This window comes from Erithacus rubecula (genome assembly GCF_903797595.1).
Source record: "Erithacus rubecula genome assembly, chromosome: Z".
Classification (NCBI taxonomy): domain Eukaryota; kingdom Metazoa; phylum Chordata; class Aves; order Passeriformes; family Muscicapidae; genus Erithacus; species Erithacus rubecula.
The window spans coordinates 12,052,472-12,340,829 of NC_136661.1; the positions used below are offsets into that span (position 1 = coordinate 12,052,472).

At 39.4% G+C, this 288,358-nt stretch overlaps 2 protein-coding genes across 14 annotated transcripts; one reads left to right on the forward strand and one right to left on the reverse strand.

Moving 5' to 3' along the window:
- Nucleotides 1–20,722: 20,722 nt before the first annotated feature.
- Nucleotides 20,723–22,511, forward strand: CD180 (CD180 molecule; the record flags this gene model as incomplete). Its single annotated transcript, XM_079330394.1, is given in 5 exon segments — nucleotides 20,723–20,821; nucleotides 20,825–20,950; nucleotides 20,952–21,146; nucleotides 21,148–21,329; nucleotides 22,295–22,511. Coding segments are annotated over 5 exon segments (819 nt in total).
- Nucleotides 22,512–26,002: 3,491 nt separating this feature from the next.
- MAST4 (microtubule associated serine/threonine kinase family member 4) lies at nucleotides 26,003–242,930 on the reverse strand. 13 transcript variants are annotated; one of them, XM_079330481.1, is made up of 30 exons: nucleotides 242,777–242,926; nucleotides 228,898–229,019; nucleotides 196,333–196,407; nucleotides 169,098–169,129; nucleotides 98,382–98,470; nucleotides 88,361–88,430; nucleotides 85,383–85,403; nucleotides 84,591–84,669; nucleotides 78,366–78,523; nucleotides 76,962–77,037; nucleotides 75,298–75,507; nucleotides 72,794–72,895; nucleotides 68,096–68,228; nucleotides 62,592–62,659; nucleotides 60,179–60,264; nucleotides 52,958–53,166; nucleotides 52,095–52,233; nucleotides 50,907–51,039; nucleotides 50,034–50,199; nucleotides 47,229–47,330; nucleotides 43,440–43,562; nucleotides 43,085–43,197; nucleotides 41,994–42,121; nucleotides 41,659–41,891; nucleotides 40,677–40,874; nucleotides 37,463–37,692; nucleotides 35,821–35,943; nucleotides 33,958–34,094; nucleotides 33,133–33,314; nucleotides 26,003–32,299 (listed from the first exon to the last, which is right to left on the reverse strand). In XM_079330481.1, the coding sequence occupies exons 1-30, from the start codon at nucleotides 242,901–242,903 to the stop codon at nucleotides 28,437–28,439; spliced, it is 7,527 nt and encodes a 2,508-aa protein (XP_079186607.1). In that variant the 5' UTR covers nucleotides 242,904–242,926; the 3' UTR covers nucleotides 26,003–28,436. The 13 variants fall into 13 exon arrangements, with proteins under 13 accessions (XP_079186607.1, XP_079186608.1, XP_079186603.1 ...); XM_079330482.1 differs by lacking the exon at nucleotides 196,333–196,407 and having other exon boundaries at nucleotides 242,777–242,930; XM_079330477.1 differs by lacking the exon at nucleotides 85,383–85,403 and having other exon boundaries at nucleotides 242,777–242,930.
- Between the last annotated feature and the right edge of the window lie 45,428 nt (nucleotides 242,931–288,358).

Here is a 288,358-nt window from a genome sequence, read left to right on the forward strand (position 1 = left end):
CACTTTTGTGTACCCACATAACCAATTAGCAGAGCTGATTTCAGCAGCTGAAATACATCTACCTTTGCATACCAGCTCAAGGATGTGGACTGGGTGGTCCTGCCTGCTCTGGGCTACAAATGGGCTGGTACTGCTCTGGCCATGGCCACCCCTACCAAGGGCCACCTCTGCTATGCTAAAATCAGCCACAACCACCAGAGTCACTTTAACATAAAGAATCACAGAATGGGTCAGGTGGGAAGGGACCACATCTGGTGCAGCCTCCCTGCTGAAGCAGGGTAATCCAAGAGCACACGGCACAGGATTGTGTCCAGGCAGTTCTTGAGTTCTCCAGTGAAGGAGACTCCACAGCCTCTCTGGGCAATCTGTCCCAGTGCATGGTCACCTGCACAGTAAAGAAGTTCTTCCTCATGTTCAGGTGGAACTTCCTAGCATCAGTTTCTGCCCATTGCTTCTTGTCCTACTCCTCGGAATCACCGAGGAGAGTTTGAATCCATTCTCTCGATACCCTCCCTTCAGACCCTTGTACACATTGATGAGGTCCCCTCTCAGCTCTGTCCCCTCGAGGCTGAACAGCCCCAGCTCCCCCTGGCTTTCTTCATAAGAGAGATGCTCCAGACCCTCATCATCTCTGTAGCCCCTGCAGCCCCACCCCAGCAGCTCCATGTCTCTCCTGTGCTGAGGAGCCCAGACCTGGACACAGCACTCCAGGTGAGGCCTCACCAGAGCTGAGTGCAGGGGCAGGATCACCTCCCTTCCCCTGCTGCCAATGCTCCTGCCAATGTTCCCCAGGATCCCGTTGGATTTCTTGGCCACCAGGACACGCTGCTGGCTCATGGGCAGCTTGTTGTCCAGCAGGAGCCCCAGGCCCTTCTCTGCAGAGCTGCTCCCCAGCAGGTCAGCCCCAGGCTGTGCTGGTGCCTGGGGCTGTTCCTCCCCAGCTGCAGGACCCTGCTCTTGCCTTTGCTGAGTATCACAGGGCTCTTTGTCCATCTCTCCAACCTGCTGAGATCCTTCTGAAGGGATGCACAGCACTCTGGGGTATCAGCTGCTCTGCCCAGCTTTGTGCCCTCTGAATTTGCTGAGCAGGCATCTGCCCCTTCACCCAAGTCATGGATGAGTAAGTTAAACAGCACAGCATTGAACCTTGAGGGACAGCACTAGGGACAGACTCCACCTGTGGCCAGACCCTGTGCCACTGATTTTGACTCTCTGGGATCTGCTGTTCAGCCAGTTCTCCATCCACCTCACTGCCCACTCATCCAGCCCACACCCTGAGCATCTCTATGAGGATGGTGGGAAGAGATTGTTGGAATCCTTACTGACATCAAGTAGACAATACCCACTCTGTCCCCTTAGCCATCCAGGCAGTTGTTTCCTTGTACAGGGCAATCAGGCTGGTCAGGCAAGACTTACCTCTAGTGAACCTGTGCATATGTATCCATGTGCACTGAAAAACCTTCTTGCAAGGATACATACAGTTCAGGGCCATATTATCACCAGAGGCTTTTGATGAAGAAACCAGTCTGTAGAAGTTCAAAGGACTGCACTTTAATCATGACAGGTGAGTACAACAGTGTATTCACTTGTCCAGTCAATGGGGAAGTGCACCTGTGAGGGCGAAAGATCCTGGGAAAAATACTCTTCCAGCCATCATGTGTTTAAGGCTCAAAGTCTGTCACAATGAGACTCCCTTGGCATGGTGCTATTACTGAAAAAGCAGTAACAGTCAGGGACCTGACTGTTTGAGCCAGAGCAAAAATTATTTTCTGAACCACTGATTCAACTACCATAAACAGAAGAGATATAATCAGATCTGGAACACAGCATCAGTCACCCCTCTTTTGCAGCCCCTCACCAGGCAAAGGAGGTGCCTTGAAGACATACTATATTTAATCTCAGAGGGAACAACTTAGGCTTCAGATAATGCTCCTCCTCTCTTGCTGAAGCACCAGTAAAGCAGTGTCACATCCTTCTCAAGGTCAGCACAAAATCAGACAATCCTCAAACTTAAAAGTGTGCTTCTAGGGCTGAATTGAAAAACAGGATTAGGTGATTTTTTCAGCCAAAGCCAGGGACGATTCCCTGAGTTCACCCCTTTTGATAGACACTTGTCACAGTGGCAGACAGGCAGAAGTTTTCATTGCATTCTTGGTATCAATGTGAAATTTAGCACATCCTTAATTGCAGCACTCGGAGTGGCAACCCCACAATATTTAAAGAAGAATGCAAAATCCTAATCTCTGCAGGACTGTACTAGCTCATGGCAAGCAGCCCTGGGAATAGCACACAACACCCTGTGAGACTCAATAAGACAAAATGTTCCACACGACAGCAACTACCAGCACAGCTTAATCTTGTTCTAAAACCAGCCAAATGGGGTGGCATTCATTTGGAGGGATTATTGTAAGTAATTATATTCAAACACCAAGCCAATCCATTTGCAAATCGTACCCCACTTTGCTAGCTAGCAGGTGACAGCTTTTGACTCTTAGCAACCACAGGCTCTTGCTGTGCAAAAACAATTATTTTTCTGAATAATCTCATGATATGCAACCATTTTAAACCTGAAGATGAAGCAGAGGCTTTCTTTAGTAAGATCTTTCTGCCAAACTCTCTGAACACATGTGCCTTTAAAGCAGGCTTGGACAAAATATATTGATCAAGTGACACCAAAAGGTTCAGTTAAACCTTCTAGCTCTGTTTTTATGAGCTGAGAATAAAGAAAGTTACATTTTGGAGGAAAGGAGAGTAGCAAACCATGGCTACCAATATTCAAATGACAAAAGTGTCTGAGAGAATTCCAGATGTCAGCCATGTGTTATGGTTTAATAGTTCAGCTCTGAGTCACAAGCATAAAAACCTGTTATGAAACACATGCCTGCCTGCATATGTGTGTGCACACAGCACTTGTGCACTAAAAGAGGAAAAGTCACAATTTGGAGGGCATTAATAGCACTGGAGAAAAGCAGTTAATCTAAGCTGAGGTGGGAGGAAATCAGCACAGTTTGTCCTATGCCATGGACCAAGGGTGTGATGATTTATAGTTTCAACATTTACAAACTGAAGTTATAAGTGAAGAGAGATTAAACACCCACTTGACAAGCATGTGTAATCCTTACAAATCCTAAAAGTCCAATCACACCCTATGTCTTGAATAATCACTAGCCTAAATCACCCACACCCCTGACATATGAAACTCATGAAAGTTCAACTATTTTCTAGTCCAAATCTTTCAAATAGTAGTATTTATACTGTGATTTATTAGGTCCTTATGGCTTTTTTTTTTTATTCTCACATAAAAGGGACAAATATCTATTACACCAGTGCTTGCAAGAGATATCACATGCCTCGTCTTCTTTGTGGTGAAGAAACACTATCATTTATTGCTCTATGGGCTTTGATGTCCATGCACAAGCATACTTCACTGGCTGATCTCAGCTCTTCCTGACCCTGGATGGTGAGCCTGCAGAAAGATGTTCCCTCTTTGCTGTCCTCCAGCTTGGCTCCCTTACCAAAGCAAGGGCCTGCCTGCAAGCAGAATAATGTACTTTAGCTCACTCATTTTTGACCCCTGGAACCAGTGCTGGCAGTGCCATGCTCCCACACACAGCCACCAGCCTGCTCTCTCCCTCCAGCTGGGTGAACCTTCCAGGGACACAGCTTCCAGAGCTTTGGGATCTGAGCCAGTTGGTCTCAGGGAATTTGCACAGCAAATTTGCAGTCCATAAGGAGCTAGAGACAGTCTGTCATCCCCAAGAGTTAGATCCTGAGGATCCACAGGCAAGTGCACACTGCAGGTTTTCGTGGCTGATAGCAAATGCTGTTTGTGTCTGGAGTGCTCCTGGCACACCTGTGCTCCCACACAGCCAGATGGGGCATGCAAGCCTGAGCCAGGCAGGTCATGCACAGACTGCATGCTAGGCATGCACAAATAGGCACACACTTCTATGAAAATAACACCTCTAAAGCTATGGTTAAATAACCCACATTAGAGGACTTTAATGACTCTGAAAGGACAAGTGGTATAGTGGCAGTGAAGCAGCTCAAACAAAATCAAAAGCAGCTCATGTTGGAGGCTGGAGAGTGGGAGGAAGAGGAGCAAACTTCAGCTGCAGGACACACAACAAGGTGCTGCTTGGAAGGAGCAATGGCTGAAGGCTGCCTGAGTTCTGAGACCTTCTAGACACACTGATAAACCGCTCCAGGTGCTCATCAGATTAAAGAAATTGAAATTTTGCTAATTCTGTCTCTGTGTTGGTATTGAAAAGCAAGAGACAGACAGTGCTTGATAAGTACCTATGTGCTAAGAGTGTACCAAAGGTTTTTGTCTGCTTCAAGGATGCCTGCCTGCAAAGAGGACAATCCTCTGCCTGGGAGTTCACAAAAGCCTTTTATATTTCCCCCAAATCTCCCTCCACTGTAAAGCACAGGTTTGGAGGCAGGAAAGGTTAAAGCATAGTGTAAAAAAAGTCTAACCAACAATTGCCAAACACATTTATGCTCCAGCCTTTGTGAATTCAGATTTCACACGGGAATTTGAGCAGGTGCAGCCTCACCAGGTCTGTCAGTGGCAGCCCTGCCTAGATGGCTGACCCCTGTTTATCTGGCTGTAGTTTCCTCTGGGCTGGGACCTGCAGCAGTGAGGATTTCAGCCCTGACCAGCAGCAGCTGGCTGTCCCTCTGCTGTGCCACTTGCTTGGGAAAGAGCCTCTGCCCCTGGCTCTCTGGGTGGCCCTGGGCTCAGGACACACTCTTGCTGCCAGCAGCACCTCACACAGAGATAGCAGCCATCTCCTGTGTGCCAGCAGGAGCACCAGCTTCTCACAGCAATGCCAGCCCAGCCCCACAGGAGTGTGAGCAAGGGGTGCTTATGATGCCCTGCTCCCAAGCATTAAAGCACTGTGCACAAACCTGGCCCTACTGTGACAGCTCCTGTTGAAAATCCCCAGATAAACGCCTCTCCCTGAGCTGCTGCTGTTTGTAGGGGCTGCAATGACAAGGTGTGCTCCAACAACAAGGGCAGGAGGTGTTCAGCTCTCTGGGCTCAGCTTGATCAAAAGGCAGGCATGCCATGAGGTTTTCAAACGTGTATCGTAAAGCAACAGCACTTGCAAGAATTTTGGCTGCACTGTGACTCAGTGGAGAATGGGGCTGGTGGGGGTAAAGCAGAGAGGGAAGGAGCAAATGCTGCAGTGGAAGAAGGTGGCACAAGGAAACAGACATAGAAAGACTCTTAAAATTGGTTTTAAAGGGCAGAAAGGTCACAGGAGAGGGTCACTGTGATTCAGCAAAGGCAGTGTGCTCCCCTAAGGGCTAATGTTTGCCAACTGGGGCCATGGGCAACCTCTGGTGAGTGTCAGAGAGCCACCCCGCATGTGCTCAGGACATGGGGCATTGGAGCTTTCATCAGCCATGGCAAAACAGACCCTCCACAAGGCGAGGCTGGGTGCACTCCCCAGCAGCTGCCCCGCTGTGGGGCAGAGCTGCACTTTGAGGGTATTTACCTCCATCCCCGGGAGCAAATTTTGCAAGAGGCCTTTTGATGACACAGTCTATCCAAACATGCATTGAGCTCCAGCTGTTCCTTCTGGGATTTGCCGTTTTTTGGGGAGATGATTTTTCATAAAATTCTACCCACTTCAGATATACTGTCTTGGAAATTAAAAAAAAAAAAAACAAAAACTATATATATATATATATATATATATATATATATATATATATATATACATAATATAAGCAGTAGCACTCTTGTTCCCCACGGTCTGCTGCCAAATCCATGTTAGAATAGCTCCATCTTGTGGAAGTCAGTAGCTGCAGTGAGAGCAAACAATGATCTGGAGGAAAACTGTAGGAAAACATTGGCAACTTGCTCCTTGTCCACTTGTGCCAGCAGCAGCTTTGGTTCCCAACCACAGAGGTTTTCCCAGCCCCTTTTCTTCTACAATTTCAGCCCAAGCTGAAGGTTTGAAAAAAAAGCAAAAAAAAATCTACTTTCAAATCCAGCATAATTGGCATATTCTATTGGATTTTTGACATATAACTGTAATATTTACACGGTTACTGTGTGATTATGTTCAGAGTTCAGGGGCTGTGTGGTGACTTCAACTTCTGTCACCCAGAGCTCCACTTCAGACTCTGTCCCAGAGGGACTCCCTCTCCCCCTCACTCCATGCTTCCATCCATTAATTTTCTGAGGTGCATCTGAACCTCAGCAGTGTTTCTCATCTCTGTTGTGTAGTTTCCCTCTGTCTGTACCCCTGTGTGTGCACTTGTTAAATGAAGGGAACATCTGCACTGCAGAGCTCAAATACTTTCTGTCTTTTAGGATTTTGCAGTTTAGATAAGAAATTCATGAGGTTACATTTTAAAATTATATTTACTCCCTTTTTCCTCATGTACTGTTGGATTTATTCTCTTATTTACCCAGACTCTGAGCTTTACACTCAGATAAAAAAGTTGCTTAAAACTTTCCTTTTAAAGTCTGTTTCATCTATATCCTGAAGGACAAGAAGTGAATTTCAGCTTGAAGTGTCCTTTTGTTTTTTTCAATGTTACCACCACTTAGAATCATCTAAGTGATGAGAAAATCTTTCAGGCCTAACAAACAGCCCATAAACTACATCAACAAGACAAGCAGAGATCACTGAACATAGAAGCAACAACCTCCTCAGGTGAAATTGCATTCACCTGAAAGGTGCACAAACACTTAAATAATGCTAATAAGATGGATTACCCTGAAGAGAGCTCTTTGTTGTCTTCTCACGCTCAGGGTGTCCTATGTTGCCTTAGCAGAAGTGCCCATTCAGCACATGGGCATGGGAGTGGAGCTGCAGACAGACACAGCATGCACTGCATGCGTCCCCTGCAGCTGGGCAGGATGAGCAGCCTGACTGCAGCTCGGAAAGAAAGGCCATGGAAAATGCTGTCAGCTGAAAATCTAGACAAAGTCATGGTTGTGTCACAAGTAACTGGCTACATCTTCCCCTGGCACCAGGCAGCCAACTAAATCTGTCATAAACTCCAGCTCCTGCTCACTCCACAATACTGGGAATGACTCCTGGAAGATTTGGTCCATAGCCATTGCTGCTTAGGTATCTGAAAGAGCAAAGAAAAAAAAGGTAAAACTAAATAAAAGGATAATATGAAGGCAAATTTTGGAAATCTCATCAAGATCATAGGAGTTTTCCTTTCTTCTATCGTTCAAGCCACTGTCCTCTTCTGGAATTATTTCCACCTGTGTGTGAAAGAGTGCAATTGTACAGCCCTATTGCCCACACCCAGCTTGTGTCATTTAATCAAAGGAGGCAAGCCCTGACCGGGGCAGGCTTACTGCTGACAACCAGCAGCACATTGACAGACAATGTTTTGTGTTTCTATCACACCAACACAGCATCTGAAACATCCTCTTTGTTCATTGACATGGACAAAGTGTTTCTGTAAGACCCACTCTTCTGTGACCCAAGGAAAATATACCTGCCACAGGCAGGGCAGGCTAACAGAGACCCTGTCTGCCCCAAGCAGCGCAGCTCAGATCAGCACAGCTGTGTGACAGGCTACAAACCACACCCCTGCTGGGAAGGTGCCTTTGAACTTGGCTTTGTCCCCACAGGATGAGGGGGATGGCTCTGACCAGGTGAGGGCCATGTAGAGGGGATGGGGGCTGCCAACAGCCTGCAGGTGCTGCAGATGATGTTGAGTGCAGGAAAACAAAATAAGCAACAAGTTAAATTAGAGGAAGGAAAATATAGCTAGAGCAAGAGGAAGAAGCCTGTAATTGATGGCAAATGTGATAGGCAACAGGCCCCAGTGGCAGAGGAAGAGCTGACCATTGGCCAGCACCATCCCGGTGAGACTACACTCTGCCTGTGGGAGGGAGTCCAGCACTGCTCCCTTCTTTTGGCTCGGGAGATTAGCCATCCCAGCCTTTCCCTGCTATGGACATGGCTGCTCAGCTGCTCCCAGGAGAGCACAGAGAGCTGGGGTACAGCCTGCTGGGGATTTCACTCCTCTGTTTAAGTTATTGCAGAAAACCAAGAGGAGGCTTGCTTCTGGCATTCCTTTGAAGGAAACTAGTATTTTGGAGGGATGGCAATATGCAAAGAACTAACACCCAGACAAGCTGCAGTGTGAATCTCTGATGTGCTTTCTCTGATGGAAATAAAACCTTGCCAGGGACTGAGCTGCCAAGTGAAAGCCTTTCAAAAGACTAATGGCCAGCCTGCAGACTCTTAAGCCTGACAATACTGTAGGACATCCATCCAGAGATTTTTCAGGGGGCTGAGGAGCAAACCAAGATCTGACTAACTCCTCACTTGGCAAATTCTTCTCCTTGCACATAATTTTGGAAACAGGAACTAGTTATTTGGTGTATATATATATAAAAAGCAAACCACATGAAAGTTGACATTAGAGCAGACAGGATTTCAGGAAGGCGTATCTGACAGGAGAAATCACCTGTGTCCCAGGTCACTTTTACAGCTGAGGCCAGAGGCAGAGGGGTCACAGCTGACTAGATCTGCACACATGGAACCACTCCTCCTATACTTTCGTCTCTAGTCTAGCTGAATTGTAAGAATTTACCCTTCTAAAACCATCTAATAGAAACAGCTTATTAGCAGCACCCAACTGCAGCCTGAATGCCCAGCAGCTGCATGAAGAATGAAATCCTGAATTTTAGCAAAGAGGTTGGTTTGTTCTCCCACCAACAAACCAGATCAAAGGTTCACACTTGACAAAACAGGCAAGACCACTGTGAGCCCCATCTCTGAAGCATAGAGAGGACAAAGGAACAAATGTCACATTTATTTATATTTTTATATGTATTTATTTTGACATATTCCTGAAGGGAGAATGTATTTCACACTATTATATCATGTTACAACTAGTAGTTACGTAGCAGTTGGATGGATGATCATCAGGCAAAGACCATCAGTGTGAAAGATGAGAATTTTTCTTAACATGAATGGGAGAGAAAGAGGATGGAGACTTGAGAAATGGATTGAAGCAATCAAAACTCTGCTGAAACATCACTTCGTGTTCCCAAAACATCTGTCTGACATGATCCATGGGTTTTTTGTGTTACAGTAGCAGCTTCAGGTTTCTCCCATTATTCTCACCCACCCTGAGCAGAAATGCTCCTGCGTTTCAGCAGGTGGAGGAGGAGAGGTGCTCTCACCTGCCCACACAGTCCCACCAGTGGCCCCTCTGACCTGAAGGGTCATGGAAACCCTCTCACGACAGGATGTGGCTCGAACACTTCAAACACACTTTGGATGCAGCTATGGCTCCTCACCAGCATTTCTTCCTTGAAAGCAGCAGAGGTTTTTCTCTTATCTCCCTGGAGTTCTATATTCAAGAATTCATGTTGCTTAGCAACACGGCTCCCTTTTAAGATGCTCTTTTGTCATTTCAAAGCCTTCATGCCAGAAGTTCTTTAAATAGCCTGAACTCACACCAGCTTCCTCAGTTTGGCTCTTTTCCATTATCTCTGCCTGATTTTTTTCCATTGCAAGGTTAATGTCTGTGTCCAGCCAAACCAAAACCAACAAAAATGCAACTTCCAGTGATCAGTCCAGCCTCCCTGTATAAGGGCTAAGAACTTCCTTTTCTCCAAAGCCACACCAAGCAACATCCAGTAGAGACCAGTAAGGAAAAGAGAAGCTTACAAGGGTTTTGTTTCTGATTGTTGCTTGTTACTTAATTTAGAACTGGTGCAATTGCTGTATTTCTCTATTGTTTGTTTAAAATCTAATATTGTGCAGCCCAGTTGGTGAGATTCTGTGTTGTTTGGAGAGAAGAATAATGGCTTTTTACTAATCATTGAAATCTGCATTTTATCTTGGCTTTATGGTGCCTTTACAGTACTATAAAGTACTCACTCCCATGAGGACCAAGAAAACTGAGTACTCAGTTTTCTTAGCACAGAACAGAGCCTGAATTTTTGAGACAGAGAAAAATCTAACAGTTGTTTCAAAGGGTAACAGGGAGCTCCTGCACTGAGATCCTCAACATATCTTTTGAATTTCTGAAATATCACAAGCTACTCAAGGAGGAAAACACAGCAGCAGCAGCAGAAGCAGCTATATAGAAACAATGTCTGCAGGGAGTGCAGAGAAGATATTCCCTCTTTGAAGAAGAAGCATGGATGAACACACCACCAGTAATTAATCATTTGCTAATTAATCTTGTCAGCAATTTCCTTCCCACTAAGTGCTTTTATCCTGGCCATTTTTAGTCTGCATTTGATAGGACTTCACATAGTTCTACACACCCCAGCCATGGCAAATTCAGCTTTTAGCTGCCAGCAGTGCTCAGGATGAAGGCACAGTGGCCAGGAAGCCCTGTGTCCCCTGCCCTCAAGCAAGTTGTGGTCATCACCTGAAAGTTTGTTCATCCTGTCTGCTAAAAAAATAGCACTGCTGCCTCCTCCAAAGTCAGGGGTTCCAGGGTATGGAGCAGCAGCAGTGCCCTGGCTAAGTGCCTGCACCATCAATCCTTTTCAAAGTTACCACAAATAAAATCCACTAGAGAACAGTGCAGCAGTGGAGAGGTAGCCAGAGGAGTGCTCACTTTATTTGTTCGGAATATTTCTGTACACAGTGCTCACATCATGTCCTGGTCACACCACCCCTTTCTTCCAGTGGCCATCCAGGTCACTAACCTCAACCATCTATTCCAGGGAAATGAGCTGGTGGTTTGGTCACCTGCCAAGGAGAGCAGCAACCAGAGGATTGCCCCCTGAGGAAGGGGCATGGTGCCCAAGAGATCCACTGGGTGAGCTGATGGCAAACAAGGAGAGGCCTGCAGCTCTTGTCCCTCTTGTGTCCCTACCACCCCCGTGGGCAGGCAAAGGGACATTGCTCACGTGCCCAGGGTGTGGGCTGGAGAGCACACCTGGCTGCTATCTCCTGCACTCATTCAGGATTTCAGAAAGATAAATTGCTGCAGCATGAAGCAAAGGAGTTTCACATGAAGTCTGGTAAAGTCTGACATGTTTTACAGCAGCTGTTTCTTCCTGATGGTGATTTATCCTCTTACTTCATCACTTTGTTTTAGGCTTTTCCTTAGAGTGCAGCCTGCAGCACCTGCTGCACTGGCAGCAAAGTCCATGTGGGTTTTCCTGCTGGGAAATGCAGGTTTGAGTTAGAGCAGGTGGTCCTGGTTCCCCCCAGCTGCCGTGTTTCACCCTTTTGTGGTACCATGCAGCCACAGCACAGGAATAGCCCAAATCCCACAGCTCCAAGGCACATCTTGAGTTCTTAACATTCAGCATTCAAACATCTGGATTCTTATCTTATTTGTAATACCAAAGGAAACAACAAATGAGGAAAATCTTGAAATCCATACTTGAAGGAAATAGGTGCAAACTGTTTTGATCCTTTGATCCTTTATAGGATTTACAGGTATTTTGGAAGTCTTGGTCTATTGGGTTGCCAATCCCCTTCTCTTCTGACCTATGAAAGGCCCAGAGATTGACATGTTTTATCTTTTTAAAAAGAGAGAATTAACATCTCACAGGGATTCTGAAGGTACTAGAGTATTTTTAATAGATAAACACAACTCAGTGCACTCTAGGCTTTTTTTTGTTTGGTTGGTTTTGGGTTTTTTTTTTTGGTTGGTTTGTTTTTTTGTTTTTTTTTTTTTTTTTTTTTTTTTTTTTGGTGGGTTTTTTTTTAACATCTTAGATTGATTTCCCTTATTCCTATAGTCATTATACACCTTTTTCAGGTTCATTCAGCCTGTAGCATCCCTCGGTGCCTGCGTGTTTTGGAGGTGTGGCACTCAGGGGTCTGACTGGGGCCCCTTCCTGATTTGGCTTCATACAGGTTTTCCCTTCAACCCAGCCAGCCATCCTTCCCCTGGGTGTGCAGGACCCAGGATCCCACCCACCCTCCTGTGCTGGGGTGGACATTGGCACCCTGTGCCTTCCACGTCGAGCCAACCACCCACAGGATGGATGGGTGGGTCCGTGTGTCCGTGGGTGTGTGGGTCCGTGTGTCCGTGGGTCTGTGGGTCCGTGGATCTGTGGGTCCGTGGGTCTGTGGGTCAGTGTGTCCGTGGGTCTGTGGGTCCGTGGGTCTGTGCCCTGGGCTGAGCTGGGGGACATGCCAGCACCTCCCTGTTTTGTGGGTCAGGGTGCCCCATCACCTGTGGGCAGACACTGTGTATGACTCACTGCATTCTGGTGACTTCTGTGAGCTGTTCCACCTGTCTAGTCCAGGATATCAGTTTAGAGTATGGAGATCAGGGAGTACCACCCTCTCTGGAGGGCCCTCTGGCTGCAGGGCAGGCTGGCTGGGGTGCCACAGCACTGCAGGGGCAGAGTGGAGGCAGCAGTGTGCTCAGCCCTCTGCAACATGCAGCACCTCACCAGCATTCCGTGGCAAGTACTGAGGCTGGTTATTACTGCTGGTATTTGCATGCTCCTAAATTTTCCCCACCATCAACAGTGGAAAGAGATTCAACCAAGCACAGAGAAAATTAAATCAGGAGCAGAAATTTACTCTTGAGGGGACTGTCCCAGCAGCACCTGTGGTCTGATAGCCACCCTGAATGCAGTGATGGAGAAAAATCTATCCAGCACTTGGAAGCAGCAAACACCAGCCTGTAGAGGAGCAGTACTGAGCATGAAGTGAACCAGCCTGCAAGAGCTGTGGCTGTCACAGAGGGTCTGCAAGCTGCTGAGCCCATGGTGAATATCTATAGCAAAGCCTCCTGTCAACATCAAAAACCCTCTCCCACTCACTATGGCCACAAATTCTTACCCCTCTCCATTTTGCTTTAAAAGCACAAAGATCTAAATTAATCTGATAGGCACACAAAAGGAATAATTCAAATATCCCTAATCAGTCAGTTAATTGACTAATTAGTTAACTGACTAATTAGTCAGTTTTACTAAGTTCAACAATTACTTGAGCACATGGTCAAGAAGAGGAACTTCAGTCACACAATTAATTTCATAATTAATTCTTCATTTTCCAAAGCATGCAGTTTTGGGAGCCTCAATATAAGGTGACACCAGAGAGTGTCCAGGGGCATGAAGATGGTGAAGGGCCTGGAGGGAGCCGTGTGAGGAGCCATGGTCTGCTCAGCCTGGAGAAGGCTGAGGGGAGACCTCATTGCAATCACAGCTTCCTGGGAGGGCAAGAGGAGGGGCAGGCAGTGATCTCTTACCTCTGGTGAGCAGTGACAGCACCCAAGGAAATGGTCTGAAGTTGAAGGGGAGGTTCAGGTTGGATATTAGGAAAAGGTTTTTCACCCAGAGGGTGATTGGGCACTGGAACAGCTTCCAGTGAAGTGTTCACAGCACTAAGTCTGTCATGGTTCAAGAGGCATTTGGGCAACACTGAGCATGGTGTGATCCTTGGGACTGGCCACGACCCTTGTGCATCACTTTTCATACAGGTTGTTCTCTGATTCTATGAAATTGGCTTAAGCCCTAGAACTCATTATTTGTGTAATAAATCTTCATATTTTCTCAACAGTATCACTCCACCCCACCTCAAAAAAACAAAACAAAACCACAACATACTAAAACCAAAAATATCTCAGGAGTTACTCCTGCTTTCTTATATGATACCTAAGTTCCATGATGCATAATAGGCTTCACTGCACTGCAGAATGAAACAGGATTAGCTTTGGCTGATGCCCTTCTTGATTCAGAGAACTTTTCTTATAGAATATCTCATTCATTTTAAATTTGAGGGGTTTGGTATGGATGGTCTGAGCAAGTATCTGTGCCACCAGGGCTCAAAGTCTGCAAAAAAATAGGTCATGGTGTGCAAGTCCAAGGTGCTTCACCCCACGCACCACAGGGATCACAGCAGGGTGTAGAGGTTTGACCCAGGCTGGATTCCAGGCACCCATCACTCCCTCTATCACTTCCCTTCACAGCTTGACAAGGGAGAGAAAATATAACAAAGGTTCATGAGCTGACATAAGGACAAGAGAGATCACTCAGCAAATACAATTACAGCCTAAATAGACTGAACATGGGGATATTAAGTAAATTTATTACCAACTAAATCAGAGCGGGATAATGAGAAGTAAAATAAATCTTAAAAACATCTTCCCCCACCACTCTCTCCTTCTCAGACTCAGTTTCCTCCCCCTCAGTGGCACAGGGAGTGAGGGTTATGGTCAGTTCATCACAGATTGTTCTTGCAGCTACTCAGGGAGGGAAGTCCTTCCCTTGCTCCAGCATGGGATTCCTCCCATGGGAGACAGTTCTTCCTTAGCTTCTCCAACTAATCCAGCCCACAGACACAGTCCTTCATGAGCTGCTGCAACGTGGGTCACTCTTCCATGGGGTGCAGTCCTTCAGACACACCCTGCTCCAGCATGGATCTCCCACGGGTCACAAGTGCCACCAGGAAACCTGCTCCACTGTGGGCTCTTCTCTGCAAGGGTCTGCGGGTCCCTGCCAGGACTCTGTTCCAGCCCAGGCCTCCCATGAATTCACAGCCTCCTCTCAGGCATCCCCCTGCTCCAGCAGGGTCTCCTCCAGGGGCTGCAGGTGGATCTCTGCATCCCCGTGTTCCTCCATGGGCTGCAGGGGCACAGCTGCCTCACCATGGGCACCTCAGCTCTGCCCCTGGAGCACCTCCTGTCCCTCCTTCACCAACCTTGGTGTATGCAGGGCTGTTCCTCTCACACATTGCTGCTCTGCTCTTCTCTGGCTGCAAATAACTTTTTCCTCTTAAATCTGTGATCACAGAGGCATTAGCATAATTTCTAACTGGCTCAACCTAGGGGAGAGGCACTTCCATCCTGGAGCCTCCTGGCACTGGATCTGCTGGGCATGAAGGAAGCTTCCAGCAGCTTCTGATGGAAGCCATCCCTGTAGCACCCCCACTGCCAAAACCCATTGCAAATCCAATACAAGGGGACACAACATCCCTAGCTTTTGAGTGTTAACATGGAAAATGGCAGGTAAACAAGGAGCAAACATGCCAATCAAATTATTCAGAACTTTTTGTGACCAACTGCAGGGCAAGCAGGATTTCCAGCAAGCACAGAACTGTGTGGGGGAGAGGCAGAGCTGTTAGCTGAATGTGGGGTCAGCTTTTCAGCTTGTCATTAAGATAAGTTATTTTCTCTTGTACGGTACACATTAAAGAGGAGAGGAAAACTCCAGCCAGTGGGGTCAGCACAGAAGCATCCTGGTAGCAGACAAACACAGCAGCAGGGCATAGTTTCTGCAGAAAGTTTTCCTCATGCCTTTTTATCCCAGGTGTTGAAGAAACAGTGCCACTTAAGGCAACAAAGCTGTCAAGCTATTAACTCAGTCATTTAAGAAAGGGAAGAAAAAGGCAGGTGGAGCTATTTGAAGTCAGTGCTGGGCAGTCAGGACCTGACTGACTGGGTGGCACAGGGTCCCCTCCTGCAGCTGCTGCACACACTCGTCTTAGGGATGGGTAGAAATATTGTCTGATTCAAAACAGGGATAATTCTCTGTAACCTAAATACAAGAGGAAGACTGTTAATTTTCAGATAGAAGTATTGCTTTCTAGCTTTACTGTTTGTACTGCAGTAGTTGTGCATCAGCAGCACAATCCTTGTGCAGAAGTGTAGGCAGATCTTAAGAGTTGTAGAATGGGTTAGGCTGGAAAAAAAACTGTAAGATTGAGTCTACTGTAAAACCAATGCTGCCAAGTCCACCACTGCCACCAGCCCCCAAAGAAGGGCTCTGGCTGTCAGCTGATTGACAAGATTTTGTGCTTTTCTTAAGTGAGGAATCAAATTTTGTCCGACTCAAATTTCCCATTACATTATATTCCCTTTTGGTAGTGTGCTCCAGTCTCAATCTGCACTATCCTGTATTTAGCACAGACATACCAGTCCACATGAACATGAAGACAAATTTTCCTGTTTCTGCTTTTAAAAAACCTGTTCTGCCTCAGAAAAGCATCAGTGCACGGTAACCTGATTATATTTAAAATAGGCAAGTTCCTGTTTCACTCTGAAACTGCTCACACTGAGTTCAGCATGTTTTCCTTGCAGCCTGCTTTCCAGCCAGCTCCCCCCGTTTGTTTGCGCTCTCTGCTCAGCCCCACATCCATTCAGAGAAGGCAGCACAAGCTCATCCAGTGCAGAACCCTGCCTCTCTCCACCCTGGCCTGTGATTTGCATCTCCTGTTTTTCACAGTGCTCACCTGTGCCAGCTCAGGGCACCCAGCACTGCAGGGATGGTGTGTGGAGCAGAGTGACAGCCATTGCCCCTCTCCATGTGCAGGAGCTGGGACACCTGGTGAAAACCCTGCTGATGATGTCTGAGTGTTTACAGCTCCCACTGGACTTATCCTAGGGGGATCTGAACACCTTTATCAGAGGAATAAGACAGGTGTCTCAGTATATACTTAGGGACATCAGCCACTGTCTCTACTCCTCCTCACACCTGTGCACCCTCACACCCTCTCCCACCACTGATGGCAACTTTGGGAGCCCATCAAACCAGCACTGTGCTTCACCCCACAGAGAGCCTGAAGGATGGTAAAACTTCCCAGGGGTGTTTAACAAGTATGAGAGATAGACAAAGGACAGGCATAAGAATTTTACCTCTTGTACTGTGCTCTTCATACAGGAATTTGTACACAGTGGGGGTATGACAATATCTCTCTTTGCTATTTGGTTGGCGTACCACATGAGAATAGTAGGAAAGTACCAGTGCTTTTTCAGGGCCAGGAGAAAAGACTGACCCAATAAGCTTTCTCTTTAATACTTTCTTTTATCTTGGCTTTTCTTCTCTTTTTTCCTTTTATCTATTTTTTTTCTATTCCAAGTGGGAGACAACAGGAAAAAAAAAAAAAAAAGAAAAAAATAGCAAGGTATTTGATTCAGGGAAGAAGCACAATGGAAAAACAGCCCTATGAAATGGGGGCTAATAGCAAATTCCTCTTTGAATTAAATCTACAAATCTCCGAGCACTCAGATTCCCCTAGGGACAGTTACTTCTCAGTTCACTCCACACCCGGAAGCATCTGGAGAGAGCTTACTTACTTACTGTTTTATTTGAATGGCAGAACATGAGCACTCTTATTTACAGTGAGTTAAATTATTTTTGTCTGAACTACGCATGGCAGAGGTTAGCTCCACAGGTTCTCCTTTGCTTATACTTATTGAAACTTTGACTTTTCTAGGTGCATATTTTGTCATTTTTGTAGATACTGACACTGTGTCAGTGCTTCTGTGCTGGGCCCTGTGCCATCACTAGTGTTCCCACACACGGTGCTGGGCTGGCTTTCTGCCCCCAGGTCATGCCAAGCACCCACATGTGGGGCTCAGCCATGGGCACTCTGGGTCATCCCTCCCTGCTGATGCTTCCCTGGGTGCATCTGCCTGGGCTGAGCTCCAGCTGAGCTCCAGCATGGCAGAGGGAGCGGGACAGTCCAGGAGCTGTGCTCCCCCCAGCATGGGGAATTCTCCCCTGGATGGGGAATTCTGTGGTGACAGCCCCTCTCCAGTTCCTCCCACACTGCTGCTGGCATCTCTCTGCCCTGTCTGCCAGGCCCATGTTGCTTCCCTTACATTCCCTGGCACCTTCAGCTGTGGGATTTATGCTTAAAGGAAGGGTAGGAAATGTTCACCAAACCCAGACTGTGGTTTGCAACAAGCACTACTTCTCTTTCCCTTCTCCTGAGGCTACTGAGTGCAGACACAGCCCACCTGCCTCCTTTAAGCCAGAGACAGGCAGAGATGTGGTTTAGCCTCAAGTGCTCACAGCTGTGTCAGCAGCAAGAACCGAGTCCCCAGTGCTCCCCAGGCGCACACAAGTGCACTGGACAAACCCCACAGTCCATGTGCTCCCAGCACAGGGCACTCACCTGCACCGTCCTCGACAGCTCCAGGGCATTCTTCTCTGCACACACACCGCCCTGCTTTCATCCACTAGCACAACAGCTCTGTGTCAGGTTGAAGTGCTCATGTTGGCCAGCTGTGCCAGACGTGCATTTTCTTCCCCACAAGATCAACATCCCAAGGATACAGGGCAGGGAAATGCCGGAGCTGCAGTTCCTGCTCAGCCCTGAGTATCCCATGCTCCTAGGCTGGCCCTGGACGGCTCAGGACAGGACATTCTCTGTGCTTTGGGAGGGGAGGTGGTGTGAAGGAGGCTGGTGCTGCACTGGCTGTGCCTGTGCTCCCCACTGCAGCTGGGACAAGGTGACACTGTGACATCCCCACACCTCAACAGCACAGCAGGCTGCTGCAGGGTGGCAGAAACCTGGGTCTGGTTGACTTCCATGAAATCAGCAGGAAAAGGCAGGTCAAGCATGCTCAATGATTTCCATGGTGTCCACAGAGTTGACATCTCTATGTTGTAAATGGATTTATTTTCACTTCAAATTGAAAAGCCTTTGCAGACATTTTAAAGGCTTATCAGGCATGATCTTTGTCTAGTCTGAGATAAACATTCCTGCTGTCTCCTGACTGCAGTGTGTAGCTGAATTCATATCCATTTAATTTGGCCACATTCCTTCTAGAAGTGTTTTCCAGACCTGCTCTTTCTTACTTTTTCTCTCTAAGGTTTACTTAAGACTTCTCTTAGAGTAAGTTTTGTTACATGACTCATGACATTCACAATTTAAAAATACTTTGTGAGGATCCTTTCTTAAGGATTAATAAGTCATCCAGAAGAGTAATCAATCCTCATATGTGCTAACTTTGATAAGAATGCACTGCAGGTGAGACACTTGAAATTAATAGAAGAGAGATTCAAAGCATTCATTTTAAAACACACTTTCCAAAACCCCAGGGCTATGCATTGCAAGCCTGTGTTGAGGCTTCCTAGGGGTTTGGCTGCTACATTTTAAATAATTCAAAATTCTCATTGGGTTATTCTATAGGTTGTGTTAGTTTGGTGGGGGGGGGACAGATTTTCCAGGTGCCTTGTTTTCCTATTTATATTCACAGTGCATAACTATTTCAGTTTCACTGTGTATTTTCCATAGACTACAGGAAATAAAAGCTAGAGCTGGGAAGGTTTAGGACTGAGAGAGGCTCCTGTGACTATTTGTCATGACAGAAATCCTCAGTTTCAGTTTCCATGGGCTCCCTTTCCTCCAGAATTCAATCTTCTCTGACCTGAATTCTCCTCCCTACCTGGTCTTAACAAGGTGTGGAAGGAGCATTCTCACTTGTGCTCATCACAGTCATGAGCCCCTCTGTCCCTGTCTGAGACAGAGACTTCTGGAGCACACCAGAGCAGCATCTTCCTGCCTTCACAAGGAAGCCAGCACCTCTCAGCACCTTCAGACAGCTGATGAATATTTTTGCTAAGCAGAGACTGATCCACTTGGGCAATATCTCAGCTTCTCATCTAGGGACAATTGTTTACAGTTCATTGGGTGAAATATGCATTTCTAGATACTACCACCCCTAAGGCAGTAGTGACAGCAAATTTTTATTAATTTTCAATATTGTTCTCTAAAAACTGGAGAAAGACATATCTGGCCCTTGGAAGTTGCTGGCTTTTTTATAGGAACAGAGACTTTCCTATTAAGTTAGACATTAAATACATCACGTCTCCTGACTCCCACGAATGCCTCCTCACACCCATCATTTCAGGACAGGTTTTTCTTCTCAGCAGAGCCCTGTAATTAAATGTGAACTTAAAAGTACCAGGCAGGCATCACTGAAAAAGACAGACACTTTTACCCTAGTGACAATGACAGATCTTGGATTTTTACAGATATGAGGTGCTGTTTGTGTAATCACATTACCAGGAGAGTTTGTGAGACAGGCCACTGATGCAGTTTTCTGTTGTTTTCTCAAGGTGTCAGATCAGCTGGGTGTATGATGGTGTCTTTCACAGCAAGAGGCAGCTGCAGCCAGTCATGCTGACCAGAAACCTGCTCATGTTTCTGTCTGACACAGCATTTGCTGGCCCACATTCCCTGGAGCATGTTGACACAGACAGGAATAACAGGTATCTTCTCTATTCCAGTGTCAAATCTTGACAGCTTAGGTATCTTCATCTTGGGCAGCAACCACATCCCTGCACTGCAGCTTCCTCCCAACTTCAAATGAACAACATACAAGCAACCACAGCAGAAGATGCCCAAGCTCTGCAGAAGAGCAGTGATGTGACTCTCATCCTAAAAGGCAGTGACATTACACACAGTGACCCTGGTTCTTTTCAGTCCGATTTCCACAGTTTGGGCTTGGCGGGCTGTGCTGACATCTCTGGGGTCCAGGTGGGGATGCAGAACTCCACAGCCCAGCCCCTTTGGCTGGGAACATTTTATGGTGTGGAAAAGGAGCCCTACATATACCCTGATGTTTTACAAGGCCTCTGTCTTATCTCTGCCAAGGGTCTCTACCTGCAGTTACAGCACCCCAAAAATCTAAATGCTGACACATTTCAGAGCTTAACCAGGCTCTGAAAGCTCGACCTAACCCAAACCCACATCCATGCACTGCCCCTGGCACCAGTGGCACGAGCTTGCTGTAGGAGATGGCTCTCAATGCAAACAGCTTTGGTACCTCTGCAACACCAGCTCTGCTGCCTTCCCCCCCCTCACCTGCCTCCACATCAAGGGTAACTCACAGGTTCTGCAGCCAGGCTCTGGCTGTTTGGAGAAACTGGCAAAGCTTGAACATCTAGAGTTAAGTCAGTCACATTGAGTATGTATTCTGACAGCTCTAGCAAGCACTGAGAGCTTTGAGCAGACTTTGTTACCCGAATCTGAGCCACAACACACACCTCCATCTCCAGGACATGCTCATTTACTGCAGTGCCAGCCTACAGCTGCTGGACTTACCCTTCACTCCTCTCCATATCAACACCTTACAGAGCCCTTTCCAAAATCTGCATGTCTAGCAAGTGCTGAATCTTTCTTCATCCCACATTACTGCTGACATTCAGAATTTCTTTCAAGGCTTGAAAAACCTCATGGTCTTGGAGATTAGTCAAAATAACTTTGAGCTGGGAGATCATGCCAAAGGACAAACTGTTCCAACAAAGATCCAGTTTAGAGGTGCTAATATTATCATCCTGTGAACTGACAGCAATAGGTAACCAAGTATTTCACAACCTCAGGAAGTTACAGCATGTTGATCTGAGTTACAACAAATTGACTGCATTCAGCACAGATCCGTTTTCTAATCTTAAGTGTGTATCTCTCCTAACTGTGCCCATAAAGGATCCATATTGTACCAGGTGATCAACTAGTACCCCCAGATGGTCACTGCATAACCAATTTAAGCTACAACCTCCTGGGCTGCACCTGCTCTAAGACTGATTTAATCACCTGGTACAAGCATCATCTGGATAAAATTGAAGACCTTGAAGGAACAAGGTGTTCTGAACCCAAATTGCTAGCTGGGTTAAGCTGGCCTCCATCTCTCTCTCTTGTGGGAGGGACATGCCAGGAATCATTGCAATTGTCCTGGCTGTTTTATCCTGTAGTGACATCTTCATTTGGGGTACTCACTGTTTCAAGCAAAATTACCAGCAACTCTAAGTCCAGGATGGGGACACAGAAAATATTACAGCAAGTGTATGAAGCTAAAAGACATCCCACTGTTCTAATTTGTGACATGTATTTTCTTAACTTTTTAATATCCTCTCTATCTATATTAAAACTTTTAGAAAAATAATGAAAAAAACCTATAAAATGAAAATTATAAAATAAAAAAAAATTATTACACGAATCTTGAAAATAAATATCTTATAGAGAAATCCCAGTTCAACTCAATGGTAGCCCTGTTGTACCAATACTGTGGCTAATGCACTTGGAAAACCCAACAGCAAAAATAAAAACTTACTTCTCTTTAAAAAAAAGAAAATGTAACCACCACGACTCCCAAAAAGGAAAAAAAAACCCAAACCCAAAACCAAACCAAACAACCCAATCAAAACTCAGCCAAATAAAAAAAAACAACTAAAACTCCCAACCAAATTCTGCTCTCTATCAAATACCCTTGAAAAGCAATGTTTTGTAAGAGCTGGCAGTAGTGTGCCCTCCTCTGCTAAAAAACAAACAAACAAACAAAAAAAACCAAAAAACCAAACCAACCAAAAAAACCCACTACCTGTAAAGGACAGATTTCTAGTCACATGCCTGCAGGGCTGGTAGTATCACCTCTGTGATTTTTTAAAAAATATTTCTTTAAAATGCTTTTGATCCTTTGAGAATACCTGGACACTGAAATTCTGCTCTCAGTCTTTCAGACTAGGGCAGGCCCTGCTCCTGAGCTCTCTACAGAACTCCGCAGTAAGTAAAGACAGAATGATTTTTAACCATAGAATTGTGGATTTGTGGGTCCAATACTCTGCTTGCTGGCACAGGGCAAAACCCCTCAGTGCTGAGAGACATGAGCCATTCCTCTGGAGCCTGGAGCTCCGTCCAGCCCCGGTGAGGAGAGCAGAGGCTGCCAAGGGCAGGGCAGCCCCATCCCGCAGGCGCTCCTGGCGTCAGCTGCCTCTCCCTGCTGCTCCTGGTGTGTGTCCCTGGAGTGAGTTCAGGGACAGAGATCCCTGCTTCAATTGGATATGCAACAGCTAGGCAGGAATAATGTAAATATATATTATTTATATAAACCCAAATTGTCTTCTCAGAGCAAGGCGGAGTGTGTCCATCACACCAAGGATCTAATGGCAGCTTGTCAGGCCTACTCATGTGCCCTGAATCACCTTAAAGCCATTTATGCTTACCTCAGGAACAGGCTTCCCCTGATGGATAGAGAAACCTTCCTGGTGGTAGGAGCCTCCTGGAGCACACACCAGGGCAGGCTCAGCCTGACCTCTCCCTCTGGGTGAGGCTGGAGTGTGGCTGCTCTCTGAGGTGAGCAAGGCCAGCTCAACACTGCCCATGCAGGACTCCACATTCAGCTTCAGCTGCTGTGCAAAGGCATTTCCTCAAGATTTGCCTCTCTTACATGCTGACTAGCTAAAATTTCAGACTCCCCCTGAGCAGTGGGCAGGAGCTGTGCCCCAGCTGCCCCACACTGAAGCTGCAGGGGCTCCTGCCCTCCACAAGGGCTCAGCTGCAGAACTGTCCCTGAGCAAGCCCTGCTGCCTGGGCTGAGCACACCCTGACTCCACCATGGGAGCAGGCAGGGACCAAGGCTCAAGGTGCATTTTCCTCACTCTGCAAATCCAATTGGTTAAATGAGTAACCTCCAGTGTTGTAAAAATCCAGCATGATTGCCAGTGTGTGTTCCACCCAAGAAAGACTTGTTTCTTCCATTGTTTCCCTCTTGAAATGGTGGGTTCAGGAAGGTGTTAGACAAATACTGATATCAAAAGGGAGCACAGCACACTCCAAGGGCACCAAAAAAATTTGCAAACATCAGGTAGTAACTGTGGGAGATCCAGCTATAGTAATGACTGGAGGGAAAATTGCATATTGGGCTGAAAAATATTCTGAAATGCCCTTTGGTTTGGAGAGAGCACCACAGGATTTAACCACCACCGATTTCTGAAATGCTATCTTGTGTCACAGTGTAGACTCAGGTGTAGACTTCAGTTAAAATTCAGGTGTACCTCAGAAGGTAACATGTTTTTCCTGTGCCATACATACTTGCACAGAGTATTAAGGCTTTCTTGCAATCTATCCCTTGCCCCCCTCACAATTAGTTTTAGATGACCGTATCTTCAGGTGCTCTGATTTCACTCATTTCTTTACATTGTCATCTTTGGTCTATTTGCCTGCAAAACCACCATTCATAAGACACTGTGCAAACAATGCTGGACAGCATACGCTGTATATTTCAGGATACACAACCTCTAAATACAGGGCCTTTCCTTTTCCTGAAGGAAAATTTATCTCTGGGTATTATACACTAAACTATGTACACTAGACTATGTATGAAGACAAGAATTCAAAGACAGTCTTCTGGGATTACTTAGTAAAGATGTACATAGAAAGAGGCAATAGATTTTTTCTTCAAGAATTGTGTACCTACTCAAGCTCTGATGTGATGCACTCTTTTGGCTTCCAGTCATGCCTTTTAGCTCTCATTTTTTTCAAATATGGCTATGAAGCCAGCACAGAGAGAGAACTGTCTGAGGTGAACAGTGCCTAACAAGATTTTGCTCACCACCACCCTAGCTCCTGGACTACATCCCTGAAAGTCACAGTACAGCTCAACACCATAACACAGAATTTACCAGTTTTTACAAAAGAGAAGGAACTTCAGTATATCTTCATTATTTCACAGACTGCTAAGCACTTAGCTTTATTTCACCAGGACAAACCAAAACTCAGAGCCAAGCTCTTATTTCCTTAACTATGCTTAAACAAGGTTTCTCAATAAGATGCAAGTCAATTTTTTAACAAGATAGTTGAGTAGGCCAATTTCTACTATGTTGACTTCAAAAAACACATCCTGATGTCAATGGAACATCTTCAAAGAACTCTCTCATTCACTGGTCTTGTCTGTACCTGGAAAAACAACAGGTGAGGTTCCTTCTCAAACAATCTATACTATACCTCCCTGATCAGACAAAAACAATGGAAATTCTTCTCCCACAGTAGCAGACATCTTTCCCTACCTGTCGCAGTGGGGTATTGGCAACCTACCAAATCCCTTGGACATCCTCTTCCCCTTCAGATCTGCATTCCTTAAGGCTTGATGTGAACAAGAACACAACTACACTGATACTGTCTTACTCTGTAATCTTCAGTTCCCCCTGATGCTCCCAAATTTTGCCTCTTGAACCTTCAGCATCACTTCCTACCTGTGGTGGCTGGAACTTCAAGGTTCCTTCCAGCCCAAACCATTCTGTGATTCCTACACTCAGTTCATTCAAATGCAACCTTGGAAGGTACCTGGAAGATTGATTTGGTCAGTTCTAATCAATTATTGTACTGCAGATACAGTCAATGGAAAGAAAAACTGTTGCTACCTCAAGGTGTGCAGTGGGACATGCATCCATACACCCTCCAGTTTCTTCCCGTGATCTTTTCCTTCTGATCTGCCCTCAGTTTTGATCCAAATCAAGCTGGATGACCTGAGAAGTCCTGCAGGCTAGGTAAGCCTACACAGAGTAAGGTGCCTAAGGATGTTTAGCAAACTGAGTTCAGGGCTGAGGAAGGGAGCTCGCACTCCCATCCCAGGTAAAGAGAGGAAGTGAATCTGACAGGCCATGCCAGACATAACACTGATAACCCATCTGTCCCAACTTCCCCCTTTGCACAAACTCCACACACCATTCCTTTCCTGTAGCCCACAGAATCTGGGGCTCACTCCGGGCATGCAGGTTCCTATGCCTCCCCTGGCAGAGACAGCTGTGCTGCCCACAGCCAGGGACAGCACAGCCAGCAGAGGCATGAGACAGTCAGCATACAACTCTTCAAACTTTCCATGCCTCAGCTGCTGGATCCTGCTCTTCTCTCCTCAACCCATCACCCCCCATCAGTACACTGGATTTCCAAGACTATCTGCATTCTGGTGAGCTGCAGCAAACTGGAAAACTTGGGGGTGAGCTGCAGCTTCTCCTCACCTCTATGTGTCAAACAAACAGAAAAGCAGCAAATGTGATGCTGTCACACTGCTGCACTTAGTTCTGTACAGAGGAACAATATAGACAAAACAAAGCAATAAAAAAATGTGAACACAAATTCCCAACTGCTGGACAGCTCTGCAGAGTTAGGAGCAGTGGAACAGTAGAGGTGTGCACTTTAATATATGCTGCTCCTATAGTAACGAATGATGATATGTCTTCTGCAGAAAGAAATTAAACGTCGCATTACAGGCTGCTGCCCATTGAAGTCAGCAGTCAGGCTATGTCATCCAGCACCACACCACACTCACCTATCCAACAGCTGAGCAGAGGATCCAGACATAGTCTGAGACATGGAGATACTCAGCCATGCACACTCCCTCTGCTCCCAGACCAAACTGCATGCAAAACCCTCCACCAGCACCTGCCTTAAAGGGTGCACTGAGCTGGTCCCAAAAACCACCAAAAATTCCAGCCTCCAAGTACAGCAGAGATATGTCTTACATTACAGCAGTGAAAGCAGTTCAAGAAAAAATGCTAACACAACAGTTTCATGCTGAATTTTTATTTCAATGTTATGCAACTGCATAAGTATAAATAATTGTGTTCAATATATAACAATTATGACATCCATAAGGAGTTTCTCAGAGAAAATAAGACTGCAAACACTTTATTGCACAGACCCTAACAATTTTTTTTAACTTTTTGAATATTTTTTTGTAAGCTGAGAAATCTACTGCAGGAAGTCTACAAAAGAACACATCAGATCTATAATCACATTAAGACTGACCAAGAAGAACACAGGCAGGAGGATCTCTAACAGCTCACTTATAAGGTAAACACCAACAAACAGTTACTACATAAACACAAGCTTATGCACTATTACACTTCCAAAATGCAAAGAACTTATTTGTCAGAAGTGATAATGCAAAATATTCATAAAGATATACTGTAAACAAAAGCTAGATGTGTTTTAAAAGAAACAAGAGGATAGTTGCAAAAAACGCAGAGACTGTAAACTAAGAAATATCTCCCAGACAGAAATGTTATTTTGAAGTGCATTAGCATTCACTTGTATTAACTGCCAAAGCACAGATGAACTGTAAATGTTGAGACCATTTTGTTTTTAAGACTTCTCAAAAATTATTATCCACTGCTTACTAGCTCCTTTCTGAATGCATCAATGGCAGTATGAATGTTCTAGTGCCACATGAAAAATCAGGAGTTTTATGTGTTACTGCATTTTCCTTACAGGTTTGCTGTAATCCAACTCAACAAATCAGTATAATAAAGTTTTCAGCAGAGGGAAACAAATTTTGCACACTGTCTGTTGTCACGTAAGTCTCCAAGTCAAGATCACACACTGTGCTTTTATGAAAAGTTTTCTAGCTTCTGAGACAGAAAGACAAACCATAAGCATTGGTGAAAAAGGTAGGGGCTTAGCTCTACTGTGGTTACAGAAAACAGAAATAAGCAAAAACGACCATTCTATTGATCCCCAATTATTAAAACCCATGCGCCTGCAAGGGTATTTCGTAGTGCTTCTGTACATGTTTCAAATTTTACCTTTCATCCCTCAAAACAAGCTAAATACTCCACACAAAAATGATCAAAGTCTACATGTTCCACTGTATATAAAATTTAAATAAGGCTTAGCAAAAGTAAAAAGACAGTAACATTCTAGCACCAAATAGCTCCAACAAGTTCCTTTGTTAAAAAATGCTTCTTTTGTAATTACAGTATTGAATTTTTTTGCATACAAATAAAAAGATTATGTTATGAAATGTATGGAGCTACTCAATGCATTTCAAAATGAATATGAAACCCAGGATTACTTGCTAAAAACAGCAAGTTAGATCTACAACATAAGGCCCCAGCTATGTATTAAAATGTGTCAGATAGCCTAAACTTTTTAAAGGATATGATACTGAAGTGTATTTTTCCTTTTTACCTTACTTGTCTTGAAATAGAAAACAGCTACCAGCTATATGACACTAATTAAATAGACCTATATGCAACAAAATGTATTTTCTAAATGTATTAAGAACAGGGATGAACTTCATAGTACTACCAGTCATGTGCTTATACTTGTGCCTCACACTGTAAGGGTCTGAATTTAAAAAAGCTCAAGGAACTCGAGAGGATTGCAGCAAAAACTAAGCACATGGCCCGTGCTTCAGAATTCCAGCCTTGTCTGAGGTGAAAGCCACACAATACACTCCCAAGAGATATGACAAGAACCATCATTTCACCAGAGAACACAACTCTTGCTGGGATGCCCGGATAATTACATCATCTTCCCATAGCTTTAAGGACATCTACTCTAGTCAGACTTTGTGCAGCAGGGAGATACAGTTATTTCTCGTGTTAGATCTGGTGAAGCAGCCAGCCAAGTACAGTACTATCAAAATCTGATTATTAAAAATACACATAGAAACTCACAATAGGTCACTGTATTATTCTGTACTAGTATTTTTAGCCTCTATCTAGGATTTGTAATAAGTAAAAACGTGGCCTGTTTTTTTTCTGCTTTTTTTTTTTTTTTCCCAGTCAGACCAGTGCCTGTGCATATCCATGCCAGGTCTGAATTTTAGTAATTTGGTTTCATATTCGAGTATGGCAAATACGTGGCAAAGCAACTATCTTAAAAAGGGAAAGAGTAAACAACGCAACCAGCAGCAAAGTATATATGCTACATTCAAACCCCAAACACGTTGTTAAGTATTTACAGAAGAAGTATTTTCAAGAGCTCTAGGCTGTAAAGGTATTTTTGTACAAATACTATGTGGTAACAGTTTTACCGGTTACAATTAGAAAGGCATTTTGAAAAAAAGTCCTCTCTTTACATATCCCCTTGTATTGTTTCTTCAGTGACATGAAAGCTTTGCCGCACAAAGACACGACACAGTGCTGGTTTAAAGGCAGTACAACGTATTGAAACTGTTTCCGCTAGTGTTGAATTCACACTTGCCACGCCTTGGAGTTAACACGTTTTTTTGTGAGCACTGCTCCGGGAAACTTCCTTTCCGCGACGCTGCCGAGCTGAGTCTTTGTCATCTGAAAGTGCGTTAGGGCGGTCAGGTGTGGCTGCTGACCGAGGTAAATCCTTACCTACATTCTGTTTTCTTGAAGCAGACTGCTGAGTGAGAACAGCATCTTTTCCCTTTACATCCACAGTGTTAACGAAAAGAGGCTTGTCTTGATTTCCAGGTTTCCCCCCAAGGTTTGAAGCAGGGTGGTGGGGTTCTGCTACAACAGCGGCACTGTGCAAGGCCATCAGTGAAACACTCTTAGTCATTTCTGCCTTACTGCTCCCTGTGGAAGAGGTGCTTTTCTTATTCAGTTCCTTGCAAGCTGCGGGAAGCTCTGATGAGCCTGGTTTCACCTTTGCTGAAGATACATCACTTTTGGCTGAAGACAAAACAGATACTTCCTGTCTACATTCAGAGAAATTGGATGAACAAGTCATTGGCTTTCCTGGTGCTGCAGCCACACGACAAGAGCTTTGCCCACTGGCAGGCGGTAGATGTTTTATTGCAGTCTGCTTGTTTGCATCCTCTGGCTGTTTCTGATGAATTTGTCCCTTCCCTTTTATATCTTGAGAGATTTTGCTACTTGTGGTTGCTTTTTCTCCTCCTTTCCCTCTGATATCACAGGTTGTGAGACAAAGGGCAGGCTCCACTTTCCCACTGTCTAGCTGGACGTAAAGTGCGTCAGTGCATATTTTTCCTTCAGGTCTTTTGTCTGCAGTGATCATCTCATTACTAGGACTTCTGTCTGCCTCTTTGTTCAGCGAGAGACAGTCTTTCACAGTGGAAAGCTTTGGAGCAGTGGTTTGTTTTTCACTGAAACGAAGTTGCTTTTGATCAGCAGATTCCCCCAAGCTGGCTGGGTCTTGCCTCTTAGGATTCTCTGGACCTGCTGGCAGCGGGCCCACAGCAGAGCATTTGGGTTTGGTGTCAGGGGCTGTGCTGCTCATTTGGAGGGTGGTCACTGAGCCATGGTCCAAGCCCACAGGCCTTTCAGCCTGCACATGTTCATTGTTCATTCTTCTTGATGAGCATGTAACAGGAGAAGGGTGATCTGGGACACTTTTACTGGCATGTTTTCCATCCTTCCTCGAGACCACAGACAACTGAGTAACAGTTTCTTTTTCTTTCACGGTTGGAGCACATGGCTTTTGTGACAAAGCCTGTTTATCCAAGGACTTAGACTTGGAGGAACTTGTATCAGAGGCTGGCCTGGGTTTATTACTGCTGTTTTCCACACAGGTGGCAGCAGGCTTCACATGCTCTTGAACCCCTGCATGAACTTCGACAGTGCTGTGTCTGCTTACTGCCTCCTTCACTGCAGGGGAGCCTGAAGTGTTAAGCTGCTGCCGAGGAACTTGGCTGGACTGCTCTCTCTCACTAGTCTGAAGTCGTGTATCAGGGAGAGTTTTCTGATCTTTCTTTCCCGTATCTCTAGCACTGTCCTTCTGCACAGAGGAAACCAGTGCAGACTTGTCGGTTTTATGATCACAATCTCTTGAGGGTTGCACGGGCCATTTGGATGGAAGAACATCGCTCTTTGCCTCTGTGATAACTTTCTTAGACTCAGCTTTCTGCTTGGTTATATCCCTTTCCACAAAACTTTTAGAAACACTGCTGTCATCTTTTCCAAGCTGTTTCTGCGATTCTCTGCCATCCTTAGGCTGTGCCTTGGGGCCAGCTGGCTGCATTTTCCCTTGCATCTCAGGTGGAATGGCAAGGTCAGCATGATTTTTTTCACTGCTCTTGGAGCAGGTTGTTATCAGGACGTCTGAGACAGAAACTTTCAGAGATGACTCCCTGATCACTTCCACCTTTGCGGGGATAGGCTCACAACCTCTCTGGACTACTGGCTGTTTGACAGGCAACTCTTTCTGTATTTGCTTCTCTTTTCCTACAGCTTTTTCAGGAGTGCTTTGGGCAGCAGAAGGTTTAGAATATGTTTGAGTAGTTTTAAAACTCTGAATAACACAAGACTTTACCTCCATTGAATGCTCCTGTTGTTTTGAAGGGGAGGTATCTTTTTTCTGGACAGCTTCAACAACAGAAATACTGCCTTTAGTGGCTGGACTGCAAACCTTTTTCTCTGTCACTGCTTCTGTAGCCACAGGGATGAGCGTTGGATTTGGAGAACTCTTGCCTACTTGTGGAACTTGAGGCTCTGCTATGTTGACTTTGACAGATTTTGGGTAGCTTAACAACTGCTCTTTCTGAGAGACCATTTCTGCTTTCCCACCACTCCCTTGTGGCACTGGGGGTTTAGGAGATCCCCCATCACTGCTGGTGCTCTGTCCTTCTGGCAGCACACACAAAGGCAGTTCAGCCTTTGAAGCCTGTGGCCCAGAAAGTAATGCAATATCTAGTGTGCCTTCTATTGGCTTCAGACAGGAAACAGACCTCCCATCAAGTTTATATTCTGAAGGACTTTTTCTGACAGGAGCTTCAGTGGAAATAAGGGCTGATTTTTCCACACTCATGTCTGCTCTGCCACTCAAGGTCTTGAGAGGAACAAAAGAAACTGAGTTAATCTGAGTAGCATGTGCACTGCCAATAAATGCTCTACCATCTGCAACTGCAGTGGAGTCCTGCTGTATGTTTACAGCTCTGCTTGTACTAAGTTGAAGGCATTCATGAACATTAGATGTCATCTTAGGTTTTAGCACTGGACAGACACTGTCATCTTTTTCTTCAATAGACATTTTCTTTCTGAGATAATCAATATTTGCAAGTTTACCATCTAATCTTTCAAATTTGACAAATTCTTTTGTTGGTAGAATTTTATCTGTGTTTTCTCCCTTTCCATTCAACATCTTGTCAGAGGATTGAGGTAGCACATCTTGCAGGGTACATGAAGGGGAAATTCTTTTGAAGTCGTAGGAAATATGACTGAGTTCAGTAGGGGGAGGTCCATGACACAACAGCTGTGATTCTAAAGCAACACCATCATTTGATCTCAAGTTTGCATTCTTTTGAAGGGTGTCTTTGAGTATGCCACCAGCTGACTGGGTCTCCATAGTAACAATTTTCGTTTCCAACTGGTTTGATCTTTCTAATACCTTCTGGAATGCTTTTTTGTCTCTTTCTTCCAGTCTTAAGGTATTGGTATTTTCTGTTTCACTGCTAGGTTCATGTATAGCAGCATTCGCTTTTTCAGCAAAATCTTGCTTTTTCATAACCACTTTGACCTTCAGCTTCTCTCTGTCTAGCTCATCAATGGATTCTTGTCTACCCAATTTTCGGGAGATAGGTCGTTTCAAGCAGCCCTGCTCTGCAGGCCTGACTCGTGTCAGCGATGGCACATCACATACATTCTCCTCCAAGCTCTGAAGAGTTACTTCTCTTTGAGATAATTCTCTATTCACTTCTTCCTGGGTCACTTCCAGACTGTGTTTTCGTGAACATAAGTGTTTTTTATCACTGCCATAGGAGGGTGCAAGTTTCTCTTCAGACTGGACTCTCTTCAACAGTGGAGATCTTGGTGGCTCTGCACTCTTTGGCCTGACAATATGCCTCACAATAGTTGGAGGTGAGTGCATTTTGCTAGGAAAAGACTGAGCTAGTTTTGTATTTCCAATTGAATGTCCCAGCAGTGGTGATGGAGACCGCTGAGGAGATGTTGGCTGGGGTGTTGGAGAAGGTGTCCGTGCGAGAGGAGACAGGGGAATGCTGCCAGCTGATTTGCGCCTTCCTGATCTGTATCTTTGCCCACCAAGCTTTGGACCCAAGCCATGAAGAGTGCTGGGTCTTATGTGCCCTGAACCAGCTGGAGAATTGGGAGCACTGGAACTAGGGGAGCTACTCTGGGAAGAGTTAGTACCTACAAAAAGAACAAAAAAACCAAGCAAACAAACATAAGATTAGCAAGACTTTTTCCATCTTGTCTAAATGTTCAGTAAGGAACAGAACAAAAGTCCTGTGCTATCTCCCGCCACAGTGTTCCAAAATCTGGAAGGCTTTAAATGCAAAAGGTTTTAGACTGCAAAACCTGCATCATTCCAGTAACATTTGCTGTTTCTCCCTTTCTCTCTCTTCCATCATCCCCTTTAAGTTATCTCTTGCTTCTGCTTAAATAGAATAACTAATGCTTTCTGACACTTCAAAGCAATGATCAAGGCTTTCAAGATATTTACCTTTGCCAAGGGATTGAACAATAGCAGTCAATTCTAGTGCACACTACAATTGTGACAGAAGTAAAAGAGGAAAAAGGGGCAGGCATTAAGGAGTCTGAGAGATGCATATTTCAGCACTCAGTTAATCTTTTCAGCAATAAATCTGCATTCCTGAGTGCTATCCTAATTCCATTATGTAGCAACTTTTAGCCCAGTTTCACTGTTTTATCACATAGCCTCTCTTAGGCAAAATTCTCTCTTTTGTTTGAAACTGGGTCTCAACTTGCAGCCACTGGACTGAGATCTAAACACTAGGACAAACTTTAGAGAAATTTCTTTTTAGGTACTTCTGTATCATAAAAACACCTTTTGTTTTGCATCAGGAATTTGCTTCCCTTTTCTAGACAGAAAACAGTTGTTCTATGATTATGTCTGTCAGAGCTGACTGCTCTTAGGAGAGTATATCAGATCTGTGAGGGCACACAAAATGTACAGTACCCTTCTGGTCCTTTTCCTTTGCTCTTCACTGCTTCACACTCACCTGATGGAAAATCAGGAGTGGAACGGTAGCTTGGGGTAGGAGATCTAGGAGATAAGCTGTGGGTTGGAGACCCAGGCAAGCTTTCCCCTGAAGAAAGGGATCGGTTCAGGCAGGAAAAACTTCTGCTTGTATGAAGGAGAGGTGAGGGTTGCTTTGCCAGCTTTTTAAAGAGAGATCTTCTCCTTTTGTGAGAAAAGCACAGCATTAGTCCTAAGTTAACATGCACAGAAGATACTATTACACAGCAAAAGTTCATGCAAGCTGACACTATGAGAAGAGTAAACCTATCTTCATATGAAAGCAAACCACACTGCAGACTGTGAAGTTTAGAAAACATCCTGATACGTTAACAGGTGGGACAGACACAGTAATTAATTTTATTCACTTTAAAATTTACTCACTATATTTCATAAGAACAATTACTTCGTTATCAGTAAAAATCTTTGCTTTCTTAATTTAGCAATCTATCAAAACTGAAGAAATATGTATAAAGTACTAGCAACATATTTATAAAATACACATGAACGTATCAAATTAAAAACTCTCATAGGCATTAGCACTAGAAAGTTTAATTAAATAAGTGCAAAATTATATAGTTAAGCCAAATTAAGATGCAACCTCAGTTATTCACTACTTTAGTGGTTGTTCTAGCACATCTAGTTTAGGAAAAACAAAACTTGAAAGGTCACATAATCTCAGAGAAGAAGAAAGAAATACAGAAGATGAGAGAAAACTCTATTAACATAGCATTTTAAATTTGGTGTTATGTACACCACACAAGCAAACAAAGACATGCCTTCACTGTGAAAGCCAAGGATTACTCACCTCTCTAAACTCTCCTTCTTCTTGGTCTTCTTACTGCGCCTAACCATTCGGCTCCTGTAGCTGTTCCGCCTGGCAGGTCCTGTCTTGATGGAAGTGTTTTCAAAAGGAGTTGTCATTACTGAGACTTTGTTGCCACTCTGCCAAAATGAAGGAAGATGCTTTAAGTGCAATACAAATAATACAAGATGACTTTGCCTTAAACTGAATCTACACCATACAAATGCAATTAAAATGAACTCCAGAATAAGAAGTGTTTCTGCAGACACTGCCAGCCACAGTTAGTAAAATGAGGATCAGGAAGCTCTCCAACTCTGCTGTATTTCCTAACTTCCTCCATTCAAGCTCCAAGACAAGGAGTAATTCCAGTAATTGTACACAGACAGGAGGACACCAAGGATTAACCAAGACTGCAAAATTCAAGACAGAAGCTTCTATAGAAATGGCTGATTTTCCCACAAAGAACAGCTGTAACTGCACAGTGGTCCATTCACATCTCATGATGCCAACTTTACAATGATGAAACAGAGGAGAAAAATGAAATCTACATTGTCAATCCCAAAACACATTCTTATCTTGTTCAAAAGGGTTAACAAGTATAATTAACTAAAGCTTTTTAGCACTGATTACACAAAGAGATGACTCAATAAAAAATATAGGTACTTCCTCCTGATTTTATGTTTTAAAAATCTGTACTTCCTACTCACCACTTTATACCCCTATTGTTAACTTCCTTTCAAAGAAATCCCAATAGCCCAAATTAATTTACGATACAGCCCAACAAGTTAAGTTATGGATAAACAATGACCTCTTGTTTTGAGTTTACTCTTGTAAGTAGTGAGCAGGGTTGTCATGTTTCTTTTTCTGCTGTTTCTAGCCTAGAGAATGAGCGCACATTAAGTCACAGAATTTTCTCTTACGTATTTCTTGCAAAATTGGAAAACTTGGAAGTTCCTCCTGGTTTCAGAGAAATAAAGACTGAAGAAAAAGCGTATTTTGCATCTTTGTTTAGGTTTTTTATATTTTCCCATCACCTTACTGCTTCCCAGTGCTTTTTTTCTTTACTACTTTTATACATGACTACGCACTGTGACAAGCAGAGCTCTGCATGTAACTCCATTAATTGTTAAAAATATAGGAAGAAATATACACCTTTCTAAAGTAATTCTGATCTGCACTAGCTTACACTGAAAAGATTACATGAAAAATGGGATATGATGAGCTACAGAGAAAATAAAAGTTGTTTTGTTTGTTTGTTACCATGGAAAAACTGTGATTTTCTAATAAGACAGACTTCGGAAATCTCCACCAAAGAAAAATGTGACAAATTATTAATGAAATAAGGTGCATGATGAGAATTACATTAATTGAAGAAGCTCTGTCAGACATGCCAGGGTATACATGAGACAAAAACCTTTCAGGTCTTAATATGACAGCAATCTCCTGTATAGAGGCAAGAAAATATTTCATATTCTTTGTTTTTACTTTTCCTCACTGATTCCACTTTTAAAGAAGAAAAATGAGAAGTATCATGATCATCAAAAGCCTGAAGTATCTGATGAAGATGCAGGCATTAGAGAATACGCTTGAAAAGGTCAGTTTTTTTGAGAGACAGAGACATCTCTCTTTGTGTCACTGCCTCAAATTTATTTCAGCTACCTCTGCATCAGTGCCAGTCTATGACAGAGAAACTAAAATCATAGCACCATATAGTCACTGGCCCTCTCCCAATCTGCAATAGCATCTTAGAGTGTGTACTTCCAAGAACAATAAAATCTAGTAACTAATCCCAAGAAAACAAATATAACCCCACCATCGTAGATGAAAACAGAAATCATTTTAGTATCCCAGCTGTCCAAGAGTTACCTTTAACAACAATTCAATGACTTCTGTATGAACAAGACCATGCACTGGCTCTCCATTGATATGAGTAATCAGGTCTCCAGCTTTTAAACCTGCTTGGTAAGCTGCACCTCCTTCTTCTACATTCTGAAAATGAGAGGAAGAGAATATACAGAAGATGAACTCCAAACCAGTTGGCAGTGAAGAAATTTAGATACTCATTTATATAAAGGAAGAAGAAAAATACTTTCAGCTCTTTCACCATCCCCTACTAGCTCAAACTTTATATTTAGGTGGGGCCTGGAATGGTTTCAAAGCTCACTGAAACACTGCTGTATTATGTAAGCTCTGTAAAACAAGGTGTTTTCATGCATGATAAGAAGGGGTAGTTCACTACCCACTGTAAATTTTCAGAACTGAGACCATTTTTAGCATCTGATAGTGAGAAACACTAATGTAATTAAGGTCACATGCAGTATTTGAATCACAATAAAAATTGTGACAAAGGATCAACACAAACTGAATTGAAAAATATTTTGAAGATGGTTTAAATAATTGATTATATTTTTAAATGAGTTTTGAAAATCATGTAGACACTACTGAAGACTACAGTGCTAACAGAGCTTAACAACATGATACTTTAGAAACACTCCAAGGCTTAACTTTTACTTCAATGTACCATTTTTCCCCTTCCTTTCACTTCTGTGATGTTACACTAGTGGCAAGAAATCTTTTTTATAAATATATTCCATTATCCACCAAAAGTACCCAGTTCTCCAGATTCAATATTTTTGATGGATTAATAGGTCTAAGGGGTAAACAATATGAATAAAAAAATGAGTACACTACATCAGCACTGCTACTTCAAAATCCAGAATACATATTTAAAACTAAGCAGTGTACAAAAAAGTCTTTTGATAAATTTGTAATAATTTTTTAGGGTAGCTGAAATAATTTACATACACACACTATTTATATAAGAGTAATTTATACAATATATAAAATAATAATTCATTACAACATAAATTATAAAATTAATGCATATATATGTACATAAATATGCAATTATTTTACAGTTAAGGAGGCTGACAACCAAAGAGCTGCTTTAGCCTCTTTCTCACTGTGTAGTGAAGAGAGGATAAAAAATACATTATCTATTCAAGGCAGTTAATCTTTTTCCTATGCCATCCAAATCTCAACAGTGTTCAGAGTTCCAAACAATCTGTACATTTCTACATAACAGAAAATCAGTGCTTGAGATCAGCTTACTTTGTGCCTAGTAAAATACTCCTGACTTTCATGAATCCTTTAATTTATGCAGATTAACAAACTCCACCTATTTTTCCACAATTTCTCTTTACAACCTCCTACATTTGCAGATCCTGTCCCCAATCAAAGAGGGTTTTCACCAATCCTTTGGTTTCCTAAAACACAGTACTCTGAACTCAAGGCACTATTTTTTATAACTGACAAACTTGCCAAAAGTTAAAGTGAAGTTGCAGAAGTTCATCATCACATGGAGATAATGCTTCTGCCAAGGATGGCTTGCTGTCTTCCCTACAGGCAACACTACTCTTGTGTACAGGCAGAATTTAATTTTAAGAAAAACTGCTTGCACATCATTGAAATTTGTCATGCGTCAGCAAGGAAACATGTACTATCTTACCCAAACGATGTGGTGCACAGTGTAGATATCACTGTCACCCACGTAAACCCTGATTGCTCGGATGGTAAAGCCATACTTCTTTCCTGAACTGTGAATTACAATCGGCTGATGAGGACTTGCAGCAGCAATTGATGAATCACGGCTGGGAGAAGAATCTCGGGATGATGAAAGGTCGGATGATAAGGAATGAGGAGACATAGGACTTCCCAAAGGAGAAACACCGAACACATCTGGGAAAAAAAAAAAAATCTGTCTATTACACTCTGACCACACCAATTTTTGTTCAGCCTAATGACATCTTTGTATTAGAATCACAGAATAATGAGATTGGAAGAGACCTCTAAGATCATCAAGTCCAACCTATGTCCTAACACCTCAACTCAGAGTCTAGATTATAGCACCAACTGCCATGTCCAACCTTTTCTTAAACGCATACAGAGATGGTGATTCCACCACCTCTCTGGGAAGAGCATTCCAGTACGTTATTATTCTTTTGGTGAAATTTTTTTTCCTAACATCCAGCCTATACCTTCCCTGACGTAGCTTCAGACTGTGTCCTCTGGTTCTGTCATCTGCTGCCCGGTGGAAGAGACTGACCCCCACCTGTCCACAGCCTCCCTTCAGGAAGTTTTAGAGAGCAATAAGGTCACCTCTAAGACTCCTCTTCTCCAGGCTAAACAATCCCAGCTCCTTCAAATGTTCCTCACAAGGCTTGTGTTCCAAGCCCTTCACCAGCCTTGTTGCCTTCCTCTGGACATATTCAACCATCTCAACATCCTTCCTAAACTGAGGGCCCCAAAACTGGACTCAGTACTCAAAATGTCTCACCAGTGCCAAGTACAGGGGAAGAACAACCTCCCTGCTCCTGCTGGCCACAAAATTCCTAATGCAAGCCAGGATGCTGTTGGCCTTCTTGGCCACCAAGGAACATTGCAGGCTCATATTCAGCCGGCTGTCAACCAGCACCCCAGGTCCCTTTCTGCCTGTACACTATCCAGCCACACTGTACCCAGCTTGTAGGGGATTTTTATGGCCAAAATGTAGAACATTCAGACTTATTAAACTTCATGCTCTTGGACTCTGCCCATCTATCTAACTGATCTAAGTCTCTCTGCAGAGCCCTTCTTCCTTCCAATAGATCAACACAAGCTCCCAGCTTAGTGTCGTCTGCAAATCTGCTAATGAAGGACTCAATGCCCTCATCCATATCGTGTATAAAAATATTGAACAGAACTGGCCCCAGCACAGAGCCCTGAGGGACACCGCTGGTGACTGATCCCCAGCTGGATGCAGCACTGTTCACCACCACTCTCTGGGTCATCCAGCCAGTTCCTAACCCAGCAGAGTGCTCCTGTCCAAGCCATGCACTGCCAGCTTCTCCAGGAATGTGCTGTGGGAGACAGTGTCAAAGGCCTTGGTGAAGTCTAAATAGACAACATCCACAGCCTTTCCTGCATCCACCAGGTGTGTCACCTGGTCATAGAAGGAGACCAGGTTGGTCAGACATGACCTACCCTTTGTAAACCCCTGCTTGCTGGATCTGAACCCCTGGTCATCCATTAAGTGCTGTGTGATAACACTCATTATGAATTGCTCCATTATCTTAGCTGGTACTGAGGTAAGGTTAACTGGCCTGTAGTTACCAGGTCCCTCCTTCTTACCTTTTATTGTAAATGGGTGTCACATTGGCCAGTTTCCAATCATCTGGAACCTCCCCAGTGAGCCACAACTCATGATAAATGATGGAGAGTGGCTTCCCAAGCTCATTTGCCAGCTTCCTTATCACCCTGGGATGGATCCCATCTGGTCCCATTGATTTATAAATATCCAAGCAGGGACCAAGCATCCCAGCAGTTCTCTGACTGCCTCTTCTTGGATAAAAAGAGGACCATTCTGCTCCCTGACACCACTTACCAACCCCTGAGGACAGTGGTCTTGAGGACAAGCTGTCTTACCATTAAAGACTGAGGCAAAGAAGGCATTAAGCATTTCTGCCTTTTCCTTGTCTTCAGTTACTAGGTTGCCTGTAAAGAATACATCACTGTCTTTTGTCTAAATAACCTCTCCTCCTCCTCCTCACCTGATATGCATGTTAGTGAATGAGAAGTTCAAAAACCAGATATTAGAACTTAATTCTTTTCCCTGGAGTATAAACTATTGTTTAACGCAAGGGTTAATTTGCTAGATGTAGACTGCTTTTTCCTTTTGCACAGGAAACACACTTATTGTTAACTCTCCAAGAGCAATTCTCAGCCTTTTCCTAGCAAACACAGATGAAAAGAATATCAGAGTAGGGTAGGAAATGAGTACACCCAAAATAATTCCCCAAGTAATCCAGAAATGCTTGACAAATTGCTAGCTGTTTTCTTGGTTTCAGTTACATATAAAAACAGATAAAGACTACTGCAACCGAACCACAATGTCTACTGGGTACCTAGGGCAGTAGCTCAATTACTACAACTCCACTGCTACATTCTACTACATCACATAAAGACCACAAGAGTTTACTGCAACAATACCAATTCCACCTTTGTTTTACTTTACTGTCTTGAATGCACTATGTACTCATGGTTGTGCAAATGTGAATACAATTAAAGCAGTTTGGACTTCAGTTCTGAGCAACAAGACAACAAACTACCAATCCTTCATGTATAAACACTCAATACTACTGTTATACCTCCACTTACTGCATTATTTCTGGCTCCAAATTTTGAGCACTTGATCTAAGTCAGTGTAGTACAAGTAGGAGGCTACATGCCATCTATATTTTTGTGACACTGCTCTCCTGTTTATCAGCTTTTCTTATGGGGGATGAGAGAGAACTAGTTGAGTGCTGCTATAACAAGCATCTGTTTTTGTAAGCTCAGTAAAACTTAATCTACAACCCTACTGTGAGATGGGTCAATGACTGAAGTCACATCGTGCTGTGCACATTGAAGGTCAAACAAGGCAATCATCATAAAGTTGCATTTTTGCCTGTCAGAGAAGGCCCCTAGGCTGTAAGTGTGAGCTCCACAACTTGCTGACAAGATTGCACTGACCAGTTATGCAAATGAACAAGAAGAGAAAGAAAATAAGAGTGACATAGAATCAATTCTGGACTATACAGAATCTTGAATTTGCATCACGACATTAATCATTAACATTTCAACTCATAGCATAATCATTCATAGCATAAATCATTAACATTTCAACCAGAAGCATTTATCTCTACCTCCTGGGATCATGAGGGACAAAGCACTTGCAGAAAGGGACTTTGTGACTTTTCCAGAGATCTTTTTCTCTGTGCTTTCCAATCGCTGTCGAGCCATGTGAGATGCAACGTCACCAGGTGGCTTTGAAGGGTTATCTGCACTGTCCACACTCTCACTTCTTCCATTTATTTGATCCAAGTGTTCTGAGAAACTGCCAACTGTACAAAGAAGAACGGATAAAGACAATGAGGGAAAATTGAATATTCTTTTGCTAATGGACCACAGAAAAAACAAACTACTCTTAAGTTTAACTGGTTAAGTGTAAGAAGAGGATCACACAGTCTGAGTTATCACTGCAACTGCTGTGTTAATGCTCACACCACTACATGGGACCTGGAGGACAGCAAGCGAATCTTGTGATATACCACAATCAACATCAAGGTTTTAGACACAGGAACAAGATGGATGACCCTGAGGAATTTTTTTTTCTCCAGAACAGAAAGAAGGGAGGGGGAAGAAGATATGGACTGTATGGGAAATCAAGGGCTTGGGAACAGAAGGGTGTATCTTGAAAAAACTCCATGAGGCATGTAAGAGAAATAAGCTGAAAACTGGTAGATGTGTAGACAAGAAACTAAGGCCTTAAGAGTTTATTGGAATGCAACAAGAATCTGAGCAGGCAGATGAAGCTCAAAATTAATTAAGTAGAGCATGGTTTGCAATACCCTCCTTGATTTGTAATGACCAAAGTGACTTCCACAAGTCAAAGAAAATCCTCTAAATTCTGGAAGATGTACATCAAAGAGAAGTCTTACCTAAAAACACATGTGTAGTACCAAGTGTTAGATCTGACCTGATCCCAAACCAGATCCCTGCTGGGATAGCTGTTTTCAGGAGTGGTTCTGAAATGGATGAGTTCTAAATCTATGAATGCTACTGCCACAAGAGATGGCCTGCAACTGTTTGCAGTGCCATCAAGTCGAGACATCCACTGCGAACTACCTGACAGTGTGGAGCTGCTGATTGTACTTGCTGGAGTGGTTACTTCAGGTTCATCTTGCACTATTTCCTCGCTCACAAATGCAGACTTTTCCTGCTCCTCCCGGGGTGCCCGTGAGCCGGTGGAATCATCCTGTTCTCCTTCAGCTGATACGGACAATTTTGGAAGCAAACCAGAAGTGCGTTGCTGTTGGCTACTGTCAGTCTCAGAGGAGATGGATGTAGATATTTGCTGTCTGCATGAAAAATAAGCAAACTCTCATGCAGTTAATGAAATGAGGAGGCCTGCTCTCTGGCAAGCAGGATGTAGATGACTTGCTGTACGTCCTTCTACTTACATTTCAGAATATTCTGAACTCCAGCTTAAAGATTCCACAGAAGGCAATGCTACACTTTTTGCTTTGTCTCCTGCATCTTCCTTTTCTTCACCTTGTATTTGAATGACTCGATCTATACTACTAAAAACCTATTAAAAAAAAAATAAAAAACACAGAAAATTGAATAATCACCTACACACTTGATATTTAAAAAAACAACGTGCAGGGTCTACAGTTCTATGATTTTAAATGCTTCAGAGTGCAAACTTCAAACTTCTTGTACCTTTTTAAGTTTCCAACAGTTAGTGTTTTTAAAATGCTTTCTTGGTTCCTCATGTATGGGTAAACAAACAGAACCTCTTCCCATTACGAATTTATCAGTTTTCTCCTCATTTTATGAATATGGTGAACCAACACAGTAAAGCCAAAATCCTGAGTGTTCTTTTCCATTATTTCCTCCCAATTCATCCTCCACTGTATTGCCTGAGCATACCCACTCTGCTCCTACAGATCACCGATCAGCAATAATTAGCCCTCATCTCAGTTAATAGAGTATACCACCTTTTGGGCAGTTTCACCTTCAAATCAGAACATTCAGATCAGTCCCTCAAATCTGCATTTCTCCATGACTGGAACACTTGCTAACCATTACCCTGCTTTTTCCTTTGGTCAAATGTTATTAAATAAATACCTAATGCTACTACTACTAATAATACTGTAATATTTGTTACACTGTCATGTACAAAACATCCAGAACAAAACTGCAGCAACATGAAAATTATGTGCAAAGAAACCAATGCAAAGAATGTGCATTAGCATTTAACAGAATGCTTCCTTGCTACTTCCTGTTATGCTATGATTAGTCTTCTACAGAAAATACCATCATATTTATATAATTCTTCATTAGTATCTTAAAGATTCAAGAAGTTACTTTCCTAAATATTTTTCCCATATTTTGATTTAATGGTATTCATTGCATTCTTGCTCAATTTCAGTTAACTTCATAGTTTCTTGAGAAAACAAGGCCCTATATATCTCTTTTATATTTAACACTTCCACAATTTGCAAAAGTAGTAACAAATCATACTAAGATAATAGAAATTTTTACTTACTTTTGAAAATCTGTGTGAACATGAGGAAAATTGTCTTATCTCTAAATTAAAATCTTCATCATTGGTATCATCTTCTTCTTCAGTTTCCATATGATGGTATTTCTCAGAACGAGCTACAAATGAGGGTAATAAAAATATCTGAATTTATTGGGAAGAATGCATACCAAGTTTTAATATTAAATAAAAATCTGGTTTTATTCTTAAGATTATTTCTGCTGAAATTCAATTCACCAGTGAAACTGCAAGCTGCCAGTGATTCTGATAAAGGAGATTTTAAAAGCAGTAAGCAAGAGTCAAAGAACTGATTACTTAAACAAAACATTCATTACTTTTTTTAATACCATAAAACACCTACTGTCAAAATAACTTGTGTCATCTTCAGACTCCAGCTGTGGAATAAATTCTGCTTTCTGCCTCAGAAGACTATTCCAGTCAAGGCTCCTGAAGAACTGATGCTGCTTTACTTCATATGCACCACCTGGAGGAGCCAGAGGAAAACACTGAGGGAAATGTACCAAATCCTCTGAATTAAATGAACTAAACCCTCAGTCAACAATGCAAATAATCTTGGAAAGGCATAGCCATCACTGTACACATGAACATCCACTACCTATTCCCATTAGAATGGAAAAACTTAAACCTGTCACAAATATTCCCTGCCTGTTTTGTTATTGCAATTTCTTTTAACAGTTTATTGCTTTACTTTTTAAGATCTTCATTTTTCTGAAAGCAGTAATCTATTAGTCAGAATCATCAAATGTAATTCTACAAATATAAATATGTGCACTAGGTAAGTACAAGTTATAAAGTAATGCAGAATGATTCTGAATAGTTGGTCAATATAAATAGTATTGCTGACTTAAGAGATCCTTTCAATGTTTTATGACAGTAATACACAATTCCATAGGAAATACCCTATCATCTCTCGTATTTATTACTGCCTGCTCGTTTCATGTGTGTTTAATGATTACACTAGTTTGAAGTCAGAAGACAACTCTAAGAACCCAATGAAACACTGAAAATTTTGTCCTGGGAAGGTGGAAGATGATGTCATTAATAAACATGCATCTAATTCTAAAACCTGAACAAGTAACCTGTAGCAATAAGACCTGCTGCCAGCTTGTTTTGGATTTATGTCTCATGGTTTTGGCAGTGGGGAGGCTACCAGGGTGGCTTCCAGGAGAAGTGGCCCTTCTCTGTATTTTCTGTATGCTGCTTCCTTTTCCTCTATATGTTGCTGCACAACAGCAGCCAGGAAGAAAGGAGCGAGAACAGGTGAGAAGAACACTGCAGACACCAAAGTTGGTGCAGAGGAGCTCCAGGCACTGAAGCTGGGATTCCCCTGCAGCCTGTGGTGCAGATCATGGTGAGACAGCTGCACTCCATGGAGGTCCATGGAGGACGACACAGGAGCAGAGATACACCTGCAGCCCACGAGGGACCTCACGGTGGAGCAGGGTGGATTCCCAAAGTAGACTGTGACCCCGTGCAAAAGCCTGTGCTGGAGCAGTGCCCTGGTAGGACCTGCAGCACAGAGGAGCCCAGGCTGGAGCACAGGTGTTGGCAGAAATTGTGACCCCACGGGGGACCCATGCTGGAGCACTCTGTTCCTGAAGACTGCACCCTGTGGGACCCCCAGTCTGGACCAGGGGAATGGCATGGGGAGGAAGGAGTGGCAGGGGCAGCATGTGATGCACTGACCACAACCCCCATTTCCCCTTTTCCCACGCTGCTTGGAGGGAGGAAGTAAAGCAGTGGTGTTAATTGGTGATAAATTAAATTAACTTCCCTGAGTTTCAGAATGCTTTGCCCATGATGGCAACTTCCTGCCCTCATCTCAGCCCACGAGCCTTTGGCATATTTTTTCCTCCCACCCAGCTGAGGAGTGAGGAGACTTGGTGGATACCTAGTGGCCAGCCAGGGTCAACTCAGGACATTGATACAGAATGTATACTTCTCTATGTCAAGGGGACTGAAAGAAAAAATTATGCCTCCAGGACTGGTTTCCAAGTCAGTGTTAAGATTTCTGGATTGGGCTCTTCACTTTTTATACTGTACCAGGGAAAAATTCAAAAACGCCCAATCTTCCCAAAGCAGACCAAAATCACATCTCATCACAAGTCACTAGCTAGGCAGTAAATGTTTCTCTGACCACAGTAATTGGACATTACATCATAATTGTACAATTTTTGATTAGTATCACACATTTCAAGCCCAAAGAAATCTTTTTACTGCTGTTTTCCTTCTTCAAAATAAGTATAGTATCCATCTCTCTTCTTTCACTTTGCCTTTGCCACTCAGGTATCCTGAGCAAATAAACAACTGCAAATTTCATTAAGTGTTATGCAGCTTGCTAATACATGTTAAACAGACAGGACTTTGAAATGCATGGAGCAGCCTGGCATAAACCATGCTTTTTTTCACTGCCCATGTGGGACCTGTCACACTGCAGCCTCCATTTCTGTGAGCTGAAGGTCCTACAGCTTTGCTGCAGCTTCTGAACCCCCTGCTTCAAAGAAATAGCTGCCTTTTTTTCTTCTTCAGACTGCCAACTCTTAGAGAGACCAGAGGTTTTAAAGATATCAGTTCCTAACTGAGCACCACAGGTGCTTCACATTGTGGCACTGACCATTCAGTATTTAAGTCAGCCTCATTTCACTCAACTCTCTTTCCCTACCAACTGTATAGCAACAGACACAGAATTTGTAATCCACTTGTGATCCAGCCTCTCACAGGGCAACAGTCTTGAATTAACACTGTGTTTACCAGGAAAATCATCCTGGCAATGAAACAATGCCTGCAAAGAGTGTACTTAAAACAAGGGAATAAAACTAGCTGTGGATTTTCATTTTGGCTTTGGCATTAGTGCCCTCTGCAGCAGATGAAGCAGGCAGCAAGTAGAGAAGCTACTGGGGCATCACACCTTCCTCAATCCTAACTTGTTCAACATGAGGCAAGTGACAGCAATAAACTTCACTGGATGCTGCTTAGTCCAGACCATCAGTTACAGTGAAGTCTATGGGCTGTTCACACAGACCCAAGCTTGCAAGGCACATGCAGTTCATTCATACCAGTCATATCATCATGCCTCAAAGGAAGCTGAAGGAAGGAAGACATGTCATTTGGGACTGTGTCAATAGTACTCAGGGTCTGGGTTATAATCATGTTTCCCCTGAGCAGCTGTGATAAGGCCAGTTACAAACTGATTCCTTACATCTCTTTTTAATTAGGACTAAAAATTTGCAGCACAATTGGAGTCAGTTTGCCAAGTACTCTCATGCTGACTCAACCTGTGGCATGGCTTCCTTAGCATCCTATACGTATTTCTGTTCATGGCATACAATGTTCACTGTAAATAAGACTATACCTTTATATTCGGACTCTTTTATGCAGGAGGCTTTTTTTTTTTTTTTTTTTTGCTGTGTTTACCTACAGGGATGGCAGTCAGTGGCTAGGGTTCCTATACATTAACACTTAAAAATGACACACAATATTCATTACTGCTTCTCACAGAAACTCCCAAATAAATCCTGGTCAATCAACCAGCAAATAAACTCTTATTACATAAATGCACATTCATTCATAAGCCTATGGAAGTCTTAATACTTCCTTAACAATCCATTTGATTTCAGTTCCTTTTCATAGAAGGCAGTAGAGCTTGATAAATGAGAATGACAAGACTTCCCACCAGAGAACTCCAGAAAACAATTTCTGAATAAGTTGTTTGAGTACTCATCACCCACCCTAACACCTGGAGGAATTAATCTGCCAGGCTAAGATACTTATGAAAAAGGAAGCTGTGTATTGATTCCCCTCCTAGATTTTTGTATTTAGTCATTTAATACTGTAATAATGAAGAAACCCCATTCACTGACTAACAGGATCTTTGAGAAATTTCTGTTATATTTATCAAATTAGAAGAAGAGTAAATGCAAATGAGCACATGTAAGTCCCACAAAAACCAGGACTGACATCATCACGTTAAGTTCATATTACTGGTCTGAATCTATATATGATCATGGCATGTTGTCATGCTGCATGTCATGACAGATGTTTCCCAAGCAAAACAAGCAGATGAACAAAAAATGGTGAATACAGAAGCTATTTCTAGTACATTAACAATTTAAAATTAGTGCCTCCTAACCTGTTCCCAGTCTTTCCAAAGGATTCTGCCTAAGTAGCAGAGTAATTAGATCCTGTGCATCTGGAGGCGGTGCTTCATCCTTTTCAGGCCAGTTGATTTCATCTGGAACAAAAGAAAGTTGTTTGATATTGCTGAAGTCTGATCCCAGCATAAATTGCATGAATGCTCTCAAAAGTGACCTAACAGCAAAGGAGAGTTAAAGCAACTTTTTCAACTTGCTCTGCTGCATATCAATTATTTCTAATTGTTATACTCTCTATACAGACTACATAAATGTACTATGATCCCATTTCCTTTGGAAGTATCATTTAAAAGAAAACTGTGTTTAGCAGCAGAATACATGAATGCTTGGCTCATGGAAACTTCCAAAATATTAGCATAACTTGTATACTCTCTCCTCCCCCACTAAATCATGATTTAAACTGCAGCAATGTTCATGGAAACTGTTGTTAAGATGGAAACTGCTGACCTGACCTGGCAGTTGCTCTCACATCTGTGTTCCTTCTCTAATGCTAGCAGACTCCCTGAAGTCATTACTCCCATGACTAAGGGTCAAGGTCAGACTGGGTTCTTGGTGACATACATGACAGTGAAGCTTCTTTTCAAGAGTCTCATACTTCCATACCGTATCTCCCTCTACTGACTCTTATACTACTATGGCTTTTGCACTCCATGGCAAGCTTGACTTAAACCATGCAATCCTGACAGGATAGGCTGTATGCGAATGTGAACTTTCTAACAGCCTACGAACAGTAAGTTTTGCCTGATTTTTAGTGGAAGCTGCCTCCACAAATGTTTAGACAAAACTCTGCAGAAGTTTCTTGGTAAGATTTTGGCATCAGAGAGACAGCACACTTGGAGCTCCAGAAAGCTGCTAAGGATTTTTTTGTCATTTTATGACTGAGATTTCTTCTATACAATAATCATAACTGAATAAATAATCATCAGAAGCTACAAGCAGGTTTAACCTTCATATTTCAGAGTTTAAGGAAAGGTACTGATTTAAACAGATGTCAAATGTAACTGTTTCTGGAACAGTATTTTAAATTCTTATAACTTTAGGTATGTAAGTTTAGATTGAGGCTTCCCACAGCTGTACTTGCACAACCTGAGAGCAGGAAAGGCAACCTACCATGAAAAATGGGGCATCAAGATTTTAAAGTAGAATTTTAAACAGAATGTAGATTTTACTCATGGAAACTGGAAGAAAAAAATCTAGGCTACAGTTTGGTTCTTTAAGATGGCTCTTACTGTCAAATAGAAAGGGATAATTTATTTGAGCACAAGAAACATATCCAACTAGAGCTCTTCTAGAGATACTAAGAATTGTTTCAGTTAGTAAGGATATTTCAAATAAAAGAGAAACAACTGACAAATCAACATCAAAACAAGAAACTGAGCCAACCAACAGTCTTGGAAGGTGAGTGGGAATAGATGACCTTTACATATCACTTCTACAAATAAATTCTGTAAGAAAATTGACAAATTCAAACAGATTAAGATATTTACAAAACCAGATATTTACAAAACTATCAGCTAGACTGCAACACATGAGAATGTATTACAAAAGTAAAACTAATGCCTTGCAACACATGAGAATGTTTTACAAAAGGTAAAATTAATGCCACATGCAAAAAAACCCTAAAATACAAATTTGGTCATTTATTTTTAGACTATTCCCTTCCTTTCTCCCAGTCAGGAAGTATAAGGATAAAACCACAGGTACGCATGTCTGGAAAAGCAATAAAAACATGAATTATTTCCACACTTGCCTGCCTACAGCTTCCACTGCAGTTGAAATCTGATTTGAAAAATAAAGCATGAATATGCATTGAAGCCATGGGACACCCAGAAAACAGACAGCATTTACTGGTTGTGTTAATTAAACAGTTGAATCTTCTTGCCACTCAGGCCTCAGCATAGCACATCAGAAAACAACGTGGTTATAAATCCATGAACACATAGAATGTCACATGCATTTTAATAGTTTACAAACAAGTCTGGCTTTCAACTTCAGAGATAGAAGAAAAAAAGATTGGGACAGAATGTCTCCTTAAGTACAAAAGGGGATTTGTTGCATTCTCACAGAATGATGAACCAGAGATACATTCTTGCCTATTGGACTTTTTAAGCAGACCATAAAATAGACTGGGAAATACTTAGTAACAGAGGTGTCATTCTGCTAACCTTGAGTCATAAATAGTAACCCTCAGCATCTATGCATTTGGGAAATTTATGGAAACAACAGGTAGGATAGTAAACAATTCTGTTTAATTATCACTCAGTTTTGTCACAAGGCACATAACAACACTTAGGGTCAGTATGCAGGTTAAGATCTAAAAGATTATTGAATTTTAAATGGAAGAAGAACAGCTGCTACACAAATAACATTACACTCTAGAACTCACCAATGAAATCATTAACAATCTGTGAACTGAATTAGTTTCTTTCTTCTTCTCATTATTTATTATTTGGGAGACATTTGTTTTATAGTTTTATTACATCTTTGTTAATTTCTTTATTGTGCCATGAGGCATTTTCACATTTACACAAATTTATTTTAACTGTTTCTCCTCTGGTATAATTTCTCTACCAAAGACAGAAATCACCAGTGCATAGTGGCACTACTTTTTAGCTAACATAGCTTCTCTCTTCTAAACAGTGCAGCTTAAGCCCTGGAATCTATGTCAACAAATTTCTATACTTAACAACAATATACAGTAAGTTCAGCTTCTAATCTGAATTAATTGTCACTGCTTCGATAGCAAATTGTCAGATTTTGGTTTTTTTAGTGATGATACTCACCACTGATTACTTGTCCAAAGAGCTCTTCTGGTGTATCTCCAAAGAATGGCACACATCCAACAAGAAATTCATAAAGAATAATTCCCATAGCCCACCAATCCACTGGTTTTCCATAACCCTGTCTCAGAATCACTTCAGGAGCTATGTATTCAGGTGTACCACAGACCTAGAAGAAAGGAAACAAGCACGATGGCAAAGCAAGTCTTTATCGAGATGTCACATTATTTGTAATTCCTGAAATGTAAATTAATATGAGAATATGGAAAAAATGGAATTCAGTTGGGTTTAGTCTGCTGAGTTTACAACTTACATTTCCAGAACAACCTACCTACATTAAGAGGCATCATGATCAACATTAGCGTATCTGTCATGCAAAGGACAGTTTGTGCTTCGTACACTGGAGTCCATCATGGCAAGTATCTCATTTAACATAAAACACATTGTTATCCTTATATGAAAGTTGTGATGGCTTTATCTTAAGTAACTTTTACAGTGAACAGATTGTGAGCAACAGTAATGAGGCATGCTTAAAGTGAAATGGGCCATCACACAGATTTTAGCACCCTTGGTTGTACAAGGCATAACGAGCTCCATAAGTGCTCTGCTGAGACTTGTGAGTTCTTTACAAAACAGCTTCCCATCAGTCTCTCTCACAGACACACTTGCACACAATTAGGCTGTTCATCTTGCTAATAGATCTTAATGTAAAAAAGATAAAAGCCTAGGATAATCTTCAGGGCACCAGTTAAAGGACCTGACACAGTCAATCGGAACACCAATACAGAAATAACTACGTTTTTTTCAGTATTACAGTATACTCTACTGGCAAAATTTAACTTCATGTGAATGGAAAGGAAAAAGACCATTTCTTACTTGTTTGTCAAGGAATTCTCTGGCATCCTTCTCAATGTGACCCTCGTACAGATTGGTAGTTAAACTCATTAGCCCCACTTTCGACAGGCCAAAGTCTGTAAGCTTTATGTGGCCCATGGATGTTACCAACAGACTGAAAATAGAAAGTTTTCAAGTCACCGTGATGTAATTCAACATTATGTGTTTCTCATTGTTATTACTATTACAATTTTAAATCTTAGAGGAAAATGCTTCATTAGCACTCCATAAATACAGGTTAAAAAGTACTTCTTCAACTGGTACAGAATCAACAGGTTAAAAGTCTAAATCTTACATTTGTTACTACTGCTATGAGAAGTAAACAAACTTTTTATGTGCAACTGAACAACCTCTTATAGAATTATAGAGGTCTTGAGAGCTGAGCACTTGAAGCTTTGAAGGAACACTTACCATGCAGAAGACCTAAAATAGAATACATGTCATTTTTGAAGTGAGGTGAGTATTTTCCATCTGTAACAAGCCGGGTCAGTCATGCATTTGGAAATAAACCCCAGGGTATTAAGTTAGCAACTAATACTATACTGTCCTAAGGTATCATGCTATGAAGGTACTGTCAATCAACATCCATTACTTCAGTTCTTTTTCTTTTTTTTTTAATTGTGGAACAGGAAGAATATTAACGGAGTTGCAAGGGCCATACTTCGTATTTCAGCTACTTGCTGTGATGTTAACTTATTCGTATAGGAGCAACACTGTAGTTATAAATACTGAAATTGAAAACGCTAATCCCCTCAAAAAACGAAGTAACCCCTAAAACCCAGACAACAGGGGATTTTTCTGCATCTGGTCAATCTTGTCTTCAAAAATGTAAATACCTGCAAGCTGATGATATTTTGTATTAGTGGTTCACGTATACTTGGAAAAAATTTTTTTCTAATGACTAAAAAGTGTTTCCCTCCATTCTAAACAGAATAATAAATACTTTTTTTTCAGGCACTCTGATAGCCTCTTCCATCTTAAACACAGAAAATTCTCAACAGCTCTTTTGGAAAAAAGATAAATTTTCTGTAAGTGCAAGTAATGAGAATTTAAATCTTTGAAGGAATTGTGAATCTACATAACATTTACAATAAAAAAAACAAGTTTAAACCTTCCATGTTTTGTCTAACAATTTCAAGCTCCTCTTTCAGTTATATTCCATATACATACTTGTCAGGTTTCAAATCCCTGTGTACAATTCCATAATTATGAAGGTATTCTAAGGCCAGAACAGTCTCTGCAAAGTACATCCTTGCCATGTCTACAGGTAAGGGACCCATATTCTTCATCAAAGTAGCACAATCTCCACCTGTGGAAATAGTACAAATGCTCCAGATGACTCTATAAATTCTGAGGTATATCAGCATGAATCATACATGATGTGTAAGGAGCACAAACTGCAGTCATAAATTTTTATTTTCTAGTCAGATGTTTCAACCAAACTACTGTACTGGAAGTAGTGTGGAGCTGGGAGACAGCACTACTAGGATTCAGCTGAAAACCAGTAATGTACTGCTACCTAAGGAGAAAACGAACAAATAAACTGGGGGATGACAGGTGGTAGAAGCCTGTAGAACCCCACCTGGGTATCTCTTCAGTACTGCTTCTGCCCAATGTTCTCCTTCAGCATTAGCACCTTTTCAAAATGTCTTCTTTTTCCTCTTTCTTTGTAAAAATAACTACTTCAAATCCCCCAACACTTGCTAATGAAATTTTCAGCTCCAGCATTTCCACATGAACTTTGAATACTAGCACACTTTCCATTTCAATCTATAAGGAATTTACTCTAGGAGCAGTTATTTTCTATTATAGCTGGAACACAAGTGTTTTACAAGCTGTTTACTAGGAGATAATGATAGGTGAAAAAAAGTACAAAACCACCTTGCTGTTGGATCTGGTTCCTAAATCTGAATTGCCTGAGTATGGAGGACACACATGGGGCCCCTTCTAACTCAAGCACCATATGGGTTATTTTTCTTTTGGGGTGTAAGGAAATTCTCCTCTTTCTCTGTAAAACAGAAGAGCAATTTTACCTTCTACATATTCCATGACCATACATAAATGACGTCTTGTTTCAAAGGAGCAATACATGCTGACAACAAATGGATTTTCTGCAAATGTCAGGATATCACGCTCAACAAAGGCCTGTTGGATCTGGTTTCTCAGGATGAGATTTTGCTTATTAATTTTCTTCATGGCAAATCTTTGTCTGGTTTCTTTGTGTCTCACAAAATAAACCGCACTGCAAAGTTCAAATGGGAGAGAAAAAGAAAAAAGTCTGTCAACTACTAAAAATGTATTTGGAAATACATTTTTCACTCAATTTTTTAAAGACTATAGACATAATAAAAAAATCTTGCTTTCAACTCAATGTAGTCTTTCGTATTAAAGAATGTTTACAAATCTTATTTTGTTTAAAAACCAGGATGAATCTCAGTCAACAAAAATTAGCATTCAAACTAAAACAAACAACTCGCCTGCCCTTCCCTCTCCCTCCCAATCACATAACAGCAAATATAACAGCAGATACAACAGCAAATGCTTTTAGCCCAGGCAGATTTCAGTCATTCCCATCAACAAAGGATTACATACAAAATTCAACTATGGCCCAATGTTATAAATCACTGTGACAAATGCTTATTCAGTAGGTGTGCTGAAAGGAAATGATGACTCATACTCAGTCCAGGGGATTTTAAAACGTATCACAGGCCTCTTATGACGGCTGCTCAGAAGTTGCTGGAAGGGTGGCTCCTCATTTTCAGGTGCAAAATCTCCTGCTCTTGTTCAATCTCTGACATCAGCACTGATCGCTATCAGAGGAAGGTCACCAGTAGGCAATCCGAAACAAAAATCACTGTGTTACCTACATGGTGGTGTGGGGCTATGGTGTATCTTGTGTCACAGAATTTCCACTGGGGTGCTGGATACAAGGTTTCCTGTGTATTTGGTTAGGTAAAGTCAATGCAGTGACGGAAGCAAAGCAAAGAAAACCTCACTTGGGCATCTCTTCTGCCTTTCAAGTCTAAGGAGAAGGTATTGCACTGCTGTGAAATACTCAAGGACTTTATTGCTACACTTCTCAAAATCCCTTGAGGCACGTCCTGAACATTTTTCCTTGCTTGAAATCTGCTTTATAGTACTTAATTGCTTATGCCATCTCCAGTATATAATTATCGCAGTGGAATTTTCTTTCTTATGGAAACAAAGCAGACAAAAAGACAAAATCAAAGGGGCAAGGGAGAGGAAATGAGATTAAATTGTGAAGTTTTGAAAATTCAATAAATTATCCCCATGAGGTCCAACTTTAAGCATACAACTATTTACATAAACACAAAAAGTAACACTGGCCCTTACTATATCTGTAAAGATCTTCACACAGCTACCAAAGTTATAGGTACTATAGGTACTAAAAAAATTGGGACTTGTACTTGTGAAGGAAAACTTTATAGACTGCATAGTTTCTCTTACTGATTCCAAAAGCTTTCATTAATTCCTCATTCTTGTCTGAGCATAGGGCACGTAGAAGGCATCACACAATTATGAAAGTAGGTAAAAACTACCTTGGGCAAAACCCATGACAAACCCCACCCTTTGTGCCTCCTACTAAGTCTCACTCCCTTCTGCCCCTCCCAAGCTAGAATAAAGACTGAGTTATTCAGCTCAGTACTCCTCCCTTCTGATTTAATGCCTTGTGCCCTGCAACTTTTCCTACTGCTACCCTCATATTCATGTCTCTCTCCAATTCTTACTTTTAAAGTAATTTTCTTTCCCTTAAATTTTGGTTTTCCTCTCTCATTTGTTGCTTTCTCCTGTCAGTTTCATAAACTCCTGTAATATCTTTTACTTTGTCTGTTTCACTCCCTCTCCACATTCCTGACATGTAGAAAATCATTGCCTGAAGTCTCCATCCTTCAAAAAAACCTAGTTACATGAATGAGCTAAGGACTGACTGAGGACTTGGCATACAAGTATTTCTCTACAGTTTTCAAACAGGACAGTGTGCCAAGATGGATTCTTAAAGGGCAAACCAGAAACCAGAGCATATTATTACAGTATCTTAGTACATCCACCTTTCAGATCATACACACCTGCAAGATCATTACTAACATACTTTAAAATTATTAAAGAATAAGTTTCAAGGACTATCTAGTCCTGTAAATACCTGGGACACACTGCTATATTTTCCCAGCAGCCTAAACTGCCTCTTTAGTCTTACAAGAAGATAACTTCCCAAGAGGATTCTGTTGTTTCTCAGAAAAAAAGCTGTTTAGCTCAAATGTACCAGACTCACAACAGTGTCTCCTGCTTAGATACATGCAAACACTGTTTATGCTATACAAAGTGCTTCTAAATGATCTTCAATGTACAAAAAATGTCCAAAATCCCTCACATCCTCTGATCACATTAACCCCAGCAGACAATATTTATGCCTTATGAAGAAAACTATAATCCACCTAGCAGCATGTTAATCATCAAATGCTGCCCATGATCTTCAGTATATTATGAAGACATTTTCAAATTTAAGGATTCTGTGACACAGAAACAGTGTAGGGAGAGCATCCAGACTGTCCTGACAATCCACTGAATGACACTGGCATGCCCTGTTGCCCCGCAAATCCATAACCAGAGGATACTGTTGCATCTTCCTATTGTTTCAAATGAAGAATTTGATTTCCTATCTTCCCTCAGCTTCCTGTTTTCATAACACAGCAACAAGAGCTTCCAAAGCATCCTCTGATTTCACTGTGGAAATTTCAACAGGTATGCAAGTGCTCTGTAGTTTAATGATGCTGCAGCTCAACGCAGCAAAAAAGCTTAGCTTTCAAGAGAAATAAGAAAATTCATAAAGAATAAAAAAATTCATTTGCAGTGTCCAAATATTACCTTATTTCCCTTTCAACATGAATCTCAGCCTGAAAAATCTGAGTCTATAATAACTCTAGTTAGGCACAACTATAAAACACTGCAAAAGTGTTAAGACAAAAACTAAAATATTTAACTGGGCTCCTGAATTAGGTACTGTACCTACTGCTATTAGGTACTGTACCTACTGCTTAAAAACTATACATGCTGACCAGGAGCTTTGCTTCATTTTCACCAGCCATTTCCTGAGAAGAGACTGCTAAATTCTGCTCAGCCCTGGAATTATGTCTCATGTCACCTCCAGTGAAGAAAAGCTACTTGTGAAGCTGTGATTTATATTACTTGGTAAAGTTTATAGGCAGTTATTTAAGACCAGAATTTAACAGCAGCACTGTACCACCTCGTAACAAAGCAATGCCCATGACCAGACAGAGTTATCTGGGGGCAGGAGGACACACTACCTAAGGTGCTGCAGCTCTGGGACAATGCACCCAGACTCTTGCAATATTTCAGACTTATCCAAGTCTGCCTAAAAGGCAATGAGAAGCTGACTGTATGACACAGAGAACATGACAGTTTTGATCCTTCTCTCACAACTGGTATTAATTCTAGTAGCTCTAATATGCCATCAGTTTCGAGTAATAAAACCACCTTTCCATACCTAACAGTACCAATGCCTTCTATTTTTATGGCAGCTAGAAAACACAGATTCAAGGTAATGAAATTGCAGTCCAAAATTCTGATAGGTAAATGTCCTGTGCTACTTTAGTGAACCTAAAAAGTCACACTCCCACCTGTCCCCTTGCACATTTGAGCTAGTGGCTGCTAGGCTGACGATGAATTAACCTGACTGATCGGCTATTATTCTACAGTTGGTAACTTTCTTAATCCTCTTCCAAATATAACTAGACATAAGCAAATACTATCAACAGAGTGGAGACGGGACAGAAGTACTCACAAACTGCATGCAGCAGCTGCTCCAGACACACTGCTTCCAAGTTTCTAAATTTATCAAGCAACACCATCAGCCAATATGTCTTGTACATACTGACATTACTATTCCAGCAAAACTAAAAGTATTCCAGCAGGAGCAAAAGTGGCATCATGGCTTTAAACTGATACATTTATACATTGAAGAAATACTGATCTAACATCACTTACTTCCCTGAAATCAAATTGTTTCAAGAATTCAGGCTGATGGCAAGTTGAAGAGATAGAACACTAACTGCTACCTCTCACAAGCTGGAATATGGAAAAAATGTGATTGCAGTAAAAATTTAAAAATTAGGAAATATGAGTTTTGTCTGGCTGAAGAAAGTCAGATAAACAGCTTGTGAAACCATTAGTGACTTGGCCAGAATTCTACACATTTACTGATTCACAGCTTGTTTAACTTCTTGTATATTCCAAGTCATTCCCAAAAGCATCATCTACTCATCTTCTACACCTCATGTACTATACAGCCATTTAATTGCACTACAGATGAGTTTACCCAATCAATTAAAAGCAGAGAACTGCTAAGACATTTACTCAAACCTTCACGAAACCAATAGTTTATATTTAAATTCACCAAATTTAATGTATCTGACAAATTTCTGTTACAACATGCCAAGACCAACAATTACTCTGTCAAGTAATTAAAGCTTTCCATTTCACTGAAAAAGGCAAAAACACTACAGCAAAGGAAGATAATGTTACAGGGCTTTCCTTAATTAGCTTAGATTTAAACCTCCCGTTATAGCCTCAAAATAAAATAAAATAAAATAAAATAATAAATAAAAACAGCACACTGCAGTTTTAGTAAGTCAGAGCACGGAATATGCCCGCTGACATATACTAGAGAATGAATCAATGAAGCACAGGCAGAATTCACATACATTTAGATTGTTTCAAAAAATTAATAGCCTGGAAAAACATAGGAGGGAAAATACATGCATTATAGTATAACAGCAGTAACTTTTGTTTCAGCTACTTATACTTGTAAGTAAACTACAATAAATGCCTTCAGGATAGTTTCTTGCTTTATAATCGCAAGAAATAGGTATTACTGGTTTATGACACTCCCTTTCATAAATGACTTACACACCATTTAGATTATCTTGATGTGTTCCCCTTTAAACTTGACCATAACTTTTGACTAAATTAACCATCAACTATATTGGTACCAATACAGCAAAAAGAAAGCCCTACTTCAATAAAGACTAGAAAAATGGTCTGTTGATTTTACAAACCATCTGACAGAGCAGAGATTCAAGCATACAGATAGTTTGGAAAAAGTGATATCCTAGAGAACCTAGAAGCACAAGCCTCCTCAATTTACAGTATTGAACAGATGCTAAAATCACTTTTAAAAATTAGTAAGCACTTTTAGAAGTTTATTCTCTCACATTTCACTGTGTTTGTTCCTTTCCCTCTCCATGTACAGCAAGGTGTTGGTGGGACTACAGGAGCACACAGTGGAGCAGGTTTCCTGGTACAATTTGTGACCCTGGCAGGGCCCACACAGCAACAGGCTGTGCATGAAGAACTGCACCCCATGGAAGAGTGACCCACACTGCAGCACCCTGGGGAGGGCTGTTGAAGAAATTAATGGAGAACAGTCTCCCGTGGGAATGGCCCCAAGCAGAGGAAGGACTCTCCTCCCTGAGCAGCAGCAGGAGCAACATGCCATGAACTCACCACTCTCTGTGTCCCTGCACCGCTCAGGGGAGGAAGCAGAGCTGAGAAGGATGGAGTGATGGGGGTAAGGGTTTTTTTAAGGTCTCATTGTACTTCCCATTATCTGCTCTGACTTTTTTAGCAAAAATTCAATTAATATCCCAAATTAAAGTCTGTTTTGCCCGTGTTGGTATTTAATTGACTCCTAGCTGTCTCCTAGTCTTTACCTCAATCCATGAACCCTTCAATCTATATTCTCTCTCCTGTCCAGTTGTGGAGGACAGTGAAAGAGCAGCTTTGGCAGGTGCCAGGAATCCAGCCAGAGTCAACCCACTACAGGCTTTGTTTTAATTTTTGATTTTTCTTTTAAGAAGCAGTCATTTTAAAGAAAAATAAAAACAAAGTAGATTTATTTTGTTATTACTTCCTTAAGGATGCAAGTCCTATCACTCCACAGAAGTAATGAGCTTTCCAATTTCCACTAGTACTACCATATTATAACCAGGCAGTTTACCCCTGTTTTCACATTTGCTAATGAAAATGATGATTCATGAAGAACCGGGATATAATTATTCTCTAGCGCATTTCTTTTCTTCACATATCTATCATGGTATCCTTCAATTTTTACAGTGTTACACTGTCAATTTTAGTATTATTGGCATTTAAAAGAAAATTAATTAAGTCTTGATTTTCCCTGGCACAAACATGAGGAAAAAAATGTGTGCCATAGAAGGTCACAGCTTTTCATCTGCTCTTTTCCAGCTTTGCTTTCCCTTCTTCTCTCTGGTTTCAGGTGGACAGCTGTTCAGTCCCAATGGGGTTTGTGCTGGAAAGCAGCACCACTCTCTTCCTCTGCCGGGATGTGACATTGGCTCATTTGGCAATGGGCTCCTCCCCTCAAGATGCAAACCTCTTTTTTTTTGACCCAGTTTACATCCCTCTTGTTCCTGCAGGATACACAGAACAACAGCTCCTGTCTTGATATATTTCAGTGCAGAGGAGGAGCCAAACAAGGATCTAACAGATAGCACAGGATCAAAAGAAGAGACTGAAGATAGACACCACCACTGCAAAGTACTTCCAGAAAATATTCTGTGTCCATTTCAAGGCCCAAGTTACCAGAATTTTCTCTTGGTCTTCTAGGATATCTTCAGATTATGACCAGGCAGTAAGTGATATGTATACAAACCAAGAAACAAACTAAAAAATAGCAATACCTTTAAAGCAATTTCGCTAAAATTTGAGAACTAGAAAACTAGAACAGCATACACAAAGTAACAAAACACTGCTTGGCCTACTTCAGGAAATTTGTTTCTATTGCAATGATACTTCTGGGTCAAGCACTCATTTTTATCAATCTGTCTCCCTACAGATGATACAAAATTCTCTCTCACATCTGCATAAACACAGACTTTTTGCAGTGTTATAAAGGTGAGCTTAAATGTGCCCTTTGATTTATTCACATTTCATCTTTGACATGATATGATTCTAAAAAATCCTTCTGATGTAATGCTCAGTACTTTGATTTACCGCAGAACAAAGTAATTCATTACTGCCTAGAAAACTTTACAAAATCTTGTAAACTTAAAATACAAGTAACAAAACAATAATGCAGAATTAAAAAAGCAGGGTGCAAACCCACTCCTTCACACAAAGACCCCTGAAATAAGAAATAAGGGAGAATTAAGCAAAACTAAAATGCAAAAGAGCTATCACAGTCAGGGATTACTCACCCATAAGCTCCATTACTAATCAGTTTAATTGTTTCAAAATCACTTTCCCGAGGTTTCCTCTGCAGCTTCAGCGAGGTATTAGAGCTCTTTGAAGTAAGAGATGAGAATGAACAAAGTTAATACAGTAATTTTTTTCTAAATCAGGGGGAAAACTCAAACAAACATCAGTTATCACCATGCTGTCACACTGATGAACCAGGTAAAAGCCCTGGACAGCCAACCACACAGCCAGCATAGAGAGGGACCAAGGGGCTCCTGAAACAAAGCTGCTTTTTCATCAAACAGGTATCTGGGCACTGCAGAGAACTGTCCACTTGTCTCCATGCACAGGTTACAGCCACAAAAGCTTCGGGTCAAGCAGTTACTGGCAATTCCTATCTGGAGTCATGGACTTCTGTGAATTCCACATGGCACTTGTTGGACAGTGCCTTATCATTTCAGTAAATCTGACTTTCATGTTACGGCCTGGTAGAAACAAACTGTTGATGAGCTCTTGTTCACTTAGATAAACTTCGGCATACTTCAAACTAATGTTAGGATAGGGTGATACAACAAGGAGGATAGTGAAAAGAGACAAAATGGAAGAGAAAAATATGGAAAATAAAAATGCATTAAATTCTACCTCTAAAGAACTCACTTTAATCTACTTCTTTGTCAGAACTTTTTCAAAAACAAGCTGCCCCAAGTACAGCAAGACCTATTTTCTAGTTTGAATTTTTAATTAATCTTGAGGATGTGTGAATTAGAATTGAGATTCAGGGGAAAAAGATGAAGGCACAGGACTCCAAATGCATACTTCCAAACTCACAAGATCTTTTTCAAATGTCTTTTGAATCTCCAAGAAATTCCATGATCCCTACCCAGGCAGTTAAACAACAGTTGGAAGCTGACAGTAGACCTGGCTGAAACATTTTCAATTAAATGCTTCCTAAAGAAAATTCAGTGCAAGTGAAATGTAAAAATGTCAAAACAATGAATTACACAAGAGCTGACAGAGAGGATTTACTAAATTGTTCAGCCCACTTGTTTGCCAGTACAGGATTCTTCCTAATTGCTTTTTATGACTGTGAGCAGTCCTGTACCTCAGAGCTACGCTTCCTGTCACTCCCCATGTGTGTTTGTTCCACAGCTACATTTTGAGATGTTTCCAAATATTCCCTTTACAGTTTTTACTGGCTTCATCATCTCTCTGTTTACATTCCTTTACATCACATTACCCTTTCTGTATTTCTTCAGCATTTGCATAGCACAAGTAACTTCACAATTTCAATTGCTTAGCTAATGCTAAGCCACTTTGCACCTTAGATTCAGTTAAGGACTTTGGAACTTCCCTTAAGCCTTCTAGTTATTCTGTCTTTTCTTCAATTTGTCAGTATACTTCCACTAAATGCTGCTCAGGTCTAATACAGTATTTTAAATGCTGATGAATGAAAACAGCAGAATAAGAAACACTTTTTTTGTCAATTACAGAATCCTTCATAAGTGGCATTTTGCCAAATGTTAGAAAATATCACAACATAGCATCACATACCAGAGAATGTTTTTTTTGTTATGTATTAGAACAGGTCTAACAGATAATCCATGCGTGTCAACATTTGTAAATATTTCTTGAGTACCACTAAATTACCTGGACATCCCCTAAGTTCACTTTCACTATCCACTTGTACTGAAAATCAAGACTAAATTTTAAGAACTTCATCTACTCTGTTGACTGAAATCCAAGCTATAAGAACAAACTTTTAAAAATAAGAATTTCATATAATCGCATTTAAGGCCGTAATCAACATGTCCAACTCACTTTTCTTTTGTCATCCTGAGCAAACATCTAACAAAATATTACTCTAAGATACCCATTGCTGTAGAAAAATGTTTTTGAACAAAGATTCAGAAGGATGATATACAACCTTTCAAATTGTAAACCAACTTTCTGAATCCAGGCTATTTGCCAACATACTCATTTCTGCCTTGTGTCTTCACTAGATCTGTTCAAAATCTCTTAATTCGATCATTAGCTGTCTCTGTGAATGGACTGTTTTAAAATCACTTAAAAATACTTTGCTTTATTAAACAGTTTACCAATAATTCTAAAAGAAAAATAAATACATTGATTGAACAGAAAGAAAAAAGCAGTGGTGGATTTTGTGGTAAAGTTATTGCCACATGGTAAACCCTAACTCTCTGGAAGACGAAGACAGAGATATCTAGGTAGAAAATAGGTACAAAGCTTGGTTACACCTTTTGAAAGCTTTCTGCCTGAAGAGCATCACAGAGTTAGTGTCAGTATTAACCAATATTTATTGTATCTCTTCACACATACCAAGAGAAAACAGAACAAACAGGCAGGGTTGGGGGAACACACCAGATTTTCCATGTTCACATTCAGCAAAAGCGGCAACATAATAGGAAATCTTACATTTCTTGATTCATCCGCTTCCAGAGTTTCTGCTGTCCCACTGTCACAATTAGCTAGCTGAGCTATTTCTGGAAAGAAAAATCAAAAACTTCATTTTAAACTATGGAAAGTACAAAACTAAATGAAGCACAGAAAACATGAGACACCTTTCTGGAATACATAATAGAAGATGGTGTCCTAACAATTGACATATAACTTTCAGGGCATCTCAAAGCTTATATTAAAAAATCCACCCAGATAATGAGGACTTTTATTCAGTGCCTGTGTAATAATCTTCAACTGAAGTAATGAAGATTAGCCATGAAGCAATGAAGAGCAATAGTGTTTTCACTGTTGAGACCTGGGATTTCCAAGAGCTGAGCACAAACTGAGCACTAAGGGAAAGACAGCATTATTTTGCTAAAACTCCTGAGGATCTCAGCCCCTGAAGGGTTAACAGTAGGCCCCATCTTCTTGGGCTTCTTCACAATTAGAACAAAAGCTTCTAAGCTTAGACCTAAGATGGATTCTAAATAGGTTACTAATTCTACAAAGAAATGATGGTAAGCCTAGCAGAATAAGCTAAAGGCCATTTTTGTGGAAGCTTATAATTTATAGTTACTAACACAGATGACTTCTCCTTTAGGAGTCTAAAAGTTGATCAGATTGCCCCTGCCAGGGTCAACCTAGGCTGCAGAGCTCCTAAGCCCAGTTTATTCTTCAGGGTGGGTAGCAACCAAGAATTCATCTAGGTAAAAAAAGCTCAATAGACCAGCAAGTGCTCAGCAAAAGACCTCAGGATCTATATACATATTTAATTAGATATCCTACATAGCCGGAGATGTAGATTTTATCACAATTATGTGCTGTGAAAGAAACAAGACCACCAAAAATTTCCAAGATTCATTTTTATCTCATGACTGATAACTGAATTTATGACTACAAAATATAACTGAATATTTCCACATAAACCTAAACTGGATTTTTCAATATAAAAACAAGTGATTATTACAAGTTAAGTGTTCCACAACACTTACTGCAAATTTTAAAAGCAAATTAACCACATAGACAGTTTTCTGCTGGAGCAGCTAAAGATTTAAGGAATAGTTCTTTTTTGTAGCCACTATACAAACCAAAACATGTGGTAAGTGTAAGGAAACAGAAGAAATCAGAATGTCACTTCAACAGCGAAACACATCCTTCAAGTTAAAAAAGCTAAAAAGCATCTCAAAAATCGAGTCAATAAACAACGACAAATACCCCCACTAGAACCAACAAAATCTTAAAGAAAAACAAATTATATAGGCTGAACCTGAAGTGGATTTTCCAGTTAAAAGTCACAATTTAGAATAGAAAATAGTGTTGATGAAACCCTTATTGTATGGGTGAGAACCAAACTACTGGAATAAAATACTTTGACAGGCTTCTCAACTGAAATTACTTTCATAAATAGCAAATTAAAATAATTCTTTTCGAAACAAAACTTTTGCAAAATAACCACCATCTGAGAAATCCATATTATTGGGAAGTAGTAGTTACTAATGGGATGGAACCAAAAGTCAGCTTTCAAAACAGGAAGCTATGGAACCATTTTGCAATGTCTGAAGAGATTTTTCAAACTCATCTAAAGACCATTAAACATCTGTCCTTTTTCTTTCATTGATTTAAACCATTTCTAAAGACTCGTGATTCAAAAAGGTAAAGATGGTAATTTAAAAAACATGGGGAAAAATTTCTCCCCAGGGAACTCTTCAGAAATGCAGCCACCAGTCTCTGCTAAGAGATGAATCTGTTGTGGTATTGCTTTCAATTTAGTATAAATTTATCTAGCATTATCTCCAAATAATAAAAGCATAATTTCACCCAAAGAAAGTACACTACAGTTACAACTGCAATAAAGGAGACAAGCAGAGAAAAGTCGAAAGTAGGCTGCTTTTCCCTGCAGATGAAATAAAATTCTTTGCATGAACATTTATGAATACTGAAGATAAAAACTAACGTCTTGGTTGAAAACACAATTCTGTGTTACAGGAAAAGTAGTGCTACTGAGGTGCGCTCTTTGGGTTTGGAAAACTTGGTTCTGCTTTTTAAAAATTTTCTATTTTTACATAAAAGGGCTTTAAAGTTCTTGAGGATGATCTTCCCATAACATTTTTACAGAAATGAATACAGTGCTCCCCATAATTCTCTTTGCAAACCACTAATTCCAGGGCATAAACCCATAGTGCCCTTCTTTTATTTTTGCTTAAGTTGCTTCCATAGATATAGAGACACCAATTTACATCAAAACCAGATCACTTAAGAAGTCATTGCAGTGATTTATACTGGTTTTTTTGGAGTGTGGGAGGAAAGCATTAACACAAATCAGATGGCCTAAATTACTTATTACAAACACTTTAATATATTAATCTTTAAAACAGAACACTAAATAATTCAACTGCTCAAATCTCCAACTGAACCAAAATCAGTAATCCACAGATCATACACCCCTCAGTATTTACTGACAAACCACACAATCCATTTTTTCCTTCAGAAAGAAAAGCCCAAACCCAACACTTCAACTATCATTTGAATGCCTCAAAATTTGTTATATTCATTAATATTCAGTTTATGAAATATAGTAAGATGTATCCTAGGTGAAGTATGCTCCCATAGAACAAATACTTAGTTAAAGAAAGCAGTATTCCTTATTTTTATATAGGCATTTGTTTCTAGGCCTTTCTCACAATAAACTGTCCAAAAAAAAATCAAGTTGGGTAGTGACAGATTCTTGATTACTGCTGAGGAACACTTTTAACCAAGTGGCCAAAAAGAGTCAATGGGAAAGGTAATGTTCAACTAGCAGAACGAGATTCAATGACACAAAACTCTCAACCCATCCTCCAAATTAAATATTACATATTTGATCAGTGAGGAATTAAGAATTGTCAGTTTAGGACAGACCAACAGCTCATCAAATCCACATGACAATGCTTTATCTTGCAGAGAATTTCAATACTTCTTGATCTTTTCCAATATCAAAGGGGAAAAAAGTATTTGTATATATTTTCCTGATTTGTCTGACTTCCTTTGTTGCATTCCAAATATAAACAAAAAGCATCAAAGCCGTTAATCTGCATCTCAGGCAAAAAATAATACTAAATTTGGATGAGGAAGTGCTGTGAAGATAGGAAGTGGACTAATAATACTTGACTTTCTTTAGATCTGTTAATATAATACTAATGCCATCCGTAACAATACTCAATCTAACTGAATTAGAACTTACCGAATTCCTGACAACAGGTAGTACTGAACTTCACAAACTCCTTCAGTTCAGCAAATGGGTTTTAACACACAATATACTACGTTTTTGATTTAACAACATGTGATCTTACATCATGAAAGGTAGCAAAACAAAATTAAAAAAAAAGGTTTATCATCTTTTTTGCTATTATTTTGTGTTATCTAGCCCTCTCCTAGTTCTGGCTAACAACATGGTAGACAAGCTAATGGGCACCAGCTAGGCTCTTTTTCCCATGATGCCATTTCTGCTAATTTCCTCCAGATTGCAGAACTAGCACTGAACACAATGAATCAACTTCTATTTGTCACCAGTGACAAAACCTAGTCTCAGGGTGGCAAAGAAGACAATCTGGTTAGGTCAGAGAAGTAATTTTAATTTTCTCAATGCTGTCCTTAAAAGAACCACAGAATGCCTTAGGTTAGAAAGGACCTTGAAGATCATCTTGTTCTAAACCTTCTGCCAGGGGCTGGGACACAGAATCACAGTATCCACTGATACTGTGGAAATGTGGATACATCCATCCTGAAAACAATGAAGTCCAGCTCTTGGCCCTGCACAGGACCACCCACAAGAGTTTCACCATGTGCCTAAGAGCATTGTTCAATGCTTCTTGATCTCTGTCAGGCTAGTGCTGTGACCACTGCCCTGGAAGCTGTTCCAGTGCCCAACCACCCTCTAAGGGAAGAATCTTTTCCTAATATCCAACCTAAACCTCTCCTGGCAATTTCAGGCCATTCCTTCAGATCTCGTCACTGTCAACCAGAGAAGAGATCAGTGTCTGCCGCTCCTCTTCCTCTCATGAGGAAGTTGCAGACATGAGATCTCCCTTCAGTCTCCTCCAGGTTGAAAAAACCAAGTGACTTCAGCCTCTCCTCATATGGCTTCCCCTCAAGGCCCCTCACTATCTCTGTTTTCCTCCTTTGGATGCTTTCCAACAGTTTAAAGTTCTTCTTATAATATTGCTGGAAACTGCCCCCAGCACTGGAGGAGAGGCTGCCCCAGCTCAGAGCAGAGCAGGACAATCCCCTCCCTTGCCTGCCTGTGATGCTGTCCCTGATGCCCCCAGGACAAGCCTGGCCCTCCTGGCTGCCAGGGCACTGCTGGCTCACATTCAACTTGCCATCAACCAGGGCCTCCACGTCCTTTTCATGGCGTTGCTCTCCAGCCTCTCATTCCCATCTGTCTGTACAGCCAGGGTTGTTCCATTCCAGGTGCAGAATCTGGCACTTTCCCTGCTGAATTTCATATGGCTGATGATTGCACAGCCCTCTAATTTGTCAAGGTCTCTCTGTAGAGCCTCCCAGCCTGGAGGAAGTCAACAGCTCCTCCCAGTTTTGTACCATCTGTGAATTTTGTATCCCTCCCAGTCCTGCACCCAATTATTTATGATGTTAAAGAGCACAGGGCCTGAGGTGGAGCCCTGTGAATCCCCCTAGTGACAGATCCCCATCCTGATGTCACCCCATTCACTGTCACCCCTTGTGTCTGACCCACGAGCCAAATGCTTTCTCATCACATGATGTTCTAATCCAGGTGTATGCTGGACATTTTGTCCAGCAGGACACTGTGAGAGACAGTACTGAAAACTTTACTGAAATCCAAAAAGATCACATTAACTGGCTTCCCTTTATCAGCGAGGTGTGTTACCTTATCACCTTCCACTAGACCAGGTTGCTCAGAGCCTCATTCCATCCCATCCTAAAACACTTCAAAGAATGGGGCACCCACCACTTCTTTGGGTAACATGTTCCAGTGCCTCACCACTCTCACAGTAAAGAAAAATTTTGCAGTGACAATACCTCCACTGGAACCTAAGCTCTCTCGACAAAAGCCCCCAACATGGACTCGAATTACACAGAAAATTAATGGGGCAGTCTTCTCAGATACTCCAAGATGAAGAAACTTGGGAGCACTGAGCGACAAACAGCAGCTCAAACAAGAGTCCTTTATAACTATGCTTAGATGACAGTCACTATCAAGTTATCCCAGTAAATTTCAGCTAGAGCTGCATGAGGAAGTTGCATTGCTGGGCTGGGAGAAGATGAGTGGTATCACTGACACAGTGTATAAAAAAATCCTATTCAGAATAAATGGCCTTTTAAATGTGTTTGAGCTTCTGAGAGTACAGTGAAGATCAGCAAACACTTGTTCTGCTACCATCTTTACCTTGACCCTTCTCAGATACACACAGATTTTCAGAATGATAGAACACATTAAGAAGGAAGAACCCAGATTCACTTACCTTCCAGAGGATCTTTATTTAAGCCCAGCTGGCTAATAATATATCGAGGGATGTCTGTTTTAATACCTTGCCCCTCTTTAGCATGACCTTCAGCCGCTTCCAAAAGATAGTAAAACTCTTCAGGATCAAATTCCTAGAGGAAAACCAAACATCATCATTTTCTCTGTTGAAACTGGCTACTTAGGGTCTAGCATAAAAAGAACATAACTTCCTTTGCTTCTTCTATCTCTACATATATGGCATTTTCCTACTTAAAACAATACCCCTTTATTCTATTACTAGCAGTCTATTAATCTGTTCTGATTCTTGTACAGTGTAACATGATGTAAGCAATGGAATCACATGTCATTATTTCAGAGCACAATTTTATATGAACAGTATGTTCTCTGCCCTCAAAAACTCATGTAATACTGAGTGAAATGACATAACTAGCAAAACTAAGGTTTCAAATAAAGAACATCTCCCTGCATGTGCTTGCTTATAAAAATTCGCTCCAGCTACGTAAATATATTGCACTAAACTTTTTACTTCTGACGTATTAATTTCAAATATTTCTAATCAATATATATATATATGCACTGTGTTTTATGGAAAATACGATTAAATAAATCACTAGCTATAGAATGAAGATGAAAGTGAAATTTGATTTTAAAAATCTCAGCTTCATTGATCCAATTGTTTCAAATCCAGAAATGAAACATTCTCCTGTGGGAATTAACTATATTATAACTATCATTTATAATGTACCAAAAAGGCAGGCCTCAATAAGGAACAAAAAGGAATAAAAACAATAGAAACTCAAAACTGTATGCATTCCCAAGCCCCTTGGAAATACATTTATTTTACTACCTTTATAGACTGTAAAAAGAGAAATACATTGAAAGAAGTGAGGAAGATTATTAAAACATTGTGGGTGGTATTTTTAAATGCAATTTAATTTCTCTCTCTACTGGCACGAATGCATACCAAAACATCTGTTCACGATTGTCGCATTCTTCAAGGTGTTTGTGCCTATAGGTACAACCTTTAACAGAGTGACAACCACCAGACATTAAAGTTACAAAATAGACTTTTTCCTGCAGTAGTCAACTCTGTCACAACTACCTGTAGAAGCCAGGCAGACTGCTGAGACAGCTAATTTCCTGACTGTTTTGCAGCCAAATGTAACTCCATGGCATTTTAGACTACATGTTGAGTCACAAGGGTCCTGTCCCAGATCCCCAGGCTACTCAGGACTTGGAAAGTCGACATCCTGACCCAGAAGGCAGATTGAGAAATTTGCTACCATGCTGGGTTTTGGAAGCATCAAAATTGTTGCAGCTAACAGGACAAACTGTAGCATGTCTGAAATAAAGTATCTTTGGAATTTTCAGTCCTAGGGAAACAATCTTAGTTTTACATGTGTCATGAAACACTTTTCACCATGTACAATCTACTGCAAAGGTCTTAACCACAAACCCATGAACTGTCTAAGCTGCCTTACTATAGCCCAAAGTCACATGATGCTGCAAACCTGCCCAAAAATCTGAACCAGTAACTAAACAGTACATGCTATTTCAATCTTGCTCTCCTCATCTTACATGCTGTCTGTCCCCAGCTATCTCTCTTACACGCTACTTCTTGGCACTAAAACAGCCAACAGCATGATGTTGTGTGCTGAGATTTCCATTTCTTTTGTCATGAAAACATTATCATCTCCTGACCTGCTGCAGTGGCAGATATACAGCTTCTTCTCCATTACTAACAAGACAAGGCAATTTCAAACCAGGTAATTTTAATCATATGAGAGTGTGTGTGTATGTGTGTACAACTATCCAAACACACATATATGCATACACAGGTATAATAAGAAGCAATTAATTTATTTTCTGATCTTCACTTTCAACTCTGCATTTCATTTTCCATGTACAAATGGATAAATAATTGGCAGTAGCTCTTACCACATATGAAACCATAAAGCCTTTATTTCCATGATTATCAAGCAAACTGAAATAGGATTTCATATGCTATGAACACCTGAGACAAGATCACCATCAGAAAATGAATAGCTTTAAGTATGGAATCTGAAATGTCTGATGACCACAAAGCCAGTATAATTTCCTACAATTTTATAAACTTTCTTACAGAGGCGGAAGTTTTCCACACCTAGTATCTATTTCAGACAGATATTCTAAAATATCATACAGTAATATCCAAAAGTTTCCAGAGAGATGCTATGGAAAAAGATACTAAAAGTTTACAATTCTGTTTATGATCTAGGCTTCACATCTTCTTGCATGTAAAATGTATTGCTGTATGATTGCATGACTGAACTAGTTCAAGCTACCCGTATCTGGAAACATACGATGTAGGGTTGTTATAACCCAGTTTAAACCTTCTGACAATCCTGTCTTAAGTGAGAACACTTGAAGCAAGCTGGACTGGTTTTCCCTACCACTGCTGCTCTGAAACTCAAGAGTCACATCTGGCCTTTGAACCACTACTCTTACACTCATTTCAGCATGCCCAGCATAAGGAAGGGTGCAGGATGCACATCACTGTACTTGAAGGATAAGGCAGAGCAAACAGCCTAGGATAAAATCCCAGTGGTAGAAAGTGGAAACTAACTGAATAGAGATTTGGACTAGATTCCATTAAAACTTAGGGAGAATAAACTAATAGGCAAATAGAACACCAGGAGAGAACTTGAATTAGAGCCACAGAACTATCATGGTTCAATGAGACCTTTAAGAGTTTTCAGTCCAGCCATCCATCCAGCAGCACCACTGTAACCCCCAAACCACTGAACCATCATTCAGCAAGAGATCCCAACACCTCTTGAACACCTCCGGGTAACTCCATCACATCATCCCTACACAACCTATTCAAATACCTGACCACTCAAACAGGGGAAAATTCCAATTATGCAATCTGAATCTCCCCTGTCTCAATTTAAGTCTATTTGCTGTAGTCCTGCAGGCACCATAGGAGAGACCAGCTCCCACCTGGCACCTTCCTTTCAGGGAGCTGTAAGAGCAATAAGGTGCCCATGAGCCTCTCTTCTTGAGACTGAACAAACCCAGCACCCTCAGTCCCTCCTGGATACATTGTCTAGACCCTTCAGGAGTCTTGCTGCCCTTCACTGGACACACTCCAGCACCCCAATTAGAAACCTAAGAGAATGATGATGCTGGGAGCAAGGATTGATGGGAGAAAGCTAGAAAGCCTGTATTGGAAGGATGTAAACTATTACTAACAAATCTTGGTCTGACTGCCTACAAGATGCATTAAAGAGCATTTCCGGATGTGTGATACTAGAGAAGGATGTAAACCACAGAGGGAAAAAACAAATTCTTGTTTTAGTAAGAAACTGGATGATGTGGAGAAACAAAATTTACAATAGAACAGGGAACAGCACACTAGATATGGAACAACTTCTCGGGGAGAAGGAGTAAAACAAGTTTGGATTCAACAGCAAAAGTGGGACATGTTAAGGCGCTCTTCTCTTTAAAGCCTCCAAGCCTCCCTTTTAGTTTTGTTCTTTTTTTTTTTTTTTTTAAACATCTCTTTCATGCTGATTCAAAGCACATATCTTATTTTTAGATTCCTTCTGAACTGCAAATCACAAACAAAAAAGCAACTGGGAACATTGAGACTCGATGTTTCCAAAACAAAATAGAGGCAGCTCTCAAAACACCCATGGCTGAACATGCCAGGGTGTGGATTAACTGTGCCACAGATGAAGGGACACAGCACAGAGCCAAAATCAGGTTGGAAAAACTTACTAGCTCAGATTCAGTGCAACACGAATACAGTTATGACAATTTCAGGCATAACTTGAGTCTAGCTGCAGGCTGGCTTCCACACAGGCCCTGCCAGCTTCAATACTGATCTTAGTATTGGCAAGCAGAGGGGCTCAAAGTCAGCTCAGGCTGCCTGCCAGGCCTTTTGGACTCAGGCTGGCTCTGGCATGGTATTTGGGTGTCTACACCATCCTCCTGTGTACACTGTGTTCTGCTAGTGTTTATTAGCTCAACTGAACAACTGAAGCACACTGGCTCTGCGTGTAGGAGCAACTTTCTGCACCTGAGCCATCCCAGCACCCACAGCATGGGCAAGGAAAAAAAAAAAAAAAAAAAGAGAAAAAGAAAAGGCTCAAACTAACCCAGTCTGGCAACACTGCTGCTATGCTCACACATAAATAAATCAACTATTCTGCTTCTTCTGGTCCCCAGTATAATACTAACTACCTGTGTATCCAGACAACCTAATCCCCCTTCTGCTCTTATCGCCAGACCAGGTACTACAGAGCTGACCTCAAGCTATTTATAGTTCTGGATCTGTTGAGTGCAACTAAATTACAAAACTGTTAAGACAAACCACCAAGCAATTACAATTCTGGAACAGTCTTCCCAAGAAATGAAGAAGTCTGACAAAACAACAGAAAAAGCCAGCTGGTTTTAAACAGCAGCTTCCTCAGTTGATGAAAAGAATTCCATACCATAGTATCTGCAATGACAGGGAACCAAACAAAACTGCAGGAGGGTGCTGCCAGGAAACTATATCCAATAACAGAAGTGGAAAAGATCCCACTAACAATGAAGCCCTACACTGTTTGACATGTTCCAAAAATCAGTTGTAAAGAGCCTTGAATATCAAATCAGAGAACTGCCTACACTACTAAGTGAAAAACACTACTCAGAGTAAACATGACCTCACCAGGCATTCCAGTAAGCGAGCAGGACGAGCAATAACTATCAGGATTTTTCGAACAAGTTGTTTAATAAACGCCATTTCTCCACTCTCTGACCGCTTTTGTGCCTAAAAGATAAAAATAAAGTCATATTAAAGCAAATCACATTCAATGCACTGCTCAGGAAAGCATATATGATATTTAGGACACCGGGAGGGTTTGAAGCATGTAGCTGATACAAAGAGTGCATCAATTTCAAGATGCCAGAAGAGATAACAAATATCTGAGCAACACTATAACTTCTGTTCAAATAATCCCAGCTCTAAAACTCTAACACTGTAACAACAAAAGTGTGCCTTCAGCAGATAAATCCCTACTTTTTTCTTTTTCCTTGTTTCTTAAGCTATAACCACCAGTTTTACAAGCAGATACAGTGTAATAATACAGATCAACACAGATGTATGTATAGAGCTTGTGCCTCAATTGCTATCAATGTTAGGCCAAAGTGAAAACTAACATAACTCATAGCAAGAGATAAAAGTAACATCCATTCCAAATTCATACTGCCTTTTGGTCAGTCATAGGAAAATGACAATTCATATGTTGATAAACATATAAAAAAATATATACTTGCAGAGAGGCTTCATGTAAAGATACATGTATAGAGAGGATGACAATGAAAAATTGAGTTGTACAAAGATTCCAAAAGAGAGGGGGAAGTGCTGTAGAAGAAAACATACAGGAAAAATACTTCCAGAAGGTTTGACGACATCTGCACAATGGTCTGAGCTGCATTTCAAGTTTCTTTAAAATGTTCTCCTCTAATAACAAATTACATTATTTAAATATGCTAGTCAATGCGAAGAAACTTATAATTCTCCTTCCAATTAGTATGTACTAATAGTCCTTGTCTCAAATATCAAAGTATTTCCTTGCTCTCAACAGTAGAACTCACAAACTTAAGTTTCTCAGCATCTCTTGCTTATTCAAAACCACAAGGAAATAAGGAAAAGGAAAATTATTGCTGTGGACCAATAAGCACTTCTCCTATAACACATTTTTGAAAAAAACTCCATGAAAATAGGAAGTTATGCATATTGCTCTAAATGCTCTTAAGTACCAAAACTTTAAAAATCACCAAATATATGAGATTCATTAATTTGTGTAGTTTAAAAAAACAAAAAAGAAAACAGCACAAATGTCATCTAGCAGTCTGCAACAAGCTTTAGAAAAACCTTTACTGGACAGAAGCGTAATTCTGAACATTATCAACTTAGTCCAAATAAAACTGTTCTGTAAACGTACACCTGACTATTTCAACCACCAACAAAATTCAAAGCATCTTTGTGGAGTTTTATGAACACTTAGGTGCCTAAGTGAACAAAATATTTAATACGTATTATATTTAAGGGAGGTGAAGCAGGAAAGCATTCAGGTCCACTTGACCTTAAAATTCTAAGAATTTTGGCTGAACCAAGCAGCTTCAACCTTGAGGGGAGTCTTCACCAGGTTAAAGCAACTGCACAGTGCCAAGCAGCAGTAGGAAATGCAGCTGCCCACTGAAGACTGCAGCTGGGAATTGACAACAGATGAATCATGCGATACCACAGCACAACTAAGTGCCCACAACAAAGTTTACAAACAAAATGTTTTCATAGTGTCATATTGTGCTACAAGGAAACAGTGGAGTAAAAAGTTAAGTCTGAATTTTTTAAGGTATAATGTTTTTGCAGAACAGGAATCTTTTTCATAATAAAGAATTAGCATCATAGAATATGACAAAATTAGTGGCTTTGTGATTTTTAAACAATGCATTTCTTTATACACAGATAGAAGAATAATGTGCTGGCATGTTTTTTTAGCAGGTTTTCAGAGAGGTGTTAGTGAACATATTCTAAACTCCATGTGCAGCCATTTTAAGGTACATTACATGTTACACTCATTCTTTTGAAAATGATACACTATAAACTACAGCGACTTATGTAACAGAACATTTGTCAAGCTTCAAGTTCATAATTAATTTAGCTGATTATCCTATGAAAGTTTCAACACATTTAGAAAAGACACTATTTCTGTTAATAAACATTTCAGCTATGATACAAATGTTACAAATCAATAAATAATAAAAAATCTCTCACAAATGGAAAGCTAAGGGTTGCTGTCTGCTTTCTCAACACAGTAGGGTTGATAAAAGGTAGGTGTGCATGTTACCTCATTTATTCAAAATTAATTAAATAGCCAGCTCTGTCTGGGGCTTATGCACACACTTCTTAAGCAATCTACAACTTGCACTGCAGGACATAATGCTGTTGTTTCCAGAAACTTTACAGCCCCCTATTCCAGACCAATATGCTAGGGTGCCTTACAGTTTTTGTAGGAGTCATTATGTGTACTAAGGCATCTTATAAACACCACTTTGACAATTGGTTGAGTAAACAGTCATAATCTAAGACAACATTCAAGAAAACTCTTAGGCAAACAGATTTAAACAATTTTTCAGGCAAACACAGAGCAGTCTCATGGCTCATACCTCCTGTAGCAATTTGTCTAATTTCTGCTGTAATTCAAGGAAGTATCGTGATGTGATGAGGCCCTGGTGAGATTTATCCAAACAATCTCGAGCCAGTTCTGTGATCTGATGGTGGGTAAAACTCAGCACTCCATCTGCCAGAGGAAGGATGTTCTCTGGAGAATGATTTGTTATAATCTCCTGAAGCCTCTCTTCCATCTGAGCGGTGGCCTATAGAAAAGTAGTTGTTCAGCACATTACATCAGCTCTACATGAAATTAACAGCCTTGAAGTTATTTCTGACTCTAGAACATTTCTGTACTGCCTAAGAATTCACCTAGCTGGAATGCATGAAAGGACTGAAGCCAAAAGGCAAATATGCAAAGGCAAAGTGACAAATGACATTTCCCCACATTACCAGTCCAGAAAAGCAACAGCCTTATTGTTCTACTATGCAGCTTCCCCACTTTGCCTGCCACTGGTGATTAACTGTGCACTAATCCTGTGATAATCACTAACAGAACTAAAAAGCTTTTAAGTCAAAGCCAAAGTGGAAATACATAAAAAGAAAAAAGAGAACTCACAGGGGTCTACTTTGTTCTGCTGAAACTGCAGACACTAGAAGCAGAATATAGTCATTACTTTCACAAAGGTTATTCCATAAAAATACTTCACTGAACAGAGCTTGAATGAGGCTCATTTAACTAATTAGAAGCACCACAGGCTCACAGGTCCTGCCAAACGTGTCTGCAGGTTCCCAGATGCATCTGTTTTACAGAATCAACTGTCTGGTTCTCACAGAACTGCAGATGTTTTAAAAAACCCCTTGAAGATATTTATATTATTAAACAGTAATCCCACATCTCAGTTCATATCTTAACACTAAGTGTGAGTTCTTCACACTTCATGCTGTTACTCGATTAGTCTGCAAATCTTGACAAATCTTTCATATTTATATGAACAAACACAAAAAAAGTTCTCCCTTTTTAATTTACGCTTTAGGAACAGTACCTTGTTTTATTTTCCAGGGGTAATCAAAATCCTAGGAGTAATCAAGAACATACAAGCTGTGCACACACACCTGCACCTAGGAAGTCATCTGTGTCTCAAGATCTCTGCACAGGAGAGTAAAATGTCCTCCTATCTCATAGTCAAACCCCCACATCTGTGTACTGATCTAAAACCCCCACATCTGTGTACTGATCTAATTAAGTGCATTAAATCAGTACATATAATACATATACATGTATGTAAAGTATACAGAAGTGTTTGGGAAAACGAAGAAATGGCACTAACTGAAGGAATCTGCTGGTATATCACTCAAGACTGTTGGTATATTCTCAAGACTTAGCACTGGAAACTGGTTTTGATTAACTAATGCAGTATGCATTTGCCCCATGTACACACCACCTATTGAAATGCAATATATCATCAGATTTCAATCAGCAGAGTGTATTACCAGCATGATTCATTTCTAAACCAGTTTGGCAGCGTTACCAAATGAAAGTCCAGTTCTCAGCCAGTCTTCTTCATTGTGATTTTATCACTGCAGTAAGAGCTCAGTGATGCTTTATGGAAGCCATTACTAGGCAGGTTCATTACTTCCCATAACAAAAGCATCACTTACTTAGAACCTATGTTGCCTATCAATTTAGATACCCAGTATCTTAAATACAATTCATTACCTTTGGGAACCTTTCTTTGTAGACATGGTTCATCATAATTATTTCATTGTCACAGCAAGCAGGAGAACGTCCAGGGCTGCAAGCAAAGCAAATTATCCCTTTATATTTGTCCCAGAATGAACTATATACAGTTAGTTCTTATATTTTTGTATGATTTATTTGCAACAAAAAGTCAGAACAGACTTCACTGGAAAGGTACAGTCTGCAATCAATGGTACACTTGGTCCCTTTCTGCTATTTCTATTCAAGTCCTCAAGATCATTTAATATACTTGACATATAAGTGCTAACCATGATATTCTCCTAGTTTGCACCTGTATTTCAAGGCACATGAAGCCTTGAGAACATTATCCTTTTTCTCAAAAGGGCAACAGAGATCTATTTGACTGGTCTTATACCTGTACCTTTGAAGATTAGATACAATCAGAATAGTAAGATCTGACTAAGAACTCTGGTAGCTGCAAGTGAAAAAGTACAAAATGAGTTGGTTGGAGTTTTGTTTTTCTAAAAAGATAATTTGAAAAAAAAAAAATCTTTGGAAAAAAGCAAATCTGCTTTTTTGAAAAAAAAAAAACCAACAAAAAACCAACAAAAAACAAATCTGTTTTCAATCTGACCAGCAGATAAAGGCAGTAACTTCCTACAAATAATGTCATATATATGCACACATCAAACAAATCTGGAGCATTGTGCCTGGAAAAAAAAGCACAAGACTTCAAGGAAAAGAATTCATAAAAGGATGTATCCACAGACCTCACAAACCTACAAAATACTTTTTGCTATCATGAGCCTCACTGTCCACTACAAAGCCCTTGAAAAAAAATCTCAACACAGATTTCCTCTATTGGTGATTCTGGCCCATTCAATCTGTCTAGAAGGTCTGGTTTAGTGGAAATGTCCCTGTCCACACTACAGGAGTTGAAAAGAGATGATCTTCAAGGTCCCTTCCAACAACTTAAATAATTCTGTGAATCTAAATCTGGCTTCTGGTATTATTAAAGGTCAAAACTGAACACTAAACTTTGACACAAGGTATCACAATTGAGAGTCTTCAGAACTGATACAGGCAGTCTGTTACAGACATTCAGAGGCTACTACTAAGGACAGAGTAGGTATATATTCAGAAAGGGAATACTGCAATTGGGTCATTAATGACTAGGTCATGAAGACAGTCTCTGCAGGTTAGTTGTCTTTACACTAAGACCTATCTTAACAATTATTACCCCTGAAGTAAGTCATGACCAAAACCAGAACAAGTCTTTAAAGGAATATTCTTCACTCAGCCTTAGTTACATATATATTTCAGCCATTTCAAAGCCAGTACACATCCCCAGTGTAAAACATTGATGGTCCCCACAACATGTGAATTTAGATCCAAGCCCTGTTTTCAGATACACAAACTCACCTGAGACTTCGGGACCGAGGGCGCATCGCAGTTGTCCTGCACCTGCTGTCACTGGCAATGCTCTCAGTGGTACAGAAATGTTTAGACAAAAAATGTAGCTCATCAGGTGTTGGTTGGTATGGTAACTGGTGCAGCTTCTCTTGGGATGAGCAGGATGACTGCAGAAGCACAAGAAAACACAAACTTCCATCAGAGTGAAAAAAACATTTTCAAGACCATATTTGGTGCTCATGAAATTTAAGTTAAAAATTTTAATTACTGTTTCTCATGCCTATTAAAAAAATAAAGAAGAATTTAAATAATTTTAGAAATAAAATTAAATAATTTTAAATTTAAAGAAAATAAATAATCACTCTCAAACTCATGAGCTAAGTATAGAGTAAATATTAAAAAAAAGAAACACTTCAGTTCCAAAAGACACATTGCATTTCAAAAATTTATATTTTTTAAGGCAAAGGTGATTATCTGATGCCTGTTGTCAATGATTACAAGAATAGCTAAAATGGAGTATGTTGAAAATTAATTACTGGAATAGGACACCCTAAATATGGTAACTGTAAAGTACAACTTATTGTCACAATGCCAATTGTACATCTTCACAATAAAGGTACTTCATTATCCATATTCAAGACATTATCAATGCTCTTAAAAATAAAACTAAATACTATCAAAAATCTTGCTGAAAAAATTAATACGCTAATATGTTGTAAAATACTCTACATTTAAAATAAGTGAGAAAATTCAATACATTTATCAAGATCAGTTATATGGCTGGCAAAAAGTAAAAGGAATTACACTAAAACCACCCACTTACCATAAAACTGGAAGACATAAATATGAAAATGGAAGTGCTACCACAATAACACCCTTGCAACATTTTATGTATAAAGCTGCATTACATAAGCAGTGCAAATGACATATTACCCTACTTTTCCAGATTTTTATGAGCCATGTCAGATGCTTGGAGGTAGAACTTTTGAACTTTTTCATGAATCTGGGGCTGGTATTCTGGTACTCTTTTTAAAGAACACATACACACTTCAAAACATTAACCACCCTTGCAACAGTTGGATGTGAAGTGACAAACTTAGAGAAATGCCCTACTGTTTCTGGTACCAAAGCCAGTCACTCAAGTTGGTTCCTAAATATTCATGTGTGACTGCACAAAGCTGCTTAGTACCATGCAGACATTCCCTATATTTTACCTGCCAAAGGGAAGAAGGTGAAAAACTTGGATATCTTTCTGGAGCTCTTCAATCTCCAGCTGGATTTCTCAATAAAATTAATTTGTTCTGGGTATCAATTTACATGTGCCCATTACCATTATGTGACTTGTCATATTGAACACCAAGGTCCCTGCCTGGGTGCTCTTTTAATGGAGGCAAACATTGTAAAGAGCTTCTTTGTTACATCATTTCTAGTGATGGAAATCAACAAACTTTTGTACTGCGCAAATATTGCCCTTGCATTGCTAAGGTCAACAGACAATAACCAGGCTGGTAAGCACAGAAACTAGGAAGTCTTTCTAATCTCCTGTCAACTTGAGTGATAAAGGCTAATATCCCAACTCTTAGAAGCAAAAGAAAAGCTTTTTTGTCACACCAACTCTCATGAAGTCGCCTTCTAAAAATGAAAAAGAAAACCCACTGGCAGTGAAGGCTAAGAAGGACTGGTCAACATGGGAATGCTGCACCACATCAGAACACGCTGAAGTTTGCAAGACTGTCTTACCTTGCTTTGCTGCGGGCTAAGAGGCATGCATCAAGAATTTACCACAGCTCATATGATAGGTAGTAACTTGTTCAGTTACAGTACCTCATGCATGGAATTCTTCCTTAGCACACTACCACGCATAAATCAGCATATGGCACAAACGTAAATTCTTTCTTATCACATACTAGCTGCAGTTTACCTCACAGCATATTTTCTAGAGCAATGCTCTGGAAAATAAAAGGTACTCTAGCACAGGAGAACTTCCCAATACAGAGCATCACAGCTGGCTATTCCTCTAAAATCATTCTCTACCTTTTTGGTTTCAGGGGATTATGGGAAGATCAGTGGGAAAATAACTCATATTACACTTCTCCTCATATAAGGTGTCACAGAGTTTAGATCCTACACAACTAAAGCAAGTATCTTCTCAATACTAACCATTCTCAGTTGTATCAGGACCATCACAGGCATAAAGTACATTTTTTTGGAGATCTAAATTCTGGTCTCAGTACAAATCCAAATTCTTACAGCAAAATTAAACAAAATATTTCTCCTGGCGTTCTAAAATTAATGCTCCAAAAGTCACACTAGAGTTAAAATCCTTTTAAGATGTTCAGTCATACTGCAGTATGGAAACTCAAATGTTCTGACACAGAAATGCAGATCAGAAAAATATGCAGTGGTGTATTTTCTCACTTCATCACTTTTACAAGGCTTGCTCTCCTACAACACACAGTATCTCAACTGTATCTTCTAACTGCCAAGAATTGATTCAAGTGTACTAGAATAAAACAAGCCAAGAACTTCCTTTCAACTGAGCAATCAAGCAGAAGGTATTTTAATTTTGATTTTATTGTAATAAATGCTATATGTGGTACTGGCACCACTTCTAAACCCACAAGCTTCCATTAAATAGAGAATTCTATCCCTCTCATCACTTTCAGTATTTAAAAAAAACAAAAACAAAAAGCCAGGGTAACAAGAAATGGTGAGCTACACTTACCTCAGCATAACTGTGGTAACTACAGACACTTTGGCCCAAGTGTTGACAAGTTTTAACTTTCAGTTGCTTGTGAAGACCAAAGTTGTGCTCTACTGAAATGTGAAAAAACTCTTTCTGCTCACTGGTTGATACAGGTCTAGATTAATGTAAATTTTACTTATTCATCACTGAAAAGGGAGTGCTCCATATGTACATTTAGGGTGTTGTATGAATTGGTCTCATTTCCTCTAAGAATTAGTAATAATGTGAAGGAAAAGACTGAACTGCGCTAGCTCTTTCAGATTCTGAAAAAGTGTATGAAACCAATCAGATGGATGCACTTCTAGTTTTGGTTTTGTGATTCATATATATCATCCAGGGGATAAAAGAAGAAAGTGACAAACACCTCTAAGAAGTGAAAAAATAGTGGCTAGATTTAGAATTCAAAGGCTGTCCAAGTGCTTTTGCAGGGCTTATCAACAGTGTAGAGAATTCTTGGGCAAAACAGACAAAACTAGCCATGAGATAGTGCAGAAGCCAATACATTGACTACAAATGTGTTTGTCTCAAACACCAATAGCAGGGTGGCCATGGCACCAGCCAAGGACTGCAGATAGTAACAGCCAAGGACTGTTGGCAATAACACTGTGAGAAAGAACAAGATGTGACTGGACAAGCGGCCATAGGGAGGTAGGACAGCACTGTTCTGGGACAAAGGTCTTTGATCTACCTCCTGGAGATCAGCACAATCAGAAGAGCACAGAGAAATGAGGTGGAGAAGCAGACATGGACTGTAGAGCAGGGGGGAATCAAGACTGCCAAAGACCCCTGAAGCCCTCTGATCGATTTCCACAAGGACCCAGAAGAATGGACTTAGGGGCCATTTGCATTTCCATTAATTTTCATTTCCACTAACTTGCATGGAAAGTGTGAAACTCACCCTCAGGATGGCAACAGCTTCTCTATAAAATGGTACCCCGCTCACAAGCCTTGGGCACTCCCAGATACCCCAATATATCTCAGCAGCTGGACTAATGCTGGAACCAGGATTGGTGATCTCTTCCTCCCCCCTCTCCCCATTTCCTTTTTCCTTTTTCCTTCTCATCCTACCTCTTTATACAAAACTCATTGATATGGGCTTATACAGCAGGTCAGAGAATATACCAACATCTATGCCAAGTGTGCAATTTACAAATAAAACTGAGTGAGTTTTTGTGGATCATCTGACTTCTGTCATTTCTTTCAACCACAAGTATTTACCAATCTTGGATGCTCCCTTACCCTTTAGGGTGGAATATCATAGATACTTATGGCATGAATTCTCTACTGCTGCTTTCTTCAACCAAATTAAAAAGTATTTATTGGAAAAACAGTTTTATTTCCACAAGTAATGGTGGAAATATTTCCTTAATGGTAGGGAAGACATATAAGTATTTTATTATTTATACATTCGAGTCAGAAATAATAATGGAATAAGTCAACAATGATCTATTACAGAAGTTAAGAAATCCAACTCCATAAATCCACAGTCCATCTAAATCCATAAATAAGGGACAGCATATGCAAAGAGCACATAAAACTTCTCCACATTCCAGGATACCTACAGCAGCTAGTGAATTTAAGTGGGAAAAAAGTATATTAATTAGAATTATAATTTTAAAATTGAAGATGTCAAAGAAATTAATATGGACAGAAAATTAGAACTGTGTTTTAATCTAGTTTTGACACAGCTTTTAATCCCTTTCTAGCATAAGCCTGTTTCTTGCAATAATGATGGTGTTTCTATGGCAATTACTTTTATCTGATATACACTCCTTTATGTCAATACATTTTAGGTGAAAAGCACAGCATATCTGATCTAGTTCCAGTAAGAGGCATACAAACATGCCCAAACAAAAACTGCTTATGGGATTAATGTTAAACTAAGGAATTTACTTGGCAAAAGCAACATCTACACAGAAAAGAAAGCAGGAGTCAAAATTAGTGCTTTAGAAGAAAAGCTCTTAAGATACATGAATTTACCCAACATAGTTTAAGACATGTAGGGCTGTCCTTTTATTTTATGGATAAAAATCATAACACAAAATAGTAATATTTCATAATTTTACAGAACACGGAACTCAACTGTTTCACAAGAGAAACTGAACAAACCCACTGGAAGTGAGAAGAGAAAGCCTACTCCATTGCCAAAGAAGTAGCTTTAAAAAATCAGTTATCACCCATTCAGTAAAATGTGTCATTCATAAAAGGTAAAACACCTTTTATAGGCATATAAGGCATAAAACATTGAAGAGCCATAGCTGGATCTACACAGACCAAGCCTTTCTCTGCAATGATGTGCTCTAAGTGTCAAAATGTCAACCATCTGCTATTTCGAGAGCAGGTTTTCTCTACAATTCTATCTCCACAGCCTCTCAGGTGTGACTATCACAACCAAGAGCTTTGCCCCAGGCTGTACCATGAGGCAGTCATTCCCCTCCAGTACAGAGACTACAGATGTACAAAGTAGAGGCTGGTACTTCTCCCATGGCCAGATCCAAGGCACTGCTGTGGCATGTGGGATGTGCATGTATGGTGGGGGCTGACACAAGAGTGGCAGAAGCAAGCCTGAGAAGAGCCAAGCTGAGCACAGCCAAATACTGACAACTACAGCTGAGCCCAGCGCTCTGGCAGCAGACAGCATGACATGGACAATCCAGCTCTATGGGGAATTTGTCCCTCGCTGTTTCTTTTTCCTGGTCCAGGGACAGGGAACACAAGCTGCATAGAGCAAATGCCATCTTGCCTTTGTCTAAGCAGCCACACAGAAGTGAGCTGAAGTGCCTAACACCTTTTGTGTGTAAAGCACCTTCTCTTTTGTAATTTTTTTGTATCAATATTGTTGCCATTACTGTGTATTTCTTATTCCTTAGCTGTTGCTTTTCCACTGTTATCTCAACCCATAGTCTCTGCCTTTATTCCCCTCTCACTGGAGGGCCAGAGGAAAAATGGGGATGGCTTATTTGGAGTTTAATTCCCAACTTTGTTTTTAAACCACCACAATCACACTGAAACAACTGGTCCAAAAGGTAAAAATTAGTAAGTTATACTTATTCTATTATGTATTCCAAATCTATTCTGACTACAGCCATCTAAAAGCCTGGGTATCCGACCTATTATCATGCACTAACATCTCACAATGCCAAAGGAAAAGAAAGGTAAATGTGTGATTCATCCCATCCTAAGACAGCAGTCTAATCCAGGACAGATGAATCATACCTTAGACAGTTTCTCTTCCTTCTTGTTATCAAGACAGCCTCATTAAAGACTTGATACCTAACTACTATATGGTTAAAATAAAGCAGATTATAAAGAACACCATTCACTACCAGAAAGTATCTCCAAGCAAAGTACACATTGCGTAAAGTTTTCTTTCACATATTCTATCAAACATAACACAACCTACATTGTCTTCTCCTGAGAGAAGCATGCTACATTTGAGAAGCTAAATCTTGTGAAAGATCTATCAGGACAGCAAAATGGATACTTACAGAAACAGTTGAGCTGGGTGTATTTGTACCATAGCCAGAAGAAGGGAGAGAAGCCAAAGACCAGCGGCGACCATCAGTCCTGAAAGTTATGAAATGGAGGTTAGTCAATTGAACACAGCAGTATTCTGTTGAAGTGTTACTGTGTGCAACTGCATCCCAAAAGCATGATACAAATAGGGATTTTAACAAATAGCATACTTTCACAAGGGACCACAGTAAACGAGCATTCACCAAGGATGAAATATTTTCACTGCACTTTTCTTTACAGTTAAAAATCTGTGAGATGAAACAACCACAAAGCAAATGAACAGCTCCACAGAACTGGTATCTAATACAAACAGAAATGGACAAGAAGTTCACCACTTTTAGGTCCATCACACGAAAATTGATGAGAAGCAAATTAAAAAACTTGTGAATAAATGCAGACCACAGTGCTCTGAGCCACGAAATAACCATCACAGTATGATTGATACAAAAGGGTAGTAGTGCATTCTTCAGTGACATCAGCAGAGGATAACAGCAAACTAGCAGGCTAATGATTAGGTAAAACCAAACCTAAATGTTAAATGCTACATACATAAATCAGGAAAAATAAATCTTCAGAAAAAAAATCATGCTTGATCAGAAAAAAAAATAAAATAAATACAAAAAATTATAACCAGACTCCTATTAATGTTCTTCATCGCCCAAGGTGATGTACACAAAAACAACATGGATCTTCAACATTCAAAGTGGCAAACTAAAAATCAGCTATGAGAAAAGCACTTGGATTTTCAAGAAAGTAGAATTTACCTGTCATTTCGATGCCCATGACTGCAAAACAATTGAATCAAATTTGTTAAAATAAAAGGCAAAATAATATATAAATAACAAAACAGGCCAAGGTTTTATTAACAAGCGGTATTAGAGTACAGAAGGGAACTAAATACCTGTGTTACAAAGATCATCTCCCAAGTCTGATGGACACAAAAGATGAAATTCTGAAGAAGTGAAGATTAATGGAAGTGTAATTTTGAAGAATTGAAGTCATGTCTAATCAGGAATTCTAAACCTATTGATGAAGAGGTTTAAGAGGCCCCTTTCTTCAAGCTAATTGTCTAAAAAGCCCCTTGCTTGCTTCCAATATATCCACTTATTTATCCATAAACTACAATCACAAACAAACTCTGGGACTTTATGTACATAAAGCATAAGAAAAGGAATTACAGTACATCATTAGTATTAAAGGATGAAGAGCACAGGTGCTAGAGACTGCTAATTGTGTCAAATACTGAACACTGGAAAAAACTTTCACCTCAATCTTGCTCTTAATTATTTCTTTATTTCTCATTCTCTTCTTCACCCAGGTATGTAAGAGACATCTCCAGATAAAAACACCATTCTAAAAGTAGTTTTATCCTCATATGGCTTAGCTGTTCACAATTGAAGCAAGAACTTAGGCAGTATTTAAGCATGGGTGAGACCAATGTATTCTGCATCTGTGAGAAAGTGTTTCTCAGTTGCATAACTCACAGTGAACAGGGTACTTGAACCACTCAGAAAGGCTGAGGCCAAGGGTGCAGCTAGACTACCACAGAAAGTTACCTGGGAGACAAAGGCGGGAGGACAGAAGGCATTCCTACAAGAGTACGGGAAAAAAGGGGACCAAGGTCCAACTGCATTTTCCCCTGGACTCTTGACACACCACTTGCCTCTGTCCTAAAGTGTGGTTTTATTCACTTTCCAGCAGCTCTACAAAGTGCAGTCTGTCACCCACCCGTGGGTTCGTAGAGCTGGACTGGTACATACAGCAGAAGCGCTGAGTTCCAGAGGCACAGGCTGCTCCTGGGCACTGATCACCCCAGCAGGCACGGCAGAGGAGGGAGACCCTCCAGCCTGGTGCTCAGGGCTGGGGAAGGCACCTCCAGCCCTGCCCAGGGCCACCCCCAGAGGCAGCTCCCTTGCCTCTGGCTGCTGCATGGCATGGCCAGCACCGGATGAGAAGTGGCTACACCAAGGGGACAGCTCCACAGGAGGCTTCAAATAATTTCTTTTGCCTCTCTCCCTTCCTCACACTGTCTCAGTCTGCTCTGTCACCCTTGTCCTTCCTCTCCTTTGTATATCCAGTAAATTTACAAAGTATAACAGAAAAGGCATAAAGACAGAAGTCTGCTCTCATTAACCACAGTGCATTTTACCATGTAAATTCATCCTACTACAGCCTACATGAAAACCACAACAGACACACCAAATTTTATGAAGAAGTTGTAATAATGTTCTCAACTTTGTTTCCATCGAGCATTTTCAATATAAACACAGAATAAAATCAGTTTCCACAGAAAATTGCTCTAAATGTTTCTTGAATCCCACTGAAGTGGTGAGATATTTTTAAATCAGAGGAATTTCCTTCAGTTAAAAAAATCTATTTAAAGCTCATTACAAGGCTCTAGAGAGGTCAAAATCCAAATGAAACACTGGAAAATAAAATCTTTTTTTTTTTTTTTCATTAATTCTGAATTTTAAGGTTTACAAAAGCATAATGTTTTAAAGTTTCTGTTGATTATGGGTGGGGAAAGAAAACTATTTCCTGACTGCTGTATTTCTAAGCAATGCTAGATCTTTCACATCTGCTTTTTCCGTTATAACCTATTTCCGGACTTAATGAATCTTTCTAAAAATATGTTCACAAACAAATGTATTCTCTAAAGAGATGGTATCTCTGACAAAAGGAAGATTATCAAGAGGAAGTAAATTCAAAAGAAGTATTCAACTTTATTAAGTTAATTTTAAAAAAAGCATCACAACCAATTAGAAAAATTGACAAGATCCACTGTCACAAATGAGTTAGATTCAGATTAAAAAATTATGCAAATTTTCATCCCTTCACAACTTTAAACAAAAGGTAAGCCACTTTCTTGCACTCACTTTTGAGAATTTGTGTGTGCTACTTTACTCGTCTCCCAAAATCAAGTAACTAAAAATTTACAGGCAAGCTACAGTTCAGTGCAGACCCAAAAGTTACATGCCTAACATTGCTTAAGCATTCCAATTTCATTATATGTATATATATATACACACACACACACTCCTGGATAAACTGATAAACTCGGCTTACCTTCACAGACTTAAGAGTTAATGAACATACTATATGAAGTAGGGTGACAATGTGTTAAGTGATGGGGAACACTGGCACAAACAATCCCATGTCCCATGACATGCTATCAACCTTGGTCATGGTTCATTTAATAATAATTTACTTCATAGACCACTTCAAATTCACTTTAGCTCTTCAAAAATTTTACTAACGTTAATTAATCCTCATAACACTCCTATGACAATGCTGCTTGTCTCACAGACAGTGGCACAGACACTGGAACAGGTCAGTGAGAGGTTTTCAAGCTATAATGACATTGCTGCTGTCAGTAAAATGAGGACCTGTATTAGACTGACATGATAAGCAATGCACTTCTTACATCGTTAATACAGGAAGAAACCTTCAAGTAGTTAAAAATTTCCCCATATTTCAGTAGGTAAGATGATAATGGCTGAAACAGATTCATTACAATGAAGTCACTCATCTGTTTTTTTTAAATTCAGTAACATATGCCTGCATTGCACTGCACATTCAATAATTTGTTGCTGCTGAGGTTTAAAAGGGTTGACGTAACTGAGCTAATACTTACTGTTCCAAGTGACAGACCTGACAGATGTATTTGCAATCACCGTTTTTAATCTGCAGCCAACAACATTTCCTCTATGCAAAATGCATGTTGAATTCTACAACCTCTTACCTTCGTGCAAAAGAAAAGTGGGATGAGGCACTGGGAGAGAAATTCCTAGGGCTATCTTGAGGACTGTTTCCTGTTGGAAATGACAAACAAAAAAAATATTATTAGATGATGGGGTGAAAGGAAGCCATTAAAACATTCACACATATTAATGCATGCATTTCCAGCAGTTTAGAAATGAACTTCAGAATTTCTTCTCTCATAGTCTCTCTGAAAATAAATTCTGAAACATTTTGACTCATATTTCATTTATACTGGATTTTAGTGACTGTATTTTGTAACTTGTAGTCAACTGTTCATTCAGCTTTTTAATTTGAAAATTCTCAAAACAATTTGATAATTAATGTTTAAAGAAACCAGTACATTAGCTTGAAAAAATATGTTTTAAATGTCAGAAAAAAGACTTTAAAAAAAATTATACAAATATTGAAAGATAAAAAAACATTATTAGATAGATTTAGCCCATACACAAAGTCTCTACAGCATTTTCACAGGCTTTACTGCAATTTTTTTTCACTGCTTTTTTTTTTTAATCTTCAAAACAAACAAGAAGACAAAAAACACACTGAACTGAACTTTCTCACCCTTAACTGCATTTTGTGAACAGGTTCCAACTTTGGGGTTTTACTCCATCTTAGAACACCTGAGCTCCTGTGGACCAGCACAAGTACAGAAAGGCAGCAGCTGCTGAGAGCTGATTCTGCCACCTCCCCCCTTCAGCCTGCACACTTGGAGGAAAAACTGTATTCCTTCCCTTAGAAGGAAAAAAATTACCTCTAAACCCAAAAAACCTACAAAATAACCCCCTCCCCAAACAACCAGACACACACAAAAAAAACCTCAAACCCCAAATAAAAAACCAACCTACCTCTCCACCAAAAAAACCCAATACACCCCCCAAAAAAGCCAAAAGGATCCAACTTAAGTAGCACTGGCATACATCTAACAATCAATCATTCCTTAAACTTTTCTTTAAAATTACTGAAGCAGCAATACATGAAAATAGATAACAAGTAATGCAATTGTTGTAGCATTTTATTTTTGGACATAAACGAGACCACAACAAAAGCAATTGATAAAAAAATAGAGGGTAAAATTTCTACCTATGCATGAAAAGACCAACACAATAGATTGAGTCCTTAAAGGGCTTGAAGTGGCCTTGACTGCTATTCAAATGTTTGAATTAACATCACATTTATCACAGTGATGCCCATAACAGATCACATTAATTCTATATGAGAAAGCATCATCACTGAGCAATTAGGTAGGCAACGCAGAGATCAACACACCATCCCCCTCCTTTTCCATCTAGAAGCAGATGCAAGGTGCTTTTGGAGCTGTGCTTAAATCACATCCTTGCAGCTGCTCTTCCCACAGCCCCAAGAGACACAGATTCCACTTGCACTGGCCAATACCCCCCAGGTTTTTTTTGCTCATTAATCTATCATGGCAGAATTATGTCCTCCCCACATTTTCTGCATCCCCTCATGATCCCAGATTCTTCATTATCCTTCAGACACTTCTGAGGGCCTCAATAATTTCAAGGTGGCAAGGATTTTCATACTCTGAATGGCCTGGAACAGAAGGAATCTGAAGCCACAGATTCCAATCTCTACCTGGGGACTAACAAAATTTTTTATTATTCTGCATCAACTGTAAACACCAAATTACTGAGAGCAACAGTTCATTCGATTTAGCAGCTAACTGGATTTTTTTTTTTTTTTTTTTTGCTACCAAAGCTTATTTAACAAAACTAAGCTAAAAATTTTAAAAAATGTGACACTGTGCAGATAAAACATGGCCACAAACTTTAACAGCTGCACTAGAAAAAAAATGAGCTGCAATTTGGAGTGTGTTGTGGACTTACATAAGTAAAAAAGACAAAGAAGTTACTTTGAACTCTGGCAGAAGAGCAAAGAATTAGTCCTAACATTGTGAGAGAGAAACAGCTTTTGACAGGAAACAGTTTTACCAATCAGAATATGGGACTTTGCGAACCAATTTGGTTTTTTTTTTGCTAGTTGAAGTTATATATGGATATGAACATGTTTAAACAAACATCAAGGAAATGTCTTACTGTCCCTGAGTTAAAATATACACAAAAACTTCATAAGAAAGAAAAAAATATGATTAAATAATGCAACAATTTGATAGCTGTTGGTGTGAATTTGGATTTGTGGAGACACAATGCTGCAAACTATGTTGCTAGAATCAACATTGATCACTTCCTTACAGACAAAAACTGAAGAAGTCAAAGTCTTAGTCAGGAAGAGCATCAGATCCTGTTATTAGGAAAATCAACTTGCACGCATTACTTTCAATAGCAAATCAGCTTTTAAAATAACAAGACCAGTGACGCCATATGCATAATACCTGGAGATACCAAATCCTGAAGGTTTATCTAGAAGTCCTAAGAACTCAAACAAACCTGGAAATAAATGAAAATGCACACCCCTAATGACTGAAGCTAGTGCTATTAGAGGTTTAAGGTGTAGTATTCCAGAGAAGCAAGACAGGTTGGAAGCAGAATCCTACATGTGACCTCCATCCAACACAGCATTCATCCACCCAGCAAGTGGACACCTGGGAGACTTTTGAATAAAACCCAGTGCCAGTTACCTCTCAGTCCATAAGCAAAGCACTCAATGAGGAGTCAAAGCCCCCTGGTTTTGGAATCTGCCTGCATTGTATGTTTTAGTCCTACAGTATCTCTGTGTAACTGAGGTTGCTGCCCAAGTGTCTGATCTGGTAAACTGGACTAGTGCTCAGATATTAGATAATTAACTCCAGCATCCTCTGGGAGACACAATGAATAGGCAATCAACGCACCAAAACAATACTCTGCTTCATAACAACACACAAGGCAGCTCATTCTGCAAGAGCCTATTGTTAAGAAAACTGTATCAAGACAATTAAACTGTGATTGTTTTGCAAGTAGCTTCAAGAAATCTTGTGCCATGCCACTGAGGGAGGATGTTTCAAATCTTTATAAAAAATCTTATTACAGTCACTGTATATTATTAATGCATTTTTAATAGCTGAAAATTTAGAATTTAGAAAATAAATTTAGAATTTAGAAAACAAAGAGTTTCAGATGCAACGACTTTCCCTTAGTGTGGAGGGAATACCAGATTAATGGTAATTGTTATCCCAAATTCCTGAGGGATCAAAGACAACTCCAGTTCGAATTTTTCTTAAAATGTACCACAGTACATCAGTGCCCCATTAATACAATAAAACAATGGGTCCTAAATTCCCCTGTCAGCTGACATGGTGATGAATCCAGACTGCAAACTGAACAATATTATACAAGCCATCATCCACCTGCAGTTAAAAGTCTGGCTTTCTTCCCATAACAAACCCTATCAGTCAGCAGAGCATACTGCTGGGCAGTAGAGCCATTCTGAATACTTCTGCAGGTGCCTTCCAGAAAGGTTTGCTCATGTAAGGAGTTCAGGCTATTTAAAAACCTGGATTAACTATACCTGAAATTAGCAAACAACCTCCCCCAGCTATGGCAAGGAAGGCCATATGATTGTTAAATCCATCTGCAAGAAAGCTCTGTATGTTCTAACCACTACTTAAAAACTGAGAGTGCCATTGCTACAGAATTTAATTTCTATCTGCATGTAACTTACCACTTAGATTTTCTTCCCTTACCCTTAAACTAGAAGATGTTTTGAAATTTCCACAACCATTTACTGCACCCAAAAGCAAGACTAAATACAAAGTTTTGTTTTAGCAGATCTGTTTTTGTAATTCTATGTGTGACAGTAATCAGAGGAATTGATATACTATATTCTTTAACTTTTAGTTTTCTTTGAAAATATGGCATTCAAAACCCTGCTTTATATCCCAGATTTTAGCATGTCCATACTTCACAACAAAAACACACTATTGGGCCTCATTTATTTACAAGCATAGTATTTCCTTCCTTTAAAATGTATGGTGCAAACAGCTTCATCGATTACTATGCTTCAATGTTGCTAACTAAAGTACATCTCTCCAACTGAATTATGTGATGCAAGCAGTGAGCCCTGGCACAATGAGAGCAGAGCATGAACAGCCAGCACTCTACCAGTGTCCACCTAGAAAGCCCTACACAAGCCTGAAAAATCCTAGAAACAGCATTACAAGTGGAGATAAAACCTACCTGAACTTTAATTTTGCTTTAGGGAATTGCACAATGTAATCCCATTGTGAGAGATGGATGTCTTGAGGCATTTTGGGGTGGATGTGTGCTGAGGAAATGGGCAGGTCAGACCCCACCCTGACAAGGCAGTGCCCTGCTCTGTCTGCCCCCCGCTCCCTACAGCTGCATCCCAACCCAACAGAGATGCTGCCCACTGGCCCAGGGGAGGCAATGCCCCACACGCCCTAACCCAGCTCCTGAGTGGCCAAATGAGCAGAAATCCCTGTGGAAAGGGCTCAGAAAGGCCAGGAATATTTAAGGCAGAGCACAAGGACATCACATCATCTAGACCCCACCTCCTCAGGGAAGTTCTGTCTGAACACTGCTGGAACCCAGAGCATGTGGGCTCTCTGTATCCCTTCTGCCTTTCCCTCCTTCTCCTTCTTCTCATTCCCTCTTCTCAGAATTTCTGAGTAACTTAAAATCAAACATCCTTAGTATTTGCTAAGTTAAATGGGCCAAGTCAATACACTGAGAAGTGTTCTATGCTGACAGAATGTTGCACTAAACCTTTTTCCCAAGTTCTTTGATTTTCTAAAGTTTCCAGTGACATTTTTTTGTTGTTTTGACCTCCTGAGAGTATCTTGTCGGCATTTCTCCTATGCCTGCAACTCAGGGTACATGAACAACCATATGGTCACTTTAAAGCTTCATTGAGCGAGTTGTTTGGGGTCTTATACCCATTCACAGATTTATCCAAACTCATAGAAAAAGTCAGGTTTGTCCCTGCCATACTTGGGTAGACAGTTCTTTAAGACCCCTCATGTTGCAGTATATATGGCCAGCACGTGTTTCTCTTCCTACTCTATGAAGGGGAAAAAACACGCAGCTCTGACTAGTTTAGATGACAATATCATCTTCCAGTCTTCTGTTGCTAGGGAAAGCAGGTTATAGCTTTCAGTCTTAATCACAAATCTCACACATTCTACCCCATCAGCCCTTGCCCCTACATGATCCCACCTGAACAGATATGACAATAAACGTATGCAATATTCCAGATTAAATCTAAGCAGGACTCTAAACAGTGGCATGAAATCTTCCCAAATTAAATTGAAAATTACTTCCTTTATGCATCTTCTGAGATTTCAATTTCTAAGCTGCCCTAGACTGATCCTTGAAAGCAACACGTTATCCAGAAAATGCAGTCAGATCCTTACCTAAATTCCTTATAATAGGTGAGTTCACAGTTTATCAGAGACATTTCTATTACAGGTCCTCCAGTACAAAACGTTGCATATTGCAATTTCATGCTTTTTTATTACAGTCATTCAGTCACTTCAATACAGCTCTTCAATACTATTTGATACTGGATGCCTTCCAAATTTGTATAAACTACAGTAATTTTATGCCGATAAGAATAAAGAGAAAACTAAAATGTTTGGCCACAAAAACAAAACCTGGTGACTCGATTGATAACCTCCACTCCCACTTTATAATATTACTCATTTTTGCACAAACTTCTTTTTACCCTAAAACAATTTCCTACTTATCTTACAATTCTTGTCCTAGTCATCTCAGTGGCATCACACGGCATATTCTTAAAATACAAACAAATAAAATTTACAGCATTGCTCCTAACAGCTAAAACTTGCTCCTTCAGCAGATACAATTAAAAAGCACCACACGTGACTATTAATCATTAGGGGTTAGTATCATCCATATGAAGAAGCTCCTGTGACTACTGAGGTGGGTACACCTTAATGCCCTGAGTTGCTGAGATTATAATCACTCACTGTGCAGGTTGCATGGCGCAGATGACTTGTCTACAAAGCATTAGACAGGCAGGGAGAAAACCCCATTAATGACATGGGCACCAGGTACCATCCAAGCTAATGCTGCAACTCTGAGTTTCCCACAATTCTCAATGTATTCAACAGCTCATGGAAAAATCAGAAATGCTTTTCAGCAGGTTTAACACCTTCCAGCATAAATTCTAAAGGCAAAGGATGTCCAGACAACTGATCTAAGACAGTTGCTAAAAATTATGAGTCTAAAGATATTACCTACAATGTTTTCTATTTCTGCAAGAAACAGAAACACTTTATGTAGTGAAAGCTGATACTGTGTGATGTATGCATAAGGCATAGCAAGAGACTTCAGCTGCAAATTAAAGTCTGACTTTCCAGACACAAATTATCTCTGCAAGCAGCTACAGGTCCTGCAATAGAGGAAAATGGACTTGCATATATTGTATTAGCAATTAACACAAAGAACAGACATATGTAAGATCTGTTGTACACACAGTCTTTCTCCTATCCTGTTTATTATCCTCAGTCTCAGGACCTCTCTGTATGCTCCCAAGCCTTGGACTACATAATGCTCTAATATCTTTTTAGAGTAGCCCAGGAGCTTTTATGGTCACTGTTGCTTACACTCAGATCTGCCCCCTCCCTGACAAGTGCCACTCATGCACTACTTGCACTCTGCACAATCTGCTTACTTCATCAGTGTGATGCTGTCTCACTGCTTCTCCCTCCCATCTGACATGAATCTGGGTATGGCTGGGATGGTAAGGCTAACAGCTAAAATATTCCATGTTAAGTATTCAGTGTTTGTCCAAATTAGGTTGCATCTGCAAAGATTAACAATGAACCAACTCTCTTGTAGGAAAAATCTTCTATTATCTCCAGAGCAAACAATCAAAACTGTGGAGGGGGGAAAGGGTAATTTGCTTGAGATATCTATATTAGACTTTCTCAAATGGGTCAATTATTATTGCCCTAAACTTGGGCCACTGCTCCTCCTAAAATAACATCTATCTATATTAGATAATAGCTGATACCTCCAGTTCAGACTACACCTGGATGAAAAACACAACTACAAGGAAGAACATGGGTATAAAATGCACTTTGAAGAAAAATGCTTACATTCAAGATGCTTGTCCTCTAAAACAGAACAATCCTATTCACATCCAATCTGTTCTGGCTAACTCAAACCCAGTTTCTGATCAAAGAGTAGCTACCTGAGCTCTTTAGCAGATCTGAAGTAATGGCACATTGCTTCTAAAGGCACAGCCAGACCTCTAAATGATTGCTCTGCAGATATCAAAGATGAAAATAATCTTGAGCAAAGCCTGGTACTGGCAGGAGTGCTTACACAGTGCACCCTAAGACAGCTCCACCTTGAGATTCTGGAACACACCTTCACTCATTTTGCTACATTTGACACAGAGGACTCATAGCACTTTTCTATCCTCAGAGATGGGAGGTCTTGGGGGAAAAAAGCCAAGTAGCTTAAACTAGTGGTCCAAATAAAATCTCAAGTATACCATGCAAACAGAGGTAACCGAGTACGTATTTGGCTTGCTCTCAACAACCAATGAATTAATGTTGAAGGGAAAAGGTTATTAGGGAATCCAAGGGTGTCCTCACAAAGAATAAAAATACTCAGTTCTGATGCCTCTGGGGCAATGAATCCTAAGTAATGCCAACAATCTCATTATCACTATGCACAAAGCCAAGGATAACACTAAAGACTATTAAGATGATAACTAAAATAAGTTGATTCTGGGTGGAGTTTCAGGAGTGTGACAATTTTGAATGCATTCAACTTCAACAGTCTAGAGTAAAGGACAAACTGATTTCAGCTGGGACGGAATTTTCTTCTTAGTCACTGGTACAGTGCTGTGTTTTGGAGTAATGAGAGTAATGCTGGTAGCACACTGATGTTTTAGCTGCTGCTGAGCAGGGCTTGCCCTCAGCCAAGGACTTTCCAGTGTCCCATTCCCCACCAGTGAACACGTGCACAAAACACTGGGAGGGAGCTTGGCCAGGACAGCTGATCTGAACAGGCCAAGGGATGTTCCACACCACAGAACATCATGTCCAGGATGTAAACTGTGGGGAGCTGACTGCCAGGAGGGGCTGACTGCTGCTGGGGGGTGGGCTGGGCATTGGGCAGCAGCTGGTGAGACCCTGCATATTGTGCATCACTTGTTTCTCTTGGGTATTACACATTACTCTCTCATTTACAATAAAATTATTATTGTTGTTATTATCTTCAGTAGTAATATTGTATTTTTTTTTCTGTTTCAATTACTAAACTGTTCTAATCTCAACTCACAAGTTTTATTTTCAATTTTTTTTCTACTTTTTCTACCTGCTGCAGGGGGATGGTGTGAGTGGGTGAGCAACTGCATGGTATTAGTTGTTATTGCAGGGTACTAATTTATCCCTTTGTTGTGTTTTAACCCTAGCTGGCAACAAAGACGGTACAAACATTAAGAATTCAGTCCACTTAAGTAAGAGCAATGAATGTAACTCTTAGAAGGCCAACAGCAGGCTCTCCCCAGAGATGGATGGAGCACCTTGAGAGTAGCGAGTACAGGAGTGGGATCCAGTAGAAGAAAAAACCTAACATGCAACATGAGGAAGCTAAAAGTTTCTAGGATAGGTGATACTGAAAGAGGCCTCAATGGCTGAAGTTCCTAGCTTTCTCATCAGTTAGACTGAATCCCTTAAAAGGCAGATGCAAGAATGAGTATTTTCCTCTGACAACCAAGTGACAAGAAATTGTGCAATGGTCTCACGAATGTTATCATCCATGTTAGCATCAAATGTTACATCAAATATTAGCATCCATGCAGCCTGATCCTCAGTGCCCACACTCACCTGGGCAGACTGCTTGAAGGAAACAGAACTCCCAACAACACATATTAAAAACTTCTCTAGAGCACATGCTCTCCAATGCCCTCCAAATTCTGCACAATCTCACTAGAACATGGGTGTCAAAAATGCATGTTATCACACCAGCCAAGTCTGATGAATAAACCTGCTTTCAGTAAATGCAAGCACGGACACTTGGCTGCATATTCAGCTTGCTACATGCTTAGAAACTCTTCTGTTTGCCTCTCCTTCTATTGTTTCCTCTTCCAACAGCAAACATTAGGAAGAAATACGTGAAGATTTAGAGAATCATCTTCAGTCTCTCTGAAACTTAAAGCTTGAGGTACATGCTCCAGGCATATGACTTGGCCATAAAGTAACAGGCTATAAAGTAAAAACTTTCAATTTAAAGAACTTTTCTAACAGAACCTCAGATCCAAAAAAGACCCTAAAATCATCTATAGCTGGACAGGAGATATACCAGGTACTCTCAGGCGAGTCAAGGTGGCCTCTCTGACTTAAAGTAACTCCTGTCAGCCAAGGATGGCCAAGAAGAATACACCTAGCACACACAGTCTCTGGTCATGCCACCACGGAGAGCAGGGAGGCAGTTTACACAAGGATTAGTGTGGTGCTTTCATTTTGGCCTATAGTTACAGCCAATGCATCCTCAAAAATAAAAAGGCAATAAACCTCTGTGGAAATGTGAGGTTGTATGCTAAAAATGTTCCATTTTGAGAATTAAGGCAATTGTTATTTAAAAAAAAAAACATTTATGGACATTCATTCAAGTTTTAAGCGTATTGGATGTTTTAGAAGATAAGTAAAATTATGAACAATTTATTGCCATGCAAAGTGAAGCACAGCAACTACCAGCAAAGTGCCTGACATTACAGATCCTGGGGAGCAGAAGTACCAGAAACATAATGTAATGCAGACTCTGCTACCTTCTTTATGTGGTGCAAGCTACAGGAAGAGCAATGGAGGCACAGCGAGAGAAAATCTATCAGAATGCAAGGTAGGAAAATAAAAAATAACTACAGGGTATTTTTGGACTGCTCCTGATCATAACATAGGATTTATGTATCTAAATTTAAAACAGAAATTTGAACGGAATGACATGCAACTTTTTGCTATTACAACCGAGAAAATAATAGTAGAGTATGTTTTCCTTCAGTTATAGAGACACTCTAAGAATTTCATAATAGCAGTAGTATTAAAAAATCACCTGTATGAGCTGAGAGTGGTGAATGAGGCCGAGGCAGAGCTGGCGCCTGGCTACTGCCCATCAAACTCTTCCTGTTACTTGTTCTACAGCTGTGGGCAAAAAGAGAGGAAAGAAGACATTAGCATCAGAAATACAGTATGTACCACATATGGGCGTTTTAAGATTCTGCTACTGAATTCCTTGACTTGCCAGCTTCCTATTAAAAATTAGAGCTATTGTTGTTTTTGTAGGCATGTCCAGGAAGTCTACAATCATAATGGATAATGGCAAAACCAGAAGTTTTCAAAGAAATACACCATGGATACTTTGCAGTCTTGCACGTTTGTTGTTCTGTGCAATGACCACATTTCCCAGTAGAGTCATTTACAAAATACTCTTGTCTGACTACAGCTTATTTCTCTGCCATACACCTTTTATAAAATATAAATATAACGTGAAACACAGCCTTGAGTTTTACCATTCAGTGACTACACATATTTCTGTTGCACCAACTGTAGCTTGAAATCACATGATAGAGAGCAATGTTATCAATCTGAGAATGATATAATAATTATAAATCTAATTATTGAGATAAATGTCACATCTGTGCCTTTTGTCAATGGAACAGATGATAACTTACAAGATGAATGAATTTTTTTTTACTTGTACATTTTTCATCTGCAAAGCCATTAATTTCCCATATCACAAGATCATTAAACAAGATAAAAAGTAAATTAACACATCCATTGAACTTGGAAAAGTAGATATTTTTCTTAAATACATCATAGAGTTTTTATATATTTGTTGGCAGAAGCAGTTTTCTTTTTCCCCTCATTCTACTATAAAGAATAGTCTCATAAACATAAATCTCTAACACTCCAAATATTCATGCAGAAGGAAAATATTATCCTGAACTAAGAGGCCTTAGCTGTGTATAAACTGAAGTGCATATGCTAATGTTTACAGCACTGCAATCAGTATTTTTCTGCAAAGGTTTAGAAAACTCCAAACTACTAAAATGGGGAAAATTTATACACAAAAATATTTCATTATCAAAGCAGATTACAAGAGAAGCAGATTCAGATCTGATTTGTAGACATCTCAAAAAAAAATTAATTTTGTAACACTATGATGATTTCTCATTATGTAAAAGCCAGAAAGGAAGATTCATTCATCCTGATATGGTTAAACTGAATAAAGGGCAAAAGAATGGATGGAGTGGATGCAGTTTATAGCATAAGGAAAAACAGATGCGTAAGTACTCCAAAGTAATACAGAAGACATGGAAAATAAAGGGAAAAAAAGGCTGAGGAAAAGTTGAGTATGAAATCAGAACAGATAGTATCTGCAATATGCAAAAGATGTCAAATACTACAACCACTCTCTCCTTGAAAAGTGCTTCGTGAAGCAGCAAGAGTGCCACTCCCAAATCTCTAATAGGTTAATGCAAAGTCCATTTGCACACTGCACAAAGTTTTGCCATATTACTTAATTGTGATTTAACCCCTAAGTGTATCATTACTGCTGACCATTCTAAGAAAAGGATGCATACAAAATTGTTTCAAGTTTCACATGTAGAGTACTGGAAAAGTCAGAAGTTATTCAAAACATATACTGCCATTTTTAAGCCAAACGAGAAGGAAGAACTTTCAAAAAGTGAAATTACACACGTATATTTTTCCTAATCTGTCTAGGTGAATTTCTACTTTTCCAATCGTAAAACTGAGCAAATATTCTATATTCCATTAGACAACGAATTTTTAATTGTTTGCTCCCTTCTATACATTTTTTCCACCTAAAGAATCATTGAATTCCTCTCTTATTGAAGAATGGTCCAAAATTTTCTTTCTGGCTTCATGCAATGTCACCATATTTTTTGCTAGCTTTCCTTTCTTTATCTCCTAGTCTTGTTTTAAAAGCTTGAATAACTGTCTCTTTGCAATTCCCCAACCTAATACTGAACCCAGGAAAAACTTCTGGTACTCATTAGACATTCATTAAAAGACACAGAGATTGCATCTATCCATGATGATGTGATGGTATCACTACCAACATCTGTGGTGCAGGCTGGGGCTCAGAGCACCCATTATGTGACTTGAAAGCAATTTTGCACGTCTGGGACTTAAAGGACTGCACAACTTCTGGCAAAAGTAATACATTTGAAGCACAATAATTTTAGATACCCTTCTGAGATTTTGCAGTAAGGATGATTCCTTGCACTTACTTATCACTTGCCCTTACTTGTAGAAGTTAAGACTTTTATCACTTTTGTGACAATTTCCTATGCAATAAACAAATGTCTTGTTTTCACTTTTACACTAATATCCAAACTCTACATTTCTCAGCGGAATGTGCAATGTCTTTCACAAATAATTATCAAAGACATCTAATTAAACTTATCTTTTGGAGTCTTTTTTGCAGGCTGTGCATTTTTATTACTCCGTGGATTATGATGGCATTACCCTCAATATCAAGATTTTACATAACGAGAAATCTTCCCCCTCCACTGCCATTTCAAAAACATCTTTGCTACGTGGTCAAATGTGGCTGCAGAGAGAATTTATCTTCTATCATACTTAAATGCAATGTTCTATTGAGAAATAATAGATACAAAGTGTCCTCTATTTGCTTTACCAGTAAGGTAACATGCAACTCACTGCATGAAGGACAAATCCATCTTAGAGCTCTCACTGTAAGCTTTGTCTTTCAGCTGTGCTTCACAAAGATTTTGAAACAATGTAATCCATCCTGTATAATCTGTGAAACATAATTCCTTCCCCAAAATAATGCTATTATAAAGAAGGCATTTTGTGAATGGAAAAAAAAGAAACTTCAGGGAACCTTGAAAGATGATCTAAGCTGCCAGAACGCCACAAATGGGAAGCAGGGTGGCACAAAGGAAGTATCAAAGCATTACTTACTGAACTGTATTTAGCCTTGAAACAGCAATCTTCCTCACACAAAAGAATCTCAGAAGTTAAAACCCTTCTGCAGACAAAATAGTTTTTCTAGATCTCTGAAAACATCAAGTAACTTTCCCCTTCTATTGTTTTCATAAAACTATTCTCCCATTCAAATCTGACAAGATAAACCAACTGATAAGAGGCAGCTCTGAAATAAAGCCTCTTTGTCTGCAGTAAAGTTATAGCCATGCAAGAACACTCCACAGGGATTGTAACTTAGGGAAACATAAACCTTGGTAAACCACAGAGCACTAACCCTCAAAATGCAATTCTCCAAGCCTTGAATTTCATGCTGCGATCAGGTTGCATGCCAAGAAGAGACTAGCAAGCCAGACAGCAGGTATGATGAAAAGCTTAAAATACTAAAAAAAAAAAAAAAAAAAAAAAAAGAAAAAAAAAGAAAAAAAAAAAAGAAAAAAAAAAAGAGGAGAAAACCTTTTTACAAGATGAAAAGAGCAGGAGAGTACACGGAAAATAAAATCAGTCACGTTTAACAACAACTAAACTTTGGGGCATGCAGACAACTTGAACAAACAGAAAGTTTACACTTGTCCTTCGCCTTCCTTTCTGCCACTTCCTGGACTTTATATTCCTCCTGGGTGACTACCTATCTGGAAGTCACTGACCTTACACTGTATCAGGAGTGCCCTGGACAAATGGCACTGCTTCTTATCTCAGCATCCGATTCACCATTTCCTAATGGTTTCCCAAATCCACCCCCCAGACAGGTTCTCTCATACCTCCAGCTCTCTGTCACTGACACTCCTACCCATTCACTCTTCTCCTCCCTGTCCTGACTTCTCACCATGTCTCACTGTGGGGGAATTCCTCCTTCACCCCAGCTCCAGTATCATTCCCAATGCACAAACTCCAAGTTCACCTCTCCAGCTGCTACAGACAATCAGTGTTTCTGATGAGAAGCACTCATGCTAAAACAAACAGAAGACACTACAAGGTGCTTTTGCTGAACTTCTTGTGACAAAGGCAGGCCGAACAGCAGCTGCTGAAAGATCAATGCAGTTGCATAAAGCTTGATTATTTTGCTCCTTAAATAGCCACAATTCTTCCTGTATCAGACAGAAGATATTTGGGTAGAAATGAGAGAACCTGTTAGACTGAAATCGGCAAAGTACAAGACTCAGCTATGAGTATGACTGTTAAAATAGAGTTACATTCCACGCTAAAGAGAATAAAAAGCTGAAGCAGAATTACAGATTCTAGACAATACTTTATCCAGGGCTGAAATGCAGGTTTCCCAGTACAGTAATCAAGAAATGGCACTGAAATAGAAATTTCTTTCCTCTGAATGAGGGCTAATAAATTAAGAAATTTCTGGCAGTGAAGGTTAATCACTTTTATTTATTTGAAAAAAGTAGGGAAAAGTGGGCTATTTTGTTAGAGATTACCACTTGCCAGACTCTTCATGGGAAATATGACATTGGCCTTTATAATTTATAAATTTCATTTCACCATCCTCAATTATCACTATTTACACTTGTAATGAAGATGGATTTGGACTGTAAACTATTATGACAGTTCACCACCTCGCAGACTACGCAGAGCACAGCACTACTCTACACCATCCTAATTCTGGTATTAGTGTAATAGATATAGTGGTTTAGCTGGAGGCAAAGATTAAAAGGCGATTTCGTCCATTCTAAGAAGAGGCTGCAAACAAATAGTTTCAGTTGCCAATACAAGCACAAATAAATTAAGCTACTCCCATACCCAGAATGCAAAGCCTAACCATGTGCACATGAGACACTAATAATGCAAGACCAGCCCTCCTATAGAGGCTCCAGGTATAGAAAAAGTGGTTATAATTTCTCTGGTGTTAAAGTTGCAGAGTTGGAAGTTACCCCAGCAGGAACATGCTGTCCCCAGCAAGATGTAAGATATTGTGACTCTGGCTATACAAGAAAGTAAATTTTAAGTTCTATTTCAGTTAAATATAACTTGTTATGAAGGTAGATAAGGTATGATTTCACAGTTATCTTCAGCAACATCAACACTGAGGAGTCATTAAACAGCACCGCACACAGCACTTACAAAAACCCAGAACAGAAGTGAGGAATTTAATTTATTTTGTCTTGGCTATTTTGTCTGGTTGGTTTGTTTTGTTTTTAAAGAAGAGGCCTCCTGCATAAAAAGCAGTTCAGTGAGTACTTCCATGTGCTCCAGAACCCAGACAAGTTCTGTGGGATATTAACTGGAACAAATGCAAAAACCAGCTGCCCTGAAGTGATGACGCACACTGATACTGCAAGCAGCTTCCTTGTCAAAAGTAGCCTTAAAGCTTGTATTTGATGAAGCATCTCCAGAACTAGAAAGTCAAAGTAACACAGGGTCCACACTTAGCGCCAGTTCACACCTGAATTGCTTTATGCAATAGATTACTTTATGCAAGGAAACACACTGGCTCCTCACTGAACACTGCAGAATTATTTACACTGGGACAATAAGACTCCATCCAGAGGTAATGATGGTAATCTGTTCTAACTTACAGCTAGGAATGACAAGAAGAGTAAGGAAGAAAAGGTTTAAAATTTTGAGAGATATTTCGTGAGTTAAAATTTCAAGTTAATACAGAAATTGAGAAAGTGTGAAACCATCTGAATGCAAGTAAAGTACATCAGTAACACACAGAATTTTCATTTTATTATTTTAAAGGCTGTCAGTGTTTCACATTCATATCAATTTATTACCATCTAGCACTACTTTCTAATATATTTTACCGAGACTATACATCTGCATATACACTCCACATCTGATACGTGTATATAGATGTGTACATAAATGTATACATATATACACATGCATAAAATACATGCATATATTTATATAAATATCTACCTAACATCCTACCTTTACAACATTGCACAAATAGTCATACCTTCTACATACTATCCCGTCTCTGTGAGGAATTTTTCTACATCAGTATGTAATGAGCTGGGAAGAACAGGCTATTGGGATTTAAATTTTAATTGCTATAATCTAGGGAGGGGTTCAGATTTTCCTCTTTTGTCTATAAGGTTTAGTCAAATTAAGTAAGGTGAGCTTTAGTCTGACAAAAGGAGAGCTGTCAAAACACAGTGAACACAGCACACCAAGATGAGGCCTGCAGCCCCAGCTTGGTGATCTGTCTCAAACCTTTGCAACACTACACGGAGAGCTTCAGCTTTGGCGATTGGCCAGCTAAACAGGTAGGAAGCTACAAGTCCTCTCTAAGGACAGAAAATGTGTATGGAACACCCTTCTCCCTATCATTAATACCAATTACCAGCATGACACCATGCCATCAGAACTTCACCTTTCCTCAATCATACAAAAGAAGAGACTTCAGGATTTTTCTTCGTATTTCTAAAAAACAGAAATCTAAAGGGAAAATAAAACATAAAATGCAATCAACTAGATGTATGATCACCCTTTCCATGGACTGCCTAAAGGATTCAAACGCACACACAAGACAGCATCACTGCAAAAATAGACATCAGGAAAAATCACAGAATTGCAAAAGTATCTGCCAAATCTCTAATGCTCAGACCTGAGGGAGACTGACACAAAGACTTCTTACGCTGTAGAGGGCTTTTCAATCTTCTTTAATCCAGAGTATTACAATACAAACAAGGTGATCATTATGCCTTCCCAACTCAACTTGCTACTTGGATGTGTTCAATGTATTAAGCTTCACTGACTGCTCTCACTTTTACTCTAGTCACTACTCACTTTTTTACTCATTTTGATCCATGATTTTTCTTCTCACACAGGAGAATAATCAATAGTTACAAGAAATCAGAATTTTTTCTAGAGAATTAAAGTGCCACACTTCTATTTGTCCTGAACCTTTCTAAACCCACTGATTCACATTTAACTCACATAATGAAATATTCACCTCTGCAGTAACAAAAAAAAAAGTATATAAGCTAACTACTAATGCCATACTTGTACAATATTCACAAATTAGCTGCACAAAAGTTAAAGTCTGTACTACAACCAAAGTAAGTATGTAATCAAAGTAAGTAAGAGAAGTGCATACAAAAAGAATGTTCAGGATCACAAACTACTGGGCTGCCGAGCAATTCTGCTTTATAATACACAAAATTACTTTTTTGCATCTTCATAACACACAACTCATTGAGAATATGATGATAGGATCATTTAAATCCCACTGTTTCATGAATTTATAGTTTATTTTATATTCTGAGAAGGAAAATAAAAAAAAAAAGCACCATATCTCCTATCATACTGAGAAATTTAACTAAATTCCTTGATATAGAAATGCTATTCATTCAAAATAGAAAGGTAATTAGGAAGCTAGCACCAAATGTAGAGGAAAAACATGCAAGGCTGGCCTAAATTACTGCTAAGTATGATTATCTGTATGCTACACAATTCAGAACATGTAAAAAAAAAACTTGCAAACAAAAAAACCAACAAAAACAAGACAACAAGCACTCAAAACAAACAAACAAAAGCCTAACTGAAAGAAAAACCAAAATCAGTTGCCATTGTGAGGGGTTTATAAAATATATCAAGCCCTAGTTAATAAAAAGAAAGAAGTCATACATCACATCTATTAACACAGCATCACTAGTTTGGAGGTGTTAACCAAATGAAGTAGTGCCTTGACTTGCATAGGAGATAATCGTGCAGAAACTGTTTGCATTAGACAGGAGGCATGCCTATCCAGGTTGCAGACAGCAGGTTCAAAAAAGGCCTCCTTGCAGTTTTGGGCCATCCTCTGCAGTTTATATTAACCCTTGCCACTCCATATTCTGACTACAACCTCCTGCTGCATCCCTTTGCTGAGAGAATGCACTCAGATATTTCCTACCAAGTTTTGGAGCCAGGCTGGGGGCAGGCTATTTCTCACTCTGACCCCATGCTGGTTGTTAGCAGCCTGGGAGAAACTGGGGGAGCAGAGGGAGGTGAGTCAGGATCTTGGATGCCATTTCCCCTGGAGCTGTCTCTTCACCTGAGGCTGGCGTGCTGTCAGCAAGGCTGTAATGCAGACACTGCCCCTGGCTCTGTCCCTGGTTCCGGCGCTAGGCTGGAGCCCTGTCGCTGCTGCTCACAACACAAGCAGTCTTGGACAAGGAATGCCTCAGCTGAGGGACCACCTCCTCACCCTTCCATCCCTACAGTGGGGCACAATACCCTTTACTGGCAACTTTTACCCAGTCAACCCTTTCGAAAAATAGCCCCAAACAAACCAATAAACCAACAAGTCCTGTTCAGCCATACTTCCTTCGAACAACGTCCATCTACACCCAAGTACTAACCCCAGCCAATTCCCCAGGACATTCCAGTACAGCCAGGGAGCCAAGCACATACCCTGAGTTTTCTGTAACTCTGGTTGAAACTGAGGCGAACAGAGTTCAGAATTTAGATAAAACATGGGAGTGTCTCCAGATTACAGACCAAGACCTGTTTGTCCAGTTACCTACCACAGCGAAACCCAGTTCACCTTCTCTCCAGATTTCTCATCCTGTTTTCCCCTTACACCTACCTCCTCTGGGGCTTTGCTCCTTACTTACTCAGAGCACCACTGTTCCTAACTTACCATGTATCCAGGAGTCAGCAGGTCAGGATGACAAGCCATACAGATCTCTTCATAGCAGTGAGCACATGCCCCAAATAGCATGGAGAACTTGAAGGAGTACTTCTCTTGGCTGAAAGTGTCTACATGGCATCAATACGCAAAAAAGTCCCAGTGGGTTAAAGTCCACCATGTTTAGAAATTAGGTAATGAAATGCAGCCAGCCTAAAAAAGCTTACTCCCTTGGTAGATATCTAAGACACACCACAAAATGACTAATTCATTTCCAGCTAGGGGAAGAAACAAGGAACTCTTTAGTTCACCGTACTTCTTGAAATGGAAGTTGTGCTTCATCTTCCTTTCAACCTCCTCTATTTGTTGGTACCCACTGAAAAATGTATTGCCAAGGCTACTTTCACACAAAAAGAATCAGAAGCTTATTAAAGCAGAAGTATACATAGCACCCTTTATCACACGGAACACCATCTGGTTTGCACTGTACTCTAGAAACTCGACCTATGAGAAAAGCCACTAAGAGAAAAAGTCGTGATTTTTTTTTTTCTACATTATTTCACAGTATTTTTAGAACAGTTTTATGATTCTTTTTCCCTTTGTTTTCAACACCCCCCCCAACCTTTTTTTCTCCTAATAGTCTTCAGTTACTAGAACTAAAGTAATCACATCCTAAAATTCAAGGGTAGAAGACTGAGAGATGCTTAAAGGAGTCAGATTTTGCATAGTTTTACATTCTAATTAAATTATAATTACACTTGACTCCTTTCTGCTATAATTAAGTAGAAATAATTCATTTTTACCCAAAAGAGCAGTAAGTCCACACAAGACAGCACTGATTCTTTCCTTCTTTGGTAAATCTGATAGCTCCCATTCTCTCAAAACTATGAGGCTGCACAGGACAGATTAAATGTGTTGTCTTCAAACCTTTAGCAAACTACCAAAGATTTAAGAAATGAACAGGTAAGACAATGTCAGACCAATGCACCTGACTGAAGGAAAACTATACAGCAGATCAAACACAGTAGCAGAGGAGTCTGAATTCTTTATTATCACACCCACCAGTACGACAGTCTGAATTCTTTTATTCCTACTTGCACAGGCTGCCCATTTGGCAAGGAAAAAAACAAAGAAGGGAAAAGTATTTAAGGAGGACAGTTCCCTGAAGACACATGCACCTACTAAGAAAGTTACCTTTCAACCACTTGAGAACCAGAAGGGGATACACATCTACAGACTGGAAAGCACTACAGTGATGAAGTACAGCTGCCTACTGAGCATTTGACACGTGAGGGAAAAAAGCTTCATCCTTTCAGTAGCACTGTCGCACTAATTGCTGTGGTTTATCTTCTTTCTTCATGCAAGTATGAGAGTTGCCAAAAATTTGCAATAAATGGCTAATTTTAAACAATACAATGCAAATTTGCATCTTTTCTTTAAGGGAATCAATGGAAAAGTGGTCCTATTCTTTTTCCCTTCTCAGGTTTTAAAAACACAAGAGGCAGCATTATATAACTAAACTGTCACACTTTCTTATACATGAAATATAAACACTTTGCAATTAATATTCTGTCCTGCCTTTTGTTTGGACATGAGTAGTCAGTAATGCTTAACCAGTTAATGCATTCAACTTATGGAAAAAAAAGAAAAAACTTTTTAAAAATTAAAATCATTATTTAGGGCAAAATATGGGTGTTTGAAAACTATGCCCTTTACTGGAGACTGAATATGAACAATTAAGTGGAAGGCATTCAATCTCAAAACTACGTCTGTTCCCACAAGACCTCTGGCAGCACCATCAGTGTCCCACATTTGAGCGTGCACACATTGACTGCAGCTCAGAAATTCAGTTTGCAAACAAAAGACCCTCCTCTATTTAGTGAGACCCACATTCTCCTTCCCTCCCACTGACAGCTGACCAAAAGTTTTTTTAATTAAATCATAATTAAGCATCTAGAAGCATTATTTTCCCAGGGGAAGGTGAAAAAAAAAAAAATCCATTCACTGTGCCCATTCAGCTGTTGGTCTCTGTCTAGCCTGTGGCAGAGGGCATCAATTAATGTCAGCTATGGTGGTTTTCATGAAGGGGTGTTTGTTCTGCAGGAACCAGACATCTGCAAACTTATGCTAAAAGGTAAGCGACCAAACACTCCAAGGTCATAATGTTAAGACACCACTACACATCTACCTGGAGCCAGCAAGGTGGCATTCCCCACCAGTCACATGGAGCAGTAGAAATTAAAGTCTGTTTGTGTTTGAGTTTCTGAACACAGTTATATCCCTTTAGTAGCAAAACAATAAACAAGAGTTATAAAAAATTGGTATGTCTCATGTAGATTTTTTCCAGATTAAAACTGAGTTTATGTAACAGACATAACTATTGATCATTACTTTTTATTTAACAAAGTCTTATGAGAAATATAACAAAAAAAATTAAGTATGACACATACTTGATACCATTTACAAATGTACACAAATAATTTCTTCTCCCCACAAATTTTTATTATCCACACTTAAGAGAGTTAGCTTGTATCTAAACTGGGATTAGTCACATAAGCATATCTCCCTTCTTAAGACAAAGTTACACCATAGATAAGTCTTTTACTGGCCCAGAATTTCCCCATAAAGAGATAAAAATGAACCACGAGAATACAAACTTTTGTGTGCTAAGAAAGCCACGTCAGCAGAACTAACTTGATACTAGCTATGGCTCAAATTATCACCCCTTATAAAACCCAGCACCCAGACTAAGTCTGGCAGCAAACTTCAGCTCCACATGGCAATATAGCTACTGAGGAAGGAAAACTATTACACACACAGATCACCACACTGCATAGTCACAGTGAGGTAGCTGGAAACATCTGAATCATCTCTAGTGAAGCAATTTAAACATCTCCAGGCATAGTCACAAGTGGGGATGACAACACAAGGCCTCTGACATCCACTCACTATTTTTATTTTTATTTTTTTATGGCAATGCTTAATCATCAAGCACCACACAAGCCAGGGAAGATCAGATGATTTATGTGTTTCAGCATGTTGCCACGGACCTGTGTGATATATACATGCACATTTATAGTATTAAAAATAGTGTGGCATGGTATTGGAAAAAAAGTTTCAGTGGCATATGCTTCATGTTTCAAGTGACTGGATTACTCAGTGAGGTCAGAAACAAATTATCTAGGCCACTGCAAATAAAGTACTGATAAAGCATTCATGTTATGCCATCAAACATCCCTTCCTTCTGACATGCTGTGCTACTTTAGTAATCCATGTCTGTAAATCACAAACATTGTTCAATTTTAGAATCCCTCTAGCCTACCTAAGATCGGTTTTCTGCAGATCAAAACACCATAGTGCTGAGCTGTGACCTCTCATGCAGGCTCTGAGAAAAAATTATGCACTACCCAGGGAAAGGGAAATCCTTCTCTGCAATGATATTCTTCAAGCTCCCTTCCACAGGTGGTGACCCAGCAGAACTAGAACACAATACGACTTTCAATTTAACCACGTGGTTATGCCTAATGAAAATCCAGTGAGCGAAATTGGAAAATTAGCAGCATCATCCCAGCAAAAAACCCCAGTACATGTTCAACACTAGAAGTTTCCAACAGAGTGAAGCATATCAATATGAATGAATCTGGCCTACAAAATCCATTTATAGTATGTCTGAAACAAGGTTTCTTACTGTGAGTAAAGTTCTACAGTAAAAAAAAGGAATTTCCAGAATCAAGTAAGTTTGATTTCTCATTTACATCTCTCCTGACCACTTCAATGGTCAGTAACAACTTACTCTCTCATGAAAAACCAAGAACTCAGAAACAAGAGTAAAAAAAAAAAAAGTAGTATTAACTTGTATACTTCCTATACTAGACTTAAATCTATACATCAATAAAAGAATACCAAGAAAAGGCTAAGACCATCTTAAACACATTACAGGGTTTATAAGCAATTTATGAAAATAACTTTTGAATGTACTTTGCTCTGTAAAAATACCCACACCAGTAAAGGACTATTTTACCACCAAAGCAATGTACTAATTGCTCACAAATAGAAGTAGGTCAGGGAAAATTCATGAAAGCAAATGCCAGTGACCCAGTAGAAGGAAGAAGAAAAGGAAGAAAATGAAGCAAGGATATGATGTATAGTGTGTAAATAGGTATGAGCTAATACTGTGAAGAGGAACAATTTCATGATGAATATTTGTTTAGTTCATCCTGATGTGTCAAGAATGAAGTATCACACAAAATGACTAGTAAAGGAGCATCCACTACAGAGACAAAAAAGCAAGCAGTGGCAATTGCAGTAAACATTCTAATTTTGAGCACATCAGCTATTGTCCACAGCCCATGTGCTGCAGCTGCTGCAGCAGCTCAGTGCCAGACCCAGCAGTGCTATGGCACTAACGAGAACCACCTGAGATGCTGCAGGAAACGCTGCCTGCCCAACCACAAGCGCAAGACAGTAACGCCTGCTTCTGAACTTGACTGACTGAACACTACCTGCTCCAACTGCTGACAAACCTAAAGCAGAGGATGCCAAAGTGAGCGCCTTGCTGTCAAGCCTTAAATTATATAATGTAGTGCATGCAGTCTTCAAGTTCCATCTTCTGGATTCATACTCAAATAGTCCAAGTTTTCAGCGTTTGAGAGTAGAGGTTTATTATTGTTGGGTTCGGTTTATTGCTTTGTGGTTTGACAGTTTTTCTTGGAAGTTCACGTTTCAAGCCCTATTTTGGCAATGGAGAGATTTAAGATGAATGGTAAGTATCTAAAAACAGACATAATTAACTACCACTAAATTTTACACAGTAGCAATAAATTCCAAATAAAAAGGAACACTGGTTTGAATGCATGTAAAGTTGAACAATCCAGCGTACAGCCTTTCTTCATACGCACATGAATCTTTTAAAGAAATTTGCAATTTTCATCACGTAGTTAAAAATAGCTCCAGATTTCATAATCCTGCAAGAGCAGATCTATATTGGCTTTTAAATTTCTACTAAAATTCCACACTGAAGCACCAATGTTTGGGGCAGCAGAAACATGAGAGTGGAAGAGGTAAATTGGAAAGGGAATTTGTGTCAAAGTTGTCCATGAGGAGAGCTGCAATCCTCCCACAAAAGACAAGTCTACATTAAGTCTTGCTGTTCATAAGCAGTTCATTAAACAAAAGCTGTTAACTTGAACAAGAACCATGAAACTTACATGAAAAACTTGGGGGGAAAAAATCACATATTACACTTCAATGGGTATATCAAAATGGTATATCAATAATGAGATTCAAAATGGGCAAATTTCCTCCCTTTCCCAACTGTAACTTGAAGTATCACTACATCATGTCACATTTCACAAATTCTCTAAGACAAATTATTACCTTAACAAGTAAATCTTACGTGGACAAGCTAAAATCAAGAGTTTCCACACGTTCTGTACTGCCGTAAGTCATTACTATTCGGAATCACTATTCCACAATTCCACCACAGAAAGTGGTCTTGCAGATTACCTGTCATCTTAAAGAGTGTGGCTGAAGAGAAAAGAAAGCTGAACCTACAGTTTAAGATAAATTCACTAGTCTTCAGAGAAATGCCCTGTTCCTGAAAATAACTTACACACACTGTCCATCTGACATAATGGAGACAGATTCAAGTAGAACTACAACACCTGGTATTCTGTGATCTCCTAACTCTCTCAGTAGTAAGGAAGAATTCAAACACTAATTCTTCATTTCCTGTTTTTATAAAATAGAAGCCCAGAACCTCTACTTTGGTTCAGTGGTTTAATCAAACATTAGATTTTCTATTAGCATAAGCTCTAGATCAGCTTTTCAAATAATCATTACAAATGGCCTCAGACTACATTCAGCTTGAAAACCAAATGCAGACATACCTCTGAAAGACAAATTAATGTTAGCAAAGGCTATTTCAGTTAAATGTCTTCAGTATAAAAGAACTGAGACATTTGTTAGTATTACCCTTTCTTCAACCATAGCCACAGAAGCTACTACTTTGAAGATACAAATTCAATGATAAAAGCATATACATTAGTCCATTTTAACATAATCTTATGCTTCTTAATCATCTCCCTTCTATAAATCCATACCTAAACATTAAATCAAAATGATTTTTCAATCCTCCAAAAATCTCAAGAGAATCTGTGCAGGTAGGTAATGGCATACAGATTCAGGAGGGCTGGACAACTAGCTGGAAGTGCATATGGGTGTGTAACCGATTAGAAAGTGCCTGATTGTTTTCTCAGTCTGGCTTATAAAGTTCTGATATGTTTTCACGGGGATATATAATCTCTTGCCTCACTGTGACTAGCATAAATTCAGCTGATACAGAAAAACAATGATAATGAAATACTAAAAAACCAAACCCAAGTTTATAACTGGCAAACCGGTACACAACAATTTGGTGAAAAACAAGTGCAATCTCATCATCTATTCCTTCCAAATTGTTTCACGAAGTCCCATACAACTGTGGAGAGTACTTTATTTTGTGATGCAAATCCTTTTTTTCTTCATATTTTACAGAAAAATATCATATACTGCACTCCTAATTTTCCTTTGTTGTCTTTTTTTTTCCAGGAAAGAAACCGAAACACTAGAATAGCAGCTTCACACCTATTTAACAGGTACAAGTAACAGTTGCAAAAATCTGCTAGAATCACAGAAGTTTCTCTAAGACTGAAGTTAGACTAACATTATATTACTGATAGTTCTGTATTTGATAATACAACTAAGCCACTGAAACATTTCCTACTCAGAGCTCTTAAAATGTTACAGTAATAACAATACCAGAAAATAATATCCTGCTTTTAAATTCTGACTATTCAGTATGTTATACCGACCATATTTTTAAAACAGATAATGTAGTCACTCTCTCCAAAGGGCAGATTCTGATGTTCCCATTCACTAATGTCTCCCAGCACACTTTACCACAAGTGGAAAAGCATAAACATGTCATTCACCAGTGCTGGAGACAGGAATCATGCTGGAGTGATACAAAGCTACCTGTCACATTCTTCACAAGTCTGGCTGTATAGTCCAAATGCCTGCAGCCATACAGCCCTGTGCTGAGCTTTTTTCACATTTTGGGCTGTGCAGCACTAGCCACCACAGGAAATGATGATCACCTCCGAGTCAGAGCTAAGCACACACCCCAGCATGGTGCTGCAGGGCACAGTGCTGTTTTGCAGATGAATCTGGGCTGCCAACCACATGAGGTCATTATAGATCATTACTCTGAGTAAACGTAAATGCACTGAAGCACACACTTGGGCAGAAACTTACTGAACATTCTGACATCGAATCAACTGAATGTGTTTTCCTCAGCCCTGGGTTGCTCTTCAAGATCTCAATGAGCTAATTAAAGAAAAAGTCCTATTATTTAGACAGCATATTTGTGTCAAGCAACCCCCATAACCTTCAACATTTCTCCATCAACGCTTAAAACCAACAAATGTCTATTGATGAAATAATTTTAAAAATCCCCAATTAACAAGAACACAAAAAAACCCACACAAAAAACCCCACAAAAAAAACAAACAAAAAACCTCCAAAAAAACCTCAGCATTTCTGACAAACTGTGATGAGGAAGATTTCAGATTAAATTTAGCATTACATAGGTATCAAATCACAGACCAAGTATAAAAAGTAGATAAATTACACTCAAAATCTTGTTAAAAGATTATCACCACTGAGATGCAAACAGAAGATTCCATTCCATTCCATTTGTTAAGGTGACAAGTGGTATGTGGCCACACTAAAGGTTAGAATTTCTCATATTCAAGCAAGTAAATCATACCCTCAAATATGCATATGAAAGTTTTTTTTTTACAAAGTACTCAGTACATCTCAATATGAACATTTTATAAATTCAGGGTGCTGGCAGAAGGGAAAGAAGAAAACCAGTAAGCATAGACACTACTGTATTACAGGGTAAGAGGAGGGTACCTTCCAGCTTAGTTCAAACACACTAAATCAATAGAAATTAATCATACATTATGCTTGAAATGATGCATGCTTGTAAACCTTGGTAACCACTAAATTCACCAGGTACATTAACAATATTGTACATTTTCAATTACAGAGTTAAAAGGCAGAAAATGTGTAAAAAGATTCTGTAGCTTTGTTTTCTACACATCCTATCTTCTACAAGGACATATGAAAACAGAAAATTGTAGGTGCTGCTATATATGTCCCTACAGCTATGTGGTTATTACCCACAGCCAAAAAAAAAAAAAAAAAAAATCAACTATGCTTCTACAGGTAGAAATAATGATGCTTTTTGGTCTAAAAATTCTTTGGAACAAATGATAACGGGTTGCAGACGCTTTCACTCAAGATTTTATCTAAAAATAATGACAGTATTATTTTCTTTGTTCTTCAACATTGTACAATGATTTTAGATAGTAGCCTTCCTCCTGTAGGCTGCAACTGAGTGAATTTGAAAAAACTCTGAAAAAACAGCCAGCTTTTTCCCAAGACTTCTAAAAGAAAAGTATTTTGAGAGAAGATCTGTCATAACTGAGGAAAACCTATTTTTATACTTTCAAGAACAAAACTATTTGGGTCCCTCCTGCAACAGAGCTCAGTAGAGAAGCTTTATTATTTCTTATATATGCAGGTTTTTTACAAGTCTCCATTGTTCTCAACATCACAGGAACACAACAAAGGACAACCTACACTCCCAAAGAGCTTACACAAGCTCAAAAACCCAACCTCAACACATAGACAAGACAAACATCTCCAACAGGTTAGAATAGGGTGTGGATGAGGTAAGGTGACAGAAAAGGGTGTGCTACAATTTTTGGCCATCAGGAAGAGTAATCACCTCACTACTCATCCGGCCTATTAGCCCATTAGCTAATTTAAGGTTTCTATTTGCATCACAGCACAAGGATGCCTTAAGAATTGATGTTCATAAAGCATAAAACCAGTATTTCTGCAGCTTTTCTTTTCTGGAAAACATCCCAAACATTATGAACACCTCAGAGGGTTTGAGAAAAATGAAAAAATGTGACAGTGGTCAAAAAACTACTTCAGTACCTCATAGTCACAGCCAAGTCACAAAGACAGGAACAAATTCACCCTCCACACGAGTTTCCCTTGTTCTTAAAGGTTTTTATGTGACAATAGTAGCTCTTACTTTAGACAGGACCTGGAAGAATACACTGCCTAATAAAGGTAGAAGCTAGTAAATTAATGGAAATTGTTATAATAATGATTTTTAAAAAATAAATAAAAAGCCTTAAAAGCAAAAAAATCTGATGCTGCACATCTCATCCAAAGAACATGAAGCACCACATTCCTTACAAATCATATTATAACAAACTGTCTTTTAACTACTTGGACTTCAAGTCCTATACTCATCTTCACTAATCATGAATAGTTGTGTTGATAATATTTGCTGCCTTTGCCCTAAGGATGGTTAATGTAATATGAAATCATCAACTCATGGTTTATGAGTTTTATATTTACAGGATCTTGGTGTCTATTAGAAAAGCGGTTTTATAAAATGATACAAATTTTGTAGGAAAATAACCCTACAGCACAAACTGTTCAGAAATATCTACACATGTATGAAAACTAGAATGAAAACTATGTCTCTATCCTTGCTTTTGGTTGTGCAGTATTATGTGCCTTCCTGCTATGACTTCAAAGAGGCCACTGTGTAATGCAGAACAACACATCAGTTCTCAAACTCTAATACCTCTTCTAATATTAAAAATGTCTGTAACTAAAAAATGGGATTTTTTTCATATAAATTGGGCAACACACAATTATTTCTCTTCCGCTACATGCATGCTTAATATGCCTATTAATATGAGAGTAGCAACCCCTTTGTGTAAATTCAAATAATAAAGGCTTAAATTGTAACTTCAAATCATCTGAAACTTGGCAGTCACCCTTATTTTATAGAACTATGTTACCTCTATACCGAAACAATATTCAGCAACAAGTCATTGTATTAAGGTGCTGGATTTCTAACATGTACTAGGTGTTCCTGCCCCATGTTTCTGTTCATACTGCATGTGCTTTACTTTATTCCTGCATCTTTTTTTTGCGATGATCTAGTGGATTTACCTACAACTTAAACCTGGGATCATCTCTATAAATAACATAAGAGTCTCCATTAACTAGACTTTTGCCCCCTGCTCCAGTCTTCCAACAACACCTCAGCAGGACACATTCCTTCATACAACTCCCACCCCCTTCCAGCTTTTCAGACTGTCATACCTAAGAGAGAAAAGTAGCACACAACTTCCCCCTCTGCGTCTTATACACATCCTACATTCCCACAAGGACCAGAGCTAAGTGCTCTCACCACACAGAGACACCAGACCACAGTCAGCTCCTCAGTCAGCTTCCCAGAGCAGGTGTCTTTTAGAAAACACAATGCTATTGTTACCTCAGTTTGACTTGAAGGAAAAATTAATTTTTCCATACCAACTAAGGCAGAAAACGCCAACAGTCCTTTGGATTTCTCTTAAAATTGTTTCCTTCTATTAATATCCATCTGGTGACCCTAGGGTTTAGGCAGAGTTACAAAGAACGTACTGAACACTTTTTGGTGCTTATGAAGAGACTGGCCCAATATCTCTGAGGTTATTACTAAGGTTCGTGTGAAAGACAATAGCACCAGCAATAAATCAGTACTGGTAAAACACAGTTCACTTAAGGAACAACAAGAAACAAAAGAGAGTTGTCCTGAGCAGTGTTAAATCTTTCAGATTTTGCTAAACTCATCAATGATTAAACAAACATGTTACCTTATCTGGGAGGGCCAAATTACTAAATTGCTAACACTATTACTCTGTCTCTTTATTTCCTGTAGTCTGCCAGAGTAGGTGATCCTTCTGGTTTCTTCTTTCCTTATAATTTATGAATCAGAAGAAGGAAACACATGATCGCTAGAAGGTATTAATTTGTAGATAATGCTGAATGCTTAGGTCTGACCCACACAAACAATTTGCATATTTTAATAAGTAACCTAGCATATTCATATACACTAGTATGTTTAGTATTTCCTTTAGAGAAAACGGGAAAAAAAAGAAAAAAAAGCATCTTGTTCTTATAAGATTTGAAGAAGGCACAGAAGAAATAATGCGAAGATATAATTTTTAAACTTTAAAACACATAATAAACAAACAAACAAAACCACTAAACAGGAAGAAGCTTCATTTTTTTGTTTTGAAATTTTTCCCATGGATAGAAAACAAAGCCTTGCAAAAGATGATAATATTTTGACATTTAACAAGACAGAATAGCACATCTAAGACACAACCGAGTAGCAACAAGAACCTGACAGAAATGTGTTTTCCAACAGAACCATTCTCCAGTTTCTCATAGGTCAGAGATGGGAAGCAAATGTAGTAGTTTAATCCTCAAAACACGGCAGAAAGGCCAAATCACCAAGCCTCGTGTAAGGAAAAAAAAATATATATAATGCAAGCTTACTTTAAAAAAGTGTTATATCTTTTCTGTGTTCATTATGCAGGTAATGCAAAAGATGCTCTGGTAAGACCTGATGGTGCAGTGAACTGACATAATCATCCTTTTGTGTGGCATGTTCGTAGACAAGGTGAACAGAGCATACTGGACTTGTCTGACTGCTTTTGCTTCTACTGTTACAGCACTTATGGAAATTCCCTTGACATACCCATGCATAAGAACAAGCTAGACAAGCCTAGAGTCACTGAAAAGGCAAATTTGTAAAACAAACATACACAATCTACTTTCTATAACTCCAAGAGGGTTACCAGTATTAATACAAAGGATATTTGCTAATTACAACTTCTCACTGAAGAGTACTGTCTGATGAAGGAGATATCAATCAAGCATTCTCCTTCCAGTTTCCCAAAAAGGGGATTTTAAACAGCCATGTATTAATTTACATTATGAAAACCATGCTGAATACAAATTCTGGTAAACACCAGATATCTGTTGAAAAAAAGTCTGATTTATTCTTATCATCAGTATATAACTTATGTTTCATCAAGGACTAGATTGTTAGGTTTATGTTTGAACTATGTAAAATCTGTAAATATGCATTTATCAACTGAAAATTCTAATAAAGATTTTTGCTTTTTCTGAGTCAGCAGGGACTGTAATCAACAGGCAACAGCCCATTTCATAACCTCAACAGAACTTCACTCTGGACAGCTAGGCTCACTGATATTAACTACTACACTGTTTAATTAAATTACATATATCTGTTACAAATAATTTAGTCTAAAGAATAACCAGGGAACCACCTAGAGATTATATGGATCCATGTCCTCTCACTGAATCTCACCACCATGTCTTCTACAATGCTCCTGTGAAATTCTCATCTCTCATACTTCATTTGCTCTCCAAACTCCCTTAGGAGCCAGCTTCCCTCACTGTGGTTTAGCTATCCTAGTGCAAGAGATGCTTCATGGAGCCACTGATAAGCCATCTCTGGGAGACACTGATGGCACTTCTAGGCAGATTGTCACAACTTGGCTGGAAGAAGGTCCCAGCTTCCAGGCACACAAACTTCTCTGTGTCCATCAGGCACACCAGTAAGTCCTTATGTTCCATTACAGTTCCTTTGAGTTTGAAGAAGGAAGGTTTCAGGGTTAAAGCACATACTTAGAAATACAATATTCTTAGGACTGCCTTTCTTTTGTTTCCTACAGTTGAGGTTTCTGTATACTTTTATGTAGGAATACCTTTCCAAAACATTCTAGCATCTCATCCAAGAAACAATAATTACAGTAGCTCCAAAAGGATTTTAAGAGTAGGAAGAATTTAAATTAGAAGCCAGTTCATTATACTCAGATTTATTAAAGGAAGTTCAAACTACTATATCCATCTTCCCTATATTAACCTTATTAGGACTTAGAATTTATGCTTAAAAACATAATTTTTAAATGTATTTCAAAAACAAAGTAAACACTTCTTACAGAATTATCTGCAAGATACTTCATCATCATATCTGATTAATAGTTTTAATAAAACAAGTAATTATAATACAAACCTCTCTCTTCCAAGCATGTACAAAAAGAAAATACCAACAAACCCAATAATAATACTGCAATTTGTTTCACATATCAAATCTATCTCCTGTGAGAAGTGGGATTCCATTCATAAGCCTATTACAAATGTCATACAGGAATTGGGCCCAGCAGCCCAGGAAGGAAAGACTCACAAGGCACTGCTCCCTAACACATGCGAGAAAGCAACCAGGGAAAAATAAAGAAATCTGCCTACTACATCTTCAGTTATGCATGTCTTAAGTATCTCTTACAACAACCACAGGTGATAAGTACCAGCATTCACCAAAGTAAATTTTAATTTATTAACTCTCTCAAGGTGAGCTTCCAGACCAAACCAATATCCACAGAACTACCTCGAAAAAGTGAATATTTTCCCTATTACTTAAGGGAAAAAAGATTCATATGGTGTTTCAAAATGTAAATACTACACTAGTTTGAATTGGCCTAGTTAAAAGAATTTTTCTAGTTTCAACTCCCGTGCCACAGGAAAGGACACCATATCTACTGCCACATATAAAAATCAAAAAAAAACCAAAAATACTGACATTTTCTCTCGGACCTCAAAGGACATAAGTTTATATTCATGTATGTCTGCCAAAACCAAAAGATAACTTTTGTTTTTTGTCAGATACATAAAAAATATTCAGAGTAATTCATTCCTTATTGACAAAAAAAGAAACTGTATTTGTTCTAAAACTGTTTGGTTTTAGAACACCTTACTGCCTTGGGAGAAATTATGTTTTCTTTAAATTCTGGAACACATTCTGGAATATTGTAATCAAGCACTAAGAGAAATGAGGGTATATACATTTTTATTCAACTAAATTATTTCAATGCTTAACACTTCACACTGTTTGTTGCAATAAATTAAGCAGCAACAGGAATGGCATTCCTTCAACACCCTTGACCTTACACACAACTACCTTGGTATACCCATCATTTAATAAAATTAATTACATATGTTTTTTATTTTTCCATACTTACCTGGACACTAATAATTATGTTTTAAACCAGTCTAGTTGGAAGAGAGATAGATGTAATCGAAGAGTCTATCTATACACACATAAAAAGCCATTTCCTTAGCCGTAAGCTGAGCCTCACTTGATGTAATTTTCAACTTCTTTTTGAGGGAGAAAAACGAAATTCACAGTGGGAAGCCTTTTAAAAATTTTTCTTTCATACATTATTTTAAACATAGCTTAAAGTCAAATGATAGAGATGAAAAGCTTTAAATTTTCGCAATGACCACACCTAGTGCATTTGCTAAGGTTCAAAGGAAAAAAATCTTCTGAAAGGTTCTCAAGAGAAAATCCAGTAGCCATCACTGAATGCAACACAGCCTGTTGAATAAGGCTGAACCAAAGATATGTGAACTTTCTGATTCTCAGATATGCATCTCCCCTGATGCCATCCCAGTGCTCCTCCAAACAAACCTAGGACCTACTAAACGCCTTCTAATGACATGTAACATCACAGCCCTGATCCAGGTCTCCAGCCTATAGATTATGTGACAATATACACAAAACTACTGCATGCAACAGTAAGTTTTACATCATTTTTAGTGTGATCCATTTAACACACTTCATTTTCAATGTTCAACCTAAACCAGTTATCAGCATCTTCGTATTCTAAACTGTGACTCAAAACATTGAGTGATTCCACCTCTGTAAGTAACAAACTTCCATTCCTGCACAATGACATGCAGCAAATTCACAGAATGGGTAAAGCTGGATGCTCAGGACCACAGTGGCTCATCTGGTGCAGCCTCCCTGGTCAAGCAGGGTAATCCAAGAGCACACAGCACAGGATTGTGTCCAGGCAGTTCTTGAGCATCTGCAGAGAGGGAGACTCCAGAGCCTCTCTGGGCAATCTGTTCCAGTGCATGGCCACCTGCACAGTCCTTCCTCATGTTCAGGTGGAACTTTCTGGGCATCAGTCTCTGTCCATTATCTCCTGTCCTACTGCTCAGCACCTCTAAGAAGAGCCTGGTCTATCCTCTTGTAACCTATCCTTTAGATAGTTATACACACTGATATCCCCTCTCAGTTGGCTCTTCTCAAGGTTCAACAGGCTCAGCTCTCCCTGGCTTTTCTCATAAGAGAGATGCTCCAGACCCCTCATCATCTCTGTAGCCCCTGCAGCCCCACCCCAGCAGCTCCATGTCTCTCCTGTCCTGAGGAGCCCAGACCTGGACACAGCACTCCAGGTGAGGCCTCACCAGAGCTGAGTGCAGGGGCAGGATCACCTCCCTTCCCCTGCTGGCAATGCTCCTGCCAATGTTCCCCAGGATCTCATTGGATTTCTTGGCCACCAGGACACGCTGCTGGCTCAGGGGCAGCTTGTTGTCCAGCAGGAGCCCCAGGCCCTTCTCTGCAGAGCTGCTCCCCAGCAGGTCAGCCCCAGGCTGTGCTGGTGCCTGGGGCTGTTCCTCCCCAGCTGCAGGACCCTGCTCTTGCCTTTGCTGAGTATCACAGGGTTTTTCTCTGCCAAAATTCACCGGAAACCTCCCTTGAAATCCACTTTTCTGACCACCATTTCCAGCTTTGACGAAGAGCCACCACAGGCAAGCCCATCAATTGGTATGTGCAGCCACACGAGTTGGTTCTCATATCACTAACAGAAGTTTGAAGCTCGCTGACAAGAGGCGCAGCAGAAAAGGCAATTATTAACAACTCCATGGGTGAGCTCCTGTGTGCTTAAAAAAACATTTGAGAAGGATGAGCTGAAGTCTAATGCAACAAGAACTGTAATGACTGCAGAAATCAGTAGCAGATTTAAGCCAGATACAAGAGTCTCTAGACCATGTGGCATGTCCGAACAACCACAGCTCATAAAGGGATGTCTGAACTATTACCCTTTAAATTCTCTGAGTAAGAGAAACAAAGACTGTCTCCTGTCATGTCACAGCAGATATTAACCACACAAGTAGAACAAAAATAAAAATTACAGCTTCTATATTCCTAAGCTTTTTTTATTTTATTTTGTTCATGCATCAACTTTCTTCAGGCTTTCTAAAATAAGATCCTTTGGTCACTTCTTAATGATCTTGACACACTTCTAATAAAAGTGTATTTTATCAGAATGAAAATGAAGCATAAAATAGCAGTATGACCAGATGAATCCTTACCAGTCTGGCTGAAGCTAAGAAATAATGTTGGCTCATTCAGATTTGAAATACATTAATTGCCTGAAGAAAAAGGTTGGTCAATTAAACCAACCAAAATAAAAACTACAGTGAGACTGTAAAACTATCCCCCTAACAGACAGCCTTTACTGTGAATGAAAGGAAATACAACTACCAAGATACATTAACACTTCACTAGATAGTAGAGAAAACAATGGGATCATTGGTCCAGCAGATTAACCTCTAACAAAACATATTCAATGACAATGTGTTTGGAAGCACAGATAGTCTGCCCAGATGTACTACTTAATCTCCCCAGTTCTGGGATAACAATCTTTACTAAACTTACTCAACGTCTATTAGAATAATAGCTCCTCTCTCTTGCATGTAGGAACTAAGGTGAAGAGATTTGAAAGTCAAGAAATTATAAAGCTCTTCAAATTACCACCCCCTCAAATATACATTAAAAACAATACAAAGACATAAAAAATAACTACTTTTTAAACAAAGCTTCTATTTACTCTTTTGCAGAAGTAAAATAACTCAATTGGAACACAGTTTCAGCTGACAACCACGTCATTAAACATTGGTTTTCTTGTATTATCAACAGAATAACTTTGAACACCTGTTGTTATATAAAACAATCAATTTATAATATAGTTATAGTACATTTTTAGTATATTTATAATAAAGTTTTAGTTTTGTGTTGACAAAAACCAATGTCTACATAAAACCAACAGCAAGACTCTACATCGCAATTTTAATATCACTGCACCTATTCAAACTAACAAACTAGAGACATTCAAAAAAACTGCTTTTCCAGGCAGCACGCTGTCCCAAAAAACTAACAGAACTACAAGCTTGACTACTCTGTTCTGTTTCCAGTAAAATTTATAATTTTCCATTTTTTAAGATTTCAGAAATATTATTAACTTTCATAACACACAATTGATGTCTGATGAATATTTTAATCTTGTATTATGAAAGACTCACTACCACTTCAGTGATTATAAACAAATAAAATGAAGTTTCAACACAAATTATCTATGAGTCTACTTTAGTTCAGAGGCAACTGGGCAAGCATTCATGAATTTCATGCCTTTGAGGGAAAAAATCCCACTCTGACTCAAAGGAAGAGCAACTGCACTAACATTGTTCTGGCGCAACCACCATAAAAAAAGCCAGAGAAAAGGACGCACACAAAAAGGATCATTGCCTTGTCGGTTTTGTAAAAGATACACAGAGAAAATCGGACAAAAAGAGTGCAAGTGTCAGAGAGAACCAAATACATATCAGAAAACCAAGCAGAAAATGGTGATTTTTCCACGTGAAAAGAAGTGGATCTGTACACGTTTATCCATCTGTAAATCTAGACAGCAATTTCCATAAGCAGATGTCTACAAGTAGACACAGACCCTCTCTCTCTCCCTGAAGTTCTCTATTTGCTTGCATACGTATTCTTCACTGTAGTAGCACATGGTATAATCCATGGCACTTACAGACCCAGGGATTTGAATAAGAAATGCCTCCAATTTATAATTGAAGATAATTTTTCTACCCACCAGTCCTGAAAACCCACCCCACTTGAAAGTCAGGCTGTGATATTTCTTACTCAGGTATCACTTCCCAAAGAGCTGCTACAACTGAAATTCAGCTAAGATCAACTGTTGGAAAACTCCTCCTGAAGGAGGCTATCTCTTCATTCTTTACTTTTTAGAACCTCAAGGAGAGATATATGATTACATCAAGTAAATCTGTACAGAGACACAAAATTCATAGTACTGGGTGTTAAGAAAGTAGAGTAGTGCTCATGGAAACAACAGGGTCTATCAGGCCACAAAAATATGGTAGCAGAGGTAAAAATACTTTAACAGGCAAAAGGAACATAACTGAGAGGCAAAAATGCTGAACCAACCCATAAATTTTTTTCTCTTAAATTGGCAAGGAGTCCCAAAGCCAGCTGTAGATACAATCAGAAAGAAATGCTTCTTCAGAAGTTTTCCTGAAGCATCTGGGTATGCACCAGGCTAGACAAGTTTCATAAGCAGCGTAACTATTAAGAATAAACCTCTCTTAAATCAGTGAACCAAAACTTTCACTTAAGCCCAGCAGGAGATTTAGATGACAGGAACTAAACTCCCTTCAAATCTCTCACTCTTGAGGTATCTAAAATGCCTGGGAAGCTACACAACACATGAGTGGCTACCAGCAGCACTCTTAGAAAGAAAGGGAAGGCATCCTGTGGCAAGCTGAGCTAAGTAAGCAGCTATCTGTCCAGTTTTTACATGCAGCTGCAGATACGGCTGACTGAGCCTGTGAAGATAACGCAGGTGAGACACAGCACAGAACATGTAAACCTGGTGAGTACCTCAATTAATTCAACATCTATTTCTGAAATAGAGTTAGGAGAATCTGCACTGTCCACGCTGAATTTTATGCTTCTGACAGCTTTACTGCTTCATAAGTTTTATGCCTTGCATTAGTAAATGAATTATGAGTACAGAGGGGCAGAGGGCAGGTCCACCTTTAAGAAGAGAGCTGAACAAGTATGTGGACAGCCTTTCCCAGAAGACATCAACAGAGCAGATTCTGACTTCCCACCACACAGAACCAACCTGACAAAGGAGGGTTATCTGAGCCCATTAAGATTAAGCAGCCTTGAAATTCTACTGCTGCCTTTTCCACTTCATAGTGCTGTGACACACTGATTTAGCTACAGAGACAGCATTAAATGTTTAGTACCTCTATATGCAACTGCACATATGGCACGTACTATTCACTGACATACCATACATGTGATATGCTGCTTTAAAAAGTCTTTCAAATATTTCAACAAACCCAGTAAAGCACTGAACATGTTTGAAAATCAGGAAGTTATCCAAACATATAAACAAGGAAACCAATGATACAAATTTATTTCATGATTCTTGTGAGATGTATGAAGTTTCTCTCCTCCTCAATGTGCCACACAGCTGCAGATTTAGAAAAGGTATTTGTAGGTCTTCACACAGTTACAATTTGAGTAAGAACAGTGAAGACAATTTGAAAAAAAAACCTCTACATGTCTCAGCAGAAAAACAGGTAAGGCCTATTTGGATCCTCAGTTAATGCTGTGTAAGAGCGAAAAATTATTTACTAGAGGGGCATAAGAATGATAAAATAACTCAGCATTTTCAGCTACCCCAAGCAGAAGACACAAATAATAGATATTTATTGCAGGAATAGCTTTTTCATTTATGTTAAGCAGGCCACTTGTTTTTCTTATTTTAAACTTTCTGCCATTAAACAGATAGTTGTTCTCTTCCTTTTGAAAGAGAAATCAGACCATAAATATTTAAAGCTTAGTAAAAACCAACTTTCCTAGGCCTCTATCCTGCTTGCTTTGTGCCACCTTTCTAGTCAGCAGAAGAAACATTTTACACACTTCGTTCTCCGAAGATAATACATAAGCCAATATTCACAGTAGTTTCACAGTAATTTAACACCACACCTGGTATGTCTCAAAACCCATACGAGGAACTAGTGTATGAAGTTACAAACTTCTGCACCTTTTTTCTTTCCCTTTTGATACAGACATATTTCGTTGAAAGTGCCAACCCAGCACATGGTGAAAATGATGTGAAAGCTTGTAAGTCTTTTGCCCACTGATGGCACAACCCTTTAACTTTTACTCAGTATTTACTATTTCCAAGCCTTTCCCCCGCCTCCTGACAATAATGAAAATGCTACAGAACCAAAAAAGGCCATTCCTGCACTAGCAAATGTCAAGCTAGCCTGTTTTAAAAAAGGTACTTATGCAAACCTGTCCCTTTAAGAACACCGAACAAAACAGGCTATCTTGAGCTGTCCATATAAAGAGTATCTGTTTCCAATAAAATGTCGAATACTTGAGAGAAAGCTGGAAATGTCTTTAAGAGGGGGGAAAAAAGAGGAGGGTAGAAGGGCTGGACAAAAGAGAAGATCTTACAAATGGAGGCAGAGCACTATGCAGCGTCTGTTCAGAAAAACACACCAAGGGCCTCGCAAGGAGAGGCTCCGAGTCCCCGCAGCCCCCGGCCAGCACACGGCAGGAAGGAGGCCGCGGGTCCCGACGCCTTCCAGGCCCTTCTGCCGGACAGGAAAGCCAGGAAAGCCAGGAAAGCCAGGAAAGCCAGGAAAGCAGCGCCCGCCGCCGCGCACCTGGAGCGCCCGGCCTGCCTCACCTCTGGGTCCGGCGGAGCCGGCTGCCGCGCCGCAGGTGGGGCAGCGTGAAGTTGGAAAGCAGCGTCCAAAAACCGGGGTCCGACATATCCATTTCTCTGCCTCTGAAAGCTCAGTAACTCAGTGCCATATTACGACGAGGAAGAGGAGGAAGGGACGGCAGCCCTGGGAGAGAGAGAGCGGGAAGGCAGCCAGCCGCCGAGGGGGCGGAAGGAGAGCAGAGATAGCAGCAACCCGAACCGACAGAAACTTTTCCGTGCGGCTGCTCCGCGGGTGCCGCCCCGCCCCGGCCATTGGCGGCCGCACACAGGCCGCGCCGCTCCGCCCGCCCACCGGGGGCAGAGCCCCCCGCCCGCGCACCCGGGGCAGAGCACCTGGGGGACAGAGCCCCCCGCCCACGCCCCTGGGGGGCAGAGCACCTGGGGGACAGAGCCCCCCGCCCATGCACCTGGGGGACAGAGCACCTGGGAGGGCAGAACAGCGGGGGACTGAGCAGCTCGGGGATAGAGCCGCCCGCCCGTGCACCAGGGGGTTCAGAGCACTCGGGGGTCAGAGCTCCCCGCCCGTGCACCCGGCACAGCCCCGGGGGTCAGAGCCCGCCGGCCGCGCTCGGACGTGCTGGGAACTGCAAGGACCAGTGACTCGGCGCAGCGCACAGTGTAGGTGTGTCGCTGCCGGGGCTTCTGCCCCTCCCGGGAGAACTGACGGCACGGGTACTTCTTAATTACCCGTTGTCACACTGGCTACCTGCCACTCCAGACACCAGGCGTTTGCCACGGCAAGCGGGGACATCCGCCTCCCTCCACTGCCAGCTACCTCTTTTGAGAAAGCTATCGGAAGCACGGGCTGGCAAGAGAAGGGTACCGACAGGCTCTGAGTACCTTTCCCACTCATAACAATGACCTAATCCCTCAGCTACTTTGACTCATTTCTTCCCCTTCTTCCTTCCAACTTTCTTCCTTTGATTCCCCTCCTTGCCATTCCCCAGCTGCCTCCCAACTCGGCTGGTTTACTTTCTTGAACCGGCCAACGTTCTACTTTCATTCCTCGTTTTAGCCTCTGCTGATTGCTGTCCTCAGTCTTTTCATACCTAATCCCAGCATCACTCTCCAACTCTCTCCTCCCTCCCTCTGCAGCTCTGTCTAGACTAGCATTTTTCCTCACATCTCTCCAGTACATAAATAAAAGTGTTTCTTAAATTACTAATCTATTACCTTGTCATTCCATAATGTCTTAACTCCAGATGTTAAAAGCAGTGACAGTCAGGTACAGAAAAAGATACTGTGGATTCAAAATCTAGAAGGTTTCTTCTAAGGGACTTTAAAATTTACACTTGCCTTTTTGTTTATCTGAGGGTCACAGAGCAGAGCTGGAAGGGCTCCCATGACACTTGGTATGAGACAGCTCTCATTAGACAGCTCTCACTCTACTTAGCACCAAAAGCTTCAACAAAAATCCTGAGCAAACACCATTTACTGTCATGCCACAGAAAACATCAGTGTAACATTCATCAAACACAAAAGAATAATCAATCTCTTCTTTAAAGACATATTAATTTTAGAAGAGACCATTTCAATGTAAGAAGGGACAACAGCCTCATCTAGTTCTTAGGTCAGATTTTCTTGTACAAGAAAGGCTGAAATAGCTGGTACTTGGGCTGATGTCCATTTGTGCCCCACAGGAGGGCACTTCCCAGCATGACTGCTCTTTTTATACCTCTCCATTAACACTGAGCATTCACATCTACTGCAGTCAGTAAAAGAAGAAGTCGTCCATTTATTTCACTTTGAGGCATGCCTGAGCATACTGAGCATTAAGTTTTAAAGGTTCACATGAGGGCAAGCATGGCTGGCAACACTTCTTCCTTAAAACTGGGTAAGAAGGAAATTCTCAAACCTCCACATAAGTTCCAAGAAACACCTCCTCTTCCACAAACTCCATAACTTTATCTTCTCTGCAACATACACAAGTTTTTGCCTGTAAATCAGCATGTTTGGAGAAAGAACTGTACACAGTCATGAAACCAGAGAATCACACGTAACTGATGTTGTCAACAGCACTGGCTCAAGATTAAAAACAAAGTCTTCCAGCTATAACACAAGAGAAGTTTCAGTATTCTCACTGTCCTGCAAGTTGTCCCCTCACCTCCTTAATCTAAGAGGCAGTTAAGAGTAACAAAAGCAGTTCAGGTTCCATGATTCAGTCAAGCACATCACTTGTGGGGTGATCATGGAACATGGAGTTCAAACTTTATTTCACATTAAGGCCAAAAGTTACCAATCTTTTCTGTTCTAAGCCCAGGACTGAAACTGAACTCATTATTTTTTTGTCAAAATCTATACCAGTTTATCAAAATAATGAGAAGAATCTAATTCTGAAACATATCCTAAAAGCTTTTAAAAATTAAGCAAGACAAGCCTCTCATAATGTTGCTAAAGACCTGTCAGAAAAAAAAAGAGATTGATGTTTGCAAGTAGATGAATTCTGGTGGGAAAAAAGTTTAACCTCTCTGTGTACAACCAGACATGATTATATCAAAAGCCATTACACAGATTTCACTATCTGATGAGCTGGATTTTTGCAAAAGCAGAAAAATATAGGATAGAAGAAAGGATAAATTCTAGGCAACTGTTTCCACATATATAGCAACAGAAGGTATCAATGTCATGGTATTAGGAATGATGTTCTTAGTGCTCCCACTGAGACTCTGGAAACCATATGACACTCACTTCCCTCTCCCCCTCCACCCCATGCCACTGTGGCAGGATAGAGACAAGAACTGGAGATACAAAGCATAGAGATCACAGGTTTTTAGGTAAGAAGAATCTTCTGAAAACAAGAAGATTAAAAAATGAACAGTAACAGCGCTAATAATACAAGAGCACACAAGAAAAGGAACAATTTGCATGTGAGTTCTCCTCTCTGCCCCTAAGAATACCTGACTACTCCCTTCACCAACCCAAAAGAGACCCTTTCCCCCCCATACCCAGAAAGTCACTGAGGTGATATAGAATAACCTCCACGTCCCAGCCATGCCCCCTTCTGGCTACTGCAAAATTCAACACTGGCCAGAACCAGAATGCACGATCATATCAGTGTGTGGTGAACACTGCTCCCTTCAAACAGTGATGGTCAAATCCCTTGCAATTCTGTTCTGTCTCTAGATCCTGTACAACAGCTTCCCAAATTCCATGACCTGCAGATCCAAATGTAACTTCACCCTGGCATTCTGTGCACTATTACATACACACACAATCCTGCTAATCAGTCAGGCTGTTTGTAGCCTGGGCTTGAAAGCAAAGAGACTTGAATAATTATTTTTCTGAAGTGCTTGCTGGACATAGGCATATTAAGGCACTACAGAGACTTTGACAAAGATATGATAAGGAAGGAAGGAGTTGTAAGAAGTCCAGCACCGTCCCACAACAATCTTAGACAAACTACATGCTTCATAAAGCAAAGCAGAGGCCTTATCCTTTAAGAGCACAACATGTTAATAGTGGTGAAGACTTTTGCAATGCCTGTCAATAAACAGTGCAGCTTCCAAAGTGGTGCCTGCAGTTCGTGACTTTCCATGACACAGAAATGCCTGATTTCAAAGCAAGCGCCTCAAGGGAGAGTGAGGTTTTGCAAGCTTATTGGTAGTGCACAGATGCTAAGAGGACATCTTCTCTCCCAATTTAGTGAGCTGAATCAGCACAATGAACGGAATCCCAGAACCAGATCCAATTCAAGGGATTTGCACGGAATGAAGGGTGAAGGCAGAGAGGCAGGGGCAGCGGGACCACTTCTTTTTCAGGGGCTGCCTCTAAAATTGAAGTCTCTTTCATGATCAATACTGATAATGCTACTTGTCCTTTACAAACACAGGATCAACAGACGTATTTTGTCATGTTCCACAAAACACTGCAATTTACTTACCTTACTTACCATGTAGAACTGGACAAAAAGCCCTGACCAATAAATATGATAATGTTTTAAAAATATGAAAACCCCAAATTATCAAGAACAGATCTATGTCATATGGATAAATGCACAGCTGACAATTAGCTATAATTTTCCTGCAACAAGATGTTATTGGCATGTTCAGCAACTTTCCCTCAATATCCAACTAAAACAGAATTCTGCAGTTGTCAGAAATAAATAACGAAGTTAAGAACCTGCAAACATGTTCTTAACAGCATTTATTGCTTAAGTTAACTGTTATAAGTCATTTGCAAAACAACAAGCAGCTCAGGCAACTTCTTCTCTTGCTTTACAACAGAACTTGAGTGATGACTTTTATTTATCACAAAGAGTTACATAAGATAGCATGCAACAAAACAAATGATAAGGATCATTAAGTTTTCCCTTTTATATTTACTTGAAGATAAAAAACATATCACTCAAGTCAGAAAAGGTGCTTAATCTACCCTTGCTTTGAAGATTACATTTCCAAAAGAAAACTTATAAAAAGCATCCTTAGAGGTCTCATTCAATATATAAGATAAAAAAATTCTGAATGTCAACATTTACTTCAGTAACTAACAGCAATAAAGATTCTTCCCCAATAACTTTTTAATTGTGTAACACTGGTTACTGATTTTAAATACCACCATAAAATACTACTTAGGAAGTTGAAAGTGCATCTTTAAAACCACAATGCCATACAAATACTAAATCATTATTTTGCACATAATATTTCAATGCAAAAGTTACCTAATCTATCGTTTTCACACAGATAATTACACTAATAAACACTGGAATTTTTCAAAATATATGAAAATCCTGAGAAGTCACTGCCCAAAGGCATTACAGAATGCTCAAGTCTCATCAATTTTATACAGCAATGTACATTGAATACAGATCATCAGCAACAATACAGAAAATAAAAGAGTTCCTTAGTGATACTAAGACTAATAAAATCTTAAAAGAACAGGCCTATTGCCTTAAGGCACCTTCTCTGTTTTCATGGGCCAGGAAGATTATGAAGATTATTATCACACCTTTTAGCAAACAGAAAGGCTCCTCACTTGATCAGCATCTTAGAAGAACGACAGATTAGAACTGAGCTAACACATCCCTGGAGAGGAGTTTGTTTTGGTTTAGCCGAGTCTCTTTAGTCAGATAATTATTATCCAATGACTAATGAAGGAACTGGAGAAGCTGCCCATTCAATTATTGCTATTTTCAAAGTGTCTTGAAATAGCTGGAAGTAATTACAATGGTTGAACAAAGCTGTCATGCCATAACACTCCTTGAAAAGGACAAACAGGATATTAGCTGCTGCCAGTACTGAGTTCAGGTAGAGTAGCTTACTTAGTATCACATGAGACAGTCTGCTCAAAAAGTGTTTCAAGTGAGATTTCAAGTCTGGTCAATAACCAGCTGACAACACTGTAAAATATTTGTAAAATATTCCACCTATTCCCTAACAATGTTGTAATAAGTTCACTACCACAACAGAAAAAAATTATGCATAAGGGAAAGATTAAAACCCACCTATAGATTTGAGAAAGTAACTGCACATTAAACATTTCTAGCAGATCATATTGGTTTTCAAATGACACAAGTAAAAAAATGAGCTGGAAAAAAATATTATACCCTTTCTAGCAAACAAGACATAAGAGTTAAGTAACCACAAGAAGAGGATAATTTATCATTGGATAAAGCAGCTTTATTTGAACAACATACATTATAGCCTTGCTAGCTATCAAGTCCTACCAAAGGACAAAAACATCCCCCCAGAAAATAATACACATATATATTGCAGAATCTGGGAGGCAGGTATCAGGCGAACAATTCAGGTACTATCATAGATATATAGCTAAGTAAGAGTTTTTTATGTGATGTATAGATAAAAGAATAAATATTCCTCAGTTCTACAAACAGAAAAACCTCTAATGTAAGCAAGGAGATGATATAAGTGACCAATGAGGGGCTAAAATGCAAAAATTATATGAAGAGTTCAAGAAAAAAATTATAATCTGAACTATAGTGTGCACCTTGAAAAAATTCATTTATTTCAGTTGGTCAAGTCTATTGGAGGACCTTTGTCATTCAGTATGCATTTCCCCATCAGGAGGAGTGTACGAACAGCAAACTCTGTCATGTCCTCCCCTCACACACAGAGTCAGGGGTTCAATCTGCAGGAGTCAGACAAAAAAGCAGTTTTAGATTCTTTTATCCATTGTAACAGGTATTTTTCAATCACTGTAAATCCTGTAAGTTATATGCCTTTCTAAGTAAAAAAATAATTCAAAAACAAGCTCTAGAAGATGGATTAAAAAGCCCTAAGTGTTAGATGAAGTCTACAGCCTACTTTACAAACGTTGTCAAACTAAAAGATCTCACTGGTATGTTCAGCACTAAGATGTACTAATTAATTATCGTAACGGCATTAATTACACTAATTGAACTCTTGCTCCCCCTAGTGGTTGCTGTTGATGTTTATTGCCTTCTAGTGCTTGCACAGGATTTTCACTGCGATGGTCAGTGTAAAAATAAATTGAAGAAATCACAGTACAAAAAGAATATTTTGTGGGTGTACAATATATGTCTGCCAAATGTCTAAGTTTTCTTAGCTATGTTTATAAATACACAAAAACACTATTACTCTAATCAGTTTTGAAGTAACATGCAAAATATAAAAAAAACCCCTCCCACTGCTCTAGTTTATTATAGCTCATCTAACATAAACACATTTAGGAAAAGCAACGGCCCCAGCATCTCTTTCCATTTTTGAAAGGTTCTAAAATTATGCACAATATATTTGGAAGTTATTGTCTATCCATCTGCATCAGGCATCAGAATTTACATCAAGCAACACTATTTTTAATCCATCATTTTGCTGTCTGTAGTGAAATGATCCAACCATGCTAACAGCTATGCTATCTATTTACTCTGGCCTAGAGATCAACTTCTCCTTCTGAGCTAATTCAGCAAACCAGCTAATGAGAAAGAGTAAAAGAACAATTTCCCATTTTTATCACTGAATTTTCATTCATCTTGCCAAGTAGAACAGCATTACTATATTTCAGAAGTGCTGCTTCCTGTGTAAGCAAGTTCAGAGAGGGTCAGAAAACACCTAATAAAAATGTTGCAGTTTTGAAGATACCGTGATGCTTGGACCTTGACTTCATTACCACAAATGCGAGGGGGTGGGAAGAGGAATACTATATAAAAAAATATTAGTATTATTCTATCCTACTTTATTTGTTCTTCAAGTACCTTTTTGCCAGCCCTTAGCAGCATCCCAAGAAGACCACACCATTTTTTCAAGTCATTAATTAACCACTTTTGTGGCTGCAGTACCACTGATAAATATGTGAAGACACTGTAATATCTAACATATATGCAAAGAGTCATAATGAAGTCTTCCATGGTTCTGGACCTACATGTGAAATAATCACCACTTAAGACTTATTTCACTGTACTGGTTTAAACAACTCTACACACTTAGATATTCTCCTGAAGTCACAGACATATTTTATCAAGCATCTTTTTAAGTCAACAGCCTGTGTGGCAAGTGGCAATATTAAGGGTCAAGGTGCAATTCCTAAATAATTCTTAAGAAAACTTAGATATTGTCATCTATTCCAGATCATAGCTGCAGTCAAGTAAGCCATATTTTTTGAGAAAAAAAAATATTAATTCAACTGTAGAACATCCTTTTTTTTTATTTTTTTAATATATAAACTTTTCTGGTTTTTACACTGAAAAGCTAAAATTTTTTTTCTGACATTTTGAAATCTATAAATCTATATATAAATCAGACTTACAGCACACAATCTTTCTCTACCTTTTAAAGATGAAAATATTTATAAACTACTTTTATTACAGAAAACAGACTACATAAAATAAAGTTTGAAACACATATGTAAAAAAAATACTGTTCAGCATTTGTAGGTTTATATGGGTTTGTTTAATTTTCATAAATTTCTAATTCTGGAAAACAGAGTCCAATCTTCAAAAGACAGTTAAGTAGAGCATTTTATACTGCTTTCTGGTTTGAAGAATCCCAAACAACATACTACTCTGAGAGAAATACTACCCCTTACACAGAGCCATTTCCTGATACTCAACTTTGCCCTGGGACATCCCAGTGCCATCCTCACAGATTTGAGTAACAGACTCCATGGATTCTCTACTTTTAGTCACATGAACTAGGGAAAGAAATCAAGCTCGAGTTTTATTTGATATCAGGATAGGTTTGTGAAAGATGTCATCACGAGTTGTAACATTCCTCATCCTTAAAAACACTTTTTGGGGTACAGGGGAGGATTAATGGAGTGAATTCAGCAGAGTGAAGCTCTCAAGTCTGACAGTCAAAGTCTAAACAGATCAATTACTGTGATACTGAATTGAAAAGCATTTATTCAGTATAAATGCTGTCTTCACTAAGACAGAAAACCTCATCAGCTGTAATATTTACACACTGAATTTCCTAAATTAATCACTCAATCAGCACAAGACTGGTAGTTACAGATCCATTATAGGCCTCTGTCAGAGCAAGGACATGACAGGCTCTTTCCCAGAACTGGCAAGTACTCTGTTTACTTCCCATATTTTAAACACACAATTTTCTTTAAAACATGATTTAAATGACAGTGAATAAAAACCAGGTGCCAAGAATCCAGAGCTTTGCAATATATATACAGCCAAATAGTTGCATTTCCTGAGGTTTCCCTGCACTCATCTGGCTTCATGCTTCAGTTAATCCATGTGATGGATCTGCTGTCAGCAGAACAGCATGAGATGGAGCACCCCACACAGTGCAAGCTGGCAAAATGGAACTCAGGTACACAGGAAGTTGAAAGGGAAAACATTATCTTTAGAAGAACATTATGGAGACTGCCCATTAATGCTATCCTTGGAATTTCAATGATCTGAGCACACAGTACTGCAAGTTTATAACATCCCTAAATCACTTTGCAGGTCACCCTTAATACTCTCCTCCCCAAAAAGCTAAATAATAAACAATCATAGGTGTGCTTCAGCACACTCCTCTGGTTTAAATCTGAATTTCTGAACAACCATAATCACACTCAGCACATACTTTTTATGTCTGTGGGGTTTACTAAACAGTTAACTATCAGACATGCAGATGATATGGCTGCCAAATAGACCACTGAAATCAGTAGAGTTAACTACATAGGAAGAAGGGAACTTCACAGAAACAAAATTAAAAGCAAGCATCTGGAATCACAAGACTAGTAAAGATTATTTTAGTTAGTTATGCTTATAAAAACGTGACAGAAAACTCTCAAAATTAAGGACAAAATACTAAAAATTACCTCATGACTAAGGTGCCTCAGGGTCTAAGACCTGGTGGCATCTAGTTATTCAATCTGCACTTCAGTTCTTCACCTCTAAAGAGAAGATATTTCTACTCCTTGGGAATGCAGTGAAGATAATTCCAGAAACACCTGCATCAAAGGTTCAGATACTAAAAAAAAGAGGAAAGATAGAAGTAGACAGTAATAGGGATATCTTCTTTGGACTGACCACTCAATAGATTCAGCAGAACTGAATGATTTCCTGCCTCCCTATAAGCAAAGACCATATATGCCTAAATTGAAAGGGATTCAGATGAGACAAGAAGCAGTCTTAACTCCCTATGATATGCACATCAGGGAGAATGACAAGAGTCAGGGACCATGGTAAGTCACAGAATTTCACCCTCCACTTCCTAACACAGGCAAACACATTTTGGTTTACTTTTTGAACTAAGAGTTCTCATCAGCTCTCTAACAAAGAAGACATAGTCAGCACCTGAATTGTCACCAAGACTGCCAAAACTATGTAAACCAAGAAGCAGAGGATCAGTACAACCCACATTAGCTGTTTTAGGCCTCCAACATTCTGAAAAACTCTATCATAGTAGAAATGAGGTGATTAACTGTTCAGTTTTCAAGTAACAGTTCAAACCACTAAGTGTACTAATTTCTATGATACCACACAACCTTATTATTCCATTCATGTAACTGCAGAGTAGATAAGTTTATGGAAATATCAATATCCATACAAAAGATATTTTTAAGATACAAGAAAAAAGATGCAAAAGAGATTTTTAAGTACTTATCACTGCAAATATACACTCTTCCTATACCAGCAAAAAACCCCCCAAAACCTATCTCAAAATCCCTTCACCATTCAATCAGCCTTTCCTTTGACAATCTCCAGTCACATCTGGACATGGCTTACCATGAATTTTAATGAGCTGAACTATGTAAATGGTTTGCTTCTTTTAAATCACCATACTCATTTGTCTCAGTACTTTGCTTTTTACTGTAGAGGGCTTGGATCTTTTAAAAAATATGCAACAATTAAATTCTGCAAAATTTAGTAATAACCATACTTAATGTTGACAGAGGATTAACACAGTCTATTCTACATTCTAGTGTTCTTCAGCATCCACACTTGAACACTTCTACATACTCACAAGAGGAGCAGATTTCATCAGTCCAGTGACAGACTGAGTGGGGAGAGCCTAAACGTTCTCTTGCCAAAAAAACAGTGGTGTGAAGGTGAAGGAGGAACATACCAGGCTGCTCGTAAGAAAGACTGGCTTCAGTTGAAAAATGCGAACACCAGCACTTGCCATCATCCCCTTCTATTAGGTATTATACCAACTTTTAGAAATATTTCTAGGTTTTACCAGCTGGGGATGTTACACAGTATTTACAGCCTTCCAAAACACAACAGCATGTGCTCCCATGTACTTGCCAACAAATCTACAGCAATCAGTCTACAATTTCTAAAACATGACAAGAACTCCTTTCAGTGTAGTGGCTGCACTTTGCAGTCCCACAGACATGTATTTTACAGTGTTCTTGCTGTGTCAAAGTCTAGGTCTGTTTCTGTCACTATTTACTTCTCTATCAATTTGAAAACCTGTCTTCCTAGAGAAGCAATATCATGCTATCTCCATCCTTTTGGAGCAAACCCCTCTCTTCTCTTTCAAGGTACACATTTTGGCAGTCAGATACACTAATATTTTGCTACGTAACCCTGAAGCTCTAACCTCCCACCAGTTTTGCTCTGCTGAAGTGTTACTGTGCTCAAGCTGCTGACTGCAAACCAGCTTCCCTTTTCCAGGTTAACCAGAGTCTTGCTGATCTCTTTCCTAAGAGCAGAAAAAGCAGCCTACATCACTCCTGGCATGAATAGAGGATGTACCCTGATTCTGCTCCATGACAGCAGCTTTCTTATTGCTACAAAAAAGTTTTGCAGGTCTGGGTAATTCCCTCTCACAGCCTGTAATGTAAATAAGCAGTTTGCCACGGAGTGTCGTGTGGATTTGAGCATCAGACTGCTCTAGGACAAGCTCAGCATGCCACTGGTTCTTATCAAAGCCAGATGTGACAACATACACCCAAAGATGTACAGAATCAGATGAATAGTGATATTGTTGTCACACCACAGAGAGAGAACGGTTACCACAAGCTGACAAACACACTAATGTGTGAAAGGTGGGCTAGCAGGAGATAGAGACAAGGACACCTTCAAGTTGGGATCATTCCAACATCAGGTTCCTCAACACTTTCTGCTTCCCATCACCATGTTCTAGCCCAGTGGTGTCCCAGCAGTAGGTGGAAACATTTCTCAGAGATGCTCAGGTCTACATTCACCACATTCACTCTGTGCACTTACAAGAGGCCAGCTGCATCCCATCTCATACCAGAGAATGGAGACACTGGGGCAGCTGATCAGCCTGTGTCCCCAAATCATGCCATGAGGTATCTCCCTCTCCCAACATCCAGCGAAACTGCTCTCCTGTTATAAACCATGAGATTATTTGCTGAATAGCTCTCCCAATCAGGAGCACTGGCCTTCCCTGTGCTAACCACTGACACATCTCATGGATCAAGATGACAAACTAGCCACAACTGGCATCACGGAAAGAACTGTAAAGTCTCAAATGCAGCAGTTCAATGATGTTCTCCAATTCTTTACAGCTGCAAGGCATTGCCTCTAGGAACCTACACATACACTTTTTCTCAAATGATTAGTGGCAACCAAGACTAGAAACAAGATCACTGAAAAACAAAAGGACTGAGAAGATTCTGCTTCTGGGGGGCTCAGTCTCACACTTTTTCATTTCTATTTACCGCTTTGTTTCTACAACATTCATTTTTAAAGGTTTTCAGAACTCTGCAGCTGTGAAGCTGCTGCTGCGTACTCAATAATAAGCTATTACCAAAGCAAGACACCCTAAGGGATCACCAACTTTCACTGCAAAGCAATTCAGCCAGCACAGCAGTGGAAACAAGTTGTGCTGTGTACAACAGAAATAATGAAGCCCCCACAAAAGGCCACTGCAGGGAAGCAGCATGTTTCCAATATACACCTCCTTCCTTCTTCTGCATTTCTCACTTAAAATCTTTGAGATCTCCTAAGCATTTCCTTTGCTGAACCTGTGTGTTGTAGGGAAGGCTGATGCACACGGCACTGGTTTCTGCTCGGTATCTATTTTTATCAAGGTGCAATAAAATGATGCAGATGCAACATAATGCTGCAGCATTGGCACTGAGCAAGGTTGAGAATTTCCATCTCAAGAATATAGCTGCAGTATTTTTTCTCTGGCATCTCACACAAAGATCAGCTGAAATTTGTCACTGTGCTGCAAAAAGACTGCAGAATTTCTGATGCAATTACCTCAGGAAATACTTCTGCTGAAAGTGAACCACTGACATCCCTATCATATGTCAAATAACAAATATCCCCATCAGATATTAAAAAAATATAGGACAATTGGCAGGTTAATCTAGCAGTTTCTCCATATCTGCAAGAACTGATTGGCAGCAGATTACAGACAGTCACATTTTGGACAGTCACTGGACCTTGAAATCAAGATGTATTAAATGCCTTCTTATGAAATCAGATCAAGCAAATTTTGAAGCCATACTACATGAGTCTTTGTATACACAGGCCAAAGGAGCTGAGGTTCAGCACATTTCAGCCATTAGTAACAGATTTGTTTTCAGTCATTACTAACAGATATAAAGTGAAGAGGTCAATAGGAACAGTCACACAGTGACTTATGATGGCTGCCAGCAGGTAATTTGCATGTATGTGCAACTGTAGTACAACAGCATAGGAAGAGAGCAGACTGTCCATTTTCCAGTACATTTCAAGACACACCTTAGGAGTTGTTTTCATATGTGCAATGCAGGCCAATTGTTTAAATTTTAACCACCTCCACAAACTACAGTGATTTCTTAACACCACAGTGTGCAGTACTCAACTCACCTAGTCTTTGTGTGACCCCAAAGAGAACTCCCTGTCAGCCCTCCTCCCCTCCTACAATTTCTGATTTAGGTATGGTATATTTTTAATTAAGTATAAACAATTTATGCTGTGAGGTTTTTTTAACTACAAATATGTGGGGAAAAAAATCTACAGAGTAATGTCAGGTTTTGATTTCAAAATGGCACTGTACCATGTCATTTTTATTCATACCTGTATGCCAAAAACCTTCATAGATTAGCCAGTGAACACTTTACTAAGTAAGCTGACCATCACATAAAATTATGGTAAAAGTAAGCACTATCATGAGAGAATATCCCAATGGGAAATGCTTCTAGAATATTTTAATTCTCTCTTTTAGAAAGTAGTAAAGCAGTTGAAGAAATCTTCATTCAGGTAATTCCTATGACTGCATAGCTTTCAAACAAGTAAGAAAGACATTTTTCCAAGCAGTATTTTGAATAAAAAATAAAAACTGTCTTCAGATTCAGCCTTCTCCTGTTACAGCACCACTACAAAATTACAGAAAGTTTCAAATTCAAATTCATGTTACCTCCTCAAAATGCTTAGAAGGCCTAGCACACTAAATTCAAAATTTAACATTCAATGATAAACACAAAATACAGACCGAAAGGCCAAAAGAGTTAATAAAACTAGCACACAGTACTTTGGGAGGATTTTTATGAGAGTTGAGGGAGAGGAGATCAACAAACTGGCATTTAAAATTATTCAGATGAGCTCTGTGTCTGTAGCTTTCAGTCGACCAGAAAAATAGTTGTCACAAGAACTTCCTTGATTTCTTAAGATGTACCTTACACATGAACTAAAAAAAAAAACAACAAAAAAAACCACAAAGCAAACAAAAAGACCACACACACCCTTCCCCTCCAAAAAAACCAAAACAATAAAAGAACCAAACACCCAACAACACAGAAGTAAAACAAAGATATCTATTTCTGGTAGGCTTTCTAGAATTCTGTCCCTATAAATTAGAGGGAAGCTCCTGTCCCTTGCTTTACTTGATCTAAAATAATATATACTTAAATCTTTCTGCAGAATAATATCAAGTACTACAAGCAACAAATTAAATTTAAAATGTTATGTGGATAAGACAAAGTCATACTGAAGAATTCAGTTTGTTCTGGGAGCTTTGAAAAATGTACTTAAAGTCTAATCTTTATGAAATGAGAAAACCAAATTTTATACTCCAGAAGCTTTACAAAACTTCATCACAACATTAACATTATAACATCATCATAGCATTAACATTTTGCATCAGTGTGGGGCAAGTAAAACCACACCTTCTTTAGCACCAGCTCAAAAAAACCCACATGGGATCAGAAATTCACATGCCTATATCCCTCTTGGATGAAAACTGATTGTAAAGATCCTCCAAGCGACCCCAAGTTTGCTGACCACAGTTTTGCAGCTCCTGCAGTTCTCATCTGAACCTTCATTTACACCAGTGCAATGCCACTACAATACTCATATGCTTATATTAGTAGCAGACTAGCACTCACAAATACTCACAAAATACTGATGACTCAAAAGCAAAAATCTTCTCCTCTGTTCTGTCTCCAGAGAGCTCAGAAAAGTGAAAACTTTTTGAAGTATTTCAAAAGGCAAAGCTAGAATAGCACACTAGAGTACACAACACATCACATCTGCTGAGTAAGGGGCTGCTTTTATTTAACCAATACTGAAAACACAGTTCTACATCACAAAAAATTTATACATGCAATGAAATTGGTTTTGACTTTCCATTTTCAAGTTCTAATGGAAACAGCTCTCCCTTTGACCTTTGACAAGTCTTCCTATGGGAGAGTTTGGGAAAGAGCTGAAGAAAGTGTAAGGTTTCGAAGTAGTGTCAAATAGAGTTGAGAGAACAGCAAGGACATAAAAATAACTTCAGAGCAGAGAGACAGTTTTTGGAGGAGAAAGTCAAAGATTAATTTATTTCACCTTGAGAAGCTCGTGCTTCATGGCTGATGTCCATGAATACTAACCAGATTACCTTGAGATGAAACAGCAGGATTTCCTCATTTTAAGGACAAATTTGAGAAAGAAGTTGAGCCAAGTGATTCTTTACCTCATCCACATCAGCCATTCCCAAGAACTTCCCCTTTCACAAATCAAGAGCTTCATCTTTCAGCATAACCTTAAGGTCAACATACTTTGTACTTGTATCAGAAAGCAAAGGTGGAAATAATTTAAAGAAACATGTCTGCTTGCAAGTCCCTGGGTATGGCAGCAGCGTCACTGAGGAAAGGAGGGAAGGGAGGCATCCTCTGACATGTATTCCTCACATGTCTTTTATAAAACCTTATGGATCCAAGATGTAGCAGTTCGATAGTAAAATTAAACAGAAGTAGAACTACTCTGAGACCAGAAGAGTCCAAATTTAATAGCTAGCTCCTCTAAGACAATTTTGCTCTACCTTGAGAGAACCATGCCATGTCTCTGCACAAGCCCCTCCTCATCAGGGAGTGAGTACTAGTCCTTCGTTTCCTGCGGAATTCGCTGTTTACCTAGACTGTGTGCTTACATCAGTTTAATAATTAACCAGCGCGTGTAGCAGCTGTCACCCTGGCTGCTGCTGGGTCTGAGCAGGCAGCTAGAGCTGCCAGGGGCAGCAGAGTGCCAGCCCAGGGAGGCGCTGCCGCTGCTGCCCAGGCTGGGGAGCGCTCCCCGCTCCTCCTGGCGCCCCGGGCGGGCCTGCCCTCTCTCACAGTGCAGACTCAGCTCGGGGCAGCCTCCCCTCCAGGAGCTGGCGGACCAGAGGGCAGCAACAGGGCACGCCAGCAGGTCAGGGACGGGATGGGCAGGGCCCTGGCCATCGGTCTGTGCAGGTCCCAGGACAGCCCAGCAGCCCAGCAGCCCCACCGCCACCAAGTGCCCCAGCCCAGCCAGCCCACACAGCCAGCAGAGCACACCAACACTTCCAAAACAGGAATACTGATAAGCCTAAAAAAAACCACTGCCTTCAGAAATGTAGAAACCAAACAGCAAACGAAATTCCAACTGTCCATTACATTCTTCACATGGGTGTGCATGCCCCACATGCTCACACAGCATCACACAGAGCCAGGAAACATTTAGAAGCTCTTTAAACATGCGTACTTTCAGAACAACAATAAAAAAATCACTAGAAACTTTACTGTTCATTTTTCAGCAGAAGCCATCCATGCCAGTGATGATTTCACAATACAAACCAATACAGTTGTTAGAAAGTAGCTATTTTCAGCTTTCTGTCTTCACCTGATTCTGGGATGCTGAACGTCATGGGGGAAAAAAGGGGGATGCAGACAGAGAAAGTGCAAGAATTGGAGCACGCGTACTTTTTATTTTATTCAACAATTTGGTATATTAATTTAGACAGCTTAAATATAGTTTCATAGAAAATTTAATAATTGAATTTTTAATTTGTATAAAATTATATTTTAAAGTCTCATACTAATTCTACCTTTGAAATGGTTATTCATTTGTATTATAGATTTGGGTTACATTTAAAGAAAATGCAAGTGTCAACACTTTTTGGCAATTTCCAGATTCAAAAACTTAATAATAAATATCCAAAAGTGGCCAAGCTATCCATAACACTGACATTTGTTTTTCTTTCAATTCAGTGCCGTAGGAAGAGGTTTAATCCATGCCAGATCTAATTGCTTCCCTTGGTAACACATACACAGTCATTTGACAACATGACCCCATGTGAAATGCAGTGTTTACAGTGGCATCCTCACAAGCACCCCAAAAGAGAAGATTATATTACTGAAAGGTATAGAAAATAACCCTCATTGGCCTTCCTGCCAACTCAGCTATAGATACAGCCAGGTGAATGGATTTTCTTCACTAAACACTCTATAAAAAAATTAAATCACAAAAAAAAAAAAAAAAAAAAAAAAAGAAAAGAAAAAAGAAATGTAAATGGGCTTTTTTACTTGACGCTTTCTTCAGAACGAATCCTATCTACCTCTTCACCAGTCTTAGCCAGGTAGTAAGATCTGTGTCTGTACAGTGCCTGACACTCATACTCCTGAGTAAAGGCTTTCTGGAAAATTCACTACAATCTTTTCTTTTTTGTAGAATCTAAGAGCTTTCTATCAACTGCCTTAGAGATTTTTTTCTCCTCAGTAAAGCAAAAGGTTGAATAAAAAGATTTTGTTGTTGACAGTCACCATTCTTTACTCTTCAAGTTCAAACGCATGCTGTTGTATCTTTTTAAATTTACTATTTCCATTTTCTTCACCATTTTTACTAGAAGCTACTGCAACTTCTAGCAATTAAGTGTTTCCTCCTAGTTCTTCTCAAATACTTACCCCACTCCACTCTTCATTACTGTGACAAAGGACTCCAAATTATCCACAGCAAAGAAAAACATTAAAATTATGTTTGAAGCATGAGGATCTTAAATATCTCAGTAGTTGTGCTCAGTTATTTACATCATGTTCTCCTATTTCTGGCAAGTCCACTGCTTATAATTGTTATTACTAAAACTCTAAGTACTTTTCCCCCAAACAGCAGCTGGAAGTTTTCAGGTGACTCAAACCAAAGATAAAAATATAATGGCAAATGTGTGGCTGTGTTCCTGAGATCTGAACTACTGCTTCATCCTCCACTCTCTCTCAGAAGTAAAGAATGGATACAGCTTCACAGTGTATCAGTAGGCAGGTATTTCCACTCACAGGATGTTACTGTTTATTTTGAAAAGATTTTCATCATCTAGCTGGCAAAAGTTCCCTTTAGACTACTACTGTATGTGACAACCGCTATAAGCAGAACTTCAGCAAAAACAACCGCCCAAGGAGCAGCTGTGCAAGTCACAGGCCATGAGGGAGATGAGCCAGCATGTTACAGAGAGGGAGAAATACCACAGGAAAACCCTATCCATCCATCCTGGTAAGGCTCCCATGTTAACGTTTCTGAGTGTAAGCAAAAGTAGTATCACTGAAGTAATTCCTCTCCTCCCACACACAGGAGTACTCTGAGCTAATGGAACAGGAAATGCTAATTATTCATATACCCTAAAAACCAACACATTTCATCTTTCCACGAAGCTAGGTCAAGCTTAAGAGTAACTAGTAACTAAAACATTTGATGTTCAATACACCAGCAGTCCTATACAGCTAGAGATAAATACAGCACACTGTTTCAGATTTAATCATACTTTAAACATTTCCACTCCAGGGAAAAAATAACCATTCTGGTAGAGCGTTACATAAATTTCAGGAGAAAATAACCTGATAAAAATTCATATGAACTTTGACATTTTCCAGCCATATCAAGAGATGAGGCTTCACATTAAGAAGTATCAATAATTTCCACTCTGTTTCTTCAAAAAGCATCTGAAAAGTCAGCATCCTCCATCATAGGATGAAAAGCTCAAATTGGCACTGTTGGGAGTCTCTGCCACCCAGAGGGGTAAACAAGGTCTAAGCTCTAAAAACCCTTAGGGCAGTATCTATAGCACAGTTCACACAGCAGCACATCCACACATCTGCAGAGGCTGTCAGAGGCCATCAAGGTCATGCAAAACATAAAATTTATGTACAGATTTTTGATTCCACAAAAAGAGCACATCCTTCACCACAAATGAAAGTGATTTTTATATATAAAATAAAGACCTAATTAGAAAATGCTAATTTCATCAAGCATTCTATACTTAATGATTTTGCCGATAATTTATCAAACAAACATCATAAAAGTGTTTTCACTGAGGAAAATAAAGTCTTTCTATTTAAATCATACTGAAAATTGCACAAATAAGGGATTCTCACACCATCTCCTCCCTAACAAAACAGAATATTGAAAAACTACAACATTTCTTCAGAAACACATATCAAGTCTTTGTTATTGCTCCATTTTTCAGTGTCACATGAAGCCTTGATAGAAGAGCTCTCACTTACTAATTTGGTTTTAAGTTTAAAGTACACTGAAGCAGATTAACACATCCAAGCAACCCTCACCTCTGCCACACTATATTCAAGGTGGTACCAAAACTGCACAAATATACTTAATTATATAATTTAACAAGGTGGTAGCTCTTACTCTCACACTAACAAATGAGACCTCTGACCGAAATTAAAAGTGGTTTGGTTTTGTTTTTTTTTTTAAACCATGAGGCACTGATAATTTATTAGTAACTCATTTTAAAAACTACCTTCCCTACGGAGCAGAATCTCAGTAACTGACACCAATGAGATCCCTGATTGTTATTTATTACAATTTTACATAATAGGAAGGACTACAAAGTATTTCTTATCATGTATTGATATTCTGATCTCATGAAGATAACGACCTTTCTGACAAGTGCCAAAAAAATTATTCTTATGAACAAACATGGGAGTAGAAGAAAGAGGGTGAAAAGCATATTGTATTTGGCTACCTAGAACATTACTGAAATAGAAGTGAAGCTTAAAATCCTCCTAGTCCTGAGGGCAAAACAGGCCTGACAATTTACTAAATATGACTTTGTGTTCTTCTGAATCACTCTACTCACTAAGTACACTACTAGCCCTCACTTCAGCAAAAAATAACCATGTGTTTCATGAATCACCCTCATTTCTGAATGTACCTTAAACTTCTCACATAACAGAATACCATCTGAGGTATGACCACAGGAAGCAAACTATAAAATTTCAGATACATTCCTAAGCAGTAAAAGCAACACAGAATTATACATCAATATCTCAAGTCTCTGTACTAGGTCTCAAAATGCAGATTATCCTGGTTTTTTTTCTATAAAATACTTACCTTCAGAACAGCAGCTGCTCAAGTAATTTGGATTGCAGAGAAACAATTTTTTTTTTCAATTTTCCTTTTGCAATATGTTTTGATCATTAGGTTTTGGATGCAGAAGAAAACATCAACAATGGAAGGTTACTTGCTTACCTCCAAAAATGAAAAGCGAACAGAGGACTGCATGGACTGCAGGGGCTTGTTGGGGTTGGGCTCAGGCTCCTTGGGGTGAGACTGCAAGTTAAAATAATGTCATCTCCAGTGAACAGAAGGTTTAGCAAGAGTCGCATGTTTTAGTGTAGGAGTTATGAAAGGAGTTTCGGTTAGAACCAAAACATGACCATCCTCCTGAATGAAGTGATTGACAGTAGCCACACAGGTTTTGACTTAAGATGAACTTGATTAAAATAAAAATAAATATGAGAACTGGTGTTGATGCACATGCTTACATTAGACTTCCCCCAGGAACAATATTTGTGTACAAAGTCCCAAGAGTGGTGAAACATGGTAACATTTTTTAGACATCTAACCAAATAGAATATGCACCTGAGGTGATTTTTTCCCTCTTAAAGAATCTTGGGGAGTGGGGGGTTTAAGTTTTTCATATGCAAATCAGATTCATTAAAACAAAAGGAAAATTAAAACTGATTATAAACTTCCATCAGTAATATGAAAATTTTAATAAATATTTCCAGTTTGAGAGCCTGCACACTTACTGAAAACCTGCACACTTATTGAAAATTAGAAGCGCTCCAGTTAGCATCAATTTCATTATGAAATGTTTCCTTACAAACACCAAGTCTTCTTCTAGGCAATCAAATATGGATATAAAAAAATTATCCATAAAATCTTTATTTGAGCATTCGACTTCAAAGGTGTCTTCAGGAAGTTGCCTCAAGAACATCTCCATTCAAAAGTTTCTCAAAAAAACATCTGGCCACTGCCAGATTTCAGAGATGATCTTTTAAAATATACTTACACTATCATATGCACATTTCCCCATAAAACTCACAAGAAAGCTTCTTTTAAAAAACATGCTTATAACATGCCTCTCACTGCAATTTGCTTAAGCTGTCTGTAAAAAAAAACTCTCTGTGCAGACTGAACAAAGGCAGAAGCTTATTGGGAAAGTTTTTTCAGCTCATCTTCATGAAGATTTGTTCTGTTTTGGACCAGACCCTTGCAGCCAGCCAATGCTATCACTCCTGTCCTGTTCCCCAGTGGAGATGCAGATGGCCAACAAGCTAAGCACAGCTAAGGTCCAGCTCATATTTTCAACTGCATAAGAGTTTGCCAGATATTAATACACTGCCTTCAAAACCTTTCAAGGTGGATATTTGATCAGGTTTTTTCTGAACATTTCAGCAGGAAGAGTACTACTGCTTCTAGAACAGATTAGGAATACAATTTTGACATCATACATTTTTGCAACTTTTTCGTTTTTGAGATGCCTTAGAGAAGGCACAAAGTTAGGCAGGGACTTGCACACTGAGACAAGAATATGCCTGCAGCTAATTTCTGACAAGGCTACTGTGTATGGGTAAATTCCTCTGGCTGCTGGCTGCGCCCTCATAATCTCTGAATGAAGTGCACAAAAGAGCACCATCAGCTAGCTTGGTTTCACCTGCAGACTACCTGTGCCAGCACAGCAGTGTCTTTGAGCTGACAAGATCCATTAAGAGCCAATGGCTTGATGTATCACTCTGAGAGTGGCTAAACTGAACCCAGGTTCGTAGCAGGCAGGCCATGCAGGCCTGCAGAGAAAGGGGCAGATCAACAGGCAGATTTTGGCTGTTCCACTGGGGCTGCGCTGCACTGGCTGCAACAACACGCACTGGGATCGTTGCCTCTGTATGATCAGTACAGTACAGACTTTTAAAACTGTTTTCATACTTCTACACTTTATCTGCCCTATCTCTTCATCTCCACTGCAGCAGAGCTGTAGCCTGTCCCCAGTTGTCCCCCTCTTGCCCACCAGTCAGTTTGGGCCCTGACTGACTGCAGGCTGGGAAATGATCCCGTGCAGCTCAGTCCGTGCTTGCACTGCGGTCTCTGGGGGCACTGCATGGTAAGATGTGGAGACAGGACATGCAGACTAGAGCACAACCAGCCTCCATCAGCACCAGAAGCAGTGAGGGGAAGCTGGAACTGGTCCAGAGACAGTCCAGGTGGAGGGAGAAGAGAACTGGCCAAAGCACAGGGCTGCAGCAAAGAGAGAGGAAGCAGACTGCTATGGAGTAGCCACTGGGAACAAGGAATCTACTAAAGCCAGAATGCTTAAAAGGAGAAGAAAAAAACAGCTCTGGCGTTGAATAAGAAGAAAATATTAACTTCAAACCTCAGATTGAGATCCCTAATTCACCTTGCTGTAAACAAATCCTAGAAACACACTATGGCAAAGGGCACCATCCTTGCCCTACTGGATGGCTTGCACACACCAAGTGCAAGTCCTACACTGGCTAGTAGCTACTCATATTCTTCCCCATTTTCACTACTGTAACCATCAAAGTCTCAGTAATATTACAGACTCAGAGGGCATTCAATATCAGATGTGCTAGCACTATGGTCTAAAAGTCATCACTGAGCAATATTACTGCTGTGTCAATCCAAGTCTTCTATAGAACTCATTCTTCAGGTTTGCTTTTTTAAGACCTATGAAAGCCTGCTAAATCAAATTATCACAGTGCATGACAGCCCTACTTCTTACACTTTCTAAATCTGGAATGCTTTATTTTGGATTTAATATTCTTTCAAGGAGCTTTTTGCAAGTAATGAATACAAAGTAGACAGACTGCACTTCTTTCTCAGGGAGACAACATAATTCTAGTCCCAACATTTAAACTTTACTGAAAGAAAATTAATGAGATTCAGGGTGCGAGGAATAAATTGGATTTTTTTTTCCCCTCTTAGATATGCTCTTCTTTAAATTATTGCAACTAACAGTCTGGGAGATGTGATTTAAGTCTGCATTGACTAAACTCTGGCAAATCATGACAGAATGACTCTATGAAATCACTATGTGCCAGCAGCCAAAATATGGTCTTTTCTTTTCTCTACAGATAAATTGAGTTCGAAAAGTAGCAAGTGTGATGAAAAAAGTAATTCAAATATATGGAAAAAGTAAATACATTTTAGTAAAAACAATGACCAATATTGAATTTAAAATATAATATTAATGTTATCTGTATTAAATATTTGGAAAACATGGCAAAGCAAGTGTAAGTATGTTAGGTTACTGTGGAAAAGGAGGAAGTAGTAAACAATTACTTCATATTATGAAAACACACACATAAAACATGAAAAACATAAATCCTTTTTCGTCCTTTGCAGCTAGTGATGTTATTCTCACAAGATGATTACATAATTCAGTGAAGATTGATTTAAAAAATATTTAAATTGCCACATCTCAAAAGAAGTATAATTATCAATTATTCATGGAAACCATTTTAATGAGATCTTTGATAAGACCCCTCCTCCAAAACTCATGAGAAATTAGTAATGCTGTTTTTGTCAGAAAAATATCTAGAGCTTAGTCTGCCCACAGCTAACGCACTGCTCTTACCACAAGAAGCCTGACTGAAATGCAGAATTTCTGAGACATTTCACAAATGTAGATCTCTGGAACCAGCATGACACCTACATTTGTTCCTTAGAATAAAGTGCTCTGTCACCTTCACATGATTATTAGAATAAATTCTTTGCTACACTGCACACTTACCTATGGCCCTCTCTTTAACACATGGCAGATGCCAGAGATAATATCTTTCATAGCTAAATAACTTTACTGCAGGCATCTGCAGCATCCAGGGTTTTGTTGGGTTTTTTAAATCCAGTAAGAATGGGGCAGTCCCAGGGAATACTAAAGGATCTGACGTAACCATCTTTATTTACCTAGATAAAATTAGCACGGTCTCATGGTGGCTGTAACATGCATACATGCATGCCTGACATGTCAGTGCAGACTACAGGCATGTATGTATGTATGTATGTATGTATAGAAATAAATATTTGATTTTGACTAACATATCTGGGGTAAACATATGCTGGCATTTACGAATAAAAGACTACACTTACTATCACTATATATTAAAATTACACATTTTCATTTAGCTACTCTCTAGATAGCTGAAAGCACACAAATTAGTTAATCAGTTTTAAGCAAGTATAAGTAAACAGGCTGCTAAATTAGGTAAACATACTTACTGCAGAAACTATCAGGAATCCTCCAGAATATCAATACAGGTCATTAGTGCAGTTACGTATGTAAAATATGTCTTGCTCCTGATGATTCACAGACAGCATTTTTATAACGCTTTAATCTCTCGCAGTGCTCTCTATTATTCAGCACAGAAAGAGGCCTTTCTAAAAGGCAGCACCGGGATAAACAAACAGCAACAGAGAGCTGAAGAGAAACACAGACACCATGGCCTACTGACAGATTCTTCCCCTGCAAACTGTCAGGATGCTTCATGCACCGAGATTCAGTAACTTTAAATATGCAAAAAGCCTTTCTTTCCAAACACACTGCAATATCCTGGCTCCAGGCTCACACATTTGCTGAAACCAACTGCAATGCATTGAAAACGTGTTCCCTCAACCTGGAACTGCAGTGCTCCCAGGCTGTCAGCACAAACGTATGCTAAAAGCTCCTGACTGCACAAAAGCCGGCATCATGCAGAAACCATTAAAATATTAAAAACAGACAATACTTACTCCAAGGTCAGCCCTGGAATTTGTAGCCTTTCCCGCTGGGCTTTCATTGCTGTTATGTGTTAGCACACTCGATTGTAACCATGACACACATTCACGGGCAGCATTCTGGCGATGACAGAGAGCCAAACGAGCCACTATAAAGGACGGGGCAGAGGATCTCCTGGGGGCGGGGGGACCGGAGCCGGGTCCTTCCACCTCCCCTGCCCCCCGAGCCGCAGGCTGCCCGCCTCAGGTCAGCGGCAGCGCAGCGCAGCGAGCGGCACCTGCGGCTGGGCACACGGAATCCATCCGGAATTCCGCAGCAGCAGCCGCTGCGCCGGCAGACGCACACACACACAGAGACACACACAGAGACACACACACACAGAGACACACACACAGAGACACACACACACACACAGACACGCACACACAGGCACACACACAGACACACACACACACACACTCGATGCAGCGGCCCCCTCGCTACGCCAGCCCACCGCGCAAAACAGGCGCTATGCTTGGAACAGTTTCTCTCGGCAAATGTCCAACCTTCGCCACCCCCTCCGATCCTGCCAAATAGGATTGAGCCATCTTCTTTAGGTCACATTGTCCCTTTCCGTGATGAACAGACAGTTTCTGCAGCAATAGAAAAGCAAACTCCTGAATGAAAAGCAGGCTCTTCTCCTTTAATGGAGAAAATTAATTGCCTGAGCTTTTCAGAACAAATATATTATTGTAACAAAAAGGTTAATACAAAAGGAGAAGTCATCGTTTGGTTCTGTCACATCTGCACCTGAATTTTAAAGGGAAATCATCTATAGTTTATATCAAGAGTGAGAGCCAAACCTAGAAATCGCAGAAAAGTCTACTAATTTCAGTAGTAAAAGTAGCAACACTTAAAAGTAAAACACTACACAACACTTTATACAGACAGTTTAAGAACAGTGCTGTTATGTAGGATTTTGGTTATAATTAAATTATATTCCTTTTTTAGACACTCTCTCTTATTCAGAGATCACAATTTTAATAAATATATACTGTGATGAGGTCCACAAGAACTAGCATTTTTTTTCAATGCTCTGCAAAAGACCAGAAAAGCAAAGTGCAAATACTTTTTTTCAGTAATTTTACAGCTAGACGATTTTATCTCACCTCCTACTTTTCCTGTGCACAATAGAGTAAGTCAACCATATGATTTTATTTTTGCTATAGCTCTGGACCTGCTCTGTGAATGGACAACTTCTACGGACTGGTAGATCAAAAGATAGGACTAGATGAAGCTGCTGCTTTTTGGGTCCTTGGCTTAATTTTAGAAGACATTAGTGAGTTCACAGGTACTAGATTTCAGAGACAGAGGGAAATCTTCTAGTTATGGAAACTGCTGAACTGGATTTGGTAAAGTTGATTGTTTTTTCAACCACACAGTAAAAAAGAATAATTAAATTCTCAATTACTTCTCTTATATCTCCTACATATTTCTACTGGAAAGTATTTCAAATTTATGTTACATAAAGCCTTCGTACATACATACAGCCTTCATTTAAAGACACTGAAAACAAACCTAAAGGTTACAGAGAATTATGCATTTGAAGTTTTAAAACATAACAGACACCAGGATTCTGAATGTTAATTTGAGGTCCCATCAAGCATCCTGTAAGTAATCTCTGTAAGGAAATTCTAAATTCTCCTACCTCCCAAAAGAAAGATAAAGAATGAAACTGAAGGAATTAAATTCCAGATCACTAACCACAATGGGTGAGTGCACAGATTTGCAAGGGCACAAAGATCAGTTAGGTGCCCAACTCTGAATGGCACTTTCAGACAGGTTTTTCAAATTTTACTCAGAACACGAGCAAAACATTAATTTTTTAGGATATTCTCAAACTTGAAAAATGCAGTACAAGAAACAACTAACAGTCAGCTCTGACACTGAAACTATCTGGTGAAGTTGCCAAGTCTACAGGTTTTTTCATTATTGAGTTTGGAGACAATCATTTAAGAACAAGAATTTGACAAGAGAGAGGCAAGACTATGGGGTACTACAGCCACAGGTTCCTGGATTTCTCCTAGCTGCCAAGAACAGGCAGCTCCCTATTCCCATTGCTCAGCATCTCTCAAACTAAATCTCTTCAGTTGCAGAAAAGTTCTGCTTCTGATGGAGAAAGAAAATTTTGACAGATAGTCTGGTGTGACTGTATGCACACCAGGCATGTGCAGTTTTAGTTAAGCCTTAAAGGATGTTCAAAGGGGTTAATTTTGTGAATACTAACCTTTAGTTTGGTGCTTCATTCTGTTAGCTATGTAAGCACTTGCACACGTAGCACCAAAGTACTATTTGTTGTTCTATAAAACTGTCACCTTTTCATTGAATGCACAAAGAGTAAGATAACAGCAACACCTCGAGGAGGACAAACAACTCCAGTGAATCAGGAGGGCCCCAGAACTATTTCTACAAACTAGCAAAAGGATTAGCTCCGGAGGTGGAGGTATGCTTCCAAGAAAACTGCAATCCAAATTTTACACACTACTTCCATAAGGCCAGTTTTACTGCGGAGGTGAACAGAAGTCTACCACAAAGGCACTTGTTTTGTTTTTTCCTCTGCATGCAAAGGAATAGTCTGTCACCAAACGCTACTTTGTGAAACAGAACAGCTGAGCAGCTAGTGCATTTTACCTGCAGGAAGACAATACTAGCAGCTTGTCTTGTCTAAAAGGAAACTGAGTGGGACTGGCAGCTGGGTACAGGTGCTTAAACATAAACAATTGCATCTAAGTGCTATTTCCTGGCCATGATAAATCTTTCCTGAGCTGACTCATGGAAGAACCTCACATTACATTAATGGTAAATTATTCTAAACTGAGATTGAGCTATAGTTTGACTTCGAAAATTCTTCTTTGGTAACATTTTGCCTGATCCCAGACAGAAGTTTAGAAAAGTGTGATTTACTGAAAAAGAGAAAGAAATCCAGAGGACAAGATCAAACTTTTCTCACTGTTGCAGTCTTACAGTTTTTGCAGGAATAAACAGGATCTGCTCCATGCATCTGGGGGCAAAAAACTACAGCCATTTAATTAGATGAAGCCTTGCAAGTGAAAGTTGACTTGATTCATTGATCAAAACATCTGTTTGCTCTTAATTTTGCATAGCCTAGATTTCATCTCACCAACACAGAGTTGAGGAAGGAAGCAAAAGTTAGCATGAAGGCTTATTGTTACTACAAAAGCTAAATGTAGACTAACCCGAAAATACTGACAGATATTGCCTATATTGACACAACTTCTTACAAATGCAAACCCTGATCTCCTCTTAGCTAGCTCAAGAGCAAATTTAAAAAGATGTAGGAAATCATGGCTCAAATTATTCATTTGCATCTTTACTGATGTCTCTCTGGTTTAGTAATCTCAGACACCTGATAAAAATCAAGCAAAACCAGAAATGAACTGAGAAATGTTTATTTCCTTGAAACACAACCAGAAAGGTGCTACTTCCATAGCAGTTATTAATGCTGCTGCATGTTTTCAAAACCCCTCTCCTCTGCACATATTGACTATTCTTGCTTTTTTCCCTTAAATAATGGCAACACAATATTACCATTAACAATGCAGGTGCCACTGGCTTTCATTATTCTGTAACATCTAACAGCAATTACACTAATATAATTAACAAGTCAATGCATCCTTTGGTTGTGCATGCAGAACCATTTGGTTAACGCTTTCTAAAGGTATTCTAGAGTTAGTAATCAACTCTCAAAGAATAATGACACCTTTCTGTCATAGTCCTTAACAGATTATTTCATCTTAATTTCTGTCATCTAATCTGTTTAGCACACCAATTCACACATTCATGCATTTCCAGCAAGCACAGCTCCTTCACTGTTAGCACCATAGTTTATAAAGAAGTTGTAGAAGGAATGAAGCAGAAGCAGTTGAGTGCAACACTGCTTCTTGGCATCAGAGAGATGCAAAACACAGCACAAGATAAATGGGGTGAAAAACACACATGCAATCTCTTTTTACAGTCTTTCAACACAGCATTCCTGGGCATATTATAGCTACACACACAAAAAAAGTCTGAAATACGAATATTCTCTTTTGTTACGGCTGCCTGAAGTCAACAGACTGACCAACACAATGTGTATAAAGCAAACCTCATGCTTTAGCTATCTGCCAGAAAGCACCAAAAGTATTCTTTATATTGATCTAACTGGCCAGTTAATTCAGGGTTGTTTCCACTTTTCCCATTAATATTTGAGATAGGTCACAGCTAAGGAAGCAAAACCAGATAGTGAAAGCAATCCTTCCCCTTAGATCCCTGCCTGGTATGTCTTGCCCATATGCTCAAACTCACAACAACTGCCCAATTTGCCACTGCAAGGAGTATTTCATCTTGGTCAGCTTACATAAGGGGAGGAGGTGGGCTGTCCTGTTGGTTTCCCTGGGGAAGGGAGGAAATAGATGTGAATGACAGAAAGTGCCTGCATTCACCCACACCCAAAAGCTCAGTGCGCATAATGGGCTCAGCACAGCATGCAGAAATAAATTCCTGGTCATTGCAGGGCAGTGGGGAGATTTTGGTAGAACCTGCATGTCTCTGGGCTATCTGTGTTCAATAAATGCCAGCATAGAGCACTACGAACTCCCAGGGTATGATGATGACTGTTTGGTATGCCATGACAGAAACACATGCTAGACAACCCCTTCCAGCCCTGAGTCCTGTTAACATCACGGATCTATTGACATTTACAGGCATATCCATAAATCTGACACAGTAGGCAATTTACAATAACTTATTTTATTAATGTACCACTGGAGTACACAGTAGAAGACTAGATGTTTTTGCAATGTCAGAGTCTACTCAGATCTCTAATTCTTACGATTCTGCAAGTAATTTGTTTTAAAATTATAGTTCTAGAAAGCATTCTGTTAAACTCTAATATATTTTAATAACTTTTTATAAATTCATTGTGTGTTCTGCTGATAGCTCTGTGGTATTTTCTGTATTGCTAAAAAACTGAATTAATCGAAAGAATGTGTTTATTAGCAATGTTAATTAAACATTAGAAATAACTGAAATGCTGGAAGTTAACCCAGCAACTGGTTGTCACATTGAACATCTTAACTAAAAACACTGATCCTAAAACACTGCGGAAAAAAGGAATCAATAAACATCCACCAACCAAGATCTGGCAAAATCTCTCTGCAACCTCACTCACTGCCATTCTTCCACAGTGAGTTTCAAAAGTAGTTCTTAAACATCACCTATAGCCAGGAAAGCCTCCTTGCGTGTAGAACAGACACATTTCAGATAAAGCAGGACTCATAGTGTCTGGTCCTGCAACTTTGATGCCACAGAAAACATAAAAATAATGACAGTACATGGCCAAATAATGAGGGAAGAAGTTCTCTATTCTTTGTCCAAGTATTATCTGAAATGTTACTGTAGATGACACCAGAAAGAAGTGTTAGAGGTGTTAGCAGTCTGTTAAGGCAGCCTTCCTTTATTTCACCAACCAGTGTCCCATCTCCCTTGACTAGGCAGCATCATTTTCACACCTGCCTGTGCAAGCTCAAAAATAACATCCCATACTAAATCAATACGATGGCACAATTTTTTTTAATGGAAAACTCCCAGAGCACCTACTTCAGACTTGGACAATCTCCAACCACATTTTACTCTTATACTGTAAGAAAAAAACAAAACAAAAACCAAAACCACAAAACAAAACAACAACAACAAAAAAACCACCTTAAGACAAAAATTAGAGAGCAATTAAAATAGCTCAACCAATAAAGTATTTTGTCAACAGACTTTAAGCTAATACTAAAACTGTAAAAAGCTTGAGAAATTACATGTTAATAATAATTATGATCTCAATCTGCACTGCCTTTCACGAAAAAAAGCATTAAAAATTAAAGGCAAAAACAGATCTACTTTTTGAAGAGTTCTACATTACACAAGGTTTAAACAGTTGTACTTTTTTAAAGATAAGACCCTTGTTACACAGGGATAACGCAAACCTAGGTTCTTAATGAGCATTTGTTTATCTGGTCTTCATTTAAGCTATATTTCAGTGCAAATTGATGCCATATAACTTTTCTATAATTTTTCATGAAAAGAATGAAAACATAAAAACCCATAAACATATAAAAAACATCTATTGAACAGTTTTTTAAGATTGTGATGGTATTTGAATATCTTCCTCAAAAAGTTAAAGCACAAGCAGGAAATTTCATGATTCCACAGTCCAACCTGAAGCTGGATTTTCCCAAAGCCTTATATCTATCTATCAACAACTAATACATACCTACAGAGTTACCAAGCTCTGTTTTGGCTGGTTGATATATGATTCCTTGTTAAGTCCCTATCATGCCCATGAATACATATGTGCCTGCAGAGGAGGCTTCCCAACAATTCTAAGGCTACCCATTGTATTCTTCAATTTTTATTTGTTTTTAATTCACCTTCTGGTTCTCTTTGTCATTAAACAAATGGGTAGGCAAGTGCTCCAAATGGAGATAAGCAGCTGAAAGAAAGCCATCAGTCTTTTACACAAAAAACCCCAAAACACTCATGAAGTTTGAAGCTTGTGTCTTTTTTTTCTGATCTGTCTTTTGTTTACATAAAGCCCTATACACAATTTTCACAGGGAATTCTGTCTTAGAGACAAGTACAAATGAACAACATTGTCCATTATGAGATGGTATTTTCTTCCATCAAAGCATATACTTAATATATAGAATCAAGTGTCAGCAGCAAATTTGAGCAAATAATCCCATGGACATAAAGAGAGCTAGAAAAGTCAAGTGGTCATATTCTCTTCCCCTAGAGAGGTCCATTATACCCATAATACTCCTATTGCTCCAGTCAGATGTTTGTCTCCTCTATTCTTAAAAACTGATAGTGATTTCATAATACTTCCAGGTTCACACTCCTCTGCTATATTGTTTAGACACTGCTTCCACCATGTCTGAGATGAATCCCCCTGGATCCAATTCAAACACACTGCATCTTGCTGCACACCCCAATGACACAGAGAACAGTTTTACTCCTTACTCATGGCAGATATTCCACACATTGGACAACTTTCATGAACAGCCCTCAGCCTTCCCTTCTCTAAAAGAAATAACCCCAGCACAGTAAGTATTTCTCCATACACTATGTCAAAGTTTAAAAGCATCCAAGAGTTGTCATCTGTTTCCAGCTGATCCATCTCAATACAAAGCAGTCCAATAAAAGGCCTAGTAAGTTCAGTGTGGGATAGAATAATGCTGCATTCTTTGCAGCTCAAAATAACAGTTTCCCAGCACAAGACACCCACTACCCTCCAAGAGCAACTGTGGTACCTTAAACTTCATAAATCACTCTGAAAACTAATACCTATTCAACAGTCTTGCTTATCTGCAGTATTTCCTGCAGGAGTAAAAAGTTCTATTTTACTTCATTTATTTTCTCCAGGTTGTTGGAATGATTTTGAATTCTTCCCAGCTTGTTTTCTGCTGCAAACTTCATAAACACCATCTGTTCTATCACCTAGGTCACTAATGAAAAATAATGACTACAGCCAGTCAACCATGTTTATTAAACCTGCAGCCCAGTGTAATCTCCTGCTTAGTATTTCTAGTCTATAAGCAACAAAGCAAAAGGCTCTTGAAAGTGACACTATCCCCATCCCACACCTTCACCCCACCAAGACACATTTGCACTTTAAAACAAAGCCACCAAAGTTCTGATTTATAGAGCAAGAACCAAAAAACTTTCTGGATTTAGATGTATGTGGGTATATTCTTAATACTTTTGACATAAAAATGCAAATGAAAACATTTTACATTTCCCCTAGCAGAATCTAGGAGACAAGCATTCACAAAATATTACAGTGATCTGTAAAAGCTCATTTTCAGAAGCATCTCAACGACACTAAGAATCACAGAACCCACAGGCTGGGTCTCAGGGCTATACCTACACATGAAGATAAACACAGCTGATCTAATCCTGTTTCTACCACACACTGTGTTGAAGTGTGGTATGTGTCCAGTCACCTGATAGCAAAGTAGTACCATGTGGCAGAGGGGAAAAAAGCATCCCCAATGTCCATGTTCCCTGCACAACGTTTACAAAGGCACAATAGAGCTTTTACATTCAGGCTAGAACAGCAGGAACTTGCTTGTTTAAGCAGCACACTCGGCCCCATGTCAGAAGCACCTGTGATGGCATGTTTGTCTCAAGTACCATGCTTGCATTCACTGCTTAGGGGCATGACCACACTAAACATTCATGAGTGAAGCCACTGGGATTTGAGGAAATGTGATTATATGCAATTACAGTGCCTTTTGCACTGTGGCATTCAACACACAATGAATACAAAGTAAGAAACTCCCTGTGTCAGCCTTTTAGACTCATTTGCTCCCTGTGGCAGTTATCTCCTACCCTTTTCAGGCAAGCACAGCAATAATGCAGATCCACTTATCCCCAGCACCCTTTCTGACCTTTACACATGCCTGTGAGATCTTTTGTAACACACTTCATTAAACCTCACAGGTCTAAGCTTGACTGGACAGCTAGGAAATAATGTGACAGGGAAGTGGAAACCCTATAATATTTGGGAGAAAAGACAAGAGGACAGATATGGTAGAGAACAGCACATAGATGGAAGGAATGTGTGCTAATGCCAGGTTGGCTGCTGCCTTGACTCAGTGAGCAAAGACTTGCTAAAGACAACACAGAGGCAGAGCTTGTTGATCAGTCCTTATGGAAAAGAACAGTATCATGCCAATGCAATATTTTCCTTCTCCAAACAAAGAAGAGCTCTATCCTGCTCCATCCAACCCACCCTTTCCTTTTCATGCTGCCTCAGAAGCCACCCACCTCCCTGCTGCCCATGCTTTTGGCTAAAGTAACCTATTCAGTTCCTGCAAGCTCCAATCTTTGGGGTAGCCATCAATCCCTCTGCAGGAACTGCACATGCTGCTTGCCCCTCAGCTCACTCCCAGGAGCCATCATCCATCCCCCCAGATACCAAGAACTTGGCAACCAGGTTCTTGGCATGCCTATCCCCACATGAAAACTACAATCACAGAGTGAGTTCTGAAAGTCTGAACTGGCACCAGGACCTCTGATCTCTCTGACCTCTCTCCACTGCTCTATCCCAGAGAACACGCCTGCAAGGAAGGCACTTGGCATTCCACAAAGGCTGAAAAGACAAATGGAAAACCTCCAGCAAAACAGAGCATGCAAAGGACTGCATTTAGTCAACAGAACTTGTAAGACAGCATGACCCCTAACTCCTATGGGGGCAAGGGAGACTGCAGATAGCAGGGTGGAAGGAAATTAACAGGATCCAGAAGTTTTTGACAGGGACAGAAGTGGTGGTAGAGGCAAGAATGGCTAGAGCCACCAACATTATGCCATATGTTCACAAAATATAAAAGACACAGCCAGCACAACCTAACTATAGAGCAGGTACACTCCCAGGTATGGACAACAAAGGCCCTGCTGCCACACTGTCATCTGTCTGCTTTAAAGTCTGGCCATGGACACATATCTGCAGGTAACAAATACATAAGGGCCTTTATGATAAGCAACAGAACAGGTTTAGAATACTGACAGTAATAAAAAATGTTCCAAGTCTGTATTTCATAGGAAAGAATGAGGGGAAAAATACTTCCCTCCTCCTATGAGACAAAACAGAAGTGGTTCACTGGGAATTCATGACTGTTATTCATGACAATTGTAGAAAGGCAGCCTATACTTTACGTAATGGAATAGCAATAATATAGAAAATTTCAAGGGGAAAATCTGTAATTAGAGAATGCCTAACTGAACATGCAAGGCAGGGAGATTCCTGATGTTCAGCAATGCCTCTTTTCTTTTAAGAGTAGATATTTAGAATACAGGTGATACTACTAGCACCAGAGGAAAAAATATATTGTCCAGAAAAACCTGAATGCTACTTTTCTTAAGGTAAAAGCAAACATTTATTTGTAGTCAATACTTCATTTTTAACCCCATCAAAAACAAACCAAACAAAACAAAACAAAGGCAAAACAAACAAACAAAACCCAGCCTCTCCTTACAACTCTTTAAGCACAGCATAGGTTCATCAAGCCATCATGTACTCCTCCTTCCAGAGCCCCAACAAAGACTCCAATCCTACAGAAACTAAATAAGTGTGTACACTAGGACTTGCACAGCCCAGGAAGCTCCCTCTGTAAGTTAACGGATTATTCAATACTTTGTAGCATCAGTGCCAAAAAAAAAAATCAATTCATCATTACAGCATACAACAGCCTAGTCATGCAATTCATCAGGACATTGCAATTCCTTTCGTGACTAAAAATTCTTTTTAACAAATTTCAGATATTCCTCAACTGAAGAAAACTGAACTTCCTGAATTCATGATACTGGGGGAAAAAAATAGTGAATGAAAAACTGCCTCAGCATGTCAGGTTTTCAAGGTTTACTATTAGAAATTCAAGCTGTGATGACTAGCAGTGATTACCCACATGATGTTCTTCTGCCAGTTTTCTCAATGCCTAAGTACTTTATAAGTACTTTCTTAGGCAGCAGAATAAAACACGTAGTTATATGGTCATATGTACTTTTTGAAACTTTACTGAAACAAAATCAAAGACAAATAATTCTACTTATTGAGACTGCATCTTCTGTTCACAAAACAAATAAGAAGACACAGCCAATGCTGATTTTAAAATGGTTAAATGCACTGATCACATTTGCTACTGCCAGACAGAATTTAATCACACATCTATTGCACTCACACACTAAGTTACACCTACACCCCACCCTGATGCTCAGACATCAATACTCCTTTGCCTCAGCATCTCACATTTCCATTAATTTCAGCCATTAAATCCCCCTAAGCTTTTTCTGTGCACTCTTGCTCTAAGCTTTGCTGCTTCAATGTACAGAGAAACACTGCAACTACCACCAGCTGCTGGTTCAACAGGTAAGGCAGGATATAAGGGCAGAACCCAGACACAGAGCAAGCAGTTCAGTGAAGAATACTGTAAGCAAAGAGGGGCAGAGACTGTCACATGGGACAACCAAGAACATTAATACAGCCAATTTGTCAGACCTCCATCCCATTACTCTTTTGTGCTTCATTTTGTCAGGTTGACTATTAAAGTTTCAGCAGTGAACTGATGAGACCTTTACTGCTATTTCTTTGTAGAGATTCAATTATTTTAGCACTTGGCACCTACTTTCACACAACTAGTAACCCATTAGCTATGAGATCTGGCCCTCAAACTAGATTGAACATCTTGCATTATAGAATAATTTTTTGCATGTATAAATATATTTTAAACTACCCTACAGCAAAAACATTTTTTACTTTGGCAAAGCTTGGAGGCACCCAGATATTTGGTTTTCTTTGCTTCCATCAAGAATCATGTGACTCTGTCATCCTGAAATTCTGTAGCAAGCCTACAGAACCACAGCTTGACCCTAGGGGCTGATTTAATTTTCTTTTTTGCTGTGACTTAAATTTGATCACCATTTCAATAAAGAACTACTTAAGATTAATTTTGATTATTGACCCTGCCCTTGCCTAAGTAGCTGAAACAAAATTCCAACAGGCTGCAGCACACCCCAACACACTGAGGAGACACATGGTACCCAGTCACTTCACATTACTTACACACCACAGCAGTCACAGAACAACAGCAGATAAATGCAGTGCTCACAATTAAGCTTTAAAGCACAACCACCTCATTTTCTGAGCATCATTTCTCCAGGGAGGTAGATTATTTTTAAGAATTTTGTTATGTATCTGAATAGTTTTCAAACACACAAGAAAAGTCATCACGATCACTATCTGACTTTTTTTTGCATGTGTAGATAAAGTTGTGTACACGCACACACACAAATAGGTAAGATGAATTTACAAGTAAAAAGATATTACAAGGCTTTAAAATATCCTCAACATAGCATACACCATTTTTCACAAAAAAGGGACATGATGAATTGCATTAAAACAGGTCATCCCCTTTTCTAACACGTGATGTGACAAATCATAAAAAGAGGACAAAACTGGATATACACAGATATACTAGTAAAATCTGAGTCCAAAGACAACGGTAGATACACATAACAATAATAACACTGGTGTAAATTAAGCAGGGATGCAAATCTGTGTACAAGAACCAAAAATCCCAACAGAACAACAGAATGGCCTGCACTGTTAGCCAAGGACACAGCTAACAGCAATAAAATACCAAGGGACATGTTGTTTACATCTAAATCAGGCCTGTGCTCTCCACAGCACAAAGGACTTGCTTGCAGAAGACCATGCACTGACAACAGGAAGGTGGCAACAAGGCTAATCAGCACACTGCAAGAGCCTCAATTCTCCCTGTTAGACTACTTTAAAAGAAGGAAACATGGACAATGGGCAGCACGCTTGCACCAAATTTATGGAGGCTGAAGTAAGCAAAACTGCCAGGGAAAAGGGTCATGTTATAGTAACTCTTGGCTCCTAAATTATGCAAAAAGCTGTAATCAAGTTTTTCATTGTCAATCACAAGGAATCCAAGAGTTGCAGAGCAAAAAAAAAATCTGTGACAGCAGTAGAAAACCTTTAAAGTGGAGAACAGAAACAATGCTGGTAATGACACTAAAGAATATGTAACCTGAGAATCAAACACAGGCTATGGAGAACAGCCTGGAGCACAATCCATCCATTCTAGAATTGAGAAATTCATTACCTGGCAACAACAATTAAATTAGTTCACTCTCCAAATTTAAGATAACAGGTCACCTATGAACACAGCCAATTTTTTATGATGTAGACATCTATGTCCACACAGAAATCGACAATCAAAGTCAGTTTTGTCCACCTACATGACACAGTTTTCAGAGGTTTTTTTCCTCTTTTTTTCTACACTATGAATCATTCTCACTTTTTTCCTAAGGGTTACCATCAGCCCATCTTTTTCATTGATAAAAAACTTTCTCACAAAATTGTTTTTGCCTTTCTTGAAACTTACTTAATCAAGCATCTAAACAAGCAGTGGTTTTAAATACTGTTTCTCTTGAATTCTGGCCACAATCTTTTATTACTATTATCCAAGGCTATCAACTGTTTCATTGAAATGTATAAATTAATTTTATGCAAATTCTGTGACCAACTTTGACATTTGTGCAAGCAGATTATATAATTGCTGGTACTGAACTTGAGTCCTTATTTTATAATTACAGAAACTAGTTTCAGAGCTGTAAGGAGAAGGACAGATGCAGCAAAAATAAATGCATCAAAGTGATACATCTCCAAACTGAAACTGCAAAAATAAACAAAAGAAAGAAAGAGAACAGATTTAGTCTGGAAAAGTAAGGAATTTTGTTCCTAGGACACGTTCTCTAAATGCTGAGATGCTTCAAAGCAGAAACAAAAAGCAGAAACTGCCTCTACTTACTCATGTCTTCTCGTGTATTGCAGTTCTGGAAGGCTCCTCTCCACCTCAGAGAAGCCTGTTGTAAATTTACTTTTAGGAGAAGGGCATTTTAAAGCAGAATGTACCTACTCAAAGCTAAGTGCAATTTTTTTTCCCCCACAACCTTTGAGTTCCCTCCCTTAGTCTACAAAAAGTTCTAATTTTTCTGAACTCCACCAGTATGTAAGGAAACAAACCAGGATAAGGATACTCCATCTTAAACTCAGTGATGGAAGCTCACCTGTTTAACATACACTGAGAGACCACTTGTGGGTACCTACTTCAGCTGGGTTCACTATGAATGTGTAATGGATAGGGATGTGTAGATGTTATCAGGCATTCCGTGCTTCAAAAAAGGATCTGTGTGCTTCATAAACAGCAACACTTAATTCTGATCAAATTAAAACTGTATTTCTGAGTCTGGCTTAACATTAAGCACAAGTATCTTCCTTGATAATACAGAATCACAGAATAGTCTGAGCTGGAAGGGATCCACAAGGATTATCAAGTCAACTCTTGAATTAATGGCCCCATACAGGGATCAAACCCACAACCTTGGTGTTATTAGCACCATGATCTAACCAACTGGGCTAGAGTTAGGGTTGAAAGTGTTTGGTGAAAAACAAACAAATCAATAAAAATATTATACCAAGATATAATTAACGTATCCCCATTGTAGCAGTGTGAAAAAATATACTCATATTTGGTTTTCTAATGGACTTGCAAAGTGGGATACTAACAGCCATGTAGGTTTACAGTCATGCTAAGCTTATATAAAGTCAGTTTCTCTGCTGGAGTCAGCCTGAGAGAAAGCTCCCATCTATTCATCCTGCTTCCAAGGCGCCGCACCCTGCTGTCAGAAAGAAAAGCATTTCTGCAGTTGGGCAATTTAACATGCTGAACAAACCACATGAAGCTAGTTGCAACCTGGATCAATTCTGCCTGTGTCCAGAGTAAGAGTTGTGCCAACACAGCCAGGGGGTGCTCTGAGCATGGAAAAGCTCACTTCTCAGTCAACCACGACTCTTTATCTCAGTTTATGCCAACTATGCTAAGACTGCTCACCCCTGAAATAGCTCTTCCTGTCCCGTTTAAATCTGCGTCCTTGGCATGACATTGGGCCTGAATCTCCAAAAAACGGTGTGAGATGCACCTACCTGAACTGTTCAGGACCTCTAGATGTCTATGCCAATGAAAAGATTTCACATTATGAAATTCAATCTTCATGTCAACATTTATATAATATGCAAATACAGCAGCCAACACCATGCACACAACTTCTGATGCACACAGCTATTGTTAACCTCAGCAATATGAAGGAATTTAGTTAAGTACTACTGAAGTAATTTTAAAATACCATTGTATTGGGTTTGCATGGCCAGGTTCTAGTAGCAGGGGAGCTACAAGGTGGCTTCTGTGAGAAGCTGCTAGAAGCTTTCTCTGTGTCTGGCAGATCCAATGCTGCACAACTCCAAGACAGACCAGCTATTCACCAAGGCTGAGCCAATTATATGATGTTAACACTTCTGTCATCACAGATTTAAGGAGGGGGGGAAAAAGTTATTGCACAGGTGTAATTGCAGCCAGAGAAGAGCAAAAAGACAATGTGTGAGAGGAACACCCCTGCAGACACCAAGGTTGGTGAAGGAGGGACAGGAGGTGCTCCAGGGGCAGAGCTGAGGTGCCCATGGTGAGGCAGCTGTGCCCCTGCAGCCCATGGAGGAACACGGGGATGCAGAGATCCACCTGCAGCCCCTGGAGGAGACCCTGCTGCAGGGGGATGCCTGAGAGGAGGCTGTGAGTTCATGGGAGGTCCGTGCTTGAGCAGGGTCCTGGTAGGACTTGTGACCCTGTGGGGGACCTGGACTGGAGAAGGCTGTGCCTCAAGGTGGCACCTTGTGAAAAGAGACCCACACTGGAGCAGGGGAACGACTCCTCTCCCTGAGCAGCAGCGGAAAGAATGTGATGAAGTGGCCATAATCTCCATTCTCTGTCTCTCCTGTGCCACTGAGAGGGAAAAGGTAGAGCCTGAGAAGGATGGAGGTGAGGGAAGGTGTTCTTAGTATTTATACTAGTTGTCATTGTCCTGATTCTTTTAGTAATAAATTCACTCAATACTCCCAATTCAAGTCTGTTTGGCCTGTGACAGTATTTGGTGAGTGATCTCTCCCCATCCTTAGTGCAGGAACCCTCCACTCCATTTTCTCACTTCTGTCCAATGGGGACAGAAGGGGAGTGACAGAGAAGATTTGGTGGGTACCTGGCACCCAGTCACAGTAAACTCACTACAACCATCTGCAGAAACCTAAGCATTTTAATAACTGGATATGATTATGCTGATAAGGTGCTGTTCTCTACTGTACTTTATAAAGCATCAGCAACATCACAGAAAGCACACTAACTTCTTAATGATCACCTAAATAATATGTATGTGAATGCAACTGAGGTAATTGTGCTGCAGTCATTTTTCAGATCTAACTAATAACATTCAATGTTAAACATGCTAGGAAGAGTAAGTAAGGTCAAGTTCCAAGAGCCACTTTCTGCCTTGGCTGAAGTGAACTGCAGTTTACCCATTAACTTTAGCAGAGGTAGTCCCATGCAACAGTTTCAGGTTAATATAAAGCACCAAGGACAGCAGAAGAATGCACCAAAAATCATTTTCTTTAACTATTTTTCTTTCTGTCACTGAAATATTTAAATAATTAAATACTTGACAGGAAATTAGCTTTCCATTTTCTTGACTTTTCTTACATAATGGATTTTAGCCTAAGATTTCTCATGCATCCAAACCTAAAACAAGAGTCTTTTCCAAAACAGCAGCTATCCTATCAAGTACAGACTTCTGGTATGCTCTTTGAGTCACAACAGAGCACTTCACTGCACTTTCCCAGCAGTCAGAGTTTCAGTTTTTTACATACCTCACCTACTATCACTAAAACCTACACAGCATTATCAAACTGAAACCAAGTAACCGGCCTCTTATGCAAGGGTTTTACTCAAAATCTATTGTCAACAATAACCTTATAAGATCATTTTATAGTATTATTTTTGAAAGAAAGCAGTAAGTAAACAGAGTTTGCTTCTTAAGACATTTTGTTATGCTTTTATCCCAAAAGCTTCTCAACAACTTACTAATAAAGAATAAGAAATTAGACAGATTCAAGTAAAAAACACAAGCTTTAAAACCAAACAACTCAAAACCACTGAGAGTCAAAGTCAAGTTATAGAAATCTACACGTCACACAACTGAACTCATTATCTGAGTACGTAATATTATAAGTAACAATTTATACAAGATTATATAGTCTTTATTTCCATAATCAAAACAGTAGCTTAACAATCCTGTACATTTAGTAGAACATATGTATTCTTTTTTCGTACCTTCTCATCCACAGAACTGTTCACAGAGTTCCATAAACATGACAAGTTTCTTTTATATCATTCACAAAGAAAGCATGTTTCTTCCTTGAGTTTTAACAAGAAAAATCTTTAATACGAAACAAAAACCTGGATTTAGTAACTTTTCATCCCTTTGGAAATCCCTCACAATAGCTTCTCTAAAAAATGAGTACAAAAATGGTGAACTGCACAAGTCACAGGTTTTAAATTACAATTTTCAAATCTTTGTATATATTCTAAGGCAGATCAACTGCCACATTTAAGCTCCATTCTAACTGCCCTGAAATCTTGCCTATTCTAAAATTGTCAAAAATACATATTAGAATCCAAGCTCAATAGAGAAAAACTTCATATACTCACAAACTTCCTCTTCTTGGAAGGCTCAACTCTTTCTGCAACAGAAAAATAGTTACAGTGTATTAGCAATATTTAATTGGATGTGGTCTTTTCGAGACAAGTATTGAAATCCTTTCATTCCATCAGCATCAGAGAGACAAAAGTAATATATTGGGACAGTATAAAATGTTACACATACCACCTTCCTTTCTTATCTGAAGTATTAATATTAGCATTTGGAAAAGTCTATACCTTTTTATAATATCAATATTAAAATATTTCAAGCAATAGACAGATCTTATGGAAAAGCCTTACAGACAGCTATGATGCACTGGCAACACTCAAAATTTGCAAGAGTCACTGACAAATATAAATAATGTTCTTTCCAATACTCATAATTTGCAAAAGTTGTTAGTAACAGGATCGCAAGCTGAACAGGCAGCCATTGCCCCCAAGTTTTCTACACTATAGTCTTAACCCCAAAAAAGATTAAGAGCATAACAGTTTGGCCCACAAAAAAATAATTAAAATTTATTACAATCTTCTGCAAGTACTAGCACAACAACAGAAACACCACTGTTAAACTTTTTTAAATGTTTTCTAAGCTTTTGCTCAGAACAGTAAAATAGTCAGACTATATTTTAACAGTTAAACAACTTTTCATGAGACTGACAAGACAGCCTGCTAGGCTAACTGCAAAACAAACTGGTTTTTTACTGTTTTTTACTGTTATTTTAGTGTAGAAGAAAGCCACAAGATCCATAAAGTTTTGCCTATCACGAACAAGCAAAATACATATACCACAAGTATATATTACTGTAGATTATATAAATCATAGAATAGCTGAGGTTGAAACGTATCTTGGGAGATCTTCTGGTCCAACCAAGGCACAGCAAAGGGAGTGGAAACACATTACTCAAAAACTACATCCCGTTGCGTTTGGAACACAATTTTGAATATTTTGAAAAGATGTACACGCACAACCTCTCCAGACAATCAATTCCAAGGTTCAACTACCCTAATTTCTTTTTATTTCTCACATGAAACTGAATTCTACATTAGTTAAGCACTCTCTTTGCAATCATGTCCAGCAGGGAGAATCAACAGCATTGAAATGAAACAACTTGTCTGAGGAGACAGTCAACTAGAGGATACACAGATAAGATAGATTTGAAGAGTATCATCCCTGTCGGAAGATGTTTGGGGTTGGAGTTTGTTCCCCTACCTTTTTTTCCTTTCTGGAGAATTTTTCCCATTATTATGCTAAGGAAGTGTGCCAGGCTGTGCCCCAGTGTTTGTGGCTCAAGACAAAGGGATGGCAGGGCTGTCTCACTCTTTTGCTCGCTGGCAGGGTCTGGGGGCAGTCCGGGGGCTGCTCGCTGCCAGCCCGTGCCCAGCCCCACGCTGGAGCCAGGCTCCCTGCTCTGGGACACTGCCCTGCCACCTTCCCCACTCCAGCCCATCCCTCTGGTGCTGCATGGGCCCTGCCTGCCCTCCACCACTGGACCAGACACAGGCAGAGTGTCTGCGGCTCAAAAGGGACTGGAACTGAGTTATTGGTCTCTTTGCTGATAATTTTCACAGCTGCTGGTGTTTCTGTTTGTTTGGTTGCATACATTAGTAAAGAGCTGTTATTCCTACCCCAGTATCTCTGCCTGAGAGTCCTTGATTCAAGAATTATAATAATCGGGGGAGGAGAGGGCTTATATTCTCCATCTTAGGAGGAGTTCCTGCCTTTCTTGGCAAATACCTGTCCTTCAAAACCGGACTTATTTTGTGGCCCAGACGGTGAGGTCTGAGGGCATTGAGTGGAAGGTAAAAAAAAAAAAAAAAGAGTCAAAGCTCTTGAGTTACTGAGGTTTTATGCTAGGTGGCAACATGCTGTCCAGCTTAATCTGGCTTGGGCTCCATATATATCCACATATATATCTCTCCCATTTGCAACATGGGTCCCCTCACCAAAGTTACTGTAGCTATTATCCGATTCATTTGGTGAATTGATTATGTCAGGAATCTGTAGTTTTTAAATTTTCTCTGGAAAGTGGCCGCATGGATCCAGAGCTATCGTACTCTAACTGCACGTTTCTGGGATTATTTCAATAATGGTATTTACTGTGAGGCAATGAATGCAAGGGAAATCTTCTCCCAAACCATCACACAGTTTTTTTAGTCCACCCCACCAGTTTTCAAGGATTTCAGATCTGCTTCAAATGCTAATGATATCATATAATGGATGGTGTTGCTGGTATGCCTATTCAATTTAGCATTCCGAGACAAGTGAATATTGGCTTGGATAACAACCGTGATACCTGCCCCAGGAAATAGAGGTGCTGCCCCAGAGCCTGCCCCTGCCCCAGGGACTAGGGATGCTGCCCCAGAACAGGATCTTGCCCCAGGGACTAGGGATGCTGCCCCAGAGCCTGATCCTACCCCACAGCCCACTGCAGAAATGAACTGCCAAATGGGTGGGGGCTCCAGTGAAGGAGATAAGCCAGATGTTGAAGGAGCACAGACAGATGTTGAAGGAGCACTTTTCTCCAGCTGGTGAGAAACCCTCCCCCTGCCCTAAAGAGGGAGAGTCAGATGGTGCTGCAGTGGAACCTGTAGATGTTGTATCTGTCCAGGTTTCAGCTGGATCACAGGGGCAGCCACAGCCAGCAGCAGTTGCTCCTGTGGAAACTAGGAAATCTAAGATTAAAACGAGGCACTTAGATAATGGGGATCAGCAAGGAGGGTCCTCACAACCAGCAAGGGAGCCAGAGGTTGAGATTGTCACCGAGTCCCTCTCATACGACAGTCTCCGTAACCTGCGTAAAGACATTGCTCGGCGGGGCCGTGAGCCTTTTACAACTTGGTTACTCCGGGTCTGGGACCTTACGGGAACAGGTGTACAACTGGATGGAACTGAGGCCAGGAATTTGGGATCCTTGGCCCAGGATTCAGGTGTGGACCAGATATTCGTAAGGGAGAAGTTTTTACACAGAGAGAGAATGCAGGAGCACCACCGTAGGATGCGCTGGCAGACCCTTGAGGAAAGGATCCAGCAGCTGAGAGAAGTGGCAGTATTAGAGGTACTCTTTGGGAGGGATGGACAGCATGACAATGACCCTGACAAGGTCAAGTGCACAGGACAGATGCTGTGGAATTTGGCAGCCTTGGGGCCATCTCAATACACCACCTTCATTGCAATGATTAATGTTGATAACCACTGAGAGACAGGGGGTTCTGTTGCTAACTTAGCAATTTTGAGAGTATGGTGAATAGCCCAATTCAGGCTCATGTCTCTGCTGTGGTCAAGGACCTCCAAGAGGAGAAGAAGAAAATGAGAGGGTTGAGAGGTGAGGTGAGGTGAGGTGAGGTGAGGTGAGGTGAGGTGAGGTGAGGTGAGGTGAGGTGAGGTGAGGTGAGGTGAGGTGAGGTGAGGTGAGGTGAGGTGAGGTGAGGTGAGGTGAGGGAAGAGATGGGGAAGTTCAATGCAGCACCAGTACAAGTCACAGGCTTCCAAGTTAGAGCCCAACGCCCCCCAGCTAGGGAGAGAGGGTACACCCCACGAGCTGACCTGTGGTTTTTCCTGCGAGACCATGGGGAGGACATGGAAAAATGGGATGGGAAACCCACTTCTGTCCTGGCAGCACGGGTGCATCAGCTCAGGGAGGGAAATGCTAACCGAGGGAGCAGCACTAAAATGAAAGTAGCCTCAACCTCCCACAAGGTGCAGGGTATTACAGCAAGGAGGATGTTCTGTCAGATCCCCTGGAAGGAACCTCCACTATGTATGCCCAGGAAAGAAATAATAACCAGGGCTAGAGGGGCCCTGCCTCTAGCCAGGGAGAGGCATGGGATGACAGGATTTATTGGATGGTGTGGGTGCGATGGCCTGGCACGTCAAAGCCACAGAAACATAAAGTGTTAGTTGATACTGGTTCACAGTGCACCCTGATACCACCAGAACATGTGGGGAAGGTACCTGTTTCCATTGTTGGCGTGACAGGGGGATCACAGGAATTCACTTTGCTGGAAGCTGAGATTAGCTTGACAGGGAAGGGGTGGCAGAAACATCCAATTGTAACTGGCCCAGGGGCACCGTGCATTCTAGGCATAGACTTCCCCAGGAACAGCTACTACAAGACCCAAAGGGGTTCAGGTGGGCTTTTGGAATAGCTGCTGCAGCATCAGAGAGCATTAAGCAGTTGAACACCTTGCCTGGACTGTCAGAAAACCCCTCTGCAATAGGACTCCTGAAAGTGACTGAGCAACAGGTGCCAATTGCCACCATGACAGTGCACTGCCGGCAGTACCGGACAAATCGAGATGCTGTGATCCCCATCCACAAAATGATCCGTGATCTAGAGAGCCAAGGGGTGGTCAGCAAGAGCCACTCACCCTTCAACAGTCCCATCTGGCCTGTGGGGAAATCTGATGGAGAATGGAGACTGACTGTGGACTATCGGGCATTGAATGAAGTGACTCCACCGCTGAGTGCTGCCGTGCCGGACATGCTGGAACTCCAGTACGAGCTGGAGTCCAAGGCAGCAAGGTGGTATGCCACCATTGACATTGCAAATGCATTCTTCTCCATTCCTTTGGCAGCAAAGTGCAGGCCTCAGTTTGCTTTTACCTGGAGAGGCGTGCAGTACACCTGGGAACCGACTGCCCCAGGGGTGGAAGCACACTCCCACCATCTGTCACAGACTGATCCAGGCTGCACTGGAAAGGGGTGAGGCTCCAGAACATTTGCAGTACATCGATTACATCATTGTGTAGGGGAACACAGCAATGGAGGTATTTGAGAAAGGAGAGAAGATCAGCCAGTTATTGCTGGGAGCCAGTTTTGCCATTAAAAAGAGCAAAGTCAAAGGACCTGCCCGAGACATCCAGTTCCTGGGAGTGAAGTGGCAGGATGGACGGCGCCAGATCCCCACTGAGGTCGTCAATAAGATCACTGCAATGTCTCCACCAACAAGCAAGAAGGAAACACAAGCTTTCCTAAGTGCCCATAGGCTTTTGGAGAATGCACGTCCCTGAGTACAGTCAGATTGTGAGCCCTCTCTACCTGGTCACCCACAAGAAGAATGACTACACTGGGGCCCCAAACAACAGCAAGCCTTTGCCCAGATCAAACAGGAAATCACTCATGCAGTGGCCCTTGGCCCAGTCAGGACAGGACCAGAGGTAAAGAATGTGCTCTACTCTGCAGCTGGGAACCATGGTCTGTCCTGGAGCCTTTGGCAGAAGGTGCCTGGTGAGACCCGAGGCCGACCCCTGGGGTTCTGGAGCAGAAGCTACAAAGGGTCTGAAGCCAACTACACTCCCACAGAGAAGGAAATCCTGGCTGCCTATGAAGGAGTTCAAGCTGCCTCAGAGGTGATTGGCACAGAAGCACAGCTTCTCCTGGCACCCCGACTGCCAGTGCTGGGGTGGATGTTTAAAGGAACGGTTCCCTCTACTCATCATGCCACTGACGCCACATGGAGCAAGTGGATTGCCCTCATCACGCAGCGCACCCGTATTGGCAACCCAAATTGCCCTGGGATTTTGGAGATAATTACAAACTGGTCAGAAGGTGAAGATTTTGGTCTCGCTGATGAAGAGGAGCAGAAGCAAGTGACCCGGGCTGAAGAAGCTCCACCGTACAACCAGCTGCCAGCAGATGAAACACGCTACGCCCTTTTCACCGACGGTTCCTGCCGCATTGTGGGGATGAACCGGAAGTGGAAAGCTGCCGTATGGAGCCCCACACGACAGGTTGCACAAGCTACCGAAGGAGAAGGTGGATCGAGTCAACTTGCTGAACTCAAAGCTGTTCAGCTGGCCTTAGACATTGCTGAGAGAGAGAAATGGCCAAAGCTCTACCTTTACACTGATTCGTGGATGGTAGCCAATGCTCTGTGGGGTTGGCTGGAAAGGTGGAAAAAGGCTGACTGGCAACGTAGAGGAAAACCAATCTGGGCTGCTGATGAGTGGAAAGACATTGCCACTCGGGTAGAGAAGCTCCCCGTGAAAGTCCGTCATGTGGATGCCCATGTTCCCAAGAGTCGGGCTAATGAAGAACACAGGCACAATGAGCAGGTAGATCAGGCTGCACGGATAGAGGTCTCAAAGATAGACTTAGATTGGGAACACAAGGGAGAACTGTTCCTGGCTCGATGGGCCCACGATGCCTCAGGCCATCAGGGCAGAGACACCACCTATAAGTGGGCACGAGACCGAGGGGTGGATCTAACCATGGACAGCATCTCTCAGGTTATTCATGACTGTGACACGTGCGCTGCCATCAAACAGGCCAAGCGGGTAAAGCCCCTCTGGTATGGGGGGCGATGGTCCAAATATAAGTATGGAGAGGCCTGGCAGATTGACTATATCACACTGCCTCAGACCCGCCAAGGCAAGCGCTACGTGCTGACCATGGTGGAAGCCACCACCGGATAGTTGGAGACCTACGCTGTGTCCCATGCCACTGCCCGCAACACCATCCTGGGCCTGGAAAAACAAGTCCTCTGGAGACATGGTACCCCTGAAAGAATTGAGTCAGACAATGGGACTCATTTCAAAAATAGCCTTATAAACACCTGGGCTAAAGAACACGGCATCGAGTGGGTGTACCATATTCCCTACCATGCACCAGCGGCTGGGAAAGTCGAACGGTGCAATGGTCTGCTTAAAACCACCTTAAAGGCACTGGGTGAGGGGACTTTCAAGAACTGGGAGATCAATCTACCAAAGGCCACATGGTTAGTGAATACCCGAGGTTCCACTAACCAAGCAGGCCCTGCCCAATCTGAGCCCTTGGGAGCAGCAGATGGAGATAAGGTTCCAATGGTACACCTGAGAGGCATGTTAGGGAAAACTGTCTGGGTGAACTCTGCTTCCAGCAAAGACAATCCCATCTGTGGGGTGGTTTTCACTCAAGGACCAGGTTGCACCTGGTGGGTGATGCAAAAGAATGGAGAGACTTGATGCATATCCCAAGGAGACTTTGTTCTAAGGTGAACTATTTATGATACTGTGCCTGTATCTGTAACTGCGTGTATAAATGTATGTAATTTAAAGGTTTTAATCTGACATAGCATGTTGGCATGCGAAAAATTTGGGGCGGATAATGTTGGGGGTTGGAGTTTGTTCCCCTATCGTTTTTTCCTTTCCCGAGAATTTTTCCCATTATTATGCTAAGGAAGTGTGCCAGGCTGTGCCCCAGTGTTTGTGGCTCAAGACAAAGGGATGGCAGGGCTGTCTCACTCTTTTGCTCGCTGGCAGGGTCTGGGGGCAGTCCGGGGGCTGCTCGCTGCCAGCCCGTGCCCAGCCCCACGCTGGAGCCAGGCTCCCTGCTCTGGGACACTGCCCTGCCACCTTCCCCACTCCAGCCCATCCCTCTGGTGCTGCATGGGCCCTGCCTGCCCTCCACCACTGGACCAGACACAGGCAGAGTGTCTGCGGCTCAAAAGGGACTGGAACTGAGTTATTGGTCTCTTTGCTGATAATTTTCACAGCTGCTGGTGTTTCTGTTTGTTTGGTTGCATACATTAGTAAAGAGCTGTTATTCCTATCCCAATACCTCTGCCTGAGAGTCCTTGATTCAAGAATTGTAATAATCAGGAGGGAGAGGGCTTATATTCTCCATCTTGGGAGGAGTTCCTGCCTTTCTTGGCAAATACCTGTCCTTCAAACTGGGACAGGAGATAAGGTTGCATATACAAATTGTTCAGCTTATGTGGTTGGATGCATTTAGTAATTTAATTGCATTATTTTTTGTTTACTTACAATGACCTCACAAAAAGTTGTTTTAAAGTATGTAACAGACACTCCATTCTAGAAGTTATCAAAGAGAGTAACTGAAAAATTCTCTTTCAAAAGTAAACAAACTATATATATGCATTCTGTGTATGTGCACGTGCATTTATTTCACAGAGCAAAAGAAGTTAGAGGTATTGACCAGCAAAGACGTATGAGAATACAATCAAATGTACAAAAATAGTTCAGCCAGGCACCTTAGATAAAAGGCCATAAGGGAATGAATAATTATGTATTCTTTACAGAGTTTTAAATGGTGTGCAGTAAATAAAGCCCGGGCTGCTAACTGAATGATAAGGACTAAAATATCAAGTAGCAGTTCAATTCCTGAGCACCGCCCATCCTGTTCACTGAATGAGGAAGGAAAAAATAGTGTGAAACAATGCAATTAGACATCGTAATGCAAAGGCATAGGAGAGCAGAATTAGGGGCCATGGTAACAAATTCCGGTACTTCCTAGGAAGTTCCAGCAACTGTTCAGAATTTGCATTTTAAAACAACATCTTTTAGCCTAACATGCTTACGTACAAAACAACAGTTACACCTGCATACAATATTGCATTATGAAACTGAGTAATTCCCCTCAATTTAAAATGTCACATTCATCATGAACAGAATGTTACTGCAAGTTAGAACCCACGTACTTCCCTTTGTGTTTTTTTCTTTAATATTTACAATGTCATTGTGTTCTATTTCTAAATGTAACTCTACTTGTAATGGCAGGCACTGTCATATTGTAATAGACAATGCTTGTGGGAAAGCTGCCAAACAGTATGAGCAAGAATCACACATGGGTTTGAGCTGCAACATGTACTTTAAATTTGTTTCCTATGAATCTGGTGGTTTTTTGTTTGTTTTACTCAATCAGAGTATTTTGATCGTAGATTATCATATAGCAGCAGCGCAAATGAGAGACACTGGCTTCTGCAGACACTTGAAGTCACATTAGTCTCTTGGCACATTTTCATGCATGCCATGCTGAAGTACTACTTTTGACTATCAAATGAAGTTCCAAAAGGATAACAGCTCATTGATAAAGATGTTAAAAACTGCCAAGACCACCCCATATAACGGAGAAAATAAATAAAAACCTTAAGTACATTCATACAGGAAAATTTACAAAACATTGCATTTCTAAGGCTGAATTTTAATACATATATTTTAAAAAAAGAAGTACTGAAATACAACAAATATCCTTCCTGGATAATATTTCTATCCTCATTTTCCCTATGTATTTTATCTTCTATTTTCCTATCTATTACAACCATGGTGACTTCCCTCATGCCTCTCCAGCTGGAGTACCTCCAAGAAAAAAAAAGTAACCCAAAATGTAGTAAACAGAAGCATGTTTTTCTCTCTCAGATCAGACTAAATTATTACGGCTCCTACATGATTTTTTGGGTATTACTTAGGACTCACCCACCCCAAAGACTTTCCCACAGCCTAAAGGCTGTGATTACTCTAGATTACTGGCTGTGTCACTACAGACTTTCTCCCTCCTGAGAAGACTCACCAACAAGATGCTAGCTTTGCAATAGTACAGAACTCCACAACTAGCTCTACACAAAACAGGTAGAAAAAGCATAAACATGTTATACATGGGGCTTAGATTTATCTTATAGCTTAGATTAGAGCTATACATGGGGCTTAGATCTATCTTATAGCTTAGATTAGAGAAATCATTTATTTCCTTCTTATAAAAAACACTATTTATAGTAAAAAAAACAAAGACAACACTTTTACCCTGCCTCTTTCAACTCTTTTTGTCACAGCCACTTAAAACAAGGAAAAATGATACCAAACCAAAAGTCACTCAGTTCTTCAGGTTTGCAACGGCCCAGCTCAGAACTCCAAATGACCTGCATCAACTTCAGTTTTCTGATAGCTCAGTGCTTCCTTTCTGAAAGTCTCACTAGAAGATCCAGAAGACCTGTGTGCCCTAGTTCCACTGCTCAGCATCCAATGCATGCAGACTGCTGAAGGTAAAACTTAGCAGGGTCAGGACCTTCGGATCACATGCTTAGCAGGCAAGCACCTGGGGCATTAAATAGAGAAAAAGATGCCTTCACTATGACTCTGCATGGTTCTCAGCCACCAGCTCTGCCCTGGAGGATCCCACTGTGCTCTTTTGCCCTTGTCCTACATGGAATCGTCCTCTGCCAGTTAAGTTGTGCTGGTTTTAGGGCTATTTTATTCCACTGCAGTAACACAAGCAGATATAAGGGACCAGAGGACTCTTGCCCTTGAGGCCCTGTGAATCTCAAAAACTACTGCCACAAAATACGATAAACCTTGCCTCAAGTTTAAGAGTTCCATGCAAGCCAAATTGCTGTGACATAGCATTAAGAACCAGATATACTGAATGTAATTGCAGCTGTCATTAATCAGTTCAAACTCTCTACTGCGTGCACTTTACTATCAATACCATGTTTTGAGAAGAACACTTTTTTTTATTATTATTATTATTTCAGTAATTATGATTCTTCCTCTGGTCCTACACACCTCTAAGACACGTCGGTATGCACAAGTTCAGCATCTTCACCACAGTGCAGATATTCAGCCTTATAAACAGATCACACTGAACAAATAAAGCACAGTCAACGTTATTCTGGGTCAAAGCCCTCACCCTACTACCTAGAAATTATGTTTAGAAAACAAAACTGTGTAAACAGATTTGAACAAATTAGGTGAGTTAGAAAACTCTAACTTCTCCACATTCCTTGTAAAGGTTATCAGCAATTTATATGGAATTTTGTCCCCTATATGCAAGGAAGAAAAAAACGTCATTAACTTATTGCTTGTTACTGGTTCAGTTTTAATCAATAAAAAGTTGCATCATTCATGAACTACCAAAGACACAACCAATATTGTTAATACAAGGTTCATCTTACAATCACAGTAAATCTGCTTCATCTTCTGCAATCTTCAAATACTCAAGAAATCTTTCAGAGTTTAGAGTTGCTCATAAAAGTAGTCTGGAAAAGTGCACCTTTTCAAAACAAATTTTAGTTATGCATACTTCAGCTTGTCAGGTGTTAAGTACAATAAGATTAATACAAGAAGTTTTGGGTTTTTTTAAACACTGTTGCTCTACCTATCCATCATGAACTGCAAACATCTGACAGCTTTCTGGTAGCCTATGTCAGATCTTAGTAGTTTAAAATTGTAACATTATCACTGCATTAATAATAACAGGAAGGAAAAAATCAACAATGGCACATAATCACCTTCTTATCATCATCATCAATGACAGCAAGATTTACTGCTTTGAGGAACGAATTTGAAGGACTTCTTAAGTAATTACTATGTTTTTGCTGAAGATAAGATGAGGGATGACAGAAGATCTTCGATTTGGATGTGGTAAAGGATTGTTTCCATCTATCAGAGAAAGGTATTATACTGTGCAAGAGCTTTTTACAGCTAATCTTGACCTCTTTTTAAGATTAATATATACAGTCATTGCACTAATCCATTCTAAATGCCTTCTAAGCAAGGCAGTGACAGGTTATGCTTCCTATTTTATTGCTTCCAACTTTGCCAGCATTTGGTTCTTTGAATCACAGAGCAGCGACGTCTGTGTGGAGACAGATCAACCACAACAAATGACAAGTGCTAGTGCCTCACACCACACGTGCATCTTCTGCCCTAGGTTTGTTTCTCTGGCAAAGCTGTCTTTTGTTTCTATGACAACTTACAGAGTTTCCTGGTTCCAGGAATACTAAGCCTTTGCCTCAGAAATGGTATTCTATTAAAATCACAGTGGAATTTTAGAAGTGTCTATGGATCCTAAAAATTGCAGTTGAACACAGGATTAACAAATATTAAAAAGATGCTGAAAATACATTCAGGTCTTTGTCAGTCAAGGTGTTTTCACTTGGATCTGATTTCTCTCAAAACAGGTGTAACTATGAAACTGTTCTTCCTTTCAGACAACCCAAGTGAGTTTGTGTTTGCAACAACACCTCAGCAGTCTGAGTTCTAGTCTTGTCCGAGCTGCAATTCTATATTTACTTTTCTCAGGAAAACTGTACCAATACCTTCTTCACTGGTAATGTAAGACAAGATCACTATCTCTCCTTTTCCACACTTGCTGCCAAGGAACCAGGCATTATCAATCCCTCACAGTAAAGTCTGATGTTCTGCCTTTCAGCTGAAGGCCTACAGATTCTTTCTATTCTTCCAGACACAGCAACCAGTTTACCAGGGGTTTTGCTTGCTTATTGTTCACTCTCTCCAATTAAATCACAGATTATCTCTTCACAAGCATTTCCATGAACAAAAATTGCCACTTCTACACTGGCAAGCTCTGGAAGGTAGGTACCCCTAGTCAAGGAAGATTTTATTCACAATTGCCCTGTGACAGCAGAACACTCTCAGAGACAAAACACAATGCTTTCAAATTCTTAATTCTGCAAATTTTAATTATGTATTTCAAAATTTAAAGATGCTATTGGGTATGATAACTCAGTCCCTTCACATCCCCAACTACAAGTCACAAATTAGCAATACCACTACAGATTGCAATGGGAATACACTGTAGAAGTGAAAAAGCACCTAAGATACAACTTGGCCAGAAGAAAACACACTTTATCTAATTCAATATTGAGTGATCCATGCAATTAATTTTTATCTCCTTAGCTAACTTTCCCTGCTTTTGTTACAGGCACTGCTGACTGTATCCTTCAAAGGAGAAACATATCTTTGTGTTACTTCTGTGTTGTGAGATGTGATGTAAAAGGAATATTCAGGTGCTAGGCATTGTCAATTTAAATGCAAATTTACTGAATCAAAAAGAATGCCAAACTGGCTATATATAAAAATCCTATAATAAAAAAGAAAGCAATTATTTTATCATGTACAAGAGCAATTCAATCTATTTTTCTACAGATGAACCAGATACAACATTAAGATTTATAATAGACTAGACTCTACTAAATAAACAGTTAACAGCAGTTAAATGTATTTTGCTTTGCGTAGTATTCTAGAAAGTTTCGTATCACACTGATCCCTATGGAAGATGAAACATTTCAGAAGGATTCCCTGAGTCAACATTAAGGATTTTCCTATTAAATACACTATATCTGAAGACTCTTCAACTGTGAGATTGGTAATAACATTCAGGAAGCAAAAGAACTTTGTGTACCTTGTTACACATCATTTAAGGATATGATACAGTAACTTTCCCAACTATATTTTGAAACAAATTAACAGAAAACAAAGAAAAACAATTACATAATTTTGTATGTGTGTTGTTTTTACAGAAGACAAAGAACTACAAAGGTGTTCTCAGAGAAAGTAGAATGAGAGTCAGCCACTCAAAGTAGTTTTGAGAAAAGTTAGTAAACAAACAAGTAAATCAAAAGTGCTACAAACATACCATTTATGGGAATAAAATTCATCAACACAGAAGAGCCATGCCTAGTTTACCACAATGGAGTCCATAACACAAAATGCTTCACAGACATACCAAATCCCCTATAAAACTATCAGTAACCTACTGCCCAAATGGGAACTAGGAATGCATTTAAGAATTATTCAAACTATGCCTAAAGCATTATCTCTGCTGGATCTCATGTTCTCCATGAAAAGAAGCAGTGGCAGACCACATCAACACTACTGCCTTATGACAATTATTTGAGAGCAGCCACTGCAGTTAGTAAAAAGTGAAAAAACCCCTTCAATGAGAAGCACAAGCTTTTCTGAAAAGAGAGCAATTTCACTTGCCAACATTAACTCTGTAAATCTCTGCATTCATTTTCTAGTGGTATTATCTTTTCTTATTTCAAATAATTCACATTAAAACATAGAAAAATATATAGAGATTGTTGTCCACTATGTTTATTCTTAGCTCAAAAAAAAAAAAAAGAAAAAAGAAAAGAGTATGAAAACTTTGAACGAATACACTCTCCACCTCCAAGTATACAAATCATGTCATCTAACTCAGTGTTAGAAAATCTATGCGTCATTCTGACCTGCTGTCCTACAGCTAATTTCACCCTTTGGCAAAGGGCATCACCACATGACTAATGGAGAAAATGCATGGACTGCAAAGTGTTTGCAACACCAACACTCAACAGATTCCAGCTGCCAAGTTCAAATGAATATTCCTATCATTAAGTTTTAAAGTGTTATCATATATTAAGGAAAAAAGAGATGAAAAAGAAAAATCAGTCACACAAGACATAAATGCCAGCTACGAGTAAAAGTGTTCACCTAAACAAATATAAACAATTATACAGTTAACCAGAAGTGGAAAACCCTAAGTCCATGGTTTAACTAAAGCTAGTGATTTCTCTAAGTTCTGTTTGAATCTGTAGGTTCTTTCATCAAACAGAAAACAGTGCTTTTATATGGCCATACTTACAAAGGATTTGGCCTATTAAAAAACAAAAGAAAACCCGCCCCCACACACAGTGGCCATTGCACACATTTGCCAGCATCAACACTTCTTGACAACATAATTGCTAAAGACCATTACGCCCACAAGAATCTACATGCCTTGTTTTCCAGATGCAAATCATATTTTGTGTTAATTCAGAAGCTGCTGATGACTTTTGTTGAAATCAGTAACTCAAAGTTAAAATTATTAAGCTTGCCTTCAGCAATAAGAGTCTTGCCTACACTCAGGCTTTGATTGCAACAGTCATTTTCATTTGTCATTTTGCACAGGACAGAAGGAGTTAAAAAAGTCAATACACTTGTTCTTTCTTCCAGGACTGATTAGCCCCAGCCAAATACATGGCTTGCTGTACCTTAACATATTCACAACCATCAGCTGGAGGAGACTAAGCCAGAAGGGGAAAAGTTCACTGAACTGAGTTTTAAGCACAGTGCAATTGAGTCAGGGAGTTAGGTCAGAGCACTGCTGTGCCCACAATGCCCATTCTCAGACCTGCAGAGCTGAGCTCTGCAGCTGCTCTTCACACATAAGGGAAATACTTGGCAAAAACCAGAAACAAAGGACACAAATAACTCACTTTTTCACCCAGAAATTTCACATGAACAGCAATAACAACTACATTTTCACTTTCAAGAAAAAGGATAATTTATATCTCCTCTATTTATGAGAACAGATCTTCTGCCCCTTAAGCAATTAAAATTCTCAAAATTAGAGATTTTGTTTAATGTTGACATCTTAATCAGTTTTTATAAATTCACACTAGATCAGTTCAGTTGATCCCACACAACTTACTGGAGAAATATACTCCACTGATATGAAAGGAAGTCCTCAAGCAAGGGTTACACTGTCTGGAGACCAACTAGGTAAATATTAATCCCGTTTCTGAAAACAGTTTAATCAATATGCACACTTAATTTTTTCACTTCAAAACTCTAGTCACACATTTCTCCTATCACATGATTTCCCAGCTTGTTCAATTTCAGGTGAAGCTTGGTTTCTAATAGAGTTTTAAATGCCCTGAAAAATGTGAGGATCCCCTACAACAGATTAATCTAACCATAGTTGTTGATGGCCTTTTCTACACGTCCTGCTTTGTCCTGCCTGTTTGCATTACTTATTTGCTGCTGAACTGCAGAAGGCTACTGTCACTATTTCTCTTCCCACATGGTAGGCAAGAGGACACCACCAGCATGAACTGCATCTCAAACATTCAACTACTAGTCAATACACACTCCTAAGTGAGAAAAATTTATTTCAACCTCTCCAAAGATAATACAACAAAAATCCCATTACCCATATTGATATTACACTGCTCTCCCTCCTGATGTTATCCAGGCTCCCTAATTAGTTGCAATCTCAATTTTGAGTATCCACCACAGGAAGACAGGAAAATATTTAATTTGGGAATTTAAATGCTTTTTTTAAATATTCCTTTTCCTATCAGAAAGGAAACATAACATGAACCTTACCAGTCTGCTGTTTGTATTTTTATCTGAAAGCATCAAAATGTGTGAAACAACATACACATCTACTGTATCAATCTGAGGCCTAAAATCTCTGATGCAGACGGGAAGCTGAATGACTAGCAGCAACTACCTTGAAGTACAACCCTAGCTTCCTAATACTGACAATTTTGCTGGAATAGTCTTTGCTAAAACAATACAAATTACTAGACTAGTGCTGTACCACTGTGTGTAAGAATTTCTGAACTCTTGACATAAACCACTGTTTCACACTAGACTAGATTTCAGCTAAAAAACATAGAGGACAGACAATCCTTCTAACATAAAAAAAACAAACATGCAACTGTGATAAATCCTTTTCCACAATTTATATCATCACCTCGTCCCTCCGTATATGTTAGCAATAAAGTCAGGTATATTTTATAGTTTTTATTTGGACTACTAACACTCTAGATCAAATGAGATTAGGACCCTGATAGTCTTTTTGGTTTATTGCCATTTCATAGACAGTTTCATTCCCCTCCTTGTCCAATATGGCAAAATGATTGTTTCATGTGAAACTACAGTAAATTACATCAGCAACTGTATTAAGTTTTGCAAACATTACACTTCTTAAATTTCCTTTTACCTTTGACTGATAATCCTATTTACAGCAGCCTAATAAGGTCTAACAGGACCAGTGAAGGTTACTCGAATTTGTATCTCTGTCTAATACATTTGTCTGAAATGTCATGAAATACCTGCTAACTAATGGGAAGAACTTTCCAAAGGCATGGATTTCCTGTGTGACTAGTCTTTTGGACATTTTGACAAAATGAAAAGATAAAAGAAGAACAGATGATGTACCTTCAGATTTGTATCTATTCAACAAGAAACAAAAGCAAAAGAAAGTGAATAATAGCTTTTTCTCAACACTTCCTAGATGGTTTTAAACCAGAAGGAGACAAGCCAGTGCTAAAATAAGAAGGAATAATATAAAAATTATTCCCAGTTCATATACTGTTTTATATAATTAAATTGCAGGCTAATATATCAGATTTCACCTTTTCTGCAGTCACACCACAAAGATACTTGAGTCAGGGAAAGCATCAGTGTATCTTCCATACTAATTTCATTAGTGAAGAAGACAAAATCACAGAATAGTTGGGTTTGGATGACTTCTGGAGATCATCTGGTCCAATCTTCCTGTCAAGGCAGGGTCACCTAGAGCAGGTTACACACAGCAACATGTCTGGCTGAGTTTTTAATGTCTTCAGAGAGTGAGATTCCAAGACCCTCCTGGGCGGCCTGTTCCACTGTTCTGCTATCCTCAACATAAAGAAGTCCTGCCTTATGTTAGGGTGAAATTGTTTGTGCCATTGCTCCTTGCTTGTCGTGTCACTGGGCATCACTGAAAACAGTCTGGTACCATCCTCTTGGCACTCACCTCTGAAATATTTATGTGCATTAATTAGATCCCCTCTCAGTCTTCTCTTCTCTAGACTAAACAGGCCCAGCTCTCTCAGTCTCTCCTTGTAAGAGAGATGCTCCAGAGCCCTCATCATCTTTATGACCCTCCACTGGACCCTCTCCAGGAGCTCCATGTCTCTCTGGTGCTGAGGAGCCCAGAACTGGACACAGCACTCCAGGTGTGGCCTCACCAGGGCCCAGCAGAGGGGAGGATCAGCTCCCTTGGCTTCTGGCCACACTCTTCCCAATGCAGCCCAGGATCCCACTGGGCCTCCTGGCCACAAGGACTCACTGCTGGCTCATTGTCACCTTGAGATCCACCAAGACTCCCAGGTCCTTCTCTGCAGAGCTGCTCTTTAGTGGGGCAGCCCCTGCCTGTGCTGGCACTTGGGGTTATTCCTCCCCAGCTGCAGGACCCTGCCCTTGCCCTTGTTGAGTCTCATTTGGGTTCTCTCTGTGCAGCTCTCCAGCCTACCAAGGCCCAGCTGAAAGGCAGCAGAGCCTTCAGGTGCATCAGCCACTCCCCCAATTTGTGTCATCAGCAAACCTGCTGAGGGTACCTTGGATCCCTTCATCCAGGCCAGTGATTCTACTGCCCTGATCCTGACCCTCTGAGCTCTGCCATTCAGTCACTGTCCACTTATTTAAACCATGTTTCCTGTGCTTACCTACAATAAGTAGGTAAAATAAGTACATGCACAGTGATGCACCTCAGTGCCCAGGAAGCTTATCAGATGACCTTAAACGCGATCACATGGCACATACAGAACATCCAAGGGATCAGGCTCAGCCAGCATATATTTAGGAAAGACAACTCCTGCATGACCAACCTGATCTCGTCTTATGATCAGGTAACCCACCACAGGGGAGACAGAAAGCCTGTGGATGTAGTCTCCCTTCAGCAAACCCTTTGGAGCCTACTGTCTCCCAAAGCATTCTGGTGGAAAAGCCGTCAGCCCACACCTTGGACAAGCGCACTTGACACTGGGTTAAAAACCAGCTGGGGTCGGAAATAATGCTTCACTCAAAGAGTTACAGAAAATGAGGAAAGGGTTGTGGAACAGGTCTTGGTTTACACCTGAAACAGGACTCACGGCCTCAAAGGAAGGACCCTGAACAAAGGACCACCTGGGCTTTTATACCCTGTGCAAGTCTGGGGACTTTCTGCTGAGTTATCAGCTCCTGCTGCTCTCTGTTGTTACCTGGCTGATGCCACAGAGCCTCATGCACTTTGCAGTGCAAGGGATCAGTGCCAGTTCACAGCTTCTTGGCCTCAGGCTCCCACGAACTCGAGCTCAATCTGCAGCTGCACATTGAGACAATGAGGTAAAAGGCAATTTGGCAGGGGAGACTGCGACCTTTGACTCATGCATCAAGAAACCCACTGACTCAAAAGAAGAGCAAACAGCATAAAAAGCAAGAGAATCATTCAACCAATAGAACACAGAGTACTAATTAATACAAGAACTAGGTAACTTGTAGCCAATATGCCTCTGTTTGCCAAAGAGGATATAGAGTGTAAAGTTTCAAGAATAAGAGTTAGCTTTGAAGATTTACCATACAGCAATCTGAGCACAAATGCAAAAGAAACAAATACCTCAGCTCTGTGTGTGAGAGACTGGCCTACTGCACACCAATTGACAACAATTTCAGGGATTATGGTGCCACAACCAATTGGCAGAGAGTCACCAGTGAGACTCCCAAAGGCTCAGTATTGGCCTCAATGCTATTTAAATCTTTACCGACGATCTGGATGACGGAACCAAGTGTACCCTTGGTCAGTTCATGAGTAAGACTAAGCTACATGGGAGTACTGAACTGCTGAAGGGCAGGAAGGCTCTGCAGAGGGATCTGGGCAGGCTGGATCATGGCTGAGGCCAGTGGTGTGAGATTCACAAGGCCAGTGCTGGGTCCTGGCTTTGGGTCACAACAACCCCAGGCAGTGCCACAGGCTGGGACAGAGAGGCTGGAAAGGACCTGGGGGTGCTGGTGGCAGCAGCTGAACATGAGCCAGGGTGTGCCCAGGGGCCAAGAAGGCCAATGGCATCCTGGCTGGATCAGCAATAGTGTGGGCAGCAGGAGCAGGGCAGGGATTGTCCCCCTGTCCTGGGCACTGCTGAGGCTGCATCTCGAATCCTGTGCTGCTCTGAGCCCCCCAATTCAAGAATGCATTGAGGTACTGGAGTGTATCCACAGCAAACAGCAACAAAGCTGGTGGAGGGTCTAGAGAGTGGGTCCTATGAGGAGAAGCTGAGGGAGCTGGGATTGTTTGTCCTGGAGAAATGGAAGCTCAGGGATGACTTTATTGCTATCCACAACTACCTGACAGGTGGGTGTAGCCAAGTGGGGATCAGCTTCTTCTCCCAGGAAGCAAGAGACAGGAGGAGAAGAAATGGCCTCAAGCTGTACCAGAAGATGCTCAAGTTGGACATCAGAAAGAAATGGGCTGCTAAGCACTGGGATAGGCTGCCCAGGGAGGCAGGCAGTGGAATGACCTCCCCCGGAGGTGTTCAACAAATTGCTAGATATAGCACTAGCTGGTCAGCACATGGTGATAACTCAAAGATTTGTTCTAACAACCTTAAAAATTCTTTTCTAAGCTACATGATTCTGTGTAATAAAAAAATCTTTTTGAAGACATAAATGTTATTTCAGTATTGTTGAAATATTTCCCAACACTGGTGTGACCCAACGCTTCCCCCGCACTAGTTCTAGGCAGACATTTCAAAATCTAGCTCACAATTTGGTTCTACTCCACAACCTTTTTTTGTTTCCATACTGTGTATTCCACACCTAAAAAGGTTGCATGCTGACCAATTTAAGCATATTTTAAGACTGATTTTGCATTTCTGTAATTTTTTTTTGCATACATACTAGCACATATTCTAGCTAGGCTATTTATAATACTATTTCTGCCACAGCTACTTCTATTTTTACCCAACTGGGAAGCATGCAAGCAACACTGAAATGGAGATCACACATCTGAAGTAACAGCTGAAAATATCTAATTATAACTTGGTATTGCCTTGTATAGAACTTAAGTTTTAGTAAGGAGAAAATGGAGTACTGTGGATTTTTTTTCCCCAGTTTGGTGTAGAATGTTACAAAAACTATCTAGTGAAATGAATATTACACTACAGACAGACTGATTTGGTCAAGAGAATAATTTTGTAAGGAAGACAATCTTAACTTGCCAGGGAGGATCCAAGCGTAGTATTTGACTGTAACACATCTTCTGTTTCTCTTTATACATCAGCCAGATTCTCTAACCTTTGGTAAACATAACTTTCTAGCAATCAATTGGCCATCAAATCAACCTTGTGGCTGCCACAGAGAAGTGCTAGGGAGTGCTTCATTCTCTTCACTCCCCTGCCTACTAGATGACTTCTTTTTATCTGAGCAAAATGCATTACACTAATATCCTATTCTTACAATAAGACTTTCTGATTTGTATTGATTTTATGGTAAAAAGCAGTAGAATTTTAGGAGTGTAGGTTTAAGACATACTTAAGGTGGAGCCCAGAAAGACATAAAATAGCAGGTAATCCATCTATCCATTTATTAAACAGCCATATATAAATCATTGTTTTTAATGAGACCTCTCAAGTATTTTAGACCTTCAATCTAGGTTTAACAGATAGACACATGGTTCTCAACAGCAAACTATTTCTTTACAATTACAAATCATGAGCTACTAAGACAGACAGAGAAAACAGTTGTACAAAAATTTTATCAGCTCAAAAAGTACAATAAACTATTGTTTAAATTCAGAAATTATTTTATAAGCAAGTGACAGATTAGGAAAAAAAAAGTCTGCAGAAATTGTTCAGTATGAGCTGAGGGAAGACTACTTTGCTCTGTAATTAATTGATATAGGGTACTCACATCAGAATATGTGTTAAAGCAAACAAATGATCTGCGCTGAAATGTCTTCTCTCTTCATAATCCGTCTGGAGTTTATTTAACTCATTCTTCTACAACGTTTTTTTCCAAGATAACAAAATTCTGAATAACCTTCATAATTGTTAGACAGATGTTTCTAATTTACACCTGCAGCCTAATCTGAATACAGCTTTATTTATGCACTGAAACACAAAAAAGTTTGAAAATTGTTTGAATACTTTTCCCTTTTAACTCTTTCTCAATTCCATGTTCCCATACCAAATTGGTTTTTATTCAGCTGTTAAGTTTCACAGCTTTATAAATGCATGTTTTATTTTGTCTTCCAAATCATTACTACTAGAGCACTTTAACACTGTCTACCTGTGTGTCCACATTTGTTACCCACTAAGAAGCTGCAGAAAACAAATTAACCAACAGCTCTCTATATTAAGCTTCTGTATCAATGAACTACCAACTAATGTAAATAAATTAATGCAATGCAACACAGCAAAAGCTATTTGAGATTACATCTATATTGTTTACATGCATATCTGAGAACCAACCCTGGTTTGCAGGTCAAGCAGACAAGTCACATCCCCCAGTGTCTCAGCATTTTCTATACTCCACGTTTTTTTAATGGTGTGAATACATCAGTGGACAAGGACAGGGTTACAGATATCATTTATGTGCACTTCTCTAAGGCCTTCAACACCATATCCTACAATATCCATCTCTCTAAAATGGAGACAGATGGATTTGGGTGCAGTGGGTGGACTGTTATGTGGAAAAAGAATTGGTTGGGACAGTCGCATGCAGAGGCAGTGATCAATGGCTCAGAGTCCCAGTGGACAGTGACTAGCAATGTCCCTCAGGGGTCCTTAAGGACTATTTAATACCATCCTTAATGACAACAGACAAAGGAATCAAGAGAACCCCCAGCAAATTGCAGATGACCCCAAGCTGAATGGTGCAGTTGACACACAGGAAGCCATTAAGACAGACCTGGGAGAGCTGGAGAAGTGGGAACATGGGAATCTCATGAGTTTTAAAAACACCGAATTCAAGGTCCTGCACTAGAGCTGGGGCAACTCCCAATATGAAGCTCAAGGATAAAAACATTGAGAGCAGCCCTACCCAGAAGGACTTGGTGGGTGAGAGGCTGGACATGACCCAGCCACAGGCACTGCCAGCCCAGAGAGCCAAACGTGTGCTGGGTGCATCCAGAGCAGTGTGGGCAGCAGGGTCAGGGGGATTCTGCCCCTCTGCTCTGCTCTGTTGAGACCCCACCTGGAATACTGTACTCTGTTCTGAGGTCCTCAGCACAGTAAAGATACGGATCTGCTGAAGTGAGTCCAGAGGAAGCCATCAAAATTATGAGAAGGATGAGCATATCTCCTATGATAAAAAGGCTGAGAGAATTGGAATTGTTTAGCCTTGAGAACAGAATATTTCAGGGTGACCTAATTGCAGTCACCCAGTACCTGAAGGGAGTCTAAGAAAAATGGAGATGGCCTTTTACAAGGGCATGTAGTGAGAGGATGAAGGGTAATGGCTTCAAACTGAAAGAGAGCAGGTTTAGATTGGATATTGGAAAAAAAGTTTATCCTGTGAGGTTGGTGAAGCACTGGAACAGGTTGAAAACTTGTAGATGCCCCATCCCTGGATACATTCAAGGCCAAGCTCAATGGAGCTCTGGTCTGGCAGAAGACGTGCTTGACTATCGTATGATTGGAACTAGTGATCTTAAGGTCCTTTCCAATCCAAACCACTCTATGATTGTATAATTGTTTGAAGTTTAGCTTTCCTTGATTTGCATCAGATCAAACACGAGCTCATACTGGCCAAGGTCACAGTATTGTATCCTAACAACTCTATTCTCTTTTGACAGGACAGGCCATGATCCTCTCCACTCAGGAAACATTAGTCTCACCAAGTCAATACAGTATGTCCCTTGCTCCTTTGGGTCACCCAAATCACTGACCCAGAAATGCACTTCATCAGGGTCCAGGACAAGGAGACACAAGTGAATCATTGCAGTCAGCTGACCACAGATGAAAGATTTTCTGGGCAATTTGTACCTCAATGTCCTCTGACTCAGCACAGCTGCTTAATGACACACACTGCCTTGCTTCCAAGTCTCCCAAATATAATCACTCTCCCATAACCATGAGGTTAAGAGGCAGATGCAGGAAACTCAGGACATGCAGAATTAAATGCCAGAGCGAAGCCCAGCAGAATGCAGGCACAAAACCAGTATTCCTTTACAAGTTTGTGATGGTCTTGCCCCAAGCTCAAATAGCATCCCTGATACAGGCAACAGTCCTTGCAAGCTGTGCAGACAGAACTTCCATTACATCCTGCCACCTGGGCAAACAGCTGCTGCACAGGAAGGCAAAAGGAATAAAAGGCATCCCACCAGTCTTTACAGTGCCAAGATACAAAACAACATCTTCAAAGTAACAAGTTTGTTTGGTTTGGATTTTTCTTTGGTTTTTGTGAGGGAGGGTGTATGTGTGTAGTGGACGTAGTGTACGTAGTATGGCTTTTTTTAAACTAGGAAGAGTTGAATTAACAAGCTTAAAGAAAAGCATGTCAGATTTGTTGATGGCAATTTGGCATCTTTGGTCTAAAAGCAGGCAAAATATTTCTTGTTTTAGCATAAGACCATGAGACTTCTGTGCACTGGTACCACCAGGAAGAACTGGCAGCTCTTCCTGAGGCAATAAGTGAACGCAACAAAACAAGCAGCTGGAGAAGTTCTGCCAGACTTGTCTTTCTACAGCTTTCTACTCTGGAATCACCTGCATAACTCTCAACCATATTCCTAGTCTTCATCAGGAGAGCATCCTCACACCCAAATAGCCCAAGAAGGAATGATCAGTGATCCAAAGGCCCAAGTGGTAGAGGAGCCTGTCAAAGGCTTTGCAGCAGGTGTGTCTGCAGAGTGTCCAGTTTAAGTCATTGGCAGGTCTGAGAGATAGGCTGCACTACTGTTGTCTTTTGAAATGACTGGAGTTCAACTTTTCCAGCCAAGTTACAACTTCGTAAGATAAAGTTGTGGGCCTTCTTCATCAGCTGCTTTACAAATGGATTCCTTCAAGCAGAGTACTTGCTGGTCAGGTTGTCACAGCAGCTACTGGTAAGGGTGATCAAGTCAAACAAGAGGAAAGATGGATTCTGATGATGCTCCTACTGAATTCCAGCAGTCTACAGGTGACTGACACAAAACAATAGTTCTTCAAGTGTAAGCAGGAATACAAAAGAAAGACAGAGTTTATCTCTCAGAAGCTCTGTACCTCCCTACTTTACTTTCACAGAGATAAGAATTGCAAATAATGAGGATTTCACACTGCCTGAATCATATCCTTGGATCACAGATAAGTCTTTGAAGAACAGAGACAGATTTGTCTTCCTTTCTTTTCTTGAGCAGTCTCAGCTGATACAGCAGTAACCCAGTAGAGCCCCAAAAGTCCTAAAACAAGGTGTTGAAAACTGCTTTCTCACACTTCTCATGTTCACTTCCAGGACGTGTCCCATGTAGAGCAGCACACTATGCCACCTTGTCCTATAACCACCAGATACTCCAAAACTTTCTGATTAGTTGCCAAAGCCAAATCCAGATTCTACATTTCATCAGCTGGGTCAGCCTGAATGGGATCTGACCACAGGTTAACATGACATCTCCCAGACTCAAAACCCAGAGAAGTATTAGACAAAAGTTGTGTCACAAAAAGTTTAGATTGAGTATTAGGAGCAATTTCACCACTGAAAGGTGATCAGGCAGTGAAACAAGGTTACCAGGGAAGTGGTAGAATCACCAACCCTGGAAGTGTTCAAAAGACATGTAGATACAGCACTCGGGGACATGGTTTAATATGATACTGGGCTCACAAATGGACTTGATGATCTTTGAGGCCTTTTCCAACTTTGACAATTCTATGATTCCATGAGCCCAAAGCACATCATCCAAGCTCCTGCATGTGACCCATGCACAAAAGAAGGGAGAAGGCATACAGGAAGGAGGAGGAAACAAACAGAAATTAATACCTCAAATTACCTCAGCCAAACTAGGGATGTACAGTTCTTTCAGCTGTTGATTTCAAGAACACAGCAAGGGTGGTGGGTGGGTGAGAAGAAAAAGCAGATACACCTAGGACATAAAGCATGGCATCTATTCTTCACTGAGAGAAATGCGTACCAGAGAACAGGAAGAGAAGGCATAGCTATCAGCACAGATGGGTACAAGTGCCTGTAATTTTATAGGCTTGCCCTGTCTAGGTATGGCCCACTCAGTGAAATGTTACCAAAGCACAGGACTCAGAAGACTACTATTCCGAATTTTCATCAGTCTCTTGCCTAGACAGTGAGGGAGGAGATTAGGTGTGTGACCTGCAGATGACAGAGAACTATGAACTTGCAGGTTTTTTCTTCTTTCCCACTGGCACTGAAGAAGTGCTTCTTATTTGCCTTCTCTCTTCTCCTCCCTCTCCTCCCCTCCCTTCTCTTTCCTCTTCTCCTTTTTTCTGTCTCCAGACACATTTTAATCAAAACAAAACACTACACCAGAGCAATGTTCTTCCTACGCGCTGAGAAGTCTTTTCTAAGCAGATGGTCACGCTGAAACTGCTGGCAGTCATTGTAGGGGGACAGGTGGAGCTGATGTGCCGGTGGGAAAAGCCTCCTCTGGATGCTCGGCTGGCGTCCAGCAGAGCTGAGCTGCTGACTTGCTCCCAGGGCATCAGGATGTTCTCCCAGCAACAAAGAAACTAAAGCACAGTGGCTTAGGACTCTAGAAAACCAATCAAGACCCTTTCTGGTCGTCCTGTCCCAAACAAAACAGAAGAGCAAATACTAAGGTTACTCTGTAGCTACCACATTGAGGTTTTGACTGCACACCTACCTTTCACAAGGTATATCCAGACACACAGTAGGGCACTGGGGCACGGTTAAAAAATGCAGGAAAAGTAGGTAAGAGGAAGGAGCCAAACCTAGCACACTTGTGTCCACAGAATTGCATTTCAGTAGACATTTTTCCTTTACACATTGAGGCTGTACACATTGCACAAATTACTTGGAGTGATTCTAGTGAACAGTAATGCACTCAGAAAGTGGCTTGTAAGAGAATAGGCTGATATATGTGTATATACATATACATATACATATACATATACATATACATATACATATACATATACATATACATATACATATACATATACATATACATATACATTCTGTGTGTGTGACTTACGTCTGCTTATTTAAATCCCAAAATGCCCTTCCCCCAGAACCTCAAAAGAATATTTTAGTATTAGTAATGCTGCTACATGCTGAAATAAATGGTAAAAGTCAACATTAGTAATATTTAATGAATTAACACATATAGAAACAGAAAAAATTAGTTTAACAATACTTGTAATCCTAATCAGAATTTAAGATAAAATATAAAACCAGGGCTTTTCTTTCACAACCAGGACTGCTTTCTCAGAGCTACTGCTACAGATATTTCAACTTGTATCAAAAGCTTTTTGTAAATACTGCAATCAATTCTGCAATATCTCAAATGAAGCGAAAAACAGGATTTCCAGGCAGTGGTAGTAATGGATACACAGCTTCATACTTGCTGGAATCTTACAAAAAAGTAGCACAAAATAAATACAGGCAAACATTGATGCTCCAAAATATGCAGTATAGTATATTTTATTAGAAGTTCCATAGTAACACTGCCCTCAATGAACCTATCACATATTCTGAGTACATCTCTAAAAAGCTGGAACAGCCTTATGAACTAGCAAGTACTGCTATTGTACCTGCTCATATCATCTTTTCATGCCAGTCTGTTTTATTACTCTGAAATTTTGTATTGCTTCATAGTGCTTGATAATACTGTTTGATTATTTTCCACATCCTTGACAATTTTTTATGCAATGAAAGCCTTTTATTCAATGAAAGAATGAAACAAATTAACTGCACGTGGATTTACAAAAAGACATCACACAAACTGGTAAAAACAAAGTGGCACTTTTCATACAGTTTCTATTATGGTTTGCAGATACGAAATCCCACCACAAATTTTAAAGTTAAAAAACAACTACCGCACTTGAGTAGGAATCAATTCAGTGATGAAGTTCACCTTCAGAAACAGTGATTATATCATCTGCAGATGAGTAAAAATAACTAAATTCCCCACCAAAGCACACAGAGCTTCTCTTTAGCAACAAATCCTCTGTTGACACAACATTCCATTTGAGAAATGTCCTTCAATAAAGGCACTCACTTTTGTAGCTGATGGCTCCACTAGTCTCTGTCGGTGGCGTGCTGAGCTGAAATGACTCTTCTGAGGCGTCCCTTCCTGACAGCAAATGAAGAAAGGGAAGAAGAAGAGAGGGAAGGGCGGCAATGGATCGTGGAGGGGATGGAATGGAGGATGTTGGAGAAGGGAGAGGGAGAGTATTTAACTGAACTGCATTTTCACTAACTTTGAAAAAGTTTTATTAAATTAAGTAATACCACTGTACAAATATCAGAAAGAAAATTAAGCATTTGCTTTAAAAGCAGTCTCTTGAAGCTTTTATATACATATTATTTGCACACATTAAATGATGCTGTCTCCTATAAATCTACATATACACACCATACACTACATGCCTACTTTACTCCTAGATACACACATTAAACATTCATTTCACAATTCCAAGGTATAAACATTATCTTACGTTTTCTATATCAACTTATGGAGTTAAAAATTCCAATCCACTAACCATCCACCCAACTTACACTTCAACACAAACATCAAAATGTCCTCTAGCAAAATAAGATTTTTTAGATTCATATTCTTCACCCAGACCTGCAATAATCACCTTAAATTCTAGAGACTTTCACCTAACACATATTAATGTCCTTGCCTGAGAAAACTGAGAAAGACCAAGCTCACACAGGTAAAAGGTAAGTATTTTCTCTCGGAAAGCAAAACCTGAAAAGAGCATTCAGCTGAAAAAAAAATCTGAAACCTCACAGTCTTCATTACATGTGCAATACAACAAGAGATTTTTCCATGAAATGAGATACTGGTTCCAAATCCTCTACCCACTTAATATCCAAGAGACAGAAGAGCGACATTTTGTTTCTTCCCAAAGATATTTTAAATACTCTGTCTCAGTCTCCAGAAACTTTCCAATTTGGAAAGCCCCTCATTGCTGTAAGTATGATCTCTTCACTCTGCTGTTTCAGGTATGTGTCTGAAGGGGAGAAGATACGGGTGAAGAACCTGCTCTAATCACAGGAATCAGAGGATGAAAATTTGCAAGACTCATTTTTTCTTTTTTTTTTTTTTTTTTTTTTTTTCTTTCAGAGCCAATACACAATTCTCCTATGAGTCTTCTCTGAAAAAAAAATATTTTAAAAATGTTAGACAGCTCATTTTTTGAAAAGATATTCACAGGTTCTTTAAATGAAAATACAGTGCTGTTCAACTCCACAAATATTTTTCAAGATCTCAAGACTTGTTTTTCAGAAAGCATTTTTATAAAGGTAGTTTTTACACCTCCTCAACCAAAAGGCTTCTACTTCTGGCATGACACCACACAGAGAGAACCAGCCCTGTAACTCAAAAGGATCTGGTGGAAATAATCACAGATTATAGTCACCATGGGAGGATTACATTGAAATTCACCAAATCCAAAACAGTAGTAGCACAAACTACCTCTAATTAACAAAACCAGTATTACAGAAAAAGTAGTTATCCAACACTTGCCTAAGCACTTGATTCCAATTGCAAAAGACTGTTGTGCTGATGGTAATTTATTTTGGTAATATTCCATTAAATTACTGGTGTAATGGACTAAAATTAGAAGTAAGAACTAGGGTTGGATGATCTTAACACTTCTTCTTTAACAATTTCTTTTAAAATTTCTCAATGCCCTTGCCATAATAATCTAACATCAAATTTTATATAATTAACAACAGATGCTTGAAAAAGACTACTTTCTGTCACAGTTTGAAACAATGATAGGGTCAGCATAATCTGGGCATTAGCTAGCAAAAGTGCTGATTTGGAGGCCCTACCTTCTCCCATATTAAGGTTATTAACTAATCCATGGGATCCTTAACTGAGAAACATAAAATTCTTCTTCTCTTACTGGGATTTTTATTTCTTTCCCATCTCTCCTCCAGAATGCTTTTCAGAATCAGTTGAGAGCTGGCACAAGCACAGTTAACACATGGAAAAATCCCAATACAGCACCAATACCATTTCAGAAGCAAAATGTATACTTCAATTGATGTGATCATTCCTGTGAAAAAGGAAAGCCAGAGTCCAGACTAATAAATGTTTATGTGGGCTGTACCTTCAATGACACCAGCCAGTATAATATCTGAATCAGAATATATTAACAGATCACCTTTTAGCTCAAAACAATCAGGGCAGACTTCATGCAATACCTTCCCATGTAGGGATGACAGTTTATCAACAGGACATGTGAAGGTTCAAGAAAGATCAACAAGAGATTTTAAAAAACTGCAAAGAAGGTAATTCTTTCACTATGGAAAAGTTCAATCTAGAGCATTTGAAGCCTTTAGAGACATTAGACTGTAGGCATACAGGTTTTGCATGATCCTTAGTACCGCATTTCAGCTGATAAAAACAGAAATCTTCTGCCAATGTCAGTAAAACTACAGTCAGAAAACGAGCTCCTTGCAAAGGTCAACGTGATTCATGTCAACAAGGACAGCTAAAGGAAAAACTGAAGGATCCTAAATAATTCTGTGGTAAGGTATTTTAGTTATGTGGCATGCAAAAAATTGGTGTGGAAGAAGAAAAAGACAGACACTTATTAAATTTAACAGTGAACAATCCAAGAAATAACGTTGTGGCAAACACACAACGGAAGAAAGACAGGGTAAGAAAAACAAATAAAAAACTCACATGAAACTGAAAAGACACAACCCACAAAAAAAAAAAAAAAAAAAAAAAAAGGAAGGAAGGAAGAAAGAAAAAGCATCACAGACTGGGGCAACAAGTATTACGTAGTTTATTTCTGAAGTCACAAAAGCTTGAAAACAGCTGTGAGGAGAAAATATGTTTTTGGCTGCAGAGGCTGGCATGTATAGGCTTTAATAATGATACCAAAGCAGTTTCCATTAAGAGCAGCTACCATTCTCTGTATGGCTGTTCTCATGAAAACAGCAGTATCAAGAGACAAGCAAGAATAGCAAGTGACACAAGCATGTGGTCTTATCTGAAGAGATTTCTACCTCCAGACTGAAGTGGCCACAGACCTCTTTTTTTCCTCTCCACTTTTATTAGCTGCCTGACCAAGACCTGAAACAAGTGGTAAAAATTCCACACAGGGGAGTTGAATTCACCAAAAATACCACAGCTGGTCCCTGACAGATCTGGAAGTATTTAGCACTGAAGCAAAAATAATTCACAGACACAATTCCATCCACATCAAGCTTGGCAAATCTTTATGCTGACAAGACTACTCCAATGTTTTTACTAGTAGGTGTCACACTGAAAAATACCTCCTCACACACCCTCAAACCACAACCATTCTAAACATGCTTCCTCCCCCAAGAGTAGCCCAGGGCTATCTCAAGACACATCTGTGGCAAGACTCAAGTCTCTGTCATATCCTCAAGTGTCCAACAGTTCAGCCTGAGCAGTCTGGCATTTGAGTTTAGCAAAAGTACAGCAAGACCTGCCGACACTTATGGCCAAGACTCGCTCTCATATCTAAGACTATCTAAACTTTTTGTTACTTTCCTTTACATAGCAATCTGCCTCCTGCTGTAACTCACACTAGATGCAGCAGTTCTATTCAATTACCAAATCACTACACAGTATTTATTTAAACGCTCTGAACATTCCTTTTTTCTTTCTTTCTACTGCAATGTAAAACAAAGTTAACATGTAACTTTGTTATCATTCATGTATTTAGGAGGGCTACATAAATATACCTGTGACCAAAAATATAAGAAAGGACAAAGCAAGTAAGAAAACTGGAAACAAAAATGATGTGTTAGAAAGTGATGCATTTAGTCTGATTTTTCTCTTTCTTTCATTCTTGCCTCAAAGGGGCCAAGATACCACCAACAAAGAATGCCATTCAACCTCTGATAGCTCAATAGTTTCAGGATATAGCAAAGGAAGCAGTACATATTGTGGGATGGCTCAACAATTCAGTTATGACAAATTGCTAAAACCTTCAACAGCATCAGTGCAACACTAATTCACCATATTATCCAGCTGCATTTTTATTAATTACATTGCACCATTCAGAAAATCAGCATGCTACATCAGCTTTAGCATTTCTTCCTACACACAGCTTCCTGACACTGGTTACCTGCTGAACAAACCTGTGAACAACACACCAAGGCCATCTCTATCAGATATCTGCTTGGTAAAAGCTACTGATCATTAGACAGGGTCAATCCAGATATTACAATCATTTAATACCTAATCTGTGAACTGTATTTAGTAGACAAAATTTTGACATGTCTGTTTTATTCCATTACATTCTATGTGTTATAAGGTTATGTCTTATCTGTTATAAGGTCATCAGTAGCCTTGCAGTCTTGTACAAATAAATTTCTCTGTGTTTCAACTTACCAAAGAGATAATGAAATGCTATTCCTGTTTCAGCAACAACATGACACCATGAAAGAGGAAAAACAAAATATCTAGCGAGACTCAAAATGTAAATTAGTTTCAAATGTTCAGTGTTATGGGTGCAGATTGGTTAATCAGCTTCTCATAATTAAGAAGAAAGGGAAAAGAGTAGTCTTTACAGGCACTGGGGGCCTTCTTCTCATGAAGATTAATACAATAGATTAAAACAATTTGTTACTTCATAAGAGACAGAGGTAGCAGGGATGTGCAGACAAGCTGTACACATTCTGTTCCCACAGAAATTCAAAACATACTGTGCTTACATGCCATGATACTGAAAATTCATCAGCACTTAAAGGATAAACAGTGTGGAAAAGCTGAATTACTCTAGGTGATATGCAGATAATACAACAGATTAATTATAAAACTATGGGAATCAATTCAGGCAGAGACAGACCAGCAGACGTTCAGAAACTTGGAACTTGCCCTTCTGATAATACAGTATAATCCAAAAATGTTTCCAAGCCCTTGTGCCTGGTATAACAGGTTAAAAACAATGCAGTATAATCCTGCATCGTAGTATTTCCATGAATTCCAAGTACATTGAATGTAAATTACTCATTTTTGTAAAACAGAGCAGTAGACAGTAGGCAATTCAGTGTGCCAAGTGTGGAGGCAGGACCAAGTCATAAATTGTAACACACAGTCCATCCCTCTCAGCTTAGATTCAAGCAAGTGTGAAATGGTTTGGGATTTACTGGAGGAGAGGGGTGCATTGGTTTGTCTTGGTCTTTAACTTAACTTGTAAGACGTTCATTCCTTGCTGATATCCACTGCCCCAAACTTTAAATTTCAGTGTAATACTTAACTAGGCTCTGAGTCAAGCTTTATAGGCTGATCAGGAAAGCTTTTCTGCTTCAGAAGCATCTCACAGCAGAAAAAAAGCAGTTAAGTAAGAAAGATTTCTACATAGCCATGGAATTTTTTAAAAAAAAGTCCCAAGTTGTCATTTATTTGACAAACAGTGTCACACTATGGCACATCTGACAATTCTTACAGCCAAGGCAAGATATTATGTCAATAAAAAGCAACACACATGTGCAGCTTCAATTTTGAATAGTAAGAAAACAAATCCTTGAGAGCTATCTCCCAAACTGAACACAAACCAAAGGCCAGGACTGCACCTTGCATCAATTAAGCTGTTAGCACAGAAAGTACTGGTAGACAAAAAAAGCATCCCGGGTAACTTCCTGTATCCCATTCTAGCAGCACAGCCACAGATGTTAAATTTTGAGTAATGAAAATGTATAACTAACATGTTTGCTGAAATTACTAGGCAACCTAACACAGCAGTGTGTCAGACACTCATCTATTAGCACTCCTAGTTATGGCACCACCCTCTTCTCCCCAACCACATCCTGTTGGTCCTACGTCGACAATCATTACAGCATTTGAACAAAGAACACTGGGCCATTTTGAAGGAGAACAGGCAACTATTTTTTTTACAGGATCCTCACTGACTACTGCTTTTCCTCAGTGGCACTAGAGAATGCACATGAAAAAATGGGTGCTTTAAAATCTTCTCCATGTATCTCCTGAGAGCCTGAAGACAGGAAAACACACTTCACAAAACTATAAGCCAAAGCAGTATTACTGGATTCAGCATCAGAAGATGTTAGTATTGATTTGTCAGATAGACTGCATGTCAGAAAGAAATTATATTGAAATAACTGAAGGTGTCTTTAAGGTGAAATAGGCAATCAAAAAGCATATGCTACTACATTTTGCAGCAGTGCTAAAACACTAACAGTAAGTCCACTCTTACTGTTGAAATAAAGGAAGGGGTATAAGGTGCTACTGAAACCATCAAAATACATCAGCCCTAAGCATACACAAATAAAACCACAGGAATAGAAAAGGAGAAAACAAAATGCATGCATAAAAAGGTGGTTGTTCTCTCATTATTCTATTTTAAAACCCCTGAACACCATAAAAAACAAGACAACAAAATCAGTTCCCAAGTCTTGTCACAAGCACTCAAAAATATTCAAGTCCTAAACTGTAATCTCAATCAGATAAGACTAGCATTTTGCTGTGATCATAAGGAGAACATAAGAAAGAATGCCAGAAGACAAAAAGCAGAAAAACAAAGTTGGCATTAATGCTGAGGCAAATTGCATGCAATATAAAGCAAATGCCAAAGACTTGTGAAAAAAATCTATGCTGAAATATAAGGAGTAAAGCAATGCACAGTCCTAAGAGCATGGACAAGAAAGACAAATACTACTTGAGAAATCAAATTTAATTTAAGCAACTTAACAGTCAGACAAGATGCTGCTGCAGCTCAGCAGGCACTAGTCTCTTCAGAAGATCAGGGTCAAATACAACCAGGTCTTTGCAGCTACCTCATACAAATACATTTGTTAAGGATGAAATCTCTTATCACAAAACCAAGCATGTAAATGCAGTAACAACTCTTACTCAAGTTATAAATGTGATACTCTTTACCTAAGAACTTCTCTGCTGCCAACCAACCAAAAAATTTGTAGATTTTGGCCACCCTGTCCTAAAAACCATTTTGAACTGTTGCTTCCAGACAGGAGCACATACTCATGACGAAAGTGACAAATATAAAAATGATATTAATGTTTGAATGTTAAAGCCTTCTATTTATCATTGTCAGTCTAATACCATATCTGACCACTACTTTACTTACACCAAATAAACTATGATACTCTTGTAAAACACAAACACACTACTCTGTCTTGAAGAACTGAAAGAGAACAGGACATGAATATAGAATCAGAGTAATATGAAATGTAGCTCTTAGCCTCGTCATAAACATTTCCTCTAATTTTTCATTTATATTACTCCTTCCATTATTGCACTTCTCTACTTTTACTAAAACCTGAAAAAAACAAAAAGTAATTTTAAACTAAAAAGCTGTGTTCCCAATCAATTTTCCACTCATAACCTAAATTTTCCAGCTGTGCTCATGAGTATTCAGAAAACGTAAGAGTTTGGGGGATACTTCCAGGTACCTCTGCACACAAATTCTGACTGCTATTCCCCTAATGTATCTGCACAACTTGGGTACCACTAGGCTCTTTATAAAGCAACCGAAATGGTATTCTTCTAGTGGAATAAATCAAAGCAAAATACATTAAAACATCCTTTTCACATCAAAAGAACTCAAAACAGAAATTAAAGCAAGTACATCCTTCACACACTTCTTAGCACATCTTCCTTTTCATATAGAAAGAGAAAGTTACAGTGTGGGACAGGACAGGAATCTACATTAGCTGAAAAACATCTTCAGATATGCTTCTGTACTTGATATAATATGATTTATCTGTAGAGAATACTCAAATTCTCAAGAATATTCAAATACACAAAAGACATGCAGAAACATGCACACTTCAAGTTGTAGCTTTCTAGGGCTGAAATACTATCAGAAGATGTGACATTATCTCCACAAAATGTATCAATGCACTGCAGTTAATTCTATAGTACAGATATTCTGAACTATTTCCAGGCTCCAGAAGCTGAAAGTTAACTTAAGAAAAACATGTATTGTTTCATAACAGGAACTAAGAGCTAGCACAGGCCCATCTTCTAACCACGGCCTATCTATTAGCTTAATTAGACCATAAATTTGATTACTAAAACATTTTCTTATTTTATCACTTCCATCATTTTCTTTTACAGTCAGACAAGGATGGAAGTTTTGATACAGTGGGGCTAAACTGGATTTCCTATTTCTTATAGTAAATCTTTAAAAAAAATCCTCCATTTTGTAATACTTTTCAATGCACATGTTCCATTGCCTTCAACTAGTGTCTTTGGGGAGGACAATCAGATGTCATATAAGTGTTACTTTAAATCCTTATGAAACTAAGCCAAACATATATACAGAAAACACAAGAATTTCAAAAAGGACAAAGTACTCCAACAAAACATGAACTGTAAAAAACTGAAATTTAATTGCTGAAGTCTCTAAAGAGCTTGTTTTTTCTCAAGGGCACAGACACTGGATGCAAGTATCCTTTTTGTCTCTAATCCCAGCTGTTGGATGCCACTGAGAAGCACTAAACTTTAAACTAAAATCAAGGGGGACTTGAATGGAGTGGTACAGGGAATCCAAGAGGAACACAGGTTAGAAACTAAGACAAAGTAATTGAATAAGATTACAGAAAGCACTGAGTTGCTGACAGAAAACAATGTTCTGATTTACATTGGATGAAGCAAGGATCCTACAGGGAATAAGTTTAGGGTTGCAGAAGTTAGTGCTACATGTAGAGGGGAAAAAGTAAACCCAAGAAAACGATCAAAAACAATTATGATTGAGTGTTCTGCTTTGAAATCATTGCAGTAACTTTTTATGTAATTTTAATGCTCAAATTAATAACTGTTATAAGCAATTTGAAGCAAGTATTGCTTCAATTTAATAGAAGGAATTAAGATCATCTCAAAGCCTGTGGGCAATTTTGAGAAAAACAGTAACTCAAAAAATCTAAAACTTTTGACTTCTAAAGCAAATGTAGTGTATCAGCTGGTGAAAGCAAATCTAAAACCGTAACATGAAATATGACACATGAAGCAACATCACAATCAAAACTGCATGAAATTCAAATGAAGCACCTTACCAAAAAAATTGAAAAGAAAATACAGAGAATTACTAGTTTCATTAGTTGTGACAAAGTAAGTAAAACCATTTGTCAATCCAAGGGCATTTCATGAAACTTTAAAAAGAAACCTGTTTCAATAAGGTACTATCCCTTCATGCAGCTATTCCTACTGTTACCAAAAAAAAAAGGCAAAGAAAAAAATAAATAAAAAAACCCACACGAGTAGATTTTGGAGATAAGCCAAGTAAGTGACTTAGAAACAGGAGCTAACAAGTACACAGAGGATGCCGAAGCTGCTTTATTTTATGACCCTTAGAAAACAACTGAGGTCAGTTCAAATCATTACAGATTCTACCACGGAGCTCACCAAAGGATTTGACACAAAAAAAAAATGATAAGTTTGTTTCACCTTCCAAACCTAATACAAAACAGTCAGTCAGCTTTGTGACATATTGTAGACTTTATAAAGAAATGTTGCAGCAATTATCAGAAGGTATTTGTAAGAAGTGTGATATGGGCTACAGGCACCAAGTCTGGCCTCACAACAAATATTTTAGTTCCAAATGCAGCATGGGTCTCTTTTTTTTTTTTTTCTTTTTTTGATATTTGACTCTGAAATAAAGTGTCTACAACATCTAGAATAGGAAAGATGGAGGGGGAAGATTAACCCTTTCAGAAAAAGCTTTCAGAGCTCAAACAATAGCAAAATGCATCTGACACAAAGCATTTTAGAGGACCTGACAAACATGTAACAATGCATGAATGTCTGGAAAATAGAGGTGAATAAACTGATAAAGAGATTGTACACTCTATTAGGCCTGCACAAGTGACAGCTAAGGAGAGGAAAAATGTTATCTCAATATTTCTTCTCTCAGAAGGCTGGTCCTTTGCTTTCTAGAGACAGCTATCATTGCCCATCACTGTTTAAGCCAAGGAAACATCTATTCTAACTTGCACACCTCTTAGTACCTAAGATTCCCTTTTCTATACCAGTCTATAGAACAACTCAAAAATAAATATGGCTTTATCCAGAAAAAAGAAAATAATTTACAAAGGTTATGCAAAATTTAGGGGTATTTTTACATTTTACATCTATGTATGTTACTCATGCAATAAAATGAAAGACTGAGTGCCGCAATTTAAGTAGGTCCAAGTAGCTCAATTACTTCACATTTTTTGAGGTTTTAGTACACATAGAGAAGTTCAGTTGTAAGTATGATCCCTTTCAGGTAGGTGTGGGCACAACTACTAAGCAGGGTATGAATGCAGTGTGCAGACACACAGCTATTCCCATGCAACACCAGAAGGGTTATATCTGCCTGCTTCTTAATTGATTAATCTGAATCCAATGGAAACTGCAAACAGCAATTTATTTTTTTTTCAAATCCCTCTCTGGTTCTACACCCTCCACAAACTTTTCCTCCCACTGAGAGGCAGAGAGATACATCAGATCTGATTCACAGTTACTCAACTCCTCTTTAATACTGTAAAACCATTTCCATTAATACATAAACACCAGCAGAAAACAATGGATAAGGTCTGTCTTGCCTAGAGAAGAACACAGTACTCAAACCAGTAAAAACTAAGAACCTTTCCAGACCCTCCTCTGTAAGACTGACTTTTACACAATCTTTTTTCTGCATTTTGCAAGAGACACCAGGCCACATTCCAACTAATGCTCTCCAACTTTCATAATTTTCCTCATCAGACCACTCAACAAACACATTCCCAAATACAAACTGTACTTACAAAAGAGGTGGTTACAGTCTACCTCTTTACTTTCCTCTCCTGTAGAGTGTGACTTCCAAGATGACGCTTTTATTTCACATGTCAATTTTCAGTATTTCAGAAACAATTCTTTTCATTAAACCTTCTACTCCAAAGAAATCTCACCTGTTTAGGAGCTGCAAATAAGGCAGTTTTTTCCATTAAGTTCTTTCCTTTCTTTCTGATTTCTCAGAAATGCATTTTCAGTTGAGCCAATAAGCAAGGACTTAGAAAAGTTTTTAAGATATGACTTTTTGCAAAGGTCTGGACAATTTATGTAACAAATTTCAAAACATCTATCTACAAAAATGATTGTGCCCTTGCCATCATTGCTAGAAACATAAGGAATTGGTATAAACTGATTTCCCCAATTCCACAAAAATAGCAACTTTGCATTTACACTACACTTTCCTTAACACTGCCTACTTCTATTTCTACAGCAGTAAGTCTGAATTTTGTGATTAAATTACTTTACCTCCTACCCATTCTCCCCTCAAATCAATGCATGTATTAGATTTCCAAGAAGAATTTTCCATGTTGGCTATAATCATATCACTGCAAACAATGCAGTGCAGTCACCCTGAATTTCAAGAAGGATTAGATTCCCTATGAAAATTTTCCAGCATTGAAAATAAATGTGTATATACACCTGAAGACAAGAAAAGAAGTAAGCACAGCACTTTTTTTAACATTTGAGAGGTTTCATGTACAGCTGCTTTTTCTGCTGTTGGTCAATTTCTCTGCAAGTCTAATTACAAAAGCCCATGTAATTACCCACAGATTTACAAGACACTGTTTACAAGCCACTTGAAGAGGAACTGAAATTAGCAAAAGGAAAAGCAAAGGCCCAAAGCATCTGTCTGACAAAGTGAAAGCTTAATCGGCACTGAAAGTATGACTGAAGCTGGCTGCTTCTGGCAGTCAGGCTTCTCCCACATTCCCATATCCCTACAGATTCAGGGAAATAAGTGCTATCTTTACCCACCATCACGTGGGTCTGGAGTCACTGGTTTAAGGCAACAATCAAACTACTACAAACATAGGCGGTTAGCAGACTGTAATTAAGAATGTAATTAATAATGTGCAAGAAGCAATTATTTTTTTTCACCTTTTGTAAGTTTATTTGCAAGAAATTTTTATTTCAATCCATACTAAATTGCACTTTAAAAACTTAAGAGTTGAAAGAAATAATCAATTTTATCCTAATGTTTCTTGCCAAAAAAGTGTTCTTTGCAATTTAAACCTTCAGCATGTGCTCACTGAAAAGGAGCATATACCACAGATTAAGTTACTTTTATTCTTCTATGAATACAACCAACATAAATAAGTATAGACAAACGAGGTTGTAGTCAGATTACATAGATAGGTGTATTCAGTTAGCAACAAATTAAAGGCTCAGTTTCTCTCAGAAGCCTGAGCAACAGAAAAATCTTCCACACATCAAGCTGAAACCAGATTTATCCAAGTCTACATATTTATTTAAGGCTTATATTTTGAGATTCAATTCAAGCTGCTTCCTGGCTTTTTTTAAACACAGCACGATGGTACAAGGCATTAAACACAACTACATCAGGTTCCCGTCTAAAAGGAAATGGTTTGTGTGTCCTGTAAACCAAGCTTTGAAGCAAACTGTGTACAAAGAAAAAAAATAAACCAGCAGTTATACTAATTGCTTTTAATTTGTTCATATGCCATTTACTATTGTATCTTCAGATGCACCTTCACCTAAGAAAGCACATTTTTAAGCAGATTTACCCGCTTTTAACATTTCTTGTTCTAACCAAAAGAACTGACAAAGTTACATGAAGTTATCTGACCTTATATTGAAGATCACAGGTATTTCAGAACAGTCTTAAAAGAAAATTTCCTTTTCTTTCTCCCCATTGTTTTTTTGGGGGTTGTTTGTTTTGATATTTGCAGGGGGAGATGGGCATTTTGTTGTGGGGGTGTTTGTTTGGCTTTGGGGTTTTTTGGGGTGTTTTGGGCTTTTGGGGGATTTTTGGGGTTTGTTTTGTTTGGTTTTTTTGGTTTTTTTAGGTTTTTATGTTTATCCCTTTCAGAATACACTCAACAGTCTTTACAAAAGACTATCAATAAAATATAAAAAAGAAGAAGATCCAAAAATACATGGATTACTCCAATAGAAAACAAAAACAGAAGTGTTATTAAGGATTGGGGGCTTTTTATAGTAAAAATTAGTACATTAGTATATGTACTATTACTATAATTACTATAATAACCAAGTCACTATTTTGGAATGTACTATAAAATCAAAAGGGAAGCAAAGTAAACAACTCAGGCACTTTAAACTTATTAACAGATTTTAAACTCCTTCTGTCATATAACCTGCTTTCCAGCTCACGAGATCATCATACCAGTTAGTTGCATAGATAACAGATGAAGACAGAAAAAAAGCAACAGAAGAATGTAAGGAGAGCGAGCAGACAATATAAAGACTGATTCACTTGAAGGTCTAATGAATACAATTTGAGTGTACATAGCATTTCTACCCCCTCTCATCTTTCCCTAAATGACAGTAAGTCAATTTTAATGCTTCTGACCACTGGCTGATTTTTTTCATTCTGGGACCAGATCCTAAGGACAGTCCTAAAGTATACATCCTCAAAAACTTCATGCACTGCAAGTGTGAATAGGCCCCTCTGCTACTTGGATTATTCACTGGATAACTTTCAATACTCTTGGGTGACTGTAAGTTGTCCTGTAAAATACTTCAGGTATTCATTCAAAATTGTTTTGTTAAAGTTACAGAAAATAAAAAAAAAATAATAACTGCAGAACTCAATACATTTCTTTCACACAGAGGTTTAAGTTATAATTTAATCAGACTGCTGTTCAATTCTCGTCAAAAGGCAGAAATCCGGTTTACGCTACTAAATGGATTAGAGCAGGTATAAGAGAAGGAAATCCGGTTTCACTATGAAGATCTACCTCTTGCAACCTTTATATCCTTTAAAAGCTGTCATCCATAGTCTCAATCTGCAGCAGAGACTCTCCCTCCCACTCAGCAAGCAAATGACAGAATATATTTAGGATGTAAGGACCGAATAAAGTATCAAAATCTTTTTATAGAAGTTACTCACTTTCCACAAGCGTTATCATACAAAAAGCAAAACCAATGGATTCTCTAAAAGGCCCAAGAGAATTTCAGGACTTCTGTATGCTACATAACAACACGTGCTACAGATTCTACTTGTACACATCTATCTAACGGAATCTGTCATACTGGCTCAGCAGCAAGTTGAAGGCATTAAGTAAAAAGGGTGTCTAACCAAAAAGTTCAGAACTGTGAGAGTTCAGTGCATGTTAAACGCTTTATGGGGGTTTATATTACTTAAGAATAATGATCCCAAATGTATGGAGACTTTCCTCTTCACCCTCCTCCCATTGAAATTGCAGATGTGGAGGAAAACAAAAGAAAGGAAGTACATTCATCGCTGAGAGCTACTTGAGCAACGGGGCTTTCTGAACAATGGGCCGTAATGATGGAGTTTGAGGTGGTGCTCCATTTTGGTGAAACATTAAAAAAGTAACTACACCCTCTATTCGGCTGTACTCACATATTCTTTATTAACACACTTTCCGCCAATAGATATAGGTATATAAGTATGCACATTTTAATTTTTTGAGCGGCTTATGCATTATCCCGAGACGGTACACGGTTCGAGTCTTGGGTTCAAACAACAAACGGTACCAACACTGTGTCATAACCCTCACCCCATCTGGGATACGGGGTTTGCTAGAGTTTAGTGAAGCCAGCGGCAAAGTCAGCCCGAAGCCGCGCGGGCAGGGCAGACGCGCCCACAAAGTGCGCCGCGCCCGCCCGGAGCGCCGAGCGCCGGCCAAACTTTCACCCCGCGGCGATGCCCGCCCGCCGCCCGGCCCGGAGCGCGGCTGGCGCCGAGCACCACACGGGCGCTGCCGGCCGGCCGGGAAGCGCCCGGGCACGGGCTGCACCGCCGGCTCCGCGGACCGGCCCGGCCGCACCGCGCCCCGCCCGCCCACAGGTGTTCCCCCTCGGCCGAGCCCGCCCGCACCGCGCCCCGCCGCCCGCGCGGAGGGCAACTTCCCAGCTGCGGACAGCGCGCACCGCCCCGCAGCGCCCCGCCCCTACCTGCAGCCCGCGCCTCCGCAGGATGCCCGGCTCGTCCATGCCGGCGCTCCGCCGCCCTCACGCCGCGCGGCGCCGCCTGGCCATGCCGGACCGCCCGGACCCCGCTCCGCATCCCCGCAGCTGCCGAGCGCTGACATCACGCCCGCGCCGATTGGCGCCCCGCCGCACGTGACCGCGCGAGGTGCGCGCCCGGCAACTTCGGGGCGCAGTCCGGCGGGCGCCGCGCCCGCGGCCCGGGCACCGGGAGCGGGGAGCGGGGAACGGGCTCGGCTCTGCCCGAACACGGAGCTGCGGCACGGCCGCACGGGCACCGCGGGAGGGGCCGCGCCCCGCTGGGTTCCCAAGGGAGGCTGCGGAGACCCCGCGGAGACAGCACGGATTGTCTCAGCCGTGCGGGCGCCGCGGGCAGCAGGTCCGGCTGTGACCTTGGGCTTGTCGCCCCAGGGCCTCGCATCAGCTCAGATGACCCGACTGCTGCAAGGAAAACTCGTCTCCGTATAAAGCTAGGTGCTAGATCCTCAAAGGTTATGGCACAGTTTTTAAAGAGCAAAACGGTGGGGAGTTTTCCTATCTGCCAAGCTGCTAAACAAACCACTGATTTTCTTTCTCCCCCACCCCAAAAGCTGTCACCATACTATTAGCTCTTCACCCATTAACGGTCTAAGATGAGGACTATGACAATCACACCCTTAAATCTAGTATGAAAAAGAAATATTGATTTCCTGTCAGATTGCATCATTTTGAGAAGTAGTCCATGTACATTCCATAGTAGTAAAACCTGCCAAGAGCAAAGGCATTTAGAACAAAAAAAAAATGAAGGATTGCTGAAAAGATAACGCTGAGCAGTAACAGCTTATCTAAAGAACAGAGAAAGAAAAGGCTGCTGTATTCCCTGCCTCCAATCCTCAATTCTTCTTCACAGAACTGAAACTCGCTTACGTTATTGTTTTGCACTTGTTACAATTTTTAAAAGATATAATTTCAGCTATTAAGCTACATTTTTCTGATACTTCCAATTGTATTATTCTAAAAAATCAGTCAATGTTTATCTAAGTTACATGGTGACATTACCTGAACATGCTCCCTCTTCCCTGTCCCTCCACGTCTCCAACTCCAAATGTATTGATTACATTTGGTCAATGGCTTAAAACTTCACCACCACAGACTTCAGTTACAGCATTAGAGCTGTATTTCATTTAAGAAAGAAGATTCTCATACCGACCAAAGTTCCAGTTCCACAAGAGGGAGACAAGGAAAATCAAACACACTGAGAGATTTACAAATTTGTAGGCCAGAAGGGGGTATGAGACCATCCTGCTTTCCTCTATAATAAATGCTACTCATCCCTCCTGAATTCATTTCTGAAGAGTAGTATCTCCTCAAGCAGCTGGCCCTAGTGAAAACTTTTTTGCTTTACAGAATCAAACTGAAAATTGTCCAGATCCCCTCATCTGTTTAAAACACAGGGAATAAATGTTACATAATCTCCCATGGGTTCCCAATATTCCTGCTTCTCCTTTTCCATTTCAAAATGTCATCTTCCTTTTTCTTATAACACTAAGACTTTATCCAAATCATTCCCATTCATGTGTCCTCACATAGTATCTCTTGTGTGTTTCTATTTCCAAAAACAACACAGGCAAGTGAATGACAATCTAAATGCTGTTGCATGCTTCCAGTAAGGGTGGCAAAAATTAATTGATCAAAGACCATCAAAAAGTTTCAAGGGTGAGAGGCAAAATTTTACCATTTGTCTCTCATGACAAACTGCAAGTTTCAACTGAAAGGCTGTTTGCATTTTTCACCCAATTTTTTTACATATTGCACAAGTTTTATTTTAATCACTGAAATACAAAATTTCCCAGTGCTCAATTTATCAGTTCCTTTAGAAGAACATAATACTGAAGTGTACTTAGCTTTAGTCCAACATTCAGTCCATCATTTTAGCCTATGTAATTGTATATTTAACTGTATATATATGAATTAGAAGTACCCCATGCCATCAAGCTCAGAGGTCATTACAAGAACAACAGCACAAGACAGTCAAGTAACAAGTCAGTGACAGGCACAGATTCAACAAGTCCACAGCCTAACAAAACACCTCAAGTATCAAAGAAGCTAAAATTTCGTAAGAGGATAATTCACAGAAAGGATTATAGGCAGACAAAGCACAGAGGTACATGCATGAAGAAACTATCCAACTACAGAGTGCAAGAGTAACAAGTTTTGCAATATGCTGAAGGTCAGCGGTACAGCTGCCTAAGTAATACTGGAAGGCAGAAGAACGAAACAAAGAGAAGACTGCCTTCCAGTGGAAGATGAGATAAATCCCAAACAGAAGAATATGAAACTATCTTTCAGTGAGAAGTGCATTCACTGTCGATCCTAGAAGTGGCATTTTCCTAGGCTTGTGCTGCATTTTATAAAAGTGCATTGGAAGGAGCTGAAAGGCAGAGTTTTGCACCTAAGAAGGAAAGCATCCACTGAATTTTCTCACAATTTATGAATATCTTTAGTTATTGCCAAAAGTGCATCTTTGTGTTTAAAAATGCATATAGCCTGATAGTTTTTTTCTGGAGGTTTTAATTATTTTCAGTTTATTATTTCAGTCATATTGACCATCAAAACCATGGCAGATAAGATCGTGGTATTGGAAGAATTCGTATTTTAGAAGAAAAATCCATGCTCTTGGAAACGTTTTAATATAATTATTCTTATATTTATATATACTAAATACAGCAAAATACCTCACATATTCTTTGAAATCACTTGTAGCAAAAAGGCATAGTTCAGTTGTGCATGCACCACAAAATAAAACCTGTGCAGTCTATGGAAAAGAAAGGATTTTTTTCCTCACCCCATCAGGGAAGGTAAATTATTTTAGGACAATAGTAATCAGCCTCAAAATTTGCCAAAAATTTTTCTCCCCTACAAATGAAGCATTTGACCTGATTAAATGAGAAGGATGTTTCTGAATTAATTTAGATATATACTCCTAAGTCCATGTTTATTTAAAGCTGCAAAGAAACATTGTAGAAGATAGTTTTCAGGACAATTACATAAATCTAAAAAGTTTTTATCCTCATTCAACTGCCAATTTTTTGCATTACTTATACAGCTTCACTTAGAAAATAATATTGGTGACAAAACCAAGAAAATTTAGAAATTGCTGTCATTACTGAAATCAGCCAATCAGCCAGACAAAAAACCTAAGCATTCAAAAACTATATATGAATATGAAACTAGAGTTTTACAATGCAGATTTAATTTAAATTTAATTTTATGCATACACATATCCCATGTGTGGCTGCCACTCTCATACTACACATGGTGGTAAGCATATGATAAGTCATATTAATTATGCACCATGAAAAAACTGATTTGTACTCTGCCCCTAAATCTACCTCTGTCAGGGCTATTTCCAATACTTTAAATACTCTACAGTATCTACTCACCATCACTGAGTTTTAAAAATAATTATTTTCTTCCTAAACGTGAAAGTTCATATGCTTAGAATAGATAACACGCAATGAAATAATTGCCTTGTATTCTGATAACTTGCAATCCGAAATAACTGGAACTTTTTTCAACCACAAGTAAAAAGAGAGCTTTTCATCGTATTTTTGTCCACCGATAACCTATTCAACTAACTCACTAGAAAAATTAAAATATTTCCACTGCCATAATTTCAGAAGTCAAGTTAAGTGGATAAACTACAATTACAGATACCTGGAAGCATTTAACATTAATTTTTATGCAGCCTTGCTCTAAGCACATTAGAGAGAACAATTAGAGTACACCACAGCAGGTCTTCCTGGATGTTGTAGTTACAATGGTTTTGAGACTAACTCCTGCAAACACTGCTTTTGTGGTTTTGAATAGAAAACAGCCCCACAGTAAAGGACCTGGAGTTTTGGTCCATGGCAAGTTGAACATGAGCCAGCAGTGCCCTGGCAGCCAGGAGAGCCAAGAGTGTCCTGGGGGCATCAGGGACAGCATCACAGGCAGGCAAGGGAGGGGATTGTCCTGCTCTGCTCTGAGCTGGGGCAGCCTCTCCTCCAGTGCTGGGGGCAGAAATGGGTGCTGCAGTATAAGAGAGACATAAAGCTATTAAAGAGCGTCCAAAGGGGGGCAACAAAGATGGGGAAGGGTCTGTAGGGGAAGCCAGAGGCAGAGTTGAGGTGACTTGGTCTGTTCAGCCTGGAGAGGAGACCGAGGAGAGAGCCTACAACATCCTCACAAGAGGAAGCTGAGGGGCAGGCACCAATCTCTTCAGTCTCATGACTAATGACAGGACTTGAGGAAAAGCCATGAACCTGAGCCAGGGGAGGTTTAGATAGGATTTAGAAAAAAAGGTTCTTCACACAGAGGTGTCTGGGCACTGGAAGAGGCTCCCCAGAGAAGTGGTCACAGCCCGACAGAGTTCAGCAAGTATTTGGAAAATGCTCTCATGCACATGGTGTGATTCTTGGGGTGTCCTGCACAGGACCAGGAGCTGGACTCACTGATCCTTGTGTGTCCCTTCCCAGCCACGTTATTCTGTGCTTCTGTAGTAGTTTTAAGAATAAACTGTCAAGGGAAGACAACATTACAATTCCACAAAGAAGCTCAAGGTTATTTTTCTGAATGATTATAAAAGAAATTGAGCCAAATTTGTTTCACACCAAAACAATCATATTCTGATGTAATTAAGAAGTGATCCAGGCAACATTCCTGTTATGTAGTATTCTGAAAACAGTTTCAGTTCCTAAAGGAATTTATCTGCAATATTTTACACTGAATTTCAAGCATCATATGCAGACATAGCTTTTCTTTTTTTTTTTTTTTCCAATTACATACACACACACAAAAAAATCCCTAAAAACAATCAGAAGTTTTCAACTGTCCCAGACATATATATCCACATCAAACCATACTTATTGTTACTCCACAATGCTTTGGGAAAAAGGGATTTAATTAGAATCTTAACAGATACCAGATCATCATCACAGGATGTCTCAGATGCATGAAAGCAAAAGCCATGTATGGTGCTGGGAGATGGAAGATGAGCATGTATTTCTTTTATCAATCTGACAGAAGTGAAACAAAATCAAAGTGAAACAAAATGAAGATTATCTTTAAAGAATTTTATACAGATCAACACCTAGCCACCTTAAGTAAGTCAAACCCTTCTAGTATCACTGTGTACTTTCACACAACCCAAGAGATTTTTTTCATGCAATGCTTTTAATGTTAATGGAAAGAACTCTATCCTTCTGCCTCTTATTCCTTCAAGTTCTGTGACCTCTGTTGTCTGTGAACTATCACTGAAATCGGCTACAGCGCTGGAAGTAAGACATCCCACCAAAATTAGCAGCAAAAATTGAGAGACCAATACTCAACACCACCACTGAGGTAAGGGATGCTGAAATCCACCCAAAGCTGCAGACACTTCTTCAGTCCATACATCTAGGCTAGAAAACAGAACTGCACCTCAGCAATATGTTTTTCAATAAGTTTCTCATACGACCACAGGAAAGGTTCTTGTTTCAGTATTAACAAGCAAGTGTGTTCAAGATATTCAGTCAGTGTGGGAATATAGGCCAGCTTTATCACAAACTACTTGAATGGGGCAATGAAAGTCCACCACTTGGTTTTCATTATTTATTTTCCAAGACTTTATTTACCCATACAAGCTATGCAATGATATCACATGAAGTTGCACACTATTTTTAAGAAATTGAGAAAGCAATTTTCACACTTCAGAGTGTTAGAAGCTAAAGTTGCCTTGTCTAAATTTGAGATTGATAAAGTCAATTTATTAATAATTATTAACATACATTGAATTTCTGAGAAACCAATGAATTTAACAGAACCAAGTTACATCCCCAACATCATAATTAACTACATTAACAAGGCAAAGGACTTTATATACAATTTTAGACACTGGGAGCAATACATATTTCATTATTCAAAGTGGAAAGCTTACAGTATTTCATCTATATAGCCATTTATGCTCCTTAATACATTTGCCTAATGTCCCTCCTAAGGGCCTAAAAAAAGTAGGGAATAAATGCTCCATGTGAAACCAACAACTCTCTTTCAGGGTGCAACATGATAACCACCACTTCGCAGAAGAAAACACACCAGCCAAATGTCTTCAAAGTACCTCTGAGTCTCCAGCACTGAGAAGGCATTGCTAGCCTGACAATAAAACCATGAGCTCTCACCAGTTTTTTTTTTTTTCCTCTATCCTCCTTCAGTATTACAACCTACCCCCACATACAGTGAATTACTCCATTCATATCTCTTTTGTGCTTCAGAAGTAAAGACTTCTGGGCAATAGTCACTGCATGGATTGACAGAGCACCACTGAATTTGTGTTCTACTTTACCACATCATACCAACACACATTCAGGTAACCCATGCTGGCTTGCACTCCAACTACCAGGTCCATCAATGCATTAAGAGACAGTTTATTATTCTCACTGTATATTACTAAGAATACAGACCACAAACAGGGAAAATTTGAGATTCATCAGTTAGGAAAACTCTAATTCTCTTCTCCTAGAGCTGACAAACCTGACAAATTGCAAACCACAGGTTAGCAGACAGGTGTGACAATTTATTACAGTTAAGAAAGTAGGGTCGACTGCTGCTGTTCCTTAATAAAAGAAAATATTACTGATTCTGTTACTTACATTTTAAGGTTCTTGAAAATAAAGTATTTTATCCCATGAAAGCATGTGTACCTTGCCAACAGTCACCATTTACACATGCAGGAATGGCCACGTTCCATGGAGGGTGTAGGTACACATTTAGTCTTCTTGCCTCACGCAGAACACAATCCTACTTGCACCAACCTGTTTCACCACTCATTCAGAGGGCTAATTCATTACATTAGGTAATCAATCCATCATGAAAATCTTGTAAGAAAAATAAGTTGCAGAAGCAAACCAATTTTTCAAATAAGTTATTTAGATAAGGTTATCAATTTCTCTTTCAGTAACAGAACATATAGAAAAACACAGGTCACAACGGACATGCCAGCTTCATCCATTTTGCCTTTTCTATCAAATACCATGCTTCTTACTCCATCAAAAGGCATAGCCAGATCAGATTCAAAAGAGGTAGTTAGCCTTCCAACTGTAAGTTTCCATAATTACAAAACAGCATAAAAGAAATTTCTCTCTGAAAAGACAGACCCATCATGAGTCTAGTCTGTATCTCTCATGGACCTCCTTTCAACAAGAACTGCAATACACATTTAATCATATAATGTTCTCCCTTCTTCCAAAAGTTGCTGAATTATTTGTCTCAGTATCTCCCCAAAGAAAGCCTAACATCAAACATATGGGAGCTATGCCACTTTTAATCTTAGAATTTGGAGTGCCATGAATATAGCTATGTTTTCAGAGAAAAAAAAAAAAACCCTCTGAGTTGAGGCTTTTTCTAACAATCAGCTCAATGGAGTATTTTAGATTCTGTATATGGAAGAGGAACCAAATTCTTAAAAAAAAAACCTCATAGCAAAGCAGCAATAACAATTACTTTCTGAATAATCCCTGTTAGACATTTGGAAGTTTGATTCTCAGGTGAAACCAGTAGCAGACAAGCTCCATTCCAACCAATGTTATTAAACTTTGGTAAGGTTTAAGTTCCCATTTTGAGATCACTCTGAGCAATGCTTCATCTAATCTCCTTTATTTTGATGCCTCATTTTCCTTGTTACAAGCATTTAATCTCAACACTTGCAATAATGCAGTATTTTCTCAATGAGATAATATATTAATGTACTTTCTCTTAAGTATGTATAATTATTCTTAATGTGTTTTGCCTGTTTCTTCCACTGTAAGATTCAATACTTTCCACTGTACATGGTTCAGCTGCTTCACAAAAACACTCTCCTTCATTAGAGAGCAACAGTCAAGCCTTCTAACATTCAAATTAATTCAGAAGATAGTTTAGTTTGCTGAAGTCTTTATCCTTTGGACAGAAGTTCCATTGCATATCAGCAAAGTAAAGAAGTCTGGAATAAAAGGGAACATTCTCCTAACAATCACTACCTGCAATCCCACATTTAATAGGTAGAGGACATATAACAAGCATATCAAAAACATTTATTCACAGTTATAGGTCTCTGGAAAAGTAATATCATACTAGGAATGTTTGTTCAGGATATGCTTTTATAGAAAGAAAAAATGTTAAGAGAATAATGAAATACACAGAGGTCCAGCTCCACTTCAGCTGTAGCCTAGTTCTCTTACTTAACTTGATTTTTTTCTCCCTCATTTACAACAGGCAATCTCATAATTCAACTTTGTTTCTTACCACCTCCATCCTCTCTCAAACAGACAACCTAACAGACAGAAAAAGGAATCTGTGATCAGCCAAGTGTATATTATTACTATGAAATCATTCCATGCTTTATAAAGCCAACAATCATTTCTGAGTTTAACTGACCAAACAGTGAGTATCTTCCATTGCACCACGTAATTGCAGCTATTCCAGAATGATCAAGAGGTTAAATGTATTCATGAGAGAGTAGCAGTTAACCAATCTCCTGCTGATTATTGTATCTTTTACTGAAGTGATATTAGGTCAACTTGAGCACTTACCTAGTTTCTTAATCTCCACAACACCATGAAAAAAAATCCTTAATAGACAAAATGATTTTACTGTACTACTGCTTTATTAAAAATCTAATAGAATTGGATAGAGACATATACACCATAATTGGGCATACTGTAATAAAAGATTTAAATATAAATAAAATATTAAAAAAACCCAACATAAGACTTCCTAGCTTTACTGAGACGACAGCAGAGTTGATGCTAAAAATCAGCAGTCCATTGTGGCAGGGCACAGAAGAGGGAAGCAGACATGATGACTGTGTCACATCAGTGAAACCAGAACAATTTAAATCAGCATCATCAAAACAAGGGAGAGACTGCAAGAATACTAACAGTCAAGGTATGGTAAAAAAATATCAGTCCACATTCCCACCTGCCTCCACAGGACAAAATTATTTTGCAGCATTTTACAGTAACACATCTGGTTACACATGAGTGAATGAGAAAGTCTCACTAAAAACCAGAACTGCAAATACCCAGCAGCATGTGTCAAAGCCAACTGTGGCAGTCAACCCACCTAAACTTTGAGGTCAGTAAAACACCAGTTGCTTTTAAACCTAAAACTGTAAGAGACTAGAAATAGCAGTGCACCATCCAACACAGAAGTACTCTGTTGTGTGTTGAGAAAAATTCTTGCTAGATACCCTTGCTTTGTGGAACTTTAAATAAATAAATAAATAAACAAACAAACAAACAAACGAGGAGGAATGTTCCTTCCCACCAGAGATCCAGACTTTCCCACCCTGCTCCAGTTCCTGTAAGTCAGCAGTGTCATTCAACGTAGTTTGAATCTCTTTGTTTTGAGAGCTACAGCTATCATCAGAACCAAGGGAGTACGTCAGCTTGAGGAATGAGAGCTATTGTTTCCACACTGTCTACTTTCATCCTCTGCTACATTACAGTCACTTTTGTAAGTACCTCAGAAATGAGAACATGTCAGCTTACAGGATGGAAAATAAAAATAGTATGTCATCAAATTAGAATTGTGCCCTGTTTAGTTATCCTTTAACATAAGAACGACGACCCACAACAAAAAAAATTAGCAGAAAGGAATATGCCTCATCAGCTTCCAAACAATCCCATCATTTTAGGCAAAGCTTTACTAGAAAGTTCAAAGAATTTCAGTATTTTCATTTTTGCCAACTGAAACTACTAAAGCAGAGTATGGGTTTTCTGCAGCAATAGCAGCACTAGGGAAGAATGTTTTTACAACACTAAAAATTAACTTCAACAATACAGAGCATCACTATTCAAACTGAGGTCTGTGGAACAGTATCTTGTCCTCTACTGCTTTTTTTTACGTAATCAAACTGTCCTAATTATGCATGAGTACCAAATTTCTAAGACTGCTAAGAACAGTCAAAGAAATTGCAACTGCCTCATAAGAACACCAAGCAACACCCTAACCTACTACTGCTCACCCACACCTCACAGGGAGCTCTCACTTTGAGGTTACCCACACTTCTCATTTCAGATCCTGAATGCAGACAGAAGTAGAGACTGCAGTTTTCCTATAGTCATCATGTTATTATCCATGCCTCTTTATCTTAGTTTATTTTAAAGACAGAACTGTGATTGAAATTAATTTAAACTTTCATTACATACTTCTGAGACTGGAAATCAGACCAATCAAATTAGATTTGTACATGAGCATACACTGTTGAGCAAAGGAACATGTCCTTGCTACTTGTTGTTTACTATTTTCTCATTAAATGCTAAAAGTTACAGATTCATCAGTGTTTCAATTAACATGTTAACTGAGAGACCATGAACTTGCAACAGTCTGCTTTTTGTGACCAGACAGAACAGGAGACAACACGGAAGAGGGGACAGCATTATGGTTAGATTTTCCTCAATCCTTGCAAATGTCAGTCATTTTCCCAGTTTTTCCTGCTCTTCATGTCCTTTCTAACCTCTTTATCTCCCTTCCATTTCCACACCCATAAATCTTTTAAGGAATTGCAGAAGTTTTTTATCCAAGGCCAAAGAAGTTCGTCACTATATTCCAGAGTTTTATCCCTTGTTAAATCACAGATTATAATTTTATGCAGTTATCCTCTAAGCAAAGTCCTACAACAACCCAAGGAAGTTTTATTCCCAGAAAGGCATCTGAACTTCAAACACTATAAATGATTACACATTGATTTCTCCTGGTCATGTAGTTTTATGGCCAAACACCACTACTCCTTTGTTTTCCTGTGGCAAATGTTACCTGGGTGAAAAGTTCACAGCCTCAACTTTGTAACACTTCCCCTTTTCCCACTTTCTAAGTGACGCTGGCAACACAATTCTAGATGACATTTTAAACTCAAATATTACAGCAGACAAGAATAAGCCCTTACTCAGAGCCACTACTAACACACAGCCAGAAACTTCAGTTCCAGAGGTGATGCACTATATTTAACCTACCTCACTAATCTCAGCTGTGTGGGTCCTACAAACCAAACAAAAACCTAGAAGAACAAAGGCATTCTCAGCTGACTAAAATTTTAACATTTTAGAATTTAAAATTTTAGATTCTTGATTATCTAGACCTAGAAACTGGTCCTAGTGAACCTTTTCACCATTCAGGGTAAGTTTCCTGTGAAGGAAGACTATTATATGAGACATCTGGAAAACAAACAGTATTCATGCAAAACATGAATTGGCTCCTACCTGTACTCAATCTCTACCCATTCTGCACCATTACTAGGACACAGAAGAGGGTTACACCTAGATTCAACTCTAATAAACTGTGCAACATCCCCTTTCAGTTCTCTCATGCTCAGAACATCCTATCAGCTGGAAGCTGATGGGAAGTGACCTACTTCACCACAAAGGAGGTATGTTTGAAAAACACACTGCATATGCTCATACGACTTTTTAATCTAGGTTAGTCTTCTCTGAGAGATGTTTATTTTACTTACTTTTCCCATTATTCTTTAACCATAATTTGCAGCACAAACTGTGTTTTCAGTTCTGGAAAATCACAAATTCTCTCTGGTAGAAGTGTTAACCCCAGCCACTCCCACATCTGTATTTTATCTACATTCAAGAATGAGTAAGCAAAGTATAAGAATTAATAAAGCCACTAGTTTTAATCAGATGACTTAGGAAAGGATTCAGTATCTAGAATTGTCAAGCAACTGAATCTATAGTTTTGCTTTCAACTGAAGTACACAATGACTATTTTAAAAAACAATAATAGAGCTAAGTAGAGATATACTTATATTTATGAAAAAGAATACCCAGTCACCAACTTCTTACATCAGCTTGTCCAAGTACTATAGTTTCACAGCTCTGGACCAGGTCTATGCCAGCCTTTTGCTGTGTACAAATACAAAGCATACAGGCATGCCTAGGAATAAACATGTTCATCTCCCTCTTGCTACTACTAAATTAGCTCTATCTACTGGATTAGAATTGCAATTAAGTATTTGTTAAAAGCAAATACAAAGAAATATGAATGCAAATACATGGGTAAGAAATTAATAGAATAAAATACATAAGGGAGAAGAACTCACTAGTCTTAAAAGTTAGAAGCAATTGAAGCACAGAAATCCTGCTATCATTACTTGACAATTTTAGCATTTCATAGGAATGAAAAACTCACATTTAAAAAATATTTTCAGTAATTACTCTTAGATGCTAAGCTTATTTGAAGTTAAACAAGAATATGGTTTTCAACTTTATACAGTAGGTTAGCATTCAAGTGATTTCCTCAGTTCAGACATGTTTCTAAAGTCTAGCTAACTATTTTGGGGAGATACAAGATAACAAACCAAGATTAGTTACCCTGGCATATTTCTATTATATAGTTTTTGTGCTTCTCACAAGTGCCATCATTGCACTTGCTCTCTGCATTAACTTTCAGAGTATTAATTAGCTGCTCACACTCAAGCATTGAAAACATGAATCCCTGGAAAAGAACTAAAATCCCTGAAAGAACTAAAACTTAAACAACCCAAGTTTCAGATGCAGTTTCCTTCTGCTTTCAATGAAGTTTACTTAAAAATAAAAGTTTAGCTACACCTGATATTCATTAGATAAAACCAAACACAGACAATTAGTGCTTAGAAAAATTTCCTACAATTCCAAAATAAAACATTTAAATAAAAGCCTTTTTAAATTATGTGGGTTGGCTAAGCACAATTGATACTGTCATTCGCTTATCTAACTAATTAGTGCTTCTAAAGAATGTGTTTTATTTGTTCACAATCATTTATTATCTATGCTGTAATTTTGCAGCTTCTCAGACAACAAATGGCTGTCTTACATCTGGGGAATAAAATACACAAAAGGGTGTTGGTGTGCTGCTTGAATACATGCAATTACTGCTAGTTAAGTTCTAATTAGTATAATTAGTTTTGAAACAGTTCTCATAATAACTGTCAACATTATGTCAATTTAGCTGAAGTTAATGGCATATTTAACAAAGACACACTTACTCATTTTCAGTATTATACTTTTTGAAAGCAAGCAAGAGGAAAAGCTCTTTCTGAGGAAGTAGAACTGTCTTTCATAGACATTGAACATTTCTTAGATTTTTTCCTTTCAGCAATCCAACTTATAAACCAGTACTTTACATAATTAGCCCCCTTCAATTTCCATAAGGCCATTCTTGCAAATTAACACTGATAAAATGGCAATAAAAAGCAGTCAAAGTGCAGATGTTTGCAAATTCAGTCTTCTGTTGTTTTGGAGAAGGCAGTTTGCAGGGTGATGCCTGGTTTAGAGGGGAAAGAAATCAAGAGGTAAATCCTGTAAAAAATAAAGTATGTAATATGCTAAAAAGTAGCAAATGTTTCCAGTCATACCTAGATAAAACATCACTGCATAGTAGGAAAGGACACGAGCCATTCACAATGGCAAGTTTTAATGCTTTTCTAGTTTGATGTTACTGGAAATTATTTTCAAGTACTAAAAGATGATCCATTATTAAACTAATAGTCATTTCACTGATGTCTTTCACATTTCCTAGACAAAACCACATGCCTTTCAGAGCCTGATTTACTTCATGCTGTATACTCCTCTCACACAACAGAAGGAATAGCCAATCTAAGTTCAGCCATAAAGCTGAAATCACACATCCAGTCCTGACCAAATTTAAAAGCCAAGTGTATTATAATCTACATATTTAATTTGAGGATCTTGGTTATAGTGTATTTTTATTATGTGAATATTTCATAGAGCAAGTTACCTTAAAGTAGTAATGAAATATGCTGTCTCAGAAAGCTCTCTGGACTGTGAGAAACCTTTCTTGTGGTACAAAGACTTTTTTTTTATTTATATAGAACAGATAAACAAAATGAAAGACTTTCTTCTCCTTAAAGCAAGAGATTTTTATTTTTTTTTTAATTAGGAAAAAGAACATCATACAACCAAACAAGCAATAAACCAATAAAGCCCTAACAGGAGTTTGACGCTAAACCATGACAAAGCCAAATCTGAAGAAATTTTTCCCAATTAATTTGGACAAATTATTTTCCTTTCATCTACACATTTATCATCATGTATCATACAGATACTTTATGTTTAGGTTTCCACTGCTTTTATATATGAAGCTAACTAGAAAACATTAATTTCAATTAAGAATTTCATTCAATCTGTGTCACACAAAATAGCCTTCTGCCTGCAGAACAGTAATTAATATCTCAGTTTCAGACTTGTTATCGTAATTTAAAGCATATCAGCTTATTACAATGAGAACTTAACAAAATTCGCTTTATTTCAATTTATTTTGAAGCATTTTCCAAAAATACTTCTCACAGTAATAAATGGAAAAGTCAAAACAATAAGTTTACAAATGGCATGTGAAAATATTTATAGAGTGGCAGGGGACTGGTAGAGAACAGGAGAATGACTCCTAAACTTTGGTCACTGAATGGGGCAGCAACTTCACATTAAATCCCAATACATCCTACCCTGAAAAGATGCCCGAAGTCGAGTGAGATGATTGACAGCCTACAGGGCAAGAAGTCAGATAAACCAGCTCAAGCACAGTTTCCCTACACTCCTGCAAAAGTCATCACTAAGACACACACTGAATTGCCTTCCAGGAGCACATATTACTGACCATGGAGAGGAAGAGACTGACCAGACCAACACAATCCATAAAAACATCCCAAAGCAGAACCACCCGTCAACCCAGCTTCCCTTTTCTATTCAGTGTTGAAGACATTCTGCATCATTTTCTTCATGTTTTTAAGACCATACTAATTCCCTATGCAGACTCCCATTGTCGGCTTCGCACCAAAGAATCTGTTTGTCATGGACAGTTCACAATGCACATGACAGAAACTGAAGAGTAACACAACTATGACTCAGTTGCCTCTGAACTGTGGGGAGATCTCCATGCAATCTCAACTTCCCCATGAGGGGAAGAGAAGGAGCAGGCAGTGTTCTCTCAGTTCTGGTGAGCAGTGACAGGACCCAAGGAAATGGCCTCAAGTTGTAACAGGGTAGGTTTATCAGGATATCAGGAGAAGATTCTTCACCCAGAGGGTGGCAGGGCACTGGAACAGCTCCCAGGACAGTGGTCACAGCACCAACCTGACAGAGCTCAAGAAGCATTGAACAATGCTCTCAGGCATTTGATGTGATTTATGGGGTTGTCCTCTGCAGGGCAATGAGTTGGAGTTTTTGATCCTTTTGGGTCCCTTCCAACTTAGGCTATCCTATGATTCTGCAAATTAATTATTAACATCAAATTCAATACATGACCCACTCATCACAAAAATCAGTCTTCTCCTATACATCTTCAACCCGGTTCAGTGGGTTACACAGAAACTGAATTTTTAATGTATAGTCCAGCTGCCTATACTACAGGAGTGAATCATGCACAGCTATTGAACTCTGCCCTAAAGCAACACCTGCAGCCCATTTTTAATCAATATTCTGTAAAAAAAACCCTACAATTTCCCACAGAAAGGTTTAACACCTGTGAACCAGTGTGAGATTTTCTGAATTTTTAATAAACTATTGACAGAACAAGAAAAAAAAATTACATCTTTTGTACCCTGTTTTCAATTGCACTAAACACTAGCATGTATCTTTGACCTGTTCACTTGTCATTCTTGTCTATACTGGCTCATAATCATTACTCAGACAGATCCATTTCAGCTGAATATCAACCCAAGTGAGAATGATCAGTTCTAGTAAAAGAACTAATAACAGGCTAATCATTTCTCAGATGAGCAAGACAATACATTTAAAGTAATTCAACTCAGACTATGAGCAGTTACATGAAAATTCTTCATCTCTTCAACATAAGGGTAAACTCTATCCTAATTATTAGTAAAAACTCCCAATTACTAGAATCTAACAATAGGCCTCCTAAATCCAACTCTGACAAATGACAGAATCAAGGGGAAGAGAAAAGTATACAACTTATGACTCTTTTTAAGCAAAGACCAGAGCCCTTCAAAAGCTTGACAGCAAAGTATTTGTCAAAGGAGGCTTGAGAAGAGCTCTGCCTATGTGACACTAGCATTAACCTCCTGAGAAGGCAAGTCTGATCAGCAGTTCCAGATAAGAAATAAATACTTCTGAGGAACCTACACCTCCACCCTGTGCACAATCTGCTCAGATCTGCTTCGATGGCTCTTGCCTGCTTTTGCACTAGCATGAAAGAAACTGCAGTCAGGCACAGATAAAAGATGTGGAGAGACAGGAAGGAAGAAGTCTGTGGCAGACAGATATGCCATAAAACTATACAGGTGATGAGTTAAAGGGCCTTTAGGAAGCAGGGCTCACTGAATTTTTCATTAGTCTATTGTTTTATGACCATTTAAAATACTCACTGTCAAAATGGTGCTGCATCCTCCTCTTCCTATCACAGCAAAACAAAAGCACAATATTGCTAGCAGCATGCCCACTAATAGCTGTGCAGATAGAAACAGACCATCAAACAGCAACAGAACCCTTTTTAAATTTAATTTAGAAGAAATATTTTTATTCCCAAATATATAAAAGAAGAAAAAAATGTGGGTATGATGCAATTTAAATTAATTTCTGACTATTCATCTACTTTCTTTGTCATTACAATAATATATATAATCCAAATACTTCATTCACAATTTACAAAATACAAAGGTTGACACTTAATTCCCTGGAAAATATTAGGGTTCAAAGCATAAAACCTCCAATAGAATTACATGTTTGTAGTAAGTGTGGAGTCCTCAAAAAAAGCCATATCTGCCCTACAGAGCCACAAACAGCACCACCAGCAAGCAGAAGACAGGATTAGATTTATAGGTGAAGATTTGTTGCATTTAAAGTGAAATACTACTTCAGACAGATCATGGAGAAACCAGCCATCTACCTATCAGTATGATATGAAAAACTGTCATGGTGATATCTGTTCAACATGGGCTGACCATAGCTGCCTTCAACCTGAACATGGTGTTTAAAAAAACCCAAAACAAACCACAAAATAAGCTTCCCCTAGAAAGTAGATATGGATCAACAAAGTTTTAATGGTCAGCAAAATGAAGGAGAAAGGGAAAGGCAAAGCATTCATGGATTTTTTTCTTTCTTTATACAAGAAATACATTACCATAATTCTTTGAAGAAAAGTATAGGCCAGTACATAGGGCACTGCATTAAATTTCAACACTTCTTATACAGAAACACAAAGCAGTAAAATAGATGCTTGAAACAAAAAACCTCTTTTCCCTTATCAATTTATCCAAAAGACTTCATTAAACTCATGCTTCGTACATCTACATCCTCATGAGGACAAAGTGCTTCAGGTGGTGGAAGCAAATATTGATAGCAAAGGATGCTCAGGAGAAAGGACATTTGCCTTCTGTTGCATGCCTTTTTTATAAGAAACCATTTAAATGCAAACAGCTATATTGATGCAACATTCATCTCAGGCTTTATGCAAAATCCAGTAACCCAATTGAGTTACTTCTACCATGAATGTTATTCAGCTGCATTCAACATATTAAGTAAAGTTGTGTGTAGGCATGCATTAGGTATTTTAAAAATGCAGCTTAAGGAGGAGAGATTGGTCTGAAGTAGACTCTGGTTTGATCCCCATCCTCCCACCAACAGACATAGAGATACAATTTTTTGGGCACATTTCTAGCATTGAAAAAAAATTACTCACCAAACTGGCAGTGAGCGAAGGTGCTGACTGTCCAAGTGTTTGGTAGCGCATCCGAACAAGGTTAGTGGTTTCTGTAGGTTGCCACAGCTGCTGTCCAGTTGCACTGGGAAGCAAATATTTGCCTGTCAAGTTCAGAAAGAATGAGTTAGAATATGAAATTTTGCACTTGAGGCAATGCAATGGACATTTTATGTAACATTCTTGCCACTGTACAACATCTTTCACTGCAGCTCTGGCCAGAGCTTCCAGCAGAACTCCTGCCACTCACTTGCTAGTCCTTCACATCACTCATCCACTAAATACATTTTTCTGTTCTCAAAACTGTACCTTTTTCCTACATAGAAACACATTTAATGCAACAGATGCAAACATCTGGAATGTTAGTTCTGAACCAAAAGAAACTTAAACTCTGAAAGCTAGTCAAAAATGAAGGCAAAAAAAATATATTAAGAAATATTCCTACTATTTACCCCTTGAAGGGATAAGGTTCTGAATCTGAGAGACAAAGTGAGATTTATTGGAATAAGACACCATGTGGACAATACAACGTTTTGTGGATGAGGACTATTCTGCTTCTATTCCAGAATTCCTCATAGTCTATCTAATACATATCCTCAATTCCCAAGATTCTTTATCCACTGTCCCAAGAAAGGGGAGATAACCAAGTGGTCTCATGTAGCTCTCAGTGCCTGTGTTCTCTGCTCAGCAGGGCCACCTTGCTGGACACCCTGAGCCCAGAGTCACACAGGGTCACACTCCCCATCACAGCCTGAGGCCACTCAGTCAGGATTGTCTCCCTGCAGACACCTCCAGCTCATGAGCCCTGAGCTACAAACTTGCAGCAAGGAAAATATTTGGGGAATTATATTAGGATGACAAGCATGTATCAATGCTGTTAATTTCTGCTTGCTTTCAGCCAATGTCAAGAAACAGGACAACAAGCTATATATTGGTCTTGGCAATATGTTCACCTTAAGTTCTTACTTATCTCTGCAAACTATGCAATAGTGAGACAATGACATTACTAAAGCAGTTGACTTCTCCTGGAAGACCAACAAGCTGATGAAAAGCAACAATTCAGAATTTTTATTTTTAATCAAATCTCAGTTCAAAAACACAATGCAAGATCTTGACTGAACAGATCAAATGAAAAGCATCTCCAAATCACATGGCCTAAACATTCATTTCACCTCATTAATCTTGTCATCTCAGACAGCTGTGCAGTGGTCATGTGCATGACCACTGACACAGGATGTGTACCCTAGTAAATTGGTACAGGTTTGCCAAGAAATCAAAAGCCTCAGCTCCATAACTTTAATTTGACAGCAGATCCACATAGAGTTGCAGAGGTCTCTGGAAAGTGATTGTCTTGGAAGCTAGAAGTTCCCAAGCAGCAGCACAGCACAGTCTTATAACACTTTCCAATTAGTCTTCCAAATGTGCTATTGTTCCTTATTACATTGGTAAAGTGGAACCCATCAATGTTATTTTCAACCAATTTGCTATCAGCCCGCCCAAGACTAGAAGAAAAATGTACAACAAATCTGTGGTTTCTTGCCCAGTCATCTAAGATAATTGGAGCACCTGAATTACCTTCCAATCTGCTCTCTCTGCCTCTTTCTACCAAATTTTGGCTCCCTTTTTGCATAAGCTCCCATCATCCTCAACTAAAAGGTGCCATAAAAAGTTTAAGGCATCAATTGCAATATACACATCTTTGATAATCCAGAGATGTCAATCCTGAAACATACCAGTGATGTATGCAGTCAGAGAGAGCTTTATATCTATCACCTCAAAAGGTTAATTCCTTCTTATCTGGACAGGAAAAAAAGAATTAAGAAGTGACTGCAAAAAATTAAAACAAACCATCCATTTAAATAGGTATGTTTTACTTCTTTAATGCTTTCTACATAAAAAGAGGTCTATGCCTTTTCTTTCCTTCCTTTTTGACTCTACTTCTCAGACACTGATAAGATGAAGTTCTCAGAGAAGGTTAAAGCAAGCATTTCGTAGTGCTGGATCCAGGTTTCCAAACTTCCAGTGACATCCAGACAGCTCCAAACAAGCCATGAACAAAATGCTTCAGCAACACCTATCTTGTCAAGTAGACATCCAATACACATAACCCCTTCAGAAACTCTATATTAACCCACTCTACAACTAGCCATCAGGAAAATTATGTTAAATAATTTTCAACTTCATCACCATAGCATAATATTAGGGCATTTTATCCTCATAGAAATCAGTATTTAAAAAACAGTAAATCTTCCCCTATCCTTTCAAGAAAGAAAAAAGTTCCTTCTACTGTAGTTTATTCTAAAACTGTGGAATATCATCACTCTTAGGTTAAGAAGTGCACTTTCTCACAGGGTGCTGTGGTTTAGGAATGGTATTCTCTATCTTAGTATTCCAAACAAAAAAGAAAATTATAAGCTGCTTCCCTCCCACTCTAGTGGGACACACAAAAGGCAGAGATCAAGGATGAGGTAAGGACATTTACTGGAAACAAGAAAACTAACAGAACAGCAACAACACTGAACACAAATGTGTACACAAAGAGAGGTTATTTACATGCAAAAATGCTCAGGACAACAAAAAATAGATACATGAGAACATAGTACAAGCTATTATTAAAGCTTGTACTTACTTTTTGTTGCAAATGTGCATTAGACCCAAAATATGGAGAGCTAATATTGCCTGTACCTTAACATGTGCAGGGCATTCTAACAGCTACCTTTACTATTTGTCCTTTACAGTAATCTATATTTCACTCTGTTTTTATCTTGCTCAGACATCTGAAAGAAAGTCTAAGATATCTTGATACTAGAGGCTAGAGGAGATGCAGTCCTACACAACAACAGAATCTTGTACTAAGCCTTTCCTTGAACTGTAATATTTTGCCTGACTAACAAAAAAGCAGAGTGGATTTACTCAGTACTATAGTCAGCATCTCCACTCTGAGAATTCACTTACTATTTCATTATTTTTCCTGCACTATTAACACCGAGAAATATTTAAAGCAATATTGGGGTTGTCTGTTGAAAAGCTAAATTAGGCAGTTAACACTACCAAAACTGCCAATGAAATTGTGAGCATGTGTGATCCCTGGAATGATCCCTCCTCCCATCTTTGCCCCCAACAGGAGCCTTTAAGGCACCAGAGTTTCCACAAAATACTGGAAACAAGGCAAGCAGACTGTCTTTCTTTCCACAGTACACAGGCTTTTGAACGCAGAAATAGCACACAAGAAATACGCTTTCTGTAGCCAGGCCTTAGACAAAAACATGGTAACAGATAAATCTCTTACCAGACAGCAGCACTAGCCTACTGCATTAAGCCATTACACAACAAAATAGCCCCTTCCCAAAGTGAGTTTAACCATCATCTCTCCCTCAATTCCTACAATAATAAAAAATAATTAAAAAAAAAAAAAAATCCCTCATACTGTCCACTCCCCCTTTCCCCTGACATTACAGCACTCCTACACTTTCCTTGCTAGTTTCATGCATAATTGTATGCATTTTACTGTTCTTACATTTTCTTTGATAATTCCTGCATTTATACATATCCACACTTCCTCTTATTAAGTGATTTCAATGGCAGTATTATACAAAAAAATTGAGCTGAAATACATTATTTTCACACTGCATTCACGTCAGCCTTCAAGTTTAGTGCTCCAAGCAGCTGCTTTCCTTTTTAAGTGAACTGACTCATGAAGGTTTCACTGAGAGGAAGGCTTCAACTCCACCTTAACCCTTCCACCTTAATTCAGTATTCTGGCCCGTACACAGCATGTAACACTGCCAGCATCCAGACCTGTCTGAACCTGGAGTGAGGCAGAGCCTCTCACCTCAGTATTCAGTAGCTTGAAGTTAGGGCACTTAGCTTTTCGGCCTCAAACTGAACTCCTGCAGACATCCCAGCTGTAGGAAATGATGGGGACACTGCAAATTTTAGGGTCGTATGGGGGGCAGGGAGGAAGGATGGAATTAAAGCCCATCACTCCCAGTAGCTGTAAATCAGAAAGTAAAAAATGGATGGATTTGAAGTCATCACTAGGAACTTTTCAATATTTTGCCTTATCCTATTGTAGCTGCATCAACAAGTTTTACTTAAAATTCAAATGACTACCAACATGCAAAAAAAAAAAAACCCAAAAACAAACAAACAAACAAACAAACAAACAACTCAATTTTAATGTCTTATTCATTGCCCAGAACTTAAGGGAGCATGTTTTGCATATTTTTCAGCTACACATGGTTGAAGTTAACAAACAATGCCACTTTCCCAGCCTGATGCAGAAGGTGAAATTTTCCTTTCAGACAATTAATCCCCTAAATGTAACATTATTCAGATAAGCCTATAATTACAATTCACTCAATTACAATTTCTTTTTTTGCTGTAGAAGCAGCCCACATAAAAAATCCTATTATGCTCACTATAGTTCTTTCACTTTTTGATGCACTATGAATCTCCTAAAATGCTCTATATTTGTTTCACTTTCTAAAATTAGATGAAGCAGTGGCACTCTCAGGCACATGGTCTGATTCTTTGGTCATCCTGAGCAGGGCCAGGAGCTGGACTCGCTGATCCTTGTGAATCCCTTACAACTCAGAATATTTTATGGTTCTATGATTCTGGCTGGCAGTGCATGAAATAAATGTGGCCCACTGAAGGCAAAAAATTGGGGTTAGATTATGAACTTTAAAAAAAACACAAAAAACCACAGCAGGCCTGCCTTAAAATTTCACCAATACTGGCAGAATTGGAACTGGAAAAGGACACATCCAGTCTTGGACCACAAACCAGTACAATGGAGGTTTAGATCTGCATCCAAAAATACATATATATAAAAAGAAAATGAAGCCTCCATTAACTACAAGCCATGCAGAATCAAGCCTGTTGATAAATCAATTACCAGGAATAAGTCATCACATTCCAGAGATAATGTTTCTTGCTTGGAACAAAATTCTCTCACTGCAAGTCTTTTAAAAGACAGTACAAAATTTTGCTGATAAGGAAATTCCTCAGAGTTCCTTTGCTAACAGATACTCGGTGAAGTTATATTGACTACTTGCAATCTATCCTTGAAGTACTGAGACAGCAATATAATATTTTAAATCTTTTTGAGATCACCAGCAAATCTCCCTAACCTTTAATTAGATTTGGAGGGTAAGGATAGGTTTGGGGTTTTCAGTTTGGTTTGGTTGGTTGGGTTTTTTAAGTTTTCCATACCAAAAATACCTAACTCAATAGCACTGTTAGCCAACCAGTGACAACAACAATTACATGATAAAAACACCCATCAACTGCAGTTGTGATACTACCTCCTTACCTCACAACTCTACTGAAATACAACTCAGCAAAATAATTAGTTGGCAATATTTATCAGTGAGCTCAGAGCTAGAACACTCTACTGCTTCCTTTTGTTTATCTTAACAACAAATAGGTCCTTTTCCCATAATCCTAACATGCAGGTCCAGTACTTACAAACTGCCAGTCCACTCTATAACACAAACATAATATACAGGTTTTACTGAACCCCTTTCATCCTTTTTTACAGCCTACACCCGGTCTAGAAAAATCTCAAGGTCCAGTTCTGTAACTCTGATAACACTAGGAAAAACAGATATTCAAGATTCACACTGCACACATGATGCTACAAAAAGGACACCAGACTACATGCAAGGGATAATGAAATAAAGTTCCTTTCAACATAGAGAGATTCAAAGAGCTCCCTTTGCAAAAACAAGAATCCTGCACACCAAGAGGTCAGAGAGACTGGTAGACTTACAACAAAACTATGCCTAGAACACAAAAATTCATTATTGCTCAGTTCAAACTTGTAAACAACTGCTTCAATCAGTGGCCAATACTCTTGGCTCACAACTCTCCAGCAGCTGGGGTTATGCTGACATAATTTATAGTAAGAAACAAACATCTCCCACTGCAGTATGAAAAATATCCAGCAACACATAATTGACATTGAGACAAAAATGAAATGATGTGTTAACATGTTATCTTCTCTACAGTACCCACCGTGACCCCTTTTTTCACTTTACATATATGTTGTTATGCCCCACAATTAAATCTCTACATGCTTATAGTAAATTTTTAAATGGTTAAGTCTCCCAATAGAAAATTCAGCTCCTGTTTCACTGGAAAACATCTATAAATTTTTCCACTGAAGATGCCAACCTTCATTCTCAGGATTAAGTACAGGAAGTGCTTTTTCTCTGTTCTCAAATATTTCTCTATCTGTACATTCAATTTATGCTAAAGCAACCAACTTGGACAAAGCAAGTATGTGGTCAAATCATTTGCTTTGCAAATTCACTAGAGAGAGACTACAGGGGAAAAAACAGGATGACTTAAGCCTCTAGGAGTATAAATCCTGTGTTCTTGATGTGCAGTTATAGTTTAATTACAAATATGCTGCAGTCGGTTTTGCACTAATGAACTCAGGTACCAGCAACAACAGGACTGCAGCCTCAAAGACCTCCAATTTAGTTCATCAGCTGATTAAATACAAGCATATAGCTAAGTCCAGGCAAGTTTTTTCATCTGTGCTTCTACAGTTACACTGCTAAGCATACTTGAGCCAGCTAATTCAACATCTCTCTTAGGGTACTTCTTAAGGAGCTACAACTCAAACTACAGAAATTTAACATGTATATTAATTTTCTCCACTTTTTATTTTTCCACTATGACAAATGACTCTCAACAATTTTCAAGCTGCTTTTTTAAGTGTCCCAAAGAGGGTTAAACTCTATTTCTCCCTCCTTCAAAACTGGCAGCTTGCAAACACATCTGCTAATTAGGCACTCTACTGCTACAGTTTGCTTTGATCTCAACAACAATCAACTTCTCGTGTTCTGATGATACAAGCACGATTAAGCAGCGATCGAGGAGTTAAAGGCAAAATAATGCGACAGGAATACAATATCTTCTCATCTCAGACTATGACATGATGCATACTCCAGACATGTCAAAAAATATGGAAATTATCTTGCTAAGCGCACAGGGAAGCAAAAATCAACTCCACTATGCAGGCTGATTGAAGCTTTAAATGATGAAGGTAACTGACAATGACAAATATAACCTAATGTCATCTCAAACACCAGCGCATCAAGAACCTTCTAAAAATGCATATTTCATAGCAGAATATATTTACTTCATCTGGAGAAGACAGCTTTGTACTGAATGCATTAAAAAAAACAAACAAAATACCCTCCACACTCTATTTCCTCAGACATGTAATTATAGGATAGATAGCTTCTATCCCTTTCTACTAATTCTGGAATAAGTTTAACACGTGACATGGTGCTTTAAGGAAACCTTAGAGGAAGGCAAATGAAAAGACTGCCAGATATGCTCTGGGCAGGCAGTGAATGAATGAAGCATGTTGTGTTTGTGATCATGCAGAACCTTCCCACCTTGGTAGCCCAGAGCCCAGCAGTGTCAGCACCTGTGCTGGGCTGTGACTGCTGCTGGGGAGAGCCCTCAGGCAGCTGCAGCTGAAAAGGGCTTTCTGACCTGCTACATCCAGTCCTGACATGCATCACTATAAAAGCCATTCTGAAATACTTCTGCTCTGATATCAGAAAGGAAGAAAATGCAGGAACTAAAATTTCTTATTAAAAGGCATATCTGATAGAGCTTTGGCATTGGCAGTCATTCTTACCCCACATCCTACAGCACCTCAGCTTCTGGGGCTGGGAACAGGCCAACAGAGTCCACCAAGCTGTATCCCCAGAGACAGCTGTGAAATTATAGGGCTTTTTATGGAGTGGTGCAATCATGTATTGTATTAATATATTCCTGTAAATATGTATAATTTCTTCCATAATAGATTATGTACACAGGAAATACAGAACACTTCCACACCAAGAAGCCATCATTAATAATTTTTTTTTTAATGTTGCCATTAAACTAATCACATCATCACTTGACAAGCAGTTATGTTTTATGGGAAGGTCCCATCCCCAAAGAGGTTTCAAGGTACATGGTACAAGTCACATGATTGAACACGTTCAATTTTCCCCATTTACCAAGTTGTACCAAATAGTTTATACTGCAAGACTTATTGAGCTAATCTCCATTTTCAACAATCTTAGTGATAATTTATACAGCCCAAAGTTTGTGAAAATTCTGCTACTGCCAATTGCTCCACTGTATGAACAGAGAAAACCTCCTCTTCTAAGTCCTGCCAGCACATGCAAACCCATGGATAAGAAAACAGCTTGTTTTTCATGGTCCATAAAGCTGTTGATCTTTCTGCTAATTAGTGTTAGCAGAATGATGAATCTCTGAAGCAAAAAACAGACTGAGAATTCCCAAATTAATTTCAAATCAACCACTGATTAATTATACGGGGAATAACTACAATTGCTGAACATATTTGGATAACTGATGACTCAGAGTTGGAAAGCTCATCAAAGCAAGAACATTAAAAAAATATATAAATTACGAGGTTTTTTTTGTTTTAGCTCTTCATGATCTGTAGACAATAAATATGTGACCAGAAGAACATAAACCAATTTTACTAATGTAGAGTGCTTTAGGATCCTTGGATTAAAGATTCTGTGAAATGAAATTAGTATGTATTATGTTACCTGTACTTCTGTAAAATCAATATAAGCCTAGCAGATAACAGCCCTACCACAGTTAGACACAATTAGTCTACCAGGAAGTCTTTTCCAAGTAGTTATGGATGAGATAAGAGTAGGCAAGATAAGAATTTCAAACTATAGGTAGCTAAAGTATATTTTTTCTTTATATATAGTGGCAGAGCTTATCAGTATAGTATAGAAACAAGTGATTTAGCTGCAGCACTCCAAAATATGATCTCTTCCCAGAAATAAGTCCTCCCATCTTTCAGGAGTGGAAAGGAAGATAGCAATCTCCAAATGCTGCACAGCAGCTGAGAAGACAGAACAGGGCTGCACTGCCCATCTCAGGGCAAAGCAAGGAGCAGCAGCAGGACATGAAAGTAAGGTTAATTTGTTTTGCTTGTCCAAGTGATTTGCTAGGTTAACCCTCTCCACGGTAAAAGCTCATTTAATTTCTCATCCTTTCACATTACCTTCTGCTATGGATTCTATTTATGCATTTCTGAACTCAGCTAACTAAAATCTGTAGACAATTTAAGCCAAAAACCCTCTGACTACAGACAGCCCTTTGAAGTTTGTGGAGATCAAGAAAACCAGCCACCACAGAAAAGCAGCTTTTTAATTAAACATCTTTTCTCCTGATTTGAAACAAGTTTTAAAGTCCCAATCTGTGTACTAGTAGAAATCCTTAAGAAGGCAATCTAAGACTACAGTAAGAGGCGTTTAAATACACGCGCATTAAACAGATGTCTATAGTCCCAAGAACTGATCTCACCTAGCCATAGTTTCCTCCCAATTCTGTCCAGCACACCTCCAATGCCCCTGCACTCAGAGGGCACCAGTATCCCTCTGAAGCAACCCTCTTTTCCTTCTCTAACTGATCTAGGGCTATGAAACAAGCAGCTGCAGCTCAGCTTTGCAACAGGGGGATCCTGCAGTTCAACAGCTTGTGCAAGGATTGTGGTTCAGATTTTGTGTGCACAAGCACAACGCCAAAAGATTTCTTTTTTACTTCCCAGACAAAGGGTGTGGCAAGCACTGTTACAAGCATGTGTTCATGCAGGAAAGGGGAGATTCTGGAGCAGGAGAGAAGTCAGGACACAGCAGAAGAGAAGGCGGCAACTACTGATTATAGTGTAGTCACCAGGTTACCCAAAACTTTATAACCTGTTGGAAACATGATCTTTCAAATTAAAAGATGGATTAGTCATCAATTGCATTCAAGTTCTTTAACTCTGAGATTGTTTCATCCAATGAATGCTTATGTTTAGCAAGTTATGCTATGTTAACCACAGTTATGAAATACTATCTTTAATCTTGTCTCTCTATTAAACAGCACTGTTAGCACTCCACAACAAGAAGTACTAAGAGAGATTTGCTAGACTAATAGCAGGTCACATGCTATTTTCATTCTAAACATAATCTTTTTGTTTCCAGAAGTCTTCTTCCGGGGCAATGAAGATTAAAGAAAGCAAAACTGTTGCAACAATTATACTGAAGGGCTTTTTCCAAAATGTATCAGCATGGTGTCTCTCCGAACCACTATTCATTTCTTTTATTGGACAAACTTTAATCAATGGCTGCATAGCAATTTTCAACAGAATGCAATCGTAGATTATTCTCAAAAACATTGATTTCATTTTTCTTCTACTTTGAAAAGCATTCTTTGCTTGTCATTGAAAATATGTGGTTGCTGGATTGCTTAAAACTGTGTAACTCAGGGGAAAAAAATTGGCTCTAGTTTCCCTGAAGCTGTGTAAAAAAAAATTCTAGTTTATATCCCATCTGTGCAGGTTTCCAGTCCTCTTTGCCCTGATCATCATGACCATTACATTATGACATACTGATGATCCAGTACATCATTCTCAATTTTTCTTGTATTCATATATAGAGAGTTTTGTAATTTATCTTAGCCAACTCAGTATAGCAGCTTCTCTGTAACTGTAAGCAAGTCTCATACAATATACTGCAACAATATAGATTTTATTTTATTTTATTTTTCTCCTATATCCTGCATAATATTATTCCCCCCTTGTAGAGCTCAATAAAGTAATTTATTTGGGATCTATTCCTGGAGATAAACCCCCTACCTATTTACCTCTATTAATACTCAGCCCTATAGGAATTGAACTATTCTATTTTATATAAACAAATAAATTTTGTTTTGTTTGTTTTCATTGTTAATACTGCTTATCTCCATGGCTCAATAATGCTGTGTTTTTAACAGCCAAAGGAAAGGAAAAGTAAAGTACAAAGTGCAATTCACCTTTCTAACATTTGGAGTGAACAACATGCATCAGAATACTCTGCAAATTTGCACACTAGGAGTCTCGTCTCTTACTTCACTTCACTTACTCCCACCTACTGTATTTTAGGAGTTACACACTTTTTAACAACAGAGGCAGAGACTGAACTCTAAATAATTTCAAAGATACTTTTCTGAACTATTTTCCAGTTGACTGATACTCACTGTTATGCTAGCACTTAAAGGTTCATTAAATGTAGCATATGAGAAGGCAGTATAAAGGAAGACAGTAATCAGTAATAGTGATATTAAAGATCACTGCTACTAAAGATCATTTTTTTTTCCCTCCTTTATGGACCAGGAATATTTTTTCAAAAACATGAATATTTAAATAGAAATTCTGGAGGGAATGTGTGATCATGGAAGTTATCCCTCACCAAGCACATGTCTGCTCACCATTTTAAAAGAAGGATTTCATGTGCCTCCCTTTTTCCATTTTTTTAATGACACTGTGATTCTTGTCGTTTCGAACCACAGCGGCAAACCACTCTTAAGCATTAAAGAAATATAAAAATACCCCAAACTTAAGTACATTTAAAAAAGCACATAAACATATGACCAAAGCAACACTGAAATTATTAACTTCAGATTACTGAACATTTGAAACAACTCTAGGAATTATTCTCTATTTGCAGCGGTTTCTTTAAAACAGTTTTTTAAAAATCCGTAAAGAATATCAAGAACTTTCTGTCATCAGAATGAGTTTGATTAATTTAATCAGTATCATGAAAGCTGTTAAGATATTTAAATTATTTTAAGACACCAACGCCCTAGGGTATTCAGGTTCATTTAAAGTGCATTGGTAGTAAAGCAGTTTAACATCGTTGCACACTATGCTCCCAAATCCTGACATGAAACCCTGCACAACATATTGCATGCAGACAAAAAGCATATCTATTTCCCTTTCTAAAGGCCTCAAGCAATAATTCAAGCAGAGATAAAGACTAGAGACTATGGGAGCAGAGTACAATTGCTATGTTTGCTTTTGATTAGGCTGTCTTCTTCTTTTTTATCTGCATGGCTTATATGGCAAAGATCAGTTTTAAAAGACCACCATTCCACTTTTAAGTTCAACAAAAACTAAACTAAAAAACCACACCAGCTCCTGCTTAAAAAATTACTCTGCTGGCAGTTTTTAGTCTCAATAAAAGAGTAGTTTGGTTTACACATCAAGTTTTCAGAGCTAAAATGCCCCTGAGTTGCCAGAGAGTTTACTGAAATGGCTACTAAAATTGACAGTTGTCTGCTGCAGGTCACTTACTTTTCATGAAAGCCCATATGGATCACAAATACTCTTGCACTGCTTCTGAAAGGTTCATAACAACTCATGTTAAAAATGAAGTTGCAAAGGAAATGACAGATGTTACCCTAGTGGCACTTAAATTCAGAGCAACAATTATGTGATGATATAAGAAATTCCTGCAGTACCATATGTTGTTCCTTCACATAAAGTGTGAGACAGTTTAATTTTTTATGTTCTTTAGGTTCCTTAAGGTCCCTCAGAACAAAATTATTTGTCGTATACCAGAAGCCATGCAGGTGAATTTAAGATGGTGAATACAAAGATAGGTATTGCTGTAACTTCTAGGAGCTTCTTCCAGGGAAAGGTTAGGCAAAGGGGTAGGAGAAAAGTGAGAAAACCAAATACTCTAAAAGTACTTTTTTGGACACTTACTGGAGAAGAGACAGCTCTATCCACTATGGAACTACTTTTCATCCCCAAGTGAAAACAACTCTGAACCATTAATAGAATTTAGAGACGGAGGACAGTCCTATCTCAAGCAAAAACCATTTCAACTCCCTCTAACCTAAACTTCTTGTACTTGATTCTAATATCAATCTACATCACTCAGATAAAACAACCTCCTTGTGAGGGGAAGAGGAGGGGCAGGCAGTGATCTCTTACCTCTGGTGAGCAGTGACAGCACCCAAGGAAATGGCCTGAAGTTGAAGGGGAGGTTCAGGTTGGATATTAGGAAAAGGTTTTTCACCCAGAGGATGGCTGGGAGCTGGAACAACTACCAGGGAAGTGGCCACAGCACCAATCTTGACACAGTTCAAGATGTGCCTGGACAATGCTCTCAGGCACATGGTGTGACTCCTGGGGATGGTGCTGTGAAGGGCCAGGAGTTGGACTTTATGATCCTTGTGGGTCCCTTCCAACTCAGCAACTTATGCTATTCTGTGAAATCTCTATCTTCTAGTAAATTTACTGCAGTCTATTATCCCTCTCACAAAGTACAACAAATTCCTTTAACTATTAGTCATTATGCACTTTAGGAACATACTTAATTAAAATTCTAGTGAATTTAAAAATTCTTTTTCTTGAAATACACAAAGTTCCTGGTTTTTTATATTCAATTTACTCCATAAACAAAACCAATCACTTTTCAGTGACGATCACTTCTACAGAGGTACCAGTACAGTCCCAATACCAGCACCTAGTAACTGAGTATCTGAGCCCTCCTTAAGCATCCTGCTACCTCTGTATGGCTCCACAGAGGAGAAGCTGCAGTCCACAGCTTGTGGCTAGTTGGTAATGCTGTTCCTCCCCTGTGAGTATTTCACCACATAAATCATGCCAAATTGCCTTTTCTTTAATGAAATCAACTCTAAAGGCAATATCCATGCATTTCAACTCCTTGAGGAAACAAGATGCAGGTGATCCCATGGATGGATGCACAGAGTCAGCAAGGTAAATGCCCCAGTCATGCAAATCTCAAGAAAGGGGTGATTTTCAGGCTGTGCTTGGCCACCTCTCAACAGCCCCTAGAGGCAGAACCTCAAACATGAGTCATCTCACTGACAGTCAGGAAACTCATGTGCAAGAGACTTACAGAAACTCCAGGTGGAGCTCACACCTCCCCCAAAGAGTTCAGCCACAAGGCAAACACCAGGGGCCAAGGTGCCATCAGCTCCACAGGTGCTAATCCAGGTGACACTACACCTGCCCCAAACTCACCAGTCAGAGCTCCTCCAAGGCTTCCTCTTCTGAGCTGTCTCCCATCTTCACTCAACTGCCTCTTAAATTTAGGAGACTTTCCAAGGCCAGAAGACACTTCAGGACTGCTGGATTTTCGGAAAGGCATAGGTGGAGGTGATAGTATGTGATCAAGCTGCAAAGAAACAGAAAAACATACATACTCATAGTGTTTAAATGCTTATCTTCACTGAAAGAAAAATCTAAGTTACTTTCAACTAAAGATTACAACAGTGTTTGGGGAAAAAAAAAGATTGCAAAGATCTAACTAATTTGTTAATGGAAAAGAAAAATTTTGCAAGTGCCAGATTTGTTTCTGGCTGTATAAGAAAACCATCCTCCTCTTCACACCACCCCCAACCACTCTCACACAAAGAGCATTTATCACAGAGGTCCCCTCTCAAGATACAAGGGATCATAGTCCCACCTACTCAGCCTTCCATGAAGCAGCATCTCTGCAGTTGTGAACCACCTGATCTGGAAGCCTATTCCCTATAGTGACAGGCTCTCCAAATGCTTTTCTTTGACAAGCTCTCCCCACATCCATGCCAGCAGTCACTAGATGGCACTGCACTATCAACAAACTGTAAACCACTGCCCAGTCCAGAGAAATAATAACAAACATATTTATCAATGCCAGCTAGGAAAAAAATTATATTATCCTGTTTATAAAAGGCACATTCATTTACACTGACTTTGAAGTTAAGCGGAAATACAGATCCTCGTTCTTCAGACTGAGCTCCTGTCATCATATCCATAAAACATTTTAGCTGCCTCGTCTTGACAATACTTCTAATGTCTCAATATTTGATTCAATCCACAAAAAAAAAGACAAAATGCATGTAAGCAAATACTAAGAAAGTGCAAAAAAAGCAGGGCAGAAAAAGCAGCAGAAAAAGTTTTACAACCATCTTTCTCCCAGAAAGTGCTGCAGTGGCATCACTGTCATCATGTTAAAAAATCATTTAATTTTTTCCCTGTAATATTTAAACCCTAATTCTCACTACATTTTTTAGGAAGCCAAGCACGTCTAAGTCTTATATTTTTACAGTTCATGTACCGAGACTAGTCAGCCAGAAAATCTATGCCTCACCTGCATACCTGACTCTTTCATCCTCTTTGTCCACTGAAAGGAATGAGTCAAGGTCACCAGAAGCACCAGATGAAATTGCACAGCAAAGCCCATTTTTGCTTACAGTTAATCGCACAGCAATGGACTGTCCTCCATACAAAGATTTTGAATCCCATGTTTGGTTCCCTATGTATTTAATACTTCAGGTTAGTTATTGTTCTGGGCTTTGTTTTAAAAGGTTTCTTTGACCAAATCTGCAATTCATTGGAAGTGTACATACACTCCTAAAGCATCAAGAAATGCAACTGATTTCTTCAGTATATTAAGACCCATTCATGCTCACAGCAGACACTGAAGTATTTGATTAACTCACAGCCCATCATGCCTTTAGCTATTTCCTAAACTGAGTGGGTTTGGGGTCACAAGGAATATTACTTAACAATTGTTGCTATTCATCTTTCACAAACACAGGAACAGCACAAATATTTGCATTTACAACTTCTAAAATACCTCACAAGGTGAATTCAAAAACTAAATAGAAATTACTTTTTTAAAAAGGAAGCAGTTGACGACAGTTAACTTCTAAAAAAACACCATTTCGACAGTCTTTCATGTAAGTCTAAAAGCAAATACTTAAACTGCTTATTGACTGATGGATCCCAGAGATTGTTTAATTCTAGACTCCAAATTAGTCCAAGTATCTGAAGACAACATGATCCCATCAAAGCTTTAAGTGAGTTACTGGCAAAAATGCATGGTCTTCCTTGAAACAGGCTCACACTTCAAAGTAACCAATCACATTTTAAATCTCTTTTTACCTGAACTAAGGTTCATCAAACTTTTAAACCACAGAAAAGAGGGAAAAAAAAATCAATACATGCACTAAGCTGCCACCTACATATTAGCACTTAAGCTAACATAACAGAGTTTTGCATCTTCCATTCCCTCATCTTTTTTCTCTTTTAACCAGGTATTCAAACTTTATGATTGTTCAAGTCACCCCCACAACGAACAGGCTTGTGCATTCCACAGCATGCAGTCTGATTTAGAGCCAGTATTTCCAATTAAGCTGTGTTCCATTTCCACACCTCTCAGGGCTTCAGAAGAAACTGTAAGACAGCACTATAGTACAGACCAGCACAGTACCATTAGGTCTTCAACTCAGAGTTAAGATGCTATCCCAGCTTCAGGAAAGTATGATGTTTGAGAGCTAAGGCAGTTTAAATATTAGCTCCCATTAGCTGACAGTATTAATTGCAATGTCCTGCCAGCATTCTCTCACAAACCTACTGTCTTGTTGCTAAGTGACTCTTTCACACCAGAAGACATTTTTAAGGTCTTACAATACAAAGAAACAACATAGAAGTACAAGATTTAGTGTTTACATATTGATGACCAGCTCTTGCTTCCCAGAAACAATTACACATGTATCAACAAAGCATTTCTGGAAGCTATCCAAAGACTCATTTTTTGTTTCCAATGGCCCAAAATAACCTAAGAGCATGTAAAATGTGTACCTTGACAGAAGTCTGTATATTCTAACTGATATTGCAGTAAACCAACAAGAGCAGACAAGAATATACTCATTAACAGCCTTGACATAACAGCTCTGAATCCCTGGGAAATATGACAGAAATGGACTGCAGGAAATACCCAGGCTTGCAAGCTCCCTTCCCATGTTACCACCTAGACAGTAACATACTATAGCCCCCATTCAAACCTCATTTCAAGCTAAAACATTTGCAGCAGATGAGGAGGCTTTCTGCCCTCAGCAGAACTGCCTTTCCATCCTGACAGACCAAGACTCAGGTCCAAAGAAACCAACAGAAAACCTTAGATCCTACTTCCTTGGAACACAAAGCTGCTTCTGAAGATGCATAACATGTTACATATTCAAATCCTACAAAGTGCTTAATTCAGTCAAAAAGATGCTACAATCATTCAATAAGAAGATTACATCAAATTCAAATAAATAACTAATAGAAAGACCTATTCAAACTTGTCAATACTTATTTGAAAGACATCCTGGAAACCTGAACACTGTGAAAGTTCAGATTGTGCATCTTATCAGATGATAAGATTAGATACTGCTGTCCACAGGACAACATTAAAGCAACTATCTAGAGGACAGTTGAAATTTACCAGAGATATTCTAAATCATTTAAATTAAGCTGCTTCTGCTGAGTACTCACTTTTGCCCATCCAAAATTACCACTATATTGGTATTTACTTCACACTTACTACCTATATGGACATATGCTGATGTTGCGCAGCCTGCAAACACAACAGGATAACCTGGGTTTGGCTGGTTCCCCCTTTTTATCAGTCAAATTTGCTTTACAGCAAGTCACAGGGCATACAATAGCTGTATCCCTGCAGGAAGTTTCAGACAGCCAAATACTCAGGATGTAACATGAATGTGTATCTCATGCTCTGCCCACTTTCTTACTACTGCACTCAGGCTGCAGCCATACCCTTTTCTCAACACCCTTTGAAAAGAAAGGTTAGTAACCTCAAGAGCACTGGGATAACAAAGGGCAGGTTTTTTAAACTGAAAAAAAAAATGAAAACAGTGAAAACAAGTGTATCTGAGTGCCCTCTATTTAAAGTACAAGGGGGGTAAGTTAGCCTTAGAGTGTTTACAGGCTGCTTAGAGAGGGATTTTTAATCAGTGCACATCTCGCCACCAGTCTCTGCTGTTAATATTCACAATGCATGGATAGTTAACTTATTTAAAAGCCTCCCTCCCCCAACATTAAATAATACCTTCTTAATAAAGGCACTTTGAAAGACAGAAAACACACAGCAAACCCCAACCTACGATAAATACACTGTTCTACAATATTTACTTATCCCAATCCATTTTTCCATACATTTGATTAAAATATCTGCCTGCATATGTTATAGGTATGATGAATTTCTACAGAAGCACAGTAAAATTTAGGAGAGAATGGCTTTCACAAAACCCTACTTGCTCCCCTCATACCTGTAAACCTATTCCAAAAAAGGAACAGAGAGTATTATTAGAGGAGAATGGTTTAAAAAATCACATAGAACAGAATATCAAAATATCCTTACCACAGATTTCTATACGTAGATTTAGAGATCCTGTAGAAACAGGGATGGAATGTGAGTGAAAGTCTCCTCCAGTTATACAGGAATCAATTTGTTCTCAAACATTTTGTTTCCATATTTTCAAGCTATTAATTTTCTGTGTGAATAAAATCAGATACATTCCTCCAAAGAAAATTATTCCCATACTGTACTATGGGCTTCTAACAGCTCACCTACTCAGAAAGGATTATACTAATATTTTTTAAAACCTCAGTAGCATTAAATCCACCTATCTACCATCATGTATTTATTCTAAAGCTAGAATGAATTCTCTGCTTTATAATTATATCATCAAATAGTCACATCAAGTACATCAGCCCACATGTCCTTATGAAAATTAAGGACATGACAACTGATTCAAAATAAGACCTTGCATCAGTGTTCAGGAGCACAATTTGAGCCGAGTACATAATGAGGAGCGAGGCAGTCAGAAAGAAAATGCATTTCAGAGAGAAAATTCATGCTACAAGGTGAATGAAGCTAAGAGAATGCAATCACACTGATAAACCAGGATAAGGAAAATAAGCTGTTTTGGGCTGCTGAGATGCATTGCAATATGGAACCTCTTTTTCCAATAAAAATTAAATTGAAATGAGAACTGAACTCATCTGATCAGCTTCACTTTTTTCCAACACCCACTGCGGTTTCACTGTCCAAACTACTTCACTCCCAACCTCCCTCAATTGCTACACAGGCAGTATTTCTACTTCTCACAGAAAATGGAAAATGCTGGTCAAGTATTCAACCTTAAAAATATGAACAAAGATGTTCTATTAAGCAATTCAATTGCTTCCTCCTGAATGCAGTAAAACTTCTTCCTATCTATATATATATATATATATATATCTTCCTATCTATCTATAGGTCATGCTCTATATGCATATTCAGTCCTAAAGCTTGCACAGAAGAGCAGCACACTGTCACCAGTCCAATCCAAAAATGAGACACATTACCTGAAAACTCTCACATGCAGTGTATCAAAAGCAGAAAATACCCAGTGTAGTTTTACTGTTAAGGGGGTTTTTTTCATTATCAACCCAAAGTCCACATATAAAATTACTCTAATAAGTATGTTGTGAAAAAATATGCCAAATCACAGATGTTTACAGATATGAGAAAGCATCAGGCTCCAGTCCTATGCAGATAAAAGTATAGAAGCTTCCCTGACACTGAAGAGAGATTCAGTCATTCACTAAAAACTCTACAATGAGAGTTAAATGCTTAACAGGAGCATGGCTTCACAAACCTTATAAATCCCTTCTGTCTCTTGCATCTTCAAAAATAAGCTATGCCAGAAGCAAGCATGCTCAGACCCACCACTAGTTCAATAGTGATTAACCCTTTATGCTCCTAGTAGTGCGCTTTGATATAAATCAGACTGTTTCTTCATGCTATTTACACTGGGCTCCTCCTCAGCATGCTGCCTCTCTGACTGGCTTCTTTGCAAGAACTTTAAGCACAGTTGCTGGAACACAATAGCCCTGTAAAGCACTTTTTTTTGATGCAAGCTATACAAACTCACTTCAGCTAGGCATAGGGGAGAGGTACATTCTTGTCATTTAAATGCTCTCTCTCTAAGTCTAATTACATTTGGCACAGATACATGGGTTTTGATTAGCTGCACTGACACAGAGAGCAACACTGAATATAGTCTTATTAACAGATAGGATCATACCTTCCAAAAGCATCTTCAAATTCATTTAAAAATACACTTTAATCAATTAAGAGCACAGTGCAGTTTAGTTACTCCAGATGCTTGACAAGAACTCAGAACCCAGTTAGACTTGAACAGGAAATGCCACAGTGGTGTAGTATAGACACAAGAGAAATCTGTCTTACAGGACCATCACAAGCAGAGGTGCAACCAAATTTCCACTGATGTCCTGCAGTAACTCATGTCTGCAGCAGACAGGAGCCCACTGCTTTCGGTCACAACATCAGCTTTTGAAGAATTCTGCTTGTGGGTGCAATCTGAGCAATCAAGGACTGCCTATGAGTCTCCACAAAACTGTATCAAACACATCAGCTGAACAACACTGTCAACAGTTCTATGCAAATCAATTTGAGTTTAAATTGATGGTTGAAATATTCTACACTTCCTTTACCCACAAGCAATATTAATCTACCTTAGTTTTGAGTAGGGTTTGGAGAACTATGGAACTATACTGAATATTCACAGCTCTCAGAGCAGCCTCTGCAGAACAAAGAACCACAAATAACTTACTGCACAGAGATAAAGGGAAACTTCTCCAAAACTAGCACCACTTCCAAGAAGCCATGGATAAGAGTAGATACATAGGAAGACTCGACAGGACACAAGGACTTCAGACAAGGAAAGATCCCATTTCTTGCCCTACTACAATTCCTCAAAATCAAGCAGGTCTTTATTCCATCACCATAGATCAAGAAGAAAGGTCACTACTTATCCCACATACCTTAAATTCAGCATTGCCTTTCTATGGGAAAGGTCTTGCTCAGCTTGGGATAAGACCTCACTAGCTCTCCAGCCAGGTGAAGTCATTCTAGTCAACCCTTGGATTATCTCACTTCCCCCATGACCTCCAGTTTCCTCGTTAGGACAGTGACATCAGTCCATGAGCTAGTAAGATGCAGGCTCAATGTGGATTGAAAAGGATTAGAGAAGGTCTTGCTTACAGGGAAATTTGCTAATCATTCATACAGCAACACTTGATTTACACATGAATGCAACCTGCAACTGGCACTGCAAACGTGTCCTTACCAAGGTAAAAAAAAGAAACCCACAGTAAAGCTCTGTGATTCACAAAGCATCACTTCCAACCACTGTATTTATTGATTTTACATCTCACATATATGCAGAAACATAGTGCTTAAAACTGAATCATTGTTCAAAATTGTCCAGTTTATTATGCTGAACTCATGATGCTGCATCATGAGCATCAAAAAAATTAAGAGCATCAGCAAACAAAGTAGTGACGCTTTCCTATAGCATCTTACCTATTATATCCTAGGTAGTAGGAAATAAATATTTAAAGAATTCTGCTAAGGATCAATAGAGACATAACCACATTATCTTGCCATCCACTTCCCATTCATTTTAGAAATGCAAATCTGCACTTAAAACAATCATATTTTTCTTGGAAAAAAATCTGATGTCTGTTCAATTAAAAGTAAATAAATACAACTCATACAAATTTCAAGTATCAGCTATGGCTATGTTAAAAATAATCAGGTTGCATCCGATCCTTTTTCAGAAACATATTTACACATGATTGCACAGAAAATGAAGCACAGCTTTTACAGTATTCTACAAGGCCAAAAAGTGGCCTATAAATATGCATGCACACGGCAATCTGAGCCAATTATTACTTTACCCTTGTTAAGATGGAACAGTTTTGTTACAATATGACAGAGCCCTTCAGTTCTTGAAAGCCTCCTGTGTGCAGCATCTGTACACACAGACTCAGAGATAGACTGCTCCCTTTCCAGGAAACAAAGGAAGCAACAGTATTTGTATTGAAGGCACTGCCTCCAATAACTCAGCCTGCCCCCAGTCTCCTTGGATTTACACACTCAGCTTTAACAAAAATCTAAAGATTAAGAAATAGCAGGTTTGGCAGACCTCATATAAGGCCCTAAAAACCTAAGCAGAAGTCAGAACACAGTTCTAAATAAAGATAGTTCAATCCATGGTTAAAAGGGATCACATAGGGCACTTTGCTTACAGGTAACGTCAACCCTTTTTTATTTTATTCTGACAGTCATATAGGTATCTTCTTAGGAATGTACATGATGTGCTAAGGCCTTTTGTTTCTCACCAAAAAAAAACATAATTTCCAAACTGGGAAATCAGTGTCAGCACTCTAAAAAAAGTGGAGCCAAAGCATCACAAACAGGCTGCAAGCCAGGATAAGGCTGCAGCAGCTCAACAGGTCAGCCCTACTAGGAAGGACTCAGAGAGCAGATCCAACACAGCGGATTCCGTGAGGAAGTCTGTTCGAGAAGTTAACCAAAAAAAAGCATGAAAAGAGAAAGCAGTGTCCCAGGGGTCTGCCAAACCCACTCAGCTCTGCTGCAAGGGCACCATACAGATAAAGAAAAAAGTGGTACAGCTCCTGCAAGCACTGCCCAGGAAAGCATGCTCGTGTTCTACCTTTGCTTTCACAGTTTTTAAACGGGCTCTGACAAAGATTAAAAAAAAGAAAATCTACCCCTAGCTCCCCAGATGTGCAGCAGAGCATGCCACTGCTATGCTGCAGGAAGAATACTCCCTTCCTGCCCCTGTCCTGATGGTCATCTTGTCAGGAAAAAGCATTTTGTGGTGTTGAAATTTGCTGTCACTACTGCCACATCTGCCTGTTGCAAAAGACCCAGAGAGCAGCCAGGAGGCATCAAGAGAAAGCACTCCTGATTCGGTCCGGGGGGAAATCAAGGACACAAACCCGATGGGAAGCTTCTGGAACCTGGGAAAATACCTTGGCTGGGGCAAAGGGACAAGAGCTGGACACCTGCAGCAGAAGAAAAACCCCACACACTCACACACACCCATTTCAGACACAATGAGGCACTGCAGGTTTAAGGAGCAGGCACCAACACAGCAGTCCTGATCCTTCCAGAGGCCTAGGACACTGCTGACCCCACTGCATCCCCACAAAGGAACTGCATGGCAGGGCAGGGAACAGCCAGGTGCAAAATTCACATCTCAACACTAAGCATGCACTTCACAGGGTTGTTTTGTTTTCACAGGTTTATCTACTTTAAGAAGTGGAAGAGAACAAAGACAAGAGAGTTTTCAACTAAACAGTAGGAATACCTAAGTCTAAACAAAAGCTATTAATATTTCGACAAAGTACTCTTTTCCTACCTTCCCTTGGATAAAGCCAACTCTCTGGCAGCTTTTGCTCTTCTACGGCTGTATTAATTTTCTTATTATCATATGCAGAGCCATTTGTAGCACTAGCTATGCACTATGCTCTGCTCTAGACAAAGATGTTCAACTAGCCACACTGAATATTTCCTTAATTTCACAATTAAAGCAGGAATTAGCTACACAGCATACTGAAAAGTATATTTGATATTTCAGACACTACAGACAGCATTTTCATTCTTAAATATTTTAACAATCCTTTTTACATGTCAAGAAATCCATGTCAAATGCATGGAAATAAGGATTTATACCCTGTGCATGGGAAGACATCCATACCCACACTTTTTCAAACCTCTCCAATGCTTCAGCTCTTACACACAATTTTAAGAAAGACTTTTATCTGGCTCTTTAACTAGCAGGATGAAAATTTAGTAAAACTAACCTTCAAAGTCACTTTCAATCAAAAAAAATAATTGAAATACGTAAGAAGGAAGGCCATTCATCTTCATCAGCTGTTGACACCATCATAATTTGGCTCATGGAAAAAAATAATCCAGAGGAGAATATATATACTCTGGAAAGAGGTGGTGTGTTGTGGGGGTTTTTTGTTATATCATGAATACTAATGAAGCTAAAGCAGTTTAGTTCTTTATAAAATCTATTTCCATTCATATTCACCAATGAGCTCCTAGACTACCTATAAAGGTTTCATTTATTCTATCACATTGGAAGCCTCAGAAAACTAATTGTTTATTCAAGTCTATCTGCTCCATCCATGCTCAATTAGGTCTCACTTTTCCCTCAGTTACAGCAAAATTAAAAATAAAAATGCAAGCTTAAACATTCTCCGTTCCACTGACCAGCTCCCCGTAACAAACCACTCTGAAAAACCATTGTTCCAAGCACAGGAAGAGCTTCTTGACCATAAAGTAACATTTGAGAGATTTTCTCAGCAAGTTACTTACTCCTCTGACTAATGGAAAACATTTGAAATGCAGCTTTCTAGTAAGAATTGTGTTAAGAACTAGTAAGCAATATTAAGCATAACTGGGCATTCCAGTCACAGCAATTCACAAGTATCTCATAAAAGTGGGCTATATAATCTTATATAATCATAATAAGTAAAAAAAATATTTTCAATTTATTATTCTTTATTTAGACTATTAAAATATTAAATAATCCATTTTGCCACATAAACTTCAAATTCAGCATCACTTTCATTAGGAATAACTTATCAAAGAGAACCAAAACACATTTATGCCAAGCAGGTACAAAACAAAAGAGAGAAACTCATGATGAAATGAGCTTGGGGTAAAAGGTTCTCAGCATGTAATGGAGCTGAAGTTGATCCATAAATCAATGCAAGATGAAAGCAAGATTATTTATGTGAAGGGATTGCATTGTTAATTTACAGTCTGATTGAGAAAAGAAACGCTTTATTTGATCAATGTACCAGTGACGTGCATGTGTGAACTTGAGCACAAATTAGTAATAATTACCAGTAGGTGTATCTCCTCGTATCTTTTAATTAAGCCTAACAAGCAGCAGAGGCACATCCAGAAAAGGCAGTTTTTTCCTGAGTTTGCCTTTAACACGCTCCTAAGTTTTTAAATAATGCAGCCTCGCCACAAGAGACCTTGCAGACAAGGGCTTTTTGATCTCTTTCTTTCCCGTTCAGCTGAGGAAGACAGCGCGCGCAGTTACCGAACAATAGCTACCATGAAAAACCCTCTTCCTGAACTCGTCTGAAAGTCAACTACAGTCAGGCATTTATTTTATAGCTTTATAGTTTTGCCCTCATCATCTAACACAGAATTCAGAGAATTTAGCCTCACTAATAAAATTAGCAGAAAAAATACCAGAAGGGTAACAATATCTGGGCACAAGGCTGCACAATCCAGTTTGCATTTGGCAGAGATTTGTAGTTAAGGACAACACTCAAGTACCATGTTTGCAATTTTAAGTGCCTGCACTGCATCTCAAATCATCTCTAAGCTGCCATTTGTCAGTCTCAAATAATTTACCCAGGTCTGTCAGTACCAGATTATTAACACTATCCAGGATAAGAAAGATTTTTATTCTTTTTTAGCCTGATGATTTTAAGTAGTACTACAATTAGCAAAAACCATGAAGACAATGTAAGAATGTAACCAGACAGGTGACATTGGATCATTTTAAATACTCCACCCCTCTATTTCATTCTTTGTGTAATCTAAGCAAGTAACTATCCATACATTCTAAACAGTCCCATTGTAAAACCTACACTTATTAAGTAGACTTACTCTTATGAGCCCTGTCTTTTTTATACAGGCTTTTCCAACTAAAAAAGCGCTATTTAAAACAACTGTATATATGGCTGAGAAAAGGAAAGATCTCTACCTAGATTTTAAAAAATCCTATATTAAGTCCCATTAGGCAATGAAATGATAGCATAATGTATCACACATTTATCTGAAAGAACAGGCATTAGTATATATGTGCAGGGAAACAAAAAACAGACATGTAAAAAGCATCCAAATCTAAATAACAACTGCATTTTTTACAAACTGTTTAGAGCAGCTATGGTTTCTTCACCCCCATGCAGAAAATCTAAAATTAACAGCAAAAGAAGATGCATGGCTTTTAGAAATTTATTTCTAGATCATACCACCTCCAAGATTTACACACAGTTCCTTAGAAGTGCAGTATGACTTAAAACTCTCTAAATTACAAGGATTAGTTGAATACTAAATTATAGCAGTTGATTGGTATCACCATGAATCTCATAAGCAATCTAATGCAAGTTTTGTTTAAATGTCTACATTGTAGGACTTAGCACAGAAGCACTACAGTATCTGCACGATGGTAGCAACCTCTCAGTGGGAAGGGTTTCATAACAATATTTTCCTAAAGTAACCTGATTTAATAAAAAATAAAGTACAACCCACAATGTTTCACACTGTGTTAAGGTCTTACTTCAACTTTCTTTCACTTTCCACTAGTAAAAGAGGAGCACTGTCAAGAGAGGGACAACAACCAACTTCTGCTATCAAGGACTACTCCATACCTCACGCCTGTAAGGCAGCTGACTTTTAATTGACTTGTAAATCAGCTTTGTGCACTCATTTCAAGTAAGCACCATACCTCATCTTGTATTCTCAGGGTTACATCTTCTTAATCAAAACAATGAACCCCCACATCTTTCACAAAACAAAAGAAGTTCTCTAAGTCAATGTCAAAAATTTTAAATCACACACAGTCCTTTAATCTGTCTGTAGTTGCAGAGATTATCAACTAAAGCAATTCTACACCAGCAGCTTCAAAACACATTTTTTTTACCATTTCAAAATCTGAAAACAAATTAAAGTTATTAGAGGGCAAAGATACTGCCTTTTCTATAGTTTAGAAATTTGACAGTTTATAGAAACCTAAAGTTTCCAAAACATGTAACAGCACAGATTCAAAAAATGAACATTTTATTTTAAAGCACTGAAAGCCAGTAGAAGGGATGAAAAGGCTAATAAAATGATGAGGTACAGAATGAAAGTTGTCTGGAAACCAACCATTTCTTCATTCAAACAGTTGACACATCAGCACCAAACATGTCATACATACAAAGAAAGCCCAAAACAACTTCTTTCTTAAAGCACATATCTAATTTTCCAGGCTCTCTCAAGTATTAGGAGAAGCAATTTGGAATAATCCAACATGACATCAGAAACATTTCTTTAGTTTCATCTATGTTATAAACAGAATCTCCTTTAAATATATCTTTATCACCTACAGTTTCACTTCATTTTAGTTGGTTTTGATTCTGATAGATAGCAGTAATTCACTAAACCACAGTCTGAAATTCAAATAAAACAATTTTGCTAAGCCATACTAACAAGATTCCGCTAGGAAAAACATGGCATGCTAAATGCTTTGAAATTTATGACTTGTGTGACTACATATCACTGTGGGAGTTAACCTAGTTTTTTAGTGATATTCAAGTGCTATGTTAACTGGACATCTTTAATACTAAATTTAAAAGTTATTTAATAAAGCTATTCCACAAAAGAAGAAAAACATTGAATCATCTTAAGCCAAGATGAGGACTAGCATTATTATATTTTACTTTATTTCAAATACTAAACTGTTCTTACCTCAAGATGTGTTTTACTTTTCTCCCATTCTCCCTCTCACCCCAGTGGGAAAATGTGGAGTGAGTGAGTAGCTGTGTGGTACTCAGTGATCAGTTGGGGTTAAACCATGACTGATGCATCCCCCACTTGGAATTTAGAATAAAAATACACGTAAAGCACAGCAACTGGAATACAGAAATTGGTTTCCTTAGTAGTGACCTCATCTTTATTTTCATAGCAATTTCAAAAAATAATTGGTAACAATAAGTAGCTCATTAAAGTTAAACAAAGCTATGCCACAGTGATTTGTACATCAGCAATCACTAAGCTTCCTCTGTCTAGCACTTAGATATTACCTTACCAATTTGGAAAAGACAGACCATATTTTGCATGATGATGATAAAAATAATAATACTGTTTAAATATCTAATTGATTTGGCAGAACACAGCTTTAATATTTGGCTTCCTGAAGACTGCAAGCATCTAATCAATCAGCAGCATACCTTATCAAAGTCACTCGGGAGGGAGTAACTCTATGCAACATTTCTGCAGCACATTCCTCCCCAGGAAGGTCAATATCAAACACTTCAAGGCCCTCTTTATGAATCCCAAATGTACCATAAACTAAGGTATTCAGATCTCAGTTAAGGATCTACTCTGTAGGACTACAGTCTCCATGGTCCTTTCCCATCCAGAGAACATAGGATCCAGAATTCTTTCCTCTAACAAGTACACACTGTGCTGTCCAAAGACAATTAAATCAGCAACCTTCCAACAAAAAAAAAAAAAAAAAAAAAGGATAGAAAATATATCTGCTCATATTTTATAAAATCATGTAGGAACTAGTGCAAGTAACATGTCTGTTTAATAAGAAATGTAATCACTCTAAATTATCCTTTATATTTAGGCTGTTAATTTAGATTCCAAAACCATTCACTCCCTGGTAATAATACTGCTTCACCTATTTTTGCAGATGCAAAGGTGCAGGACTATATGCATGCAGTAAGATTTAGGGTGCTGCACCACATTTTTTCATGCCCCATACAAAGACTAGCAATTAAATTGCCTTTCCTACAGTCTCACCTCTTACACTGCTAGTACACCAGGAGGTCACACAAGAATAAACATCAAGCAATGGACTCTCCATGAATAACTACTAAAGAACGTGAAGGACTGTAAATCTCTCCCAGGCAACTACCATGCTGTAGTTTCAAACACAGATTCATTAAGAAATACAGTAATGGTAGAAATCCTGACTCAAGCAGCAAACCAAAACTAACATATATTTTCTCTGTAACAGCATTTCACAAAAATAGTAATCTCTAGGAGTTCCTAAAACCGTAGCTCAGACTCCTGGTTCAAATTTTCCATACTCATACTTTACCCAAAGTGGCAGGCAGGGGAGAAACTTCTCAGGCACCTAGAAGGAGCAAAGAGTAATCAGCAAGAAGAGGAAAAAGGCAGTCCCATCCTTTACTGCCTGCCTGATTCAAGCTCACCTGTCTCCCTTTATAGGCATCTTAGCTTCAGTTAGGATTCACTATTGCCTCCATGCTCTTCAGCACACATCTTCACAAGCAGCCGCTATGCTTCCACAGTGGACACTACTTCACATAACTACAGAAATTAAATTAATTTACAGGTCTAAGTACAAGGAAGGAAGCAGCTCGAGGCCACATTCTTCTTCAGGCAAAGAAGAATCAGGAATGAAGCAAATCTCTGAATGTTTAATACTTTTTTAACATTGTCATATTACCATTTGAGTCTTCATTATTCTCTAGTTTGTATTGCAGATATGCTTATTTTTACTGTTCTCACAAGATGACTGGCACTGCTGGGTGTTTTATCTCCAGAACAATGACCTCGGGGTATGCAGCTCATTATGCACTGCCTGTAAACCATTTATTTTTATAATGAAGCATAAAATAGAAATTTGATCTCAGATTTCTGTCCCCTTCTCCTCATTTAGTTAAGGTTCTGCAAATATTCAGGAACAGACTGCTGAAAGATATCCTGAGATGTTAAACATGTGAGGCTGCAGTCCCTGCCAGCCAATGGATGTGTGTCCTCACAACAGCAGCACGTGTAGTTAACATCACTACTAAGAGAATGGTCCTCTAAGACAGCCAACAGTCCAGTCACAAAAATCTCTAGATGAAATGTGCTGATGCAGACAGAAAAATCTCCAAGAGTCTGATCAGCAGAATGTCTGCATTAAATTCAGCACTATAATCATTCTTAAACTCAGAGTTTAACAGTCTTAAGACTGTCTCAGTCAATAAAATTCTCCTCTGCCTCAATCAAAAAGACAACTGCCCGAACAGCAGCAAGCTCTTCCAGCTGGTTCCATCTTGGAAAGCCATCTGACTCCAGAGAAGGAAAGGATTCCAGCTTCTCCAGACCACACGAAAGAGTAAAGAAAAATGGGCAATTGGACATGAGCCTATCAGACACCTTGTTGCTGGGCCTATACATGTTCAGTAAATCACTGAATAATCTACCACAACTGAGGTTACTAGAGAAAGGCAGACCTCTCTTCTAATTGTCTCACAGCAGACCAGGAAAACCAAGCCCAGACAGTATACGGACTGGATAGCTGCCTACCCCCCAAGATATTCAAACTTGAAGGAATAAAAGAAACAAAGGATAAAATGCTCAACTTATCCACTCACTTCCTCCCCTCATTTCAAGCCAGTATTTAACATTGGGAGAAATGCTACAGTGTGCTGTGTCAAAAAGCCAGCTCAAGGAGGCACATGTTCAACCCCAGGCTATTCCACTAGATTCTGTTTACACTAGATTCTGTTCCACCAGATCTTCGCAGGACCTGCCCACATCCCTCCCAAAGAAAAGACACATATGCAAATAGAAGGGAGACAGCAGTATTGCTATCACATCCTACCTCAACATCTCACCAAGAGTCTTTAGAAGATTATGTAAATCTCAGATCACAGTAAGTGAAAAGATAGTACATAAGGATAGTACCAAACACAATGAGGGGGTTTGGTTCATGAAAAGAAGACCCTTAAAATTCAGCAAGGCTCCTTTCCCATATCTTTGCAGGGTTTCTCTGAAATTTCTCAAGGGAAGAACTGCTGTACTTTCATATTCCATAATAGCTGAAGTTTGGCATCTAGACAGCAAATTCCATGGCCAGTCTCCCTCCTAGGTTCATAGCAGTTTAAAGGCCACAACATTTAAGGCTTCATTTGCTAAGAAACAGCTCAGCCAGCATTTTGAGATATGCCATCAGGCATAAAAAGATCAACTCTCCGGACAGGCCAGGCTTTACTACTGTTAGGGACTCCACCAACCAAAAAGTACAGTACACTTGGGGAGCTTTTATAACTTCACATTACAGTCAAGAAAAGGAAAATCATACTGATCAAGTGTGCTGGTTGTTTCATTATCATACAGGCTTAAGTAGTGCCAATGGTGTACAAATTCAGAGACCACAAATAAACTTGTTAGCATAGAGCACAGAACCAATTACAATTGCTAAGGTATTGTACAAACATGGTGAAAACTTAAGATCAGTATTCTATCTTATAGTTGCGAAGTGCAAACATAAAAATTTTGCAAATCAATTTTAAATATTATGACTCAACTTCTTCATTGAAGTATTTGATGACCTTTTTACAGTTTTGAAACATTGGATTTATGCAACCAGAGTCAATTAGGGGACAATCTCCATGTCTCTCTCTTTTGCCTTATGAAAAATGAATTCCCTAAAAGCTCCTATCCTACTTTTAATACTTGACTAAAAGAGCAGAGAAACTGGAAGTTGTCTTTTGCTAACAGCTGCAAACTCATTCATGAGTCAAGCCTAAGCTGTTTGCTTTCCAGGTAAATATGAAAGTCACCTGCTCACATGAACCCATGCTCAAATATCTTAAGAGAGAAAAGCCCATATCATCCAGATGACAAAAAGCTCCTAAAATTGGTATACAGAACTCCATACTGCAGATAAATTAACATGGTGCCCAGAAACTTATCAGAATAAGCCACTAATGCATCACTACCTCCAAACAACCCTACCCATTTATCATCAGGACCCTAACTGAATATGGTTCTCAGGCTCTTACTACTCGATTTCAGTCAGATTTAATTAAAAAAATTAGACAAGCGAATACCTAGGAATTGTATGTCAGGACCTTACGCCAACAGCTTTAGACAACAGGACTACTATTGCCTGAGCTTAGGGCCACAGTTACTGGCTTAGGCAGCACTGCTGGGGTTACAAAGGTGATTTATGGTTCATAACCACGACTCCTGCATCCACTGGCCTTTGTGTTAGCAGCCAACATACTGAAATGTGCTGCCACGCTGGGCAGGGTAAGCACCTGAACAGATACAGAGCATCAAAGACACAAAGAAATGCTCTTATGGGAAAAGGGACTGGAATACTTAACACAAAGAAAGTGAAAAGTGGAAGATTATGAAATACTCAGAGAGATTTTTCTTCCATCCTTCAAAACCCTTCTCCATTTATGCTGAAAAGAGCTGGGATTCTTTGACCATCACTCAAAGTTTTGAATTTAGTTGTACAAAATTAGATAGCCAATTCAGAAGACCTGAAAAGTCCAAGGTGAAAGGATTCTGATACAGATCTAAACACTTACATATATTCCTATACTAGAAATCCATTTGATATTGAAGCCTCAAGCAAAATTCCCATATTGCTCTCAGAATTACTAAGCAACTTTTTGGTCAAGAAATTACATCCTGAAGTCTTACACAAAAAGATGGAAGGAAGATTAGCACAGAAAATATTATTTTTAAATCTTGAAAAAAAAAAAAAAACCCTGTACCCTTGTTGATGCAAAGCAAAAAGCAGAATTAAGCACAGAAGTTTTATCCAATATTTTCCTTCTAGTTCAATCAGTATTTCCTTGTTTCAGATCAAAGTCAAAGAAGAAACAGCCCCTGGAAGCAGATAATTTGCATACACACTGAAAAAGATAACCATTTACATCATAAACTCCCCTAAAAATGGCCTAGATTTGTACATGATGTTCAAGAATCTTTAGCACATCTTCACTATTACATCATCTGCACTGAATTTTAATCACGGAACTGCCAAAATTGTTCATTATTTGAAAACATGGATACACACTTGCAAATCAATGCAGTTAGTTATTCATCCCTTACCTATTCATTCATATACACATGTACGTGTGTGTGTGTGTATATATATGTATATATATCTCCTGGGTAAAAGTTGACATTATTCTGTTAACAAGGAATGGGAAGGGGGGAGGGGCTAGCCATGTAAAATTTTACTTATAAATGTACACATCTCAAATACACACCAACACATATAGAGCCAGACTGTGTTAAGAAGAAGAAAAAAATAAACATTACACCTTTGCAGATCACCTAAGACAATGACTCACAGGGAGAGAGCAGGCTTCCAATCACTGTTACTAGCACAACTGAACTAATGTGCATCTAGGGGATACGTTTTGCTTTGCATTTCTCATTCTATAACATTATGGATTTATAAAAGCAGAGTCTCAGAAAGAAAGATCAATATATGACAGTTCTTTTTGATCTCTTGGTTTACTTACTTCTGCAAGTGAGATCAGAAGTTAAAAGTCACAGGAATTTACCACTTTGAAGTATTTTAACTTTTCATTAATTGGAACAGTAGTACCCGATTACAAGACAAATTAAGAAGGTAGAGCTTATTTTATTTTTGCAGACTTAAGCTTGTTGCACAACTAATAGGAAATCTACTACTTATTTTAATTTTCAGGAACTTGATTTCTTAGTACCATTGGAGTTGTGGGAAATAAAGGGATATTTCAGAGAGTTGACCTATTTTGCTCTGGAATGAATAGTGCAACATCCCCACTCAAATTCCAAGAAAAGCCATGAGGAGATAAATATATTTTTCTTTTCATGTTTATTCAGCTGACAAGCATGACCCTAGGCACTGACCAAATTAATAAAAGCCACTTTGCCCTTCCTCAAACAAATTAAGATTTTCTAACGATTACAGGAAAGGAAGACTGAACTGTTTAGTCTGATTAAAACTAGTGGCTTTTGATATTGGCATTCTTTAAGGTCCTTAAAATAACAACCAAGGATAAATACAGTGGAAGTGCCTAACAAATGTGCAGCTTCTCAAAAACAATTAATCTGAAAGTAGATTTATTATTTTGTAGATGATAAACTATGAACTCAGTTTCCTGAATGGAAAATATACACTTATATAATGTGCAATTTTTGGATATTTATTTTGAAATATCTAAAGTGCGACTCTGAGCCAAAATACTATAAAGTTGCCTTTTTGTTGCTGTTTACCACTTTGGAGGCATTCTATGTATGATTTATTATTTCTGTGTAGGATTTGATGACAGTATCCAGAATTGGCATGATGGCAGAGAAAGGTAAGGATTGAAAATTAATGACTATACTCTGGCTAAAATAGTTTCTTGAAGAATGGAGAGCAAGAACTTCACTGGATAACTACTAGCCTGGACAAGAAGGCAAGAACGTTTTTGTCTCCCTCCTTTTTGGGGAAAAAATATTGGAAATCCAAAGAATGAGAAAATTACTTGCCATGTTGTTTTTTAAACAATTTTGATAATTTTAATAACTGTAGTAATTACTTGCCACGTGGTTTTTAAGTAGTAGTCCTATAGTTCTGGTCTCAGACTGTTTCATCGTCTATGTACAAACTGAGGGGGAAGGAAAAAAAATCACTTATGTGCTTAAATTGGCAACCAGAGAAATTAAAAAAAAAAAAAAAAACAAGCAAAACAAAAAAACCCCACTAAACACAAAAACCATAGTACCACAGTAGTTCCCTTTCCTGACTTGCTTATGAAAACAATCGACACACTGCAATTCTGCAAGATAAAACTGCAACACTGACAGCACTGGTGACACAAGGATTATCTGAGGGAGAACGACACCACTAGGAACATCTACCAAGAAACAACTGCACAACAACTGACAAATTACTATGAAATTGTCTTTGCCTATTTATACTTAGTTTCTAATTCTACCCATGTAATGTCCATGTAGTAAGTTTATCAAATATGATCCAAGATTTTAGTTTTATCATCTGGACACAAACACACATGCTAAGGAAAAGAAATTGCTTCACTATAAGCTGGTCATTTCTTCACTACCAAAACCAAATTTTTTCAACAGATAAAATCTTAACTGTTCATTAAACTTACCTTCTCCACAAATAAGTTGGATCTAAAGTAATGAGCCTCCTAAGAGGGAACAAGCAAATGTAGTACTAAAACAGGTTTCAATAGAGAAAGCATGCCAACTCACACAGGATGAGGTTGAAAACAAAACAACAGCTCATGGAAGAAGGAGCTTTCTTGACCAAAATAGAGACAAAAGCAGTGCCACTGAGGGGCTTAACTAGAGTATCAAACTGCAAAGAAGCAGTGACTGAACCCTAGAAAATCCTGAAACTCCCAGAAAAAGAGCAAAGCCAAAGGGACACCAGGAACAGCAAATGACAGAAGTCATGACAAGAGCAGGAATATTTACCTGGGGTGCCTCTAACTAGAGGCCACATGGAGAATACAGCTGAAGTGAGAAGTGGCAGGCAGTTCTGTTTACATAAAAACACACTGGTGGTACCAAAGCATATGATAATGAGTTAACTGAGTTTGTGTACTTTAATTCCAGAAACACAACCCTGCTTTACAGACAGCTTCCAATACATGTCAAGACTATGTGTACTCACCAAAACCCAGGAGTGATAAGACACACATCTCCATGTGCCAAGGGCACTGCTTTTCCCAGATTTTGGCCATTTGACTATTGATTGATTGTCAAATACCTATATTATTGAAGAACAAACAGGACTACAATGACATCTAAACTTTTAAGTGATGGCCACAACTAACCCATAATTCCTTCCACGCACTTATGGTGTTTTGTTTTTCTAAAGTCTGTATATACCACAATTACAAATATGTCTTGGGTAAAGTCCATTTTGTACCCAGAGTCTCAACAGAATAACATTTATCATTATGTTTCAAAATTTACCGGCTTACTGTTTCACATTAATATTCACATTAATGTAATTCATTATATATCATGGTTTTATTACTTATAGGAACTTATTTCAATTTTATGAATAGGGATCAGGTAGTACAGATTGAAATATCAGTTGTTCTTGTGCATTACAAAGATTGTCCTTCCCTCGTTACTATTTAGTCTATGATAAAATGCCTTATTTTCCTGCCCCACCTTTAAAAGTAGTGAGTGAGGTGGTAAGGATGACCAAAACCTTTCTGTACGGGTTATTTCTTCACCCCTACCCTGTCCTCCTTCTATTACTCGTAAGAAAACCTGCATTTCCAGCCTGTGTCAAGGAAAGGAAACATGAAGGCAGTATGGCTGATGTGGCATAAGAAAAGCAGAGCAAGGACAGAAGCAGGAAAGGACAAAAATCAAGAAGTTTAAAAAATAAATAAATAAATAAAATCAGTCAGGAAGTAAGTCTCAGTCATCCAGCCCCACATCTTCACCATCACTCAATCATAGCTCAGCAAAAGCAATTATCAAAAAAAAAAAACACTCAAGACTGAGACAATTAAAATTGCCCATTGCCTTTCACAGAGCACACAGCAACTGCACAGCAGTTGATCCCTTAAGCAGAGAAATTTTTGAAGCTTCTGTGAACATGTTCTCTAGGGCAATTTCCCTGGTGCACAGTGCAGTTCACCCACAGTGATGTGCTACACCAGTCCCTGTTCCACAACCAGGGCTTGTGGGAATGTTGGGGGAGCTCTCAGTCCACAGAACCATCACAGTTGCCACCCTGAAGTAAAATAAGACTTGGGACCGAGATATGGGCTAACTTCAAATACACCAAAAAATCTTTGAGGTGACTAGGAAAACAGAGCGCAACAAATGTTCTGAAGCTTAGCTGAGAGGGTACACCATGGAGAAGCACTTTCCCAGGCAGGCTCCCACTCACTGCCCACTGTTTTACAATAGCAGTTTTAAAACTTATAAGTAGTTCTTCCAAACACACACTTAGGACAAAACTGAAACGACCACTGAAAATGTCAAAATTTGCTTAATGTCAGAAACTGAAAGCACACCTTCTTCTGAAGTGATGATGATTAACTCTTTACCAAGCTGTCTTCTAAAACAGCTATGGCAGCATCTTAAATTACCTCTCATGGCAGACTCCTGTAAACCAAGTGACAGCAGCAGTAACTTTGGACTTGATTTTCTGGGGTTTTCTTTTGACTTTTTGTTTTGGGGTGGTTTGGTGTTTTGGGAGTTTGGGAGGGGGAATGAGGTTTGTTCTGATTTGGGGTGGGAGGAATGGTTTTGGGTTTGGGGGGCTTTTGTTTGTTTTTTCTTCTGTAAGGGGGAAAAGCAGGAGGAAGAGAAATAAAGAAACTCACAAAGTAAAGGTCAGCATGTTAGTAGGGAAAAAAAATCCCTGGTTTGATCAAAGAAAGTACTAAAAGCCACCATGACCTCCCAACTAAGGCTTTTTAAAACTCTTTCATTACATACTATTTACTCAGACATCGAGTACTTGTAAACAGACTGCTTCAGGCTAGTCAGGAATGTTTCTTGATGTTAGCTAGTGACCCACTGCATTACCCTCTGCTTGTCTGTTTATTTTACAGAATAGAGATGCAGAATAAAAGAGATGAGAAAAACACATTTTCTTCAAGTCATGGACTTTGTCTACATTGCCTGAATCATTACGAATGGTATTTGTAAGACCTCTCTTACCTCAAGAGAGTGCAATAAATAATGCACTAAAAATCAAGAAAATCTGGTACAAAGATAATAAAGACAGTAATTTTGTTTTTCCCCTTTCATGCAGCATTCAAAGTTTCCCATAAGGACAATGATCATGTCTAATGACAGATAATTTGAGTTGTTCGAAGACACTTAACATTCTCCAGAAAAAACTACATTAATTAGCAATGTTACACAAGATGGAAAGCAAGGCCTATCAACACAAGTGGAAAGCATGACATGCTTGCAGCCAAGATAAAAGAATACTTCCTGCAAAAAACAATAATTTGAATCTAGCTGCACTTTTGCAGGTGAATTTATTCCTTAACAAGCCCAGAGTGTATCATGTGAAAAAAAAAATCCACTGACAGCTCACCTTATGAACACTATAAAACATCCAGATAATTTCACCAGTATACTGGAAAGACAACTAGCTCTCTGCATACCAGAACCCACTATTCTCCTTAAATTTACTACTAAGACATCACATGAATGATGTGAATTTATGAGATGCAGATTCCCAGCTCTCTTGAGCTCCAACAACAACAAAGAAACAGTTTTTGTTCTCTAATGTATAACAAATTATTGCAAAATTAAAATTGAAAATTATTTCTAGAAATACCAAATCAACACACTGATTCAACTGATATTTGCTTTTAATCATATATACAACTTGAAAGTCAACATGCGGAATGGTATGAAAATGCAGATATTACAACATGAAAATTCATTAAAATTAATTTCTCCTCTCATAACACTTGGATAATCAAACTGACTTCAAGCGCAAGTTCTCTGTCAGTATTCCAGGACAAAATATTGGTGTTTTTCTGATTATATAGTCCAATCTCTCTTGCAACTTCTTATCAACTCTATAACAAAGAGGCAAACTTCTTTCTCTCTTTTTCTAAATGAAAAAATTGTCAGCAATATGACCATAAATAATAACGTCTGGGTATTCCTTCCACCAATGCAGAACTCAAATATTTAAAAGTGCACATGTAGATCTTCTTAATCTCATCGAATTACTATTTTTTACCAGAAGGATTACAGCCAACATATTTCTAAAATCTGACTGAGAACAAAAACATACAATATAAGCAAATTAATCAAAATCCTAATTAATGTTAAAAGAAAGTATTCTCTGGCTAGATTTTTACATCCATTACCTGTAAGCCCTTAAAAGCAATTCTATTACATATGATTAAGTATTAAGAGCAAGTCCCACAAAATCATAGAATCAAGGCTGGAAAAGACCTTTGAGATTCATCAAGTCCTACCTATGACCCAACACAACTTCGTCAACTAAACCATGGCACTAAACTGTCACAGTCTTTTCTTAGGTTGGTGACACCACCATCTCCCTGGACAGCCCATTCCAATGCCCAATCTCTCTTTCTAGGAGGAACTACCCCTAACCTAAACCTCCCCTTGTGCAGCTTAACACTGAGTCCTCTTGTCCTGCGCTGGTGGTCTGGGAGAAGAGATCAACCCCACCTGGCTACAGCTCCTTTCAGGCAGGTGTAGGGAGTGATCAGGGCTCCCCAGGTCCCTTTCTGCCTGGCTGCTGCCCAGCCACTCTGTCCCAGCCTGCAGCACTGCAGGGGATTGCTGTGGCCAAAGGGCAGGGCCTGGCACTTGGTCTTGTTAAACCTCACCTTGTTGGACTTGGCTCATCTATCCAGCCTGTCCAGGCACCTCTGCAGAGCCCTGCTGGCTCCAGCAGATCAACACTCACACCCAACTGGGTGTCATCTGCTAAACTGCTGTGGTAGACTCAATGCCCTCATCCAGATCATTAGAAAATGATCTACACAGGACTGGGCCCAGCACAGACCCCTGAGGGACACACTGGTGACTGATCCCCAGCTGCATTCAGCACCATTCACCATTCTCTGGGCCCAGCCAACCAGCCTGGTCTTAACCCAGCACAGAGTGCTCCTGTCCAAGCTGTGGGCTGCCAGCTTCTTCATCAGAATGCTGTGGGAGAAAGTGTCAAAGGCTTTGCTGAAGTCCAGGTAGCCAACATCCACAACCTTTCCAGCATCCACCAGGCAGGTCATTTGGTTGTAAAATGAGAGCAGGTGTCAGGCAGGACCTGCCCCTCCTAAATCCTTGCTGGCTGGGTCTGATACCCCACAGCCATCCTGTAGGTGCTATATGATCACACTCCAGATCATCTGTTCCATAACTTTGCTGGACACTGAGGTCAGGCTGACTGGCCTTTAGTTCCCCAGATCCTTCTTCCAGCCCCTCTAATGGATGGATATCAGTGTCCAGCTCCCAGTCACCTGGAACCTCCCCAGTGAGCCAGGACTGATAGTAGATGATGAAGAGTGGCTTGGTGAGCTCTTCTGCTATGTCTCTCAGTATCCTTGGATGGATCCCAGATGAAACTTAATAGGTCATTTAGATACCTGTATGTATAGATTGGCATTCAAAAGACTATAACAAACCACAACAAGTCCAATCACAAGAAAGGGGGCACACGCTAGAGGCAGAGATTTATTGAAGTCATCAAGCTATCTACACCAGTCTAGGCAGATTGCTAAGGAATCCCTTAGGAAACATTCACGAGAAGCACACAAGATTACTTAAAATATAAAGAAGTTCATGATTAATAAGCAAATCTCTGCTGCTGGACACCTTTGCTCTGTACAATCAGCAACACTTTAGAGTATCACTCCTACAATGAAAGACACTCTGCAAGGAGGTTGAGATCAAGATAAGTAAATGTTAGAAGTCAAAGGTCCCTACTGGTATAAAACTCTGACTTCAAAAAAAAGCTAACAATAATAATCTCAACTTTGTTACAGCCTACAGAGTTTAACTCAGATCTCTTTTTGCTGTTTTTAACATAGACAATTTTTATTTTGTTGCATTATATTACCATGGGTGAGAAGTTAATCTCCTTCTAAAAACAAACAGATAAAGTATTTCTTAATACTGAGTACTGTTCACTCCCTGATCAGTATAGTTTTTCTGGAAAAAGAAGCAATTGTCTCATGAGAATTCTGAGAAAGAGCAATGCATGGCAACAAGATGTATATTCTCACCAAAACAGGAAATTCAGCAAGCTGACATTTAGAAACAAGTATTATTTTTTCCCTATAGAGTGTGGCAAATAGCCATAACATGACTCATATGTGATACTGATGCAGCCAATTACAGAACACAGACTAGCAGGACAAAGTAAACCAAATCAACTCCAGTAGTAAGTGTACCACATAATGGACTTCTTTTCTTGCATACTTTCTTGCAAAGGGTGTGGAATGGGGTGACAAGGTAGTCTAGAAGGAACAGATTCACTTTCCTTCTTTGTTACTGAGTAAGAATTCCAATTCTCTCCATCTATGTTTAATTACCCAATTTTTGCTGTACACACAATCTACCATGCTATTTCACACCACACATCAAAGCTCAAATATTTTATTTCTGACAAGATTTGACAATGTTTTGTAAGGACTGTCATCCGTTTTATGAATGCACTCAAACCAGCTAAATAACATTTTTTCATCTTGAGTTGGCTTCATTTTTTTTCTGGTTTTAAGTCTCAAGTTTTAAAGCCTCAAAATGCTCAATTTCTCAGGAATGGTAATTAGCCATCAGTAATTTTTGCTCATGTGAAATAAAAATGTATAAAGAAGGGACTTTTTAAATAATTAAATTCCCTTCCTGAGCACTAGAAGAAATAACTGATTCCCAAATACATTTATTTGAATATACTGCTGTTTCAAATTCAATTTTTCTTTAATTGGTAAATGTAGTACACGTGAATTATTAACCAGCAATCCCCAAGAACAGGATATAAAATAAAAAGAGAAAAGGCTTCCAATGTAGCTGGAAGATACACTTGCTTTTTTCAAGACACTGTAGAATTCTCCTGCTGTGCTGCTTTTTTTATTACCATCTACCTGAAGTTCTGCTGGAAGGTTTCCTCTAAGGAGCCCAAGAAATCAGCTTGAGGTTGATGGTATTCTGGGACTTGCCTCCTCTGAAATGTTAAAGATTTTTAGAAAGGCTATAGGCACAAGAATCTACACTGTGACTTCTAAAGAAGCTGAAGAATAAGCAACAACTTTTTAGAGGCACCTCTTCTAAGGTGTTACTGTGCAGCCAAGAGCTGTTTCCCCAGTAACTCATTAAGATAAGAATGAGTCAGAGACCATTCCAAGAAGCCACACAGAAAACTGTTCTAACACCAGCTGTGCAAAGCACATAATCTGTCTGCCTATGCAACACTCTAGAACAGCAAGCAACAACTATTCTACTACATTTTTATGCTATGTTCTTAAGATGCCTACAGGTAATTCAGCTTTCCTGCATTTAAACAAGGCTAATACCCCAGTCACCAGAAAAATTATGTTAACTGCTGTCAGCACTATAGGCATTCAATGCTATTCCAAATTTGAACCTGCTCATTATTTACCCAAAAATGCTGATGAATAGAAATCTTACTTAGGTAGTTGCTAGCCTTTGTTTCAGAAATACACCAGTCTTCTTTGTACAGCCTAAACACCAAGTGACCCAGGAACTTCTGATACCAGTGGGGCATTTTTTATTTCTGTTTTTCAAACTGAACTCCACTGGATAAGAGGACCTCTGTTGGCTGTGGATCACCTCAGCTCAGATTGCAAAAGTTCATGAAGAACATGAAGAAATTACATTAGTGCCAAAAGTACTGCTCCATAGGTCCAACAATACCTTAACTATCCTAAAACAACACAGCACACTCTATTCCATTACCAGAAAGGTGTTTCTTCTGTTCTTTGGAAGACTTCATCAGGCAAAGACATGCACAAGTAAAACTTAAGAAAAGCTGAGCCCTGGATATATGCATAACCTTATTGCTCAACTTTTTTACAAACACACATCCTCAGAACATCAATACATCCTCTAAGTTGCAGTACCACCAGTACCTTCTGCTGCTGCTACAGTTCCTAAGCAGTTCACTTGGTTAACAGTCCATACCACACCAAAGAAGAAGGCATGCCACTCGGTACAACATAGCAATGTGAACAAAAAATATGCTTTTTCCTAGCTCTTCATTTAAAAATAGGACAGGGAAACTGTAGTAAAAAAGACAAGCAGCAGAAGCAAAGTAGGCAGGGATTGCTCAATAGAGGTCAATCACCTGCAGGGAAGAGACCATAACTTTTTCCCAAAGAGACCTGGGAGTGTCATGTTAAGCTGAAGTATTATAAAAACGCCATGGTAAGGGAGCTGCCTAAAGGGAGGAAGCCAAAATTCAGCCAAAATTCTGTCCAGCCAGGCACCAAAGGCAGCCAAAACAGTTTCCAGCACTCACAAGCACCAGCTGCAGAGCAGCAGAAGCAAACAAGGCAGTGTCTGGGCAAGAGGCATAGCATGAAATCACGCTTGACTAATGCCCACCCCGGCACAGAACAAAGTACCCACCATGCTCACATCTATTTTTAAAAAATACTTCTCCTAGTAAGGAGGAGAAAGTAGCAGTCATCCTGCATATCAAGTGAAAACATTTTAAATTAGATAACATGCTGAAATGTCTACATTCAAGATATCAAATTGGTTTCCTATCTTAAGCAGCAAGTATCCTGTGAGGAGATGCCTCTTCCCTTCCTATTTCCTCTGAGAAATGTTCCTCAACTTCTCTTAAAGCAACAGGAAATTGTTGACTACTTAGATACATCTTATCTAACTATTTTTGCTAGTTCAGATTGGACACAATTATGTAGGAATGCAGCAGTTACTAATGTAGCACCAGAGAGCACTAACCTAGGGAAGGGGTGCAGGAGCAGCACTTTTCAGTCAACAATGAAATAGAGCAAATAATTTGATTAGTCATTAATAAATAATAAAAACCATGTGACACACGTAACATATGGCTTCACAAGAATAGTACACTAAAGGATTTATCCACCATCCTCTTCCCACTTTACCTCTCAAAAAAAAAAATAAATAAATAAATAAATAAATAAATAAAAGGCAAGTTTGAACGTTATGATCCCTGTTACAGATCCTCTGTGCAGAAACAGAACACAATGGCATTATGAACCTAGGAGGGGAAGGACAGGATGGTCAATGCAGAGCCTTAAGAGAGTGACATGCTCTGAAACTGCTCTACTTTGAACAGAACTTTGGCAATTCAATTACTGACATATCATTTGACTTTTAATCTAGAGGCATTCTCCAGTACAGGGGAAAATCACCTTATGTTTGACTTTTTACTAAAAAGCCACTCCGCTGGAGAGTTTTGAATTTGGAAGAGAAGGGAAATATAATGAAAGCTTGGCCCACTCCACAGGAGACTGCTCCTACTTTTTCCATTTTGAAAATTACAATGTGATTTCTGAAGTCCTGAGTAACAGGGAAAAAAGGATGTCTTCTGAGGGTAAATCTTCAAACTCACATATCTAAGCTTTTGATATGACTCCATATTCAGCTATAATCAGCACTACTATTTTATAGAGAATTAAATTTATACAGACTAATTTCTAGTCTTTTCTAGGGATGAGAATGGAGTTCGTTTTTCCTCTGCATAATGCTCATTTAGGATAGTATTTCTAAAGGGGCAATTTTCACTTTAACTGACAAACCCATGAAGCCTTGCAACCATCTTTTACATAATGCACATAAATATATTTTAAAGAAAAAAAAAAAAAATCTACATGTGTGAAGCAGTGTGTCATTTTCTAGCCTGAATCGCTGTGTCACAAAATTGCAACCAATGTTTTCCTGAAACTCTAGCATCACCTATGGATTACACATTGGTCACTGAAGTACCTTTCATCTTAATTTTATAATCCTTGAGGGATACATGGAGAAAACCCTAACAACATCCTGCATGTTTTTTTCAGTTTCAGTTACTTAATGAGTATTGTGCCTCCAAGGTAAAAAACAGATTAATATTTTCACTGAACACAATAACCATCCTGTGATTTCATCTTCCTAGAGAAACTCTACATCCTGCATTATTTACCCCACACACTCCTTGCAGGTTACTTAGCACTGCTGAAAATTCAAAAGGTTACATTTAACTGCTGCACAGTAATCACTGAACAGTATTTTGGCATGTGACCACTTATTGTGCCCAACTAAGCATCACAGAAATTGTCTTGCTTGATTCAATACGAAGTTGTAACTTGGACTGAATTTTTGCCAGCTGCATTAAAATGTGATGGGTTTAGAAACCTATTCGGTAAACTCTGAAGAAAAAAAAAAGCATGCTCAGAGTTAGAATAAGAGGCTGTAACAAAATAAATTAAATCAGCCGTATGACCCATAAAATCCAAGTTGCTTAAAAACACCTGAACACATTCAGACAAAAGAGAGATATTCCAAAATTACTCTGTTAGACAAGAGGCCTAAGATACAAGAGTGGTGAAGAAAAGGGAAAGCAAAAAATTGCTTTTTTACTGCATCACTTCAAGAGCTCTTAACTTTAAAATATGCCCATTACCTATAGCAGTGTCTTAATTACACAAAATGAAGTCTTATCATCAAGCCTTTTGTAAAGGATTTCCAAATTTTCTGAAATTCCTACAGTAACTAAACCAAATGTATAACACATTACTACGGCCCAGTATCACCCGGGGGATGTACTGGGCTATTGGCCTGGTATAGTCACAATTCGAAGGATGAAGCAATCTCATTTACCATCTATTCCTTCAACTAAACACTGAAGCATATGTTCAAAATTATTTTACAAGTTCTCACTTCTCTCTAGTTTAGACAGCACAGAGGATAGAAAATCCTTATTTGCATGTCTCTGCTTTCTCCCAGTTTTCTTCAGCATTTAGACTTTGAGAGCCTTGAGGCTTCTCTTATCTTCCTTCTCTCCTTTTATATTTAGAGCACAAGTTTGATGGTTCCACTTTTCAGCTTTGGTTTCTTCCCTTCCTCATCTAGCTGCACAGTAGAAGTCCACCTCTCTCCTCTGACTGTCATCTCCTCTGAGCTCCACTCAAGAGAAGCAATCCAAGAAACATCTGCACAGCTGCCCACCTTCACCATATCAGAAGTTAGGAACAGGCAGGCTACTCTGTCATTCTACTTGCTCAGTGACCCAGTGCCTCTGCAACAAAGATTTCAATCTCAGAACACAGAGAGGAAGGTGACAAGTGAGACTACAATTCAAAGTAGTGCTTGCATTTATATCAGACTCCCTACACCTGACAGGACTTTTACACATAATTAGAAAATACCTTTATTACTGCAATAACCATCATTTTATCTCTACAAATAAGATGACAAAACAATTTGATCAGAATTTCTGGGTGTAGTTGAATTTCCACGAGCTAATCTGAATGACAGCTTCAGTAAAATCCACATTAGAAACTTCAGAATCAAAGCAGGACTTTCTCCAGGGAAATACTTAATCCTAATTATCTCTTTACACAATCATTAAGCAATAAATAGATTAAAGAATTTACTACAAACTTAATTCTTCACACCTTCTTTAACAAGTTTTTCCAAGAGATGGAATCAAAATCTGTTTCATTTTATTAGCAGTAAGACAGAATTCACTTAAAAAGAAATTTAAAAGGAAAACCAGATCTTTTCAGGGCTTATTTTCCCTTTACTGCTAGAAAATAATTTGCATTGATAATGCAAACCCCTGTCACATTTAGCATGACAGGACAGCATTTGCTTTACTTCTAGCAAAGTATCTTTTCTTTCTCCCATTCTCCATCTCTTTATTCGCATTAGGCCAATACCATCCACCAAGAAAGAATTGAAGTAAATACTCGTTTTATAAGGCAACTTAATTTCGCTACACTATGGTGAAGAATAACACTGAATCATGGTAGGCTTTGTTCTCACAATTATATCCTATTGATAGACACTAATACACCTGAAAGCACTCTCAATACCAGCATAAAGTTTACTCAGGCAGCTTTTACTATTTCCTTGAGAAAATTTATATACACAACATTCCTGCAAGGAAGATTTAGATTCTGTATACAAGCTACTTCATTAAATAACTGCTAGTTCACAAAATTTAGTCTGCCCCAATCTTGACAATGGGCAAGGGCAGCTAGTTAAGAGCAGGTTGTCTGTGGCAAAGGGTATATGAGCAAATGAACATCAAGAGATCAGTTTTCTGATCAGTTCTATTAGATTTGTTTCTACATGGATTTTCCACAGAAGGAGGAGACTGACAAAACCGAACTGAACAGTTTCCTGACATAATATTAATTTGTCTACATCAGGGAAGTGACACCATCAGAAATTCCATAATGACAGTAGTGGTAATTACCAATTACTCCCATCTGAGTCTTAGCCTCATTCTTGGAAATATGCTAAAAAAAAAAAAATCCTAGTAGTTATAATAAATCAACAACTTGTTCTACTATGAACAAGTTGTTGATGAATCTAAATTATTAGGAGTTAAAGATCATAAATTAAATACTTTATGAAGTGGGTTCAGAAGTACAGTTTTATTCACAATTCCAGTGAGGTTCTATCACTGGATTACAGTTTTATTCTGGTACAATCCCTTGATCTCATCCCCTCAGCTTGAATGCAGAACATTTGATTAAAAAGGAAGATAACAGAACTAAATCATATAAGACAGAATTAAAGATGCCTGAAAGTTAACCTAGCTAGAATTCTTTTTAGTAGTAGCAGTTTATGTCAACAAGATCCTACATTTCATTCAGGTTTTTCACTAAAAATTTAAAAACTAGTTTATTTGGCCTTTCATAGCTTACTCTTTGTTTCCAATGTTAGTAAAAATTACAGGTGCCCAGGTAAGTGCTGCAGTACATGATTAAAGCATTGCCATAATAATATGCTTAGCCTTGCATCTGAAAAAATTACTACCCGTAAGGTGAAACCATTCTGCTTGTTAATTTTATATACAAGCATCTAAGCTGAGTGCACACTTCATTTGTGCAAGAGGTATGTGACAGGTTCACAGATCAACTGAGCTTGCTAGAAGGAATATATTTGTAAATGTTCCTCAGGGTGGTGGGATTTTCTTAAAATATACAAATTACCTGCAAAACATGGCATGAGCCCTGTTATATAGGTTATATTCATTATATAGGTTATATCGGTGAAATCTTTTGAGCAATCCCAATTATTTCTTACTGAGCAACCACACTTCAAAATTGAAAAAAGGAGAAGCAGAAGGATTCCTAAGCTTTCACATGTGGCCAAAGGCACAAGAGGAGTGAGTGCTACCCATGCAGATACAGGTACTGACTGACGTAAACTACAAAATTACCAGTTTATGAACCTCAGCTTTGAGTCCCTGTAAATGTGGGTGTTAGCCTCTCAATGTTTACTGCCTGGAAGTAACATGATGAAGGCACAGGAGCAGGGTTACAAAGTGGGCATTCACAGCCCTCAATACGGCTGCAAAGTCAGCACTGCCCTGTGCTCTGACTTGATGCCACACCCTCCCAGCCACAAATTATAGTGGTTCTTCACACCAAAGACTTTTTCACCCTTTGTGGTATCAGAAAATGCTCATTCATTTTGCATTTAGTCTGTTCCAGTCCATGAAGCAATTGCAGCAGCTTTTCTTTCTTTAGGGATGTTCAAAATTCAATGCCAATTTTACTAACTAAAACTCTGCAAGCTACAGTAGACACTCCTTACATGGAGAGTCTTCTAGCAACATCAGCCAACCAAAAACTCACAGTTCAAAATTTCTAAGGTTGAGTGGGCTTTAAAGATCTTTAAATCACATCACAACACTGTTAAATGTTGGAGGCAAAAGAGATTAAAATGCCAGTAGATTCTCTGATTACCCCTGACATAAAAATGAATCTTGTGTTTATCCTTTCATTAATCCCAATGGCTACACACTAGTATTTCTGAATGTGAAACAGCAGCACTGTTGATTTAAAGAAAGGTGTAGTTTTATGAAAATTCAGTAACCAGGTGTTATACTTTACAAAGACTGTTCTCTGGTTTAAACAGTGAGTTCTTATTATTTCTAAAGATGACAAAAGAAACTGAGTAATCACTTTCTCAAAAAGTGATCTCAAAAAGCCCCAAATGTTTGCTTAATCAATAAATGTGCCATATCACCTCAGACAGTGAGTCAGAACTTCATGGCAACCTCCTAGCACAATGCAGCAGATTAAATTTATGTTGGACCTGCCACTGCAGTAATTGTTTTCCCCAAAATACAACAACATTATCCTCAGGCACAGGAATAGGGCTGTTTTCTGATCTGCACTTCTGTAAAGAAGATGGAGTTACTTGTAGTGGACGAGTATGCATTCCTTTGGAAAAAGACACCGACAGACAGAAAGGCATTCACAAAGCCATTTATAAAGTAATTTACAGTTTAGTATCATGACAGGAAATAACCTGCACCAACAAGCACCAGGCTGGCTTCCAAAGAGCAACACCTTTCCAGGAGAGAAGGGGAACATTCCATTCAAGCATCTTAACCCCAAGCACACGCAGACAAAAGCTGCAAACACCCCCAGGTCTCGGTCACCTTCTGCCGACTCCTCAACAAAAGAAGGGAAATAAGGATTGCTTACACAGCCCAAGGGCTGAGAGCCGTGTGGGCACCATGGATCACCGAGCACAGGCCACTGCAAGAACACTGCAGAACAAAACTCAGGAGTGAGACACACACTCAGGGAACACCTTCAGCTTGAGACAGCCTGTACAGAACACATACAACAAATTATAACTGATGTAAGCAGCAGTGTGAATCACATGAGTATTATGCTAAAAGATTCAGCTACTCCTAATTTAACAACTCGTGCAGCTGTGTTAATAGAATATTCTAATAGTACCTAAAAAGCAACACTGACACTATTTCAAAAGCTGTGTCTCAAATGCAGAACACAATATAGATCACACTGCAAGCCCTCTAAAAATTAATAGCAAAAATCTTGATTTATACTGAAGTATTTCACTATGTGGGAACTCAATTTTTTTTTAGAAGTGGAACTGAAGCAAGCTACCTGACAAAGACTTTCATTAGTGCTGTAATCAAGTGCCAATACATTTTTACTACAATAACAACTCACAAGGCATGTGCAACAATATATCTCAATTATGAAGACCCAGGCCAAACACCTGCTGTTATAAATTCACTTTGAGGCCAGTGGAGAATTCAATCAAGTTGGACTACATAAATTTAAAGCAGAGAGGTATCAGAGAGCTTATTTTTCATTTACACTGCCAAATCAGCAGCAAAGACATTGCAGATACCTGCAAAAATTCTGCTTTGTACTACTACCTTTTATGTGTGTGCCTTCAAAAACTGAAGGGACAAAAAAAAACAGAACCCACAAACAAAACTCTTACATGGCCCACTGAGGGTTCTGAGGAAATTATTTGACCAGCATTCATCTTTACTATATTATTAACATTAACTGAAAAGCTACATCATACATTACCTAGGCATGCCATGCCTGATATCTCTCTCTAAGGTTTTTGATAGTGTTGCCTTGAAGCATAATACCTAAGATTACACAGTGTTTTTGTCTATTTCTATGACCAGATTTTCTCCTAGCCAGTGGTCAAGCAGACATAATTTTACACAAAAATTACTGCTTCTAATTTCTGCTACACTAGAGAGTTGTCCAGTATATGTAGAAGCATTATTTTTTGGGGGGTATTAGAATATCACAAATTAAAGCAGCTGTATGCTTATTAAAATAGAGTTGCAGTTTCCTCAAAGATCAAATGGTTAACCTATAAACATACTCATAAACAGGTAATACAAATACACACATACCATTTAACTATTTTGGAGCAGCAGCCAGCCAGTGAAGCAAGGTATCTGAGGAATAGCATATGTTAAAGAAATTAGAAGTCACTGAGACAACTAAGCTGCACTACTTTACACAAATTGTGTGTTTTGATGTTTACTCTACCCACTCCTGGAAATTAAGGCTCACCACTCAAAAATTGCAGTAAGCTTCTATTTTAGTCGCTGCTTTGCTAATTGTCTTCTCTCCCCTCCCATAATTAAGCTTCCCATCATTAGAATGACAAACACACAATGATTATTAACAAATCACCATCAAAAGAAGAAAAAAAAAATCACATCTATTTACATGTTACTTCAACAATAGTGAAGCAGTCTCCTAACTTTGAATACAGACTGCTTTCTATACGTAGCTCTAACTTTCTTTTATATTAAACATATCTAACATTAAATATCAGGCACATGTGTAACACATTAAATCATTAATTCTAACACGATAATAGCTAAAAAATCATTAAGAGTTCACACAGAATGCAAAGAGAAACAGGATACCAAATTTACCTTTTGACATTTACAAGCAAGAAGGGGAGCACATTTGTGTGGTAGCACCACTTGATAAGCCATATTTTTTTCTAACTGAAGATAAATGTGTTAACAAAGTGGTCGTGACATTTCTGGTGTCACGTGCTGCTGCAGAGAGATCAACAAAGCATGAACTTCAACTTGTCAGATCAGGAGAAGCCAATTTTCAAGTGTTACAGCTCAAAATCTGCACATCTTAAAAACAGAGTTTAAATACTTGCTGTTAACACGAACTCCCAGACCTCCTGCCTTTGTTCATCAAGGGTAATCCATCATGCAAGCAATCCAGTTTATTTCCATTTGGTTCAACTGCCTGTAGGATTATTCCATACATACGGTAGACTCTGGACTAAACTATTTTGGTGTCCAAAGCCCATGTATCTTCTTCTCCAAGTGACCCATCCTCTGGTTAATATCTAGAAATATTTTTATAAAATTTTAACTTCCTAATAACATAATAATGTAGTGCATCATCAAAACAGAGAAGAAAAAGTAAGAACAGCAAATCACAATTTTTTGGGCCTTCCAATTATTCTAGACAAACATTTAAAAAGTTATTTTCTGACATTTTTCTGTAAAAAAAAAACCAAATCATAGGTTCATAGGATCAACAGATCATAGGATTCTAACCATGGTTTCTTCACCTTCTTTTACCCCAACATAAAGAGAAAGTAATTATGGCTTTGAAATCTTGTCAGCATAAATTGCTTCATGGTGTCATATGGGACAAGCCTTTTCTGCAGCCATGTCTATGTATGTTTACAGTCATCCAGTTTAAAGCCCTTACAGCACTTAAAAATCAGCTTTTCCTTCACTGACCCAGTATCAATCTTCTGCCTGTACTTGAATAATCTGTCAGTACCTGGTCTAAAGCTAATGGTCAAGATTCTCCTACCCAGACTTAATATCCCTGCATCTCGATTTAAGATGTTACAAAGTCTGAAAGAAGCTTCTGATCATGGCTCCTCTAATAAGGGAGAAGTCTGAAAGGTGAACAGAAATCTCTGCCTGAGTCTGCAGGAGGCTGTGATGAACAAGATCAGTAAGAAGTTATACATAACACATTTTCTGCCTTCATTTGGAAAGCTATCCTGGAAGCCAGGGAAAAGCAGGCCCAGATTCCCACAGATTCATCAAACACCCCTCCAACACACACACATACAGAGGAACTGAGTATCCAGTAGGGATTTAATGACCTCCAAAGCTATTAACTAGCGGTGACAGCCTGGACATGCTGGGTCATCACTGTTACTGTCAGAGGTTAGGCTAATGACATTTTAACAACACACTCTCCATAGCTCACCCTCCTTTGCCAGGAGAAGCTCCACTAGTGAAGCACTCCACCAGGATACACACTGACATACCTTAAAATGAGAGAACAGGATGTTATGCAGAGATCAATCACATTTCCAAGCTCCAGGACTTCTCCATGCATTCCTGAGCCCTCCAAAACCTGAACCTGGATTTCCAAGCAGCATTTACAACACACTTGTGATGATAAGAGAGACTGAAGATGTTCCTTATTCTTTCATTTTACTGCATCTAGCTATCCTGTCCATCCTGGAAACACCTTCAATTTTCTTGTCAATCAGCATTTGACCAAGGGATAGGCAATCCAAACCACAGTGCCTCAGATAAAGTGGCTTGATTATTGAGAGAAATCCATAGCACTGCAACTAGGCTAAGTTCTCACTTAGATAATGGTAGGTAAGGAACCTGCCCCAAAGCTTCAAATTTTCACCCATTCCAAAAATTCCCATGTGTGGTCAAGCAAGAGACGACGTGAATATACAACCAGAAGCAAAAAAACAAAGTTTTATTCCAGGAAAATCATTGTTTTGTCAGTCACTGGTGTATATGAAATCGGTCCACTTCCTACTCATTAGGAAACATGCATTCCACATACAGCGCCAGACTGAATGTTAACAGGTAATGACCCAAAATAACAACTCAAAATATTTCCCATTTGTGAACATGCCAGGGTAGTTGGTTGAAATACAGGTGGTGTGCTTTTGGGTGTGTAATGGCTAAACCCCTGAGCTGCTAAGACAGCGAGTGAACGATAGGCTATGAGTTGGATAGGAGTACTTCTTGTCATCCTAACCTGTCCTCCTTCTGCACAAACCACTGGGCTGGGGGACTCCCCCTACCTCCCCCAGGAAAATACCAGAGCATTTTCCTGTGGCCTGAGGGTGTTTATCTCTGTTAATGGGCCATAATGACACTCAACCACACTTGTGAGAGGAGCAGCTCTGTTGTCCTAGAAGGTGTCAAGGACTCCCAAAGTGCCCCATGACCTACAACACTACATCATCCAGTGCGAAGCTCCTGCCCTAAGGAGGTACCTAAGCATTTCCACTGAAACTGAGTGAACATAAACCAAACATATTTTGAGTTCCAGGTATTTTCATGGGAATTATTTTTCCCCAGCACTTCAGGATTTTGGCCACCACCTGATTGATCTGGTCTGTGATCACCACTTTGATCAATCAGACTCAAAATACCAAGGGTACTCTGCAGTAACCAAGTCTTGGTGCAGGGCCTATGGATGGTGAGATCTTCACACTCCTGTCCTTTATCTCTTCCCTTCTTTTCCCTTGTGGATATCCTTGGGTGATGTACTTTCATACTGCAGTTCTTTCATACTGTAATGCTTTCATGCTGCTGTATTACTATAAATAATAAAATGGCTACATATGTGTTTTCCTATGCAAACAGCTCTGTAATAAACCCTACAAATGTATATTTGCACACACTGATCATTTAGTGCTATTTCACTCTAATCCACCCCAAGGGATCAATTAACAAGAACCTGGGTTACCTCTACCTTCTGCAGTGAGTTGGAACATTTTAATGGCATCACAGACAGGACCCCTTGGATGTGATGTAGTGACTGGTATGGTCCAAAGCCATTGCAAGGTTTCTTCTGGTAATAAATCTAACCAGCTTCCCAGCGCTGATGGGGAAAAGGACATTGACCCTCAGTGGGTTGTTGAAGGGTATTATTGCTGAGGGTGAGTGAGGTGGTGGCTGTCCTCTCATGGCAGGTTATTAACATAGCCATCAACTTCCCTTTAAGGAAGGAAGGAAAGAATACAAGGAAACAAGGGCCACCATCCAAAACCCTGGATGACGTATACATTGGTGAAGTTTTCATCTAGGGATACCGAATAAGAACAGATTTATTAGTAAAAGAAAACTAACGTGTTTGGGCAAGCAGAGAACACAAATACAAAGAAGAAAAGCAAAAGCTAAGTCAATGGACATCAATATACCTCCTCATACAGTGAGACTAAATTTGGCAACATAATAAACCTGAGAACTCAGAAATTTTATAGCCAGTGTCTTTCTTTCTGATTCTTCTTTTACAGGTATTCTCTTTGCAATGCAAAAGAGAAGTTCCTGGAAAAATCTTCAGTTTGGCTGCTGGCTTGACAGATGCCCAATATCTCAAATAACCAAAGTGTCTCCTCAACCAGAATCAGCTTGAACAGATGAAACTGGGCAAATAGCTTTCCCTTTCTTCTTAAAGTCTTGAGGCCATTGCATAAATGTCCGGTCAACAATAATTCAAGAGAATTTTGGGAATTGCAGCAGTTAGCTCACAAGAAACAGATCTTTCCCCCCTCTTCTCCTTACTTACTGCTGTCAAAAAACAGTGACAACAGTAAATAATCTTCCAGTAACTGAAACCCAAAATAGCAGCTGTACCAGAGCTAAAAGTGAAGCAAAGGTTACTTCAGCAGGTTCTTGAAGGAGTAGCCCAATAATGTCACTATTTAGAGTCAGCATAATGTAATTCATGTACCGGGCTTTTAGTGAACAAACTTTTTTACTATACATCATCCTTACTCTCAATAACACTTTATCCTTACAAATCAAGACAGTTACTGGTATGATAAAAAATTTGGATGTTCCATTTAGACATTAGTACCTAGTTTTCCTAGTACCTAGGAAAACATTAGACATTAGTAGTAAGAGGAAAAAACAGCAGCAGGGATTCCAATACCTATATTGTTACCAGGAACTAAGACTGACTTGCATTCAAAATTCATCATCAGCTTCTACAACAGTGAATATAGAAAATAAATATATTCCTCCTTGGTCTACACACCAAAAAACTGCTAGGCAGAACAGAGAAAGTGTTTTGTTTCAGATTGTGAACTAAAGGAGAAAGAATAAGGTCTGACTAGAAGCACAATGCCTCCACGAAAAGACTTCTATGCATGGCAGCTCTTCAGCAAATGAAATGACTAAAACAGAAGTGATATGCTAATCCACATCCTTGAAAGTAATTACACAGTACAAAAGACAGCTCCAAAAATTAATCAATAAACCCCCAAAAACAGATAGCCCCCCAAAAAGCTAAACTAATAACCCTTATCAGATTCCCATGTTTCACATTTTTTCAGGTTGCTCATACAAATACATAGACTCACAGCTCTAAAGAGTTTCAAAGCAAAATGTCTGCTAGCATCAGCATTTCTTCCCCTCAAAGGTCTACTTTCTGGATATGTATGTAAGAACTTGCTACTGACATCACAAATAAACTAGCTGTGTTCATGGAAATCACTAAATTAGGTCAGTGCAAATAAGCCAACTATTCTTTTTCCTCCTTGCTTTCAAGTAGTTAAGTTACACCTTGCTTTATTTCTGAAAACTGTTCACCTGTACAATTATCTTTGGAAGAAAGGCAACCAACTTCAGCATCCAACTGAACACACACAACTCTGCAACTGAAGCCTCGTTAAAATAATTATACTGCTTACAAAATAGCTTATATAATTCTTCTAAAGAAACAAGCATTGGTGGTCCAAAGCAAATAAAAGTAGCAGCAACTAGTGTGGAGAAAACAAACTAAAAATAAAGGGAAGAAAAAAGCAATGTCCACAAAACCAATTCTGTACAGTTTTAAACCTATACCCAGGCTATAATACAGCTGATAAATCAGCCATGCTAGTAAGTGCTTGAGGCTGAAGCCAGGCACAGAGTAACAAAATGAAGGTAGCAAATCACAGTTCCAGGTGCATGGCCACATATATTCATCATGCCACATAAATGTGGAATCAAGCCATCAAACTGCACAACCTCAGGCCAGTTTGCTGCACACCACCACAGGTAACCTCAACACTGGTCCTGCACTGCAGGTTTCTTAACTTAGCATTGCAACATTCTTTCAAATCTGCCCTTGCCCTCCTGCAGAAAGGCAATTTATAATCAAGAAAACAATGGAAAAGGAGATGGCTTTCTTGTACCTTTCCTTAGAGCACACCTGTTGAGAGAACAAAATACCTTAACCCAATTAGTTACAGAACTCTCTGCTTTCTGTAAAAAACCGCAGCACAATTCTAGCCGCCGTGCAACTCAAATCTTAAACTCTCGAACACATATCTATTAAAGAGGCTGACTGACATAAACTGACAAAAAGGTTTAAAACCTGCGACAGTAAGATAACCAATAAACTCAGCTTCAGAACAGAAAAACCTTCCTTTTGCCACATTAAAGCTTCATAAAGCTAAAACTACTGTAAAAAAAAAAAAGTTTTTATTAATACCATGTACCCCTGCCACACACTCCTACTCTTTTAAGATACTTACAATAACCACCTCTGACAAATTAAACATGTTTTTACAAAGATTTGTTGAAATAAAAAGGTACACTGCAAATGGTGATTTTTTTTAAGATCTCTCAATTGACTGCATTTACTATGTACTCTTGTCCCCTTGTAGGAGAAAAGGAAGTTACACTTTTACCTAATGAACCAACAGGCAATAGTGAGGCTGCTGCCGTAACTGGGAGATTGTGAAGGATAAATGAGATCTTGAAAAGATGTGGTTAAGTATTCTACCTTATCAATAGTAGTACTTTATCTTCTCCCCCACAAAAAAAAAAACCCTAACAGTCTTACCCTTTCACACAGTAATCAGATGTTACAAATTTAACACTGTATTATAAAATCAGTATCGGTATTAATGCACACGCTTACCAGTTTTCAAATAACAGAATTTTCTTCTAACATGATCATAACTGACCAACATACTTTGTAGTGCTACAGGGATTGGTATGCAAGTTCCATATCTGAACTCACCCATGTTCAGCTCTACAGAACTCAGCCAACAGCAGCACCCACTTCCATATACACATTCAAGGACTTCAGGGGTGAAGGCAAAAAGCTAGAAAAACATTCTACACATAACCTAAGTGATGTTGTAAAAACAGTGTTGCATAAAAAATAAGGCACAACTCTTCCTTAAAGAAGTAGTAACAAGACTATTGCATATCTATTGCAAATAACAAATCATTTATGGACACACACCTTATTTTGATAGCAGCACTGTATTCATTTGGAAATTAACATCAATGGCCACTTCCAACAGCTCTTCAGACAAGACATTACCTTGTTTCAACTTTACTATTCGTAAGATATGCAGATACTACTACCAGTTTGAATTAATTTCTTAGCATTATTGCACGGCCAGATCACCAGGTACATTAGAGAAAAAATAAGTTTCCAACTGAGAAACCAAGGGCCCAGCATCAGTTTCCAAAGGTGATGTTTGAAGTATTAAATGCATTTAACTGTAAAGCCAGCATGAGCTTATAGAACTGTACTCAAAAAAAGCAAAAAAAATGCATTTGTAAACTGAGCAGATATCAGCTGCCAGCTTGTGTCAGCTAAACGTTCATGGAGCTACACCTACCTAAATGTATGTAACAACACTTTTCAAACAATTTCCTTTTTAGAAAGTTTCTTAAATGCAATATATACAAACTACGGACTGTGGAGGCCCTGGCCAGCAGCTGGCCAACTGACCCTCACTCCCCTTCTCAACAACACAAAAGAGAAAATAAGACGGAGTTCATAACTCAAGACATAAACAGAGATCTCTTAACAACTCTTACCAGGTTCAGCCTCAGGGAAATTAACTGGCTAATGAGAAACAAAGACCAATTAAAAGCTTTTTTCAAAGTTCAACTTCACTTCTTCATTTCCAATTCCTCCACCTCTTTCACTCCTCTACTTCCTTCCCTGCAAGCAGTGAAGGGGATTGGGAATGAGCACTGGAGTCACTCCAGAACAACTCATCTCCATCACTCCCTCCTCACACTTATGCCCTGCTCCTCACAGAGGACACCCCTGCAGCCTTCCACTGCCAGCACCTAGACCCCTGTGTGCCCAGTACAACTGCACTTTTAGAAAGCACCTGAAGAGGACATCATGAGAAAAGATAGTTACAGAAACTCACTGAATGCAATGGATTTACACAGGGGCTCATGATCCCCAAACCGGTATTCCATATTAAGAGAGGCAAGGAAGGCAGACAGCTCAACATTTTGCCAGGCAAGAGATAAGCACTCCCACAAACTGGGTCTGCAGCCATCAAGACTGAACTCTGCAAAGATGCCCTTCAGCCACTAATAGTACATGAGAGGAGAGAGAAAAATAGTCCTTGATTCCTTTTGATAATTTCAGCCAGAAACTAAAAAGCCTCAAAATTAGCACCATTGCATCTATGCGTAATTGAGAGCCAAGCAATGAAGTGTGACCTCCATCCAACACTGAATTTTTCTCATATTTTACATGGCTTTTTATTTTGTGCCCACACAACCATAAAAAAAACACTTGACTTAAGAGCCAACATGGAAAAATACCTGAGCATGCACGATGTGTACAATGAAGTAAACAAGACAATGACAGTTTTTGATGAAGTCTTATTATAAAAGCTCTCCAGGTGCTTCAGTGGTTAGTCATATATAGCAATGTGCTGCAACTCCAAGCACTTAGGGGCTGGGCTGAAGCGACCACCAATGTGTACTACACCACTCAAAGCACTTCAGAAGGCTGCCATCTATGTCTCCAGCAAATGCAGACACCAGAATTATTTTAACTGCTGTAGGAAAAAAACACTTCAAAGTCAATTTGCCCACACATATTTTTACTCATATAATTTGGATCTTTAAAGTACATGCTTATGCTTATAGAAATTTTGAAGCACAAAAACAATCATAATTACCCAAATATTAAAGGAAATCAATGCTGCCATACCATACTTTTTTATACACAGTTTGTCAATATACACTCTCTATTATTAAAAAAAAAAATCTTACAAAGATTTCTACATCAAGTACCATAAGTATCATTAACCCATTAAAGACCAACTGTCTCCTATACACACGTTTTAAAACGTGATTTTAGGGGAGTCCTTAAATCTTAGAATGTAGCTTTGTATCTAGAGTAAACAATCTTTCATTATGTGAAAATTTCTTCCACCCACAGATTTATTGAAGCAGCTTAACTGGCTTTATTTGGTCTATACAAACAAATAGAGACATTGCCCAGTTACCAAAACCAAACTGCAGGAGGCATCCATTAGCAGTACCATCAGAAATAAAAACAGATCAAACCACTCTACTTGTCCACACCTGGTAAAATATAGGGAAGGCTATGTATTTTTCTGTTTGTTTATATGTATGTATAACCTGTTTAAGGATTAAAATCATGCAGAGGGGTATGGCTATGTCTCCTAGGAAACAAGCAAATCTATTTAAAAGCAACTATACCTAAACACAGGGAAGATACTGCCAAAGACTAACTACGCATAGGAAGAAAGTTCCTACCCAAAAAAACTAAGGCAAATAGAAAACACAGCTTCAGACAGTCAAGACGTCTTGGAGGTGGATTACCAAATTCAAAACTAAACAGTGAGGATTAACACTCTAGCCACCTGTCAATTCTCTCATGAAATCCTCAGCATTACCTCAACAACAGCCAATGAAGACAGAGGGATTCATGACTAATGAAAACCACCACACCCAGTCAGAAATTTCAACTGAAATAATTGTGTTTACAGTATCACTGAAGCTGCAACTGCAGCTCTTGCACACACTCTCAGCTTAAGCTTATCCAGTAAAAACAGTTCATGTGTCAACTGCTGCCTAAAGTTCAACACATACTAGAAAAATCTGTCCAGGCACCAACCACAAACTTTAGCTGATCAGGAGGCAGCACCACCAACACTCAAGTCAGCAAGGATCACACTGCCCCCTTTAAAAACCTCTGAAGCACACCTAGGCTCTTGTGCAGCTGGCAGTATATGAGGTCTTCAAATCTGGGGATCGGACTAGTGTTAATCTGAAGTCATTTCCCTCAAAATGCATACAATGTGTACTGCCCTCAACAACATTTCACAGGAAAAATCCATCACCCTTGCCTTGTGGTATTTGCTTATGTAAGTATGGTTCTGTTTCCTCATTTGTTTCACAGGAACAAGATTTCTGCACACAGTATATCTTCATATCACACAACTGTAGGATCCTTTTTCCAGAAGCTGTATGCATGCAGTTTTCATGTCAAAATAACTATTCTGCAAAACAACATATTAAAGTTCCCAAAAGGCAAGAATAAAAGGAAAGGCATCCATTTAAT

Bases quoted from the DNA above. Each gene is read 5' to 3' on its own strand.
- MAST4 (XM_079330481.1), bottom strand. From the start codon at position 242,903: ATGCCTTTCCGAAAATCCAGCAGTCCTGAAGTGTCTTCTGGCCTTGGA. The intron at 77,038-78,365 runs GTGAGTTTGTGT...CTTTGCTTGCAG, and splicing joins CCTCGGTCCCGAAGTCTCAG to CCCTGGACGTTCTCCTGCTT. The intron at 68,229-72,793 runs GTGAGGTCATGT...GTTTTCCTCTAG, and splicing joins CTCGCTTACTGGAATGCCTG to GAATTTGATCCTGAAGAGTT.